Source organism: Lepidochelys olivacea, assembly GCF_965140295.1.
Source record: "Lepidochelys olivacea isolate rLepOli2 genome assembly, chromosome: 2".
In the NCBI taxonomy this organism is placed as follows: domain Eukaryota; kingdom Metazoa; phylum Chordata; order Testudines; family Cheloniidae; genus Lepidochelys; species Lepidochelys olivacea.
This window is the reverse complement of record NC_140412.1, coordinates 214,993,293-215,281,650: the sequence shown is the minus strand read 5'-3', so window position 1 is coordinate 215,281,650 and position 288,358 is coordinate 214,993,293. Positions and strand designations below refer to the sequence as shown.

Genomic DNA, 288,358 nt, shown 5'->3' with positions numbered 1-288,358 from the left:
TTTATAAAAATCTCTTTTCCTACCATCATGAAGGTGTGAGACATAAACCTTTTGGATTTTACTGAGCTGCTATTTATATTTTCAGTTCTGCTTCTCTCCATTGCATTTCTTCTTAAGCATATAAACTAAGAATTTGATTTTATTAATCTTCATCAGCATTCACTGGACATTAAGTCTATGAAGATCCCGGCAGGGTTTTAATTGTGACTGAATTGCCAACAATAATTGGGCCTCCTACTAGCCACTGAGACCAGCCCACCCTGACTGCTGGGCACAAATGCTAGTTTTAAAAAGCTAAACCCAGTCACGATAGCCCAGTTTGTCAGCTGCCTGGAGCGAAGTTGTCAAGTCTGGGATCCTGCTGCTTTATTCCTATAACTATGTTTTAGAAACACCTCACAAGTGGAATTGTGGTTGCCTCATCCAGAAAATGTGGAAAGGATTAATGTGGCATGTAAAACAAATCACTCCTGAGCTCAGCTGAGAAAGTGGGTATTAAAAGCACTCCAGTCAAAAGAGCTTTAGTGAAAGGGTCATGGTGATATACAGTCAGCACATGTTGTGCTGGTAAAGCTGCAGGGTGTTTGGAAATGGTAATGGTCCATGGGTGTAAATTCTTTCAAGACCTCTTAAAGGCACATGTGTTTCTTGAGCATGTTCTCCAAACAAGGACCTGTTATGGGTTAGATTCACTGGAGCTTTTAAACTTTATTGATTGGTTTGTGGTATTCCAAGTTCACTTACTTTTTTAAAAAAATGCTGTTGATAAACACAAGAAAAGATCCTGGTTGAATCTAACTCTTATACAAAATCGATAAAGTATGTGGAATGTAGCCTTATTGTAACATATTTTTTCCATTATGGCAGTATTCACTGGCTTCACTAGAGTTAAGAATTTATCAATATTTCATTTATGAACATAGGTTGAAACTTTTTTTGCTTTTGAGGTTAAAAAAAAGTCAGATCCTTAACTTTAACATCATTGTTGGGTGTTTATGTTGGTTTTAAACACACAACATTTTGTAGCATTGTTAAAAAGATGGTTTGAGGCAGCTTTTCTTATAAAGTTGAGATGACCTAAAGTGCTTAATTAAAAGCTTTATTTTACAAATTGCACTAATTTCTTGCAAAACTATACGGCACTCCATAGAATCATAGAATATCAGGGTTGGAAGGGACCTCAGGAGGTCATCTAGTCCAACCCCCTGCTCAAAGCAGGGCCAATCCCCAACTAAATCATCCCAGCCAGGGCTTTGTCAAGCCTGACCTTACAAACTTCTAAGGAAGGAGATTCCACCACCTCCCTAGGTAATGCATTCCAGTGTTTCACCACCCTCCTAGTGAAAAAGTTTTTCCTAATATCCAACCTAAACCTCCCCCACTGCAACTTGAGACCATTACTCCTCGTTCTGTCATCTGCTACCACTGAGAACAGTCTAGATCCATCCTCTTTGGAATCCCCTTTCAGGTAGTTGAAAGCAGCTATCAAATCCCCCCATATTCTTCTCTTCCGCAGACTAAACAATCCCAGTTCCCTCAGCCTCTCCTCATAAGTCATGTGTTCCAGTCCCCTAATCATTTTTGTTGCCGTCCGCTGGACGTTTTCCAATTTTTCCACATCCTTCTTGTAGTGTGGGGCCCAAAACTGGACACAGTACTCCAGAGGAGGCCTCACCAATGTCAAATAAAGGGGAATGATCATGTTCCCGTCCATCTACTTTCTTCAGTAGGAACTTCATTGTTATTTAGTATTATTAATAAAAATATAACTTTTGTATAGTTTATAGCTCCATTCTTCCCAAAGAAACCATTATCAAAGGTGTTCACGATTATCAAAGGTGCTGAGCAACTGCAGCTGTCATTGACTTCTATTGGAGTTGGGGGTACTCAATAATTTTGAAAACTAGACCCTGGATGTAGGGTGTGCTTTACCCAAAATTGAAATGCAGCCACTTCTGAGGAGAGCTGGTCATTTTTTTTGTTTTGTTTTGACCAAAACTCCCATTTCACCCTGTCAAATTAAGCGTTCTGCAGAAATGTTTTGCTTGCCACAAAAGTGGCATGGGGAAGTTCTCTCAGGTTCACAATAGAATTTCTGATTGAAACAAGAGTAAGGAGACCAGCTAATAGTTTGGTGGTTAGGGCATTTGCCAGGGAGGTAGAAATCCCTGCTCCAAATCTGGCACAGCAGAACTTCAACTTGGGTCTTCCATCTTCCAGGCAAGTGTCCGAACAATCCAAGGTATCTTCCTTCCCCCTCCCACTTGTGATAAATTTGAAAAGGTCTCATTTTTGTTCCACATTGGAATGTAAACACATTTCAAAACAGTGAAGTTGTTGTGAAACAGAACTGTTGTTTTCCAGCCACCCCTAATTCAGAAGCTGCACGTGCCAGGTGGTTAATGGCACACAGCAATAGTTTTGGCCTGTGGTTGAGAAGTGGAAGTGAAAAAAAGAACACCGTGTCCAGTTATTCATTCTGTAAGGGCAAAAACTGTGAGGTCACATTATGATTCCCCCCACAAACCAGTTATTTAGAGAGAAAAATGCATCCCCATTACAACTGGCCCAAATTCTGATCCCACTGAAGTCAATGAGAGGTCTGGCACTAACTTCAGTGGGATCAGGATTTGGCTCGGAGTGTGCAGCTCAGCTTAAGCACATTACAGACTGATTTGATTTTTCAGCCTTATTTATGAGCGTCTGCGGTACTGCATCTATACAATGCAGGTAAAAACCATTTACCTGGCCACTTAATTCATGCTCACATTAACATACATCTATCATAGAATCATAGAATATCAGGGTTGGAAGGGACCTCAGGAGGTCATCTAGTCCAACCCCCTGCTCAAAGCAGGACCGATCCCCAACTGAATCATCCCAGCCAGGGCTTTGTCAAGCCTGACCTTAAAAATATTTAAGGATATTTAAGGAAATCTATGTCAAGGACCTTGAGAAATTTGTACTAGGGAACGTGAAAGTATGAGCAAAGGCTGCAGTTAGATGAGGTATGCAGCAAATGTATTTGTATTTAAAATCACGGATGCATTGTTCCTATTTTTGTTTTCCTGTAGACCCTCAGGACTGTCAAGCATTCAAGCTGCAGTTAAATGGATTAAAAAAAACCACTACTCAGTCATGTTAAAAACAAAAACAAACAAAAATGTATGAACATGGAAAGGTTTGGGTTCTCTTTAGGTTCCAATTCAGTGCCTTGGAGTTTGGCTCCAACTACAACCATGACTACAAATATTTTTTCACCAGCTTCAGCAATGACACCATTTGTTACCTCTGCTTGACTACAGTGCTGGCAAAAGTTTAAATCAATCATCCTCCCGCAGCATTTCCACTATGCAGTGAAGTTACAGTCAGAAAGGGACGGGACACATGGTAGATACGATGTCACTGTCTGGCACCTATGTAAAATATCATAAAATATTGGAAATGCTACATTTCAATCCTGAGCTTCCTGTCCTCTTCCCTCCAGGAAGGTAGAACGCTGGTGTGTTTGTAATATTTTGTAACAGATGTCCTGTGGCTAGTTAGGTAAATGGCCAAGATACTTTTTAATGGACTGTGGAAAGATCTACACATGAAGTCTGAAAGGGACTCAAAAATGGGTGGAAGGCTAATAAGAGGTTTGTTGTTAGAATGTCATTGTTCCACTTTGCAAAAGTGTACAGGAAACTGGACAACATTGTAATCTGTAAACCAAATTACTGGTTTTCTGCCCAAACATTTTAAACCCAACTATCTGATAGAAGCAGCCAAATATGCTAAACAGAAGTTTAGTTCTCCCCTTTTACTTTTTTTATTATTATTATTATTAATGCTGAGACCTAAGAGATGATTGAGTCTAACATGAAGAAAAGATTTTGAAGAAGAATTTAAATTATTCCTATTAAGAACGTATAATTGCTCTTTTAATCCAAGCATAAAATGTTTTCTGACCTTGTTTCTACTTTGGTTTTCATTTTTTAACAGAGTTATAACCAACATTACTATTACATGGTCTTCTCAAATGGCCACTTGAAGCACCAAAGACAACTGGGTAAAAGTGGATTTAATTCAGGGCAGAATTTGCTCCCTTGTCATTTTAGTCAGAGAAAATTCTGGCCTGATGCAGGAAAGCAGGTCTAGAAAGTTTAGATTCAGATTCAAAAAGTCATGCCAGTAAAAATCTGCTATGCCACTCAAAGGCTGAAACTGGGCTAAGAAGTAAAGAATCCTAGCTTTCATTTTTTTTAAATGATGAAAGAACCTGCATTACACTAATTTAACACAGTAACTTGATGGAGGCCATATGTATCTTTCTCTTGTGAGAAAGATAACTCTGAATATGTACAACTATAAAGTGATGTATACAGGTCAGTAGAGTTTAACATTTGTTGATTTTTTTCCCCCTAGAAATCATCTCTCTCTTATCCCTGGAGAACATATTACATTTATAACATCAATCAAACAGCGTTCTTAACAGGGCAGGGCAGTCCGGATTAATCACTGTACACTACCTAAGAGTTCATTTGGAAAGTTCCTCATTCACAACTCTTCTGTGCACCAGACTAGACAGATGGCTGGGGAGCCCCGTGAATTCTGATGATTTTCTTTACAAGATTTTTTTCTGCACAGAAGAGGTCACTGCTAAACCTCAGTGGGCATGTAGAGCAAGGTATGGCAAGGGAGTTAGGAAAGCTAGAGCTTCCTAATTTATTTATATTGTGATATTGCTCAATAGACCCAATCAGGAATAGGGCCTCCCATTAGGCTAATCACCATACAAACTCATGATAAGAAGTGGTCCTTGCATGGAAGAGCTTACAGGTTTAACATCTAATAATAGCAGCTAATGAGCTGATTGACCCTTAACTGGAAACGGAACTCAAATGAGGAGATCACACAATGCCATGGGGTTTGTTAGTCTCTTAAGCAACTAGCAGACGGATTGCAGCACTGTAAATGTAGAATGGCCCTTCTACTGCCTTGTACAAGATGAGGATCAGCGTACCAAGAGCTTGAGCTCAGTTTCTGAAATATTCAGACAAGACCCCAGAACAAAGTTGAGTGGGTGGCTAGCCCAACAAGAGCTCTCAGAGCACAGAGGTGTATGGTATTCAGGGGGAGAAAGATATTGGCAAGGAGAAATGAGAGAAGAAAAGAGACAAAACTGTTAGGCTTCAGGCTGAGACTGTAATATGGGTGGGTGGGCAGGTAGAGAGAGAAGGAAAAGAGTAGTGTTGCTCATACGTTTTCTGACTGAACAGTTTAATTAAAAAAATGCTGATTTGCTGAAATCAATACATCTCAAAAGGAACATAGATTTAGTGAAAGTTTTCAACCAAAAATTATTGAAACCTTTCATCCTGATAAGATCAAAGTGCTTTGTTTCACTAAATTCACAGCATGTCAGTTTGACTTTATATTATAATATACATTCAAAACAAAATTTAAGATTGTTTTTATTTTCTCCCCACCCCAATTTTCCTTTTCCCTAAGCAAAAAGTAAAAAGGGAGAGGAAAAAGTGCAACACACACACCTCAAAACCTTAAATCTTCACAAAACTAAAACAAAATTAAAATGTTAACATTAAATAAAATTAAACAAATCTTTTCATTTATGTTGATTAAATTTGTGGACAAAAAATGAAGATACTGTTTTGTTTCTTTTAAAATCTTTCATGAAATATCCTTACCACTTTCTAGTTCTCTTATAGAGCTAAGCAATCCAGGACACAAGAACATCATTGCCCAGTCTTTCTTCAGAGACCCCACACTTTCTTTAACATCCCTTGTTAAAAGCTGCCACACGATAGGACTGCAGCGTCAGGGTACCTAATCGCAACAGTAGTAATCTACAAGGGCCACACAGAAAAATAATTGTAACTCCCCTTCTTTTATCTCCTCCACCACAAACCATCATATCTTGGGTTGACAGTGAATGGTTGAACCACTGTCAGATAAAATCAGTGGACCACTCATACTTAGGACTGGGCACTTAAGTACCTTGTTGAATCAGTGCCTCAGTCATGACACTGGATGTGACAAACATTTTACAGACCTTGTTTGCTTGCTTTTGGGGTGTTGGCTGGTAGTACTTTACTATTCTCACTAGTCCCAGAAAAGTTTGGGGGCGGGGGCGAGTCTTGGTTCTCCCATTCCAATCCAAAAAAACCCAAGCACCACAAATTCAAGTCCTTTTTATAAATATGATTTTCATGGTTTTGTCATGAGAGAAGCACCACCAACCTCTGCTGCAGGGCTAGTGCAGAAAGTGTAACATTTGGAATGCCCTCTAATGATAGCTCATTATAATTCTTCTTAGTACAAGAAATGTGTATTTGATTACATTATCCAGATTCCTTGAGAGGGAGTAGGCGGTATCCATGTTTGGACAGTGAACAATGGATTTTTAGCAACACCAAAAACTTACAGACTCTTTCCTTATTAAAAAAATAACCCACGTGTGAACAATATGCTACAGTGAGGACTGTGGGGTGGGTGGCACCAAAGATAAAAATCATACCAGACCCAAACATACTCAGCTGAGTTCAGAAATATTTCAGCTTCAATGGTAGGGCTGTCTAAATCTCTATGCAGTTTCATGAAGGATGTGGACACTCATACTGGGCCTGACCCAAAACCCAGTGAAACGAAAGGGAGTCCACCTGGTGACTTTCATGGGCTTCTGGTCAGGCACAAAAAGGGCAAGGCAGATCTTCATGTTCCTCTCCTCTCTGCCTTCTCTTTTGATGCTGCTGTCACAGGTCACTTTCTGAACATTTTCAGTGAGTGCTGCTCACCCAGGATCTCATGGAGAATATGAGTACATATCATTTAATAAAATAATCAGTCACAGATCTACTCTTTTGTCTGCCTACTTTTGCCATACTGCTAATCTTCCTCATTCTTCCCCCCAGCATCAGACTTCATGTTTACCTGACCAGTGCTCATATTTCTGAATATTCCCCTACTAACAAGACCTGAGAATTTGACTAATCACAATCCAAATATGTGAATGAAATTCTCAAAATGGTATTCCCTACATCGCATTAGCTATGGATTTTCTCATTGTAAGGGCTAAGAAGTCATCCAAAATTAAGATTAAAATATTACACAAAACAGAAGCATACTATACACAAAAATATTTTAAATTAGCACATTAATTGTAAAGTGCTCAGAATCACAATTTCTATTCCTCCATTCCTAGTTTTATATTTAAAATCCTCTTTTATTAGATGGCTGTTATCAAGTAACCTGAACATGATATTCATCTTTAAAGGGCAAATCAATAAACTGTACTAATCTCCCTACAGTTCTAAAGCTAGAGCATCGATTCACAGAAACCTGGTAGATGCGATGGAAAGAAAGTGCAATATATGCACACCTGTACAGCAGATGACTAAGTGATTAAGCAGAAACAAGCATTTATTCCTGCCTGTTTTAGTTTTGCGTCTTACTCCTTTATATGTCTGCTAGAAAAATCTTTTGGGCCAGAATCTCACTTATCCTACTGATTTGCAGCAGTATACCTACTTTAAAATTTAGCAGTGATAATTATTAACTTCGAACAACACCTTTAGACTCCAGACTATTCTTCTCATAAAACTTCCCCCCCAGTTTGTTCAAATGAGATCTAATATGAAAACACTGTGCTGGTGGATATTTAAACTACAGCCCAATGCAAATTGTGTTTGGGAGTGTAAATATTAGGATGAAATCTGTATTGTTAAATTGAGATGGAATCAGGTTTATAGCCTCGAGGCAAGTTGTGAATCCCATAAAGCATTGTTTAAGGGACCTGGTTAGTGTTCTGTACACCTGCTTTATGTTTTTTTCCCCTCCTTAGTCACAAAATGTCAAACTGCTCAGTAACGCATTGGGGTTTGAATGACAGCCATGCACTAGAGCAGCAGTTATGTTTTTTCACTACCAAATTGGACTATAAATGATGAAAAAGAGGTTAGAAAGGAAGTATGGAAGAATACAAATTTGAAAGGGGAAACTGCTAATAGCCATAAACCCTGTGCAATCAAAGGACTGGCAAGTCATTGTGAATTACCAGCTCCATGAATTATTGATCTAACTGCATTATGATATGGAATTTTCTAACTCCTTTCATCTGTGGTACCATGTTTTTTAACAACTCCCAGATCAAAAGCAAGGCTCTGCCAGCAAGATCGGGCGGGCCGGAGGGGAGAAATCCATTGAGTTACATTAAAATACCCTATTTGTTAAAAAATGTTATATGCAGGATTTGTTATTTATTGATTGGATGTAATGTAAATATGGTGCTTATCAAAGTTGAAGTAACAAAATAAAATGCGTTGCTTTTGCATACAAGTCAAAGAAGAAAGAATACTTACATGTACACAATGATGGCTTGAGAGATCTGCACGAGCAGTAAGATACAGAACAAATTCTGGAATTATATAAACAATTAAGTACTTTGGAAGTGGAAAATAGGTTATAAAGCATATACTGCTAGTGCTATTTATTCTATACGGACGATAGGACAGTGTGTACTTAACAACAGTGCAAGATTAAAGACTATTCATTTCTAGGAGTATCCAGTATGTACACCTGAGAACCGAATTTGGCCCATAGCTTCAATGTCACAACAAGTATTACTGTTAAACTGAACGCAGAAAATGTTGGCCAGAGCACCAAATATTAAAACAAATTCTCATCACCAACCAAACTCTTGAAAAATACGGTTTTGTGGCTTTGTGGTGAAAAAAATTGAAGCCTCAATACTTCTGCAAAAATTAAATGCAGTTTTTGCAGGCAGATCACCATTTTTCTTTAAAAAGCAAGTTGATTTCTATTTGGGACAGGTTTATGATTTTGCTCAGAGGTGGAATTGTGAGCTCATTTCGATACGGTGACAGAATGAACAGTGAACATCTCATCCATACCGGTCTTAGATAAATGTAGTTAGAAATAAACATTATGTCTGACAGTTTGTAAATGCTCTGTAGACAACTAACCCCAAAGCAAAGCTTATATGAAATTACCAGCCAGTGTATTGTTAACTTCACCTAAGCATCCCTCAGAGATGCAACAGAAGGACTTAAATTTAACCTTCCATCTGAAGGACAGTGAGCCAAGTTCTTCCCTGGCTTATTGTCTATACAACAAACATGGGCTTAGACTGGGATGTTTGGGACACTGAAAATATCTGGTTTCTCTTGAAAACGGCCTATGTTTCTGCCAAGTTGGAGGAACAGCTGCCATTTTAAAAATTTAGTATCTCATGAACCACCAGGGATAGAAGTGAATGCTAGGGACCATTGGAAAGTGAGGAATTCCAGTTTTGCTGGCTCTGGTGGTTCATGAGATAGCAGACCTTAAAAATCAGATCAGGCATCACCTTGCCTTGTTCATTCCCACTTCAAATCCAATCTAATTTTACCAGCCATTATCTGGGCAACTATTAAAGCTAGAAACAAAGGTGAACACTGTTTCAAAGTGTGTCCTTCCAGTTTTCAAACAGAATGAAGTATTAATCTTTGTCTTCAGAGGTTAAATATGGCAATTAGAACTGAAAGAGGGGAGGAAGATTTTAATCGGAATAGTAAATGTTTAAAAGTGGACATTATGAATTTGTCATGTTCATATTCAATAGTGTGCTAACATAATAAGAGGTTTCCATTTTCATTTTCCAGAGAAGCCGCAACTAACTGTACAATGAAGTGAGAAAACGTTTTTACCTAGAAGAAAAAGGAAGTGAAATCCTCTTAAGTTCATTGGGCCACTGCAGGTCCACCTCTGTGTGGAAGCAGTTTATGATGCACAAGCAGCACGGACATGGGACCAAAATGATCTCTAATACTTCCTGGGTGCAAGAGTCACCTATAGGACAAATGGTAAAGGGACAAAATCAACTTAAAATATCAATTCTCTGTCTGAATTTAAGCCATAGATTTTTGTTTTACTAATATGGTCTGATTAGAGAAACATCTTTTTCAGTCAGAGCAAACTAATTTTTCCATTTGTTTTCTTTATACATTTGACAGTACTTTGGTCCCTTCCATGGCTAGCCATTCCACATCTTTGTGTGTGGGTATCACTTAACAATGAAGAGAAAATGTGCATTAAAAAAGAAACTCATTGTAAAACCATAAAGTTTTAGAAAGGGTTCAGAAAAGTTACAGAATTATCTGAGTTTTGCAAGACATACCTTTCGTGAGAGACTTAAGAAGCTTGATCTAGTTAGTTTATCCAAGAGAAGGTTAAGAGGTGATCATCACTGTCTACAAGTACCCATCTGGGGAAGAGATTTATAGAAGATGGCTCTTTTATCTAGTAGAAAAAGACCTAACATGACCCAATAATTGGAAGCTGAAGCTTGACAAATTTAGACTTGAAATAAGACAAATATTTAACATTGAGGGTAATTATCCATTGGAACAACTTACCTAGGAATGTGGTGGATTCTCCATCATTTGAAATCTTCAGACTGGATTCCTTCCTATTACTCAGCCAGGAGCAGTGGACTTGGTGCAGAAGTTATTGGGGGAGGCTGTTGATAGCCTGTGTTGTACAGGAAGCAGGGCCAGATTACACCTTATATGCCCTTAGGTGCAGCATCTTCAGCACCCCCATCACATGCCTACAGGTGACCTTCATGTTGCAGACAGTTTTAGAGAGGTAAGGTGTCCCTAGAAGGCTGGCACCCCAGACACATGCCTAATCAGAAATCTGGCCCTGGCAGGAAGTCAGACTAGGTGGTCATAATGGTCCCTTCTAGCCTTAGAATCTATAAGTCTAATAACTGGCAGGAGACGTCTGGGGTGGGTGTAGTACTGGTGACTGCTTATAATTTAGTTTTCACACTGACTGGATTTCACAACTGATGGTGTCTAACTTTTCAATTTTATGAAACTATTGCGATTTTGTATAACAAACATTCAACAAGTATCTTGCTTCACAAGCACTTTCAGTTTCAGTGTGACTGTTCATGAAGTGGGATACTAGTTAACATGGGAAAGGGCAGCAGGATTGGGCCCTAGATTATTCCTTCGATATTGGTTTATATTGCATGTTAATTATGCAAAAGAAGGCTTTAATAGACGTTTTGAGGTCCAAATGTGCTTTCTGGCTCTGTAAACTTTTTACTAAGTACTGATTCCTAAATTCAGTGCTTATGGACCAGCAGTCCCACCCATCTGCAGCCACAGAGCAGCACTAGACCTATAAAGCACCCAGCAGCGACAGCCATTACCACACACCACTGCCAGCTGATGGGGTGGGTGATCTGTCTGAAGGAAGGAGGAGAATGTTTAACCAGTCACCAGAGCATGTTGCATGGCTCACTGGCCAGCTTGCAAGTGGCTGGCTGGAACAAGGGGGTGGAGGGAAGAAGGAAGAACAGAAAGGGGGATGAAAGAGAGACTCGTAAGAAAGAAAGTAAAGAGGGGAAAGAGGTAATGAAAAACACAGCGGGGAAAGGGATAGATAGCTGTAAGAGGAAATAGAAAACACCAGTGTAGAAAGAGCAGAAACAATATAGAGAACCGCAAAGCCCCCACAACACTGTATTATAGTAAAAAAGTTACAGAACCAAAGCAGACCATCCCCTCCATCATCACAGAATCTAGAGTTGGGCCTGAAATAAACCCCAAATTACCAGTGCCCAATGTTTGGGGGCAGTTGGATCTGAACTTTGCATCTGGCACTGGTGTCTCTGCTCAGGCACTTAGAGCAAATGTAAACACCCTCAGAACTACCTTTGACAGGAACACTGGGAGCCCGGCTCACCTCTTATTCACTGCCAGGTCTTCCAAGTACCTCTCAGCCTAAAACATTCTTATACAATATATCACATATATACACCATACATCCAACATACAATGTCAAACATTTTGTAGTGTGCATGTTTTCTGTAACAATTTGGCACCAAGAATTTCATAAAACAATTTTAAAAGATTAACTTGACCTCTCCTGGTTTTTTTGCTCTTTATCTTTTCTTGCTTTTTCTACTTCCTTTTTTGGCTACTGGTCTCTTTTCAGCCCCTCCCACCCCTTTTGTACAATCTGTTTTCCCTTTGATTAATGTTTCTTTTCCACTCTTCTCCCCTCTGTAAATCTCAGGAAAAATACTTTGGGCACTGACAAAATATTCTAGTTCAGATTTCATAATAACTCCTAGGTAGCCTCACCTTTTTACACACAGACACACACACACAAAATCCCACACTTTGGGGGGATTAAATGTTTTTAAAATAGTCTCAAAATTCAGGAAATGACACATACTATTTTAAAGTTTCCCCAAGGGAGACCCCACAACCTAGTTCTCATGAATGATAATGATACATGTATACATATGTGCCTCTCTATTTTGGCTTGGATATCTCTGTGCCTGAATCTAGTGTGTGAGAGACTGTTCTTGGAAAGCAATATAAATTCACACATGCAAATAATTGTGCTAGAAGTGCCTGCACAATCATTCAATCAGGAAACAGAAATAACTTCTTGTGAGATTTATCTGACCAATCACAACTAAGAACTCCCTCATTTCCTTTTTTTTTTTTTTTTAAATTTAGTCTCTGCCTATCTTTTTTCTTTTCCACCCTTGACAAGCTCTCTCTCCTGATTCAGTGTTGCTTAGTGAGGAGTCATAGGGTACATCTAGCTGGAAGTTTCATTTCTGGCTAAGGTAGATGTAGGTATGTTAAGTTAGATGGAACTAAAAATAGAGTACCCATGGTGGCACAGGCTAGCTGCCTGTCAGAGTGCACCTAGGGTTCCGGGTGGGCTCGTATTCATTCGCTAGCGTAGGCCACAACTACACTTCTATTTTTTAGCTAACTAGCCAGGGCCAGATTTACACCTTACACACCCCTAAGCACAGCATCTTCAGCACCCCCACCCTCTGCCTACAGCTGACCTTCATGTTGCACACAGTTTGAGAGAGATAAGGAACCCCTAGGCATGCGCCTACTGTGCCTAATTGGAAATCCGGCCCTGCAACTAGCTCGATCAAAGTTAGCGCACAAATACCTACCCAAGCTAGACTTTACACCTCCAGCTCAAGTGTAGACAAACTCTGCCTGTAAGGGGAAGGTCAGAAGGGACCACCCAGATCATGCAGTCTGATCCCCTGTATATCAGACCATTCAATACTATCGAGTTACCTCTGTATTGACCCCAAATAACCTGAATTAAACTAAAATATTACAGCCCTCAGGAGATGAACCAGCATGTACCACAGTTTAACAGTAATATTTATGTTTAACATTGAAGCTGTGGGCCAAATTCTGTTCAGGTGGATATACACATATCAATAGTCTTTAATCTTGCACCTATCGTTAAGTACACAGTGATTGTCTTTGTAACCTTACATAAATGAATAGCACTATCAGTATATATTTAATTGTTTATAATGTAAAGTATTTTGGGTGACTTGAGGTCAAGGTCATACTACACAGAGGCAGCCATTTTGTAAATCTGATGCGTTTGTGGAGCAGGTTGTATGGAGATGGCTGCATGAACACCAATTTTGGCCATTTGCACCATCCAGCTGTGCAAGCATCCCCCTGAAGGGCTTTGATGAAGAAGACCCTTATCTGCGGGCGGCAGCCTCATCAACAGAGCATCCTCTTTGCTCAAGCTGTTAGGAGCCTGTGATAGCCTTTTCGGAGATGGGAATCTGCACTGGCTTGTATGTCTCTTAAGGCAGGGCCCATAACTTCTTTTATGTCATCCTGAGTACGCTGTTGGTACTTAAAGATAAGAATCATTTTAAGTCACCGTCTCTGTGCTGCTCTAGTATGATCACACAGCCTTCCTAAGTCCTGGTCTCGTTTGATTAACAGTGAATTCTTCTGACTTGTTATAAGGGCACAAAGGACACATTTTTACACAGAGTATCTGCTTCAGCCTCCAGCAGTGAGTCTAATGATGCAGTTATGAGCAAAACACACACCAAGAAATGTGCTCACAAATATAAGGAGGCTTCTTTGCTTATGGCTTAACCAGTGTTTTGGTCAAGGGCGAAGAAAGCATCATTTTGGCCTATGTCACAAAGTTATCTAGCAAAAGCATGAAGCCTAGTAAACTTAAATGAGACTTGGAACCCCTTCACAAGGAATACACAGGAAAACCGGCACCAGCAAGAATAACTTTAGCATCAACAATTGCAATTCATGAGAGCCATGTCCATCTCTGACCAAGCTCAAAAAAGGCATCATTTAAGGTGAGTTGCCACATTACATAGGTCAAGAGACCTCATACAGTAGGACAGACTTTGATTTTGCCAGCTGCAATTGATATGGTGAATATAACTGTGAGGGAAACTGAGGCAAACAAGCTCAAACCCATACCACGCTCCAGCCACACAGTGAAGCGAAGGATTGAAATGATAGCAGCAGATCAGGAAAACACACTGGGGGAGCATCTGAAAAACATAGATGCTTTTGCTTTTCAAGTTGAGGTGAGCACTCAGGATCATGATGCACATTTCTTGCTTTGTGAAATACACGTGGGAGGATGCAATTCTTCCCAAACACGAGACAGCACAAGGAATGTTCTATGTGAATGCATGGTGGGCTTCTACACACATGGAGCTTCATCTACCGAAGGCCACAACACCGGTCTGCGTGCCTTGATATAGAAAGGTGCTTCGTCCCCTGTGTGCACCCACTGCCTGATTCACAGAGAACAACTGACATCTAAAGCCCAGAGCTCGATGAAGTTTTGCAGCAGGCCTCATCTATTCAAACTACATAGACACCCAGCCTCTTCACAGAGTCATGACATGTTGTTCCACACTGAAGCTCGAGGGGAAACATTCTGGGATGATCTTCTGAACTGAGAGACAATCTGCATGGCTATGCAGCAGACTGCAAAGAGAGTGACTTCACTGATTTTCTTTGTGGCCACAGGAAGATGTGCCTTCCTGCATAGGTGCCAACTCTGTGGGTGCTCTGGGGCTGGAGCACCCATGGGGAAAAAATTGTGGGTGCTCAGCACCCACCAGTCACAGCTGTTTGGTAGGGCCCCACCCAAACAGCTGATGGGTGGGGCTGCTGATCAGCCATTTGGCAGATGGGAGAAGGGCTTTCGGGAGGGTAGAGAGCAGCAAGTGGCAGGCAAGGACTTCGGGGAAGGGGTGGAGTGGGGGCATGGCCTTGGGGAGGGGTATGGAGTATCCCCAGTGAAAAGTACAACTCAACATTTACGCCTTCTTGCCTATGTCAGACATATCTGGGAAACTGAATACAAGCCTTCAAGGAAAGAACACCCACATCCTTCAGCAGAGTGATCAAATCACAGGCTTCATGAAGAAAATTGTTTTCTGGAAGAATAATCTATTGAAGACAAACTCTGAATCCTTCCCACAGCCTTGCAAATTCCTGGCTGACAAAGAAGTTATTCAGCCTCCCACACAGGTGATCTCAGCCAACTGGAGGAACAGTTTGTCATGTCCAATTTGGAGGGGAAAGGATGTAAAGTATGATTGGGTGCAAAATCCCTTTAAGTGTAAGACTGATGCCATGGTTTGGCCAGCAGCTGAAATTGAGCAATTCTTGCAAGAAACATCTGCCTAACTTTCTCTCCCAGAGTTCTGATTCACTAAAAAGAATGAATATCTTGCACTCTCAACACAAGCCTTGAAACTGATGGAGCCATTCATGAGTATGTACTTGTGTGAAGCTGGATTCAGCGCACTTTTGTCCATCAAGTCTTGGTATCGATGTACTGTTGACAGGGCTGGCCTTACCATGAGGCGAACTGAGGTGACCGCCTCAGGTGCCAGACGGTGGTGCCACTAGGACCCAGAGTGTAGAAAATTGTGTCTGCTGCATATGTATTCTCTCTGCTCTAGATGCACAGAGATGGCGGAGTGCCCTCCTTCCTCCAGCACAGCACAAGAGACATAACAGGCCAGCAGAAGAAAAGGTGAGAGGAAACAGAAAGCAGCAGGAGCTTCAGGGAGAGAGAGGAGGAGGAGCCTCTTATGTACCTCTCTAGCACCCCCAGGAGCCTGGACTGATTAACACCAGCTTCTCAGGGAGCTTCCTGTTTCCTGCTGCTTCCCTGAACCCACTTGAGGAGAACTGGCAGTCAACTGAAGTAGTAGGAGCCGGTTAGGCCCTTAAGACTCTGATGTCTTCCCTCACTCAGGCCCTGCTACCAGCTTGTTTGTTTGTCCCCTTCAACTGAGTGTTGAGAACCACTGAGCTGGCACAGAACAGCAGTCATGAGTGAAAGAAGAAAACGCCCCTCTGGGGCAGCATTCAGAAAAAGAAAGAAAGCAAAGGAAGCCTTTCTATCTAAGCAGGAAGGAGCTCTCCTGAGATACATAGACACAAATGTTCACGGTGAGCCTTCCGGCCCCAGTGAGGATGTGAGTGGTGAGGAGATGCCTGATCTTCCAGTTATTCAGAGTGCAGGTGACCTGGCAGCTACTGAAGCATCCATATCTCCATCTCAAATGGATGTAACCATGCACATTCCTGAAGAAAAAAGTGTAGATCAGAGAAGAAAGAGTGTGGTGGCGGTGCAAGAAACAGCTGCTGCTGAGTTTAGTTTCTTAAGTCTAGATGATTCAGGACTGTGGACCCACTTGTGCAGTAGCCTGAGGGACTTCATTGTACTGCATGGGCCACAGCAAGTGAAAACTTCATGTTCCCCAAAGACAATGAATATAGAATTTTCCATCCAACACATTACTGGCGTGAAATCCCCAATGGTGACAAAGTGGAGAGGCCATGGCTCAAAAACCCAGAATGCTGCATACTGTTTTTGTTGCATACTCTTCCAGTCTAATGTTCCAGCCAAATTGAGTTCTACAGAAACAGGGGACTGGAAAAAACTGGCTAGAAATCTGGCATGTCATGAGAAGGCAGCAAATCATGAGAGCATTCCATAGGTGAAAAGAGCTTGAGATGAGACTAAGGTTAAAGGCCACCATAGATGATTAGCATCAAGAGACGATTGCATCAGAGTCCCTTTACTGGCAAAAAGTTCTGAAAAGGCTTATTGCTGTTGGGAGAATGCTTGCTACCCAAAACGTAGCACTGCGTAGCACTTCAGATCAGCTGTGTGTGCCAAACAGTGGAAACTTCCTTAAAACTGTGGAGCTGACGGCTGAGTTTGATGCTGTACTCCAGGAGCATCTAGGAAGAGGCACCACCCAAGAAAGGTACACACACCACTACCTTGAAAGAACAATTCAAAATGAGATCATACAGTTATTGGCTACAAAATTCAAACAAAAGATTGTGGTAGATCTGAAGTCAGCAAGGTATTACTCTGTTATTCTGGACTGCACATCGGACATCAGCCATACAGAACAAATGACTTTAATAGTGTGTTTTGTAACCACAACAGAACCTAGTGAAAATGTCCCCGAATGGTGACTGTCAGAGAGCATTTTCTAGAATTTATTGACATTGATGATACTACAGGAGCTGGGATGACAAATGTGCTTCTTAAAAAGCTGGAAGATACGGGAATTGCGATAGTGGACATGAGAGGTCAGGGCTACGATAATGGTGCCAACATGAGAGGAAAGAACAGAGGAGTGCAGAAGCAGATCCAAGAGTTAAACCCTCAAGCTTTTTTTGTCCCATGCAGTTCTCATTCATTGAACTTAGTGGTCAGTGATGCAGCATCAACTTCTAGTGAGGCTGCTGAATTTTGTAATGTAATTCAAAGCATCTATGTATTTTTCGCTGCATCAACAATTGATGGCAAATTTTGAAGCAACATCTGGGAACATCCTCTCTGACACTGAAACCACAGAGTGCCACATGATGGGAAAGTCGAGTGGAGGCGATGAAGCCTATCAGACACCAAATTGGGAAGACAGATGATGCCATAGTTGCCATTATGAGGATAATGCTATGACAGGAACTGTTCATGGGAGAACAGTGGCAGAGGGAAATGGAATCACCAGAAACATACATAACTTCAAATTTCTGTGTGGCTTAGTGTTGTGGCATGACATACTGTTTGAAATAAATGTTGTAAGCAAGAGACTCCAAGGTGTTGACCTTGATATATCTGGAGCAATGGAACTGGACAAAGTAAAGTCATATCTACAGTCTTACCGGTCAGATGAGGGATTTCAAAACGTTCTCAAGCGTGCACAGAAGTTGGCAGAGGAATTTGACACTGAAGCTAGTTTCCCACCCATTCAAGAATACAAGAATCACCGAAGAAGACGACATTTTGATTACGAGGCATGGGATAATCCCATAAGAGACCCCAAACAACAATTCAAAGTTGAATTCTTTAGCCAGGTGCTAGATTGTGCAATACAGTCAGTTGAACGTTTCATGCAGTTTAAGAAACACAGCAGTATATTTGAGATGTTGTATGATATCCCCAAACTCCTCACCATACCTGAAGAAGACCTACACCAGCAATGCAGGGCATTACAGACAGTGTTGACACACGAGGACATGCGCGATATTGATGAGAGTGATTTAGGTGATGAACTGAAAGCCCTTTCAAGCAGGGCCGGCTCTACAGTTTTTGCTGCCCCAAGCAGTGAAAAAGACTGCCACCGTGGATGGCAAAAGGGAGGAGCTGCAGCTGATTTGCCACCGGGACCAGCGGAACGGAGAAGCTGCCACCGAATTGCTGCCGCGGCCGGCGGGACAATGGAGCCGCCACAAGAACACTGCCGCCCCTTTCTAAGTGCAGCCCCAAACATCTGCTTGGAATGCTGGTGCCTGGAGCCGGCCCTGCTTTCAAGATACATTTCAGCAGGATCAACTCCAAAGGCTGTTCTGGAATATATGTGGCAAATAAGATGACCGCCCTCTTTCCAAATGCTTTCGTTGCTCTGTGCATACTTCTAACGCAGCTTCTCCAAGCTGAAGTTAATAAAAATACATCTACGCTCCACAATGACAAGGAGGCTAGTCGGCCTTGCAACCATCTCAGAGCATGAGTTGGCCCAGACTGTAGAACTTCAGGAAGCAGTTCAAATCTTTGCAACCAAGAAGGCATGAAAAGGACCACTTTGATTATTCAAACAGATAACAATGCCAGTGTTTACTATGCAGACAAGAAAAGTTACATCTGTTGCTCAGGCATTTGAAAGTTAAGTGTTACTAACAATTTTTGAACAAGGCATTTTAAGTTGTTAGTTCTCCTTTATTGGGGTAGGTAGCAGAGCAGTACCATGAGAGGAGTAGAACAGGAAGAGGGCAGAATCAAGGCCTTTCAAAGTTTTGGCCCAAGAGAGGGGGTATGGGGGCGTCATTTGAGCTCCCTGCCTCGGGTGCCAAAGTGTTGTGGGCCGGCTCTGACTGTTGATATCACAGTGATTAGATGTGCACTGGACTTTTGAAAAGGCTGTGTTGCAACACACAAGCCCATGTGTCACATTAAAGGACATTAAATGTACTTAATGTGTAAATTCCTTGGTCACTATGTTGATTTGTTGCTACCTGGAGTCACAGGAACTAAGTCTCAGAATGGGGTCAAGCATGCAAACAGTTTGGGAACCCCTGAATTATACCCTGAGCATTTGACCAAGACCCACCAACCAAGCATCTGAGATTATGCATATGTTATTTCTCAATTGCCACACAAAGACTTGGGATTCTAAGATGTTAGAATGCTGTTTTGATACAAAAAAAGACCATGGAAATTGTTACATCTTATTATTAGCACTTTCCTTCTATACAAATTCTAAAGAAGATACAGAGAAGCTATCAAAAGGAAGATCTCTGAATAAAGGAACAATAGGAAAATATGGACACTCCTAGAATAAAAAAAAGTGAAACTGGCTAGACTCAAAAATAAGTCCACCTGTCAAAAGATGACTCCAACTAGAATTGCTCAGGGGAACTCAATTACCACCCATACTGCAGAAAGCTGAAGGATCCAACATGAACACATCAAAACAGACCTGACCATGACCTCCCAGTCCTAACACTCCCTTTGGCAGACTCCCTCTTCACCCTGCTCAACCACCATTTGCTATCTTACATGAATTCAGCTCCCCAAAAGGTCACATGACTATGGCCTCTTCAGTTTAATTCCACTTTTGCAAGCACAATTTAAAAAAATAAAATAAAATCAGGCCATTTTGATCAAGCAGAAGAGTTATTCATTTGCTGGATTGTTTAACATTTCTTTTGTTAAAGTCATAGATCTCATACAGTATATATGGACACTTAAGGCAACATTCTGATCTCTGTTATGCTGTGGTAAATCTGGAGTAACTCCATATTTACCTTTCCAAATGAGATCGGAATATGGTCCCTAGCATGAGGTGTACCAGACCCTTCCCAGCACATTCCAATTAAGAGAACCCTGAGCAGATAACAAAAGAAGTTTAGCATGGTCTTTTAATCACTGTCACCAGTAAATCCAAGTGTCTTCTCCATGTGCCTCTAGAAATTGGTGTGCATTTGCAAGTTCCATTTTAATGCGAGGTGCTGGACCAAATTGTATACAGCCCTGTCATCTGCAAACACACACACACACACACACACACGGGGAAAAATAAAAGTGAATATGTGAAGTGAATATGCCTTGCACTCAAAGTTACGAAGTGTTTTCATATTGCCTGTCACATATTTGATTTGTAGAAACAAATATATCATCCATGTTTTTCTAGCAAACACATTATTTTCCACATGAGACCAGACTTAAAAGTGCTTTTAAAAAGGAGATGCAATAATCAATCCTGAAACTTTCACTTGAAATTCAAAACAGAACCTGGAATAAGTCTTCTGGGATATTCCTATATGCTAAGGAATGTGCACCTGCTGTTACCTAAAGCAGACAATGAATGGCACCATTGCCTCACAGAAATGCAACAGAAGAGCCTTTATTTCTTCTTAGTTGTAGAAAAAGGTAAGGCCAAAAGTCTAACACTGCACTGGATCTGAAAACAAAAAAAGCAAAACACAAAAAGCCCCTGTGCTTCCATTTCTTTCTTGAATAGAGTCCATGGACAACAGTAATGACCACACCTCTCAGCCATCCCTCTTCCCTAGAGATGTCACTCATTTTAGTCTCAAAGTTCCACACAAAACTTGGTGTCCCTTTGTGCTTGTGGTTGAAGACTATTTACATCAGAAATACAGAATCATGAAACAGGGATTACAGAAAGCGTCTCTTAGACTCCTTCCTTTAGCGTAACAACAATTTCCTACACGATTAATTTTTTCCTCTCTCTCATTTTGGGCCTTTATCACACATTGCACTTCGTAGAATGAGAGGGACAGAGATGGCTAAGAAGTACTCATGTGGCCAATGAAGAAAGAAGAGTTACACAGCAGTACGGCAGGTTCTTCATTAGTTTTCCCATTGTATGTTGCCACTTGTGTTACCACCTCGTACCTCCCCATCTCTCACCTCCCTAACACTGGTGTCCTTCGGGAAACTTCTAGTAAGCCAGTCTCCATTGGGATCAAACAAGTACCTAGTCACAGCACTGGACCTTCAGAACATTCTACAAGATCCCAAGGTCCTAAAGAGAGTTGAACTCTGTCAAGGTTCCTCCCCCACTCTGAACTCTAGGGTACAGATGTGGGGACCTGCATGAAAAACCTCCTAAGCTTATCTTTACCAGCTTAGGTCAAAACTTCCCCAAGGTACAAAATATTACATCCGTTGTCCTTGGACTGGCCGCTACCACCAAACTAATACTGGTTACTGGGGAAGAGCTGTTTGGACGCATCCTTCCCCCCAAAAATACTTCCCAAAACCTTGCACCCCACTTCCTGGACAAGGTTTGGTAAAAAGCCTCACCAGTTTGCCTAGGTGACTACAGACCCAGACCCTTGGATCTTAAGAACAATGAACAATCCTCCCAACACTTGCACCCCCCCTTTCCTGGGACATGTTGGATAAAAAGCCTCACCAATTTGCATAGGTGACCACAGACCCAAACCCTTGGATCTGAGAACAATGAAAAAGCATTCAGTGTTTTACAAGAAGACTTTTAATAAAAAATAGAAGTAAATAGAAATAAAGAAATCCCTCCTGTAAAATCAGGATGGTAGATATCTTACAGGGTAATTAGATTCAAAAACATAGAGAACCCCTCTAGGCAAAACCTTAAGTTACAAAAAAGATACACAGACAGAAATAGTTATTCTATTCAGCACAATTCTTTTCTCAGCCATTTAAAAGAAATCATAATCTAACACATACCTAGCTAGATTACTTACTAAAAGTTCTAAGACTCCATTCCTGTTCTGTCCCTGGCAAAAGCAGCATACAGACAGACCCAGACCCTTTATTTCTCTCCCTCCTCCCAGCTTTTGAAAGTATCTTGTCTCCTCATTGGTCATTTTGGTCAGGTGCCAGCGAGGTTACCTTTAGCTTCTTAACCCTTTACAGGTGAGAGGAGCTTTCCCCTGGCCAGGAGGGATTTCAAAGGGGTTTACCCTTCCCTTTATATTTATGACAAACTCCAACCAAGAGAGTAGGGCAAACAGGTAGTGTGAAAATGCAGAGGCAAAACTCTCAAAGAAGCACAGATAGTAGTAACTTTTTGTTCTTCGACATGGCCTTTGTATATTCCCATTGTGGAAGTCTAGTTAGCAGTATAACACACAGGGAGGTAAGCTGAGGAGTTCTAATTAAGCCAGTCCTTGTATATAGGGGTCCCAGATTGAAAGGAGCTAGGTGAAATATTTACCTACTACACTACTTGGACTGAGACACATCATTAGTCACCACCCCAAGAGCACAAGACACCCACTTTGGTTCTTGATCTCATCAGATCGAGAACAAGGGGTAGGAAGAAGGAAGGGGAGGACATGCATCAAGGGCTCCTTTGCCATACCTTCCAACCAAGGAGTGACTGCTTGCAGAAGTTTGTCTCATATAAACCTTCCTTTGCAGCATCGAGATGTTAAAAGTCATTGGGGATTGTTTTAGCAATGTGTCACAGCAAGGGCTCCGATAACAACCTGAACCTGCATGTGCCCTCATATTCCAGTGACCTCAATGGGAGACAAAATTTGCTCAGCACTTTGGACAATCAGTCCCTAAGTGAGGCTGAATAGTTCCATCTGTATAAGTGTAGTCACCATTAAACAAGCAACATTCATTGTGCTAAGGTATTTGACTTCAGTGCAGTGTTTCCTATAGGAGTAGCAGAGCTGAGAATGTCTAGAGTGCTGTCAGTTCTCATTGTAGACTTTGATCCAGCAGAGCACGTAAGTACATACTTAACTTTAAGCATGGTTTTAGTCCCAGTGGGGTTAAGCATGTGCTTTAAAGTTTGTCTACACCTAGCGACAGGTGCAGTTAGAGTAGAGTTAGAATGGTAGAGTGATAAGAGAAATGCCTTGCTTAATTTTGATCTGCCATCTCTCCCCCAATTAATTAACTTGCAAAGGGAACAGTATTGCCCCAGACCCCCCTTAGCTCAAGCTGTATATAAAATAACCTCAACTTTTTGTTATGATTCATTTAGAGTGAAAATAAAATAATTAAGAGCTTAATGGGCCAGGTTCTGTCGTCATCTGAAGTGGTGCAAATCTAAATCCAAATTAACTCCCTTAGACTCACCAGATTGCACCAGCATGCATGAGATTAGAATTTAGTCCAAGATTTACCAATTCAATTTTCATATATCTGTTATGCTGTAGCTGAACCCAAATTATGATCATTAAAGTATCATTATTGCATTCAGATAACTAAAAAAATCTGGATAATCTGTTCCCTTTATTTATCTTGAGATTGTTTCTTTCAAAACCTTAATGAACTACTTTTGCAGTCACCTTCATAGATAATTTGAAGGTGTGAATCAAGTGACAGTGCAGATTAAAAAGTAAAGCAAATTCCCATTGTGTATATATGGGTGTGTCACAATCACCACCACAGTTGGTCATCTTTTTGGCAGTGTCAATGGAGGAATGTCATGGAAACAAACCTCTCAAGGCGGAGAGGTTCGGTTTAGAGAAGTACATTATATAACATAATATTGCCATAACATTCCACGTTTGATCTCTCCATTTAGATATAGATTATAGGTGAATCTGGTAATACTACTTATTAAGGTGGCCCAACCCTTTCCATTATCAAACCCTGTTTTTAGTTGCTTGTAATTCTGCCAACTGTTTGGGCTGAAAGTTTCAATCTTGGGTGTTTTCCTCAGGCTGAATGTTTTTGGAAAATTTCAGTCAAAACAGTGCAGCTGTTTCTGAGAACAAAGCTAGAAAGAGATACATTGTTCTGCCCATGTTAAAAAATTCTTGTGACCTTTCTTTGAAAAAGCTCTAGCACTGGTGTGCTTTGAAGCAGGGTCTTGACATGTTGCAAGGGGTTGGATTTGTGTCAGGGACCTGCCTATTCCTGCCCTCATGAAAATCTGCCCAAATGATAAGACGTTGTTGGGGGTGGGCAGGAAAATCATCTTGCACATGCTCAGTAGAGACTTGGATTAGAGTAGCTAAATTCATAGAATCATAGAATATCAGGGTTGGAAGGGACCCCAGAAGGTCATCTAGTCCAACCCCCTGCTCGAAGCAGGACCAATTCCCAGTTAAATCATCCCAGCCAGGGCTTTGTCAAGCCTGACCTTAAAAACCTCTAAGGAAGGAGATTCTACCACCTCCCTAGGTAACGCATTCCAGTGTTTCACCACCCTCTTAGTGAAAAAGTTTTTCCTAATATCCAATCTAAACCTCCCCCACTGCAACTTGACTGAATATTCCATTCCCACCAGGCCTGCTCCAGTCTGGGGTGAAGCAACTGACCTGGAAGCAAGGACACTATGTCCTGTGCTCCCAGTGACACACGTACACACTGGGCCCAGGCAGCACGGAGGACGAAACTACCCAATTCAACTGCACAAGGGACAAGAGCCAGAGGAAGTAGACTGGAACAAGGAGTCTGGAAGGGGCAAAGAATGAGAGTTGGAGGAGAGATTGGGACTGGCTGGTCAAGGAGACGGAGACTTGGGGGAAAATGAGGACTGACTGGGAAAGGAAGTTGGGGCTATCATTTGGTGGGGAAGGCTGCAACTGGATGAGCAAGGAGGAGGAGTTTAAGGCCAGAAGCGATCACTAGATTGTCTAGTCCTACCTCCTGTATATCACAGGCCACCAACACCACCCAGCACCTGCACATGAAACTCACCAACCAAAATAAGACTGGGACAAGGAAATTGCAATACAGCCACTGCAAGTAGTGCCATGAGTGGGGAAGAGATAGGAGTGGGACAAGGATAGGTTGGAGAGGATGAGGCAGAAGGGGCCACACTTGGAGGAATGGGCAGAATAGTCACTTGAGTACACTGCCCTCTACAGCCTGGAACAGTGGGCTGTTACTTCATATTCTTTATGGAAATATGCTTATACTATGGATATGACATAACTGAGATATACTTTATGCAAGATGGGTCTTGTAAGGTATCATTGGAAAGGTTATGATTTACTGAATGTGATTATCCAATTTGTATGCATGTGTCATTTCTGTATCTAAAGTTAGGAATATGGACTATGTAACAATTACAACTGGGTGTGTATTGGGAAGACACCCACCAGATGACAGGCCATCAGATTTGATGGGCCATCAGGAAGGAATAACAAGGCCATGAAGATACTAATCTCTCTCTCTCCTGGGAGGTGTCCAGGAATGTAGTTGTGACACTACTAGGTCAGGCGGTCTTGTCACCTGATAACAAACGTTATCTGGGACTTCTTGTAACTTTCCACTGGAAGGGAAGGAAGGGGGTCAAGTTTGGGAAACAAAGGATTTCTGCCTTATGTAAATATTACAGAGAGGAAGACAAATGGGACTCCTCTCCATGGCCTGTCTGCCCAAGAAGAAAGATTGCTAAAGACACCTGAAGGGAAGGCAGGTGGGGAGTCCAGATTGAGACAGGGGTCCAGTCTGAAAAGGAATACAACCGGAACTCTAAACCACAGAAACTTTGCAACCTGCCTAAAATAATATTTAGGGTAAGAAATTATATTTTGTAACCTGTTTCTTAAATATATACAGCTCAGCTTGCGTATTTTGTTTTTTTGCTCAGTAATCTGCTTTGTGCTGTCTGTTATTGCTAATATTCACCTTTTGTAGTTAATAAATTTATTTCTTGTTTATAACATAACCCCATGTGTACAATTCATAATTGTGGTGGGTTAAGAGGCTGTGCATACCCTCCTTCACATTGAGAGAGAAGGGAAGATAACATAATACACCTTTGGGTCTGCACTCCAAGGGAGGTGGACACCTGTGTGCTGGGGCAAGTCCCTTAAATTGAGCCTTCCCAGAACTGATCTCAGTTTCTGTTTTGTTTTGCAGTTGGGTGTGGCCCTGCCTGTGTGTGTGCTGGAGGCGGCTTAATAGTTTGCTCAGCAAGACAGGTAAAAAGGGTGTCCAGGATGGCATAACTGACAGGCTCAGTGGTATCTCAACACATCTGGTGACATCCTAAGGGGGGCAACCCATCACAAACGGAACCTAAGATTCCTGAGTCTCACCATTCCTCTGTTGTCAGCAAATATCTATGAAACCCACTGGCAAAAAAAGTGTTCCATCTCCTTCTTGTGCTGGTCCACACAGAGGATGACAACCTAGTATGGATGAAAGATCCTCTGTTAGTTCCAGTGGCAGAGGTCTGGGCTGTGAATGTAAAGATTCCAGTCCTGCTAATGACCCATGTGAGTCCCAGTGTGATGCCACATGATGAATTTCTGGGTGTTTTCAATTTGCTTTTTTAAAATATCTATGAAATTATGCACCAAAAGCCTATTAAAAATATTACTAAAGTTGCAAAGTCAAGTACTAAAAAAATTAGTGCCAGAACTAAAATTTCCTGCACTTCACTGTCCAGTGCACTCAGTTCTGTGCTTTTCATGAGCACTAAATTCACAAACAAAAAAATATTCAAGAGACTAGAAAAAGTCACTTCATAAATATGGATAATAATGTAAAAGATTCAAGGATGGTGAAATACTCATAGCAGAAAGATAACAGTAATGAAGGAGAAGAACAGTACTTCTCTTTTCTATTATCTGTACATCCCTTGAATGAAAATGGACACGTTTTGGGCCATTTTATGCATCTAATATTCCCATGAAGCAAAATAGGTCTCCTACCATTGGACATTTTACACTATGGAAGACAGGCATCCACTTTACTGCCCTGACCTCCACAAACCACCACATTTTGACTGTCTAGACCCTTGCAGCCCTTTCCCTAAGCCAGCAATTAAAGCCTAATTTGAAGCTGCACTTGTGAAGTTGGAACTTCCATTTTATCATTTTTGAAATCAGAGAGGTGTGGAATTGTAAAAATTCTATTTTTGAGGCCATATAAAGCACATAAAACAATAAAAAACAATGACCATCCCGAGATAGAAACACTGCCCCAAATTGAGATAAAACACAATCCACAAATATAAAGGAAGAAAGGAGAAGCAACAATAATTCACTCTTCTCTAGGAAGTTTGGCACTCCGGTTCTGAGCACAAGGAATGAGCTGCAGAGGAAAACAAAACTAGAGAATATGGAAAGCGGGCGATGAGATCATCCCTCGACAATGCTTCAAATTCATAGACACTTATGGATTCATGAGGTGAGAATGACCAGCACTGAGGACTGTAAAATTAATTTGTAGCTTTAGCATTTGTTAACATACATTCACAATATGTCTGTCTTATAGAAAGGAGACCATGAGCTTCACTGGTAAACAGGGACTGAGCAAAGTAACCTTTCCAAAAACACTTCTTCAAAAGAGTGACACAGTAGTTTGCATCCAGACATTCTCTTTCATAGCAATCTACACCAGGCTAGATAAAAGTTACCCCTATTTTTTAAACTTGCCACCAGTGTATTATGATTTTGTAAAGGCCAGATCCCGCAAATGGTTCCTCCCCGGTGTATCAATATTCACATGTGTAGCCCATTGAAGAGAATGGAAGTCAGTGCATGAGTAACTATTTGGAGGACTGAGCTCTTGAAAGCGTTTCTGCACATGAGCGGGAGTTCCACATTTGTGAATATATTTCACTTACATGTAGGCGGATCATTTTGTTCACTCAAACAAAATGGAGAAAGGCCTATGCCAAGGTATCTGTAGAGAACACCCTAAACTTTGACGATGCTTCAAAGTCAAACCCAGATCCAGATCCAAGATTTGCAAACACACTCTGTGTTTGTAAGAGGCTGGACTTAGATCCCACATCCAGAAATTGCCAGGTGTTTAAAATATGGAAGTAAGTTTTGCCATTTGAACCATCCCTAAATAAAAGCATTAGAAGAAATAGTTCATTACTATACAGTGCAGCATTCACCTCTACACATACCACACACACAAAAAGGTCTGTCCTTGTACAAACAAACACCAAGAATTTGAAGAGTGACAAATGATTTTGGATACTTCGGTTTTTGGAAGCCCAACTTGTAACACCTTAAATGGGCCTAATTTTTAGAGAACGAATGCTGTGTGTTTTCTAAAAATCAGGCACCTTTAAGATGTCTTGGGCATCATCCTGGTCCTCTCTCTTTTCCAACCACAAGCTACTGGGAGACCTTCTCCTGGTCAAACACCTCCTGATTTTTTTCACCCTGTTCTCCCCATCACCCTTACAAACTTGTGCAACTCTGTATTTACAATAGTATACACCCCTTAGCTCATCCCAAGGAAGGGGGGGAGGGAAGAGAGAGAGAGAGAGTGTGTGTGTAGGTATCTTCCCCCAGAGAGATCTCTCCTGGCTCTGACTCTCAAAAGCCAGCCGGTCTCTCTTCCCCCAGCACTTCCTTCCTGTGCCTTTTCTACTTTCTGGGCTAATGGGTTAGCCAGCCTTGTAACTTCCTCTAGCCTATCCCCAATCTATTAATTGGATACAGCTTTGTCTCTCAGGTTTACTCCAGGGCAATTTAATAGGGGACCCAATGATCAGAGTGCTGGTGCAGCAGCTGTTACCCAGCCATAACTACTTCGAGTGTGCCAGGTTGTGGCTCCTCCAGAACCTTCTCCTCAGGTTCTGGCTGCACTTTTCCATGCACTTCCTGATTTATGCACACCCTGTCCATGGCTCCACAAAGTCACGAAACCTTCTTGTCATCCTCCTCCTAGCCATCCACCATACCAGAAGGAGGATGTTGGATGGGGAGGTGCTCTGCGATTGTGGGGGCTATTTCAGCTCCTCCCTTTGATCATGTATCCAGGCAGAGTTCCTCTGGACCATGTCTGCTGGCTCCCTAGACACCTTCGAAGAGCAGAGGGTACTGTCTGGGGTTCTCTGCTTGGTGTCCTCCTGTGGCTCCCTGCTTATGATCCTCACTCCTGTCCCATCATTTGTTGCCCCCCAAACTTGCTTGAGGCCTGGGTTCAGAAGCTCCTCCCCTTAGGTTGGGGAGGGGCCTTCAGCTGAGGGCAGTCTTGTGCCTGCCTGCTCACCTCCCCCAGACATCAATAGGTGCTATTGCCCTGCACTCCGGCACACACCTCCCACCAAAGTTTTTTCTTATGCCATGCTTTCCATCCCTTACTGGAGGTGCTTCCATGTGGGGTTTTCCCTCTGTCTCCAAGGTAATCATCTTGGCCCTTCTTATATGGTCCACCCATTCTCCACAAATCATACTTTGTGGGCGGAGGTTGCCCCCACAATTCTGTTTTGGAATATAGGTTCTCACACTATGGTACCTGGGACTGGTGGTCTCTTCCCATGCTCCTGCTCACTTGGAGTTATTGATTCTCCTAACCATATGAACAGTGCCTGAGCTTTTTCCCCCTTGCTGCCAATGCGGGAGGGAGGAGATGCTTCTGAGGGCCACTCAACCCCCATTAACAAGTTCAGGTTATCCTTATTTTCCTTCCTTTCCCCACTCAGCCTCTCGGGGCTCTTCCCTTACATCTTGGCTTGGATTCTCCTGTCTAGTAGTATCCAAACCTTCTACCTCATTTTCCTTACTCTCCCAATCAATACCTTGGGGAATTCTCTTTTCTTACTTCTCATTTGGCTTGTGTCTTCTTGTCTAGAGGCATCTACCTCAGGTTTGTCCCTTCCTTTCCCTTTTTTCTTCACCTGAGGCCCCCAACACCAACTTGTTTTCCCAATGGGAGGAGCCTTTAGTTGGTGCCCAACACAAAGGAGTAGGGTAACCTATCCATTCCCTTTACCTGAGGGATTCCAAGTGAACCTCCCCTGGACGTCCAGGGGTACCTCTGCCATAGGGTGGTGCTTTTTGTCTCCATAGACCTATTCTAATTTCAAGATTGCTCCTGGAATCATCCAGTGGGGTTTTACCCACTCCCACTATACCAGAGAGCAAGCTACGGTCATGTCTACCAAGCTCTTTGACACTTCCTCCTGCCATCAGAGTTTCTTTCCGCAGCCCACAAGTCCTGACCCAACTGATGACTTCAGCAAAACTCTACTCCATATAAGGGCAGTCTCTCTTTATGCGTCCCTGTCACCCACACTGGTAGTCGGAAAGGGTAGAAGTCTCTGTTGGAGCTCCTTTTCCGTATGCCCTTCCATTGTCTAGATTCCACCAATCTGCTGTCCCGAATGGTCAGCCCTCTTTCCTGGGAAGGTCCACCTATGTGAATTCCTATCAGTTTAACTGGTACACCTAGTTACATGGCTGATACCACCAGACCCATATCCATACGTTCTTGAGGAGGCTCTGTAGGAACCACTCCAGAGTCAAAGTGTTATGAATCTTCCCCAGTTGGAGTGTCCAATCTCAGCCACTAGGTGGCCAAATCTATCAGGTTTGGGGCAAATGTCCAGGACTGCAAACTCCTACTTCATCTCATGGCTCAGAACTTCTGTCCACACTGTTCAGTGGGCAGAATCACCTGATCCAGGATGGCCATCTTAACTGCCTGCTCATCATTTAGAGCCATATAAGCCACTTGGGCTTCACCTGTCAAATAGGGGGCTAGCCACAGTGCCCAGGCTCCCACATCCCAACCTGCAGTCATAGCCACCCTCTTGAAGGTGCCCAGGAATGCATCAGGGTTATCTGTCGGGCCTATCTTACAGAGGCCCGGACCCTGGGCCCAATTACCCTTCCCCTCCACGAGACTCACCACCCTTTGTAGTAACTACTGCTGCATATTTGCTTGTGCTCAAAGTTCTGCAGACCCTTTTGCTGTGCCGCCTGCCAGGTATACAACAACTGCCAGTCCAGGTGGTGTGGCTGCTGGAAACTTTGCAGAGTTGTCGCTGTTTCACTGGTACGGCAGGATCTCCTCCATAGTCTAGCCCCCAAACTCTTGCACCAGCTGTGATCCCAGACAAGCTCCCCCATGCAGTTTGTTTACATTTGCTCTTCCCATCACCTTTCTGATCCATACACCATAATTATTTACAGTTTCAGTTTCTCCTCAGTCCTCTCAGGAAGGAAGAGAAGCGATCACTCTACCCAGACAGCTTTCCTGGTTCTGGCTCCACTAGCCTGCTTCTCTATCCCCTGCACTTCCTTCCTGCACCTTTTCTACTTTCTGGGCTAATGGATTAATTAGCCTTGTAACTTCCTCCAGCCCATCCCCAATCTATCAATTAGGCTTTGCCCCTCTGGTTTACTCTGGGCCAATTTAATTGGTGATCCAGTAATCCAGGTGCTGGTACAGCTGCTGCCCAGCTCTCTGTCACAGCATCCAAAAATTGAAGTATCCAAAATCACTAGTCACTTCTGAAAATCTTCGCCTAAAACAATATTTAAATAAAAACAAACCCAATAGTGCAGAAATCAGCTGTTCTTACACAAACAAAAAGGACAAAAAAGGAAAACAAAAAAGCCAAAAGAGGATCGTTTGGGGGAAAGAGGTGAATATGGTCAGACAAATTCACCAGAAATAGAATAATTGTGCCAGGCCTCGAAAACAACAAGTGGATTCTAGTGGGCACGGTAAGACAGTGAGGAAGTTCTTTATATAGAACTCATAAGTTAAAAAAAAAATTCTGCCTACGCTAGATAGAACAGCCTGATAATCAATCTAGTCTTCATTCATCTTGGAAAAACATAAAGGAAGGGATTTGTCCAAGTGATTTGAATATTTCTTTTATACATTTCTAGAAGATAAGTATGTAGTGGCTTAATCTTTCATTTTCTTCAAATGAAAAATTAATCAACATAAAAGATGAAAGTGCCATAGAGACAACACATACATAAAGTATTTACAGTTTTACTCCTGGCAATGGCCAAACCCAAGGCTTCCTGGTTCCTCCAGTCTGTCTGAACTGTGTTCAGTGCATGATTGTGGGCAGAAAAGGGGCTCTGTGTCTTCTCCATCCTGGGGCTAGCCACGGGGGATGATTTCAGCCCCTACTGTAGCCTCTGTCCAGCAGCTGAGGCTTATGGATATATAGAGGGGCCTATGCTGTGCCTCCTTTTCCTTGAACAAGGACCCTAAACATATTCCAGCTACCACTCAGGAATTTCCCTCTATATGGTACTTTAAGAATTCTCAGTGCACAGGTTAAGCCTCATTAACCCCCTGTACCATCAGAGTATCAGGGTCAAAAGTCTGGTCCACATTCCAATAGGTTTAGACTTGGTCATATGCAGCTGGTCAATTTTTTTGCACTCACATAGAATGACACTAAATTGGATATTGCATGTAAAGGGTGGAGACCCAAGGCCTTGATCCAAAGCCCACTGAAGTTTGATGAATAGGCTTTGGCTCAATAGCCCCAAGTGATATGTAGCCCTTCTCCTCTCCCTCGTCCTATTCTTCTTCCTCAGTCAGCAGCCCTTTCCCTTCCCTTTTTAAAAGTGGCTAATATTTCTCTCCCTTCCTTTTCTTTATATATAGGGCTAATTTTGGAGACAACGCTAATTTATACCAACTGAGGATTTGGGCCAATATTCCAAAAAGCATTTCAGGCTCTCCAGCAATAATATAATCCATAATCATTGTCTTTTCTTTCAACAAATAAATCGATTAAATACTGGGAAACAAAACTGCCTCAAGAAATACAGGTCTCTACGTAAAAGAATAAATGGACACAAATCAGACGTCAAATGATTTCAAGGTCTCTTTAGGTGACCCCTTTGTAACCTGTTGTCTCTGTGATACATCTTTGTAAGTTGGAGCATCAGGTTTTATCTTTGTCTGCAGGAGTCATGCTCTACAAAGGAAGACTATTTGTAGAACCTATTAATTCATTCTCATACTGACTGCAGAAGGCTGATGTCTCTACTGAGAAGGCGTGTACTGGTATGAGGGGTTAGTTTATTTTTAATTTGAAAGGGATCCCAAATAGACTTTTATAAAGCACAATTTGCTTTTACGTTTTGGCATGTTTATAAAATCATGTAAGGAAGTAATCTCTCTTAACCAATATGGTTCAGACATATTTGCAATGTTAATTACACTGTTGGTCTGACATTTCAATGACAGTCCTTCATTGTAATCAGCTGAGAGATGGTGCTTTAACTTACTCAGTGCAGGTATAAACTCCTCCAAAGTGCATGTAACAAGTCTGGAAATTATAAACATAGCAAGCAGTCATTTCCCCAGAGATCTTGAATTCTGACTTTCACAATGAGCTCTCGCTTATAGTAATAAAATGCTGGAATTCTACAGGGCAATTATCACTAAATTATAATTACAATAATGGATGTGCTAGTCACTCTAGCAAGACCAATATCCTGAAAACAATCACCTAAAAGGACACAAGGCAATTTTTGCTCTGACACACTGAAAATGTTCAAATATGCCTGTGATTTTTTTAAAAACAGTAATATGCATTTTTGGTATTTTCTAGAGAAGTGCTTGTTAACCCAATAATAACCAAATGCTTGTTATTCTATGAATATTTAGTATACTGCAGCATGGCCCTGTGCACTGGAATCTCATCTCTGAATCAGCTGACTGGTGAACAGTTGCATGAAGGCTTTTCAAAAATATATTTTTGGAAGTAAATTTCCCAACACGAAAAACAGCTGTCGTAAAATGTGTTGTGACAAAAATATCCCTATGTAATGTATTTTTAATAAATATTCCAGGCAGTGTGGGAAGTACTGGAGTGATCAGTTTTAGTCTAGCCCATGTCACATTGCAGTATATATCCTTTATGTTTAGGATGTCCATGTGTAATTCAATTTTTCCCCTTCCTGTTCATATTCTAGTTTTGTGCACATTTGAACACTAAGGGTTCAATTCAATACAAATAGTCTATTCCAGACTCCTTGGCTAGGCTATGGCAGATTCAATGGCAGATTTAACATTTAACCAAATCCCAGTTTGCCGGTGACCCCCTGCAGGCAGCATTGAACAGTGTGCCATGCTGTGTCCCATGCACCTTCCACTCTGAAACCAAAAAGGCTTCTCATCCAGCAGTTACTGAGGAATGAAACTGGAGAGTTACATCATATTCAGGGGCTGTCCTGAAATCCTTCCACCCTAGTGCAATCCACTCTTGACTTTTCAAAGGAGGCAGCGATGACAGTCAGCTGAGACAGTTTCAGAGAAAAAAAAAGATTTCAAAATATTTCAAAAATATTGAAATTAGAGCAGAGAACAACAGAGCTGTTCTCAAACCATTCCAGGCCTAAAGAGCCTTCTTCCAGATCTTCACATTTATCAATGTATTCTTCTCTAATTTAGACCAGTTTTAAGCAGGTGTAACTCATTTGAAGTCAAAGGAGTTACATCTGTTTTATACCAGTGTGAGTCTAAAAGAGTCAGAGAGTCTGAAAATTGTAACAAAAGGCAAACAACCCTGCAACAGAGAGGAAAATGACCTCCTTGTCAAGAAGCAATGTTTGTTACTAAAAAAAGATTTTGTATTTGGGCCACCAAACCTAGACCCTGTTCTGGTAGCTGCACAGAGGAATTGCCAGAGCTAAAATAAATTTGATGCACTGCTCTGGAACATCCATTAAACTGTCTGTTGATTCAGGTATAATGCTAAACAGGCTAAGGGGATCTTATCATTCAGATTAATGCAACCCAGGCTCACAACCCCGCAAAAGTTTATTTACAAGAAAGCAAAGATTTGAGAGCATTAGACGCACACAGAAGTCCATGGCTATTTCTACTGGATTGAGTCACCCTGTAAGCATGTAACAAAATGGATACCACCATTAAAAAGCAAGGAAAACTGCGTGAATTTGTACCACCAAGATAATATCTTAGCAACATGATAAAAAGCTATATACAGCTGACCACTTTCTGGTGACCATTTTTTAAAAATAGTTGTGGCTGTTGATGTAATCACCATCTGTTCTAATCAATGAGCATCTAAGCAACTAACTCTGTAACTGCCTGAAAAAAATCACCACAGCTGTTTGCTACCTCAATTAATTAGCATAGAGTCATCGTTTAAGGCCAGAAGTGACCAGCAGATCAACCAGTCTTCCCTCCTGTATATCACAAACCACCACCATCATTGGGCACCTGCACAGTAAACCCAACAAGTGAGGGTAGATCAAAGTATTACAGCCCTTGGGAAACTAGCCAACAACTTCACTAGTACTGGCATTCAATTAACAAATGTTTAGCAAACATAAAAGTATTTTTAAAAAGTTGGGGGTGAGTGTAGCTTTGCACAAAAAATAAAGGAAATCATCTCTTAGCTGAAGGATGTTGCAGATTTAGGGTATGCCTACACTGCACGCAGAGGTGTGACTGAGCCACATATAGGCATAGCTGAGCCACTTTTGCCCTAATTAGTTCAAATAACAATAGCAGTGAAGCCATGGCAGCATAGACAGAAACATGGGTTAGCTGCTCAAGTACATACCCAAGGCGTCTGGTCAGTTTGTACAGCCCAGACTGCATCTAGTGCTGCCGTGGATTCACGGCTATTGTTATTCGTGCTACATCAGAGCTAGCTACGATATGTGTACACATGCTGCATTCACATCTCTGATTGCAGTGTGGACATACCCTAATAGAGTTTAAGGCCAGAGGGGAAACTCTGGGACATCTAGCCTGATGGACATCATTGAGACAAAAAGAAGGGACCAAGACATTAACTAATGTACATGCCAAAATGATTCCTTCTCCGCCAAAGAAACCAAAAATCTTAAAACTGAAATAAAAAGCTTTTCAATTTTAAGTTTTGCCCCAGCCTTTACAGGCACCATGGTTGTGTAGTTAATAAAAACCTGAAGTGTCTGTCCGGATCACATTACAATGAACAGGGGTCTGTGTTACTCCATTACAAAGATCATTCAGGAAGGAAAAAGTCTGACAGTGCTATTGTTATTAATTTTAGTTTGTAAATTAACTAATTTCCTTGTAAATTCTCAGAAGATTCATTCTGTAATCCAAGAGTATGTGCTATCATTTTGGGGAGGATATACTGTATGCTTCATACTTAACCAAGGGTTGAATCACTGCTTTAAGTCCAAAACTCATCTCAAACTTAACTCTTCAACCACCATTGGTGTGGTCCTGATGCATCATTCCAGCTTTCTGTTAGACTTACTTGCTCAACCACTCCATGACATGTGGTGCATAAGCCTGTTAAGCTTAGCGAAATATGGGAACACATTTCACAGTGTTTGGCCCATCTCTATGTGACAGGCTATAGAACTAACATTTTCTTCAGGATTATTTTATGCTTGCTCTGAAGAATACAGTGGGATGTATTCTTACCCCTTTTCACTCAGTGTTAATTGCTTCTCTCACTTCCCAGTATTTTAGAAAGACATCCAGGCATGGGCATGTACTGTAGCTTATAGTAAGTGCAAATGTATGCCTTTGGAATCCATATACCGGTAGTTTCTGTGCTACTTTATATCTTACTGTCAAATTCATACCTTAGAAATTGGAAGTGTCATCCACAGATAATGCTGCAAGTGTTGAGACAGTGAGGAAAAAACTTACCTCTCTGCTTTGCTAAAGAAAAACAAAACAAAAACAAAGACAAAAAAATAACTTAAACCAAACATGGCCATAGGCAGCAACAACCCCCAGTGGGTATTCACCGCTAAGGACATCCATCAAACAAGCAGCAGTGAAGTACGTGAACAGATTGTTTTTATGACACGTCCTTTCCTGGCACCAAAAGTAAGAAGTCTTCATCAGATTGTGGAACTATTTGTTTTAAACTGCAGCTAAAATAGTTAAATGGAGTTTAAAGTGATAGGTCAAAAAAGAAAAAGAAAAAAAGGCCCCTGTGTGTGTGATTTGTAGGCTTAGCATAGTAAGGGGTAAACATAAAGGCCATTTGTCAACCAGCATGTGGAATCACTTACATGCGATCCAGTCATCTACTCTAAATGGGAAGCACTATCCTCACACTTTCTGAATTACACTCAAATTGCAAAAGCATGCACATGGAGGAAATAAATAGACAGCAGCAAAAACTAGACCTGTTCCTCTTTCATCAACTCCTGCATTTACACCCACAGCTCCAGCAGAACACAAGGCTTCCCCAGTTACACAGCCACACCAAAGAGTCAGGAGTCAGACTAAGAAACACCTATCTCTGTACTACAGTTGTTTCAGTGTCAGGGAACAGCAAGTTCCACTTTCCTAGTTGCCAGAAAACTGAGTGACCTCTCCTGATGGAAGTGATAGCCGGAAATTTACAAGCCATTTTCTTTTGGCTGACAATTTTGTTTCCAAACATCTTCTGCAGTGACTGACAATACTGTCTTACTGATTTGAACTAATTTCAGCCGCCGTAAGTTCCCAATCATGTAGGAGAGGTTAGAAAAATTAAATCCAGCTTTTACCAGTAGTTAAAAAGTGGTTTGTTGCTGACAACTAGAGAAACATTAATATAGATACTTCATAGCTGCCCTTAAATAGGATACTATCAGAAACAGATATTCAGGGTTCTCATGGAGGGGGAATAAGGGAGGATTCAGTTCCTGTCAGGAAAAGATTTGATACAATAAATTCTTTTAATATATCTAAGGAGAAGACAGAAAAGGTGAATTCTCTCTGTTAGTTGTTTATTATTTGAGCCTATCAGATGTGTTGGTTCTTTCATATTTGAACATAGGATTTTTGCTACATGCTTCTGAATGTATATAGTGGTGAATAAACAATTTTGCTTCTTAATAATGTTCTCTCTTAAAACTCTTCCACTTACAGACTTCAAGATTGTTGATCAACTATGCCCCATTATAATGACCTTTGCATATGTAACTCACTGGTCTCAGTGTGTATTATGTGTTCCCCTCTAATGGTTCAGCTAAATAATAAAGTAAGTACCTACTATTGCTACCAGTTAACAGAATTGTTCCTTGAGCTCAAATGGTTGAGGCCTTTCTTTTTAGTGCTGAAGGTCCAGGATTCAATCCACACTGATGATCCATGATAGGGACCATCTATTTACAGGTTTCAGAGTAACAGCCGTGCCACAAGTCCTCCTTTTCTTTTTGCATCTATTTACAGTGTGTACAGTTTATAAGCATAGTGTCATATAATGCATGTAACCAAACTGGATGCTCTCTGGGTGTCTTAAAAGTGTAATGTTTCACTAACAGTCACATTCTTGGAAATCACAACATATCATAGGTGCTAGAACTAGGGGTTCTGGGAGTATTGTCACATCCCCTGGCTTGAAGTGATTTCCATCATATATAGGGTTTACAGTCTGATTCAGTGGCTCTCAGCAACCTCACTATACCAACTGTTCCACCAGCCCTCCAACATATTGTCATATCCTGCAAGTACAGCAAGCGTCATTTGTCCACATTGTGTCTAGGGACTCAATCAAGTCAATCAGAAACAAAGAAGATGCAGACTTCCTACAAAGCCCCTGAAAGAGGATGTCATGTCCTAAGAATTAACACCATTAATTTAAAGCATGTGCTGTGACATATATGTACCGCCAAATAAGATTTATTAAATACTACACCACCTGTTTTGGCATGCCAATGATGCAATACAAGGAAAAGAAATCATATAGCTTGCTGTTCTTTGAGACTTTTAGATAAGGCAATGTTAACTTATACCAAGAGTCTGCAACTGTACCACAGTGGAATAATTCTAAAGCAGAATTATATGCCAAGAAATAGTGTCTATAAAATCCATGGTGTTTTTAGCAGAAATACACCTGTAGTTTGAATGTATTTCTCAAGCCCAAGTGCTATGTTACTGCCACACTGCTTGGCCATATTATTTACAATCTTTGCCTTAACTGATGGGTTTTTTAATCTGTCATATGAGGCCAGGAAATGATGAGCTAATAAATCAGGGAACTAAACAAAAGCAGCTAGAAGCATTTGACTTTTTGAGAGAGACACTGAAGCCAACTCATGTTTGCACCAGAACAACTCAATTAAAACCTATTTCAACCATTTTAAATAATTCAATATGCTACATGGTCAGTTTTCCTGAATGATCACATAGCTCCCCTCTTCTCGCACTCCCATTTCATTGCTTTTTTGGCGTTACCCCATCACTTTATCACATATGATATTAGATAGTGAGCAATTGGGGGAAGAGATTTTTGTTGTGATTTTAATGTGCTGAGAAGTGCCTGGCACAATTCTGGCTGCTGTAAAATTAAAAGCTAAGTACTTTTCTGTTATTCAACTCATTCATTGATGAATGGATGATTTTTTCTTTTTTGGTGAGGTTTTATTGTCCTTGCTCCCTCACTGCTCGGCATCTCTGCTTAGACTGCACATTAATGCTCACTCTGATGGTAAGTTTTGTGATGAGGAGTAGGACCTGGACAGATTCCACCACCTTACTGCAAGCAGGCCTCTGAACAGCAATCAAATAATAATGACTTCTGGCTGCTGTTCATCTGAACTGGTGATGTAGAGATGAAATGGCTCTTGAGTCATCAATCCCCTGTCACTAAAAGATTTTAATCTAATTTTCCAAAACAATGCGTGTCTTTCCAAACACAAATTCATATCTGCACAGAGTTACAGAACACTCTTCAACTACTAATAGCGTAAGGACAGGCGCCTGCACTCCCGCCGGCAATGCAGTAAACAAAGGGCCAGCCCCTTGTAGCATCCTCATTGAGTCCCGTTTGAATATTAATACCAAGTTCCTTTTTTGTTACCCATCCAAATGCCAGTAAAAAAGAAGGTACCAACAAAAATTCAAAACATAATAAGCAAGTTAAAAATACAATAAAACACTTGTTTGCATAAAAATAAAGTACTTGCTTTAATTTATCCAAATAATTGCAGTAAAATACTTAATTGCTGAATAGTTTTTAAACGCCGTCCATTAATATCCTTGATCCCACTTGTACACACTAATTCCTTTTTAATGCTACTCTGCTGATGTTGATGGAATTTCATCAGGGATATATTTGTCCCCTGCCGTTTTCCTTTGGAGCAGTTTTACAGCTGGACACGAGATCATAAAATTGTGTATGATTCTTAAGTTATCACTCACTATTAATAATACTTAGTGATATATCAGTGCACATCTTCAAAGCACTCTGCAAATGGTAATCCTCACAGCATCAGTATAAGGTGGGCATATATTACAGTATTAAGACCATGTTACAGCTGAGGCTGGGAGATTAAGTGAATTACTCAAAATCACAGAGGAAGTCAGTTCTGCTCTAGCTATGTGTATATATAGCTTATTGCCATAGGGTCTGACCCTATTGTAGCAGGGTATGTTCCTCTCCCACCTTTTAACATTACAGAAGGCAGCTCAGACTCTATTGGTTGGGTGAGCACACCATGCTGTTTATTTATGTTCCCTCCACCCACACCTTTACTATTACATACATCAATGCTATTTACAACATCCCTTGTATCCTCAGCCCTTCTGCCATGGCCAACAAGGAAAAGCTATCTCCCTTCCTGGAGATTGCTCTGTCTCTAAGCTCAACTAACCCTATTCCTCTACCTTGTGCTTCCTTTCTGTGCCTTTCTAATCAGTCCTCATCTGATGGGCTAATTAATCCTTTAGCTCACCCAGCCTGCTATCCTAATCAGCTGATTACATTTAATTTCCCAGTCAACCCTCTCTGGGGGAAGCTAAGTAGTCAGAGTGATCAGAATGAACACTCAACCTGTTAACTCACTGCACTGTAAAAAGAAAAGGAGTACTTGTGGCACCTTAGAGACTAACAAATGTATTTGAGCATAAGCTTTCGTGAGCTACAGCTCACTTCATCAGATGCATTCAGTGGAAAATACTGCACTGTGTCACAACCATACGTTAAAAATGGAGTTCTAATTCTCACATCACCTTAGTATAGCAGGGAAGTAGGATGGTCATTTTACAGATGGGAAACTGAGGCACCGGGTAAACTAAGTGATTTACCCAAGGTCATACAGAAAGTCTGACTGAGCTAGGTACTGAACCTAGGTCTCCTTTGGCCTACTTCAGTACTATTCTGTTGGCCCAGAGCAGAACTCAAAAGGCGCTGGCTGGGAGTCCCATGCTGGTTGCTTACACCTGGCCCTCACAAAACTAGCTGGTTGTCCCTGGAGAGTTGGATGGTCATATAGTGCTGATTCTGAGCCTTGCTTCCAGCTACTCAAAACACCTATAAATAAATCCTTTCTAAAATTATTTTTTCACAGAAGCAAGTGCTGTCGTTTCCAGAGGGCTGTTGTACAATTGCAAATGGGAGAAAAGGTAGTTTGTGTGGTTATGAATAGCAGGAGAAATAGTCCACAAGACAAGCTCTCTATTAAGTTGTACTCCAAACTATGATACAGTTTAAGAACCCATAGCTTTCTCACAGGATATTCCTAGTCATGGCTTTTGTTATATTAACGACATACAAACAGAGAAGTTAGATAGATCATAAAATACTTTTCCCAGAAGTATAGAGAGTAACACTGCTTTATTTCTTACACTCCAGAACCCTAACATACAAGAACTCCAAAGCAGAGAGGCTCAACTTACCCCACCTTGCTCTAAGCTGTCTCTTTTCAGAAAGGTTGCTGAAGAACCAGATTGCATCTATTTGCATGCTTCCCTACAGAGCCCTCTAGCCTGCAAGCAGGACCCAGAAACTCCTTACATTTAAAGTGATAGCTTGTAGTTTTAACACAGTTTTCAATACACCGCACCTTTCAGTGTTATTATTTTCCAAAAGCCTCTGTTAATCATTATAGGACCCATGCTATCATGCATTTGAGAAATATAACATTGTAGTACCACTATTTATGAATGCAGGTAGATCCCAACATGCAATTTCACCTGATCTGAATTTTACCAAGTTTGCCAGACAGCTGTAGCCTTATGGTTAGTCCTACAAACTGAGAGCTCTAAGGTACCTCTCAGTGCTACCCCTTTTGTGATTTGTTTGCAGAGTTACAACTGGTTGCTGATGTGGCTGTTCTTCAACCAATAGCACGTGTGGAATCAAGCAGTGGGTTCCTTTGTCAACTGGCTTTCATAATCAGTTTCTCCAGTTGTGTCTCCCTTTCTTGTGTCTCCATGCTTTATGCTCACTCTTGCAAAGTGCTGCATTCCAGCACCAGCCCTGCTCCACCAAAGCATTGCAGCATACAGGGAGAAAGGATGGTCTAAGGCACAAGATACTGCACTGCGCTTGGGAGACCTCTGTTCAAGTCCCCCCTCTGCCAAAAACTTCCTATATGATCTTGTGCACATCATTTACTCTCTCTCTCTCTCTGCCTCAGCTCCCCATCTGTAAATTGGGAGAATACTTCCTTACCTTAGACATGGTGGATGAAAATCCATTAATGATTAGGAGGATCACATATGAATAGACAGTTAGATTTGATGGGAGTACTCATGTGCCTAAATACTGTGCTAGATTGGAGCCAGAGTGCTTAGCATTGTACAAGATCAAGCCATTAGATTCCTTTCAAGGGGTTCTAAATTTCCTTAAAGGGAGGCAAAGAGTTCTTTAATCCTCTGTTTCTTTGGTTTTCATGTAACTGCATATCTATTACACACTATCTGCTTTTTGGGGGGAGCAGAACTCAAACTCCCCCTGCATTGCAAACACTACCCAGAGGAAGCTAGAAATAGAGAATAGGGCTCTCTAAACTCACACTGGAAGTGACTAACCCATGTTTCCTATCTCTGTTGGCTTTCTCTTACAGCCTGGCGGCATTTCTTCTTCATTTGTACCTCCCTAAAACATGTAATAGAGAGAACAAATATTCTAATCATCCAGGGAAGGAGATGTAATGAATTCCAAAGCTGTTCACTTTACAAGGAAAGTTCCCTGTAGTAAAAATGGTGTGCTTTTTAGATGTTATATCAAAATGCATTCAGATCTGCTTTTTGTCAAAATATAGGGCCAAATCATTTCTTCCACCTTTATGGGCAGAAACCACAAAAATTAAAGGCCTCTACAGATTTGGGGTCACCTTGTCAGAGGCTGACCTAGGAGCAGGAAGACCTAGGATTGATAAGTATTGACTTCTAACAAATCCTGCAAGAAACTTAAGTGACAGTCACTATTTTATTATGGGGGGAAGGTAAACATCCAATATTCAATTTTCTATTTGTAAGGCATATATAGAAATAGATATACATATATGTATTTCTATCCATAAGCCTCCTTTATTTGAAAGGTGAATTAGAAAAAAGCATTAATGCAGTTTACCTGCTGGAGGGAATACGTAGGGGTAGGAACGCATTTTCGTGCTTAGTGGGAATGTGATGTTGTCCAGTGCTTCTGGAATCATACTTTAAATGTGACAGAGCAGGTGATTGGAGTGTCCCTAGAGACAGATCAAAAGGGTCAGCTGATGGAACTGGACGGTGACCTGAAACAAGCTCCTTTAAGGAGAATATAAATGTGGTTGCTCAGAAGGCCCACTCAGCATGACACACCATTGCTATAGTCTAGATATTGGTATCGGGGGACAATCTGTGAATTAGACAATTTTATTACTGTAAATGATATTTCTTCAATGGATAATGTCAATCGCTACTTGAATGGGGTTTTGGTCACATCACATAGGAACAGGCTTGAGTAACCAAAGGAACAGCAGAATGTTTGAGCAGCAACACAAATTGCCTCAAGGCCCCTATTGGCTTCCCAAACATGAATCCCACAGCACTTATTATAAAGGGAAATATTTACAAGCTGGGAGGTGGGAGACACCTGGGTGGAATGAAATTTATAACAGGAATAAGAGCCTTAGCTTATAGTCAAGCTTAGTTACAGTGAAAAGCCTTTATCCAGAAAGTCCAAATGATAAGACATTAATAGAAACTGTGCTCAGGAGATTTCTCTCATAAGTATGACAGTATAGTAAGGAAATAGTATCATTAATGCCAACTGGCAATAAAACAGAAAGACAACGAATGGTAGAGTATTAGCAATTGATTTTGAAAAAATACCAATTACAAGTAAGAAATGTTAGGTGAGATTCTCACACCTGCTCCAGCCCCTTTATATGGGTATAAAGGCCAGAGAAGTTTAAAGGGGCTCTAAAAGCTCCAGATCTGACTAGGGAAGGATTCCCCTATGCAGGCACTGCAGAGACAGCCCAAGACTGTCCTTCCAAGAACCTCCTTAAAAGCCCAGATGTAAGGTATATACCAGAGGCAGGGCAGCAGCACATAGCATTGTGAAAATCTGGGCAGTGCTGTGGCCCATAGACCAGGCAACCATTAGACAGGGTTCCAGGACTGTGTAAATTAATCTGGATGCTGCTTCAATCCTTAGACTATCTCCAGACTGCGAGGGTAGAAAAGTGGATTAAAACGGCATTAAAAGTGGGCTGTCAGTTCGGTGCTGCAACTCTCAGAGATGCAGCTTAGGGCGTCTCACCCACTGTTTATTCTCTGCACAGGCAAGGTCAATCTCTGATTAAATGGGGTCTATACAGGGAGTCCTCAGACTTACGACCCCCAACGTACGTTGGACGCCACTTACGACGCTTTTCAATTGATTGCCCGTTTCGCCCTTACAACACTCGATTTGCATAAAGTTCGCTTGAAATCACTTCCTGGTTGCATTATACCGGTATGGAGCTGGAAGAGGTCACTTCTGATTGGCTTCGAGGCAGCAGGGTAGCTTGTTGCCCAGTAAGGTTGCCACTTGTTTTTGACTGGCTCCCGGCCCTGGGCTCAGCCAATCAGAAAGTTTGAACAGTGATTGGCTGAGGCTTAGCATGTGCGCCTTTCTCCCTGGCTGTCTGAGTAGCATATGTGAGTTGCTGGCATTCTGAGCAGCATATCTGAGTTTATCTGTTTATTTGAATGCTGTTTACCAAATACAGTGTACAGTACATACATTGATGTTGCAACATTAGTCATCTATAATTCATTTAGTACAAAAATCTGGGTTATTGTGCTGAAAATAGTGTATGAAGCCTTGGTTCAGGAACCAAGCCCCTCTTCATACCATTGATTCCTACGGGAAAGGCAGTTTCAATTTACAACGTTTCGACTTACAACGCAATTCTGAGGAACGAATAGTGTCATAAGGCCAAGGACTCCCTGTATAGCATTCCCTTTAAATTAAAGAGTGGGACTACTTCTTAAGAACAGACTAGAATAGTTGGGCCAGAAGCTACACATGCAAAGGAATGTGTGTCCGTATTCTAACAGCCTGTGGAAGTGTTCAGGTGTGAGCCATCTGCTTAGTAGGTGTGTGTGTGTAAGTCTAACTAGAACTCAAAAGAGTTGCTTGGCCAGAGAAATGATGTTAACCAACAATGTATGCTGACACCTTAGGGAACTGGTGATGTCTTCAGCAAAACCTTGCTGGAAAACTAAGTCCTTAGAGAAAATTTGGTAGAACAGTAGAAATTCTTCTAGACCACTCTTCAGTAGAAAAGGGATTTGGAAGAGCCTCAGGATTTTAAGAGTCTCCTGGAATGCAAACGGGGCCATTCTTTTAGTTCTAGAATATTTATGTGAAGCCATAACTCAGCAAACGTTCCCATGTGCTCTACCACCAGACAGACTTGCATCTGTTGTTATAACAGTCCAGTGACACAAAGCTCCCCTTTAAATGATTCATATCTTGAAGCCACTATGACAGAAAGCTTTACTTAGAGAAGGATACCTATCAGTTTGTCCAAGCTGGTTTGAGATACTACAGTGATGCCAAAAACAGAAAGAGAGGGAGATGGATTTGCTCTGGTTGACTCTCACTTGCAGAAAAAAGAGTTGTGAATCTGAAGCCAGAAGCAAGCCAAGGGGAGTACCTGGAAGCAGGATATAAGAAAACTAAGCAGCTATATTTCCTGTAGGTCCTGAACACGGGGGGATTTTCCCAAGGTGTATCTGCTGGAACAACGTAACACAATTATTTCATTGAGCGCTGTTCATCAAATCAAGACTTTTGCAAGATTACTCGGTGTGCTACTGTTAGCGAAGCCATAATTCTAATTAAAAATTGGAGAAAATCTTTGGCTATGTATTGTAGATATTTGGATAGATCGTCTAATAATATGAAGGGACTGTATGAGAAAGCTTGTAAGGAAGATAAAAATACTCAAAGGTCATTTTATAAGTGTTATAGACTATACCAGGTGAAAACAGAATTTGTAGAATATCACTTTAAAAGCTGTGCATACATTTTTTCCCAAGGCATGTGTTGTTGCCCTGTGTTGGAACAATTATTTTCCTGGAAAACTTAAGTTTAGCCGAATTCATCACAGGGGCAGCATCCCCCTCAGCTTTAGCTCCTTTGTAGAAAGAGAGGGCACTAGCTTGAGCTGCTCAGTCACATTTCACTATGTCACAGGTAGATCTCTGAGAGCCAAATGCCTAGCCTCTTGCGGGCAGTCTGTTCTATGTATTCAGGCTCATTTTGACCCATATTAGGAGCGGTAATTACAGATGAATGTGAGGTAACCAACAAGTCCAGGTTAGTGGTATATGGAAATCTCTCAGTGGGCTGATTAAAGAGTTGATTTAAAGCATGAAGAAGTCAGTAAGAGCTTTTCCACTGACGTCAGTGGGCTTTGGATCAGGACCTCAAATTGCAGTTTATGATATTTATGGAAACAATAGAAGAAAGAGGAATTATTTATTATTAATTAGCCCAGAAGCTGCAATTAGGATCAATATCCTGTTGTGCTAGCTGCTGTACAAATACATAAGAAGACATGCTCCATACACTGAAGAACTTACAATTTAAAAAAGAAAAGTAGGAACAACTTTAGCTTTGACTGGTGGTGACAGACTTTATCCTTTACTGTCATCTTCTTTTAATCAAATGCCTACTTAAACTGCCTCCCCCTTTCATCTAGATATGTTACACTTGGTGCTGGTATTACTTTTTCAGATAAGCCAGACAAGCCTGTACTACTGAAGACCAGAGGCAGGCATGCAACATGTGCTGACAGGTTACCCCAGTGATAATGATTATCACATCCACAATATTGATAAGCTAGTGAGGTTAAGCTGACATTATCAAGGATAGTTTGTGTAGTGTTAATATGACATATAATCCAAGAGAATCATACCATATTATATCATGATCAGTCATTAATCAATGTATCTAGTGAATCTAATAATTTACTATGATGCATGGAATATTTTATAGTTTCACATACATTAACTGATATTTGCAAAATTAATATCTTCCAATATTTTAGCATATCCCACTGTCCACTATTACACTACTCACACAGGATTGCCTCCACAAAGTCCTGCCACTTACTCCACTGATTCATTAAGATACTTAACATATATCTAACTTTAAGCATGTTAGTCCACTAGCTTATGTACTTTGTTGAATCAAGACCTAAACTCTAAATCAATGGGAATCTTTCCAATGGACTCTGGATCAGGCCCTTAATCTTCGAGTAGAGGACTGCTTTGCTTGAGTCATCTTCACCAAGGAAGTGGAAGAGGTCAATGTGTCACGCGAAAAGAGGAGAATAAGGGACAAAGATTACCGCAAAGATAGAGAAAGTAAGAGGAAGTGTAATTGCTAATTTTCTGACTTTTGTGAGTTTTCTGGGTTACTGGAATCTTAATTCAAAGTCAGGCTTGTAGCATTAATTTTAACAGGTTTAATGATACATTAATGCACAAAGGAAGAGAGCTACATTGGTAAAATACATGAACAGCTAAATTCTCTCTGGTATAATTCCATTGACTGTAATGGAATTGCACCATCAGAGAATATGGCTCATAATATACAAAATACATATTTCATAACGTACCATTAGGCATAGATAATGATTTTCTTTGCCACCTAAAACCCAGGAATCACATTTGTATTTGGCAGCTTGATAACAGTATAAATGGAACAGATCATAAGAACTGTCATTAGTACGCAGATCATAGTAAAAAGTTATAAAATATTATTATAAAACATTGTCATTAGGAGACTACACTGAAATGATTTACATGCAATCTCATAATCTGTGATAGATTTATAGACATTTCAACTGTAATTTTTCAGAAAAACCAAACAAGGTGACTTAGCTTCCTTTAACATACAGTACATTGGGGGGGGGTGGTGAGCTTCTATTTTGAAAAGCCCAGATTGTTACCTGATGATATGCTTGATAGATTATATCAAATAGGAAAGCCTGAGGCATTTCACTTGCTCTGTACCTGGAACGTTCTAGTGAACGGTCTAAGGAACCATCTGCAGAGGAAGCAACAACAGTAGAGACGAGAGCATGGATTGTTCCTGTAACTTTCCATTAATTAACTGTATTTCACTAACACCATCTTGATTGAACTGAAAAATTTGGAGCAGGAGATTCTAATGAAAGCTTAATTATTTCACCATTATCCCCTTTGATGTTTTCTTTCATTTGCCTCACCCTACACTCAGAGCTTACTGAAAGCACTCCAAACTCTAATCTCCAGGCTTCACTTCCTCTTCACACATCGACTTGTGGAGAGTTGCCTATCATCCAGGGATCTCCAAGGTTGGTGCCTGGGAGCATGAGATTTCTTCACTTGCCACTTGGCAGGAATTCTTTCAGTGCACTAATGTGTAAAGCCTGGTACCTCATGGTTGAAAAGAAGAATCTGTTACAAATCTTTTGCAAGAATAACAACCTGTGTTGTGGGGGCAAAAGACCTATCTGGATTTAAGATTAAACTCAATAAGTTTATGGAGGAGATGGTATGATGGGATAACATGATTTTGGCAATTAATTGATCTTTAACTATTCATGGTAAATAGGCCCAATGGCCTGTGATGGGATGTTAGATGGGGTGGGATCTGAGTTACTACGGAGAATTCTTTCCTGGGTATCTGGCTGGTGAATCTTGCCCATATGCTCAGGGTTTAGCTGATCGCCATATTTGGGGTTGGGAAGGAATTTTCCTCCAGGGCAGATTGGAAGAGGCCCTGGAGGTTTTTCGCCTTCCTCTGTAGCATGGGGCATGGGTCACTTGCTGGAGGATTCTCTGCTCCTTGAAGTCTTTAAACCACGATTTGAGGACTTCAGTAGCTCAGACATAGGTGAGAGGTTTATCGCAGGAGTGGGTGGGTGAGATTCTGCGGCCTGCATTGTGCAGGAGGTCAGACTAGATGATCATAATGGTCCCTTCTGACCTTAATATCTATGAATCTATGAAATATTATAAACTTTATATATGAAGCACTCGGAAAACCTCTTTGCAACCTTCTGATCCAAGTTTATTATTCATGTGGTGATCCTTTTCTCCAGAGTTATTTTATAGTATGAATATACTGTAGCAGCAGTAAGACTGATCTGGTATGATGTGTACTTGCATTTTATTGGTTTGAATTTTTTTCTATTCATTTTGTAGGACAGGCTTTTGTATGTATTTAACAATGACACCACGTTTTAGATTTCTGCAGTGGCTGAGATAGTGTCTCAGGCAAAGACCTATAGGATTAAAATAAAAATAGCAAAGAGTTCAAAATGACATCATGTTTTATGCACTCAAGACGTGACCACAAATAACCTACAATAACCTTTAAAATTAGTTTTTTCCTGACTTCATAAAACAATATTTTATTTGGCAGGCCCTTGCTGGCAAGCACTTTGAACAGTTCTATTTGTTTTCTGTAACCAGGAAGACACAACTAGTGTTTTCACATAGGCTTCCTTTAGAACTGTGGTTTTGCCATTTTCTGCCTCTTTATTACTGCCTGCTGCTGTTGAATGTTTTTCTTTGGGATGTTTATTAAGAACAAGACTCTGAATAAAAACATCCATCCATCCATATAACAATACTAGTGGGTTTCTCCCACTGTAATATTGCTGTACTGAAAACACAGAAATAGATACTATGATCTAATTGCTTTATTCTGAAGTTATGTAACAACATACAACTGGGTACATGTATATTATGAGAAACTGGTGGAAATAGGGACATATGTCCTTTGATGCATTAACCAAAACCAAGATTTAGAAATCCAGAATAACTTACAATACTGTATGAACTGGAGAAAAAGGTCATATCTAGTCACTGAACTGAAACACAAAATAAATAATAAGAGCTTGATTTAAAGAAAATTAGGACTGTCACACATAGCAAGAACCACACTTTGTTTCTAATGCAGTCCAATCTAGAATGTGTTAATATTTTGAATTGCCATCAGTGGTTGTCCTTATAATGAGAACCACAAATGGAAGGCTGTGTGTTTGATAGTGCCTCCTGTTAATAAACATGTTTGCATACCATGAATGAGGATGCTCTGAATTTCATTATTGAGGGCTCTGCTAGACTGAGGCTGAGGGGAATTTTACAGTTAGCTGAGGAGGTGTCTCACTTTCACAAGTGCTCTGGGTATTTTAATTTTTAAATTTCACACACTATTTGTATTCACTACATTCTGAGATATTAAATAATTAGCATTTCCCAGTTAAATACCATAATATAGCAAACATTTTCCCCAAATTATTATATTTATGAAAAGAAGGGATATATTTACTAAGGAATATCAAATCCATCCATTTACTAAGGATGAAAATTTCAGCTACTGTACACAGTTCTGACTTCCTAGTAATTTCTCTTTCTGATGTACAGTATGCAGCTTGAGCGAAAAAGGAAAGTTCCAATAATTAAACTTGCTCTATTGACCTAACCAAAATTAACTGGTTATGCAACAATGTAGCTGTCCATGTAAAAACAGGAAGTCAGATTTCCCCAAGTATTCACCATGAGAAAAACAGCTGGTGCTCTCCCTTTACATGCAAGTCTGTAGGGCATGGATAAAAGGATGTATATTTCTGATATCCTCTTTTTTAAATGGGTGTTTTTTTTCCAATGGAAGTTTTCCAGCACTCAGTTCCTGAGAGGTAGGGCCCAAGACAGTCCGGTCAAAATAGTTGGAATTATATCATTTTAAGGAGAAGGCTGTGAAAATGAACAAAGAAGCCACATCAGTGTAACGTGAATAACACTCCCCCACGTCCAAAAAGAAAAAATAATAAAGGAAGCATATGCTTTTTTCCCCCTAAGAAGGATTAATAAGAAAAATACTCCCTAAAAAGCAACAATACTCACCATTTCAGAATCAGAGCTTTTGTGTCACTGTTTCTCAGTAGTTATGCTACATTTCCCCTGGTCCACTGCTGGGATTTTTTATTTTTTATTTTGCTACGCATGCTCGCACATCTGCTCCACATGTGTGATCAGCGACTAGATTTTTTGAGCTGAATGTCTTGTTAAATGGACAGAGTGGGCAGATCAGTCCTTTGAGAGCAGAGAATCTGCCTCTGGTGGGTTGCCGCCAAATGCAATGGTGTAATAAAGAAAAGAAATCTGCTTATTCAAATTGCTCTGAAATGAACTGTGTCCTCTCCTAAAATACCATATGGTTATGATCCCTAGAGGCATAGTCCATAACACCTAGGTCTGGCAGACTATGTTTGATGGCTGTAAATGTCTCTGCAGTCAGACTGTGGGGAAGGCAAGATAATTAAAAAAAAGAAAAGGAGGACTTAATTAAAGAGAATGAGAGGTGAAACAATTGCACTCTCCTACTCTTTGACCAAGTGAAATCTCATTGTGATAGACGAGGAGACTGATCATTTTGTTGTAATTAACAAATACTCCTCTGCTATTATTTAAAAAGAACTGTCTCAGGCATGAACTACAAAATAATATCTTGGTGCCCGATCCTTGGTGGGTATAAATTGGCTGAGAGCCACTGAACTCAGTGGAGTTATGCTGAGTGCACCAGCTGAGGATCTGGCTCTTTGTGTTTTATTTTAAGAAGCAGGAAGAGATGCTTTGTAGTAAATTGTGTAAAGATGACGAAGGGTACTGTGCAGTACATATGCAAGGCAAAATACAGGTTCCTTAATCAAACCACACCAATGGCTGCTAACAGATGTATAAAGTCACAAGAGAAATTAACAGATGCGTCTCAGTTTTGGCCATTATCACCAATAAATATCATAATTTCATGCGGTCCATTGACCATGCTAAAGAGTCTGTGCAGAAGAATAAGGTTGTTTTATGGTGTTGCATTAAAAATATAAAATAATGTAATGGTTTTGTGAAGTGACGAGCTACTATCCTGTTTTAGGCATAGAAGGGCAGGGCCGGCTCCAGGCACCAGCGTTCCAAGCAGGTGCTTGGGCCAGCAGTTCCTCCGGCCGCCACGGCAATTTGGCGGCAGCTTCTCCCTTTTGCCGTCCGCAGCGGCAGTTTTTTTCACTGCTTGGGGCGGCAAAACCTGTAGAGCCGGCCCTGTAGAAGGGGAAAAGTGAATAGCTAGTTTTATAAGCAAAAAGCACAGCACTGATATCACCAGTTTAATTCAATTAATCTCTCTTATTGTTCATCATGACTGTAAAGCAGCAAACACCACTAGCCAGCTCTAGCTAAACACAGCACTTCATTTTAATTTTCTTTTTAAACTTTCAGAAGTATCTTTAACTGGGGACAGTTTGTTTGGACAGGTACAAATCCTACCACTTTCTGAGGCAGGGCTTTGTGGGGACCCTGCTTTTGGAAAATCTCTAACATTTTCGAGTGGTACTAAAATAATAGTCATAACTGGTGATGATGATGATTGATGATAAACATGAACTTCAGTCAGCTTGCATTCTAATTTAAATATGGCTTCACTGAGCTTTGAAATTGACCTTGAATTTTGCAAATTCAGAATTGCCATAAAAGATACACTGACTAAAGTAATAATAGAGTGATGTACGTCTGTACAAAGCATTTTGCAGAGATTACCTGATTGAGACTGATAACAGCTCTGTATGGTAGGTATTTAGGTAAGTAATAACTACAGCTGTCTAGAGGATGACAGTTACGTTTCATGGCAACTTTCAAGGTTTTGAAATTTGTTTTCATTCATTCAAAAACAAAATCTTTCAAATGTTTTCACAAAATGGTACTGTGTCAAAATGTCCATTTTCGGATCAAAAACCGAGGCTTTTTGACTCTCTCTCACTCACCCTAGACCAAAAAATCATTACTGATGAACTTGCCAAAAAGCCAAATTAGGAGTCAATATTAAACCTGGGATAAGAACTCGGGAACTTGCTGAACCTAGTTCTGTGCTTAGGCCATTTGATCCTGACTCTCTAAAACAATTCCCATTCCTCAGACCTTTTCATAAAGCTTTTAACAACTGGGTCTTTTTGATGTACTCTTATCATAATGAATTGATAAGGGCCTGGATCCAAAAACCAATGAAGTCAATGGGAGTTTTTCCACTATTTTCAGTGGGCTTTAGATCAGGCCCAAAATGAGACTGGATTGAACTGCAGATTCCCACTAGTGAAATAATGGTCTCCTGCATTGGTTGAGAATGATGGTATCTGCCTTGAGAGTCCATTCAGTAGGTAAATTGGGTGTAATAAATAGCTGACTAGTGCAAGGAACAGAGGCTCTCTGAGAAACTCTGGACAGAAAGTTTTCAGTCTTGGTCTGAATCAGTGTTTTGTTAATAATAATGTAACTGGGTAATAACCAGGGATGAGCAAAGCAGTTCAGATAAAGAACTGACTCAACTCACATCTTGAACTAAAACCACTTTAGTTGATGGTTTTCATTATTTTCCATGTCTCCGGCTTGCATTCCTGTCTATGCTCAGTCTTCTCACCTGGGTAGGGTTACCCACATTTCTACCACTGCAGGAACGTTTGTTCCCTTATTCCTGAGCTCCACTGTTAGTTGGTACACACTTGGTTCCTGCTGCTATGGAGACGCTGCAGTTCCACACACTCAGCAGCTACAACAGAGTCTGTTTGTAACATCCTCCTCCAAGTCCTGTCATAGCCTAAGCCAGAGGGTAAGGGAGGATTTTAAAAGGAAAAAGAGGGTGTTAGAACATGCTGTTAATTAAGATAGAAATGATCTTATTTGGATTCCCTGATTTAGCAAATCATAGTTGGGACTAGGCATGCTGATTATGTCAGTCCACAAGACCATGATATAACCCTACTTAATTCTATTTTTTTCAATGTTGAAAAAACTCAAAACAAATGAAAACCAAGTAATGCCTTCTACAGTGTGATTCGGGTCAGTTGCTTAATGCTAAATATTCTCACAGTTAAAAATCAGCTTCCATCTCTTCCATCCATGGACCTGGTGATTCAATGCCCATTGAAGTCAGTGGGAGTCTTTCCATTGGATTGAATGGAAACTTCAGCCTCATAAAGTTGCATGTAATTGAATTACTTGAATTTTCTTAGTTCTTTTAAAATATATTTAATAATAATAATTAAATACTTAGCCCTGGGACCTAAGTCATCTCTAATCTAACAGCACCTTAGCAAGCTGGTCAATAAAATGTTACCCTCATTTCACAAATGGGAAAAATGACATAGAGAGAGGTTAAGTGACCGAGCAAGGTAATGGCAGAGCCAGGAACAAAATCCATGTCTCTTGACTCTTAGTCTGTGCACTGCACAGTGATGTGCTGTTAGAGGCAGGCCCATGATAGAAAGAGCTTTAGAAAAGGAGGTGGGAGGGGGAAGGAGGAAAGCCTAAATTGGTTTCTTAACTGCTCAGCAAATTTAGGTAAAAGATAACAGCTGAACAGACCTGGGGAGTGAAGACTTCTGTAAATCTGCCCACAGAAAATATACAGCAAAGGTATAGAGCAAGCTTCTCCACATTGCTTGGGCAGTGTGACTCAGTCTTAACCTAGGGGACCTCTGCTTTAAGAAAGTTCAGTCTCCATGACCTTCCAGATCCTGGCCTCTGCACATTTGTTCTTATCTCTGTGAATCTATCCTTCCCCTCTACTTTGTGCTTCAACATCTGGGTTAATGATACTTAGGCTACTGTTATTGTTTTGAACAGGTCTGGGGAAGCAGCATCTTTTATAGCTCACCTGAAACCTGGTTTTAACTGTTAAGATTTTAAAGAATAAGTTAACGGATTTGTTTTTCAAACTATATATATATACAGAGAGAGAGAGAGAGAATAGAAACATATAAACACATATATGTATTTAAGAGAGATCAGGCTGCAGATTCCAATATTCCTTTGGTTTTACGTACCAGCTTTTACTAATTTATCATTACTGTAGGCTGAAGGGCAGAATGTTTCTCAGGAAATGCAGAAGGACTTTTTTGCTCTCTTGGCCCTGGTCTACACTACGAGTTTAGGTCGGATTTAGCAGCGTTAGATTGGCTTAGCCCTGCACCCGTGCACACCACAAAGCCATTTTTTCCGACTTTAAGGGCTCTTAAAACCAGTTTCTGTACTCCTCTCTGGACCTAGAAGGCGGAGAAGGGACCTTTGGTGAGTGTACCTTTGTAAATATAATACACGGTTTAAAAGCAAGCGTGTTTAATGATTAATTTGCCCTGAAGAATTGGGATGCATTCGTGGCCAGTACAGCTACTGGAAAAGTCTGTTAACATGTATGGGGATGGAGCGGAAATCCTTCAGGGACATCTCAGTGAAGCTCTCCTGGATGTACTCCCAAAGCCTTTGCAAAAGGTTTCTGGGGAGGGCAGCCTTATTCCATCCCCTATGGTGAAAGAAAAGGAGTACTTGTGGCACCTTAGAGACTAGCCAATTTATTTGAGCATAAGCTTTCGTGAGCTACAGCTCACTTCATTGGATGCTGTAGCTCACGAAAGCTTATGCTCAAATAAATTGGCTAGTCTCTAAGGTGCCACAAGTACTCCTTTTCTTTTTGCGAATACAGACTAACACGGCTGTTACTCTGAAACCTCCATGGTAGGACACTTTACCACAGCAGGCCAGCAGCACGTAATCTGGAATCATTGCATAACAAAGCATGGCAGCATATGGTCCCAGTGTTTGCTGGCATTCAAGTAACATCCGTTCTTCATCTCTCTGTGTTATCCTCAGGAGATAACACATTCATGGTCACCTGGTTGAAATAGGGGAATTTTATTAAGGAGACATTCAGAGGTGGCCGTTCCTGCTGGGCTGTTTGCCTGTGGCTGAACAGAAATCTTCCCTACTGTTAGCCACGCGGTAGCAGGAGAGATAAAGCGATCATCCCAGAGAATTGGGAGCGTGTGGGTGTGTGTGTGTGTGGGGGGGGGTTAGTTGGGTTTGTGCTGAACGTTAATCCGAAAACCGCAGCCCCTACTTTTAAATGGCCAACCCATTTTAAAGGGCCAATCCAACGGATGCTTGGTATGTGAAACGAGGGCTCTGCTATTTGAAACCATTCCCACATGTTAGGAAGGTTAAAGAAGCCAAAAGACTATGGCTGACCATGTCTGCCTGCAAGCCGAATTCTGTTGCCCACTGGCCCTGTGTGTGTGATCTCTCACACCATACTGGCAGGCCCTCGATATAAGAGGCAAAATGTGACCTTGTATAGAAATCACACATGCTATGTAATGTTAACAGCTTGGTTCACCGTGAAAGAGTCTACCCATTGTTCTCTAAAATGTCTCTTTTTAAAGACTAATCTCCCTTTTTTCCCTCCTGCAGCTGCAAATGTTTCATCGCTCCATGTATCGTCTCCGTTCCAGAGGTTACCAAAAATTAGAAGCCGAAAAAAACGCACTCGTGATGAAATGTTCTCTGAGCTCAGGCAGTCCTCCCACGCGGAAAGAGCCCAGCATAGTGCGTGGAGGGAGACAATGTCAGAGTCCAGGAAAGCACAAAATGAATGCGAGGAGAGGAGGGATGAGCGAGAGGAGAGGTGGGGTCAGCGTGATGAGAGGAGGCAGGATGCAATGCTGAGGCTACTGGAGGATCAAACTGATATGCTCCGGCATATGGTTGAGGTGCAGAAAAGGCAGCAGGAGCACAGACCACTGCTGCAGCCCCTGTGTAACCAACTGCCCTCCTCCCCAAGTTCCATAGCCTCCTCACCCAGACACCCAAGAACGCGGTGGAGGGACCTCCAGGCACCGAACCACTCCACCCCAGAGGACTGCCCAAGCAACAGAAAGCTGGCATTCAACGAGTTTTGAAGTGCAGTGTGGCCTTGTCCTTCCGTCCTCCCTTCCTCCACCACCCCACCTAATGCTTCCCTTCTCCCCTATCTACCTTGGCAGTTATCCCCGCATTTGTTTGATGAATTAATAAAGAATGCATAAATTTGAAACAACAATGACTTTATTGCCTCTGCAAGTGGTGATCAAAGAGGCGGGAGGGCGGCTGGCTTACAAGGAAGTAGAGTAAACCAAGGGGGCAGGTTTTCATCAAGGAGAAACAAACAGAACTTTCACACCGTAGCTTGGCCAGTCATGAAACTGGTTTTCAAAGCTTCTCTGATGCGCAGCGTGCCCTGCTGTGCTCTTCTAACTGCCCTGGTATCTGGCTGCGCGTAATCAGTGGCCAGGCAATTTGTCAAAACCTCCCACCCCACCACAAACATCTCTCACTTACTCTCACAGATATTGTGGAGCACACAGCATGCAGTAATAACGATGGGAATATTGGTTTCGCTGAGGTCTAACTGAGTCAGTAAACTGCGCCAGCAAGCTTTTAAACATCCAAATGCACATTCTACCACCATACTGCACTTGCTCAGCCTATAGTTGAACAGCTCCTTACTACTGAGCAGGGTGCCTCTGTATGGCTTCATGAGCCATTGCATTAAGGGGTAGGCTGGGTCCCCAAAGATAACTATAGGCATTTTCAATATCCCCAACGGTTATTTTCTGGTCTGGAAAGTATGTCCCTTGCTGCAGCCATTCCCACAGACCAGAGTTCCTGAAGATGCGAGTGTCATGTACCTTTCCCGGTCATCCCACATTGATGTTGGTGAAACATCCCTTGTGATCCACCAGTGCTTGCAGTACCATTGAAAAATACCCTCTCGGTTTATGTACTGGCTGCCTTGGTGGTCAGGTCCCAAGATAGGGATATGCATTCCGTCTGTAGCCCCACCACAGTTAGGGAATCCCACTGCAGCAAAGCCATCCACTATGACCTGCACATTTCCCAGAGTCACTACCCTTGATAGCAGCAGCTCAGTGATTGCATTGGCTACTTGGATCACAGCAGCCCCCCACAGTAGATTTGCCCACTCTAAATTGATTCCTGACTGACCGGTAGCTGTCTGGTGTTGCAAGCTTCCAGAGGGCTATCGCCACTCACTTGTGAACTGTGAGGGCTGCTCTCATCTTGGTATTCTTGTGCTTCAGGGCAGGGGAAAGCAAGTCACAAAGTTCCATGAAAGTGCCCTTACACATGTGAAAGTTTTGCAGCCATTGGGAAATGTCCCAGACCTGCAACACTATGCGGTCCCACCAGTCTGTGCTTGTTTCCCGGGCCCAAAATCAGCGTTCCATGGCATGAGCCTGCCCCATTGCCATCAGGATGTCCACATTGCTGCAGCCTGTACTTTGAGAGAAGTCTATGTCCATGTCCTCATCAGTCTCCACACCACGCTGCCATCGTCTACTCGCCTGCTTTTGCAGGTTCTGGTTCTGGTTCTGCATATACTGCTGGATAACGTGCATGGTGTTTAGAGCGGTCACAGCTGCCACGGTGATCTGAGTGGGCTCCATGCTTGCCATGGTATGGTGTGAGCAGGAGAGCAGAGTGGCAGCGGAAGCGGTGGGTGGATGATGATGCTGACAGCAATATGGCGCCCGCATGGAAAAAGGCGTGAAACGATTGTCGGCTGTTGCTTTCATGGAGGGAGGGAGGGATGGGGGGCCTGATAACATGTACCCAGAACCACCTGCGACAATGTTTTTTGCCCCATCAGGCATTGGGATCTCAACCCAGAATTCCAATGGGTGGTGGAGACTGTGGGATAGCTACCCACAGTGCAACACTCCGGAAGTTGAGCAGGAGAGTGAATTTGTGTGTGGGGGGGTGGAGGGTGAGAAAACCTGGATTTGTGCTGGAAATGGCCCAACTTGATGATCACTTTAGATAAGCTATTACCAGCAGGACAGTGGGGTGGGAGGAGGTATTGTTTCATATTCTCTGTGTGTATATAAAGTCTGCTGCAGTTTCCATGGTATGCATCCGATGAAGTGAGCTGTAGCTCAAGAAAGCTCATGCTCAAATAAATTGGTTAGTCTCTAAGGTGCCACAAGTACTCCTTTTCTTTTTGCGAATACAGACTAACACGGCTGTTACTCTGAAGCCTCAGTACTGTGGATGCACTCCGCTGACTTAATGGTCTTAAGTGGGGACACACACAATCGACTGTATAAAATCGCTTTCTAAAAAATCCACTTCTATAAATTCGACCTAATTTCGTAGTGTAGATATGCCCTTGGAATTTAGTAGAAAGATTCAGAGCTTTGGCAACAGTTTGCTCTTTCAATAACCAGTAAGTACAAAAAGGACATGAATGCTGTGCTCTTTTACACCAGCTAAATACGGAGAAATCACATAGTCTTCAACACAGTCAACTCTAATTATTCCCTGGAGCAGTTGGGATAAACCTGACCTTGGTTTTTTTAATGCTGCCCATTTATAGTTAGGAACCTAAGACAATGCAGTTATAACAGTTCAAAACCAAAATGAGATCTTTACACAGTACTCATGGAAGATAGATGCCAACCCATTAAAGAAGCTTCCTGGTGCTCCTTTACCAGGCCTCATTTAGCTGCAGATAAATGGATGTTCAAGAATGTTGGCTTTTTTTTTTTGTCTGTCTGAAAAATGGGGATAACTGTCCTAAGCAACTTCTCAGGGTTGTTGTCACCATTAATGAACTTTTGTAAAGTATCTTGGGATCATCAGATGAAAAATATCACTTAAGTGCAATTGATAATTAAATATTTTATTATGTGCTTCTTTGATCCAGTACTAACAGTTAACTGTGGAAAACTTCAATCTCTGTGTCTCAGAAAGGTCAGAATAACTGGAGAGCAGGGAACTATCTGGCTAAAATATGTGAAATCTGAGAAAATTGTCTGAACAGTGTTGGGTGTCTTGAGAAATGGATGGGGAACAGGAGCCTCTCTTTTCATCAACATTTAAATTTCTATTTATCTATAATCTGATAGAATAAGAGCATTTTCAGCATTACCCACCTAAATGTAGGTAACGTTTATAGACTTAGGCATCTAAATTGGGCACCAGGATCCTGCCTCACAGGTACATGTAGGTATCCAAATGAGGGATGTTGATATATAAGTAAGGAGATACTTATGAAAATTGGGTTCCCTCTGCATTTGAAGGAGGCACAATTTATTACTTACTACATTGTTTTTTATACTGCTAACAGTCCAGTTTAAGACAAAATACTATGAGTGTAATGAACAATAGAGGGCAAGAGCATGGCAGAATAAGGACAACAGTGATAATTTAATGGTTCAAAGACATTACTTATAAATTATATATATACACAGATGCGCGCGCACGCACACAAGTTGGTACGCTGATTGGAACAGCAGGGAGTGGAGGAACCTTCCAGGGCTCTGTTACAGTTCCATAAGTTTCTGGCTAGTCCTGGCAGTGTTTGGAAATTCGTAAGTTTCCAAAGAACCAGCTGCAATTATGGGGATGGGTGCAAGAGGCATACCCTGGCTCTACATTGCTCAGCACTCACCTGTGCCAGGTGAGTCCCCAGGGGGGAAGATGCTGCATGTTTCTGCTTCTTTTTTTGCAGCTTGAGTGGCAAAAAGGGAAAGGTGAGGACTAGAGAATAAGCCCCAGAAACTATTAAATAAATATATATCAACAATCCCTGCTGGTCCTCTATCTAGCAATTAACCTATGATTAAATGCCTTGTTTACACAGTATTACCATGAACTACATTTCAAAAAATCCATCTGATTAAAAATTGGCTGAACAGTGAATAGCCTTGTTCCTACAGACATTGAACTGCATAGAGCTACTGTATCAACCCTAGATTCCGTTCCCCACTAAATCCTTTAGTTAAGAATGCTGTTGTTATAGCAACGTGATAAATCCAATTTTTACCTACACTGGGGGCCCAGATCCTTCATTTGGATAGGCAATGGCCATGCCTTAATTCTCCTCTTCACACAGTCTTACTATACATAATTGTTTCTTGCTCTCCAGGCTCCATCTCATTAACTAACTTTTATCATATATATGGGACAATTTGATCATGTTGCTAAATGATTCAATAACATTAGAAAATGTATACTAGAGATATAAGTGGTGAATAAAAGGCATGTACTGGAGTGCAAGGCTTTTAGCTGACTAGATTCCTGTTTCCAAGCTCCAAGTGTCTGTTCAGCATGCATCATTTATAATGTTATACTCCCTCTGCTGGACAAATGGGAAACTGAAGCAGGCTTGGAAACTGAGAAACATATTTGTTTTAGAGATTCTTCATCTCTTCATCATTTAGCCTTTTATTTTCTTGTAAATGTTTAACCTGAGTGAGGCTGTGCACTAATATTTTTAAAAAAACAAGTATCCACTGGAATTATATATTTATCCTTCAGCAAAGAAAAAGACATTATAATCCCTCCCTCACTTTCTCTCGCTCACCTCTTCTTCACAGTCCCAAATATTCCCTCTTTCCTGGCAGTTTCCTGCTTCAGTGACTCCCTACCCACGGTTCCTAGAAGCAGAATCCTCCATGTTCTGGGTGCCTGTTTTCTGAGATCCCCTTCCCTCCAGCCACCTCATGATCAGCTGCAGAAACTCCTGACCTATTTCCTCCTCCCTCATTTCACTAAGAACTAAATTCACAAAGGGATTTAGGAGCCTAACTGCCATTTTAGGCACGTAAGTCCAACATTTAGGCAGTCCTGACATTCACAAAAGCCCCCCCTGAACTGCTGCCTAACCCTAAATGTAGGTGCCTAAATTTCCTAGGTACTACATTTCCACCACCAAAGTCCCCTAGGTCCCTACATTTCTGCCGATGGGCGTGCACAGTGCCACCCATATCCTGATACCCTGGAGCAGCTCAGTGCCTAGCTCATGTCTAAGCCCTGGCAGGATTCACAGACTAAGCATTTCTCAACCTATCTCACTGGCTGGGTCCAATCTGATAGGCCTGCTCTGAACATGCCTATCAGAAGACAACAGATGTGACAGTCCTGTGATAAGAGCACTCACCCAGCCTGTGGGAGACCTAGGTTCAAATCTCCCCTGTCCCAAGTTAGAGCAGGGATTTGAATCCTGGTCTCTTACCACCAGGCCATATAGTCACCGTCTGGTCTAACGATTATATAATTATTTATACACAGTGGAACTGTTCCAACAGGAGAGCTTGACACAGCCCCACCCCAGAATAACCCTATAGCTGACTGGTTAGGGCTCTCTGCTGGGAGAGGTCAAATCAGGCAAAGTGGGGATTTCAACTTGGGTCTTCTATATCCTAGGTGAGGGCTCTGATCACTGGGGTGTTATGAGTAAGGAAGAGGGGTTTCGTCTCTGGCTTTGTGAAATGCTGTCTGACCTGGCTTAGATGCCCACATTCCTTTGAGGGGCAGGATTTTGGACACACCACATCCTTTGCATTTCCTACCAGCTAGATAAGGAGTCTCCTCACTCAGCTTGCTGCCTTCTCTGAAGCCCTAGTTTAGGTACCCAACTTTCCCGATGCACTGCATGGGGAGCCTGGCTGCCTAACCTGGGGCTGTGGATTTCACGAAGTGGCAGGGTGCCTAAAAGTTGGATGCTGCCAGAAGCTGAAGAACCGGTTCCTTCAGTCGCTCCAGGTCTTCGGTGGCACTGAAGAACCTGCCGCCGAAGTGCGCCGAAGGCCTGGAGCGAGTGAAGGACACACCGCAGAAGTGACACCAAAGGCCCGGAGGGCCACTGGGTGAGTAAAAATTCTCAGGGGAGCTTCCCCAGCCGAGAGCTCAGGAGGGACGGAAAGGATGGTCCCACTGGCCGCATGTGGCGCGCGGGCCACAGTTTGCCCACCCCTTTAACAAATGGTTCTAAACCGGCTTCAAAATTTAACAACCGGGTCACGCGAACCGGTGCGAACCAGCCCCAGCTCACCACTGGATGATGCAACACCTAAATCCCCCTTGTGAATCTAGCCCTAACTTTCTACCTCATCCCCAGGGAAGCACAGAGAATTAGAGAGGGAGTCACAGCAAGCAAGCCATTCCACTCCCATGCTGTGGGAGAACAACAGGCAGGGGCTGGAGCAGTGCAAGTGTAATGTGATGCCCCTGAGCAGATCACTGACAGTGGGGATGGAAGCTGGCCTCTCTCATCCTAAAAGCCGGAGCATCTACTCCCTGAGTTAAAACACCTCAGCCTGGGCTCTAGCAGGCTCATCAACCTCAATCAGTAGCCCAGCTGGAGACAGAACACCACCCTGAGAGGGTGTGGGTTACAGTCCAGAACTGGGGAGATGGATGAGCAAAGGTAATGGGGTGGTGGTGTGTGCAGTGAATCAGCGTTTGCTGACTACCCATGCTAACTATTGGATAAATACTGAAACTTTATCCCTTAAATTATGGCATGTTTCTAATCCGTTGTGTTTTCTCAACTACTGGTTTCTTTTTGGCACATCTCAGAGTGGTAAACTTAACATTCATACAAATTGGTTTGAACAAAATGTTCAACGCTGTTTTACACACACAATGTACCAGCTCTTTGCCATTGTCTTCAAGGGCCTCCACAATTTAGCCCCTGCCTACTTTTCTGCTTTAACCTCTTATGCTTCCCCATATGCTCTGCCCAAGCCATCCAATTGTCAGAAATATTTGTACAGCACAAATCGGAAGTCTATTTTCCTTGAAGAATGTTTTCAAGAAAATATACTTGCCAACAGCAATGGAATTAGTATGAATGATTGTGGGCCTGTCCAAGAGCGTTATCCTTTCAGTTCAGTTCATGTTCTTAGTGCAGAACACAACTATGAACATACCTCCACTAACCTATTGCATTGCACAGTCATGTAAAAGACACCATTGGATAATTTTAATATGTTGACAAAAAAAAAAACAATTTACAAGCACTGCTAATAATCCAGATATATGAGTCATATCATCTACTTCTCTACAGTCACTGAAAAGCAAAATCAATACCAGAAAGGATTCAGCTAGGAATTCAAGGAGTTTCCAATATACTATTGAATTGTTTTCTGCACCGAGGTATGTTGTAAATAACACTAAAGGTATCTACTGAGCGTTGATATAGTCTCATTTGAAACAGTACTATGTTAACATGCCCAAGGAACCTTTTAGAGTGTGGCAGCAGGGTTTACACAAGGCAGTTCGAGCACTTTACAATTTACACCCCTCTGGTGCACATTGTGGCACAGTGTAGACAACCCTACCTTGCCAAAGAAACAACAGGGAGTCTGGTGGCACCTTACAGACTAATAGATTTATTAGGGCATAAGCTTTCATGGGTAAAACCCCACTTCTTCAGATGCATGGAGTGAAAATTACAGATGCAGGCATTATATAATGACACATGAAGGGAAGGGAGTGGAGAACAGTGGAGAACCAATGTTGACAGGGCCAATTTGATCAGGGTGGATGTAGTCCACTCCCAATAATAGATGAGGAGGTGTCAATTCCAAAGCTGCTTTTGTAATGAGCCAGCCACTCCCAGTACCTATTAAAGCCCAAATTGAAGCCCTACCTTACCAAGAGTCACAGAATTGATCTTTAGCAGAGCTGGGAGGAGAGCCCAGGACGCCTGGTTCACAGTCCTGTGCTTTAAATACCGGACCATGCTTCCTCACCTCATCACAGAGAAATTGCACCTTGTTGACTCCTGCAGACAAACCAAACCAATATTCATACAGAAGGAGACAGTGTAGGCTAGTAGCTGTGGTGCTAGACTTTGAGTGGGAGACCTAGGTTCTGGTCACAGTGCTGTCACTGACTTGCTGTGTAATTCTGGTCAAGTCATTGCCTTTCTCTATGGTTCTGTTTCCACCTCCCCCCTGTGCCTCTCATGTCTATTTAGATTGTAAGCTCTTTGGGGCAGAGACAATCTCTTACTCTGTGTTTGTACAGTGCCTGGCACAATGGAGCCCTGATTTGTTTGGGGCCTCTACTGCTACCACACTGCAAAACAATTAATAACTATTCATCAATTTTTATTTATCTTAAAATTATTTGTAATAATGTAGCACCTGGAGTCCCCAACAGAGTTTGTGCCCTCATTACAATAGGCCAGGGGTCGGCAACCTTTGGCATGCGGCCCATCAGGGTAATCTGCTAGTGGGCTGCAAGACATATAGTTTACATTGACCGTCCACAGGCACAGCCCCCCGCAGCTCCCAGTGGCTGCAGTTTGCCTTCCCCGGCCAGTAGGAGCTGCAAACCGCGGCCACTGGGAGCTGCGGTGGGCCGTGCCTGCAGACAGTCAATGTAAACAAAATGTCTCATGGCCCAACAGCGTATTACCCTTATGGACCACGTGCTGAAGGTTGTCGACCCCTGAAATAGGCACTGAACACACACAATAGTAAGAAACCATGCCTGCCCCAAAGAGCATGCCAGACAAAATTGGCAAGGGGCATGAGAAAGAAAGTTTTATTATTTCCATTGTACAGATGGGAAACTGAGGCAAAGACTAAGTATCCTGTGACAGTAACATGGGAAGTCTGTAACAGAGTCAAGATTTAAACCCCTGTCTCCTGAATCACAATCCAGTGCCTTACACTTGAGAGCCTCTCCTTCTACTATGTGGTCCATGCTTGGAACCCTCTCCCTGGCCTGACCTGCATGCTGCTACCATCTCTGGCACTGTACAAACATACTGAAAAATCTATTTCCAAGATTTTACAGTCTGTGGCCTAATCCAGCAAAGCAAACAAATAGTCAAGAGGGACTGCTCCCATGCTTTTATTGAGATATACGCTTAAATCTTTGCTGGATCAGGGCCTGAAATCATTTTCATATTCCCATTATTGTCATTTATTATTCTACTTCCAAGGGACCATTCTTATTTTTAATCTTTAGCCTTGCTTAGCTGCTAAAATTAATGATTAAAGAACTTCCTCTTAATTCATACACAAGCAATTTATAGTAATTTAGATTATTAATTTAATGATACTTTTATTTGCGTGAATGTGAGCAGCAATAATTGAATCTGGCACACATTTTTAAAACTGATAGTTAGTAAAATGAAATTTATAACAGCAGCTCTACCCATAGCCCTACTTATTTCAAAGCAGTTTCGACAGTCATCTATATTCAAGATCTGCAATTTTCATTTAGCTTTGAATACTGCAGGTGTATGTTAACCAGTGCACAGATAATTGCGTGTGCAGTGACATGCAAACTTGTGAAGTTAGTCATGCCATCAAACAGTACATGCAATAATGTGCTTGTATTTCAGTGCTCTGAACTACTTCTGTGAATTAGACTATGTACAGTACAACCTTATTCTACTCTGTAGCATTTGCTTGTCAGTGGCGGGTGTGAGTAACAGAAGCCACAACAGCATTACCCCCCTGCTGTACTGGTATTTACCTGAGGTAAATTGCATTAGCAGGAAAAACAACAGATCTTAATTTGACTGCGCATACACAAGAAATAGACTTAACTGCAGAGGGCATGAAAGAGCTGCTGAACAATTACGTGTCTTACTTATAAAACATTCTTTCAAGTGTAGCAGCTTCTACAATGAAGTTTAAATAAGATTGATTTCTTCTGTACTGTCTGCCTCACATTCTACATTAGTTACAAGTGATCCTCCAAGGAACAATATCCAATCTGGTTTCCTGTGTTTGCTTGAAAAAAACAAAACAAAACACACATGCTGATAAATGTGACTCCAAAGAACACAAAGCACCAAATTTACATGACATTCGTAATGGTTATTTCTTAATGAGAATCATGGTAGAAAATTCAAATTTATTTTGTTGCCCAGAGGCGAGTGTAATAAACATCTCACTTTGTGGAAAATCTGTCCTTGTGGAGATTTTTTTTTCTCACACTGACCAAAACTTTTTGCATCAATTAAGTACAATTGTGTTACTTTAATATCAACTGATATTAATCGATTTCTCATTTAATGTCAATTTGAAAATCACCAGGTGCTTGTATTAAACAGCCTGGAACACCGTCTGGCTGCCTGGAGTGCTGTGCGTTGCAAGCTGTGTTTCTAAAGGCTCTCTACTGTTCAGAAACAGTTTCAAGAAAGCCCAGGAAGATTTTTTCAAGAAACGACCCTTATTTAAGCTGTTGGCTGTAAACCATGCGGAACTCTATGGTTTCAACCCACATCCAGGCAAAACTTTGGCCAAGTTTGGGGGGTTTGTTCAAGCCTGAAATTAATGAAACTCGGGGTCTGTACTGACAGAAACTGACAAAAGTCTGAATGAAACCCTGGGAACTGCAGAGAAACTGCCTCCAAGACTATACATGTCCGCCAAGATAATCCATTGTATCCTAGCCAATAGATATTGCATTTACCTTGCCCACCCACATGGACTGTTTGATTAACTGTCTGGCAGCTTGTTGCTACCCAATGGGCTAATATTACTGAGCATATTTTCCAGCACTCTCTGTAAACTAGAGTTTACAGTAATGATTGCACTTTTCCTTTTTACATTTTAGTAACTGTGAATGATGCTGGATTGATAGCTCTGGAGCCAAATGCTTTCTGTATTTTTTCAGTCTTGCCACATTGTTCAAACAGGTACCCCATTTCTCATTAATTACCACAGGCACGGAGTTGTGTTGCTAGGAAAGAGATTGGGAATCAGTGATATTCGAGATCAAGGTGATGATTTAAAATCCTAGTGAGATTGTCCCAGTGAGCAATCACTGCACTGCCAAGCTATTCATCAGTAGTACAGGCCTTCTGATCAACTTTAGAAAGGCTTTTTTTGCTAGAAATTCATAAGGCACCACCACCAGGTGGTGCTTTGCTGCCACTATATTTTGTCTTCTTTGGTGCGGGAAGTAATCATACTCCAGTACTGTGAAGCTTTGAACAAACCCTGCACCTTCAGTTTCTGTGTGGCTGCCTACACAAAGATACACATTAAATACGTGGGATGAAACAAGGAAGGCTGATGTTTTTTAAACAATAAGAGACTGTCTTTTGTGATGTGCACTCAAGGCATTTGGAAGTTTTTGTTTAAATACACATCATAACAAAACTTCTTTGATCTGGTGTTAAACAACCACTCCCAAAATGGTTTACAGACATTTTCCTTCCCCCCACCCACCCCTGCCATGTTAGAACACAGTTCAGACTCTGAGCATTTTTAGAGATCATTTTCACAGAAGACTTGCATTTCAGTGTACACAGGGCATGGATAATTTCAGTGCCTATGTTTTAAATGTTGCACATGTAGCCAAGAGCCTTGAGTTCAATAAATGTACATGAATTTTTACTTACACACAGAAGCCATTCTGAAGGTCTGCATCAAAAATATATACATATATATTTATAAGCGTCCTTCTCAACAAATGATGAAGTACGTGGGTGCTGCATACACACACACCTCACAATGTAGCATAAGTGAAACAGCCTAAACTAAGCAGTGTGGTTACGTGTAATGTTAACAAAACATGGCAGGAGGGAGTAGATGCAATAATACTTGAGGACCCAGAAAGCAGTGATTTCAGTGGGTCTAGATGGAGTTTTGCTGTGAAAAAGGGACTAACACGGCACTGGTTTATTGTCTCACAGTGACTCCAAATCTGCTGTTTTTATACCTAAACATTTTTCCAGTCGCCAGAGCCCTGGAAGTGCTCCCTGAATTCTGAGAATCAAGCTGGGTTCTTTCTGACTCATGCAATCCGGCTGCTTATTTGTCTGACTTTATTCACCCAAATGTGCTTATTTTGGCCTATCTGACCTGGAAGGAGATCAGTTTCCATGTGACAGGGAGCTTGAGGCTTTACTCAGTTAACTGGTGGGGCTCAGTGTTGCTTTTAGCAGCTATCCATGCAGGAAGTCTGTCCTTTCAGGCAGCTATTGCTTGAATGTGCTCAGCTACCAATGGAGCACAATGGAAGGGGAGAAGGTCTTTGGATGCTAATTCATGTCAAGTTTTTACAGTAGCTTAATGTGCAAGTGATTACAGGTAGTTACCTGCATCTGGCTCAGTACAGCCACAGGTTGTAAGTATGGAAGAGACAGCTGCCCTCAGTCCCAGCTCTGAAGAGCACAGAGAAGCAGAAGAATGACTGCCTTAGTTCTTGATCCAGGCAGGCAAGGAAGGCATTCTTGTGCAAGCCCACAGCCTGGCTTTGGGGAGGAGGGAGCGGATTGTCTCCTTTGACCATGATTGTCCGGGAGGAAAAGAAGGATATTGACAAATAGGGAAAGACAGAAGAGAGACAGAGGGGAGGAGGAGAAGACAAAAGGAGGGGAGAAGGGGGAAATAAATGTAACCCACACACCTCCTGGGTGTGGCGTTCTGTCCCCTCTAGTGGCGTGAAGACCACTTAGAGATTAATGAGTCTGCTCTACAACCTTAGCTAAGGGCCCTATGCCTTTTAGCTCATGCCATAGAGGCTCCTGCATTTAGCTCTAGAGGTCCCAGGTTTGATCCCGCCTGCACCAACAGACCCTGCGAGGTGTGTGGAAAGATAAGATTCAAAATGAGACAGAGTTGAGATATGATGACATAAAATAGAAGGAAAGAGGAAGTGCCATGAAAGAGGAAGAGATGAAGTGATGCGAAGAAGGAACAAGTAATTAAGAGAGATAAAATTAATTACCAGGAAAGGGGAAACACAGCTGCAGCCTGTGGCTCTACTGAGCCAGATGCAGGTAACTATAATCCCTCGCATTTTAAGCTACTGTAAAAACTGTTTTATACTGTAAAAACTTGACATGAATTAGCATCCAAAGACCTTCTCCTCTGCAACTCCTGCCATCTGGAGGAGCTTTCCTATATCTCAGTCTCACTGCCTCTTGCTCATAGCCATTTGCTCCTATCTATGCCTCTTCATTTCTCTCTCCATCTGCTTTTATTTCTCTCTGTAACAGTGTTATTTAACTCTGTGAAGCATTCTGATACTGAGAGTATGTGACAGATGATGTAGAAAATAAAGTTGTGTTCTATGGTTTAATTCATGTGGGGGATAAATGCATCAAGGAATGCCACACCTCCTCAGGCTGGTATGTGTAATCGAACAGTCGACGCTGCCATAAACTTATTTGAGAAACAGGGACTCTGGAGTCAGCACTGGTACAGAAATTGCATTTTTCAGGCTCCAACTCAATTTACAAACATTAACATTATTAATTAGCATTAACATTCATATTGTAGGAGTGCCTAGAAGCCAACAAGGTTGAGGCCCAATTGTGCGAGGCATTGTACAAATCCAAAGTAAATCACAGTCCCAGCCCCAAAGAGCTAACACTCTAAGGGACAGAACAAGTGGGCTGAGGTGGGGGTTGAGGACATGGGGTAATAAAAAGAATAGTAAGTTACAAGCCTAAAGATGGAGTCACAGCTCCAATATTGTCCACATGGATATCCATGCGCAAGGACCGTACTGACCACCTAGAAATCAGGTAGTTACACATCTAACTGCACAGTTGCAAGAGCAAGTTAGTTTTTTTTAAATAATAGAGCTACAATATGTCATAATTTGAACTTACCACGAGGTGAAAAAAAACCTGAGTGATTAAATGAATGGGCCACTAGTCAAGTTTTGTTTTGGGGTATCTCATTCCTGACCTATCTAGTTACTGCACCAAGACTGGTATCTAAATAACAGCTTTATAGTGGAGTCTTTTGCATCACAGCAAATATCAACATCTGAGCATTTCATAACTAATTACCCTAAGGGGGGCACTTAAATATTCTTTCTCTTTACAAGTCTCAGCATCTCTCCAAGTTTAAGTGAACAGTCAAAGAGTTAATTGTGGCTTTTATAAGTGATTCTTGAGACAAACAAGAGGAAATGCCTTTGAATAGCATTCTTTCACTACCAAGTCATACACAAAATCTTCCATTTAGTGAACCTTGTATTTCAATTCCTTAGTTGGAAAGATCCCAATAACACATTATAAAAAAATAAGATGGGGATTAGGGGTAGTGATTTCCTTGTCAAAAGGAGCATAGAAAAATCAGGTACGTGACTTTAAAAGGACGAGCAAACAAAATCACTCTGAACTGCTACATGAATCTCTGCAACAAATTTTGTTTCACAACTGTTTGTCCCCTTCATTGGGCCAAATCCTGGCTCTACTGAATTTAGTGGAAGTTTTATCTATCAATGGAATTCATTTAAATTCACTCATTTAGATGTGTGTTCAATCCATCTAGATTCAGCGCCTTCCACTTCTAATTCAAAGTATCCTTAATCCCAGTGATTTATTCAAATCACGTCTTAAATAAATAATTTTCAGTAAGAGGTGACATACAATAGGAGAGCACTAACTAGCAATAGGGAACCTCAAATGGTTTTTGAAGCTTCTGTTTGGATAAGCACCAAAAACTCTATTTTCATGTGGATATAACGCTGAATGTGCCCAAAACTTAAAGGCTTTGGATACAGAGTTTTGTTGTTCAGTCCATTATACTGAGAGGGTCAGCTGCAACCTTCATGGGTGAAATCCTGGCCCCTGAGGGCAAAATGGGAGTTTTGCCATTGATTTCAATAGGGCTAGTATTCCATCCCCTATCTGGATGTTTCTTTATTATGTTGCCTTCTGTGCTTTTCATTCATGTAATTTTTTTCAGTGAAACAACCAAATGTAATTTTCAAGTCAGATGGCCTGGAAATATAATGAAGATCAGGGTAGAAATTTTTCTACCAAATGACCTAGCAGACCTCAAGTTTTTACTTTATTTTCAATTGTGACAAGCAGGTTTGTTTCACTGTATATATATATATATTACAATTATTCTGTCAACTTTGCAATCATTATAATAATTACTAGGGTCAGATTCTGAAACCCTTATTCACATTAAATAGCATTTTACTCAAGAAATATTATTGGTTATTACTTGAGGGGTAAGGTGAGTAGGAGCAGCTGAATCTGGTTAGAGTATTATCTCTGTCTAGATATTCAAAGCAATATGGCTTGTGACTGATTACTAGTTAAACTCAAACAGCATGTGTACATATGCCAATTTTTTCATTTCTATAACTATTTGTGAGCTGCTGTGTGTAGATAAAAAACAATCAACCAGTTTCTTAATTTCACCTTACCTATTTATTCATATTTTAGATATTAACATTAATGAAAAAGGCACCACTTAGATTTGGTTGGGACATTCAAATATCATTAATTCTATTTTGTTTCATTCATTCCTACAGAAGCGTACTATTTTACCGTGTCTCAATAGCTTTGCTTTTGTAATTTTTACTTTCTCCATGCGAGTTTACTGGTTGTTTATGGATTGTTTAAAGAGAAACAACAGCAATGATATTAATAGCACATCAAGGAAACCTGTTATTTTATCCTACATTTCAGTTTAAATAAACATTAAATCTATATTGAGAACCTGAAACTAATTTACATTGTTTATTTTCTTTTCAAGTGCTCCCAAATAGCCCATAGAAAATCATTTTTCATTATACAAGTTTATTGCATGAGAAATTTTCAGTTGTATCAAAACCTGTTCAAAATAAATAATTAGGTAAAAATTACAACTCAATATAAGTGAAATTGACATAATTGACAATTTTATGATAAGTCAGTTTCCTTACTACAGTGCTTGAATTTAAGCACAGTGGCTATAATTACTATAGATGTAAAACATAAAGGATATTTTATTTGCTTGCTTGTCAGTCCTGGAGAAACGCATCATATATTTTGTGTTAGAACCTTTCTACATGTTATAGTGAAGCAGCAGCAAAATAAGAAGTCACTAGTAATCTAGGTGTTTGAAAGCCAATTAATAACTTACATCACATCTTTTGCAAGCCTGAGAGATGAATTACTGCATCAAACTCAATCTATGAGTGTCAGATAAAAGTGAATTTGAAAAGCTTATTCATAAGTGAAAGCAAATAATGTAAACTCTCAAGTTTCTCATTTGTCTAACTAAACTGCATAGGTATTCTATAGCCATGTAAGGTGCTAACACAAATGTATTTGTTGTATAATGTCAAAGAAGGACAAATGGTTCATTTGTGATAATTATAGAGAGGGAAGAGGAGCAAAGGAGAAAACAGCTTATACTGACTGCATGAGAAGCTTATAGCTCTTTTATACAGGTTTCTAAATTGAATGAAAATGTCTGCTCTGGATGAAAAACAGGCAGCCATAACTATTTGTTGTACCTTGTAACGGAGGAAAATTTGGATCAACATCAGTTTCTTAGCAGGATTTTAAAGCAGAGACACGCATAGTTCATCCAGTGTCTAAGAGTACTCACTAGCAGAGCGAACCCACAGTAGATTCAGATTCTTATAGGACCTTATCTAATCATAGAATCATAGAATATCATATCATGAGATCTTCTGGAGCACCTAAGCCTCAGAATACTGTGGTTGGGACTTCACATTAGACCAATCTTCTCCTGCACCAGGTTTATTGCAAGGGCAAAATAACCCACCATCAACCCATGCTCCATGGCCAGGAGTGCACATCTAGCAGGTGAGCAGAAAGAAGTATGAAGATTTTACCTGCTGAGACACAAAGATTGTATTGAACATCCACCTTCCCCATGCAAGACTGCATCCTCTTCTCGACCAAACCTTCTCCCACTCACAGGGGGCCATGCAGGCAGTTGAATTTATTACAGCCTTAAGACTGCATTAGGCTCCTTACCTGGCACAGCTGGGAATCCGCAGGGAGAGAGGAGGAAGGGTAGCAGGCAGGGATTGTTTTATTTTTTGCAAACAACTGTGTTGGCTATCTTTCAATGGGCTGTTGTGCTGGGGAAGGGAGAGAGGAGGAAGGGTAGCAGGCAGGGATTGTTTTATTTTTTGCAAACAACTGTGTTGGCTATCTTTCAATGGGCTGTTGTGCTGGGGAAGGGAGACATCCAACAGTCAGTGATGGATGTTTGGGAGGGCTCTCTTTTTATCAAAATTGTGGGCCCTCTTCTTCACAGGAATTTTGTGATGTTTGCTTAATAGAGAAGGGGAGATCACTACTCTTCCCACCTGAATGCCATTGAGACAGGGAAATCTTTGACACAACGGGGTCTCCTGTCTCCTTTTTCTGGCTGAGACCCTTGAAAAAATTCCCCATACACCTGTAAGTCAGGGAACAATCTTCCCCCTTCTATGACCTCACAGTGCATGTAACTGTGCATTCTCCAGCATTATGCCAAGGCCCAATTTCCATCCTGACAGACTTCATCCCTGGGAAGATTGCAGTGACAGGTCAGCAGCAAAATGCATTACATGACTGGTTTCAAGGGGAAATTTCCCCTTGGAATAGGAGCCATCTCTAAACCTGGAGATGGTGGGAGGTTCCTGGGAGCACATGTGGGACAGCTACTTATGCACTGAATATTTCTCAAAGTTCTTGTTCCAATTACAGTGAAGTCAGCAAGAGTTCCTAAGAATGTAATCTAACTTATTCACAAATTGGGGAAACACAGTACCAAAAAAACATTAAGACTGCAGGGGGTTACGTGCTGCCAGAGGCAGTAGAGAACTGTACATTTTAAGCTAGTAGAACATGTGAAAATATTCAACACAGATAAGTGAAAACTTCTTATTCTACCCTCCTCCCTAAGCCATCTTCATTTAAATGTCAAAACACCCTCCATGCATTAGCAGTTACGATACTGTCTTCCAGATGATGGTCTAACAAACACATATATCAAACAGAAAATCAGAGTGACACAAAAACTGAAAGTGCAGCTCAATTACTGAAGAAGAGAGTCTTTCTTCTGTCTTATTTCTCCACTACCATCAGAACGGATAACCTTTCAAGCTTTAAAAAGAATTAGTTCCCACCACAATGAATTCCTAATTCTGCACTCCCAGGATAGGCTACTACATCTCATATGGTATGCACAAATGTATTTTTAAAATTTAATCTTCATTCTCTGGGGAATAAGGACCAGATCTTGAAAACAATTCTAGGATACTTTCATTAAAGTCCAAGGGACTATGTCTTGTATTAAAGAGCACCAGCTGTGCTTTAATATCATATATGTTATCTGGTTGAAAAGAAATTTGAGCTTAGATCAAGTGCTTTGGACATGAAAGGACTAAATAGCACCACTCAGTTGTAGTTTTTGAAATGATCAGTACCTCACATATAATGCTTCAATATAAACACTTTGAAGTATAATACCTGGTGCACCTCACAGCATCTTCTATTTCATTTACACTTGCATCTCAACACAAGGTCAGACTTACATTTTATGTTGATAAAATATCCTAATAACAAACTTTGTAAGCCCAGTGGTTTTGTCACAGAGTAAAATGTTTCAAGAACATTGCTAAACACATGATGAAAAAGAAATACTTCTGTTAGCTACAAATGATTTAGTTATTCATGCTACCAACAGCTGGCCAATCAGCTCCGGGTTTCTGTCCTTTATTAATGCAGAGATAATGGCAGCAGCAGAATTTATTGTCTCCTGAAGCTTCGGATCATCCTGAAAGAAAAAAGGAATAGGCTGTGAGCAATTATGAAAAAAGTTAATCGCACTTAACACCCTTTTAAAAATATGCACAATCCGTTTATGACTTCTGACACAAATTCAAAATGTGCTGCATTTACCAGTACAAAAACCTTCCAAAAATGTTGATTGTTTATAAAAGAAAATGTCATACTAATGTCAGTTCTCCAGTCTATACCATAAAAAAACATTTGTAGACAGAAGTAGAATGTAAACAAACGGTAATGGAATGTATTTTAATTGTTTCAGGTTAATGACATGAGATCGCCTCAATTAAGAGAAGATCCAAAATGAAACCTTTTTTCCAGACTCCCTCTCCCCAACTTGTGTTTGAAAGCGAATACAACTCCAAATTCCATAAGCAGCTTCCCAGACAGAAGCAAAACCCAGAATCCTAACACCCTCACATTTTAGGGTTTAGGAAATCTGGATCCAAATTTAGGTCCAAACTAAACAAAGCATTTAAGCACATACTTAACTTTAAGCATGTGCTTAAATTCAGTCCTATTCAGTAAAACACTGAAACATGTGACTTCAATGAGATTTAAACACTGGGACCTTAGTGATTTGAGCCTATCTGTGTTCAAACAATCAAAGAAGTTAGTCTGTTCTTGGTAGGCACGTAAAAGGCCAACAAGGGATGGTACAACATTACTGGCACCCTAGTACAATATGAAGCTCCTTAACAGGCAGTGGAGATGAGTTTTTCAAAGGGAATTCAATCTGGCTTCCAAATTTTCCTAATTATATGCAGATAAAAAGCCAAATCTGTATGGACAATTAGTATCTCCACCTGCACACTGATTAGATGTCAATAGATGTAGCTAGCAGTAGCTCACTGGTGGGAGTGATATGCGTGCAGCCAAGACTAGCCCTAGACCAAATGGCGCCCCAGGCGAGGAGCGTGTTCAGCACCACCCCGCCATTTATTAAAATTTTGAACACCTTATTTTTATTGCATTTGTAGGCCATTTCATGACTTTTATTTACGATTTGCATGCATGATTTATCCCGGTCATACAAGGCAATACATTTGCACGCTAGGATCTGTAAATCTGTATTTATTCATGCCATGATGATCAGGGAATAAAGCAGAGCTATTCTGTTGCACATTGGCTCATCCCAGGTAAGTCACATGAGCCTTTAGTCGTTAGTCTGGAAATATGAATGATTGGCTCAGACTAGAATTTTGCCCTAAAATTCCATTTTTGGAAACAGTTATCGTGTATACAGAGAAAACATAGTAATTCCTAGATATAGGAACCATTTCATGTATTTTTGATACCTAGGAGGATTAGTCAATGTTATTTACTAGTAGCCTGCAAAATTCTCTGAGTTAAAAATAACAATCACAGCCATTGAGAACGCAGGTGTTTATTGTTCACTTATGGTTAAATCCTGTATTTCTTATTCAGACAAAACTCCCAATTAGCGCAGGGGATAAACAAGGAGTGCAGAATTGGCCTCATGGGGCCCAATTCTGCATTGTCTTTCATCTTGTGTAGACATTTACATGCTTGTGCAAAGTGGCTGTCAGAAGATGCCATTCTGGTTTTTGCCCATGTTGCACAGGTGTAAATGATGGCACAAGGTGCAATGGATGGGGAATCAGGCCCATAGGGCAATAAAAACATTTTAATTGTTTTCAAGATTCAGTAACACACTTCTTGAAATTCAGCAGGAACAACCTCCAGTCTCCACTTTTGTTTAGTTTGCGGGTGCAGTGTGGAGAAGTGTTTCACAATTACAGACATTACGTTTTCTAAATAGTCTTCCAGCCATATCTGAAGTTGGCCAAAGTTGTACACTTTTTTTTTTTTTAAAGGAGAAAAAAAAATACACCTGGCCAGGAATGCTCTTAATGTTTCTCCTAATAAATCTTTCCACATCCTCTGTTGGTTACTGGATTCTATACACATTCCTTTGTTGCAATAAATTATTTCAGTTTTTGAACATGAAAGGAAGCAAGAGAGGAAAATTTAGCTTCCACTATTTTAAAGCAAGGGACTTAAAGTGTCATTGGGAGGTCCCATTTGACTGAAAAATTAGCTTTAATAAAAGTTTTTACCAAACATACAGCCACCTTAAAGATTTTTATGATTATTTTAAAATTCCAAGGGAAAGATTTGAAAAAGAAAATCCTCTGGGGTATTTGCAACCCGCACACTGCAGCAGTGTGCTGTGTAGAGGAAGCTGAAACAAGAACCTGATTAGAAATGGAGTAGTCTATTTTTCTTTGTGTAGGAGGAAAGAAATACAAAACATAAACAGCATAAATGATTAAAAGTAATATTGATTTTTAAAATTATTTCACTCTTAATAACCTAAGCTGTAACACAGTTAAGGAAATCTGTTGGTTCCTTTTTAATATGTTTAGCCTCACAATTTCCTTTTAAAATCAATCTTTGAGAACTACTGCAACATCTGAGCTGCCATTCCAGTTCAGACCATCATTCCATCTAGTCTGGTATCCTGTCTTTGACAGTGACCAGCAGCAGATGCATTACAAGAATATGTAATACTCACTGATAAGTCTGGGTATATTCTAATATAACTTGTTTTATTTACACACCTATACCAGTTCTGGAATGAGATGGTCAAACAGCATGCAGAACTATATCTTCTTCCCAGAATTTCAGACCAACACCAGTGCTTGGTTCCCAGGGACAAACTCTGCCTCAAGAATAGACTCTAATCAGAGCCCAAGGCAGAAAAACTTCTCCTGCTGTTTGCACAGCTCCCACTTTCCTAAAGCTGTCTCTGTACAGAAACTCAAATAGCTCAAAACTAACAACAACACAGTATGCTTTTCCAAAAGTCAAAACTAGCTTGCACACGAAGATACAGTACTGTGGTATCTGACTGTCATGGTATCTCCAGGAATATTCCTTTCTATTGCTCTTCCCTGGACCTTTTCTATTTCTGCTATATCTTTTTTATATTCACAGTGGTTAACTTTTTGGAAGCCAACCCTGAATATGGTATTCATAACATTGACTTGTGGAATCATAGGACTGGAAGGGACCTTGAGAGGTCATCTAGTCCAGTCCCCTGCACTTGTGGCAGGACTAAGTGTTATCTAGAGCAGGCTAGCCTGCTCTTGAAAATCTCCAATGATGGAGATTCCACAACCTCCCTAGGCAATTTATTGTAGTGTTTAACCACCCTGACAGTTAGGAAGATTTTCCTCATGTCCAACCTAAACCACCCTTGTTACAATTTAAGCCCATTGCTTCTTCTCCCATCAAAGGTTAATGAGAACATTTTTTTCTCCCGCCTCCTTGTATTTGTATTATGTAATTAAAAACTGTCACCATGTCCCCTCTCAGTCTTCTCTTCTCCAGACTAAACAAACACAATTTTTTAAATCTTCCCTCATAGATTGTGTTTTCTAGTCCTTTAATAATTTTTGTTGCTCTTCTCTGGACTTTCTCCAATTTGTCCATATTTTTCCTAAAATGTGGCGCCCAGTACTGAATACAATACTCCAGTTGAGGCCTAATCAGCATGGAGTAAAGCGGAAGAGTTACTTCTTGTATCTTGCTTACAACACTTGTGCTATTACATCCCAGAATGATGTTTTCTTTTTTTGCAAGAGTGTTACACGGTTGAATCATATTTAGCTTGTTATCCACTATGACCCACAGATCCCTTTCCGCAGTACTCCTTCCTAGGCCGTCATTTCCCATTTTGTATGTGTGCAACTGATTGTTCCTTCCTAAGTGAAGGAATGGTAATGTTATGGTATTAATGGTAATGTTATATTTTCAGTGTTCTGTTCTATCTTTTCCTCATTGTAGCCTGATGATTTTATTGCTTTTCAGACCATTGGGGTTTACTGAGTTGATATTTGCATTGAGCCTTAATGATACCTAACTTTTTTCCAAGTGGCCTCAGTTAATTTGGAATCCATCATTGTTTACACAGAACACAAACTAGAATTCAGACTACAAAAAATGAAAAGTTTAAGAGCCCTCCTAATTTAGGGGGGAGCTAGTAAGTGAATCATATGAAACCCCATAGGTATACCTTGAGAACTCCCAAGTTTTGGATACTTGCAGTGTCATTCTTGGAATTAGTGCTGTATAAAATGGGTAATGCATCCAGGGACACTTCAATCAGGATGCCAAGATCAACCTAATCTACCATCCTACACACAGGCCCCCCAGCATCCTTTGTATTCAGTGGTACAGTACTGAATCTTTCAAAAATCTCATTACTGGTTGCAGAAAGCCAAATAATCAAGTAGAGCGAGGGCTTCACAGGGCTAGTTGCTTGGGAAGTTTAGATGCAATGTAAACCATGGCACAGAATAGGATGTAAGAACAAAATGCTCAATAGAGATCTTGTATGCAGCCCTCAATAGTTATCTCATATTATTGCCCACCCACTGTTCAGTTCAGTACATTTAGAGGATAAAATGTACTGTAGTATCCTAGGTTTCAGAGTAACAGCCGTGTTAGTCTATATTCGCAAAAAGAAAAGGAGTACTTGTGGCACCTTAGAGACTAACCAATTTATTTGAGCATGAGCTTTCGTGAGCTACAGCTCACTTCATCGGATGCATCCGATGAAGTGAGCTGTAGCTCACGAAAGCTCATGCTCAAATAAATTGGTTAGTCTCTAAGGTGCCACAAGTACTCCTTTTCTTTTTGTAGTATCCTACTCACTCAATGCTTATAGATTAAACAAGACTAGTTCTTTTACTTAACAAAAGCCTTCAAAGTCTGATTCATATCAGAAATACCTTTATGAATTAATATGATTAAATTTCCCCAGGCTCAGCTGGCATGACCCAAAAACATCTGGTCTTATCCACTGTCTACTCACAGATTAGTCACTGGGACAACAGGGCCTGTGCCCAGGAGCCCCAGACAACAGGGGCGTCTCCTGGAAAAAATCTGCCACTGCTAGAAGGCTGGAGCCCTGGCCAGCGGGGCAAGGAAGCCCCCCATGCCCTGACCTTGCTCAGCGGCAGCAGCTGCCAGATGGGGGAAGCCCCTCAGAGTGGTCCGCCATCCCCAGCAGCCCCCCATCCTGTCAGCAGCCTCAGGATGGGGGAAGTCCCCTGCCCAGTAGCCCCCGAGCCTGTCCCCAGCAGAAGCTACAGGACAGGGACCCCACCCCTGGCAGAAGCTGCAGGGCGGCAGGGCCAGCCCCTCCCCTCAGCGACCCCTGACCCCATTCCCAGCAGAAGCCGGGGGGCGGCAGGGCAAGTCCCCATGCCGGACCCACCCTCTGGTAGAAGTGCCTGGTGGATGTGGAGGCAGAAGCCCCAGCACACCAACCGTGGTCCCCTGCAGAACTGCGGGAAGTGGCAGAGGAAACCCCAGCACCTGGACCCCTATTAGGCAGCACTGGAACTGGAGGAGCTTCTCACTCCCTGCTGCAGCCTCAGGGCTGTGGTGTGGGGAAAGAGCCTCTCTGGCCTTGGGGCCACAGTGGAGGGGTGGGGGCAGAAAGGAACAAAAGGGGTTGCGGCGCTGCAGTGAGAGAGAGACCCTGGGTGGAACAGGATCAGCGCTGGGGAAGGGGCAGAAAGGGGTGGGGCTTTGGGCAGGGCCACAGGCGGAAGGGGCAAAATGGGGGCAGGGCTGCAGGCGGAAGGGGTGGGGAGAGGTACCCACGTGCACCAGCCCAGGGCCCCAGGAAACCTTAATCTGCCTTTGTCCTACACATTTCATCCAGTTGATTTAAGTGAGTCTCTTGTAGAAACCCTTTTCTTGGCCGTTAAGAAAAGGATTTTTTTATTGTTGAAAGGATATACCAAGAACAAAACTTTTACCATTTTATTTTTTAGTACATTGAAAAGAAAGTACTTAAAACATTACTAACTTTATAAATAATAAATCCATACAACAAAATTTTGATTCCAAAATAAAATATCCACTTTCTGTCCATTATTAAATAGTAAAAAATTCCAAACACAGTAGTATCATATGATTGTCATTCACATTCATAATGTACATGAGGTAGAGCTGTTAGGTTTAAGAGGTTTTCTGGTCTACAGGATGAGGCTGGTAAGAGATACAGGAGCGGAGTTAAAAGCAGTGTTTGGAACGTGCAATGAGATATTTCACCTGTGTGTATTTATTTAAGAAACTGGGAGGATAGTATAAAATTTATTGACACTCTCCTAACTGTTTATTCCCATACTTTAACATGTTTAGGACTTTTTCTTTAACTGGAATACTGTTTGATATGCATATATGTCATCTAAATATTAACTAGCTTAATTTAAAGCATAGCTTGAGAAATGTAACTGACACCCATAAACCTGTTATCCCCGGTGAAAAATACCTGTGCAGGTTTCCTCCCTGTCTCTTAAAACCACAGACCTTTTAATACGACAGAAGTTCTCAGATTTCATTGCATTGCGACCCCCTTCTGATAACAAAGTTACTACATGATCCCAGGAGGGGAGGGGAGGGGGTTGCAGCCCAAGCCCTGCCGCCCTGAGTTGGGGGAGAGGGGGCCGCAGCCCGAGTCCCACTGCCCGAAGTGGCGGGAGAGGGGGCTGCAGCCTGAGCCCCACTGCCCCAAGTGGGGTTGTAGCTCGGGCTTCAGCTTCAGCCCTGGGTCCCAGTAAGTCTAATACTGGCCCTGGAGACCCCATTAAAATGGGATTGCAACTCACTTTGGAGTCCCAACCCACAGTTTGAGAACCGTTGATCTAATTTGATGGCCAACCTCTCCTTAAGATGCTTCCATGCTACATTTTTATTGAAGCCACTTGCCAAAGAACCTACTGAGAAATAACATTTCAGACATAATACCAATGCAATTGTTTACCTCAGTAAGAAGATATTTAAGCAGATAATTTAGAGAGAAAAGAAAATTTTCACTTAACATCTTTAGTTTTCCTTTCAAATAATAAACAAAAAATTAATGTAGCATTTGGGTTCAAATACAAAGTAAAATGTAGATGGATCACAGCACAAATAGCACACAGGAGACAGACTGCAGGCAATGAACTTTCAGTCCAATTGAGTACTTCTTCACTTCCAAACTAACATTAGATCGTTATTCACTATATCATAACTTGATACTTATTCTTACACTAACTACAGTGCATACAGGTATTGTCTGTCATGAGTAATGGGAAAGCCATCAACTTTTGAACTTAATGACTGTTTACAAAGTAGCAGAAAATAAAACTAAGCAGGACAATAATTCAATTTACTGATTCTTGGAAGCTTCTGGAGTTGATGGTAATACAAGAGAAAATATTGTGCAACCCCAAAGCTTCAATACTGCTTATCCTGGAAAAGTCTACATGACTTCCCTGCCCTCATTCTTTTCACGTCTCTCTAGTTTTTGTAAAAACGTTGTTATAATAATTACGTTAAAAAACAGTTCTATGGCAAACAAAACAAAACACACCTTCCACAACAACAATAAAGGAGTGTCTTGTAAAGCCCAGTCTCCTAAAGCCTGCTCTTTGTGGTTCAGACACAGGGAATGAGAGTCAGCAGAGTTTGAGGCTTTTGTTCCCCATTTACTATCCTCAGCTCTACGCACTTGGCTTCACCAACTGCGCTAGCAGTCATACCAGGAGCTACCGTCCATTCCCCTTCCTGTGTTCAATAAAGTGACCTTATGCTTGAACTGGCAGCCAATTCTCCTTCTTGTATGTCACTAGTACAAAAGTATTGGCAAAAATCAGTTGTTTACAGACGTGGTCATTTAATAAAAGTGGAAGAATATTGTCTACTGTACATTTGAGGAGTCTCTGGGTGGATTCTTAGTATCGGATATTACTTATTATTAAAAGTGTTATGGTCGTGTATACAGGCTGCACCCAAAATCAGGATCCCACTGTGCTAGGCACTGTGAAACCATGCTATGAGCTTTTTTGGAGCAAGGACCGTTTCTTATGGATCAAAATAGACAAGACGAGGGTTGAAAAAAAGGTATAAATCTGAGGCACCGCAGAGTCACTTTCTTCTCCCCCCATGAGGTATGAACGTTATCTCCACAGTGCTCCAAATCGTTAAAACCTGAGCCTGGGACAAAGCCTATGGAAACGAATGAGTCTGTCCACTGACTTCAGTGGGCATTGGGTCAGGCCATTAGGCAAGCCCAAATTCACATGGGATTTCAATACAGGTCTCCCGCAGAGTCGTGCATAGTAGGGTTTCCTTCTGCATGTTAGCCCTGGTCTACACTAGGACTTTAGGTCGAATTTAGCAGCATTAAATCGATGTAAACCTGCACCCGTCCACACGATGAAGCCCTTTATTTCGACTTAAAGGGCTCTTAAAATCGATTTCCTTACTCCACCCCTGACAAGTGGATTAGCGCTTAAATCGGCCTTACCGGGTCGAATTTGGGGTACTGTGGACACAATTCGATGGTATTGGCCTCCGGGAGCTATCCCAGAGTGCTCCATTGTGACCGCTCTGGACAGCACTCTCAACTCAGATGCACTGGCCAGGTAGACAGGAAAAGAACCGCGAACTTTTGAATCTCATTTCCTGTTTGGCCAGCATGGCAAGCTGCAGGTGACTATGCAGAGCTCATCAGCAGAGGTGACCATGATGGAGTCCCAGAATCGCAAAAGAGCTCCAGCATGGACCGAACGGGAGGTACGGGATCTGATCTGATTGGGGAGAGGAATCCGTGCTATCAGAACTCCGTTCCAGTTTTCGAAATGCCAAAACCTTTGTGAAAATCTCCCAGGGCATGAAGGACAGAGGCCATAACAGGGATCCAAAGCAGTGCCGCGTGAAACTGAAGGAGCTGAGGCAAGCCTACCAGAAAACCAGAGAGGCGAACGGCCACTCCGGGTCAGAGCCCCAAACATGCCGCTTCTATGATGAGCTGCATGCCATTTTAGGGGGTTCAGCCACCACTACCCCAGCCGTGTTGTTTGACTCCTTCAATGGAGATGGAGGCAATACGGAAGCAGGTTTTGGGGACGAAGAAGATGATGATGATGAGGTTGTAGATAGCTCACAGCAAGCAAGTGGAGAAACCGGTTTTCCCGACAGCCAGGAACTGTTTCTCACCCTGGACCTGGAGCCAGTACCCCCTGAACCCAACCCAAGGCTGCCTCCTGGACCCAGCAGGCGGAGAAGGGACCTCTGGTGAGTGTACCTTTTAAAATACTATACATGGTTTAAAAGCAAGCATGTGAAAGGATTACTTTGCCCGGCATTCGCGGTTCTCCTGGATGTACTCCCAAAGCCTTTGCAAAAGGTTTCTGGGGAGGGCAGTCTTATTGCGTCCTTCATGGTAGGACACTTTACCACTCCAGGCCAGTAACACGTACTCGGGAATCATTGTACAACAAAGCATTGCAGTGTATGTTTGCTGGCATTCAAACAACATCCGTTCTTTATCTCTCTGTGTTATCCTCAGGAGAGTGAGATATAATTCATGGTCACCTGGTTGAAATAGAGTGCTTTTCTTCAGGAGACACTCAAGAGGAGCCCATTCCTGCTGGGCTGTTTGCCTGTGGCTAAACAGAAATGTTCCCCGCTGTTAGCCACAGGGAGGGGGGTTCCGTCTATGGCCCCACCACAGTTAGGGAATCCCATTGCAGCAAAGCCATCCACTATGACCAGCACATTTCCCAGGGTCACTACCCTTGATATCAGCAGATCTTTGATTGCATGAGCTACTTGCATCACAGCAGCCCCAACAGTAGATTTGCCCACTCCAAATTGATTCCCAACTGACCGGTAACTGTCTGGCGTTGCAAGCTTCCACAGGGCTATCGCCACTCGCTTCTCAACTGTGAGGGCTGCTCTCATCTTGGTATTATTGCGCCTCAGGGCAGGGGAAAGCAAGTCACAAAGTTCCATGAAAGTGCCCTTACGCATGCGAAAGTTTCGCAGCCGCTGGGAATCGTCCCAGACCTGCAACGCTATGCGGTCCCACCAGTCTTTGCTTGTTTCCTGAGCCCAGAATCGGCGTTCCACAGCATGAACCTGCCCCATTAGCACCATGATGCATGCATTGGCAGGGCCCATGCTTTCAGAGAAATCTGTGTCCATGTCCTGATCACTCACGTGACCGCGCTGACGTCGCCTCCTCGCCCAGTATCGCTTTGCCAGGTTCTGGTGCTGCATATACTGCTGAATAATGCGTGTGGTGTTTAATGTGCTACTAATTGCGAAAGTGAGCTGAGCGGCCTCCATGCTTGCCTTGGTATGGCGTCCGCACAGAAAAAAGGCGCGGAACGATTGTCTGCCGTTGCTCTGACGGAGGGAGGGGCGACTGACGACACGGCTTACAGGGTTGGCTTCAGGGAGCTAAAATCAACAAAGGGGGTGGCTTTACATCAAGGAGTATTTCAGGCAGGACTTCACGGAGGGTTCCAATAAGAAATGGTGCATCTACGTTATTGTTCTTATTGGAACAAGGAGGTTAGCCTGGCCTCTGATTGATACATGGCTAGATTTACCTCGCTGCACCTTCTCTGTGAGTGACTGCAGTGTGACCTAGAGGAATGAGTCCCCTAGACAGGGGAGGAGGCAAATGAGTACAAAACAAATCTGGTCTATTTCTTGTTTTGATCGACTCCATCTATCTTTTACATCTTTGGCTGGCAGCAGACAGTGCAGAAGGACTGCATGCCATCCACATTTCATGGCTGCTCGGCAGAAGATGGTACAGTACGACTGCTAGCCATCCTCATCTCTTGCCTGCCTGGCAGAAGATGGTACAGTACGACTGCTAGCCATCCTCATCTCTTGCCTGCCTGGCAGAAGATGGTACAGTACGACTGCTAGCCATCCTCATCTCTTGCCTGCCTGGCAGAAGATGGTACAATATGACTGCTAGCAATCCTCATCTCTTGCCTGCCCGGCAGAAGATGGTACAGTACGACTGCTAGCAATCCGTACCGCCTGCCTGCTCACCGTAAGACAGTTCAATAGGACTGACTGCAGGACTAAAGAGAACGACCTGGTCAAGTCACTCCAAATTTAGTCCCTGCGCCCATGTCTGCCCAGGCGCTCCCAGCCGACGTGGCCAAGAGCACCTCGGACACGACGAGGACGGCTACCAGTCATACTGCACCATCTGCTGCCAGAAGGCAATGGGTTGCTGCTACTGTGTAGCAAAGCCGTACCGCGTCTGCCAGCACCCAGGAGACATAGGGTGACGGTTACCTGAGCGGGCTCCACGCTTGCCGTGGTATGGCGTCTGCACAGGTAACTCAGGAAAAAAGGCGCGAAACAATTGTCTGCCCTAGCTTTCACGGAGGGAGGGAGGGAACGGGGGCCTGACGATATGTACCCAGAACCACCCGCGACAATGTTTTAGCCCCATCAGGCATTGGGATCTCAACCCAGAATTCCAATGGGCAGCGGAGACTGCGGGAACTGTGGGATAGCTATCCACAGCGCAATGCTCCGGAAGTCGACTCTAGCCTCGGTACTGTGGAAGCACTCCACCGAGTTAATGCACTTAATGCACTTAGAGCATTTTCTGTGGGGACACACACACTCGAATATATAAAATCGATTTCTAAAAACCGACTTCTATAAATTCGACCTTATTCCGTAGTGTAGACATACCCTAAGTGTGGTAGACCTTCTGCTGACTGATGGACTGTGGTAGTCTGTAAATGATTTCAATGGCTTGGATGTTATGTTTTGTGGGAGGCCAAGAATGCCTCTCAGACCCACCACATACACGGATTCAGAGAAACCTGCTACTCATTCCTGGCCTCCCACTACACATAAACACCCCAGTCATCCAAATCATTTACAGACTACTACAGTACCACTGGCCCCATCAGAAGCCTGAGTTACTGTATGGCTCATGTAAGGAAGTTCCTGACACATGGAGCTAGCAGCGCAGTGAAATCTGCTTAACACAGTCCGACGCAGTTCCCCTTTATAGGTAAAACCATGTGTAAAGTACATCAGAGATCAGCATTACTTGATGACTGTAGCTCTCCCTACTAGACAGAAAGAGAGAGCCAGCGGAACAAAGGACGGAGAAAGTGGGAAGAAGTGGGGAAAGAGAGAGAGATTTCCAGAGAAAGAAGAAAATGTAGAGGCAACAGAAGTGTTCTAATATTGTTTTACTCAGACAGTATTTTGAAAAAAGGTGAACAAAACTTACATTTTGGTACCCAAGCAGACTGCCAAAAAATAAAACATTTCCCCCCATTCCTGCTAAGTAATCTAAGGAGATTTGGGAGATATCAAGGGGAGAGTTATTTTATTTTTAAAAATCCTGGGACTGAGAGAGAGAAATATTCCTACTTCCTACTTATTTTCTAGTGGCCAGGATGATATTGACTCCCACTCCCACATTATTTAAAATCAATTGGGGATCTTTTCTATGTAACCAAACTAGCCAGTCTGTTCTCGAATATATTATTTAATTTCATATTCACCATCTTTCAGCTTGTTCTAAACAATTATTTCTGTTACTGAGTGAAGTCACAAAGATGCTATTGTGATAGTCAAATACACTCTATAGTAACAACAGGCTAATATACAAGGAATGAACAGACATATATGAACTCACACTTCTTAAGCAGGTACTGTTCCTAGATTCTACAGGAGAAGGGACCATTGTGATCATCTAGTCTGACCTCTTGTACAACACAGGCCATAGAACATCCCCAAAAGAATTCCTGGAGCAGATCTTTTAGAAAAAAAAATCCAATCATAATTTAAAAATTGTCAGTAAGGGAGAATCCACCACTACCTTTGGTAAATTGTTCCAATAGTTAATTACTCTCACCATAAAAAATTTGAGACTTATTTCCAGTCTGAATTTGTCTACTTTCAACTTTCAGCCATCGGGTCATACTATACCTTTCTCAGCTAGACTGAAGAGCCCATTATTAAATATTTGTTCCCATGTAGGTAATATAGACTGAAATCAAGTCACCCCTTAACCTTCTCTTTGTTAAGCTAAACAGCTCCTTCAGTCTATCACTATAAGGCGTGTTTTCTAGTACTTTAATGATTCTCATGACTTTTCTCTGAACCCGCTCCAATTTATCAATACCCTTCTTGAATTGTGGGCACCAAAACTGAACACAGTATTCCAGCAGCGGTCACAACAGTGCCCAATACAGAAGTAAAACAATCTCTCTAGTCCTATTCAAGATTCCCATTTATGTATCCCAGAACCCATTAGCTCTTTTGGCCACAACTCACCCTAGGAGCTCATGTTTAGCTGATTATCCACCACAACCCCCAAATCTTTTTTTCATTTACATTTAGCCATATTTAAATACATATTGTTCATTTTTGCAAAGTATACCAAGCAATCCAGAGCGCCCTAAATCAGTGACCTGTCCTTTTCATTATTTACCACTCCCGCAATTTTTGTATCATCCACACATAAAAAATCAGTGATGGGTTTATATTTTCTTCCAGGTCATTGATAAAAATGTTAAATAGAGTAGGGCCAAGAACCAATCCTTGCAGGACCCCACTGAAAACAAATCTGCTAGATGATGATTCCCCATTTACAGTTACATATGAGACTATCAATTAAGCCAGTTTTTAATCCATGTTAACTTTATATCGGTCTAGATTTTTCATCAAAATGTTGTGTAATCAAGTCAAATGCATCATAGATGTCTAAGTATATTACATCAACACTATTACCTTGTAATAATAATCAATCTCTTGTTCTTATATCTACTGTAGAAGAATCCTTATAAAGATTTGTCATTAGGAAATGCTATACAAATAGGAAAATTAAATTTTTAGACCAATTTGTAAGAAAACCATAACTTGCGTAATGCGTGCAAAATGCCAAAATATGGAACAGTAGTCTTCTAATGTAAATGGAGTAGAATTGTACTTGGGAGTCAGGGTCCCAATGTAGGAGGGTACCTAAATAAAGGAGTTCAGACTAGATGATCACAATGGTCCCTTCTGGCCTTATAATCTATGAATGAAAAGGCATTTTCAGGTTATGGTGATTATAACAGAAACAAATTGTATCAATTGTAGCAATTTTGAATACATCAGTTTGATTTTTCATTTTCATTTTCATACAAACACTGAAAATGTAGGTTGTTCTGTCATAGAATCATAGAATCATAGAATATCAGGGTTGGAAGGGACCTCAGGAGATCATCTAGTCCAACCCCCTGCTCAAAGCAGGACCAATCCCCAATTTTTGCCCCAGATCCCTAAATGGCCCCCTCAAGGATTGAACTCACAACCCTGGGTTTAGCAGGCCAATGCTCAAACCACTGAGCTATCCCTCCCCCCATCATCAGTTTCAAGAAAATTTAACTACACTGGAGTGCAAAAAACTAGGATCAAGTTGCTAAAACAAAAAAGTACAGACCATGAAACGCTTCAGTTGTTGTGGATGACAGACTCTGGCATATGAAGGTATAAGCTCTGGTTTATACTGAAAAATGATGAACATTTGTTTTGTGATCTTCATATTATCAGCAATATGCAGGAAAGCTGAGCAACATTTAGTTGTTATTATTATTATTGTACCAAAATGGAAAGGTGTTTGTTGAGAGGGAGCCATGCACTAGAATCTCCTGTGGGGCACTGAAAAACAGTGCAGAGGAAATGTTAGCATTTTTTCCATTCCCTCAGCCTAATGCAAACTTCTTTGGTTTCCTGAATGTACTGATTTCATAAAGAATAATCTAAATGTTAAAACAGAACTCCTTCCCCTCCAAAAATAGAAAGGAAAAGAAGGCTACAAAACTTGTATACATTTTAATTTACTTATTTCTGATTAGTTGTTAAAATCTACATTAAATACAACTTCTATCGGCTGTAAGTAATTTGAAATACTAGCATAAGGTCGCAATAATTACTTAATTGATTAGAAACATTCCCCTTGATTGTAGGTAATTTGTTTAAGATGGTTCACAGGAAATGCTGTAACAAAACAAAATGAAAAAATCTCCTCCGGGGAGAATAATAAACTGAACACAAGAGACTCTGAGGGGCAAACCACACGTGAGTGCATTCTCTGGGCTATTGTTTACGTTGCCCTTTGCTGTTTTGCTCAATCGTTTTGGGCAACAATGCCAGTTTAGAGGCCAGATTCCAATCTCAGTTACACCAGAGTTGCCATCAACAGAGTTACTCTGGTATTACACTGAGAATGGGTCTGACCCCAAGTCCTCAATTACACGCACATGCTTGCTGCACACTACACTATGTGCTCTAATTTCCTGTGGTGTTGATTGCTCTCTCATGATGTCAAGATCAAGGTTTGGAGCAGCCCAAGGTTCACTGTGTGCTTGTGTGCAGAAAACAATGAGACGCGGGCAGTTACAGCACACAGTATATTCTACACTGCAGCTGGAAGCAAGCCTTCCAGCCCAGGGGGACAGACTTGTGCCAGTGGTGCTTGAGCTAGCGAGCTAAAAATAGAGGTAGATGTTGCTGCTCGGGCTATCAAGCCCACCTGACCTCTGAGCTCAGGTGGCTAGCCTGAATCTCTGCTGGAGACGCAATGTCCACATGATTCCTTTTATCCCGGCTGCAGTGCAGAGATACCATAGGGGCTCACTGTTAAGGGGTTGGTGCTGCAAGATGCCCTACACAGATAGCTTCAATGGGAGTTGACTTCCCTCAGCACAGTTCTCTGCACTTTGCAGCATCAGGCCCTAAAGTAAAAAGGGACAGCCCAGTGAACAAGTCATGAACCCTTCATACTTTAATTGCATTTTGAAGTCAATGGAGCTACTTTGACTTACACCAGCCGAATTGCAGCTTAATATTTAAAATTAAACATCTAGCCAAGTAACTTTCATCTTATCATTCACATCCCACTTTAATGATAATATAAAAGTATGAAGCACCATATATTTATTTTAAATTATGAAAAAGTATGAAAAAATAAGCTCCAGTTACCAGTATTTGCTATAAGATATAATATCTGATTATTGCCATGTTTGTAGTCTCTAATACCACCACGTTAGCTAGCAAACAAAGGAAGAGAGAGGAATTAAAAAGGCATATAGCATATTTGGTTTAGGTTAGTGTTTCTGTGGCACCTCACACTTTGTCGTACAGCCGTTCCCTCCCATCCTACCAACAGGAACAGTCAAGGACATACAGTATTATGGCTCCACCACTGGAAAGCAAGTAAGCAAAAGAATCAAGACAATAAAGGCAAAGTCAAGAGCTGTATGTAGGGCCTAAGGATGGCCAACTTTCCAACAGAATGAGAAAACTTCCAGAGTGATGAAGAAGTTAATGAGTTGAGAAATGGGATAAAGAGATGTAAAGATGTAAGGTGGTACCTCTTCAGAAGAGGAAAGGGGATGTTGAATGGAAGAAGGGAGAACTACAATGAAAGAAATTAACAGTAAGTAATCTTCCTGTCTGTAAAAAGAAAAGGAGTACTTGTGGCACCTTAGAGACTAACCAACTTATTTGAGCATGAGCTTTCGTGAGCTACAGCTCACTTCATCGGATGCATACCGTGGAAACTGCAGCAGATATTATATACACACAGAGATCATGAAACAATACCTCCTCCCACCCCACTGTCCTGCTGGTAATAGCTTATCTAAAGTGATCATCAAGTTGGGCCATTTCCAGCACAAATCCAGGTTCTCTCTCTCTTATACCAATAGGATGCTAATTTTAAAATTTATTAATATTATGGTAGTGCTGAGAGACTCTGATTGTACTTAGGGCCCCATTGTGGTAGACATTGTACAAACAGCGGTAGACACAATCCCTGCCCCAAAGAGCTTACATCCCAAGATGTGCATTGAATGTAGATAGCGAGAAGGGGCCTGCCTTTACTGTGAGAGCTGAATAACTCTGTGACCAGAGGTGGCATCCACCAATGTAGATAGATCCAAATGATAGAAACTGGGGGTGGGGAATGACTACACTGCAGCCTTACACACTTTGGAAGTCAAAGTCTCAGGTCACATGTGGCCCAGGGAGATACGACCTCTTTGGCAGAATGATATTTGACCATCCATGAATGCAGGCCCTTACTTCTCATAGGTAAGTAAGATGCAATCCTTTTCTCATCTGGTATTCCTCGAAACAGACTGACTGCATAATGTTTCTGAGCTCTTGTGAACAAGAAAGAACTTCAATACATGTTTAATCCTCTAGAAAGGGTATAGAGAATAACAGCTTTGTTGATGAATTCCATGTTCATCTTCCTGATGAATTCTGGCAGGAGAGGGAAGTCCACATTTTCAGGAAAGAACTGAAGATTCAGGCATGTGTATGTAACAAAGTTCATTTCTCTCACCCATCTAGTGATGTCACAGAAACTAAAAAAGGTCCACCTCTGAAGACAGTGGTTTGAGGGGACCTCTCCGAGGGATCTGAAGAGTAAACCTGTGAGCACTTGCAAAATGAGAAACAGGTCTCATTGAGGAATCACTGGATGATGTCAGACTCTCAAACAAAATAAACGAACGAGATCTCTGGGATACCAACATCACTGCTCCCAGTATGACTCCTTGTAAGTAATCTTATTGTGATTGTTACATAACACTCCTGGATCCCTTTTCTGTGTTCTAAGCTAAAGTATTTGAGGCTGGCAGAGTATGTTTCCATATGGTACCGTATCTCTGACTTGAACATCACATGGATGTTATGCAAACAAATATACGATAGCCACGGTATAATAGCTGCTTGCAAATTAAGTGATTAAAAATAGCATTTCCAACATCCTTAAATTTAAAAGGTCAAATATCCTTTTTTGAGAATAATAAATTTTATTATCCTTAAGGGGAAAAATATCCTTATTTTTACATTCAAGTTCTCTTCTAGACTGTGTTAGTTCAGTCAGATAAATATGGATGTCACTGATGTTCTCTTAAATAAAACCTATAGTTTGTCAAGATGGGTAGTTCACATCTTTCTGCCAGCTAATATCAATCATCAATCCAAACCCATTAACACAATAGTCTGTTCCTATACAAACACCCACACTCAAACTAAAATTAACTTCAAAAGATAAAACACTTGTAAAATAACCAGGACTTTTCTAAAAAGCTAAAGCTATTTGAAATGACAGATTAAAGAAAAAGGTAATGAAGAACCAATTATAAAAATTAAAGGAACAACAAACTAATTTTGCATTAACGGTTTAAGGATGAATTAACTGCACTCCATAATTACAGTATTTTAATAAAAATGAAAACAGATGAGTAGTTCATGACCTATGAAGGCATCCACAACTCTTTGTTAACATTATTACTCAATACTAACCTACACTTTCATCTATGTTATACGTTAATCTGGATAATAAAAGCAGCAAAAATGCCTACCCCTGGGAAGTTTCCATGCTGCACCGTCTTTAACTACTATTTAATTGTTACCACAGTCTCCTTTCAAAATATCTTCAAAACCCCAGTCACTTTCCTATGGATACTTGCAGTTTTATATGTCCCCAAAGACCAAAACTTTCCTGCAATAGGAATTCAAATAAGGAAATGATTCTTAGAAAAATCAAAACACATTTCCCATTATTATGATTAAAACAAGTTCTATTATAAGAGTGAAATTCACTCAAGCACTGAGTGCCTCACAGCATTTAGCATTTGGTTTGATCCAAAGTCATTTGAAATCAGTGGGAACCAAAGACTTCCACTGATTTGAATGAGTGTTGGCTCAGACCCTCTGTGAGCAGCTCTACCACCTACATGAATTGTGGAAGGTCACCCCACGCCAGCCTCAAAGCTACTGAAGCTATTCTTATACAGATCCAATGGCCCTAACTCCAGCCATAAAAGAGCAGTGGCCAATATTTTAACCCGGGGTGGGCAAACTTTTTGACCTGAGGGCCACATCTGGGTATGGAAATTGTATGGCGGGCCATGAATGTGCATGAAATTAGGGTTGGGGTGCGGGAGTGGATGAGGGCTCTGGCTGGGGGTGCGGGCTCTGGGGTGGAACCAGAAATGAGGAGTTCAGGGTGCAGGAGGGGGCTCCAGGCTGGGGCTGAGGGTTGGAGTGCAGAGGGTGGTGAGGGCTCTGCTGGAGGTGCAGATTCTGGGCTGAGTCTGGGGAGTTCAGGGTACAGGAGGGGGCTCTGGGCTGGGACCAAGGAGTTCAGAGTGTGGGAGGGGGCTCCGGGATGGGGCAGGGTATTGGGGCATGGGGGTGTGTGAGGGCTCTGGCTGGGGGTGTAGGCTCTGGGGTGGGGCTGGGGATGAGGGGTGCAGGAGGGTGCTCCGGGCTGTGATCAAAGGGCAGAGGGCAGGATGGGGATATGGGCTGGGGCAGGGGATTGGGGCGCAGAAGAGGTCAGGGGTGCAGGCTCCAGGCAGTGCTTACCTCAAGCAGTTCCCAGAAGCAGCACCATGTCCCCTCTCTGGCTCCTACGTGGAGGCGCGGCCAGGTGGCTCTGCGTGGCTGCCCCGTCTGCAGGCACCATCTTGCAGCTCCCATTGGCTGCAGTTCCCGGCCAATGGGAGCTGCGGAGGTGGCGCTTCAGGCAGGGGCAGCATGCGGAGCCCCCTGGCTGCCCCTCTGCTGGGCAAGCCCCAGACGCCGCTCCCCAGCGGGAGCTTGAGGGCTGGATTAAATCAGCTGGCAGGCCAGATGTGGTCCACGGGCTGTAGTGTGCTCACCCCTGTTCTAACCCATAAGCTGGAAGAATTGCCAGGAAGAGGTTGCATTTTTTGCCCTACAGCCTGACTGCAGGTTGGTGGGGGTGACTTCCCCCTCAGATTCCTCTCTCCTTCCACAGAGTTTCCCACACAATGTTCAGTTACTTGGGTGTGGTGCAAGGAGTGAGTTGGACTCTAAATAAACACTGTCTAACTCCCTTATGACATATTTTGGATGTTTCTTAAAAATAAAGATGAACTGAACATAAAATTGCAAATAGGCGCACAAATAATGTATAAGATTCAACCTATTTCTTGAGGTTATTTGCTGGCTATAACTGTCAAAAATGAAAGAGTAAGCAAAATCCTCTATTTTCCCCATTTCCTGGCAATTTTCTACATTACAGAAATGAGACACAATTTTTAGACCTGTGGAAAAAGTTTAAGTTGTACCCTTTAATACAAATTGTGTTACAATTACAGATGTGTGAATGACCTATTTTTCAGTTCAGTGGCAATTCTGAAAAATGAAAACAAAAATGGTCCGACCTGTATCAAAAAAGCTGAAAAATGTCAGCAAACCAAAAAAGTCAACAAATTTAGTTTCAAGTCAAATGGAATATTTCATTCAATCTACAATGAACTGCTTTGATTTGTTGCCACACACTCTTTAACATAAAAGCAAAGGAAATGATGAGCTAGACTCACACAAAGGAAGGAGGAGGAAGTAGTGGTGAATAATGAGCCAGAGAAAGCAAGTAAGAGTGACTCTATAGCCAGGTGATTAGGGCACTCCCTGGGAGGTGAGAAGATCCAAGTTCATGTCCCTGTTCCACAAACTATTTTTTATACCCAGTGGAACAGATTCAGCACGAGAGATTGAGAAAGATGCACAACACAATTTCCCGCAGCCTAGTGGCTAGGGTACTCTCCTGCACTTGGAGAGATCCCTGTTCAAATCCCTACTCCACACTAGGCAGAGCAGGGAATAAACTTGGGTCTCCCACATCACAGGTGAATGCCCTAACCACTGGATCAACAGTTGAAAGGCAAGCAATGGGACCACCTCTTTTTCCTCCTGCAGATATTCTAAATATTCCCTGCCTCCCCCTCAAAAAAACCCAAAAAAACAACAACAAAAAAACCCCCAAACAATTTGGCCAAATTAATGTCAAATTTGCAAATAGTTTCGAATTAACTGAAACTGCATTTTTCGGCAAATAAACTATTTGTCTGAGAAATTTCACACAGTTGTAGTTGGGCATTTCAGGGTGATAACATTGCTGGCTTTTGGGCTGATTTTCACAGCAACAGAAGTTGCCACTTATTTATTTAGGTGTCTAACTCTGGATTTAGGTGATAGTCAAGGATGAAGCGAGCAGATCAAGGGACGTGATCGTTCCCCTCTATTCGACATTGGTGAGGCCTCATCTGGAGTACTGTGTCCAGTTTTGGGCCCCACACTTCAAGAAGGATGTGGATAAATTGGAGAGAGTCCAGCGAAGGGCAACAAAAATGATTAGGGGACTGGAACACATGAGTTATGAGGAGAGGCTGAGGGAGCTGGGATTGTTTAGCCTGCAGAAGAGAAGAATGAGGGGGGATTTGATAGCTGCTTTCAACTACCTGAAAGGGGGTTCCAAAGAGGATGGCTCTAGACTGTTCTCAATGGTAGCAGATGACAGAATGAGGAGTAATGGTCTCAAGTTGCAGTGGGGGAGATTTAGATTGGATATTAGGAAAAACTTTTTCACTAAGAGGGTGGTGAAACACTGGAATGCGTTACCTAGGGAGGTGTGGTAGAATCTCCTTCCTTAGAGGTTTTTAAGGTCAGGCTTGACAAAGCCCTGGCTGGGATGATTTAACTGGGAATTGGTCCTGCTTTGAGCAAGGGGTTGGACTAGATGACCTTCTGGGGTCCCTTCCAACCCTGATATTCTATGATTCTATGAATATTCTTGTGCTAACGTTTAAAGGGCTGTTTTTACCTCTTCTTTGATATTTACTCTCACTCATCTTTTTTCAAGTTTAGCTTTAAGCTTCCACTTTAACAATTACTCTTAAATGCAATATTTTTGACAGTCTAATGACTCTACGTTATCCACCCTCTCAGCCTGTATTGATAATGAGAATTTACAGTTTGTCTATATGATTTTCAGCAGGCCCCAAAAACCAAAAAGCATTCTGTGGGCAAAAAGAGCAATCTGGAGTACAACTTCATTTCCACAAACTCCCTTCCTGACTCAAAACTCTCCTTCATCTGCAGTAAATTTCACTCCCCTATGTCCGCAATCTTGACCTCATTTTACACCCTCATCTCTCCTCCTAGTTCTGTAAATCTGCTGCCTATCTAATAATTATTACTATGTCTATAACATTGCTATGTACACATCATACCCATCATCAAACAATTCATTGTTGCATTTCTCCATTCCCTTCAAGATCCAATTCCAAAACACCCACCACCTTTTATTTTAAGCCCACAATGGACTAGTTCCTGCCTGCAGGTGGGCTTTGTAAACATATATATTTGCTCTCTCTGTTCCCCTCCCCGCCCATCTATCAATGGTTTCCATGTGGCTTTTTCTTCAACACAGCCTCGTTATTACTGATGCAAAACACTTTCTGTATACTTCTACCTTAACTCTCCATCTCAGTTCAAACCTCAGCTGAAAAAGTAGCTTTTCTTTCTTGCCTAAGCCTCACTTCTCTCTTATTGTGTTATTTATTACTGTAATTTCATTACTGAACTCTGCAAATCACTTCTTTCATACAAAGTATATGCATGACATTACACAAATTAAAATTCTACTGTAAAATCTTTGCTTTCTTCCACTCCCTGAAGGTTTTGGAGGTTTTCCGAGACTGAGTCCTCACCCTTTCCCAACCTCCTTAACAATCGACTAGCAATATTCTTCCCAGAGGACCACATCTGGTGTCTCCCTCAGAACTGGGGACTTTTAATTCTTGTTTTCCTTCAAAAAAGCGGAACCACAAATTTTCCAGATTCAGATTTCTTTTAAATAAGTAGAATCATGCCCTTTAAATAGCAAGTGAAGTAATTCTTACTGGCAGTACTGATCCAGTATATCACCAAGGATACTAGCTAATCGGACTGTGGCAGATTAAAGATCAAAGGTGGCAATCTTTTTAATTACTTATTTTCCCAAATAAATACAAAATCATAATATCTAGAAATTGTTCAAACAACTTTGGATTTCTATGCTGCTGAAACACACAAACCTACATTTTATTCTGGGGTCATTTTATGACCAGTCCCACAATTCTATAGAGGAAATTCAAGCATGAATCATTTTATTTAACCACAATTAAAAATAAAAAGTAGTTCCACCAGCTTTATAAAAGGGCTGTTTACATTCATGTATCATAAACTTCAATGAGGAACAATTTAAATAAAACTGTCATTGTCCTTAAAATAAAAACAAATTAAAAATGTTTTCAGACACCAAAACACAAACAAAAGAAAAAGAAAATGTCACTTTTTAATTGCACAGAGACATTTACCAAAGCAAATGTAGCTTCAGGGCAAATTCTTCTTTTCTTAAGTATTGTTAGTTTAATAAAATACATGCCATCTCATTGGAACTCTCTTTGGAAGCTCAGTATTTTAAACAGTTTTTATAAGAAGCTTTGTTTTTACAGCTATTATTATCATGGGGTAGGTGGAAGTGGAAGCCAACTATAGTCGTGTAACCCATATTCTGCAGTCTGCAAACACTCGACACTCCAGAACCAAGTCAATCAAAAGAAACAATCCCTTAATATGGATTTACTTGCTAATGGTTCTGAGGGAGCCATCACAGACAACTGCATCAACGATCTACAATTTTGAAGGACCTGGTATAGGCATGTAATACACAATATTGCTCACTGAGGCTATTAACATCTACTGTGTCAATAATATACATTTTAAGTGATTAAATTCATAGTTACACAATAGATAGTTTTTTAAGGCATAATAAGTCATGACAGGCAGTGTATTTCAAGGCACTTGTAACGTGCCTCAGGAAGCATTATAAGGCATGGGACTAATACCTAGTGAGTTTAACCACCCAAGAAGTGCTGTGAGTCTTGAACTGAAGTATCTGGATTGTATTACCATTATAAAATAAAAAACAAACATGAAAACAGGACCACATATTTAACAGGCATCATGTATTTGGGAATAACATAATTAATAGTCAGTCTCAGAGCACTCATTTTATACAGAGCTGTGAAACTATTTTATAATGACAATTGCAGTCTATCAGATCAGTTCCTGTTTCTTAACCTACTGGAGAAACAAAAACACAATTCAGACAGAAACAAATGTAAAAGATATTAAGGTTTCTTAACCAATATTATGAAGTACAGGTGTTGTGAGATTCCTCCAGTACATGATACATGCTGCAATACCTGGGCTTTCATTGGGCATTTAAAGGTGATATGTTAGCCTTCACTCTGAATTTTCTGGTATGTGTGTTAACTTTATGCTTGTGACGTTGTTTCCAATAGGCTTTTGTGTGTGTACATATGTGTTATGAGCAAATAAAAATTAAAAACTTGAAATCAGGATTGTAAACCAGTCAAATTAATACATTAAAATAGTGTTAATTCATGTCAAAAGGCTCACATATCATGTGAGTTCATATCAAAAGGGTCAAAATTCATGACCTCTATATGAACACACCCATAAGAATAATCCTAAAATTCCTTGCATTTAGGGGAGGTTTAAATATGCAAACTGTGTGCTGAACTTCATGCTTTATAGTTACAGTATATGAAACGTTATTTGTGAGACTAAGTCTATTCTGGATTTGGTTCCTCCTTTTACCCAAAAAGTAGATAATTATCACAGCCTGTTTTCTTCATCAGGTAAAATAAACTTAAATTAAAACAATGTCACTTATGTTTATATCCTGTCTGAGGTCACAGAAATGAAGTTTGTAATTTTGAACCCAGAGTATAAAAACTTACACAGATTGCAAAAGCCTTGCAACGCCCCAGTCAACCATGTTGTGACAAATCAGTTTCCACATGAAAAGCCACAAACATTTCTTACTTCAGTGCTAACCTATCATGAAAAAATATCTCCATGCTTTTTAAAACCTTGGCTATGAAAATAACGATCAGTTTATCTCTAAGGCATGAGAGTGTCATTTGTCAAATGTATGCACTTATCATTTTATTGTGACCTTTAAAACACTCTTTACAATGTTTAGAACTCATATCTTCAGTTGCCCGGTAAAACAATCTATATTCCAGCTCCAAACATGGGTTATCAAAGGGAGGCATACGTAAGCATGTGCCTGTCCAAAATGTGATTTGTTCACCATTTTTGTAAATTCTCTACTCTGCTCACTCGCTGCTTCTCCAAAATGAGGGTATTCTCTTTTGCTTGTCTTAACTCCTATGCCATTCTGGGTTGTGAGATCAGATGTAAAGTAGAGAGGCCAGAACAACAGAAGTTGTACAGTTTGCACCAGTGAATTGTAGAAACCAGTTTATGGAGCTAAATTATCCATAGGTTCTGTGTGGAACATTCAAATGTGAAAAATTTGGCGGGCTTGCAATTAAACATATGTTATCTATCCTGACAGGAGTTGAAAGTTATAGTGGAAAATTATTGCCTCACAGGATATATATCACTATTATCTGACAGTAAAAGACAACTACTGACTGCGAGGGATATGTGTGCATATGCGTGCAACTACTTTATAATTTGTATATAGGGTACTTTTCAGTACTAAGAAAAGGAGTACTTGTGGCACCTTAGAGACTAACCAATTTATTAGAGCATAAGCTTTCGTGAGCTACAGCTCACTTCCTCAGATGCATATCGTGGAAACTGCAGCAGGCTTTATGTATACACAGAGAATATGAAACAATACCTATTCCCACCCCACTGTCCTGCTGGTAATAGCTATTAATAGCTGGTAAGAGTCTCTAGCTCTAGTTAAGTGGCACTTTAAACTTGAGCTAGCTAGCCCATCGGGGATGAAGCCAGTTAGGGCAGTGAGGAATCAGTTATTCTGCACTACTACTACAAAAACTCTGTCTTGCTACTACAAACACTATGTGCTGTTCAGTGTTTTGTAGTGTGACTTGTCTTATATGAACCATTTTGAGAAGAGTTAACTCAAGTGTAGATTGATCAAACAACATTCCAGTGAAGACAAGCCCTAAGGCTAATTCCTGAGCAGGAGGGAGGCAGCTGGGATTTGGCAATGGCAGTCTGCTTTTGTGAAGTGGTGAATTCCACTAACTAGAAGGAAAATTCCATGCAGCAGCTTCCTCAATTTCCTGTAATATCAAGCAGTTCCTATAAACAAAGAGGCTACCTCTCTGTTGATCAGTATAATGTTCAGTGCTAAATTGGTGAAGAGGCACGAGTTCCAGGATATAATTTAAAAAATTAATTTCAGTGTCTGAAATCCATGCAAAGTAAAATGGTTGACAAAAATCTTACCCTAATTACCATTATATGGTCACACATTATGCTCTTTTTGCTTGAAACAAATTGGCTAGTGCATCCATCCGCTACTAAAGATGTAAAATTCAGAAAAGTCCCTATTAATTCACTGCTGGCTGAAATATACTTCTGTGGAGTACAAAATTAGAATGTTTCAGAAATATCAAAGCTGCCTTCATACAAAATTATATAGATTAACACCCATGAAAGCCAGAAGACATAAATTCTTAATAGCTTTTGAGACTATGAAATGTGTATCACCACAAAACCAAAATGTTTCGGAAGCTGACACTGAATGAAGAGCTGTATTAAAAAACACAGCAGAAAAAAGTAGTCATATATATGAAGCACAACTATGAAAATGTTGAAGATTAACACTTTAAATGAAGGTTTCTCACCAAGGTCAATTTTACCATAAAACTGCCAAGAAATCTGGTAAAGAATAAAAACACTGTACAAGCTTCATTACTTTACATATTATTTTTAAAAAGTTGGATATTTGAAATGCGGGTGTTTTTTCTGATTATGTAAATTGCACATTTCAGCATGAAATTTAATTAAATTTAAAAAAAACATATTGATAAAGAATGATTCAGGAAAACAATATAATTTATTTCTTTTAAAATAACCATCACCTCATATTTCCTGGTAAACAAGGAACTACTGGTCATAGTTCATTAGTAGTTTTTAACATATTCAAAGCTTTCTGGTATATATTCACACATTTTTTCCTAATGAGATAACTCGCGTTGTACTAAATAAGATTTCTATTAACTTTCATAATATCAGGTATGTATTACTCCAGGTAGATTAAGCTTATATCTCCTATCTTACCCTAAACATAACTTTCTATGTGGTCTGTTATAAATTCCTTCATTCAGGGAGTCCAGGCACATTAGGGAATAATGATGCTAAGGACTGAACAGATATGGTAATTACTATGCCAGCAATGTTACTTATAGTACTATAACTAAAATACGGCAATACCAATAGTAAGGGTGAAAATCTTTTATAATTGAAATCCAGAGGATATTTTCCCATTATATACACGATTACTTGACAGCAAAATTACACGATCAAGCATTGTGACTGCAGACATCTATACTTATGTTGAAATCCTGGTCCCATTGAAAGGGGCCAGGATTCCATCCCTAAATTCTGACACACTTTATCATGTAGGACAGTGCATTACTTACATTTTTAACTATGGCTTGGTGCTGAAAGTCACTTAGTTATATTTACTCAAAACAACACTAAACTACATTAACGTCTTTGATGATAAGAATGAAATGTCTTGGCAATACATTCCAATTGTAGCAGTGGAATACACTGTGATCACTTATTCTAATAAGATTAAATACACACACAAGCAACTTACTACAATAACGTTAGGGCTCTAATATCATCTCATGAAAGCAAGAAAATTCTGAGTTGAGGCTGCTAAAGCACTATTGACTATATGTTAACTATACCTAACAAAGTCTCTAAGGTGCCACAAGTCCTCCTTTTCTTTTTGCGAATACAGACTAACACGGCTGCTACTCTGAAACAGTACTAATGGTGGCTGATGATTTGGAGGAGATGGATTCTTTGCAGCAATCCAGCCCCTTTGAACGGCAAATGATCTGGAAGCAGACAGGTTCAGCTAGGATCAGCTGGCCACAGCTGAAAACATGGCCCAAGATCTCTATCAAATGCTCTCAGAACAAGATACTACATTTTGCTGTAAATATATAAAACAGGGGTAAATTAGGAGAGGTGCTGTAGCCTTAATTGGGGATATTTTTACTCTATGTATTTATAGTAGAATCCTAGAGTTATTTTAACTGGGTTTAGGATTTGAGGGTTTTTGAGGGTTTAAGAGCATAAATTGTACTGATATTATGATGCTGAAAGAAAACAATCATAATGCTGTCATTTATAATAATGAGTTGTCTATGCTCTTGCATTTTAACAATTTTGCTGTCATCTCAGTCTAGAAGCACAGCAAATTTTTGCTCTTCACACCAGACATAACTGCATTGTCATGGGTTCCTGGCTAACTGACAGAGATTATTTTGCCATCATCATCTCACATTGTAACTGGGTCTCCATAGAGAGGCTCCATCAGCCATAGGAGAACAGCATATTGCCATGTATGCACTGTGCAAAATAACTGCTCTGGCTCAGTTGTTATTTTTCAGATTTAAATATCTGTCATTTGAGAATTCTTATTTTCTTAAATAAGAACATAAGAATGGAGATAGAGGGAGCAGGAACAAACCATCTCAATGTGCAGAAAGAATAGCAAATATGGCAGGCGACCAGCTTGGCTTAACAGTGAAATCTTCGGTGAGCTTAAACACAAAAGGGAAGCTTACAAGAAGTGGAAATTTGGACAGATGACTAGGAAGGAGTATAAAGATATTGCTCGAGCATGCAGGGGTTTAATCAGGAAGGCCAAAACACAGCTGGAATTGCAGCTAGCAAGGGATGTGAAGAAGGGTTTCTATAGTTATGCTAGCAACAAGAAAAAATCAGGGAAAGTGTGGGACCCTTAATGAATGGGGGAGGCAACCTAGTGGCAGATGATGTAGAAAAAGCTGAAGTACTCAATGCTTTTTTTGCCTCGGTCTTCACAGACAAGGTCAGCTCCCACACTGCTGTCCTAGGCAACACAGTATGGGGAGGAGGTAAGCAGCCCTCAGTGGTTAAAGAACCGATTAAGGACTATTTACAAAAGCTGGACATGCACAAGTCCATGGGTCCAGATCTAATGCATCTGAGGGTGCTGAGGGAATTGGCTGATATGATTGCAGAGCCATTGGCCATTATCTTTGAAAACTCGTGGTGACCGGGGGAGGTTCCGGAAGATTGGAAAAAGGCAAACATAGTGCCCATCTTTAAAAAAGGAAAGAAGGAGAACCTGAGGAACTAGAAACTGGCTAGCCTCACCTCAGTCCCTGGAAAAAATCATGAAGCAGGTCCTCAAGCCCATTTTGAAGCCCTTGGAGGAGAGGAAGCTGATCAGGAACAGTCAACATAGATTCACCAAGGACAAGTCATGCCTGACCAACCTGATTGCCTTCTATGATGAGATAACTGGCTCTGTGGATATGGGGAAAGCAGTGGACGTGATATATCTGAACTTTAGCAAAGTTTTTGATACGGTCTCCCATAGTATTCTTGCCAGCAAGTTAAAAAAAGTATGGATTGGATGAATGGACTATAAGGTGGATAGAAAGCTGGCTAGATTGTCGGGCTCAATGGGTAGTGATCAATGGCTCGATGTCTAGTTGGCAGCCAGTATCAAGCGGAGCATCCCAGGGGTCGGTCCTGGGGCCGGTTTTGTTCAACATCTTTATTAATGATCTAGATGATGGATGGATTGCACACTCAGCAAGTTCTCAGAGGACCTTCTAAGCTGGGGGGAGAGGTAGATATGCTGGAGGGTAGGGCTAGGGTCCAGAGTGACCGAGACAAATTGAAGGATTGAGCCAAAAAGAAATCTGATGAGGTTCAACAAGGACAAGAGCAGAGTCATGCACTTAGGACGAAAGAATCCCATGTACCGTTACAGGTTAGGGGACCGACTGGCTAAGCAGCAGTTCTGCAGAAAAGAACCTGGATGAGAAGCTGGATATGAGTCAGCAGTGTGCCCTTGTTGCCAAGAAGGTCAACGGCATATTGAGCTGCATTAGTAGGAGCATTGCCAGCAGATCGAGGGAAGTAATTATTCCCCTCTATTCTGCACTGGGGAGGCCACATCTGGAGTATTGCATCCTCCCCACCCCCCAAGTACAGAAAGGATGTGGACAAACTGTAGAGAGTCCGGTGGAGGGCAACAAAAATGATCAGGGGGCTGGGGCACATGACTCACGAGGAGAGGCTGAGGGAACGGGGCTTGTTTTGTCTGCAGAAGAGAAGAGTAAGGGGGGATTTGACAGCAGCCTTCAACTACCCAAATGGGGGTTCCAAAGAGGATGGAGCTCGGCTGTTCTCTGTGGTGACAGATGACAAAACAAGGAGCAATGGTCTCAAGTTCCAGTGGGAGAGGTTTAGGTTGGATATAAGGAAACAGGATTTCACTAGGAGGGTGGTGAAGCACTGGATTGGGTTACCTAGGGAGGTGATGGAATCTCCATCCTTAGAGGTTTTTAAGATCTGGCTTGACCAAGTCCTGGCTGGGCTGATTTAGTTCGTATTGGTCCTGCTTTGAGCCAGAGATCTAAGGTCTGGTCCAAGGCCCACAGAGGTACTGGGAGGCAGAGGAAGGCAACAGGTCCAAACTCCATTGCCTATGATGAGTGGCCTTTACACTGCAGTCTGCCACAGGGAGTGGGGGCTTGGTGATGACTGGCAGTAGCCCAGACTGAGGTAAGGTGGGGATAGGAGGTTGGGGGTTCCCCAGGAAGGGGAGACCCAGAGGCAGAGTGTGTGGGTACTGCCAGGGGGCAGAACCCTAGAGAAAGGGGCACCGAGGTCTGAGGGAGATGGGGGGCCGGAGTTGTGTGGATCACTGGCCTGCAGAGGGGCTCTGCACTGGAAAAAGATATTTTCCCCAATGACCAGCAGAAGGTGCTGCAGGGGTGATTCTGCTCCTTTACACATAGACACATGAGATGTACCTAAGAGGTATAAAATATCGGTGCAGCAGAGATGCCAATTCAGATATATTTTTGGGAGGGTTACAAATTAAGTGGGTCACCTTTAACTGATATGGTTAATTTCTTAATAGCTAAACACTAACTGTACAGAATAATAGCTGAAAAGTGAGAGGGGGTTCATTTGTATCATATTTCTTCTGTGGACATTCCAAGTCCACAATAACCCTCTATATGTATGTGCATTCACAAGCATGCATGGGAATGTCTTGTGTCGATATAAAAATTAGAAACTTGGGCAATACATTTATAATCACCAAGATAAAACCAGGCTCTGTTGCTTGCTACTGTAATTACATTAATAAAAGCACTGCTGAATGATGAAGAAATATGATATTTATGCTTGAGGGATTAAAAATCACCATTCATTTACAGCCCAGCAGTTGATAAATCCAGTCTTTCACCACAGATAATAGTTATTAAAATATATTTTAAACATAGGTAAAACAATGCTTCAGTATGTTAGATTGATTATATTCAAACATGCCTACAAGGCTCAATCCTCAAACTTCAAATCTCATTTTAAAATCATGTCTTTAATCTTACTTTGCTCAGTATATCCTCAGAGTGCATATTAAAAAGGAGGCCAATTTTACTACAGCCAAATGGGAATTCATCAAATTTTAATTCAGATACTTTAAATGTTCTAGAAAGATAGGTAAAAATGTGACTGGTGTTTTAATCTATATTTATGAACTGATATCGTGTTTCCAAATTCTGCCAAGGAGGTTGGACCTACATAGGTTGGGCAGAATTTGATTTTATATATATATATATACATTTCAAAGGATAATAGCAATGCTTTTTAAACTTTTATTTTTATTTATTAATATTTTCACAGTTGAGGGAAATTATGTGGGGAGGGTCAGACAATGAATGGATGGGCTCAGGCAGTTATTTAATGGCAGTAGACATTGAGATTCAAAAAGTTAAAGCTTTATAAACGTTAAAACAAACTGCGAACATCAGATAACAAAATATAGGAAATAAATATCAGTAAATCAAACTCTCATAAGTTCTTAAGCAGCATTTTTTCTTACTTTTGCTGTCTGCAAATTTTGATTATTATCAATGTAAATATTTTTCCATCAGTTTGTGTGCGTGTGGTGAAATCAACATTTACCCATAAAAACCTAATCCTTCCAAACATCCTTTTGGATAGGAGAGCCAAAATGGACACAGAAACCCAGTGTGGATATAGAGAGACATGACCATCTTTCCCACACTTAGTGGTAAAGTTATGGGGAATGGTCAGCCGTTAATTGAGCAACTTCCTCTAGAATTATGATAATTTAATTTCAATTTAGATTTACTTTTAAACCTTAAAAACAAGCATGGAGAAGTACTGTTTATTCAGCTTACACATACAAAAAACAGCCGTGTTAGTCTGTATTCGCAAAAAGAAAAGGAGTACTTGTGGCACCTTAGAGACTAACCAATTTATTTGAGCATGAGCTTTCGTGAGCTACAGCTCCGATGAAGTGAGCTGTAGCTCACGAAAGCTCATGCTCAAATAAATTGGTTAGTCTCTAAGGTGCCACAAGTACTCCTTTTCTTTCTACATACAAAAAACTACGTTAAAGAATGATAGATTGGCAAAGCCTAATATCAAAAGTTAGGTAAAGTCAGAAATAAGACTGCCCATAAAACCTTAATTCGGCCCCCTTGTGCACTTACATTATGATAGTCTCCAAATATAAGTTCACCTACTTTTTTCCCCCCCTCACTAGATCCTAGCTTCATTCAGTGAATGGGTAGCTTATCCACTTTCTTTTTAGTCACATTCAATGTATGGCACAGATCTTTATCCAAACCTTGCACTGAATACAGAATTACTCATTTCCCTGTAGGTGTTTCTATGTTGCTCTCACCATAGTTTCTGAGCACTTCACAAACATTAATGAATGTATCCTCAAAACAATCTAGTGACATTAAGTTTTACATTTTTCAGCTGGGGAACTGAGAAACACGGAGATTTAGGCCAAAATAGTCAAAAGTGTCCACTAATTTTGGACACCAACTGGAAACACCTAGAATCTGATTTTTTCAAAGTACTTAGCATTTTTATCAAACTTTTATCTGTTCTAAACACAACTCTAACTGACTTCATTTGCAGTTAGAGATAAGGTGGGTGAGGTAATATCTTTTATTGGACCAATTTTTGTTGGTGAGAGACTAGCTTTCAAGCATATACAAAGCTCTTCTTCAGGTCAGTTACAGTTGTGAGTGCTCAATACTCCTGCAAAAAAGACCCCAGGTGTCTCACATGGGGCGCCCAGAAAATAAGGAATGCACAATTACTGGCAAAGGTGAACATTTTGGGTTAAGTGACTTGCCCAGCATCACATAGAAACTGTGGCAGAGGAAGGAAAAAATCCAGTTCTCCAGGGCAACATTCAAGTCTCTTAACCATGTGACAATTCTCCCTCTTCCTGCAATCTCCTGCCTTATTCTCTACATACCTTCCAACTTCGACCACAAATAAAGCTGGGATCCTATAGACAATAGCCTCCTTTACTACACAGCCTTGATTAATCCCCAGAGCACTGCCCATCAGGTGCACTCAATGAAGCAGATGCCCTGTGCACTTATGCAATCCCCTCCTGTCATAAATATAAAGGGAAGGGTAAACCCCTTTGAAATCCCTCCTGGCCAGGGGAAAGCTCCTCTCACCTGTAAAGGGTTAAGAAGCTAAAGGTAACCTCGCTGGCACCTGACCAAAATGACCAATGAGGAGACAAGATACTTTCAAAAGCTGGGAGGAGGGAGAGAAACAAAGGGTCTGTGTCTGTCTGTAGTCGTCTTGGCCGGGGACAGAACAGGAATGGAGTCTTAGAACTTTTAGTAAGTAATCTAGCTAGGTATGTGTTAGATTATGATTTCTTTAAATGGCTGAGAAAAGAATTGTGCTGAATAGAATAACTATTTCTGTCTGTGTATCTTTTTTGTAACTTAAGGTTCTGCCTAGAGGGGTTCTCTATGTTTTTGAATCTAATTACCCTGTAAGATATCTACCATCCTGATTTTACAGGGGGGATTCCTTTATTTCTATTTACTTCTATTTTTTATTAAAAGTCTTCTTGTAAAACACTGAATGCTTTTTCATTGTTCTCAGATCCAAGGGTTTGGGTCTGTGGTCACCTATGCAAATTGGTGAGGCTTTTTATCCAACATTTCCCAGGAAAGGGGGGGTGCAAGTGTTGGGAGGATTGTTCATTGTTCTTAAGATCCAAGGGTCTGGATCTGTAGTCACCTAAGCAAATTGGTGAGGCTTTTTACCAAACCTTGTCCAGGAAGTGGGGTGCAAGGTTTTGGGAAGTATTTTGGGGGGAAGGACGCGTCCAAACAGCTCTTCCCCAGTAACCAGTATTAGTTTAGTGGTGGTAGCGGCCAGCCCAAGGTGTAATATTTTGTACCTTGGGGAAGTTTTGACCTAAGCTGGTAAAGATAAGCTTAGGAGGTTTTTCATGCAGGTCCCCACATCTGTACCCTAGAGTTCAGAGTGGGGGAGGAACCGTGACACCTCCAAAGCTGGCTCTTGCCCCCACCCCCATCTCCTGAAACACCAATCCAGCACCCTCTATTCCTTACCCCTCTGCATTCAAATCAGGTTGCTACCTCCTCCTTTGCTTCCTTTCTGGGCACCAGCAGGGGGAACACCAAGTATACAGAAGAGCCAGACTCCCTGTATTCAGTTCCTGTGCCTGGTGTCACAATGGCCCCCCATCAGCTGGGAGGAGTAATTGCAGGGGAAGGCCTGCTAAATCCCTCACAATTTGTGCTGGAACTTGCTGGCTCCCTTTGCAGGGATGACACACACAATCTGGTCACACGTAGGAGCCGAGAGAGGGCGAAGCATGCTTAGTGCAGACAGAATCTTTGAATTATAACTGCAGTGCCAAACTCTACCAAGTTTCTACTGAGCACGTATGAATTGTGATTTTTAAGAGACTCATAATTTGACCAAATTTGGGTGAATATTCACAGGGATGAGGAAAGACTTAACTTGTAATGCATTTATTTTCACATGGGCAAAACCAATGTGTTTTCCCCAAATCTTGTTCTTGGAAATGGATGATTTTATTTTTTCTCAGAAAGAAAAGGAGTACTTGTGGCACCTTAGACTAACAAATTTAGAAAGCTTATGCTCAAATAAATTTGTTAGTCTCTAAGGTGCCACAAGTCCTCCTTTGTCTTTCTGTGAATACAGCCTAACACGGCTGCTACTCTGAAACCTTATTTTTTCTGAAACTTTCCAAAAAAATTCAGCCTGAGGCAGGCAACTTGCATCATCACAAATTCCAGTCTAGAAAGTTAGTCTGGCAAAGTTATAAGCCACTGACAACAGGAAAGTGTCAAGCAGCCTTAATTTTAGGTGATGCTAACAGCTCCACCTATAAGCTAGGTTTGGACTTTGGCCAAATTGAAGTCAATGGCAAAACTCCCATTGACTGCAAAGGGGCTGGGTTTCATCCTTTGCCTCGTCCTGTCTAAGGAGTGGTAGCTTCACTGCCACAGGAGGAGCCCAGGGAAAAATCTGTGACTCAGTAAGGTATGGCTGGTTTTTTCAGGATGCAGTTTACTTCCTGCCTTGTGTCAGTTCAGCTGGCCATGCATTTGTGGAAAAGGGAGCCACAAGGGTGCAAACAAAGCTCCATTCACTCACTGCCCCTCTCCAACCCCTTCCTGTCCTCCTGCTCATGTAGGGCAGTAGTGGTACCATGGACCCTATTCTCCCTCTACACCTAGACTCTATTAAGATACCCAGTTGCAGGGGACTGAGTCCCCTTCTTCCATGTGGGCTGCAGAGGCCTAGGTTATAATCTTGCCTTTAAAGAGTATTAAATAATATAAGAATTGGATTATGTTTAGCTCTCATGAAGAAAAAAAAAAACAGGGCAAAACAAAAATATCTGCCAAGTCAATATAAAAAGCCACCCAAGTAGCCACTGAATAGAAGCACATTGTGTACTACAGGAAATTCTACTGTCATCTGCCTGAAGCTATACAGATGAGAACATTCTTTTCTTATGTGTAGTACCACTTTAATATCTCTCTGTAATATTCCTATTCTGTCTTCATAAATGATGTGTTGTGGTCAATTACTGCTTCACAAGTATCTATGAAGGTCTTCTGGGGCTTTTTTGCAGTAGAGCCTAATTATTTAGTAGACAAAAATATCTTCACAACCAGCGAAGGAACATAATATTACATACATGCAAAGAAGTAATTCTTCCACTGTACTCTGCGCTGATTAGCTCTCAACTAGAGTACTGTGTCCAGTTTTGGGCACCATATTTCAGGAAAGATGTGGACAAACTGGAGGAGGTCCAGAGAAGAGCAACAAAAATGATTAAAGGTCTAGTACACATGACCAATGAGGGAAAATTGAAAAAACTGGGTTTAGTCTAGAAAAGAGAAGATGGGGGGGGGGTCTAGTCCCCTCCACTCAAGGCAGGACTAAGTAAGTGACCTCTCAAGGTTCCTTCCAGTCCTATGATTCAATCAAGTCTTTCCAGCTATGCCCTTTTTATCTTGCAAATTCCGAGTCACCTCCATCATTGTTGGCATATTTTATCATTGTTTAATAAAAAATCATAATCATGATGGTAATCCATTGTGGCATATGGTTTCCAATGTGGGCAGAAGAACGTAGAACATTCTTTATCACAGGTACTCTGGAATTAATGTCCTACAGAAATACACTTAAGCACACATCTAACCACTTTTAGAAAGTTGCAAAGATGCATTTTTTTTCTCAGATCATCTCAAATTATTAGACTCCAAGTTGGCCTAGCTGAAAGTTGTTCACAGCACAGTGTTTACTCTGTTATCAAAATTGCTAGTATCTCCATGTAACCTGCATAAGAGGTATCCAGATACTATAGTTATGAGAACCTATAATGGGTTCACAGCGTTCTTCTATTTACACACCTCATTGGCAGGTGCTGGAACCACTGGCGGATTCCTGCTGTCTCACTGTGACAGGTGGGATTTAAGTCCACCCCTCTAAGAGAAATAGTTGCTCTTTGACCTAAGAAAGAATGGTCTTTTCAGGAAACTACTAGGAAAAGCTAAAGTTTAAAGGGAAAAATTAAGGTGTACACATTTATCCTTCTCATTATTTGAGATACTAGTAAAGCCAAATCCCAGGAAGGGCATAAGTCTGGACTAAATACATGTACAGTTTCAGTTCGGTGCAGGGTTAGACCTCCACCTGTACTATAAATACCTGTAGTAGTGATGATGATGATGATGATTGGAGAGTCATAGATTTGTACTATCCTAGGCTGATTAACACCAGTCTAAGTACTGGATGGTAAGTATATACTATGTTAAATCCCCAGTATATAAATACTTTTGCTAACTTCCTCAAGTGCATTTTCTCCTCCTATCTTTGAGTACCTAGGTCAAGTTTTGAACACTGGTATAACTTTGAAAAGAATGATTATGGGGTTGGAGCAATTTATAGCCTTTATCCAAAACTCATCATACAGAGAGGTATGCACATCGGCCTTCCTGAGGTACTGAGTCTCTCCCTTGTTCATCTTTCGTCCACAATCATGCCAAGAGACATCCTAATGATATGGCTCTCCCTCAACTTTCCCTCAGGTACAATGCTGTTCTGAATCCACAGCTGACCCTATCTCTGCCTCTGATGTGGGAGAGTTATTCAAGTTACTCCTATACTTCCAAGTCTGCTCCAGCAGAACTCCCTCTAGTTTGTTTTTTATTTCCCACTATACCTGCAGAATGCACTGATCACAGAATGGTGCACAGATCCAATGAATATCTGGAGGAATGAATTAGTATTCTGGGAACAGCATGAAGAACATTCCTAACAATATGAACTAGTATCCTGTGTATGGCTGGGGCAGAGGACTGTACAGCAAATGGGAGACTCACTAGCAGGCATCATAAATATTTTTGCAAGTTTGTGTGTCTGAACTGAGGAGTGTCTTCTCATGTCACACTTAAAAGGGAACAAGTGGCCAATTAAATTACACACCTTATTAGGCACCATTCCAGGTGCTGGTGAGCCTCTTATTGTGCTTTAATATTTATAAAGACAAAAATGTATTTGCTGGATAGCAGGTGAAAGAGACCTAATTAGGAATAAAAACTGTTAAAGGAAGAAAAATATCCATTCAAAGTTAATTGAATAAACGTCTACCAAAAAATAAAACTGAAATTCAGAGAAATAAGTGCCTTTCAGGAGTAGTATAGCATCAAAAATATCATTTACGCAAGATGTATTAGAACACTATAACCACCACTGAAGTAATACAAACATAACAACCTGTACTGTGAGGAACAATCCTTTGTTGGGAAGGAGATGGAATGGATGACCTATTAAGGTTTTTCCATCTCTGACTTCTGTGATTCAGTATACAAGAAAGGAGGTGTGTCCATCACAGAAATATCAAAATCTGACTAGTCTACAAATAGACAAGGTCAGGCTCTAACAAGACAGAATCTATTTAATATTCTCACAATAATAATAAGGTGGTGTCCGTGGTGGGATTATTTCTTAAGAACAGATGCTTCTGATCCTCCAGAATGCCTCACCCCTCCCCACTCACCCACATTGCTGAGGAAGAAATGCACCAAGGTCATCAGGTCTCTTTTTTTTAAAGATATCTAAAAACTAATTAATGGTGGCTGAATAATTTCTAGTTATTGGAATGGACTCATTTCCATCACTGGGTTAAACAAATATAAGCTTTACATCTAAAAGTTCACTAGAGATACATGCAAGTTAAGATGTAACATCTGCACATAAAATATTGTTTTCTAGCTACTGCAGAAGGTATCATCAATGAAACTATCATTTGTCTCCTTTCCCAGGATATAACAATATCAGTGACCCTTGATTCAAGCATCAAATTCTGATGTCAAGAAATGTTTAAGTACAGCATTTACACAAAGATTTGATATTTGATCACAAAGTAACAATGTGATTTAAATTAGTTTTGTCATGAGTTTCAATAAGTAAGGCTCTGACATAGCAAACATGTTTACTAAGCTCTAGAAACTCCAACAATACAAAAGCACAATCAATACAGTTTGGAACCTTCTGCACCGATCGGAAATCATATTCTCCTTGCAGAATCAGGAAACAAGGAGATTCAGAACAAGAGTTTCACATTAACTCCATGTAACATATTTAATTTAAATGTTATTCCAGCAAAACTTACACTTGAATATTATTTCATTGGGATAGGCATGAGGGGAGCAGAAGTAGTTAAAATAGCAACAAATCTTTAATTGATTATAAAATTCATATTAAGTCTCCCAATGGAGAAATGAGAATTTTATTTTTAAATCACCATTTGGAGTGCCCTTATGAAGGACTGTAACATTCCTCTTGAAATGGACTGTATTTCAAGGCATGTCAGGGCAAACAGCAAAAATGTTTTTGCGAGGCCCAGGCTTGGCACAGAAGGCATTGAAGTAGTTAACTTTTTAGGAGATATTTTAGAGTCCTTCCTCCACTGGATGTTTGATGTTTAGAGGCTCTTAAATTGGTTCAGTCTTTCAAACAATATCACTTAAACCACTTAAGTCCCTAAAATATTTCAAATGTAAAGCAACTGAGCATTTATATTTATTCAATAGTAGACAAACACCTTCATATCATTTGTACTGGTTGTAATTACTTAAATGTGTTCATCAGAGTTACAATTATCTTTATTAAAATTGAAGTTATTTTCTGTTAAAGTAAAAGGTTTATTTATTTCTAACTTGCACATGATCGTAATTAATCTATCAGAGCAATTAAATTACAAACCTCTGCACTGCTTTAGTATGTGCAAGGTATTATACAAGTAGAATGATCTGTGCTGCAACAGAATCTTATTTATCTTCTTATTTGCCACTTCCCTATTCAGGATGGCCAATATTTATAGCCTTTATCCAAAACTCATCATACAGAGAGGTATGCACATCGGCCTTCCTGAGGTACTGAGTCTCTCCCTTGTTCATCTTTCGTCCACAATCATTCCAAGAGACATCCTAATGATATGGCTCTCCCTCAACTTGTCTTTAGTTGGAGCACTACATTACATTACATCCTATACAGCCTCTTTTTGTTTCCTATCAGTGTTCAACCATTTGACCATCTCAACATCTTCATTTCTGTGGTGGAGAGCATGTTTATTTCCCTTCCTGGCCAAGTCTCTGCTCTGTATATTAAGATGTGTCAAATTACAATTTTATGTACTGAACCAGAATCTGAACAACTTTATTTCTCTTGAAGCATATTAACTCTGAAAAATGAGCATTCTGAGAGCCAGAAACAACTCTGATAGAGGAATATATCCAAGGCTTGCAGGAAGGTTACTGGCAGTCAGGAGATGGGTCAGGCACAAGTTCTCAATCTGGAGGTTGCAACCAACCTGCTTCCCCCATATTGCTAAAGGGGAAGGAGGTCTCAGCTAGATGAGAAGGGGGTTCTGGTCTGAATAAAGGGCTTTCGATATGAAAAAATTGAGGACCACCACACCTAAGGCAAGCTAGCTGCTGGAAATCTTCCCTACTCCCTAAGCCAGGGTTCTTTTTTCATAACCAAACCCCTTTATTCAGATCAGAACCCTCCTTCCCATCTAGCTGGGACCTCCTTCCCCTATAGCAATATGGGGAAAACAGGTTGGTTGCAACCTCCAGGTTGCAAACCTATGCATTAGATCATGAAACCAGAACCTCTCACCCTCTTCCCTAAACAGGTACCAAAAGGGAAGGGGGTGAATTTTGGCAACTGAAAGACCAGTTTAAGTGGGAGGATAATCAGGTCACAGACTATTTTTGGAAGAAAGCAGTGGAGAATACTGACAAATAGCAACATCCAAAAGCTCAAGGTTCAAACTCATGAATGTAAGTCTTCTTAAAACCAAAACCTTCATTTCTCTTGATCCAAATGAGGATGAAGCTTCCTCTTTGAGTACTATGCCCTCTCCTCTCGTCTCTCATGCAAATCAATACATGTACCAACAGCTGTGGGGAAGATGGGGGTGCTTAATGTGAAAGGTCAGTTGTTTCCTCCTCACTATACAGAAACTGGGTAATGAAAGGTTTTGGACAAATGGGATCCAGTTTGCAGACTCTTCTGTTCCCCTCTAAAGTACTGTCACCGAGGGCTTGTCTATACTTATAGTGCCACTGTGGTGCTTAGTGAAGACGCTACCTCCACCAACAGGAGAGCATCTCCCACTGATGTAAGGCAATACACACTACACTCTGTATTAGGTCAGATTTTCCACATCCCTAAGTGATGCAGTTATACTGACCAAAGTCTGTAGTGTAGACCAAGGATCAGTGAAATAGGAGCCATTGATTTCCCTTGCAGGACAAGAAGAGGAACTACTGCTACCTCCATCACTCTCTTCTGCTCCAAGAGGTGCCACTGCATTGGATGAGAAGGTATTACACATCAAATAATACTAGTCCTCAAAACTTCTTCATTGATAGTAAATATGTGGAAGCTAATATAACTTTACAATACACAGTTTAACACAATGAGTAAAATTTTCAAAGGAGTCTCTGTCCCATTTTCAAATGTGACAGGCCCTTAGGAGCTTAAGTCCCATTGACCAGCAACAAGACTTAGGTATGTCTTCACTACAAGTGCTACAGACACTTGCTACTGCAACAGAAAGGGTTTTTTCCACCACTGTAGTAAATCTATCCCCTTGAGAGGTGGGAGCTAGGTTGATGGAAGAATTCTTCCATCAATCTACCATTGTCTACACTGGGGCTTAGGTCAGCCTAACCATCTCTCTCAGGGGTGTGATCTTTCCACATCCATGAGCAACATAGTTAGGTTGACCTAAATTTTACATGTAAAGCAGGCCTTAGGCTCCTAAGTTGCTTCTGAATATGGGACTTAGGTGGTGCTTTTCAAAAATATAACCTGAATCACTAATATGTCTCCTGCATTTTATGTTTGTTTCATGATTTTTGGTACTTCATTATAAATCTATTATTATCCATAAGTTTCATACAGTATTTATTACTATAAATTCAAGTTTCAAGAAGTCAAGGCATATTTGGCAGCACACAATGTGTGCATAGACTTTACTTATATCCTTTGTCAGTAGATAGTAAAAAACAATTTAAAATATTGAAGGTATTCTTACACTTCACCATGTCAATTACTACAATAAATCCTTTTATATGAAAATATGGTTCAGAAACACTTTTAGCTTTTGTTTTAGGGAACATTCATTTATTCTCCAGAAAAGATTGTATAACAATTTGTATAAAAGAAAACAAAGGGAAAAATCACTCCTTTTTAAATTTCACAAAAGGTAATGTTATAAGAACATAAAGAATGGCCATACTGGGTTTGACCAACAGTCCATCTAGCACAGTATCCTGTCTTCCGACAGTGGCCAGCATCACATGCTTTAGAGGGTGTGACGTTGCACTCCATATTAGTTTATGAAAATATGCTAATGAGTGTGAATAAGCTTCATGCAAAAGGTCTCTTCTAACGTATCATTACAAAGTTTATAATCTACTGAGTGTGTTCATCCTATTCGTATGAATGTATCATTCTTGTATCTGACACTAGAAATATGAAATATAACTCTGAGGTCCTACTGTAATTATGCAACGTGTGGGTCATTAATGGTGGTTGGGAATCTTGATGGTTCCCATTAACCAGGACAATTGCTGTAGATGGCTCTGTTTACTTGCAAGCCTTTCTGTGAGTCAGGCTGGGAAGAATGAAGGCTTGGGGTCTCACAGGACATGTGACCATGTCACCTGGTACTGGAATCTATCTTAAACCTGGTGCTTTTCCATTAGAAGGATGGGTGGGGACCCAGAGAGACAAAAGATTCCCGCCTTGTGCCAAAACTATATAAGGGGGTGGAACAGAACAAAGGGGCTGCAGTGATATGAAATCCCCTAGCTACCACCTGAGGTGGAACAAGGACTGTACCAAGGGAAAGGATTGGGCCCAGACTAGAAAGGAATCTAGTCTGTGAAAGAAGCTTATTGGAACATCTCTGAGGGTGAGATATTATCTGTATTCAGTTTCCTACTGTATTAGGCTTAGACTTGCATGTTTTTGTTTTGTTTTGCTTGGTAACTTACTTTGTTCTGTCTGTTATTACTTGGAACCACTTAAATCCTACTTTTTATACTTTAATAAAATAACTTTTTGCTTACTACTGAACCCAGAGATAATGACTAATACCTGGGGGCGCAAACGGCTGTGCATATCTCTCTATCAGTGTTATAGAGGATGGACAATTTATGAGTTTACCCTGTATAAGCTTTATACAGAGTAAAACTGATTTATTGGGGTTTGGATCCCATTGGGAACTGGATATCTGGGTGCTAGAGACAGGAGCACTTCTTAAGCTGTTTTCAGTTAAGTCTGCAGCTTTTGGGGGACATGTGTCAGACCTGCGTCTGTGTTTGCAACAGGCTAGCATGTCTGGCTCAAGAAGGCAGGCTTCTGATATCCCAAGCTGCCATGGAAAATGGGCTCAGAGGTAGTCTCAGCACATCAGGTGGCAGTCCTAAGGGTGTTTCTGTGACCCAACCAGTCACAAAGGGAATAACAGAACAGGACAATTTATTGAGTGATCCATCCTCTGCCATCCAGTCCCAGCTTCTGGCTCTCAGAGGTTTAAGGACACCCGGAGCATGGGGTTGTGTCCCTGATCATCTTGGCTAATAGACACTTATGGACCTCTCCTCTAGGAACTTGTCTAATTAGTTTTTTAACCCATTTGTACTTTTGGCCTACACAACATACCCTGGAAACAAGTTCCACAGGTTGATGGTGTACGTGTGAAGAAATAATTCCTTCTGTTTGTTTTAAACGTGCTGCCTATTAAATTAATTGGGTGACCCTGGTTCTTGTGTTATGTGAAGGGGTAAATAACACTTCTTCTCAAACCATTCATGATTATATAGACCTCTATCATACCCCTTATTAGTTGTGTCTTTTCTAAACTGAGCAATCCCAGTCTTTTTAATCTCTCCTCATATGGAAGCGGCTATTCCATAACCCAAATCATGTTTGTTGCCCTTCTCATATGTTTTCCAATTCTAATCTTTTTTGAGATGGGGCAACCAGAACTGCATGGCAATGTTCAAGGTGTGGGCATACCATGGCTATATAGAGTTGTATTATGATTTCTGTCTTATTATCTATCTCTTTCCTAATAGTTCCTAACATTGTTAGATTTTTTGACTGCTGCTTCACACAGAGCAGATATTTTCAGAGAACTATCCACAAAGACTCCAAGATCTGTCTTGAGTGGTAACAGTTCATTTAGACCCTATCATTTGGTATATACAGTTGGGATTATGTTTTCCAATGTACATTATTTTGCATTTATCAACATTTTAATTTCATCCGCCATTTTGTTCCCCTCTCACCCAGTTTTGTGAGATCTCTTTGCAACTCTTCAGTCAGCTTTGGACTTGACTATCTTGAGTAATTTAGTATTGTCTCCACACTTTTTCACCTCACAGTTTACCCCCTTTTCTAGATCATTTATGAATGTGTTGAACAGCAAAGATTCCAGTACAAATCCTTGGGGGACCTCACACTTCATCTCTCTTCATTGTGAATTTATTTCTACTCTTTACAGTTTTTTTTTCTTTTTGGCATAAAGGATCTTTTATTAGCATTTCACATTAGGAAACTAATCCAGACCAGTGTAGGTATTGTAGCAATGCAAACATAGGAAATGAGGAATTTCCGTCTGTCCTTTTCAAGCATCATTCTTTGTTTATGTAAGACATACTAAAATCTCATTACTTATTATGTTTGTACTGTGACCCATGTATTCATATTGCTGTCTCTCCTTGAGATTATGCAGCACAATAGCTCTACAAACAGGAAGACTTGCATATTTACTCTTTTCATTAAAAAGAACAAATATTAGTTGTCATCAGTATCTTGTCAACAATTTAAAAAGGGCCATCAACTTGTACAAATTAATATTTAATTTATAGATATTTAATAATGTTTAAAATGCATACTGAAAGCATTTGTTCTACATAGCTGTAAGGAACAGTCTTAGGTTACGTTCTTTGCTAATTCAGTTTGGAAAATAGTACTATAATGTTGGCAAGCTCTGGAACACTTTCTATTTTGATTTGACACAAGAATGCAGTACCATACCTCAACATCTTCCACAAAAGAGAAACAAATACTTTGCCCTTAACTATTACTCTGTCCATGAGCCAGCACTACTGACCTTGGCTCAGGTGCCTTTAATAAATATAAACAAGCCAAACCCCCTTTCCCTCCCCCAAACTATGGGATCCCTGGAGTAACCCAGGGCCTGATTCTACAAACCTTCACTCCTGTGCGTCATCTTATTTACTTCACTGACTCCACCGGGACCACTTATGAGAATATGGGCTTACCAGACTGGGCCCCAAACATTGTCATCCTCTAATCTCTTCCTTCGGTCTCCTGAAAATGTACATGTGAAACTAATTCTTGAGATATTAATCTCTTTCTTATACCATATTTGCAAGCCTATATAACAATAAATAAAAGTTTGGGGGAAGATGCATTTTCCTGAACTATTTTTGTTCCTGATTTCTAATAGGGCCCTCTTAACGTTCATAGTATGACACATTTACCTACCACAGAGATGTGTTAAATAAGTTCACCAGAAAGTAGATGGAGTATAATTTGCACCACTTTAGTCATTCTGAGCTTATTTACACTAAGCTTTCCATTAGGAACTACTATTAATATTTTCAGGTCAATAGAATCGTCACTTTGACTATTGGTAAATTCAGGTTGCTGAACTTTGAGCACCACAACACACATTCATAATTTCCAATATTTATTTGAAGATTGTATATATTGAACTTTGTATTTTAATCTCACTGAGGAAATACTACAGGTCAAAAACATTTTCAGTGTCCCATCTATCCCTGATAAAACAATAATTGTCCCATCCATCATGCCAAGATCTTATTATGGTTGGTTCTAAAAATCTTAAAAAAAAAAAAAAAAGCAGTGCTGACTCTCTCTATTTAAAAATAGATGCAGTGGTGCAGTCTCAGTAATGACCATTCAGCCAACTGAGGAGTGATAGTGACAAACTCCAAAAAGAATCCTGCTATGATGGACTGGGAAGTAGGCAGTCTGGCCTAGTAGTCAGAGCAGGAGTCCGCTCTAATTGGCAGAGCATGCAGCCAGGTTGGGGAACAAAGCCAGGGGTTAGCACCAGAATCAACTACCAATTACCAGAGCCAGGGATTAAGCCAGAGTCAGGGTCAGAAGTCAGAGCCAGGACTGGTAAATGATGATTGGAGATGAGGTGTAAGTAGGGTGACCAGATAGCAAGTGTGAAAAATAGGGATGGGGTGGAGGGTAATAAGAGCCTATATAAGAAAAACCCCCAAATATCAGGACTGTCCCTATAAAATTGGGACATCTGATCATCCTAGGTGTAAGGGTAGGAAGCAGAGGAGAGGCAAGGATCAGGCACAGAGCAGGAGTAGGGTGCGGACAGGAGTGAGGCAGGAGCCAAGAGTGGAGCAGAAAAGAAGAATATGGTTGGGTGTACGAAGTGGGCACAAGCAGGGACCAATGCAGCCACAACCGAAAAGCACCTTGTTGCTTGACAACTTCCTGTACCTCCTTCTGGCTTAAATAGTATGGTTGGACCAATCAATGGAGCCGGGCAATCCTCCAATCAGGGCTCCTGTGGGTGGTGCCTTGGCTGAGGCTATAATCCTACTAGCTTCTTTGCCCACTAGGTTTCAGCAGACCCTGGGTGGAGGCCAGCAGCTGTCAGTGGAAGTCTAGATCAAGACAACTCTACGGCCACTTCCACTAGAAGAATAGTGGCTGTGGCCAGATTGAGTAGTACCTCACAGTAGTTCAACTGATTTCAATTATACTATTTTTGCAAGGTCAGGGTAGAAGAATCTGGCCCTAGATAGAGACCCTTGACAATGGAAGATTGGGGTTAGGAGGGTTAAACTGAGCATGAACATGATTGAGTGTGTGTCATGGGGGGAGGTGGAGGGTAAGATAGTGTAGATAATCTTCATGTCTTCTGAAGAGATGCAGAGTAGACCCTATTCATTCAGTAATTCATTGAAACTACAATACAGAAACATATCTCCTGCATCCCTCAGAAGCAGTGCAAAGGCTTGGGGAAGTCAAGGATAACAGAGCAGCTTAGGGAGAGGGACGGAGCCTGGGAGTGAACCTGGAGGGTTGTTGGGTATGGGTAGGAGAAGTATGGAACAGGTTTGGTTGTTTTTTTTTGGGAGGGGGGGTGTTTGAGTAAGAGATACTGTGCAGGCACATGCATATGCATGGAAACATTGAATAAGTAACAAAGTCAAAGGCAAAAGCTCTGCCAAAAAATGAATATGCATGCTGTTGCCAGTACCACACAGGTTGAATCAAATTCCAATGTAAACAATTTACTTTTATTCTTCTACAAAAAAAAAAAAAGATTCTGCTTGGTGGAAATTCAAGGATCAAAACACAGTTACAGTTATAAATCAAGTATATTTACTTAGCACATTGCAAAGTAATGAGTCTGTGCCTCTTAATTCTAAAAAGAATGACTTTTCTGAACTGGTGGGAAATTACATTGCACGGAATAATATAGAGTAAACATTATTTAAAAGTACGGATAAAAGTGGCCAAAACAAATATCAGTTCATACGAATGTTTTAAAATCAATATAATTAGTTCAGACTGTGAATGTTGGAAATTCTATGAATGATAATGAAGTATTTCCATTTTTTTTTTTAATCCAAGCATCTGATAGGAAATACCTTAAAGAAATTTGTTCATATTGAAATGTAACTGAAAATGTCCTAACCAATATCCTTTTCTTCTATAAAAACTATACAGAAGTTTCTGAACATGGAAGTAATTTTAAATTAAATCGTTTTTGTTACAAATGTAACTATACATATTTTATACCCAATAGTATAGCAAGGCTGTCTAAATTACAGCAGCGCATCCCTCCCTGCTTATGGACAGCAGCACTGCTCAGAATCTCCAAAGTGCTACAAGCTGCAGCCTAGCTCCCGCCATACCCTTCCCGCCCCCCAAGGAGTGCCCTCTAGGTCAGAGCTTGTAAGGGAGTCTCCTGAGGACAACCTGATGCTCTCCCTCAGTTTCCAGAGGGAAGAGTTGACAAAAGCCAGGTGGAACTGCTACAGTGTAAATCTGATGGCTCCATCCTCTATGCAGGAATTTCAAGAACTACCATAGACTTATGGCTGCAGTAACAGCCACACTGCCACTACATAGTTTAGTGGGGGATTTGTCCCTGTACATTTAAATGGTTGAAGCATTTCATAAGCCCTGCAGTTAAACACAGGAAATATGACAACAAAAACCCCATGATAAAAACTCAGAAATATAAATCAGAAAAAGAGGTTAAATGGTACAACCTCTTGTTGTTTAGGTTTTAAAAGTTTATACTATTTTATTTAATACATTTAGTGTTTGGTACAATGAAATTAATGGAAATTATTACTAATACTGCCTGAAACAAATCAAGATTGCATAGGCATGCTACAGTAAAGTCAGTGCAGAAATTCAACTGAATCCAGAAGGAAACAGAAAAATGTCTTAATGTGAATTTTTAGGGACATGAAAACTCAATTTTAAAATGACTAGAGTGGTGAAAATTTACCAGTTACGGATTAAACAGAGTATCATCTATAATATTCTCTCCCTAGCTATGCCCAGATTTTAGAGATTGATGGGTTTATTAGCAAAAGGATGTTTAGATGAGATGTCACGTACATTGAGCCTGACTATCTCAACATAACTAACCATTGCTTTTCACCATGGAGCTGATCATGAACTCCCCCTGCAACTGAGAAAAATTGTCATTGTTAGGAATAGTATTTTCATCTGTAACCAGTTGGTGAGGCGATAAAGTTACTAAAATACTCTAAACTGTATTGAAATTGAAATTTATATTCACAGTTCAATGGGCAATCTATAGGGTTGAGAATACAAGTACTGGAAACCAAATAAAGGTTTATAATTTGATCAAAATGTTAACTGCTCTATGGAAGCAGAGAAAAAGTGTGATTCATCTCAAGTTAGTGAGGAAAAAGTGTTACAACCAGCTCTTTTTCATTTATGTGGATATAAAAAAAGACACTCAGTACAAGACAGATTTCAGTAATAGTCTACAAAGAAAAAATACAGACAGTAAAGATAAAAATACCATATCCAAAAATGAGGATTCTTCCCACTTACTGTACATATTTACATAAAAATATAAATAACAAATCTGTACATTGTATTAGTTTAAGCACTTGGTTCAGTGTATACAGCTATTTATTGGTTTAAAAAAAGTCTGCCACAACCAAATAGTTCACCTGCAAATTCAGTTTGGGTTCAATGAACTGATTTGTTTTTAATCTTCCTGGTCTGGTCCCCGTGTACCTCCAGTACTGAAGGAGCACAAATGAAGGTTTAAACCAAACACTACAGCACCAACAATCTGAAGTGAAAGTGCCCATGAACAAGTGAGACTGACATCACTGGATTCCATTGTTCATGCTGAGTAAAATGCAAAAAAACAACATAGCTAAAAATAATTTGTTGGCAACTGCTGATTTTTTTCCTATAAGTCTGTTATTTTAAATATCTATGTATTTCTCCTATTAAGAGGTAACAATCCAATACTAAAACCTTTCAGTGTATTGAAAATATTTCAGAGTAACTACTTACAGATTTGAAGATGAAACAGCTCAAATTTGATACTCTCCTTATTTATTTTCACAAACTGTTCCAATTCAGTGTTTATTTCCTATCTCATTAAACTATCAAACATAATTACAACAGACACATTTTTGCAGCTTGCCATCTTTATGTGCTGTATATTTTCCTTTCTTCTATTTATCCTGGAATTACAGCTCTCAAAAGCATTTTTTTCCACATTTCCTTCTCTAAAAATCTCAAGATTCAGAACAATACACACTATAAAAAAAAATCTAGGTAGCATAACCTTGTTTAAACTTCATGAGTAAGAAAGCAAGTTTATAAACTGGGTAGTCACAACATTATTTTTATGACAAGTCTATATGCCTTGATCATTTTGGCTGACAAGGTGGTGGGAGAATTCTCAATTGGCAATTAAAAGTTTGATAGTTGAAACAAGTCTAAAAAGGTCATGTGTAGAGACAAAAAATAGTAATCTCATCATTTTCTGTAGAGCTTGTTAAACTCCTAGAAACACTAATAGTGGAAACAAATTGAGCAACTCTCTGACCTTTCCAAGACAAAAAAAATTGGATAATTATTTAGTGAAAACCTAAAAGATTACCAATTATTTCTCTCAGCAGCTCATCTCTTACTCACATTGGCAATTCATAATCACAGTGGAAAGTTTGTTTGTGGGATGCTTCATCTGAGCACTTGCATTCCTTTATTAAGATTCCACAGTTGTAATGCACCAGGTAATTTATTGTCTGCTGTGTAACGTTTACAGATGTAGAGTTCTCGATAGACGCACTAATTAATACCCATAAGGGAAAGGAAACAATGCTTAACTAACAGGGTGATGGGGAAGCTGATCTAAAGCCAGTCCTTATAATTTCTATTATTCTGCAGGACTACAGACATTTAGCTGTACATCCTCTTGTGCCACCCAGCCAAACTCATTAGTGGAACACTCAGTTCCAGAATTGCCAAAAAAAATCCTGAGTCAGACCCAGAGCATGAGAGGTGGCCCAAAAATCATGAGGTTTATTTTTAAAAAGAACATTGTGTAGTTTGGTGTGTCTTAATTTTTGACCTCATCACCCTCATCCCTCCGAGTGTGTGTATGTGACAATTAGTGTCACTAACTCACCCAAATGCATATAAAGTGATTATGGTCCCTGCTGCACGAGGTCTCACCCCCACATCTGCCTGCCAAATCAGTCCTGTCCCCATAGCTCCCACATCAGTTCTGCTCTACTCGCACCTGCCCCCACATCAGTTCTGTCCTCCCTGCCTCACCTCTGCTCCAGGGGCAGGACCAGATCTAGGCACCCGCAAAGCAAGCACGTGCTTGGGGCAGCCCATTTCCAGGGGCGGCATTCCGGCCATCCTTTTTTTTCAGGGCAGTTGCGCTCCCGGAGCTGCGCCACTTAGACGGGGCGAGGGCACCACACCCCCGGCTGCAGCGGGAAGGGGAAGCCCCAGCCCCGGGACGTTGAGCTGCCAGGGCCCAGCCGCTACATGGGGAGGAGAGGGCAAGTCCTGCCAGGGAGCCGGGCCTGCGCCATTTCATCTGCGCCTTGTGCCACCCCTTATAGCGGGGTTTCTCTGCACAGCTGGGCGGGGAAAGTCCCTGCAGGCGCTGGGAGAAGGTGACATCACTCTTCCAGCACCACCTGCGAGCCTCAACCCCACCTGAGCTTGGGGCGGCAAATTTTTTGCTTGGGGCAGCAAAAAAACTAAAGCCGGCCCTGCCCACCGGTGTTGCAAGGAGGGAAAAGGAAGGTGGGAGAAGCTGTCTTGTCATTCACAGGAGAAGAAAGGAGCAGTGCCATCCTAACCTAATTCTTTAGCTTACCCCTCCTTCTCAGAGAATGGTGTTGGCTACTGAGGGGAGGGAACAGACACTCTACCTGCTTCCTGCAGCAGCTCTGATTGGCTGCTCTTCATTTGCTCAGGTCTAGAACCCAAGCTGCAGTCACCAGGGAGCTGGCATCTCCATGCTGAAACCCCATGGTAGCTGTAATCAGCTTCCATTCCACTGCCCATGACCCACAGTGGACACAGACCCTGGGTAGCGTCACCTCAGGAGGTCTGATAGCCAGCAGCCTCATGGCTTCTGATAGGTTTATATAGGGCAGTGAGCCAAAGGGGCATTCCGAGAAGTTTCCAAGCAACCATGTGGATCTCCTATAGCTGCCACGACCACTCCTGCTCCTCGTACTGACCTCAGCTTGATTTGGATTTCGTCTCCTGACTTGGACCCTGAAACCTTCAGAGGAGTCCAAGAGAGTTAAGTGCCTTTGACCGCTGGTATCATTCCTGGCCTGGAACCAGACCATGCGCTCCTCCGCTACTCCCCGCCGCAGGTTTGCCCCTGCTCTGACCCTTGGTCCCGACTGCTCTTGTTAGGGTCCTGACATCCCCAGGAGTGAAGGAAAGCACCCAATCAGAGGTAGTTTTCCCCAAGGCAGGCCTGAAATTCGTGAGAGGGCTAGAACTCACATCATTGCAAAACTGGCTCCAGCCCTGGCTAAAATCTTGTCATTTGTGGGAGGAAAAAATTGTGAGAGCTAGCAACGAACTCTCCAATGCTTCCTTTAAGCAACATTAAAAGCAAAGGGACTTAAGCCCATACCTATGTGCCTTGATCAGTCATTTCAAGCATAGTAACAATTACAGATAAATTCATAATTTAGGTCCTAACCATTCCTTTTTTTTAATCTCCCCGCAACAACTACACATTCTTAAATATACTTAGTGCTCTGAGTATTTGCAAATAACAACATGCTTTGTTCAGAAAGCGTACTATCACAAAAATGAAGTCGTGTGGAAGACACCTCCTTTGCCTTGCTGGGCTCAGTGTTTCCCTCTCTGGTAGTGAGGAGGGAGGGGGGGCGGGGATGCCTGGAGTAAATCAGTCCAACTCCGGAGAGTTTCAGAAGGATGTGCTGGCTGCTGCTTTCCGCAGCTCCCATTGGCCGGGAATGGCGAACCAGCCCCAGTCAGCTTACTAAGGTGTCACTAAGGGCAAAGTCTGCCTTAATGTCTACATACAAAACAGTTCTTAGGGATTTTTTGCTGAAAAAAGATGCTATTGTACCTTTGCTGCTTTTCTAAATAAGAAACTATTTTTCCCTATTAGTACAGGATATTTCTCCAGCAGGGAAGGTCAGTTTTGATTGAACTCTCTCTTCTTCAAAAAGCACAGAAGACCAACTGCAGAATTCTGATAAGCTTAAGCCTCCTTTTAGCACCCCAAGTTAGATGCCACAGCACTACAGTTTTGGACACGTGGTTGATGCAAACCATTCTAGAGGGAAATAGGAAATTCTGCTCCCTAGTTTCAGCTCTGAGCAGAGGTCTATGCGATCTTTGTCATAAAGTGACTTTTATGGGTGGGAGCAGAGCTCCCTCTGGGCTCTCTCCCCAAACCTCACATCCGTGACTTTCTTTTGGATAATCTATTGTCCCTTCACTGGTACTTCTGTGAGGTTGAGGCCCGAAAGGAGCTGTACTCTCTCCTGAGGGCACTTCATGACAATGGGAGGGACTGCTCAGATTTTGCAGCATTATCAGCCACTACCTTGTCTAGCTTTTCTCTGAAAAGGAGGGAACCTGTAAACTTGACAAAGAATAGGACCTGCTTAGAATGAGTATCCAACTTCCAGGGTCGGAACCATAGATGACACCTGGTTTCTGAGCTGGAAGCCAGGGCCCTGGCTGAGAACTTCATTGCATTCATTGAGGCATCAGCAGTGAATGCTGTTGCTAGGGAGATTTTCTTTAAAATGGAGTCAAAAGTCAGGATGATCTCTGTCCTTTAGGGCTTTGAGATCTGCCAGCCAGGAAAGAGATGCCCTTGCAAAGAAGGTAGGTGCTACAGACACTCAGAGAGACCAAGGAGGACTCAGAGTCCTTCTTGAGAGTGGTCTCTACTTCTCTGTCTATTGGGTCCTTAGGAAAGCATTCCTCTTCTGAGAGAATGACTGTATCCCTTGCCAGAAACACTACAGTGGCACCTACCTGAGGTACCTCAGAAATAGAGGCCTTTGGTTCCTTTATAGAACCTGAGGTCATTTTTATTAATGTGCTTGCCCTAATCAGGCTTGTTCCATTCATCCCTGACCATGTCCTCAAAGGCAGACTGCAGGGGAATTGTAGTCTCAGGGAAGGATTTTGAGGGGCAAAATTTACCCTGAGGCTTGCTCTCAAGAACCTGTTCAGGTTGGATCTGAATCGTGGAGACAGCCCTTCTGAACATGGCCTCAAATTTCTCACAGGGGGAAAAAGCTCGTGTTCCCTCCCGCAGTCCTGTTTGGATTCAGAGTCCCATAGTTCGCCTTCCTCAATGGAGAAGAAGAAAGAGGAGCCAGAGGGCTCATACCAAGATTTTTTGCAATTTTTCTTCCCCTTTTTTGATTTCTTTGCTCTTTGCATGCTTTGCAGGTGTAGGAGCTCTGTTGTGGCTTTGAGGCCTTTTGCGGCTTGCCTTCTATAGAGCCTGAAGCCCTCAGGAAAGTCCTCTCTCTGATTCCTCCCCCTTCTTGGTCCCATTCTCATGCGGGTGGGACTCATTACCAGAGCCCTTCTGTTCAAATTGGGAAGGATGAGGGCTGTTTAAGAGCCCTGCAACTTTTCCCAGAGCACTCAGGACCCATTCTAAGACTTGGATGGGGAGGGATCTGTGGTCCCACAAGCCCTTCTCTTTGTTCCCTGGGGACTTACCCCCTGAGTTGGGTGGCTAGTGTCCTTCTCTTTATAGCCTTTCACTGATCTATTCTTCCTGGTCCATTTTTTCCATGCTGGAGCCGTGGCTGCTTTGGTGAGTATGCGATCCCACCTACCTGTCCCTCTCATAGCCCTGAGACCTAAAGCAGTTAGGGTCAGCTGGCTGGGTACAACTCACCATCTGCTGAGCTTGGGAAGGCTGCCTGACAAATGGAGCACTTCTTGAATCTGACCCGGGTGCCTTCTTGGTTGCTCTGCCATGCCTGTACAGGGGCAGAGGAGCCGACAGAAGATGCTGCAGTGGAGGCTGAGAGAATTGAACCATCAGGCTGCTTAAGACCGACCCAGGGAAGAAGAAGAAAGAAGCCTGAAATAGAGAAACTGATCACCACTTCCCCCCAGAAAGGGAGAAAAATAAGGATAGAAATAAAAAAAAGTAGGAACAGTGTAACCGCCAACTGACCACTGCCGCAGAGAGTGGGGGAAGTGGAAGCAAAGGGAGTGTGGCCAGGCTGTGAAATACCAAATCTCTGATCGCCTCTGTGAGCTGCAGAGTAGAGGGGAGGAAACCAGACATGCAGAATTGTGGGAGACGCTGGGGTGCAGAAAAGAGATACTCAGGGAGCCATGTTCCTCTGTGAGGAAATGTGAAGAATTGTCTCTCCATACATCTCTCCAAATTCTGCTGAGTTCCAATTCCTTGGGCTCTGAGGATTGCTGGCCATGTCCCTGTCCTACACCATGACCCTGCAGACAACCCTAAATATTTGACCCTAAGTATAAAATGAACAAATTTACTAATTAAGAATGACTTTCTTTTTAACTCCTTTCCGGGGGGGCGAGAGGGGGTTGAATTCAACAATATATTGTGGATTTCAGTAAACAAGATTTAATTTGTGTTTGCCCATGTTCCACAAGACCGTGTCTTGGAAAATATGTGTTTGGTAAGTAGTGAAGGAATAAATTCCATGTAATCACTCAGAACACAAACAAGAGTTGTTGCTAAATGAATCCAACCTTTGTATCAATATTATTATTTTAGAATGTCATGCATAGTTACATTGATAGGTCACCCTTTGTTTACAAGCACATGCTCTTTTTGAATGACTGACACAGTATTTACAGGATACAGTACAGATCATTTGTACCAGTTATAGAGGCCTTTAGTTTTGTTTCACTGTTTCTGAGTAACTCCCTAGAAACCTTTGGTCCATAAAAAATATAACTCTTTAGTAAATCAAAAAAATTCTCAGCATCACTTTATAATTAGCAAACAAAAACTATACTTAAAAGCTGCAGGATACAGTCCATCCATCCAAAACACTGGTTCAGCAGCTGTTCAACTCTCTGGGATTAAAATCAATTCAAATATTCTGTGGTTATGATCTGTGCCTTTAGCAGACATAATACAACTATTCTTAACTTTAAAAGGATATACTTGGTATGCTCATGTCCCATATTTGATCCATCTATATATAAGAAAGGGCACTCTGATATATCCTCTAACAGGAAACTATAACCTGCACTTGAAGGATGATGGCCTAATAGGTCCATATTAGACTTAATAATTTTTTTAGTGCTTACTGCCTGCTTGAACTCCTCCAAATGACATTTCAGCAGTTATATCAGTGTTTCCTGACCCAAGGCTGCCGAAGTCTACTCTGAAAGAAGCACTGCCTAGGTAAGAACAGGAGGAATTTACAAAGCTTTATGACACCTGATCTCCCCCACCCCATTAAAAGTGTGCCCCCACAACAAAGCAGAATGTGGTTATCTGCAAGCCACCCATATTCTGTCCCCACAACCACATTCTCCTTAATCCAGACGGCCACAGGGCTAGAAGTAAAACTAAATTTCTTGCCCCTTAATATTTATTTAAAAATCATTCAGAAAGTGTTTAGGAGTTGCCACAACCAACTAACTATATGACTGTAAAAGCTGCTACATTACACTGTAATTTATAAACTTCTTAAAATGAAGATCTGCTGCACGGTTTTGGCTCTATAGGACCTATTATGATCATTCATGTAAATGTAAGTTAAATTATTTTAAAGTTCCCTTATGTTATAAGTAGTAATAGATTAACAGAGATATTACGTTTTATTATTTAATACAGATTTAGGGATTTCTTAATATGAAGATTAGTGATTTGAGACCTTTCTGGAGACCTCAAGGTCCTCAAGGAAACCATTTTGAAGCACTTGGAGGAGAGGAAAGTGATCAGGAACAGTCAACATGGATTCACCAAGGGAAAGTAATGCCTGACCAACCTGATTGCTTCCTATGATGAGATAAGTGGCTCTGTGGATATAGGGAAAGCAGTGGACGTGATATATCTTGACTTTAGCAAAGCTTTTGGTACAGTTTCCCACAGTATTCTTGCCAGCAAGTTAAAAAAGTATGCATTGGACTATAAGGTGGATAGAAAGCTGGCTAGATGGTCGGGCTCAATGGGTAGTGATCAATGGCTCAATGTTTAGTTGGCAGCCGGTATCAAGCGGAGTACCCAGGGGTCGGTCCTGGGGCCAGTTTTGTTCAACATCTTTATTAATGATCTGGATGATGGGATGGATTGCACCCTCATCAAGTTCACAGATGACACTAAGCTGGGGAGAGAGGTAGATATGCTGGAGGGTAGGGCTAGGGGCCAGGGTGACCTAGACAAATGGGAGGATTGGGCTAAAAGAAATCTGATGAGGTTCCACAAGGACAAGTGCAGAGTCCTGCACTCAAGACAGAAGAATCCCATGCACCGCTACAGGCTCGGGACTGACTGGCTAAGCAGCAGTTTTGCAAAAAAAGGACCTGGGGATTACAGTGGATGAGAAGCTGGATATGAGTCAGCAGTGTGCCCTTGTTGCCAAGAAGGCTAACGGCATATTGGACTGCATTAGTAGGAGCACTACTGCAGATTGAGGGAAGTGATTATTCCCCTCTATTCTGCACTGGTGAGGCCACATCTGGAGTATTGCATGCAGTTTTGGGCCCTCACTACAGAAAAGATGTGGACAAATTGTAGAGAGTCCAATGGAGGGCAACAAAAATGATCAGGGGGTTGGGGCACATGACTCATGATGAGAGGCTGAGGGAACGGGGCTTGTTTTGTCTGCAGAAGAGAAAAGTGAAGGGGGATTTGATAGCAGCCTTCAACTACCTGAATGGGGTGTCCAAAGAGGATGGAACTAGGCTGTTCTCAATGGTGGCAGATGACAGAACAAGAAGCAATGGTCTCAAGTTGCAGGTCTAGGTTGGATATTAGGAAACACTATTTCACTAGGAGGGTGGTGAAGTACTGGAATGGGTTACCTAGGGAGGTGGTGGAATCTCCTTCCTTAGAGGTTTTTAAGGCCCAGCTTGATAATGCCCTGGCTGGGATGATTTAGTTGGCGTTGGTCCTGCTTTGAGCAGGGGGCTGGACTAGATGACCTCCTGAGGTCTCTTCCCACCCTAATCTTGTAAGATTCTAGGGCCTGTTTCAGTAAGTTTATGTAAATCCTTTCATCTTGTGAATTACAGAACCAGTAGACAGAAAAGATCTTACAGACCTATCTTGCCTATATAGCTTCGATGTACAGAATGAATGATAAGGAAGTTTATAATTTCTGGGGGGGAAAAAAATCACTCAAAGCTTAAACCTAGCATTTAAGTTATGCAAGTAATATAGCTGGTTTACAATAGATGAGTCAGTGCACACATGCATCAAAACAAGATTTAATCTTTGAGAGTCTGCTAAATATTTTTAACTTTTCAGTTAAAGTAATGCACAGTAGTTACTTTCTAAGCAAAATAGTTTGTGATTAAATTTTTATTTGCCACCATATTTAAAGATACCCTGTCATATTACATTTTGAAATGACAGAAAGTCATTCTGAAGCCCTACGTGCAAAAGGTGTTTGAAACCACTAAATTATTTTATTTGTGGTTGTATAATTTAATAAGGGTCATCTTGATTTTTTTCGCCCCAAATTTTATTTCAAAATAACTTTTGACCTTCATCTGAGACTTTGAATTTTAAATTTCATCTTAGAAAGATTATATAATCTGAAAATATACATCTGAATAAAATACATCCTTCTACAGAGGGGTTGATGTTGAAGGAGAATTACAGTTATTTATAACAGTATTCCTATAATAACATTAATAAGTCTTTAAATATAAGTGACCTGATTTTCAAAGATATTAAGTATCCACAACTCTCATTAAAATCAATGGGATTTTTGAGGCCTCAGCACTTTTGGAAAAAAAGGCTAAAATGTTATGAACTATAGTTGTGATTAGTCAGCCACATCTAACTCTAAACTACCATATTCCAAACATTCAGTAAAAAATACATTTATTCCACTTATTTAAACATCAGTTGAATATTGAATATTTGCATCTCTTAACTGGTGGCTCTATGAAGCTATAAAGCTGCCAGCACAATGAAAACTATATATGCACTAGTGGCAAAGTAGCCTACTGTGTTTTGTAAGCAGAACATATCCCCAAACAAAAAGGTTAATTTTAAATAGCTTTTCTAAGTACAAAGATGCAGTAGATTGCCTTGGCAATCTACTGCTACTGGAGATATGGATACTGTTTGTTTCACCAGTTATATGCCATGTCCTTTTTGTTACCTAAATACCAAACATTGTTCTGATGCAGGAATGGAACACACTTGAAAAATCAATTTTGATTACAAATACTTCTAATATTTTCCATTTTAAAAAGCTGCAAATGCCAAGTTTTAAAAGTTAACAGGAAAAGAAAGGCTCAAGCATGGTCACGTTTTTTTTTTTTTTTTTTTTTTTACTATTTACCATTTTTTCTCTCTAATCAAATCACTTACATTTTTGCCTGTAACCAGAGGCTCTACTGAATATTGAACATGAACAGGCAAGGATCTTTTCAACAAAACTTTACCTTGTCATATTTATTTCCCTTTGATTTTTTTAAATGAAGAAGATTCTTATAATTAATCATATAGTTTACAAAAGTAGATAATTTGCAGGTATAAAGAGAATTGCATACCTTATTGTAATGGATGAGAAGACCATAAACCAAAATATTTTTCTTTTTCACTTCCCTTGCAAATTCCTTTATCCAAGCCAGTTCTTCCATTCCATTGCTGAAAGACATATTTTCTGAAACATTCAAGTGGACCTGCAAAGGGGTGCAAAAAGCAAACCATTACTACATTATATTACAAAATATATTCTGTTAGATCTCCAGATTTTTTTAAAAAATTGTTAAATAAACACACAAATAATATAAGCTGGCAAGGGATTTATTTATAAATTTGTATTAATGTGATGCTCCATGACTCAATTATTTAATAAGAGGAAAACTTTTTCAAAATCTAGATAAATCAACATGCCAGAAGTGATGGAATCTTTAAAAATTTATTAATTAAAAAATAATCTCTAATCTCTGATCCATCTTTCATGCAATTGTTTAGTATCAATGGATTCACAAATCGAATTTTCACCTGAAGAAATCAGAGAAGAGTACAGATGTTTTCCTTTAACATCTTTTAGTTTTTCAATGTGGAATCACATTCTCAAGAATATTTGCTGTGTCTGTTCTCTTTGTCTGGGACATTGCATTTGTAAGGGCTTGTATACATTACTCGCTGGATCGATGGGCAGCGACTGATCCAGCGGGAGTCCATTTATCGCGTCTAGTCTAGATGTGATAAATCGACTACCAAGCGCTCTCCTGTCTCCTCCGGTAGTCCATCAGGACAAGAGGCGCAGGTGGAGTTGACAGGAGAGAGTGTCAGGCATTGACTTACCACAGTGAAGACACCGCTGTAGATCTAAGTACGTCGATTTCATGAAAAATGTAGCTGAAGTTGTGTAACTTAGATCGATCCCCCTGCAGTGTAGATCCCTAAGTTGCATTCTATACAATACTGCACTTCAGCATTGTAAAGAAAAGTAACTAGTTCTCAAACTTTGACTCAGGCTTGACAACAATCCAACTATTTTGATCTTTACCTCTTCACAAAGTTTCTATTAAGCCCAGAAAACCAAGATTGAAGAAGGACATTTCTTCATATAATGTTTTTCATATGATGTCATGGTTATGCTACTGGATAGTTAAAATGAGTGTCATAAAACACAAAAATAAAAAGCTATTTTGCAGAAAATTCAAGTCCCTAAAATCTTAATGAGACTTTGTGTTGTTGAAATACTTTTATTTGAGATTGAGTTTTGTAATTACCAGTCCTGCCTACCTTTCCTGATGGAGGCAAGAGCTAGTGAGTCATGCCTTGACAACACTTGTGCCTTTCTTCTGCTCTACTTCAAGCCTTACAGAACCCTCATTACTGCTTCAAAAATATAGTGTGTGTCTATATCAATGTCCATCAACATGACATGTTTAAGAAAAGCTAAAGTAATATTTTTAATAAGCAGAAACTCACAACTACAAGGCACCTTACACTAAAGGGAAAAAGCATTATGAATATTATTTTGAAATAGGATGCAAAATCCTCTACCTGCCATCAGGGAAAGGACCTGATTGTTGAAGATTATGACAATGTATATTACATGAAAAAAATGTGCTTGTGTGGCACTGAGTCTACACATTCACAGTACATTATCAAATCATGAAATTCAAGAGTTAATATTGGTGATGGAATCTTATCTTCATGACATTGCACATTCTACATATTTTATTATTTGCATTTTACAACATAAACAGGATTATATTCTACTATATATTTAACCAGAACATTAAGAATAGAAAATACCACTACTGATTATTATAGCACCCAGCTCTTATATAGCATTTTTCAGCAGTAGATCTCAAAGCGCTCTACAAAGGAAGTCAGTATCATAATCCCCATTTTACAGATGGGGAAACTGAAGTACAGGGAGGTGAAGCAACTCGCCCAAGGTTACCCAAGTGGCAATGGCAGAGCCAAGAATAGAACTCAGGTCTCCATCGCAGCCTAGTGCTCTATCCACCACTTCAAACAAATATCGTGGGGGTCACTAATGGGCATTGGCTGGGTACATGATGAACATGGGTTAAAGCCTGGGGAAGTTCTGCAGCGAAGTCCCAGTCAGGACTCTAACTACTAAAATGATTATCTAACACTTAACTTAATGGTCCATACCTAACAACTAACTACAAGGGAGACAGAACAATGGGGTCTGAAAGAACTGCTCACGCTTTTGCGATGCAAGACAAGGCACTCCGACCAACCGCCATGGGTGGTAAGAAGGAACTGAGAGGGCGTAGGGTTGGTGGCACTCAAGGATGCACCACAGCCAACCTTACGAATATGACTAACACAGAAGTCTCCGACTGTGCACGTGGGCGCACACACACCTAGAATGGAATCAATATGAGCAAGCATTCGAAGAAGAATCTGTGGCATTGTAAACTATTGCAGCTTCCCATGTACCTGCCTGCACCTCTCAACTTACTGTTCCAACTGGAACAATCAAGCCAACAGTCTGTGGTGAGTAACTACCTCTTAACATGTCTTTAAAAATTAAGACTTTCCAAACTGTGCATGCGTGTCCAGCACAGATATGTGGAAATGTGCACTAGAACACAATGTTTTGTTGTGCATGCTAAGAATGCAATTTTCAAACCACTCATAACTTTGTTAAATATAAATCAATTCTTTTAAAAATTTAGCTGAGGCACTACTCCTCAATGACAATTTACAAGCAAATTTTAAAACTTCTGCTTTTTTGAGAGACTCAAGTCAAGATAACGTGTAGTCAAAAGCTATATATTTTAGTCACATTCACAAAATTCGTAAGAAGAGATTTTGCTGAAGAGGTTTTCCTCAAACTTACCTTTGAACTAAGAGCAAATATTGGACATTCGGCCCCAAAGTCCTCCACTCTCCTTCCTCCGTGCCCCCTCCCCGCAAAAAGTTGTGAGAATGAAAATTGAGTTAAAATAGCAATCTTAACCACGCTTTTGATAGTGGCAAAGGCTATAATGCATTAATAGTGAAAATGCAGGAAATGTATTATAACAGGTTTACGCACAATACATTTGTCCAGTGAAACATATACCTACAAGTTTATACAGAGTTTAGAGCAGCTGTGTTAGTGTGGGAATAGAGATATTGGGTCCAAAGCTGGAGTTTAGCTGTTCAGCAGAGAGCTCATGTTTGTTGTAGGAGAGGTGGAAAAACTGTGTAAAGTTTACCTTTGTGCTCCCCTGTTCCTAGTCTAACCCCACCCTTCCCTTCCCTGTTGTACTGGGTTATAGCAGGCCAATCAGTGTTCACTTATGCTGGTTACAAAAGGGTCCAATGGGCCAAAAATGTACTCAGGTATCAGTATGATATAGTGACATCCTGGCCACACCCTGCTACTGTATCAGTAAGGAGGGCAAGTGATGTAGGAGCCCCTATGCTGCCTGTACGCCACTAAAGGGTGACCCTTATACTGCGAAAAGAAAAGGAGTACTTGTGGCACCTTAAAAACTAACAAATGTATTTGAGCATAAGCTTTCACGAGCTACAGCTCACTTCATCAGATGTATGCAGTGGAAAATACAGTGGGGAGATTTATATACACAGAGAACATGAAACAATGGGTGTTACCATACAGACTGCAACAAGAGTGATCAGGTAAGGTGAGCTATTACTAGCAGGAGAGCCGGGGGCGGGGGGAGGGGGGAACCTTTTTATAGTGATAATCAAAGTGGGCCATTTCCAGCAGTTGACAAGAACGTGTGAGGAATAGTGGGGGGCGGAGGGAATAAACATGGGGAAATAGTTTTACTTTGTGTAATGACACATCCACTCCCAGTCTTTATTCAAGCCTAAGTTAATTGTATCCAGTTTGCAAATTAATTCCAATTCAGCAGTCTTTCGTTGGACTGCCAACTCTATGATACAACCGCGTTTGCTCAAACACCTACAAGATCTCTATCAAGCGTTCTTACAACTACAATACCCACCTGCTGAAGTGAAGAAACAGATTGACAGAGCCAGAAGAGTACCCAGAAGTTACCTGCTACAGGACAGGCCCAACAAAGAAAATAACAGAATGCCACTAGCTGTCACCTTCAGCCCCCCAATTAAAACCTCTTCAACGCATCATCAAGGATCTACAACCTATCCTGAAGGACGACCCATCACTCTCACTGATCTTGGGAGACAGGCCAGTCCTTGCTTACAGACAGCCTCCCAACCTGAAGCAAATACTCACTAGCAACCACACAACAAAAACACTAACCCAGGAACCTATCCTTGCAACAAAGCCCATTGCCAACCGTGTCCACGTATCTATTCAGGGGACACCATCACAGGGCCTAATCACATCAGCCACACTATCAGAGGCTCGTTCACCTGTGCATCTACCAATGTGATACATGCCATCATGTGCCAGCAATTCCCCTCTGCCATGTACATTGGCCAAACTGGACAGTCTCTATGTAAAAGAATAAATGGACACAAATCGGACGTCAAGAATTATAACATTCAAAAACCAGTCGGAGAACACTTCAATCTCTTTGGTCACTTGACTGCAGACCTAAAAGTGGCAATTCTTCAACAAAAAAGCTCCAAAAACAGACTCCAACGAGAGACTGCTGAATTGGAATTTGCAAACTGGATACAATTAACTTAGGCTTGAATAAAGACTGGGAGTGGATGTGTCATTACACAAAGTAAAACTATTTCCCCATGTTTATTCCCCCTCCCCAAACTGTTCCTCACATGTTCTTGTCAACTGCTGGAAATGGCCCACCTTGATTATCACTACAAAAGGCTCCTCCCCAGCTCTCCTACTGGTAATAGCTCACCTTAAGTGATCACTCTTGTTACAGTCTGTATGGTAACACCATTGTTTCATGTTCTCTGTGTATATAAATCTCCCCACTGTATTTTCCACTGCATGCATCTGATGAAGTGAGTTGTAGCTCACAAAAGCTTATGCTCAAATAAATTTGTTAGTCTCTAAGGTGCCACAAGTCCTCCTTTTCTTTTTGCGGATACAGACTAACACGGCTTCTACTCTAAAACCTTATACTGCAGCAATCCTCCCCTCGCTAGCTAAATTGGTGGTTTGGTGCTAAGCAGTGCAATGCACCAGAGAATCAAAAAAGTTAAACATTAAAAAAAAAGCAAAGTAATACAAAACCAATTCTGCCAGTGATCGGATTCATTTTTTTATCAGAGAAGGTGTTCTGAAATAAGTGCAGAGTGTGTGAGAACTTTCTATTTATACAAAAAAGGAAATAAAAAGCTTGTCAGGGCGGAAGGAAAAACCCTTAATACAGGTTTTTCTATGTTAGATTAGAGGAAGTCTGCTGCTTCTTTTCACCTATCCCTTCCTGGCTCCATAGCAAGGGATACGTTTACTTCTGGACTCAAAAAGGGAAATGTTAATCAGTCAACCAGTATCTAAAAAAACATAATGACCAATTGTGCCAACAGCCTCATAAAACTGTAAGTTTTGACATTTATTTGTCTGAGAAATCTACGTATCCACTTTTACATCAAAAGAGCAATGCTATACAGAATAGTTTTCTAACACTTCATTCAGGTTCTGTAAGTTAAATTTATTTATTTTAAAAAAAAATATATCAAACTGAGAAGAATTTCACTATAGTTGCCATTACTTAGGAGTACACCCAACACTGAATAATTAAAGACTGATGAAAGAAATTTCTATCCCTCAGCTATACCATCTGTAGTGAATTTTAGGGATCAAAAGTTTAAAGGATTTAAATAGTTCCCAGTGATTAATATGAAACAATGATTTGTTTAACTCTTTATTAATTAAAAACATATTTTTCAGACCTCTTTCCATTTTCTATTTCTGAAAATAATGTGGAAGCTCCATAAACCGAGAATATGAATAGGTAGCAATAAGAATTCTGGACAAAGAATTCTATACAAAGCTTTTTTTTAAGCACCAGGTCTATTTATTTTTAGGACATTGCTCTATTTTGAAGAGAGACTTCGTGTGCATCAAAACTATGTTTCATAAACAGGCAATTTTGTGTATCTGTTATTAAGGCTATTCCCAGGCTATCTAGGCCAGGGATATTTAGAATGTACTGTGAGAATAACTTAACAGATGAATCAGATCCCGTAGTTTAAAATGTATCTTATTCTTCTTAGAAGGTATTAACAGTTTAACAATTTGGGATTGGGAGGCAGGGCAGAGAATCAGAGCTTCTGCAAAGATGGTGCCGCACCGCAGGCAGATGTCAGGATCTGTGTAGTTTGAGGGCAGAACCCTGACAGAAGTTTCCTTAGTGAGTTCTTGTAAGGAATTTATGTTCTCATATATTTTTCTTCAAACATTGACATGAGTCTGGTATGTTTTATTATTGCTACTATCAATCCTTAGCCCTTTCATTTTACACCCCAGACAAGAAAGAATTTAATACCCATCTGATAACAGACAAGGACATCTACTGCAAAAGATTTTAAAGTTATCGTGTTATCTGCCTGATTGATAATTCTATAAAGATTCACTCATCATGCTCCTCCTTGGGCTTTATATGTACAAAAAGTGATTAAAGCAGTTATTCAAGGGATAATGCAAACAATATTCTGCCCCAGAGGGAAAGTATTTTGTGTTACCACACAGCTGAATAGTTGGTAAGAAAGAAGAGTCTTTTATGGAGGCCCCTAAATACTGGGTGCAGGAGTGAGAGATCTGGATTTTCTCTATTTCTCATAGGTAAACACAGGAAGCCCCACCTAAAACTTAAGAGGTTGATATGCATGGAGGTCCCTACTGAATTTCCTCATAAACGTCCATAAGCAAGTAAACACTAAATTCTCAGATGCCAAGGATCAGCATTCACACTAGCCCACTGTGTGCAGCGAACACTTGGGTCAGATAAGGATGTAGTACTTGTGATGTTCTATTCACTTGTAAAGTGTTTTATAAACATTAACTAATGAATCTTCACAACATCTCTGTTAGTTGGTAAAGGATAAGTGATTTGTTCTGGATACAGAGAAAGTGACTGTCAGGGCTGAGACTAGAACTCAGGAGTTCTTGACTCCTAGCCTTACCCTTAGACAATGCAATCCTCTCCGACTAGCTGAGATTCTACTGCCAGTGGCTTCATGTATAACATCAACCTATATGTTTACAAGTACCTTACTCAAAGAATGATATTTAAAGTAACAGTCAGTTGTGATGCACTATTTCTACCAAAACCTTTAAGTACAATACAGCAGCATAATCCTTAGTACTAGGTAGAACTGGTAACTCCCCTGTCTCCATTCTTTCAGCAAGGCAGAACACTAGTAGAGAGAACTATGCACAGCTGTTCAGTAGAAGCAGAGGCTTGCAGAGCTGCTCAGTTGCATGGAAAATGCTTGTCTCACATTTTGTGTGGATATGAATCCCTCTGCCCCTCTAGGTGTAGAAACAGCATTCAGCCCAAACTCTGAAGATATCCTCAGCAGCAGTAGCAAATGACCCATGTAACCAGAATGTAAGCCACATACAGATAGATAATATATACACTTAGAAAGACTGATACTTAATGAAAGTTTACGCATAGCTGAATCTATTAGGTCTTAAGAGATGCAGGTAGGTAAATGACATTTTTAAATTATATTGTACACAGTTTTTCAAATTTCCCTGTAATACATGTGGCAGAAAATTATCATAATTTAAAAACTGATAAATCCACACAACATAACTAAAAATGCCATTTATCTGACACCTGATTCGCTGGTTCCACACTCTTACAGAGCTCTATGCAGTCTGCAGCATCGCCAGAATGAATGGGGCATAATAAAGCAGTGGGATCCACTAGGACTAGACACCATGAAACCTTCAAGAAAATAAAGTAAATTTTCAACTAATGCTGTACCTTTTATCTGCCTCAGCTTGGCTCCTGGCAGCATTAAGTACATATTGATGAAGTGCAATGACTTTTTATAATCTCATTTACAGTTCACCATTTAAAAACACTTAAAATCCCAGAGTGCATCACACAAAATATTTTATAAACTATACAGATTCTAGGAAAACCATTTTATATTTGTTTAGAGGTTTATTATATTAAACTTATATAAGTTAACCTACCGAAATGAGAACAACTGGATGTAAAACAGAAATTCTTGCTTTTTCAAGTTTATCCACTAGTTGCTGGGCTTCCTTAATGTCTGATTTTTTAGCCTAAATAAAAGCAAATTTTAAAGTTACCAAAAGAAAATAAAGCAAAGCCTAATTCACAAAGTGCAGCAAAACTTTCTTTTATCCACTGGAAAGGGAAATACACACTTAATATACCTCTTATATTTGTAATGCTTTGGATTGGTGAAATTATAGCCATGTCAAGGTTCCTCCCCCACTCTGAACTCTAGGGTACAGATGTGGGGACCTGCATGAAAAACCTCCTAAGCTTATCTTTACCAGCTTAGGTCAAAACTTCCCCAAGGTACAAAATATTACCCCTTGGACAGGCCGCTACCACCACCAAACTAATACTGGTTACTGGGGAAGAGCTGTTTGGACGCGTCCTTCCCCCCAAAATACTTCCCAAAACCTTGCACCCCACTTCCTGGACAAGGTTTGGTAAAAAGCCTCACCAATTTGTCTAGGTGACTACAGACCCAGACCCTTGGATCTTAAGAACAATGAACAATCCTCCCAACACTTGCACCCCCCCTTTCCTGGGAAATGTTGGATAAAAAGCCTCACCAATTTGCATAGGTGACCACAAACCCAAACCCTTGGATCTGAGAACAATGAAAAAGCATTCAGTGTTTTACAAGAAGACTTTTAATAAAAAATAGAAGTAAATAGAAATAAAGAAATCCCCCCTGTAAAATCAGGATGGTATATATCTTACAGGGTAATTAGATTCAAAAACATAGAGAACCCCTCTAGGCAAAACCTTAAGTTACAAAAAAGATACACAGACAGAAATAGTTATTCTATTCAGCACAATTCTTTTCTCAGCCATTTAAAGAAATCATAATCTAACACATACCTAGCTAGATTACTTACTAACAGTTCTAAGACTCCATTCCTGTTCTGTCCCCGGCCAAGACGACTACAGACAGACACAGACCCTTTGTTTCTCTCCCTCCTCCCAGCTTTTGAAAGTATCTTGTCTCCTCATTGGTCATTTTGGTCAGGTGCCAGCGAGGTTACCTTTAGCTTCTTAACCCTTTACAGGTGAGAGGAGCTTTCCCCTGGCCAGGAGGGATTTCAAAGGGGTTTACCCTTCCCTTTATTTTTATGACAAGCCATATATAAGAAAAGGAGTACCTGTGGCACCTTAGAGACTAACCAATTTATTTGAGCATAAGCTTTCGTGAGCTACAGCTCACTTCATCGGATGCATACCGTGGAAAGTGTAGAAGATCTTATTATGTACACACAAAAAGCATGAAAAAATACCTCCTCCCACCCCACTCTCCTGCTGGTAATAGCTTATCTAAAGCGATCACTCTCCTTACAATGTGTATGATAATCAAGGTGGGCCATTTCCAGCACAAATCCAGGGTTTAACAAGAACGTCGGGGGGGGGGGGGGGGGAGGAGGAAAAAACAAGGGGAAATAGGCTACCTTGCATAATGACTAAGCCACTCCCAGTCTCTATTCAAGCCTAAGTTAATTGTATCCAATTTGTAAATGAATTCCAATTCAGCAGTTTCTCGCTGGAGTCTGGATTTGAAGTTTTTTTGTTGTAAAATAGCGACCTTCATGTCTGTAATCGTGTGACCAGAGAGATTGAAGTGTTCTCCAACTGGTTTATGAATGTTATAATTCTTGACATCTGATTTGTGTCCATTTATTCTTTTACGTAGAGACTGTCCAGTTTGACCAATGTACATGGCAGAGGGGCATTGCTGGCTCATGATGGCATATATCACATTGGTGGACGTGCAGGTGAACGAGCCTCTGATAGTGTGGCTGATGTTATTAGGCCCTGTGATGGTGTCCCCTGAATAGATATGTAGGCACAGTTGGCAACGGGCTTTGTTTCAAGGATAGGTTCCTGGGTTAGTGGTTCTGTTGTGTGGTATGCAGTTGCTGGTGAGTATTTGCTTCAGGTTGGGGGGCTGTCTGTAGGCAAGGACTGGCCTGTCTCCCAGGATTTGTGAGAGTGTTGGGTCATCCTTCAGGATAGGTTGTAGATCGTTAATAATGCGTTGGAGGGGTTTTAGCCGTCACCTTCAGCCCCCAACTAAAACCCCTCCAACGCATTATTAAGAATCTACAACCTATCCTGAAGGATAACCCAACACTCTCACAAATCTTGGGAGACAGGCCAGTCCTTGCCCGTTGCCAACTGTGCCCACATATCTATTCAGGGGACACCATCACAGGGCCTAATAACATCAGCCACACTATCAGAGGCTCGTTCACACGATTACAGACATGAAAATCGCTATTTTACAACAGAAAAACTTCAAATCCAGACTCCAGGGAGAAACTGCTGAATTGGAATTCATTTGCAAATTGGATACAATTAACTTAGGCTTGAACAGAGACTGGGAGTGGCTTAGTCATTATGCAAGTTAGCCTATTTCCCCTTGTTTTTTCCTACCCCCCCCCCCCGACGTTCTTGTTAAACCCTGGATTTGTGCTGGAAATGGCCCACCTTGATTATCATACACAATATAAGGAGAGTGGTCACTTTGGATAAGCTATTACCAGCAGGAAAGTGAGTTTGGGGGGGGGGGGGGGGCCTGGATTTGTGCTGGAAATGGCCCACCTTGATTATCCTACACATTGTAAGGAGAGTGGTCACTTTAGATAAGCTATTACCAGGAGGAAAGTGAGTTTGTGTGTGGGGGGGAAGAAAATCTGGATTTGTGCTGGAAATGGCCCAACTAGATTATCATACACACTGTAAGAAGAGTGATCACTTTAGATAAGCTATTACCAGCAGGAGAGTGGGGTGGGAGGAGGTATTTTTTCATGCTTTTTGTGTGTATATAATAAGATCTTCTACACTTTCCACAGTATACATCCGATGAAGTGAGCTGTAGCTCACGAAAGCTTATGCTCAAATAAATTGGTTAGTCTCTAAGATGCCACAAGTACTCCTTTTCTTTTTGCGAATACAGACTAACACGGCTGTTACTCTGAAACTAGCCATATATAGTGCACTGTCACAAATTCTGCTACATTCTAAGGCATATAAGTGACAAAACTGGAATCTAGACGTGGTTCAAATTAAATCCTTCCTGCTCTAGTACAGGATCCTAGCCAGATGTTTAGCAGAATGGATTTGTCAGAGCCAGTAGGTACCAGCACAGACCGTGTGATGGATCCTTAGTTTGATGGCCACAACAACATTCTGAACCAGTCACATAGCCACATGAGGCAATCTCAGTGGACTACAATCTCTGTGGAAGCATCCATTACAGCCGTGGTTCCCAAACTTTAACAGCCTGCGAACCCCTTTCACTAAATTGTGAAATCTCGTGAACTCCCTCCTAAAAATGAGTATTTCCAGGGATTTAAGTTTAAATTTCCTCTGCACTCCACGGGGCTCCTGCTGCTGGACCCCATTGACCGCCCTGGTCAACTGAGCTCGGGCTGCAGGTCCCGCTGCCAGCCCCAACTGCCCAGCCGCGCTCTCCCTGGGGCTCAGGCTGTCAGCCCCACACAGAGCGCTGGGGTTTGGGCGGCCAGCTCCCCTGCTGATGGGGGCAGGGCTCGGGCTGCCAGCCCCAACCGCCCGGCCCAGCTCTCCCTGGGGCTTGGGCTCCCAGCCCTGCATGGAGCGCCGGGATTCGGGCTGCCGGCTCCCGCACTCATAGGGGGAGGGTTCGGGCTGCCAGCCCCAACTGCCCTGCTCCGCTCTCCCTGCGGCTTGGGGCTGTCTGCCCTGCAACTGGGGCCCACCCGCTGCCTCCAATGCCCGGGGTCCTCTGGCCGCCATTAGTGAAATTTTTCTGGTGAACCCCAGTTTGGGAACCACTGCATTACAGGGAGTCTCAAATTTACTCCTGATGTAATTCTGTGCTCTGGTGACCAGATGTCCCGATTTTATAGGGACAGTCCCGATTTTTGGGTCCTTTTCTTATATAGGCTCTTATTACCCCTCACCCCCGTCCTGATTTTTCACACTTGCTGTCTGCGCCCCTGTAGCAGCCTGCCTACACAGTAACATTGTTAATGTTCCTATTGTTAGTTAACTGTTCCCATTCTCAGTCAATTACCCCAGGAGCATAAAACCTGGACAAATCCATTATGCACTTCACCTAACGTCTGTGCTGGTACCTACTGGCTCTGACAAATCCAGTCTGAGTACTCTATTGTTGAGATAGCACAACAAGAATCAAATAAGTACACTATCAACCCTATGATCCTTTACTGTTTATTTTTTCAACTGGTGATTTATAAGAACTCTTTATCCCTCCTATGCAATAACTCACTGGCTGGTTTTACAAGGTGCTTGTGATTGGAATGAGTGCAAGAATGCAGGGTAGGCCAGGTGCATAGTCCATAGTGTCTCAATGGTCTATGACTTGAAATATAAGGGAATTTCTGGGCCTATCATACACTAGAAATACAAACCTCAGGAGTGAGATTCCTATGTGGCAATATTGATTTTACTATTGTTCAAAACACATTACCCACAAAAACTTATTGTGAGTTATTGATTTATTTAAAAAAATCAAAAAATATTTTAAATGTGAAGTGCATAATTAGCATATTTGTCCATAATACTCACATTTATGCAAATAAAATTGTAGCATTGTCCTAAAAAGATGTTCTGTAGACGACTATCATTTTTACATAGAAACACTGATATACCTTTAACCTGCTGAAAAAGCAAACATATATTGTGTCACTATACAAACTCAGAATAGTATTACTACTCTCTCTTTTAAAGCCACCACCACTCAATGTCTGTGAGCATTTTACATGGCTTAAAATTCACAATTAACATTCTAAATATGGAACTCAAAAACTCCCTGCTACTTAAAAGAGAGGGCAGAGCCAGATCGGCTGAGACAACTAAAAGCCAGGACACCGTATCAGTTGAAAAAACCTGGACAAATAGGTGTATCCTTCAAATCTTTATCACCCTGGCCAGATTCACATTTAAGTGCTATTGCTGGAAAGAGCAAGTCTAGAGATATAGGCCTGCTACTGAGAATACCCTGCCTCCAGCCCCTGTAAGCTTCAACCCTGGAATGGCAAGTTCCATGGTCTCCAATAGACAGATGGAGCATTGGAGATGGAGAGGCTGTTTTTAGGGTCAAGAACTTTTAAGTTTCTATATACAGTGATTAACACTTTGAATTTCTCCTGAGGACCATTTTTTCAATAAATACTTTAAAAGAGTCTCTAATTGTATTACGGCTAATAAATAATGATTTTTGCATAGTATCAGTTAAGAAGTGTTCTTATCCTAACAAAAATGACTCCAATACAATATCAACTTCAGGCTTGCTTTATGTTAAGATAAAGCTTCTAATTACAGATCAGAGGGGGAAATGTTTGCTAACATAAGACATTAATTTGGAATAAATAAAAGGCCAGCCAGAAATAGCTTCATGCTGCCTTTTGTTTTGCCTGGAAACTTACTCACAAACTTCAATGTCAGAAGAGACCGTCATCATCTAGTCTGACCTCCAGCACATTGCAGGCCACAAAACCTCACCCACCCACTCCTGTAATAGGCCCCTAACCTCTGGCTGAGTTGCTCAAGTCCTCAAATCATGGTTAAAAGACTTCAAGTTACAGAGACTCCACCATTTACACTAGTTTAAACCTGCAAGTGACCCATGTCCCATGCTGGGAAGGAATTTCCCCAGAGGTCAGACCGGCAGAGACCCTGGGGATTTTTCACCTTCCTGTTTGGAAAATATGTTATAAAGTAGATCATTTTAAACAAGTTATACAGTTATCTTCCAATATTTTCCTTACATTTAAAGAAAGAGTAATTTGCCATTACAATAAACTCAAAAGAAGTTTTTTTTTTTTAATATTGCATCACATCCCAATAGGATTTCTTCGTGGTATTCATTGTCAATTTGTTTGGTACACCGTATACTCTGGAGTGCTGATCAGCTGAATTCTCCATATATTTGCTGGGGAAGACAACACCTGATTCCAAAATGCTGTGCCCCAAGGAATGATAACATTTGAGTTGGTGTTTCGGTTTCTCATGCAATCCACCAATGCAGATCTGTCTCTCTATCTTTTCCTTACAATTTGCAGTATCTAGTATGTTTAGTGTAAAATTCTGAAAGCTGTAAGTCAAACTATTATCATTCTTTGTTTCCATTCTATGGCATTCCAGGCTTCTTGCCCAATCATCTACATACTCTTGGAGAAATACTGGGCATTCGCACTATATGAGACACAATGTCAGAAATGATAAGCAAGTATCACTTGTTAAACCAGAACTAAAGTGGGATTGAAAGAGGATACTTTTAAACAATGACTTGACAATTATTAGAGTGGGTCATAAAGGTCTCCAGAGTTTTAGCAATCTGAACTTTCAGCCTTCTCGTCATTTTTTTACATCTGCATTCTACAATTCTTTTTGCCTTCCCCTCGCCCCGAACCCGTAATTCATGACCAAGACAGCACTCACTCTTTGGGGCAGGCAGGAAAGATGAGACAAACTGAGCATCGAACCTTGGAGACTGAGAACATTACACTAGGAATCCCATAGGGTTCAGTTCTTGTGCAACTTTATTTAACATTTTTATTGATGATCTGGAAGAAATCATTACTGATAAAGTTTTCTATGACCCAAAGATTGGTTAGGTGATAGATAAGAACAGGTCAGTTACAGACAATCTGAATACTGGTAAGCTGGGCGTGATCAAACAACACGTAGTTCAACATGGACAAATATAGGATCGTACATCTATGAACAAATAATGCCGGACAACCACATGTGGTAGGGAACTGTATCCTGGAAAGCAGTTATTCTGAAAAGGATTTAGGGGTTAAAGTGGCTAAACTAGACAATATGAGCTCCCAGTGAGATACTTTTGCCAAAAGAGCTGTTGTGATACTTGAATGTATGAACGTGAACATCAAATAGCAGTAGGCAGGTTACATTACTGCTGTATATGTGGAAGAGAATGGGGCCCGTCCTATAAAGTCCTCTTCCTGCTGGACCCTGGGTTGCTCATGCTGAACCAGTGCCCTCCCGGGGGAATTCTGCCTGGAACCTTCTCACCAAGCCCAGACAACGTAGTTTCCAGTCTTCTCAATGAGATCAAAACTTCCCTAAGTCTGTCCCTCACTCCCCATAAGTTCCTCAACCCAAAGTTCCTGGCTCTTACCTCAGAGCCTTTTTGATAACAGGATTTCCCACAGTCTCCCTTCTGTCCATTTTTTTATTTCTGGGAGCAGTTCCTCATACCAGTAGCTCCAGCCTATGGCAGTTCCCCCTCTCCTTTCCTGTTCCTCCTTTTATGAGGATCAGCCAGTTAAGCTGCAGGTCTTTTCCCAGGTGCAGCAGCCAGCTGCTGGCCTTTCACCTCAGTCGAAAGGTATCCCTTATACCTTCACAATATGACACTGATGAAACTACTATTGAAATATCATGTCCAGTTTTGATGTCCATGCTTCAAAAAAAGGAATCTGAAAAATTGAGAGGGCTCAGAGAAGAGCCACAAGAATGATTTATAAACTTGAAAACATTCCTGAAAATGAGACTTAGGAGATCAATCTATTTAGCTTATCAAAAAGAAGGTTAAGAGATTACTTGATTACAACCTAAACACTTACATAAAGAGAAATTATGTTATAGAAAAACATGTGTCAGCCTAGCAGACAAGAGCATAACAAGATCCAGTGGCTGGAAATTGAGGTTAGACTTTCAAAATAGAAAATCATGTTTTAACAATAGATAATTAACCATCAGAACAAACTACCACAAGATGTGGTGGATTCTCCATCTTTGAAATCTTTATATCAAGACAGGATGCCTTTCTAAAAGATATGCTGCAGTTCACCCACAAGTTACTGAACTATTCACAAAAGCAGGAATCTAAGTGTCATTGACCCTTAGGTTTCTAGTTCAGCAGCAAATAAGAAATGCAGCAGCCAAATGGAGCTGATTTTCAGTCTGTGTGCCAGTATTTTGAATAAAAATGTTTTTAAAAATTCTGAGGGATACGAGCTGGTGTTTTCAGTTAAGCTTTGATAACACTTGGTGAGTAAACAACATGCAGAAATAACACCTGATGAGTAGAGTATGCTTATGTAACTAAATGGATGGAGATAAGAGGTCTTGCCAAATCATTACTGGATTTAGGAGCAATTAGCTTTCAGTTATAGAAAATGGTCACAAACATGCCATTTTGATTCATAAGATGGAAATTTTAAACAACCTTGACATTTTGTAATATAAAATGAATTGTATAGAAAACACTATTTTTAGAGAAAACACATTTTTCCTACTTACCTTGCCACCTATGTTACGGTTTCAACTTTCTTTTATTTCCGTATTTATAAAAACAAGATTAATACCCATGCAGCAGGCATCCATAGAAAATGTTAAAATATTACAGTTGAACTTTATTAAATATACACATAATTAATACCATTCCAGAGGACTGTGATTAATGCACTGAAAGGCATTAGTGAACCTGGCCTACATCCCAAGTGAAATGAATGAAATAGTTTCAATCTAGTCCCTTGTGGATATTTATTTAATCACAAAACTAGTACACAACTTAGCCATATTCATCACAATTGGCAATCTTTGGATAGGAGAGACCCGGGACTGAGGAACCAGCGGTGCATAATTTTCGAGCACAAAGAAGGAAACATCTTTAGTCTCCTTATAAATTTACTTGTTTTAACAAGGCAATGAATAAATTAACAATTGCAATGAATAGGAAAGGTTGTTGACCTAGTTCTTTTACAATAATAGATATGTGAGTTGTGAAAAGTATCTTTCAGTAACAACATTAATTTATTAGTCACGTATTTTATTATAAAATTCTGGTTAAAAATCATTGTGAGAGGTGCTACTTTGCATGAGACAAGGTAAGTGTTGCAATTCTCTCAGAAAAGTTGTTGTTTGCATTTCCTTCAGTTCACTGATACAATTTTTGAGGTGTTTTTTTCTGTTGGTATTGGCTTTTGGAATCTCTCATCACAGTCTGTCCTCTGGAGAGGTGAATTAATTGAATAATCAGAGAAATCTATCTCACAATAGTGTAGCCAATGATTCTTTAGACTTTGCATGAAGAAGTAAGCACAAATACTTAGTGAATCCTAATATATTTGGTCTTATGGACTAGAGTGGCAAAGCTGTCTCAAACAAATTGAGGATATATTTCTCAAGTGCTGAGAGCCAGTAACGTACTTTTCAAAGTTTTGGCAAGACACATGTATGAAACTGGACGCAGAATAGCTGATTAGTTTCCTTTTCCCATTTAAATTATTCTAGTGGCACAGAGGGCCTTGGATACTGTCTTTAACACAATGGTGAAATTTGGTCCATTTCCTTAAGAGTTGATGGCAACCAGAAACAGACTATTAGTAATATTACTAACACATATGCTATGTATTAGTACTTACTTTTACTTCGTTTTTCAGAGTTTCTTGAAGGAGAAAACCTAACTGCACAGCATCTTCTTTCATATCAGTGGTAACACAAACTTGTTGTGATAGAGTGTCTATGATCAAGAGAAAACAAGAACTGAATGTTTCATATAAAGAATATATCAAACAAAATTATTCATCTGCTGAACTCTACTTTCAACTTCTTCAGCTGTTGTTTTCCGATATAGCCTTTTCAACAGCTGAAAATCTCATTTTAAGAGGCCCTACTCCAAGGCAAGTCAGCACACTTAACATAAATCAGAAAAGCAAATTAGCAGTTTATTTCCTATTTCTGCAGAATTTTGTAAAAATCTCACACACAGGGCCTGATCTAAAGCTCACTGAAATCAATGGAAAGATTCCTAATTGACTTCAATGAGTTTTGGATGAACCCCACATACTTACATTTAATGACTATCAAGAGAGTATAATAATTTCCTGGTATACTGATTTCATAGAAGCTTAATTCTTCCCCACCCCAACTTCCAACTGGACACTGAATACATTATTAGCAATGCTGCAAAAGGTATATTATCAAATGGGCAAGAAGCATATGGGACAAAGATGCAGCCAGATAAACTAAGTCCTGAACCAAACAACCAGCTCCAGGTGAGTGTTTGCTCACATAGAGCTCTATTGAAATCAATGAGGTTTTGGGCACAGGGAGCTACCCACACAGAGCAAGTTGTAGAATCAGGTCAAAGGTTGCAATCCATCTGATTATCAGACAACAGCCTCACAACTGGGAACTCATTACTACCACATTGGTCTAGATGAGAATAACAAATTTACTATTACTAATAAAAATAATGCAGTTAATGCCCAGTCCGTTCCATAATACTGTTGGATCATATTAAAGAAGTTCTGAATTAAAATCACAAATGAGTTTGATTCCCCATAGTTCAAATTCCAGGGTATTACTAATTAAGAGGTCTCTTGGTTTTTGGTACTCTTTCTCTCCCTCTATGTGTGAAACTTGCAAGCTGCTAACTGTGTTAGTACATTCTAAGACAGAGTCTGTTCTCAAAGCAGTTCACAGAGAGAGAGAGACTCAAAACAATACTCTAACAACAGAAACAACACCCAGAGACTCCCCGCCCTTTTGTTGTATTAACAATTGTGATTAAAATAGAGATAGAGGATGTATGTGGATGGATGCTTGGTGTGGATAATAACTGAATGATCAGGGAGGTGCCAGCCTAAGAATCCAGTGTCCATCGGCTGAAGAAGGCGTCAAGTGGAAATAACCAGAGGACCCCCCACCCGGGAGGGCAGACTGGAATCCACCCAACAGCCTCAAGGATGGGAGAACCAAAGAACAAGATAACATCTTGGAGCCGTCAGGAATGTGCTATCTGCTGATTGATTCAGCAACAGCATGATGAAGCAATTCCCATAGACTGGCATAGGAAGAAATTCCTATAAAAATAGACTCTAAAAAGTGAGAACTTTGGGGTCTGATTCTGCAAACCAACTTCCAGGAGCATCAGATGAGCATCTGACAAGGCCCTGCTCCCTCCTCATGTCCAGGCCACCTGGCCAGTGGCTTGACATGAGCAACTCTAAGGCTGGTAACTATGATAACAACCTTGCAGAACCTGTGTGTGTGGGTGTGTATGTGTGTGTGTATGTGTTTGTATGAATGAATGTGTGAATAAATATGAGATTGAATGGAATGTTATAGCTATAACTAACTGCTTACTATGATTCTTTCTGTATTCACAATAAATGTGGTATTTTGCCTTTTTCCCTTTAATAAGATCCGGCTGGTTTTTATTTTATTGGTACAACAATACCAACATTTCAAAGCAGGAACTCTGTCTCTAATTTTAAGATTCAACAAGATTTTTCCTGATGGGTTGTTTCTGTTGTTGTTATTTTTTAACAACATTTTTTAATCCAACTCTTATTTAATGCAGTTTTTATCCTTTTGATGCCCAATTAACATGCATACTGACATGTAACGGTTTGTATTGTCTTCTGGGTGCCCATTCTACAAGCATCTAAAAAATAATAAATGTGCAGTATAATTATGCTGAAAACAGATCTGTACCACACTTCAAGGACAAAAATAAACAAACCTAAAAAATTAAATTAGCATTGAGGGATTTAAAAGAAATTATACAAATATGACCTGAATGCTCATCAAAACAACATTGGATTCAGAAATATATACTAGCCTCATGTGGAAAGGTTTTAAATATTTAAACACCAAATGATATATGTATTCAGATGTCTTTAACATTGTCTAAGAAAACCTTCCCTCCTTCTCTATGGCATATGATCAAGCACCTCCATATAAAGGGTAACAAATACAGAACAAAAAAAAATTTAAAAACTGGAGTTAGTGTTCTTGGAAAATGAATGAGATTTGTGATCATTTTCAAGCAATTTTTTTATTAACATTAAAACTGAATTAATCGCCTATAAGCTCTAAAGAAGAGGTGGAAGGATGCTGCTATACATTGCATTATTTACAATGCCACCAAAGCACAATTTGACAGTGAAGAGAATGGTGGTGAAGTTTTTTGGATTAGGCTACAAAGAAAGAAAAATAAATGAGAAACAAGAAGCATCTTCTTACAGACTACAAACACCAGATGAAAGCGAGAATGAAAAATGTATGGCCCAATTCTCAGGCAATTGGAAACCATGGGATACCATCCTTACGGGAGAATTTATATTCCTATAGATTTGTTGGGCAGAAAGTGAAGCCAAACATGCATCAAAGCTGTCTTCTACATAAAAAGGAAGAATGTTATGATGTAAAAAGTGGGACCTGCATGTACAGGAGAAGCATCCTGAATTTACTTCTTACCAGCAGAGAGGAACTGGTTGAGAATAGTAGAGAAGCTTGAAACCAGAAACCACAAATCACATCAATTTAGCATAGCACAAAAAATGAAGCAGTACAAGATATGTGTACATAATGGAGCAATTCAAGGGTAGAAGATTTCAAAAAATGAAGTGTTGAGGAACTAAGTATTTTAGTAAAGTCAGATTAGAGCAATTATGAAAATCAGCATGTGGAATATGACTGTGGAATCCTAAAAGGCAGCAGAACAAGACACAACACACAATTTCTCTGAAAGAGGAGTCTGCAAACAAGTAGCGTCCAATGTAACTTCACAAGGGGCTGCTCAAAGATCTCAGTTTAAAAAGTCAACTCCCCACCCCTCAAAAATCTCCTATCCCCTGGACTTTAAGGGGTAAAGGGAGAAGAATACAAAATGGCAATTAAGATTTCTAGGTTAACCTTAATAGAGAGGAGCAAAACATCTTAATACTATCAAAAACAGTTAGAAGGAATAACAAGTCATTTTATTAAAAATAGCAGGTGAGGGAGTAATATTACAGAGAAAGTCCATAAGTGAGGAGAGTAATAAAATTAATGATAATTCAAACACCAATGGGATATTGAAATCATTTTTAAAAGATGGCTTCAAGAAGAAAAATAAAGAAAAGAAGTTTGGACAATTAGAATTTATAGAAACAGCTAAAAAAGAGGTACTGGATGGTTGGAAAACTTGATGATACACAAAGTCAATTGGTTTGATGATATGCATCTCTTCACATTAAGAAAATCTGCATATAAACTTATTGTACCACTAACGATGCCTCCTGACTGCCTCTCCTCTCCCCTCTCACCATGCCCTATCTTACCCTTCAACTGCCAGTTAGGCTGCTTTTCTTCCCTTTTCCTGATCACTGTTATATTGCCTCCCTCCACCTTTCTACTGCTTTGGCCTCCCCTTCCCTGTGCTCAGATGACACTCTTCCTTATCTCTCTGGAACACAACCCAGCCTCTCTCCCTTAACTTCCTCCGCTTTGTCCCTGAACATGGAGCAAAATGTAGCTGTGGTGGGATTAAACCTCCAAGTGCTGCTTCCTTTTTAACCTGTACTCCTATCAGAAAGTCTCTGTCCATTCCATAACCACAGCTAAAGCTCTCCATGCTGTCAGAATATAATGGGCCAAATCCTAAGGTCCTTAAATCAGTAAAGTCAGGGAGTTTGTTAGACTAAAATTTAAAAAAAACAAACACTTTACTGGGGACTTGCTCTGGTATGTTTAACCCTTCTTTCCAACATAGTAAGACTCCTTTGTTTGAATCCTAAGGCAGCCCAGAGGTCACCGCAACCCATTTTCTGAATCTTGCCATGTCCCAGTTATATCATTGCCTAGTCTTGCCACATCCCAATTTTGTCAAGCTTCATACAAGCAACTGCCCTGACAGTTTCGGACACAGGGTGTTTTCGTAGGCACTTGCCAATTAATCCAACTTGTTACCTGCATTGGACTGTCTTCTGCACCAGACTTAACACTTCGCTGGGACATTCTTTTCTTTTCCACTCACAGTAAAATGTACTAAAGTTAAGCGTCATGTCTTCCTCAATTTTGCCTTAGTATCATTTCTGTTTAGTAAGGCTTTCTCACTTCAAATTAAAGATTTCTTATCACTGCTATTGAGAAAGATACAGCAATTTCCTGCAATATCCTTGGGAGACCTAATTGAATTAAATTTTTAAGTATCTTTGGGGTCCACTGTATTAAATGAATGGTCTATTATTGTCTGGATATAACAAAAGAAGGACAGCAGACACATGATATAGAATTTAATCAGGCCACAACTTTATTATATAGATGTACAGGACAACCCAGCAGATAAAGTGTACAGTGCAGGCAAATCCACATTTATTCAAATCATTATCTGGGGCTTCCACCAGCCCCGCTTCATCTTCCATCCCGGTCCCCCCAGCCAACCTACGGCTTGGAACTTACCATCCACCCCCCTCATAGGAGGGTTAAGGTGACTATGAGAATGGGGGGAGGGGTCGGCTCCCTGCTGTACCAATCATAGGAGTCCCCAACTTCCCTCCCCCATTCTGTTCCTTTATCTAGCACCTCCTTTTAAGTCCTTTACCAGGCCATTTATCTGGTCACTGGATGCCTTCCCTATGGAGAACCTGCACTGGACATCTGCCAGAAGGAGGTGCCAGCAATTTGCTTGGCAGCCTCCCCCCCACCCAGTCAGGTTCCCCGACATCTCCCAATGGCCTCTTGTATAGCAACCCCAATAGGTGAATCCCCATTCTCCCGCAAGAACCCATTGTCCCTTGCACCATGCCAGCATCGTCAAGGGGCACCAGCCGCTGAGTTGTCCTCAACCAGGTACCACAACAACTGCCTTCTGCGGTGGGAAGTATAGGTGACCAGCACTCTGGATCCTTAAATTGAAAGAACTCATTAAAAAACAATGTCTTGCACAGCTCAGCTGTGTGCCCGGAGCCAAGAATCTCCATGCCACCGACTACATCATATGCCAAGGTTCGATAGAGCTCAGATTCGTTGCTAGCTCCTGGTGCAAGCTCACAAAATCTGTCAAACTGGAAACAAGACAAGGCGTCTGCTATGCCATTATCCATGCCTGGCACATGCTTGGGAGAAAAACAGATGCTGAGGTGTAAACATTGTAGAACAAATGCCCTCACCGACTTCATAACCCTGTGCGATATGGAAATTTGCGATTGATAACCTGTACCACTGCCATGTTGTCACACCAGAAGCACACCCTTCTTAGCCAGCTCCGGTCCCCAAATAAGCACTGCAATTAAAATGGGAAAAAATTCCAAGGAAGTCATATCATGCACCACTCCGTTTTGTGTACAAATGGCAGGCTGTTTCTGGGCACACCACCTGCCTTGATAAGACACCCCAAAACCTGTACCCCCTGCAGCATCCGAATGGATTTTTAAAACCCCTTGTAATAGCCATTCCTCCCTCCACAATGATACTCCATTGAAGTGACTTAAAAAAAACTGTTCCCACACCTTCAAATCCTCCTTCATCTCTCTAGTGACTCGTATGTAATGGTGTGGCCTGGCTACACCCACTCTTGCCACTGCCATCCAGGCACAAAATGCACTCCCCGGGGCAACAACCCTGCAGGCAAAGTTCAGGTTCCCCAGAACAGATTGCAGGTCTCACAGTGTGAGATTTTTGGCTCCTACTGCTCTCCTGAGCAATCCCAATAGCTCCTGAAGCTTATCCTGAGGGAGCCACAATATGCCCTCCCTGGTGTCCAGCTTGATCCCCACGTAGGTCAATGTAGTCTGTTTTTTCTTCCACTAGGGGTACCCCCCAACTGTTTAGCCAGGACCTGAAATGTGTCCAATAGGTGAACACAGTCATTTGACCCAGTTCGTCCTGCAAACAAAAAATCATCCAAATAATGCACTGCTTGGCATGGTCCCACTGCCCGCACCACTGTCCAGTGCAACATTGTACTACATTTTTCAAATGCTGAACAGGATACCGCACAGCCCATGGGCATAGCCTTGTCACAATAAAATTGTCCCTCAAAAAAGACCAAACTCAGGGGGGAAATCCTCAAGTTTTCTATAGGTAATTGGTCAAATGGCCCAGCCACCCTGCCCTCCTTTAATTCCTGTGTAATCTTCTGTTCAACAATATGTTCCATCCCAGTTACTGACTTTAATTTTTTTGACATCACATGAGTCCTTCTCCTCACAAAGGGGATCCGAAATCCCACAGTACCCCTCCCACAAATATGCCTCATCTGCCTTGTTAGGGTAATCCCATAGGAGAACCCTTAATACCTCCAGCCTAACTAGCGTCGGTGCCAGTGTGCATTGCACTGCCCCCAGTTTGTCCCCCTCCCCAGCTTGCGTTCTGTGTCCCAGACCCTGCTCCAACCAAGCCAGACCTGCAGTTGGCCCTTGAGCCACTCCCAGTCCTGTTTCCTCCTTGTGATCATCCCTTACCGCTCTGGCAAGAACAGGCTGAATGGGTCCCAAAACATGCCTTACAAACGTGCCTGAATTTACAGGTGCTGCCAAAACAACCACCATCATTAAATCCCCAGCAAATATTATTATGTGACTCAGGCCCCTCCCGAGCTTGCTGTGGTATGAACAAGCCACTGTCTGTGTGAACTCCTTGGCGTCATCCACTCCAACCACAGTGTGTGATGAGGTATGTCCCACTGGATCCAGTTGGTGTTGCTGTCCTTAATCGAAACTGCTCATCCCTCCTTAAATGCAGTGCAGTCATTAATGTGGGCCTGGACTGTATGTAATCTCTTGATGGGGAATATATGACATATGTGACACCTGGCGTTTCAAAGGACTATATTGAACAATGTGCCAGGCAACAATGGACTTTTGAAACAAAAACTACTGGGTTTTCCTGAGCAATATTTAGGGAGAGGTGAATGCAAATTCCTCACCTCTGGTTATGCAAAAACTCAGTCTTTTGAAGCTACATCCTGAGGAGTGGGGCTGTGTCTGCTGATCGCTTATTACAAGAGGCCCAGCTCAAAGGCCCAAGCTGTATAAAGGAAAGACTGAACTATTCCTGGTTGTTCTGATTCTGAGACAGTTATGAACTTGTAACCACAGGAAAAAATGACTTATGCATTTTGAAAGACTGACACCTATTGTTTTTCATATGTTTTCTCTATAATATTTTCACCTTAAGAATAAATGTGCTTGCTTATAAGTAGCTGTGTGGTAACTTATAACTGCAGGCAATATACTGGACATAGCCTCTGGAGAGAAAGCTAAATGCAGATGATGGCCTTTTAGGCAGTCTGGCTTGCTGGGGATATCACAATGTGGGTAGGAAAAACCCCAGTCAGGAGGGAGAGAGACACGGGTCTCCGCCCAAGAGACGTAATGTCTGGGAGACAAAAGCCTAAAAGTGCATGCCCTTGGTGGACCATAGGGAAACAATACAGGTGCAGTTTCCCTAAACTGTGAAAGCTACAAAGTACAGTACAAAGGTATCATTATAAATGCAAAGAAAACAAATTTGCAGCACTATGATTCACCTGTCTACAATGTATTAGGGATGGAACTGAATAAAATAGTAAAAAAATTGTATACAAATGTATGATTCACTCAAAATAAAGGGTAGTTCCACTCTCACATTCTTCTAACAGTAACTGTAAGTAAAATAAGAATTCACATTAATACACCTGTATTTATACAGGAGTGTTTATACATATCAAGAATGAGAATTTCCCCTTCCCTGCAAAGAGGAATTAACAGCGACTTTTGTTTGTATTACCCAAATACTGAGAAATCTGAGCTGCAAACTTCCTAGTTTCACTGCCATAGACATATCAACATTACGAGAATTCATAGTTCATGCTGGAACAGTATGTAATGCAGCATATTAGGCATTTAAGATCATTCAGTGTTCAATTAACTTCAGGGCAAATAGAATTGATACAGATTTATTTTTAAAACTTGCTGTGAAAGTATATGAAATCTGTTTTCACTAAAAAATGATGCTTTCAGAAACTTGAAAGAACATCTTGTGAAGTGTTTAGGAAAGTGTGAAAAAATTATGGAAATTATAGCCTGCAGACTGAGGTATCTGAAGTCTGAAAAATTAAAAAGGAGGGAAAAATTAAATAATCTACAAAGTCAAGAAATCTACAAAAGCAAAAAAAATCTAGGTTAAAACTGAGACTTCGTTCTTAACCGGACCGTTTTGTGCTGAGGTACTGTAATCCATAGAATGCTTCAGATCAGATTATTCAGTGACATCTCTCATCGCCTCCTCTCTAGAATTATACCCAATCTTTTAAATTAAATGTGTGCGTGTATATATATATTATTATATATACACACACAACCCACGGCATGCTATCATTTGAGCAATGCCTAAGTCAAGCATAAAGGTAAAGTTGGTAAAAAAACTAGTCAGATTCTTGCAAATCTACAAACAAACAAAAAAATCTATAAGGTTGTTTTTTTTTGGCTTCATTACCTGAACGGAGATTAATACCTTATCAAGGTCCTAGAAAATTAATTGCAAACAGCAGTCGTCAGCTTTTAAGCATAACATTTTTTTAATTACACACACACACACACACACACACTTCCTTTTGTAAAATATTTGCATGACATGGCCCCCTCAAGCCATCACTGAAATGCTTGTCCTTTATAAGCACCTGTTTAGTTTAGTTGACCTGTGTTCTACCTCAATTCTTCAGTGAATTCAACAGAATGTCCATGCTGTGGCTGCAACATGTCAAGCTAATTTCTTATGGTTCTACTGTCCCTTACCACAGAAAAGCATACAAGAGTCGATAAACTACTCTGGAAACTTGATATGGTTTATCCTGCAGAACTTCCAAGCTATCACTTTCTCATGGAAGAAGGATTTCTATCTGTGCAGACATGGGAGGTGAGGGGGTGGGGATTGACCGCCATTAGGTGTCCAGTCTGTGGGTATAAACTTTCTTCAAAGCTCCATAGTTCTTCATAGAACACAACAAACCTAACCAAACCTATGATTGCCCACTGAACAAACACAAACACAAAAACAACTATCAAACTCAACACTGTGCATACTATCATTAGCATATAAAGAAGGGAGGGAGCAATATTTGTGGTGGCAGAGAAGGAAGAGTTTACTTCCATTCAGCACTGATTATTATGGGCACCCATTGCCACATAGTGGAAACATGCCATTGGTTAGGGTCTGGACTGCCTTCCTAGCCCTGACTGAAAATCCTGCATCATCTACATATGCCCTTTGATAAACATGGAACTCACAGAAGTGTTTTTCAGAACCTTTCACATGTGCTCTCCATATAATATGGAATTCCTGATTTCCATAAACTGAGGCTGAAAGTCTGTCACTACATTTGTACTTGCCTCCAAAATTGGGATTTGTCCCCACACATGGATAAGCAGGTGTCTATCCAGCCAACTATGCATGCAGAATGCCCAGTCTGCATGTGCACATTGATAAGCACGCATGTTAAAGTAGTTACAGAAGCAGGGCTCTGCTCATTAAAAAAGTTCAGGCTCTAAATTACAAAATTCTTGTTGATAAGCTACTTAAAGTTTACATGTTTGAACTCGAGTTCAAAGATACTTACCCTAGGGGCAGTAATCCTAATAGAGATTTTTTAGGATATTTTGTATTATCCAGATCTCATTTCCAAATGAGTCAGCCTGACTACAAGACGAGGTTTCCTTACTGATAGGCTATTAAAAAATAGACATGTGCCACCTTGTCTGCATACTCTGCAAGTTCATACCTGCTGAACTAAAGAAAAGCATTGTTACTGTTTATAAAATGAATGGTGCTGGGGTTTTGTGACTTAAGGAAGTGAGAAAATAAATAAGTATGTTTTAAGAAAACAGTTTCAGAAGATAGTGACTCATGAAGCTGTTTATATATTGCACTGCACTGAAAATGAAAGTTATATTTGTGTTGTCCTTACCTACATCAGAGTTCAGTTTAGTGGGCTTGAATTTGTCTTTCATCAGGTCTCATTTAGCCAGCAGCTGAAAACCTAGTTCTGCTCTTCTGAAGCATTTGGGACTTGTGAGCTTTTCTTGCATAGGTAGAATTACATTTGTAATGTGGATGACTAAGGAATAAGTCAACTAATTACTGTCAGATGATGAATTGTGACTTCTTTCACACACTATTCTACAGCCAAGTACTTATCTTTACAACAATTTTTCTTTTATTTAATTATATTAAATTACAATTAGGCAATTAATCAAAGAAAAATGATAGAAATGCAAGAGTATCCTGTAATAAATAAAATAGCAAAATAAGTCATTGTTCAGAAAGTCCATGAGATCATCACTGGAAAAAGGTAGTAAAAAGAAAACTATTCCTTAGCCAAGCTGTGCATAGCCATAACTATAAATTTGACATTTTGGCTCATAAAGAATAAACTCTTTAAAGATTTGTTTATCCAAGATTATAACTCAAAGCAAAAAGATACCATCTGTAGTCAGAAAGTGAAGACTTCTCCAAATTATTCTCATCAGAACGCACATAATTTAACTTAAATGGATTAAATGCTGTAACTTAAATGGATTTCCTTACTGCCTGTGTTAAAAGAAAAGCATTAGTATTGCTTAAAGGTCAAGGATGTCATCTGTGACAGACAACGTGCACTACAGAACTTTTAGTGTGTACGTAAATGTTGGCCTGTTTTGAACAGGGGCCTAAAGGACTAAGGAGGCACCAACTACCTGTAGCTTGAGTAGCAGCAGGAAAGGGGAAACAGGCTCTGAAGAGCCACTACACCATAAGAGGCTCCCGTCCCTGATGTGCATGACAGCAAAGCTGCACCAGTGTGTCAGGTGGTGTGCGTTGCACTGGATCTGGATCAGGTGCAGTTTGCTCCCTCCCAGAAGAGCCACAGAAAATGAAGAAACCACAGAAAATCATAGTCTCCTTCCGGGTTGCTCAACAGTGTGCTGCCTCTTACTCTGGGCTTATGGTAAAGCCATGATTTAGCACAAAATTATTAAATATTCTTTACCCATAAATCACAAAACATCACAAAAGTCGCTGAAAGAAAATTAATGCTATCTTTTATAATTCAATAGGGTTATACTTTTAACTGTATTAAAAAAACTTTGAAACATACAAAACGTTGGTAGATCTTGAAAACCCTCACTCAAACTAGTAGCTCTTAGTCACAAAAGTAACCCCATTGATGCAGTACAACATGAGAGCCCTACATGTGCAATGCAAAAAATAAAGCATAGGTCACTTTAAAATTATGTTAAAGGCAGTAAAAATGAAGAAATAATTTAAGGTAATAGTTACTAGATAAATTGCCATTTACGTTTGTGATAGATGGGATAGTTAAGGGTGAAATGGTGCAGGAGGAGTGGAAAATGAGAAAAACATATATAGAGACTTGGGTATGGGTGGGTTTTTAAAACTAAATATTGATCCTTTAGCCAAGATATGGTCAGCCTATTAAATTAAGTACGGTTTTGGACTGATTGTATTGTTTATGTAAATCTAGTTCAGCTAAGTTACTCTTGGCATGCCTAAGCACTTAAATTATTTATGTCAGTTTGAGCACGCAGATCAGCCTTGGATGGGCTCAACAAGTTTGAGTGACAAAATAAAATGGTGCTTTGTTAAGTGGACATTTATAAATTCAGTATCAAAACAAAACATGTTAAGGTAAAAATCATGAGCCCCGTACTATACACACTCTATTGATTTTAATGTGAATTCCTCTCATGGAGGGCTTGGACCTGTCTGTGGCTAGCTTCTCAGCTGGCATAAATTGGCATAGCTCCATTCACATCAATGAAACTCTGCCACCTTATGCCAGCTGAAGATGTGATCACTGAGTATATAATCCTTAACTACTGTTCTGTTACCAGTTTATTGCACCAGTTTAACTTTGATCCCCCAAACACATATGTTCTTAACTGCAAGCATATGAGAACTCCTGCTAAAGTCTGTGAGCATACTCATGTACTTAAAGTTAAGCACATGCACAAGGGCTTGTGGGATTTGGACCTATATTATTCAAACTGAAAAAAAAAAATCTAATTACTTTTCAGTATTATATCATCTGGTTAATTTTTGCATTTTTATTAGCATAGAAACCTCATTTTTATTACTTTCTATCTCTGAATTTATGGTATAAGCATAAACATAATACCTAGCCAAATTCAGGAATTAAAAGGAGTATTGTTATCAAGTTATATTATCTGATCTTCTTCCTGATTTTACCAGGTCACAAATTCCAGTTAATTTCACGTTAGAGTTCTCATGCACTAATACAGTGCAGCAGTATTTTACCCATAAACCAAACATTGTTATTTGTTTTTCAAAAACACACTTTTAAACAAAATTTGTGGAACCATTCCTAATGGACTTAGATTTTTCAAATTCTTGTTTTTACAAAATCTGAGTTTCACTAAATGTTACCTGTCAGTTTCTCTTTAAATATTAGTGGCAAGAAAGAGGGGGGAAAATACAGTAATCGTAGAAGAGTCAACCAGGGCAATTTGTACTACGAATAATGTTTTGGAATAAGTCTGCACAGTATAAAGCACTAAATATACAAAAATATGTGCCAAAATTGCATAAATTTTAAACTGACCTTTGTGTGTACTCAATAGAGAACGGTTATAAATTAACTGTCTTGTTAGTATAATAAATAGCCATATCTTTTTACAACATTTTCACCTCTAAATCACAAATATTCCACATTTTCTTTATAGTCTAAATATTCTTTAATCTTTACACATATGAGTAAAATATATACAAACATTACAATTATATAAATAATAAATAACAAAGTTGGTATTTTTAAAAGAACTAACCAAAGCAGTTGTATGGTTATTGTTTCTTCTGGTGATAAATTTAAAACAGTGTCAGACTAAATTCTGGGTTTGATTTGAGAATTATACAACTGATGGTCACAAAGACAAACACATACCCTTAATAACTGATTCAGCAGCATACAGATCCCACTTGTAGGTCACCTAAAGGACAGATAAACCTCATTAGATTTAACAGAGCAGGAAGGAATGTAAAACCAATAAAATAGTGCCCTGGAGGCAATTCTTTACATTTGAAAATACCACAAACAAATGATATAGTCAATTTCTTAATTATAGTAAATACTACTGGCAAATGTGAGAACATAAGTTACAAAAATCACAAGACATGTTATAGAATCACACTTTTTCGTTAAATATTTAGATCTGTTTCAAGATAATTTAAAACTATCACGTTTTGTAACTCTTTAGGGAGCCTTAACAAGCTTGTTATCCTCTAGATCAGGGGTCAGTAACCTTTCAGAAGTGATGTGCCAAGTCTTCATTTATTCACTCTAATTTAAGGTTTCGCGTACCAGTAATACATTTTAACATTTTTAAAAGGTCTCTTTCTATAAGTCTATAATATATAACTAAACTATTGTTGTATGTAAAGTAAATAAGGTTTTAAAAATGTTAAGAAGATTCATTTAAAATTAAATTAAAGTGCAGAGCCCCCCTGGACCAGTGGCCACGAGCCGGGCAGTATGAGTGCCACTGAAAATCAGGTTTCAGAGTAACAGCCGTGTTAGTCTGTATTCGCAAAAAGAAAAGGAGTACTTGTGGCACCTTAGAGACTAACCAATTTATTAGAGCATAAGCTTTCGTGAGCTACAGCTCACTTCATCAGATGCATATCGTGGAAACTGCAGCAGACTTTATATATACACAGAGAATATGAACCAATACCTCCTCCCACCCCACTGTCCTACTGGTAATAGCTTATCTAAAGTGATCATCAGGTGGGCCATTTCCAGCACAAATCCAGGTTTTCTCACCCTCCACCCCCCCACACAAATTCACTCTCCTGCTGGTGATAGCCCATCCAAAGTGACAACTCTTTACACAATGTGCATGACAATCAAGTTGGGCTATTTCCTGCACAAATCCTGGTTTTCTCACATCCCCCCCACCCCCATACACACACAAACTCACTCTCCTGCTGGTAATAGCTCATCCAAACTGACCACTCTTCAAGTTTAAATCCAAGTTAAACCAGAACATCTGGGGGGGGGGTAGGAAAAAACAAGAGGAAACAGGCTACCTTGCATAATGACTTAGCCACTCCAAGTCTCTATTTAAGCCTAAATTAATAGTATCCAATTTGCAAATGAATTCCAATTCAGCAGTTTCTCGCTGGAGTCTGGATTTGAAGTTTTTTTGTTTTAAGATAGCGACCTTCATGTCTGTGATTGCGTGACCAGAGAGATTGAAGTGTTCTCCGACTGGTTTATGAATGTTATAATTCTTGACATCTGATTTGTGTCCATTTATTCTTTTACGTAGAGACTGTCCAGTTTGACCAATGTACATGGCAGAGGGGCATTGCTGGCACATGATGGCATATATCACATTGGTGGATGTGCAGGTGAATGAGCCTCTGATAGTGTGGCTGATGTTATTAGGCCCTGTGATGGTGTCCCCTGAATAGATATGTGGGCACAATTGGCAACGGACTTTGTTGCAAGGATAAGTTCCTGGGTTAGTGGTTCTGTTATGTGGTATGTGGTTGTTGGTGAGTATTTGCTTCAGGTTGCGGGGCTGTCTGTAGGCAAGGACTGGCCTGTCTCCCAAGATTTGTGAGAGTGTTGGGTCATCCTTTAGGATAGGTTGTAGATCCTTAATAATGCGTTGGAGGGGTTTTAGTTGGGGGCTGAAGGTGACGGCTAGTGGCGTTCTGTTATTTTCTTTGTTAGGCCTGTCCTGTAGTAGGTAACTTCTGGGAACTCTTCTGGCTCTATCAATCTGTTTCTTTACTTCTGCAGGTGGGTACTGTAGTTGTAAGAAAGCTTGACAGAGATCTTGTAGGTGTTTGTCTCTGTCTGAGGGGTTGGAGCAAATGCGGTTGTATCGCAGAGCTTGGCTGTAGACGATGGATCGTGTGGTGTGGTCAGGGTGAAAGCTGGAGGCATGCAGGTAGGAATAGCGGTCAGTAGGTTTCCGGTATAGGGTGGTGTTTATGTGACCATTGTTTATTAGCACTGTAGTGTCCAGGAAGTGGATCTCTTGTGTGGACTGGACCAGGCTGAGGTTGATGGTGGGATGGAAATTGTTGAAATCATGGTGGAATTCCTCAAGGGCTTCTTTTCCATGGGTCCAGATGATGAAGATGTCATCAATATAGCGCAATTAGAGTAGGGGCTTTAGGGGACGAGAGCTGAGGAAGCGTTGTTCTAAATCAGCCATAAAAATGTTGGCATACTGTGGGGCCATGCGGGTACCCATAGCAGTGCCGCTGATCTGAAGGTATACATTGTCCCCAAATGTGAAGTAGTTATGGGTAAGGACAAAGTCACAAAGTTCAGCCACCAGGTTAGCCGTGACATTATCGGGGATAGTGTTCTTGACGGCTTGTAGTCCATCTTTATGTGGAATGCTGGTGTAGAGGGCTTCTACATCCATAGTGGCCAGGATGGTGTTATCAGGAAGATCACCGATGGATTGAAGTTTCCTCAGGAAGTCAGTGGTGTCTCGAAGGTAGCTGGGAGTGCTGGTAGCGTAGGGCGGTTGCCTACCCCTGCTCCAGATATTTCACTGTGATTTCATACTGGGATTTTCATAATCTAGACTAGGTGGTAGTACTGCTGAAAAGGACCAGGGAGTTATAGTGGATCACAAGCTGAATATGAGACAACAATATGATGCAGCTGTGGAAAAAAAATATAATTCTGGGGTATATATTAACAAGTAGTGTCGTATGTAAGTTATGGGAGGTTATTGTCCTGCTCTACTAGGCACTGGTGAGACCTCAGCTGCAGTACTGTGTCCAATTATGGGCCCCACACTTTAGGAAAGATGTAGACAAATTGGAGAGAGTCCAGAGGACAGAAACAAAGATGATAAAAGGTTTAGAAAACCTGACCTGGAATGACTGGAAGATAGCTAATGTAACGCCAATATTTAAAAAGGGCTTGTAGCAGGGTGCTGGTGCAAAAGCACCTAATAAGCCTCTGTCCAGTCAGCTCCAATCAGGGGAAACAGATTGGGGCTGATGGAAAAGGCCTGATGCTGGCCTGAGGATTGGCAACACCTGCTGGCCTGACAAGCCAAGGGCTATAAAGGCTGGGAGGGAGCCAGATGCCCCGGGGGAAAGCCAGAGAGAAGTCAGTCAGTCAGTCAGGGAGGGAGGGAACTGGAGGCCTCCTAGCTGAAGGCTGACTCTGCCTGTAAAGGATGTGACTAATCCTGCAGGGCTTGTATACAGATAGACGCTGGTGGTGGGAGAACCTTATGTAAATAAAGACACAGGTGCTGCACAACCCTGAAGCCTATCTGAGCCTTATTGGGGCAGCAAGCGGGTCCCAGGAAGAGGGGTGGGTCATGGATCCTGTTACAGGGCTCTCGAGGTGATCCTGGCAATTACAGACGAGTAAGTCTAATGTCCGTGCCAGGCAAATTAGTTGAAACCATAGTAAAGAATAAAATTGTCAGACACATAGAAGAACATAAATTGTTGGGCAAAAGTCAATATGGTTTCTGTAAAGGGAAATCATGTCTTACTAATCATAGGAAGTTTTTGGAAAGCGTAGGGGACAATTTCCTGGCGCAAGTGCTAGAGGAGCCAACTGGGGGGGGGCGCTTTTCTTGACCTGCTGCTCACAAACCGGGTAGAATTGGTGGGGGAAGCAAAAGTGGATGGGAATCTGGGAGGCAGTGACCATGAGTTGGTTGAGTTCAGGATCCTGACACAGGGAAGAAAGGTAAGCAGCAGGACACGGACCCTGGACTTCAGGAAAGCAGACTTCGACTCCCTCAGGGAATGGATGGCCAGGATCCCCTGTGGGACTAACTTGAAGGGGAAAGGAGTCCAGGAGATCTGGCTGTATTTCAAGGAATCCCTGTTGAGGTTACAGGGACAAACCATCCCGATGAGTCGAAAGAATAGTAAATATGGCAGGCGACCAGCTTGGCTTAATGGTGAAATCCTAGCGGATCTTAAACATAAAAAAGAAGCTTACAAGAAGTGGAAGGTTGGACTTATGACCAGGGAAGAGCATAAAAATATTGCTCGGGCATGTAGGAATGTTATCAGGAGGGCCAAATCGCACCTGGAGCTGCAGCTAGCCAGAGATGTCAAGAGTAACAAGAAGGGTTTCTTCAGGTATGTTGGCAACAAGAAGAAAGCCAAGGAATGTGTGGGCCCCTTACTGAATGAGGGAGGCAACCTAGTGACAGAGGATGTGGAAAAAGCTAATGTACTCAATGCTTTTTTTGCCTCTGTTTTCACTAACAAGGTCAGCTCCCAGACTGCTGCGCTGGGCATCACAAAATGGGGAAGAGATGGCCAGCCCTCTGTGGAGATAGAGGTGGTTAGGGACTATTTAGAAAAGCTGGACGTGCACAAGTCCATGGGGCCGGACGAGTTGCATCCGAGAGTGCTGAAGGAATTTGCGGCTGTGATTGCAGAGCCATTGCCAATTATCTTTGAAAACTCGTGGCGAACCGGGGAAGTCCCGGATGACTGGAAAAAGGCTAATGTAGTGCCAATCTTTAAAAAAGGGAAGAAGGAGGATCCTGGGAACTACAGGCCAGTCAGCCTCACCTCAGTCCCTGGAAAAATCATGGAGCAGGTCCTCAAAGAATCAATCCTGAAGCACTTGCATGAGAGGAAAGTGATCAGGAACAGCCAGCATGCATTCACCAAGGGAAGGTCATGCCTGACTAATCTAATCGCCTTTTATGGTGAGATTACTGGTTCTGTGGATGAAGGGAAAGCAGTGGATGTATTGTTTCTTGACTTTAGCAAAGCTTTTGACACGGTCTCCCACAGTATTCTTGTCAGCAAGTTAAGGAAGTATGGGCTGGATGAATGCACTATAAGGTGGGTAGAAAGCTGGCTAGATTGTCGGGCTCAACGGGTAGTGATCAATGGCTCCATGTCTAGTTGGCAGCCGGTATCAAGTGGAGTGCCCCAAGGGTCGGTCCTGGGGCCGGTTTTGTTCAATATCTTCATAAATGATCTGGAGGATGGTGTGGATTGCACTCTCAGCAAATTTGCGGATGATACTAAACTGGGAGGAGTGGTAGATACGCTGGAGGGGAGGGATAGGATACAGAAGGACCTAGACAAATTGGAGGATTGGGCCAAAAGAAATCTGATGAGGTTCAATAAGGATAAGTGCAGGGTCCTGCACTTAGGACGGAAGAACCCAATGCACAGCTACAGACTAGGGACCGAATGGCTAGGCAGCAGTTCTGCGGAAAAGGACCTAGGGGTGACAGTGGACGAGAAGCTGGATATGAGTCAGCAGTGTGCCCTTGTTGCCAAGAAGGCCAATGGCATTTTGGGATGTATAAGTAGGGGCATAGCGAGCAGATCGAGGGACGTGATCGTTCCCCTCTATTCGACATTGGTGAGGCCTCATCTGGAGTACTGTGTCCAGTTTTGGGCCCCACACTTCAAGAAGGATGTGGATAAATTGGAGAGAGTCCAGCGAAGGGCAACAAAAATGATTAGGGGACTGGAACACATGAGTTATGAGGAGAGGCTGAGGGAGCTGGGATTGTTTAGCCTGCAGAAGAGAAGAATGAGGGGGGATTTGATAGCTGCTTTCAACTACCTGAAAGGGGGTTCCAAAGAGGATGGCTCTAGACTGTTCTCAATGGTAGCAGATGAGAGAACGAGGAGTAATGGTCTCAAGTTGCAGTGGGGGAGGTTTAGATTGGATATTAGGAAAAAGTTTTTCACTAAGAGGGTGGTGAAACACTGGAATGCGTTACCTAGGGAGGTGGTAGAATCTCCTTCCTTAGAGGTTTTTAAGGTCAGGCTTGACAAAGCCCTGGCTGGGATGATTTAACTGGGAATTGGTCCTGCTTCGAGCAGGGGGTTGGACTAGATGACCTTCTGGGGTCCCTTCCAACCCTGATATTCTATGATTCTATGATTCTAATCTATTAGAGTTCGTTGAAGGGGTCAACAAACATGTGGACAAGGGGGATCCAGTGGACATAGTGTAGGATTTCCAGAAAGCCTTTGACAAGGTCCCTTACCAAAGGCTCTAATGTAAATTAAGTTGTCATGGGACAAGAGGGAAGATACTTTCATGGATTGAGAACTGGTTAAAAGACAGGGAACAGAGGTTAGGCATAAATGGTAAATTTTCAGAATGGAGAGGGGTAACTAGTGGTGTTCCCCAAGGGTCAGTCCTAGGACCAATCTTATTCATAAATGATCTGGAGAAAGGGGTAAACAGCGAGGTGGCAAAGTTTGCAGATGATACTAAATTGCTCAAGATAGTTAAGACCAAAGCTTTATGAATGATTCTCACTCCAAAAATGAGTATGTTACAAACTTGAAAATAAAATTAATACATAACGCATTCATAGAACAAAGATAGCAAAAAGGCAGTGCTCACACTTAAAAGCGCTGCCAAGAGTAGTTATTAAACATAAGCAATCATGATATAGAGAACAGTTAGGTGAAACGACCTGAAGTAATTAAAAGGAACAGTAATATGCATATAAAAATCACCTTTTCTGTGATTGCATCAGATTAAGCCATACTTAATAGGCTGCAGATAGTATTCCAAATAATTAAAGGGTGGTGGCAAGATGGCAGAACTGCTTTGAGGCAACATCAGATAAGGAATCTTCCTAAGACAGGGCTTTTAGATTCAGTCACCCTGATCTCAAGAGGTGGGATGGAAGAGATGGCTTACTAATGGACCTCTCTGTGTTAGTAGCATCTGTTTAGTGTAGCAGCCTTTGGGTGAGTACCTTGAGATTGGCCCACACTACTACAAATACCTTGGAAAGAATTCAGTGAATGGAAAAAGGACAATTTCTGTCAGACAGAATCCAAAGGTAGATACTGAAGATTATGGGCAAAAGAAAGGTGTTCTGAAGGACTATCAGTTGATGGATTGTGGCTTACTAAGGACGTAGAAACCTCCACAAAAAATATATGCAGTTGAGAGAGAGAGAGAGAGAGAGACAGAGAGAGAGAGACTGCCTCAGCATTTTTAATGACTTTAAAAACTGTTTACCATCAAATAAGAGACAATAGGCTGAAGATATTCTATTCCAGATTCTCTGAAATTTCAAGCAACTTTTGAAGCATCATTACTGTGTCAGTTCTTCTTCATTAGAGTGGAGTTCTTTTCCTCTGTTGGAAATAAGAAGACTGATGTTGATCTCTCTGGAGACATATCAGTTCTTGGCACGTGTAGCATAACTCATCAAAGCACCAAAAAGCTTCACAGAAAAGCCAGTAACCATAATACTTTATACATTCACTGTGTGTAACAAGCTAATGTAGAGCTTAATATATAGCTGAGGACAATTATGCAAGATGATGAGCACAATGCAGATTTGAGCCTGAAGACTTCAACTCCCCTGCTAGAGGCATTAGTGATATCTGGAAATGTTATAAAAAGGATTGAATGAACATTCAGGGCCATATTCTGTCACTCTTACAGTGAGTAGTAGTACCTTACTTTACAAGTAATCCCACTGAAAACAGGGGTGTTGACTCAAGGAATAAGGTACTTTTCAATATGAAGAAGCATGGCAGAATCTGTTCTTTAGGGAGGATGAATAAGAAAATAGACGGTAGAGATTTTGTGCTTCTGAAAAAATATTCTCCCAAAAAATTATTTTAAAATTTTTTGTTTTATGCAGTCAATGCATAAGGAATGTCTTAAATTCTGCTCTAAAAATGATAGCGTTGTACAAGTAGTGCTGAAGGTTCAATACATCACCTCTTCATCTAAGACTTACTACTGTCTTATTAGAAATAACGTTGAGTGGAAATTTACTGTGCAAGATGGATGATGTGTTTTGAACTGGCTCCAGACCTAGCAATGTACTTATGAATCCTAAAATAATAGACTGTTGAAAAATTTCATGCTACAAAAATACAATAGCTACTCTGAGAGAAGAAAAGTCTTGAGGAATAATGCTTCACAAACCGCAAACCAACAATAATATCTTTAAGCTGGAGGGGCACAGTCTTGGGCATCTGAATCCACACCAACCTTGACAATAGCGAAGGATCTACAGTCATCATCAGACATGGTAAACAGTCTGAAGAGACCTCAATCAAGAAGTTTCAGATCTTACTGAATGCAGTGCAAGGCATGCTTGATACACCCTCCACTAAAACCCACATATCAGAGCAGGAGAACAATAACTGAGGTGCTAAAAGAAAATGGGGGAACTTAAACAAAAGGATACAGAATGATCAAAAAACACCAAAGTAATAATTATGTTTACTATGAAGATGGTTTCGGTGGAAATCATAAGATGACAACATAAGACTCATTGGAGTATCAACAGACAACAAAGTATCACTATTAAGTTTGTAGAGTGGTTTCTAACAAGTCAATCAACTTGGATGTTAAAAGGTCCCTGTAAAGTACTCAGGACGCAAGTTGGTGCCTCAGAAGAACAAGTACACCATGCCATCACCTCTTTTAAGACGTCATCTTGTTCTTCAGATTCTCAGATTTCATTTTAAAAAAACCTAAATCTTTAATCTTTATGGTTGCAAGGAAACCTCCAAAAAGCAACCCATGTGCAGGATGGATAAAAATCAATTACTTAAAAAAAAAATTAAAAATATTTTTTTTTTATTTAAAATCGGATTTTTTTGATAAAAAGCTTTTTGAGGAGAAAACTTATCTACAAATAGTTTTAATTAAGATACATTATAGCTCAGATATCGCATCATGGAACAGGGATTATAAATTCTAATTCTATCATATAAGACAATATACTAATTTAATGTTTAAGAAAAGTTTGTAAATGAGTTCCAATAGTTCATGGATTAGGGACCCAATCTTATGGGTTTCAGGGGCTTCTGTATAGATTATTTAGGTTAATCATTCTATCTACCCAATGGGACTCTGTGCTCAGTCTAGAAGATACCATCAGAGACGCTTAGTTTTGCAGTTCTCAAACTGTGGATTTGTGTCTCCAGAGAATCATAGAATATCAGGGTTGGAAGGGACCTCAGGAGCTCATCTAGTCCAACCCCCTACTCAAAGCAGGACCAATCCCCAACTAAATCATCCCAGCCAACGCTTTGTCAAGCCTGACCTTAAAAACTTCAAAGGAGATTCCACAACCTCCCTAAGTAATGCAAAGAGGTATCACCTCCCAGAGATAACCATCCATGTGCTGCACTTGGAGCATTGCCAGAGGTGGAGAGGCAAAAGTAGCTTCACACCACCTTTGTGGTTCCATTATCCTAAGACCAATGAGGGAGAGAAAGCAGGGTTCTGTTGTTAGGAAGCAAGCCTAGTACTTTGGAAATCTGTGTTCAAGAGTGCAAAAAAAACGCACCAAACAAACCCCTAACCAGAGAGCAGAGTGATATGCAGGAGCAATGAAGGGGAGGAAAAGAGCTTTAGTTTGCTACAAAGGAATACTACTGAAAAGACCGGAAGAGCAGCATCTGGACATGACTGGACTGGTGAGTGAGAGATACTCTTTACAACTGCATTTTTGATAGACTGAAGAGGGAGTGAAGCAAGAGTTAGGAGATCACAGAGAGATTGCTGTAGATGATCAGGGCACAGGGGAGGGTTTTGGTGGTGGAAACAAAAAAGAACAGATGCATTTGAGGGCACTTCAGAAAAAAATATCAGCACATTTTCAGGTACAGAACTGATGTAGGGAAAGAAGGGAAGAGTAAAGTAAAAAGAAAAAATTTGGCCAACAAGCCTTAGGGTCGGAGGGGATGGCAAGTTGCCGATTTTATTAAAGAGAAGAGGAAAGATCAGGACTTTGAGTTTTAGTAATTTTGAGTTTGGGTTGGCAGCTGACTTCCAGGAACAGATGTTGAACAGACAGTCAGAGACACTCTGAAAGGGTAAAGGTCAGGCTGGAAAGGTAGATATGGAAGTCTCAACATAAAGACAGCAAAGAAAGTTGATGCACCTACTGAAGTCAACCAGGAATAAAATCTAGAGGAAGAAGACACAGCACTAAGGGACTCCTACAGAAAGAGGGAGAAGACAAGATACATTCAAAGAGAAAAGAACCAAGTGAGCACAGTCTCTGAATCCAGTAGCAGAGGAAATTTCTGAAAAGAGGAAGTAATTGACAGTGCTGAAGACAGTGCACAGATTGAGAAGTATGAGAATACCAAAGAGATCTCAAGACTTACCTAGAAAGAGGGCATTTCTATTTCTAGCAAGAAAATCTATTTTCAGAGCTCTTTGGTGTCAAGATATGACCATCAATTCCACAGACTCTGTAGCAATGTGTTCCTCATACTCTCATTCCTAACATGCTTACACTCTTCTTCCTCAATGCAGGTTAGTCTGTTTTTCTGTTGTAACAACCCCAACAGCCCTCTTTGTCTCCTGGAATTGCTTCTGTCAATTCATTCTTCCCATAAGACTCTTCCCCAAGCAAAGACCATACTCTGTCTTTTCTCCTTTACAGTCTCTTCCTTTGTTTCCCAACAGTCCTGATGTGGTTTCTGTTCATTAGCTGTGGGGGCTCTCTGCCTTTGAATGTCCTCCATCCTCATTATGGCTAATGGTTCATTGTGGTTTTGCATCTATGGCTTTCTAGGACCTTCCTGGCTCCATTGTTACCAAGACTCTTTCCTGTTTGTTAGTACTGTTCTCATTTTTATCTTATTGTATATCAGTGCCATATACATTTTCTGCCTGCCACCTTACCCCATCTCTGTACTCCTTTAGGTGCATTCTACTCCTTTCAGAGGTGGAGAAAATTTAGTTGAATATCACTAATGAACATCTCTATTTTTTATGAGTCAGTAGAGCAACCTCACTTCAACACAACACCTCTGTTGAGTTTCCCTTCACTTGAGGCAAAAGCCTCCAACAAAGCCAGAAATTTGTCAGGGGTTCTCAATACATTAATTAATTCATTAATTCATTAATTACAAAATCAGGAGACTTTTGGGCTTCAAAGTTTCTGGGCCCTGGTCTACACTAGGACTTTAGGTCGAATTTAGCAGCGTTAAATCGATGTAAACCTGCACCCGTCCACACGATGAAGCCCTTTATTTCGACTTAAAGGGCTCTTAAAATCAATTTCCTTACTCCACCCCTGACAAGTGGGTTAGCGCTTAAATCGGCCTTACCGGGTCGAATTTGGGGTACTGTGGACACAATTCGACGGTATTGGCCTCCGGGAGCTATCCCAGAGTGCTCCATTGTGACCGCTCTGGACACCACTCTCAACTCAGATGCACTGGCCAGGTAGACAGGAAAAGAACCGCAAACTTTTGAATCTCATTTCCTGTTTGGCCAGCGTGGCAAGCTGCAGGTGACCATGCAGAGCTCATCAGCAGAGGGGACCATGATGGAGTCCCAGAATCGCAAAAGAGCTCCAGCATGGACTGAACGGCAGGTATGGGATCTGATCGCTGTATGGGGAGAGGAATCCGTGCTATCAGAACTCCGTTCCAGTTTTCGAAATGCCAAAACCTTTGTCAAAATCTCCCAGGGCATGAAGGACAGAGGCCATAACAAGGACCCGAAGAAGTGCCACGTGAAACTTCAGGAGCTGAGGCAAGCCTACCAGAAAACCAGAGAGGCGAGCGGCTGCTCCAGGTACAGCCCCAAACATGCTGCTTCTATGATAAGCTGCATGCCATTTTAGGGGGTTCAGCCACCACTACCCCAGCCATGTTGTTTGACTCCTTCAATGGAGATGGAGGCAACACGGAAGCAGATTTTGGGGACGAAGAAGATGATGATGATGAGGTTGTAGATAGTTCACAGCAAGCAAGCGGAGAAACCGGTTTTCCCGACAGCTAGGAACTGCTTCTCACCCTGGACCTGGAGTCAGTACCCCCTGAACCCACCCAAGGCTGCTTCCTGGACCCGGCAGGCAGAGAAGGGACCTCTGGTGAGTGTACCTTTTAAAATACTATACATGGTGTCACGGTTCCTCCCCCACTCTGAACTCTAGGGTACAGATGTGGGGACCTGCATGAAAAACCTCCTAAGCTTATCTTTACCAGCTTAGGTCAAAACTTCCCCAAGGTACAAAATATTACCCCCGTTATCCTTGGACTGGCCGCTACCACCACCAAACTAATACTGGTTACTGGGGAAGAGCTGTTTGGACGCGTCCTTCCCCCCAAAATACTTCCCAAAACCTTGCACCCCACTTCCTGGACAAGGTTTGGTAAAAAGCCTCACCAATTTGCCTACGTGACTACAGACCCAGACCCTTGGATCTTAAGAACAATGAACAATCCTCCCAACACTTGCACTCCCCCTTTCCTGGGAAATATTGGATAAAAAGCCTCACCAATTTGCATAGGTGACCACAGACCCAAACCCTTGGATCTGAAAACAATGAAAAAGCATTCAGTGTTTTACAAGAAGACTTTTAATAAAAAATAGAAGTAAATAGAAATAAAGAAATCCCCCCTGTAAAATCAGGATGGTAGATATCTTACAGGGTAATTAGATTAAAAAACATAGAGAACCCCTCTAGGCAAAACCTTAAGTTACAAAAAAGATACACAGACAGAAATAGTTATTCTATTCAGCACAATTCTTTTCTCAGCCATTTAAAGAAATCATAATCTAACACATACCTAGCTAGATTACTTACTAAAAGTTCTAAGACTCCATTCCTGTTCTGTCCCCGGCCAAGACGACTACAGACAGACACAGACCCTTTGTTTCTCTCCCTCCTCCCAGCTTTTGAAAGTATCTTGTCTCCTCATTGGTCATTTTGGTCAGGTGCCAGCGAGGTTACCTTTAGCTTCTTAACCCTTTACAGGTGAGAGGAGCTTTCCCCTGGCCAGGAGGGATTTCAAAGGGGTTTACCCTTCCCTTTATATTTATGACACATGGTTTAAAAGCAAGCATGTGAAAGGATTACTTTGCCCTGGCATTCGCGGCTCTTCTGGATGTACTCCCAAAGCCTTTGCAAAAGGTTTCTGGAGAGGGCAGCCTTATTGGGTCCTCCATGGTAGGACACTTTACCACTCCAGGCCAGTAACACGTACTCAGGAATCATTGTACAAAGCATTGCAGTGTATGTTTGCTGGCGTTCAAACAACATCCGTTCTTTATCTCTCTGTGTTATCCTCCGGAGAGTGAGATATCATTCATGGTCACCTGGTTGAAATAGGGTGCTTTTCTTCAGGGGACACTCAGAGGAGCCCGTTCCTGCTGGGCTGCTTACCTGTGGCTGACCAGAAATGTTCCCCGCTGTTAGCCACGGGGAGGGGGGAGGGTTGAGGGGGTAGCCATGCGGTAGGGGGAGGCAAAATGCGACCTTGTAACGAAAGCACATGTGCTATGTATGTAATGTTAACAGCAAGGTTTACCCTGAAAGAGTGTAGCCACTGTTTTATAAAATGTGTCTTTTTAAATACCGCTGTCCCTTTTTTTTTTCTCCACCAGCTGCATGTGTTTCAATGATCACAGGATCTTCTCCTTCCCAGAGGCTAGTGAAGCTTAGAAAGAAAAAAAAAACGCACTCGTGATGAAATGTTCTCTGAGCTCATGCTGTCCTCCCACACTGACAGAGCACAGACGAATGCGTGGAGGCAAATAATGTCAGAGTGCAGGAAAATGACCGGGAGGAGAGGTGGCGGGCTGAAGAGAGTAAGTGGCAGGCTGAAGACAGGGCTGAAGCTCAAATGTGGCGGGTTGGCTTCAGGGAGCTAAAATCAACAAAGGGGGTGGCTTTACATCAAGGAGTATTTCAGGCAGGACTTCACAGAGGGTTCCAATAAGAAATGGTGCACCTAAGTTATTGTTCTTATTGGAACAATGAGGTTAGTCTGGCCTCTGATTGATACATGGCTAGATTTACCTTGCTGCACCTTCTCTGTGAGTGACTGCAGTGTGACCTAGAGGAATGAGTCCCCTAGACAGGGGAGGGGGGGAAGCAAATGAGTACAAAACAAATCTGGTCTATTTTTTGTTTTGATCCACTCCATCTATCTTTTACATCTTTGGCTGGCAGCAGACGGTGCAGAAGGACTGCATGCCATCCACATCTCATGGCTGCTCGGCAGAAGATGGTACAGTACGACTGCTAGCCATCCTCATCTCTTGCCTGCCTGGCAGAAGATGGTACAGTACGACTGCTAGCAATCCGTATTGCCTGCCTGCTCACCATAAGATGGTTCAATGTGACTGACTGCAGGACTAAAGAGAATGACCTAGTCAAGTCACTCCAAACTTAGTCCCTGCGCCCATATCTGTCCAGGCGCTCCCGGCCGACGTGGCCAGGAGCACCTCGGACATGACGATGACGGCTACCAGTCATATTGTACCGTCTGCTGCCAGAAGGCAATGGGTTGCTGCTACAGTGTAGCAATGCAGTACCGTGTCTGCCAGCACCCAGAAGACATACTGTGACTGCTACCTGAGCGGGCTCCACGCTTGCCGTGGTATGGCGTCTGCACAGGTAACTCAGGAAAAAAGGCGTGAAACGATTGTCTGCCCTTGCTTTCACGGAGGGAGGGAGGGAGGGAGGGAACGGGGGCCTGACGATATGTACCCAGAACCACCGGCGACAATGTTTTAGCCCCATCAGGCATTGGGATCTCAACCCAGAATTCCAATGGGCAGCGGAGACTGCAGGAACTGTGGGATAGCCACCCACAGTGCAACGCTCCGGAAGTCGACGCTAGCCTCGATACTGTGGAAGCACTCCACCGAGTTACTGCACTTAATGCATTTAGAGCATTTTCTGTGGGGACACACACACTCGAATATATAAAATTGATTTCTAAAAAACCGACTTCTATAAATTCGACCTGATTTCATAGTGTAGACATACCCTGGGTCATTGTAGGGTGGACCATAATAAGAATTGTTTTGGAAAAAATCACCATAAAAAGCTTACAATCAGAGCTTGTCTTTACAGTGAAATGTACTAGAAATTGTAAAATGAAGCCAGATATTAGCACTGACATTTAAAGCAGGGTGGGTAAAAATCAAGGATTTAAATAAATAAATAAATAAATGGATTTTTTTTTTTTTTTTTTTTTTTTTTTTATAAAATGAGTTTTGAGGAAAAAACCTATCTAAAGATAGATACATTATAGCTCAAAGATATCTCATAATGGAATAGGGATTATAAATTCTAATTCTATAGTATGAGACAATATATTCATGTAACGTTTTTAAGAAAAGTTTTGTAAATGAGTTCATGGATTAGGGACCCAATCTTATGGGATTCCAGGGGCTTCTGTATAGATTATTTAGGTTAATCTTTCTATCTACCCAATGGGACTCAGTGCTCAGTCTAGAAGATACCATCAGAGATGCTTAGTTTTGCAGTTCTCAAACTGTGGATTTGTGTCTCCAGAGATAACATGCTTGTTAACAGCAAAAATGTGTTTAAATAAATAATTAAATAAATAACAGACCTCAACCCTATTGTCCCTCTGCAAATTTGTGTACACAAAGTCAATCCCTTACCTCTCTCTAAAAGTGCAAAGCTTCAAAAAAGTTCAATGAATAGAAGATTGTTGGGGGCAGAATAGATCTGGACAAGGAGAAGCAGCCTGGAGATAAATGTGAGAAGGGAGGGACAGGCAAAAGAAACAAAAGTGAAACACTTTGAGCAGCATATTCCAGGAGTCTTGAGGCCTTTCTGAGTGTAGCCTTCATTGATTTGAGATCTACCATTCCATTCTCTCACTAGAAGAGAAAAGCTATAATGGCAGCAGGCCGTAAGAGAGACCCAGTTTGGGATTATTTGAATGAAGTTTCTCTACCTGTGGGTAAGACAGGCATGCATGCAAAATGCAAACAGTGCAAGAAAAAAATGCAAGGCCTGGTTGCCCGAATGAAACAACATCATGAGAAGTGTTCCTTCTCAGGAGGAAGCTGCGTTGAAGATGATCAAAGGAACATGTCTGAACATGCAGGATCTTCAGGTGGGTAAACTTTTTTATTTCAGACTTCTTTCTTAAGGACTGCCTGTCTTCCTTCTGGACTATTCTTGAATTCTCATGTTTGAGCAAAAAATATAGTTGTTACTCTATGATACTATGATTTTAGATGCAGTTGTGATAAAAAATAAATAGATGAAATACGCAGATCTTCCTTTTACAATTTCACCTTTAAAGTAGTACTGAGTGTCAGTGAATGCAATGAGTAATACTAAATAAGCAGTATGGTAATAATAATTAAATAACTGCATTGACTTATTTTGTTTAGGAGAATCCATCCTCAACATACAGGATTCTGAAGACTATCCACCTTCAAGATCACCACCATCTCTTATAGTTTCAGAGTTATCTGCCAATGATAGTGTTTCAGTCACATCATGTATGTCACATAGCCACAGTTTATCACCTGCAGCAAAAAGAAAAAAAAAAAGCCTCCATCATCCAGAAACAGCCATAGATAAGTTTGTAATAAACCCCAGCAAATTACAAAAAGAGGTCATTGTTGAAAAAATTGCCCTGTTTCTTTATACAACAAACTCTCCCTTCCGTATGACTGAGAACCCACACTTCATTAACTTGGTTCAGTCACTAAGACCAGGATACAGTCCACCCAACAGAGCAGATGTCGCAGGCAAATTGCTGGATAAAGTGTATGAAAGAGAAATTGAGCAGTATGCAAAAGCTGTAGAGCATTAAATTGTTAACCTGAGTCTTGATGGGTGGAGTAATGTCCACAATGAGCCTGTTGTATGTGCTTGTGTGACAACAGAAGAAGGGAATGGCTTCCTTACAGAAACAACTGATACATCAGGAAATGCACACACAGCAGAATACTTACAAGAAGTAGCACTAAAAGCTAGTACAAACTGTGAAAAAAATGCAAATATCTAGTATGCAGCTTGGTCACAGACTATGCTGCAAATGTATCCAAGATGAGAAGAAATTATTTAGAAGAGAGTCCCACACTAATGACTATACAGTTGCAATGCTCATTTGATGCACCTCCTAGCCAAAGACTTCAGTGTTCCAGAAATAAAGGCTAATGTTGTTGAAATTGCAAAATACTTCCGTAACAACCACTTTTCAGCAGCTCTCTGAACAAAGTGGGAGGAACCAAGCTAACTCTCCCCCAAGACGTGTGATGGAACTCAGTAGTGGACTGGTTTGAGCACTATATCAAGAACTGGCCTAATCTGATGACAGTTTGTGAACAAAATTGTGGAAAAAATAGATGGCGCTGTCACAGCCAAAGTTCTCAACATTGGGCTTAAGAGAAACATTGAACACATGCTGAGTACCCTGAAGCCTATTTCTGTCGCCTTGAACAAAATGCAGGGAAATAGCGGTTTTATTGCTGACGCTGTTGAATTTTGCAAGGAACCGAGTGAGATCTTAAAAAGAGAAATACGCAATGACAGAGTTAAATTACAAGCATTAAAAAAACGAATGGGACAAGCACTATCTCCAGCTCATATTCTTGCAAATATTCTCAATACTTGTTACCAGGGTCAAACTTTAACTGCTGAAGAAGAGGAGTTGGCTATGACATGGACAATCATCCCTCCATAATGCCAACTATAAAACTTCAGAGCTAAGGGTGAACCAGTCAAGAAATATACGTTTGCTGCTGATGTTTTAAAGAAAGTCACCCCAGTGAACTGGTGGAAGTCACTTAAGCATTTGGATTCAGAGACCGTTAAAGTGATAATCTCACTTTTAACAGCAGTAGATGTTCTTCTGCCGATGTAGAAAGAATATTTTCTTCCTTTGGACTAAATCATTCCAAATTGAGAAATCGTTTGGGGCCTGAAAAAGCAGGAAAGCTTGTTTTTTCATTCCAGATTACGAACAAACAGGAAAATGAAGGTGAAGACGACTGAGTTAGCTACAGAAGCCAATATTTTAAGTTCCTCATGTTGACCTGGCTGACATAGTAGATTTAATTTTTCTGGGGTTTTTTTAAATGTCATTTAAGTATTTTAGTTAAAAACAATTTTAACAAAAGCAAACCTGATTTTATAAAACTTAAATGTTTAACTAAGTTCAAAAATTCATATGCTTGTTTTGTTAAAATATGTTTGCTGTTAAAGAAAAAAAATCCGGAATACATAACGTTGTTTTAGTTAAATAAAACAATTTAAATGTCTGTCTGGTGATGTTCTCCTTCTAATACAGCTTGGCAAGAAAATCTTCCAAATATTAATGATTAACCTGTTGAACTGGAGATAGTTCACCTCCCAATGACTTCATAAATATCTGCTTCAATTACCTTTTGTAAATGAAATAACCAAACAATCATTCATTTTGTGATATAGCTGTTAAACTAATCTGAAAAGTTTTCAAAATAAATCACTTTAAAAAAGTATAGTGTGTACCTTCTAAAAATGAAACCTACATCTATCTCTGAATTGTGAAGAATATGTACTAAGGTGATAACAACCAACAAGAATGCACTTTTATGTAGAAATCCATGATTAAATCGAGGCTTCCTGATTAATGATTTAAATCATGATTTGAATCAATTTGATTTAAATCAAATCTCCCTGCCCATGTGTCACCAAAGCAGTGACATCTGCCAGAGATTGTGGGGAGACTAAAATAATAGTGCCAAACGGCATGATTTGCTCCTCTTCAACTCAAGGAGATACTAACTCAATAGATGCCAAATAATAATAATTTGAAGGTCAGAATTATTTACCCTGTCACTGCTGGTTAAAATATGTATAAAAGGGGAGGGACGACCATATTATGAATATGTACTATGAGTGACCTCTCTTTTTGGCACCATAAATGGATGGTGTGTTTGGGCAAGTTCCCCTAGCCAAAATGAAGTCAAGACCAAGGAGCCTAGAAGGGCATCTGAGCTCCTTCAATGTGGAACCAAGCCCAGTGAGCTCATATTATCTATGAATACTAACTGCACCTGTTCAAAATTTTAAAAAACAACAAAAATCTGAGGCCTCCTAAATTTTCATAAATCTATTGCTTTTTTGGTACTTTGTGGCAGCAAAGGCTTCTCTTTCCCATGTGTACCTTGCTTGTGTCAATTATTTCTTGGTGACTTTAAGACTAGATTACAATGGTATACTTGGGACTGCATCTTAACTCTATTCAGAAAGTGACAGAATGCACGTTTAAGCAGGGAACCTTGATGTTAACATATTGTATTGGTGCTCTGTGGTCTGCATTGGTTGCCTGTTGGTTTCTGATTGAGTTTAAGCAGTTTGCATTTACCTATAAGCCTTAAGTGGCCTGATATTTGTCTAAGAGACAACCTCTCTCCCCTTGCTATACTGCCAAGGTTGTGATCGACTGAGACAGTCAAAACTGAGTCCCTTTGATTGAAAGAAAGGAAGTTGCTGTCAAAGAGTCATCCAAAAGACCCTATAGCGTTGGAACTTGTTTCTCACTTATGTGAAATAGCTCAAAAGTGTTGACCTTCAGTGTCTTTTTATTGGGGTTTTTGTGGATGAAGACCTTTTTGGGGGGACAGTATTTAAGGAGGCTGAGATACTTTTTCCTCATCTTGCTGTACTGTTTAATTAGTTACTACTATATATTATAGGGCTGCTACATTTTAAATAGCTCTTCAGGACACCTAGAGTTTGGGATAGCTACCGTTTTATTCCACCTATATACCCAAATAAACATAGAGAGCCGCGACCTGGAGCTCAATCCACATCATTATGCAGCTTTGCTCTCGTAATATGGTTTCCAAATCTGATGCTTGCTTCAGGAGAGCAGTCCCAGTAACTGTTCAATACCCACTGAAGTCAACTGAACTCTCTCCACTGAGTTTAATGGGCAGTAGATCAGGCCCCAAGTTTCCTCCTCAAAACCAGCTTCTTAGAAAGTTGTTTCTTTTATCCATTTCCAAAGGATAGGAATCTGTACTGGCAATATTGTAAGCAGGAAGAAGCAACCCATCTTAAATGGAACTCTTCAAAGTTCCTTGTTGGCACAAATGCACACTCACCAGCTTCCATCTCCACTCTTGTGGAGTCTACTCAAGATTCCAAGAAATTAAAAAGACCCAAGGCTGCATGTGGGGGTCACACCTCTTGATATGACCACTCATGGAATGTTGCAAAGCTTAAGGTGAACTCCACGAAGCCTCATAATATTCAGAACTTTCCAAAGGGTTCCAAGCCAGCAGACCTCAAGAGTGTGAATCTGTACTGACAATCTACATGAAGAACTGCAAATACAGGAATAATTTCTTTCTTCAACCCTTAATTGGGTAAGAATTATTTCTTTAAATACCTCCAATCTTTATTATACATTACCCCTCAACTGTTATAAACCATTCCCAAGTTTTTAGAATTTTTAAACTTGTAAAACAAAGGCATAATTACTGTAAATCTTAAGGAGTTTTAATATTTTGTAATTATCTGATATTTTAGCTGGTGTGGTGTTTTTACTAAACAAATAAATAAAAGAAAATCAATATTGCTCTTACCTTCCAGAGATCAGGCGATCCTTCAATAAGTTTGGCATTTGTTTTACAGTATTTTAGAGCCAAGTGCAAACATTCTGTCCCATAATCCAGGTCATAATCAGTACACTGTAGCAATTAAAACAAGAACAAATTTGTTATTATATTTAAGAGTGTAATTACCATATTAATGGTCTAAATGACAAAATATTTTGTCTCGTTTAACCACATTTTGTGTCCTTAGAGTTCTATCCACAGCACTGGCGCCTTAACAGTTGTGTAAGTTAGGACTGAGGCGCTTTGGCGCAGTTATGCCAGGAAGCCGACCCTGTTCACACGATGCCAGACTCTAGTAATTTATGGACTTTCATGAGTCTAGATAGACTTGCCACACCATTAGGTACTGAACTTTGATGATCAGAAGTTACAGTTATGAAAGGCTGCTGATGAGGCCTTAATTTCTAACGGGTATCATGGAAATAGTTTAACAGTGAACTTCATAAGGATGTGGAGCTGGGTAGCTAGCCATGGAAGAATGGGCTTTTTCATTTAAATACATTGTTCATTTTGTCTTTTGAAGTGTGGGAGATGGAGGCCAAGGGAGTTAAATGAGATTTCCCACATCCCTTACAGATCTGTGCATCTGCCATTTATTTGTTCCCATTTTTACACACATACAGAACCCTAGAGTAACAAGTCTCCATGTTATAGCCACAAGTTTTCAGATGAAGACAAGTGGCTGGAATTCCATTTGCTTTCCTATCAGCATGAAAGGGCACTCTCCCAAAACACACTCCTTCTTCACCCCTCACACCTTTCAAGCAGCTGAGCACATCTAATTATCGAGGACTTGAAAGGCAAAAATATTCAGACAGGACAGCAAAATTAGGGGACAGATTTTCCAGAGCCAAGCTACACTCATCACAAAGCATAGACTGCGGTACATGACTCCCTGAATCTCAAGCTGTAATGGCCCTGATGCAAGTGAAACAGCCCTTAGGCTACATTACACCCTCTAAAGGACCACAAACCAGCTCAGAATTGTGTTAGAACTCTGCACCCTTCATCTCCCAGCACAGGGATGTAAGGGGTGAGGATGGCATAGGCGACAGCACTGCAGGGGAAATTCCCTAGATTATGTTCTGTTTGTACTGCTCAGGCAGTGCAAAGTGTCCAAACCTCTAGAATCTAGCAGGTCTCCTATACACAAATTTCACTATTAAATTCTTCTTCCTTGGATTTGGTGGGCACTGCAAAAGTGCCAGGCTCAGTGCAGAGAAGTTGTTTATCATGTTCAGTTTTGGAACACATAGTTAACATAAATAGTTCTAAATTCTGACTTAGGGTACCACTCAGATATAGCTGCAAATCCTCCGGAATAACTGCAGTTATTATTTAAAAATAAGAGTTCACATCAGAGCCCAGGGAAAAATACATAGGAAAAAGTTTTCGTCCTCCAAGCTCTGAGTAATTAAAATATAGCATGACTACACAATTAAATGTAGCAGACAGCAATTTAGAAGAGGAAAACCAAACCAGAACACTTTAACACAGCAGTGGGCAGGGAGTGGGGGTGAACCCAAACTATTTATACTCATATACTTCAGTCCTGACATATAAGCAGGGAGTATGAAATTGAGAAATTTTACGGAGCAACAGAGAAAGTAACCCAATACAGTTATTTTAGATTCCTGCCCTGCCTTCCTTTTCTCTCTTGTTCCATTTAGGAAACAGAAAACAACAACAAACCCTAACATGTCAGCTGTGAGTTTCTTTAAAGTCTATTAGGCTGACTACAGAAGGTAGGAGCAACAATACTATAATGTGACTCACAATAGTCTTGTATTTCCTCAGTAAGTTTAAGTGTAAGGGTATGTCTATATTTAAAATGCTACAGTGGTACAGTTGCAGCAGCTTCATTGTAGACATTCACTACAGCAACAGGAGCGTTCTCCCATTGCTGTAGTTAACCCACTTCCCTGAGAGGCAATAGCTAGGTTTATGAAAGAACTCTTCCACAGGCCTAGCACTGTCTACACTGCGGGTTAAGTCAGCATAGCTATGTCTCTGCAGCTGTAGATTTTTCACACCCCTCGGAGACATAACTAGGCCAATGTAAGTTCCCAGTGTAGAACAAATGACAAATAACAATGTTGATGTAAGATTCCCTTTGTTCCTGTTTATCTCTTGCAAGGTATCTGTGAAATGCCTAAAGGAATATATCAGATAAAGAAAATAGAACTGTATGAAATTCTAATGGCCTCTTAGTGTAATACTTAAATGAATAAGAATAATTGGTTTTCCAGTCAGTCATCTTGCAACCAGCAAGAAAAGCTTTTTATCCCTCCAATTTTTTTTTAAAAAGCTGAATTTTAGCAGTATATTTCCATAGCCATTTTTAATAGCTTTAGGTAAGAAAATAAAACAGGAGCATGAATTAAGGTGTAACACACCTAAAAAGAAAGGGAACTTGTTTCAGGAAACTATTCATACCATCATAACAAGAGCAATGAAAAAAGTTCCACAGTTTTATTTACATTACACAAAGCTGTTATATGCCATACACTAAAGAACTAAATCACATCCACAACAAATATACTGCAGCATGGAATCAGGCTTTCTGATATATATAATATGGGACTGTAAGTTACGCACACATTTGGATTTAGGGACAAAATATTCAAAAAAACCAGTAATATTGGTGGTATTTCAAGTGAGTCTCAATGCCAATCAATCATTTATTATTAAAAATTTTCCCTCCTTAAGAGGTATGTATACACAAATTATTTTCTAGTAACACAGACTCACAGACTTTAAGGACAGAAGGGACCATCATGATCATCCAGTCTGATTTCCTGCACATTGCAGATCACAGAACCCCATCCACCCACTCCTGTAGAAGTGGGTCCATAAATTCTGGCTGAGTTACTGATGTCCTCAAATCTTGATTTAAAGACTTCACGTTACAGAGAATCCACCATCTACTCTAATCCAAACCAGCAAGTGACTTGTGCCCCATGTTACAAAGGCAGGTGAAAAACCCCCAGGATCTCTGCCAATCTGACATGAAGGAAAATTTCTTTCCAACCCCATATATGGCAATCAGTTAGATCCTGAGCATGTGGGCAAGACCCACCAGTCAGACGCTTAGGAAAGAATTCTCTGTAGTAACTCAGAGCCCACCCTGTCCTATAATCCTGTCCTATCTATGGTCACTGGAGATATTTGCTATAACAGTCACAGATGGGCCACATGCCATTGTATGAAACCTCATCATACCATCCCCTCCACAAACTTATCAAACTCAATCTTGAAACAAGTTAGGATTTTGTCCCACTACTCCCTTGGGAAGGCTGTTCCAAAACTTCACGCCTCTGATGGTTAGAAACCTTCTTCTAATTTCAAGCCTAAACATACTGATGGCTAGTTTATATCTACTTGTTCTTGTGCCAACATTGATCCGTAACTTAAATAACTCTTCTCCCTCCCTGGTGTTTATCCTTCTGTTGTATTTATAGAAAGCAATCATATCTCCTGTCAACTTTCATTTTGTTAGGCTAAACAAGCCAAGCTCCTTAAGTCTCCTCTTGTATGGTAAGTTCCCCATTCTTCTGATCATTCTAGTAGCCCTTCTCTGCACCAGTTCCATTTTGAGTTCATCTTTCGTAAACATGGAAGACCAGAATTGCACACAGTATTCCATATTAGGTCTCACCAGTTCCTTGGAAAGTGGTAATAACACTTCTCCATCTCTTCCAGAAATACATCACCGGATACATCCTAGGACTCATTCGCCGTTTTCTTGTTGCTAGTCCCTAAGTGCATGAGCTTTCACTTTGCACTAATAAATTTCATCCCATTTCTATTAGTCCAGTTTTCAATGTCATCCAAATCTTCTTGTATGATATCCCAGTCCTGCTTTGTTATTAGCAATACCTCCCAATTTTGTGTCATCCACAAATTTTATTTGCACACTCCCACTTTTTGTGCCAAGGTCATTAATGAAAATATTCAATAAGATTGGTCCCAAGACTGATCCTTGAGGAACTCTATTGGTAACCTTCCTCTAGTCTGACAGTTCACCTTTTAGTATAACCCAGCACAGTCTCCCCTTTAACCAGTTCCTTACTTACTTTTCACTTCTTGTATTAAATCCCCATCTTCTCCAATTTAACTAATAATTTCCCATGTGGAACTGTATCAAATGCTTTACTGAAATCCAGGTAGATTAGATCTACTAAGGGCTTGGCTACACTTGCGAGTTAGAGCACATTAAAGCAGCCCCGGGCGCCCTACTCGTCCACACTGGCAAGGCACGTAGAGCGCTCTGACTCCGCAGCTACAGCGCTCCTGGTACTCCACCTCAGCGAGTGGAATAACGTTTGCTGTGCCTTGGCTACAATGCCCGGGCATCAGTGTGAACAAGGTGTTGCATTACTACGCTCTGATCGGCCTCCGGAAATGTCCCATAATCCCCTTAAGTCAAGCGGCCACTCTTGTCATTGTTTTTGAATCACTGTAGGAATGCCCTTTGAAAGCTCCATTTCTGACAGCCAGCTGCTTATCTGCTCCGAGACAAAGCAACCATTAGTGTGGAATGCTGTGTGAGAGAGAAAGAGGCGGGGGAGGAAAGGGGGTCTGCTGCTGTCTGAACTTACAAGAGAGCATGGTGACATGCTCTCAGCCCCCCAAAAACCCACTCTCTCTCCCCCCACATACACACAACACACTCCCTGTCACAGTACACCCCACCCCATCCCCTTTTGAAAAGCACATTGCAGTCACTTGCATGCTGGGATAGCTGCCCATAATGCACCGCGCCCAATGCCACTGCAAGTGCCGCAAATGTGCCCACGTCAGTGCACTTGAAGTTGTCAGTGTGGACAGATTTCAGCGCTTTCCCTACTGTGCTCTCCAAAGGCTGGTTTAACTCAAAGCACTCTACATCTGCAAGTGTAGCCATACCCTAAATTTCCATTAACTGAGTTTCTAATCTGGACACTCTTCTCAAAGAAAGAGATCAGGTTGGTCTGATGTGTTCTTTCATAGAGTCATGCTGCATTTTATCCCAATTACTGTTCACCTCTATGTCTTTAATTACTCTCTCTTCCATGATTTGTTCTAAGACTTTGCATACAATCGAGGTCAAGCTAACAGGCCTGTAGTTTCCCAGATCACTTTTTTTTCCCTTTCTTAAATATAGGTACTATATATTTGCAGTTCTCCAGTCATAGGATACAACCTCTGACTTTAAAGATTCATTAAAAAAACCTCATTATTGGCCATATCCTTGTTCCCATTAGCCATACCAAGCTTATATTTTATCTCTACCTCATCTTCAATCCTTAGTGGTCCCACTTTTCTTTCCCTGTTTTCTTTTTATTTATCTGGTTAAATAACCTTTTACTATTGGTTTTAATTTCCTTTGTAAATGCCAACTCTGCTTGGCTTTTGGCAGTTCTCACTTTATCCCTACATATTCTGCCCTCCAAGAGATAGCTTTCCTTGCTGATTCATCCCTTGTAGGCTTCTTGCTTTCTCTTAATAACCTGTTTGAGTTGCTTGTTTATCCAATTTTTTTCTGTAATCTTTCCCTACAAATTGTTTCCCCTTCCTTGGGATAGAGGCTTCAGATAGTTTCTGCAAGTTTGACAAAGTAATTCCAAGTCTCCTCCATATTCAGATCCTGGATTTCTTCAGTCCATTTCCATTAGGGATTTCTTCCCTAATTCCCTTAATTTTTTTTAAGTTTGCCCTTTAGAAATCAAGGGCCCTGTTTGCAGACCTACTTTTGTTTATTCTTCCATTTAATTTAAACTGAATTAACTCATGATCATTCTATCCAGGGTTGCCCTCTATAACCAGTTCTACGAGCTCCTTGCTACTTACCAACACTAAATCACTTTGTTAGTCCAGTGACTATTTGGTGAAGAAATCCATCATACCCAGGAATATCTGGGCCCTATCATTATTAGTAGCACTTGCCCTCCAATTTATATCTGGGAAATTAAGGTCTCCCATAATCACACAATTCCCAGTAGTCTTTATTTCATTACAAATATGAAAAAGTTCTCTCTATATATCCAAATAGGATCCTGGAGCTCTGTAGCAGATCCCAAGCACTGTCCCAGTGGAGCCTCTGTAACCATTCTTCCCCATAGTGATTTGACCCAAATAAATTCCATTTTATCCATTCCATCACTTCTCATTTCCTTACAGTCTACTTTGTCATTAATATACAATGCTACTCCACCATCTACACCTGTATTTCTGTCTTTCCTGAACAGCACATATCCATCAAAACCCGTACTCCAGTCACAACTACTATTCCACCATGTTTCCCTTATCCCTATCATATCTGGTTTCACTTCCTGCACCAGTTGCTCTAGTTCTTCTGTTTTGTTACCCAGGCTCCTTGCATTGGTGTACAGACATCTCAGTTGTTTCTTCTTGGCTTCAACCACATTCCTTGCCCAATTAGGTACAATCATTTCACTGCCAGTATCACCTACCTGTTACTGCCAGTGGTATTGGCACAATCATTCCTCTTGTTGTCCATTCTCCTACACTCTTTTGTTCCTTTCTCCATTGCTATATCCTCTTTACTTGATTTTCCTCCTGTTCAATATTTGAATCAGGCATGGAGATTGCATGAGCATCTCCCAACTGTCTCCCCCAAATTCCTAGTTTAAGGCTCTTTTAATCAGTTGTACCAACCTCTATCCCAGACGTGTATTACCCTCCTTATTCAAGTGCAGTCTACGCGACGAGAACAGTCCTCTATCCATGAATGCCTCCCAGTGGTCAAACATACCAAAGCCCTCCTTATAAACACCACTGCCTGCGCCATCTGTTGATCGTCATAATCTTGTCTTACCTTCACTCTCCTCTATACAATCACAGACCAGAAAGATGTAAACCTTACTATTATCTTACAATAGAAGAAGGAGTTTGCAGAAGGAAGATCTTTGAAATCACTAGCTTACAAATAAAATTAAAATTTTATTTTTATTTTAGTAGTGTATTAATTATACATCATTATGGGGGGAATTTAATCTATGGGATAAACCATCTTTAGGGTATGGCTGAATTCAAGAAATTAAATATGACACAAGTATAGTAATAATTAAAAACATATTTCACTAACACTTGTACTCCGTGATATTTACCACTCTGTTCACTACCTGTAACTGTTTAAACATAAAAACAGGGTGGGTTTTTTGTTTTTTTTATAATAGACTCCTTTGCAAGTCTATGGAGATGAATCACTGATGCCAAGTGAGAAATAGTGAAATGAAAGGAACATAGTTCAAGGACAGCTCAGATTAATTTTGCATACAAGTGAATTTTTAAGTCTGTTTTTAATGTGCTGCTTTTGGAAGCTTTGCTACTTCTTTGAGAAATTCAGATAATGAGATTCAGCCCTAACCATGAAATGTCTATGATTCAGAAAAGCAGGACATTTATAAACAAAATTTTCAGTGACCCATGCATCCCAAATACCATTATTCTAATTTCTACATGTTTCTTGCCCTGAATAGCCAGAGCCTCAAAAAGACAGGCTATCCAGATAGATAATAATATAAGTTCAGTTTGATCAAAACTTTTCACATAATGCCTGACATAGTACAGTTGGCCATAACAGTTATGGATGCCAAGCTCGATGAAATTATTGGCAGAGTTTAAATTTTGGAGCAGAGATTTGAGTTGGTGGAAACACAGCTGTGAACTCTGGCGTCAAACACATCCACAACAGAAAGAAACCAGATGGGTTTGACATCATGAATAACAAAGAAGAAAAAACAGTTATTTAAAGATGCTTTTGAGCTCTTGGATAATCAAGAAAGTAAAATGTGTATATTTGGGGTTTTCAGAATTGTTTGAAGATGATCACACCCTATATTTGTATTTTATTGCATTCTATGTCAAGATACATACACAGCTCAGCAACAGTGTACAGACTAAAGTTTACTAAATTTTGTATGTTCTTTATTGTATTTTGACACAGATCCACAGTTTTGTAGTGATTCATTCCCAGATGGTTTGCAATAGATTTCAGTGTGGAACCTTAAAGTCTGGTCCCCCTGCTAGCACAAAGTTAAGCAATTTTCAAATCCTGTTTAATCCATATACCCAAGTTAAATGAAATCATGTTTGCAACAATTATATGGCATCCACCCTATTACTTTAGAAGCCTAGTGAGATGTGCTTCGCAAGATGAGACAAGGAATGGTAGTATCACAGGGTTGCTGACTATTTACACCAACATACAACATGTCCAAATAAGATGTAATCAGCTGAGTAGTATCCAGACCTTACCATTTTCATTTGTAAATTACATATACCAACTCTGAAGTTTTTTATGCACATTTTTTTCCTTTGGATTTTTCTGAAAACAGAGCACAAATGAGTGTTGTATCCTAAAAAATTAACTCTACTGAGATTCCCTAACATAAAAACTAGGAAACTGAGTTTCCCTGCAACAGCAACTGCAGGTTACACCTTACCATCTTCCTCCTCTGCGTATTGTTATTTGCTGAAAACCATAAAGTTGTTTCTGATGTATCTCTTCTAACAATTCAAGAGAGAAAAGCTTTGAGTTTATTCTTATTTTTATGTTAATAGCCATTAACCCTTTTGGTCCCTATCACTGATTTTGAATGCAGCTGTGAGATGACATTTCATGGGTAATTAGAACAGTAAGTCTATTACATTTATAGTATCAGAAATTCTCAGCAGTTTATTGTTTCATTGTCCTTGAAATAGGATATTTATTGTTTTTCACATATAAGTTAATATTTAAAAGTATTATTGCTTCAGAGCTGCTTCTTTATGTGTCTGTCTATCCTGTCTAGTTCTGTGGTACATTTTTACTCTAATTTTTGACTACAGAATTACCAAACATATCATACAGAATCATTCCCCCGGGGCCCTTCTGAACTGACACAAATAAATCTTGCAGTTTAACTACAAAACCAATTAGCTACAGGCAAAGCTTTAGGTTATGTTTTTTGTTCTTGTCCCTTGCAAACTGAGCAAGTTTCCATTGTTGATGTGCCAGAGACAGTAATTACCAAAGACAGTTATTCAGTGTCAAAAACAGATTAATAATTTCAAAAAAATCAGTGCATCCACCCAGGTTCGTGCCATGTGGCTTATACTTCCTTTGTCCCAAACGCAAACCTACAGTATGTGGGCATGGTAAAGCATTTGCAGTCCCCTGTCCACAGACATGTCCTTACATCTCCTGCTGATTTATAGATGTAACCCCTGGCTTCTCTCAGTGGGTTCATTGCTAGTTGATTGTCTTTGATAGGCCATCAAGCAGGCTGGATAGTGCTGATACTAATCTGTCTGAGGGTGTCACCGAGATACACAACACAAGTTTGAAATACAAATATACCACACACATTTATAACTCACAATACAAAGATTATACATACATATAACCATGTTAATCATATTTAGCCACTGATACCTTACATGGCATATCTTGTAAGATTCTTTGCAATTTCTACAATATTGGTATCAATATTATAATAAATGGTCATCCATATTCCATACAGCGTCACAACCTGTTCTTCACACAGGCTGCACAAAAGAGAACATCTTACAGAATAATTATTTTCTGTGGTTCCATTCCATCAGAGCAGAATGAGGGATAACTCCTCAGCCAATAGGAAACAATTAAACGGCTCTGCTCCCTTGCCCGTGCAGTTTCATTCACTTCCTGGGCCAGCCAGTTTTAGTACTTCCCAAACGCATACCATCATAACAGAGTTAAACTTCTCAAACTGAAGGAAACAGTGTTGCTGAGTCTTGTAATATTTGGTGTTACACTTACTCATTCTTGGGACATACATGGCTAAATAAAATAAACAGAAACCATAACTTACAAAAAGGTAAGGTTCCAGTTAAATGAATCTTTAAGACCTTTATACCGTTATCCATCTTTGATTGGAATGGGTACCCAATTTTCAGAATCTAATGGGTTGTTTCCATTTGAAGGAAAGACTGGTGATGGAGTCAAGTATTTCTTTTGTACAGTCCTGTTTATTTACAAAGACTGTTCAAAGTCTTGTTTCCCTCAACACAATAAAACTCAAACAACAGGAAACAGTTTCTTTGCTCACAGTTTAAAGCCTCTTTCTCTTTACCCAACAGCTCTCTCTCTCTCTCTCAGCTTCTTTTTCCTCAAGGTCAGGCTACTCAGGCTTCTCTGGCTGTATCTGGAACCTTCTTTGTTCTTTCTCTGTGTCCTGTGTGTTTCTGCTGCTTCTCTTACACTGAGGTTACAGCTATACTAACAACTATACATGTGTCCATGCATGCGGTTGTGCCATAACCCCCGTTGTCTACATCTAAACTCCAGAAGCACGTCTGAAAGCAACAGAGAACAAGTAAATTAGCACATCTGAGGGATGTAGGTAAGTACACACCATTTAGTGAGGGCAGGGGTAAGGGATGTGCGTCAGGTCTCAAGTTTCAGTAGTCCTTCCCCCATTCTCACAATGCCTTGAATGCTTTTCTTCCTGACCCTTACCCAATACATAAAGATCCCTGTCCTCATTTTCACCGGCAGTAATGAGCTGTATTACTTCTTTCATATGGCTTGGGTAGGTAGCAATGATTACAAATTTATATCTAGATTTGATAGCTAGCATGTTCCTGCAGCAGTGAACTGGTGAATGTCCTTCAAGCTTCCGGCGAAAGAATGAAGGGGATACTCAGATATGATGTACTCGATCATTTATGCCATAGAACGTACCAAGACTATTGTTGCGGTTTGTAGGATCCATGGTCTGGAGCCCCATGATGTTTCATTATAAGTGACACGAGACCTAACCTTATCGTGCGTGATGTTTACGAGGTATTGTTGAAAGGTCAAGTGTAATGCCGAGATACTTTGGGTTAGCCTCATGGTTGACATTCTCACCACAGAATTGCACATTAAGTTTGGTATTAGCCATTTTATTGTTCAGACGGAAAGCGGTCACCATGAATTTTTTTCAGGTTAGCCCTAAGTTTCAGCATTGGAAATAATCAGCCATTTTGCTAAGATCTTGGGTTAGAGTGCAGCTGATTATATGGAAACTTGTGTGCGGAGTAGCTAGGGCAATGTCATCAGCATACACAAAATTTCTTCAACTCTGTCTCTGGTATATACGTGGTGTATAGAATAAAAAGTATTGGGGCCAGGACAGTGCCCTAAGAGGTGCCTGAGTTAAGAGTTCTTGGTCTACTGATCTGGCCATTAAGGTGTACCTTAAAGTGGCGGTCCCTGGTCATCACCACCAAGAGACAGATCGTTCGCCAGTAGTGAATGACGTGGGAGATCTTGAGGACGAGGCCGTCTCTCCAGACAGCATCACATGCCGAGGACAAATCAACAAAGGCAATCCCTGTCTTCAATTTATGTTGGAATCCTGCCTCAATGTGGTCGGTGAGTGAAACTATTTGGTCACAGCAGTTTCTCATCAGGCAAAATCCTTCCTGCTCCACTGGGAGGATATCTTTGATAATGTCAGACAGAGGGCGGAGCAGTGCCCCTTCCATAAGCTTGCTGGTGGTTGAGAGGAGAGAGATGAGACAGTAGCTGGCTGCATCCTCTGGGAGTTTCCTAGACATCAGCAGGGCAACTGTTGCCTGTCGCCAGCTTGTCGGCACTTGTTGGTAAGCTGCACTGACTACATCAGAACAGCTTTCAGCTGCATGAATCCTGCTCAGAGCAGCTGCTTGGCTTGCTGACCCAGGTACTAATCAATGTGTGGTTGGAGTACATCACTCTCCATGACTTCACACGCAGCAGCAGAAAAACAGCTCTAACGGGAAATTTCACAAAGACTAAAGCAGTCATTCAGCACACTCCAGCCCAATGCCAAGAACACATCAAACACTTGAGGCTCTTATATAGGAGGACAAAAGACTCAGTCCGGAGAGCTTGTTGTACATGCCCCTTCTACAAGATGGACAAGGTGCAGTCAAGGGGGACCCAGTAGAGAGCCTGAAGTGGCTCACAACCCCCTCCTCACGCCTACCAGCCTTCAGGATGCTGATAAGGGTCAAGACAAGGAGGTAGGCACTATGGAGGATGTTCTGGAAGACTTGGTGGATGAAGAGCATGCGACTCTGCACTGCTACTCGGAAGATCCAGTTGAGAAAGCCCCCTCAATGAACCCAAGGATGAACACTGGAAAAAGACCGGCATAGAACATGATTTTATCGAATCTGAGATCTGGCAAACTCGTACCAGCATAGGGCTGCTTTTAGCTGCCTCTTTCTGGTCTAGGGTTGCCAGCCCTCCAAGGTTGTCCTGGAATCTCCAGGAATTAAAGATTTATCTTTTATTAAAATTTGTCATGTGATGAAACCTCCAGGAATACATCCAACCAAAACTGGGGACCCTATTCTGGTTACAGACTTACAGCAGTGTTGTAAAATATACAGTCTTGGATGACTAAGTCAGACTCTTATTCGAGAGAACGAAAAAGGAGAAGACATAAGGTGGGTCAGGAAAAGAACACACAAAAGCATTTGTGACATTCTTACATCCCAAGTGGTGTTTGGGATTCTGCTGGAGCTGGTAGAGATTGCAGTGTCATCTTGGTCCCTTTGTGTGGCCCACTCTGGTACAGCCATCTGTCAAGGATAACAAATGACTGGTGTCCCAAGAGACAGTGTGGGTGGCAGCCATAATGGTAAAGCTCACGCCAGCAGTCAGCTTTAGTTCCCAAAACCTTCTTAAGGACCCACAAAGGGAATGGTGGATGGAATAGTCCATCCCCTCATTATTTTGTCTATCAATTAGGCCTAGTTTCTGACACACTGATTTTGGTTCATTGATTTCTGGTTCCACACTTCTCTTGTTTACCAAGCATGATTTTAACACAATCCTTGAGTTATATTAGTAGGCATTTTTGTGTGGACTAATTCAGTCTGTCTCCCTTTTATACTTTTTGCCATTAACATTTTGTATTAGAATCATAGAATATCAGGGTTGGAAGGGACCTCAGGAGGTCATCTAGTCCAACCCCCCTGCTCAAAGCAGGACCAATCCCCAATTTTTGCCCCAGATCCCTAAATGGCCCCCTCAAGGATTGAACTCACAACCCTGGGTTTAGCAGGCCAATGCTCAAACCACTGAGCAATCCCTCCTCCTAATTATTATACATTATTGTGCCATCTCATAAACTTTCATGTACTTTATACAGTTGAGCTCACAATTAGAATAAATTTGTAGGCCCAGTTATCACAACAGCACCAGGACTATATATTTTTCCTGTGACACTCCACACTTGGAAAGATTGGCATCTAGCGTGATACAGATACTGTATGGATCCCAAATGGGAAATTCCCTGAAAGTTTCCTCCGATCCAGCCACCAGATAAGAGATTCCCTGACTAGCTAAGGAGTGAGAGAAGATATGGAGTTTACAGATTGTCATCATCTACCCCTGACCTAAGGAAAAATTGCTGAAAGTGTTTAAGGTTGAAGTAGGATCAGGAGACAAGATCCTAATATAACACTGTGATAGACCAAGGACACTTGGAGAGCACTCTAAGAACTGAGAGAGACTCTGGATAACAGAAATACAGATCTCATTTTAGGATTCTTTTCAGAGAGTGGAATACAATCCTTTGCTGTGCCTCAGAGTATCCTAGGGGAGTGAATACATTCTTGTCCTTTTTTGTCCAAAAAAGCCAATCTGAAATCTTAGCCTTAACCTGGCTGCTTCTTGTTCTGTCTCTGCAAAGGAAGTGGTCCAGACAAACCAGTCATCAAGATAAAGAAAAACACCACATCCCCATCTTGCTTAAAGACGCCACATCCACCAATATTATCTCTGTGGAAGTCCAGAGGGCTACTGGAAAGCTAAAGAGAGACCTCTGACTCCTGCATACCCAGAGTATCCACAAATAAACACCTCCACAATGAAATACCAATTCTGTGTCTTTCCAGTCCAAATCATTGCTGTACTGTGGAAAGGAAAAAAAATGGGTATGACTTCGCTGCTAAAGAGCTGCCACATGATGCTGGGTGACCGGGGCAGTCTAACATAGCAAAGGGTGGTAGTGGGCACCATAAAAGCCAGGGAGCTCAGTGTGGCTGCAGATAGGGCTGAGAGGAGGCTGGCAGACTGACTGACATAATGAAAGTCAGGATGTAAACTGGTTGGCATAAGATGTGAATTTGGGTATAATTAGTAGATGGTCTTCTACCTTACATAGGAGGAGGAGTAGTTACCCATCAGTTGTCCCTGGTAAAAATGGAATTCAAAACAATCTACTACTGATCTCTGAAGGACTTAAGAGGCATGTTGTCTTTAAAATGGCTGTTGACAAATTGGAAAAGGTTCAGAATAGAGGTACAAGAATGATTCAAGATCTGAAAGCCTGCCTTCCAGTGAGAGGCTAAAGAAGCTCAATCGGTTTAGGTTTATCTAAGACAAGGTTAAGAGGTGAATTGATTACAGTCTACAAGTGCCAAAATGGGGAATCGATTTCTGAAAATAGAGGGCTCATTAATTTAGCAATCAAAAGCATAACAAGCATAACCGTAACATAATGATTGGAAGCTGAAGCCAGACAAATTCAAATCAGAACAAAGGTGCACCTTTTTAACAGTTAAGATAATTCACCATTGGAACAATTTACCTAGGAAAGCATTTGGTGAAATTCTATGGCCTGTGATATGCAGGAGAACAGATTAGAATAGATGATCATAATAGTCCCTTCTGTCCTTAAAATCTATTAATCTATTAATTGATGGATTTGAACTACTGACCAAAAAGTGAAAAGCTCATTGTTCTGGGAGCATCTCAGATCTCAGAAGCTAAGCAGTATAACCAGAACAGAATTTGTATGAGGGGAGGATTCCTGCATGAATTGGTGTGGATTCAGTGGCTAGCATTCTTCCCTCTGAATTAGTACAAAAAAAACAATGGTTATGAGAGGCACTATGCTGTTGCAGGTACAGTCTACTTGTGACTTCTCAGGACAGATCCCTCCGTACTTGTGAAAAGTGTGCCAGTTTCCAAGTGCATAATTATAATATGTCTTCCTAAACTTGAATACAGTACTCCTCTTCAAATCCTGCCCTAAATGAAGTGTGCTATTAAGCAGCTGCCAAGTTTCATAAAAGATGTGGCATCTTTTCAGTGGGGAGCAATATTGGCACAATATAAAGAGTTAGTACAGTGTTTTGGGATCCTACAAGATGAGGAGTACCATCAAATGTGAGTAATTATTTCATTAGCAAAATGATTTTTTTTTTTTTTTTGGTAAATGGTTCATACAACTTCTCTGAAAAATTCCCCAACTTATCCTAATTAATTTTCATCACAGGATTCACACAATATCCTGAGTCTACTACTGTGCCAAACAACTAACTAAGTACAGAACTTTCTAAAATAATCAAGTCTACTCAATAGACCACCAATCTTGCTTCAGATTTTGAATAAATTAAAAAATTATTGAACTAACGTCAGATTAAAATATAGTTCTTCTGAAAACAGATTAGCAAGCTCAACTGGTTTCCGGACGGGAAAAATCCTATTACTCAATAGCCCAGGACGATTGAAAAGCTGTGTGGGCAAAACATGTCAGGGGAGGCAACGGTAAAATCTCTTAGGAAAGTGTCAACAATGCATACTAAAAGTTAGATTTATTATCAAGCCCGCCGATAGGCTATATTTGAGCAGGAGTCAGTGTGTATCAGACAAGAACTGGATGGAAAAAAGCCTGTTTTGTGAAGGATTCTGGTTGTTCAAAATCTGGTTTTATTCTGATTTGGAATGAAAAACAAAAATTTCAAAATTCTCCATGAAAAAGAACGGAACATGGGGCAGTCCAAACAGAGACGTCTGTGTGAGTAGCATTAAACACACACAAAAACAAGAAAACCCCAAACACAAACAGAACAAGCAGAATACAGAAAATGCTTTAAGATAAATCAGCAACCCTATTTCATATGAGAGAATGAGCCTTACAGCCCTGAAACAGAAAAACTATGTTTTCTTGTCAAACAATCATATCTGAAGTCCTAGCGGCCCATGGACGTATGATCACAGAACTAAAAATTAACTGTAGCTTAGGTATAAGTGATCATTCTTGATCACATTTATGAAGTGCAAGTAGAATAAAGCCCAAACCAATAATATACATCCAAGGCCAATTTCACAAAGCTGAAAACAATTATGAGCAAATTAGCTGGGAGGAAGTATTTAATCAGAAAAATGCATATGATAATTGGGAATCATTTAAGAACACCTTACTAGATGCTCAAAAAGTGGAAGAAAGCTATGCTGGTTAAAACATGACCTGGGCTTCAAGGGTAGTGATGGCAGCTGTAAAATAAAATAAAATAAAATAAAATAAAATAAAATAAAATACAACAAATGGAAGAATGGGGAAGTTGTGAGTAATTAATATAAATCAGAAATTAGAAATTGTAGAAAATTGATTAGGGAAGCCAAGGGACACAGGGAGAAATTTATGGCCAGTAGAGTTAAAAACAATAAAAAGGAGTTTTTTAAAAATATATTAGGAAAAAAAGGAATCTTGACAATAGTACTGGTCTATTACTATATGGAAATGGTATAATTATCAATAATAATCCAGAAAAGGCAGAAGTATTCAATAAATATTTCTGTTCTGTATTGGGGGGAAAAAACAGATGCTATAGTTTCATCTATAGTGATGATAACATTCTTTCCATCCCAATAGTATCCCTGGAGGATGTTAAACAGAAGCTACTAAAGACAGACAATTTAAAATCAGATAATTCGCATTCAAGAGTTTTATAAGAGCTGGTTGAGGAGCTCACGGGACCATTAATGTTGATTTTCAATAAGTTTTGGAGCATTGGGAAAGTTCCAGAAGACTGGAAGAAAGCTAATAATGTGACAGTTTTTAAAAGGGTAAACAGGATGACCCATATGGGACCCAGGTAATTACAGACCTGGCAGTCTGACATCAATCCCAGGCAAGACAATGGAGCAGCTGATCTGATATTTCAATAATAAATAAGTAAATAAGGGTCATGTAATTAATGCAAATCAATATGGGTTTATGGAAAACAGATCCTTGAAACTAACTTGATATCTATTTTTGATGAGATTACAAATTTGATTGATTAAAGGTAGTCCTGTTTACATCACATACTTAGACATCTGTAGGCAGACAACTTAGTACCACATGACATTTTTATTAAAATACTGAAACGATATAAAATTAACATAGCACACATTAAATCGATTAAAAACTTTCTAACTGATAGGTCTCAAAATGCAACTATAAACAGGGAATCATACAGGAGCAGGTCTGTTTCTAGTGATGTCTTGCAGGGACTGATTCTTGGCCCTATGTTATTTAACTGTTTTATAAATGACCTGGAAGAAAACACAAAATCATCACTGATAAAGTTTGCAGATGACACAAAAATTGGCGGAGTAGTACATAATGATTCAGAGTGATCTGAATTGCTTGGTAAACTGGGCACAAGCAAACAATGTGTGTTTTAATATGGCTAAATGTAAATGTATATATCTAGGAACAAATAATGTATACCATTCTTACAGCATAGATGTTCACTGCTGGAATACTGTGTCCGGTTCTAGTGTCCACAAATCAAGAAGGATGTTAATAAATGGAAAAGAGAAGAGCCACAAGAATGATTAAAGGATTAGAAAACATGCCTTTTAGTGACAGACTCAAGGAGCTCAATCTATTTAGTAACACAGACAGTAAAATGCAACAATTTCAGTCTATAAGTACCTCACAGGGAAGAAGTATTTAGTAGTGAGCTCTTCCAAATAATACAGAAAGGTACAACAAGATCCCGTGGCTGGAAGTTGAAGCTAGACAAATTCAGACTGGAAATAAGGCATACAATTTTAATGGTAAGAGTAATTAACCACTGGAACAGTTTACCAGGCATCATGGTGGATTGTCTATCACTGACAATTTTAAAATCAAGATTGAATGTTTTTCTAAAAGATAAGAGCGTAGAATCTATGAACTGATCAGAATTTTCTTCCCCTCTCAAGTTGGTTTTATGTTTAGATTACACAAAGAAAAATTTAAAATTGTTCAAGTATACATATTCCCTAACTTTACATTATCATGCCACTAAATATTATAATCTATACAGATTCTCATGTTTGTAGAAGATCTAGTGATGTGGGATTTTGCAAACTCAAATGAACCCATGCTACTTTACTATACCACTAAATATCAATGCTTCTGTTTTAGAAAGAGAATGAGTACTTTCATATTCTAAAAACACTTTTGAGAGAGCAAGGATTAAAATCCAGCTCTTTATTAACCTAAGAGGCAAAAAGTGTTACACAAATAAATAACCCTCTGGGATGCTTCAGAAAACTTGAAAAGCAGCCAGAAACTTAACACATAAATATAAGTACAGCAATAAAAATAAAGTTAAGTTTTTCAAACATAACAGTATAATTACTGATTATATTTTGTAGGCAGGTGGAAGTAGTCTACATCGCGGACTCCATGTTAGAAAGAATCCAGCATTGCTCTGTTTGTTATTTAGTTGGCCTGTACAACTCTATTGAGTATATTTCTAAAAATATTAGGTGATTTTACCCAGTTCCTGGCCAATTCATTATTAATTTTTTGATGCACTATCATTGTGTTCCATAATAGAGTTGACAAGAGGCAGGACAGCCCACACACACATATTAGTGTAGTAAAAGAAAAGTGCAATTATCATCTAAATTTTGAGCTACAGGTGTAAATTCCAGCTCAAGGAGACATACCCACACTAGCTCTCACTAAGACAGCACACTAAAAGTAGTGTCAGGTTTCAGAGTAACAGCCGTGTTAGTCTGTATTCGCAAAAAGAAAAGGAGTACTTGTGGCACCTTAGAGACTAACCAATTTATTAGAGCATAAGCTTTCGTGAGCTACAGCTCACTTCCTCAGATGCATATCATGGAAACTGCAGCAGGCTTTATATATACACAGAGAATATGAAACAATACGTACTCCCACCCCACTGTCCTGCTGGTAATAGCTTATCTAAAGTGATCATCAGGTGGGCCATTTCCAGCACAAATCCAGGTTTTCTGGATCGGTGATCTTCCTGATAACACCATCCTGGCCACTATGGATGTAGAAGCCCTCTACACCAACATTCCACACAAAGATGGACTACAAGCCGTCAAGAACACTATCCCCGATAATGTCACGGCTAACCTGGTAGCTGAACTTTGTGACTTTGTCCTTACCCATAACTACTTCACATTTGGGGACAATGTATACCTTCAGATCAGCGGCACTGCTATGGGTACCCGCATGGCCCCACAATATGCCAACATTTTTATGGCTGATTTAGAACAACGCTTCCTCAGCTCTCGTCCCCTAAAGCCCCTACTCCACTTGCACTATATTGATGACATCTTCATCATCTGGACCCATGGAAAAGAAGCCCTTGAGGAATTCCACCATGATTTCAACAATTTCCATCCCACCACCAACCTCAGCCTGGTCCACTCCACACAAGAGATCCACTTCCTGGACACTACAGTGCTAATAAACAATGGTCACATAAACACCACCCTATACCGGAAACCTACTGACCGCTATTCCTACCTGCATGCCTCCAGCTTTCACCCTGACCACACCACACAATCCATCGTCTACAGCCAAGCTCTGCGATACAACCGCATTTGCTCCAACCCCTCAGACAGAGACAAACACCTACAAGATCTCTGTCAAGCTTTCTTACAACTACAATACCCACCTGCAGAAGTAAAGAAACAGATTGATAGAACCAGAAGAGTTCCCAGAAGTTACCTACTACAGGACAGGCCTAACAAAGAAAATAACAGAACGCCACTAGCCGTCACCTTCAGCCCCCAACTAAAACCCCTCCAACGCATTATTAAGGATCTACAACCTATCCTAAAGGATGACCCAACACTCTCACAAATCTTGGGAGACAGGCCAGTCCTTGCCTACAGACAGCCCCGCAACCTGAAGCAAATACTCACCAACAACCACATACCACACAACAGAACCACTAACCCAGGAACTTATCCTTGCAACAAAGCCTGTTGCCAATTGTGCCCACATATCTATTCAGGGGACACCATCACAGGGCCTAATAACATCAGCCACACTATCAGAGGCTCGTTCACCTGCACATCCACCAATGTGATATATGCCATCATGTGCCAGCAATGCCCCTCTGCCATATACATTGGTCAAACTGGACAGTCTCTACGTAAAAGAATAAATGGACACAAATCAGATGTCAAGAATTATAACATTCATAAACCAGTCGGAGAACACTTCAATCTCTCTGGTCACGCAATCACAGACATGAAGGTCGCTATCTTAAAACAAAAAAACTTCAAATCCAGACTCCAGCGAGAAACTGCTGAATTGGAATTCATTTGCAAATTGGATACTATTAATTTAGGCTTAAATAGAGACTGGGAGTGGCTAAGTCATTATGCAAGGTAGCCTGTTTCCTCTTGTTTTTTCCTACCCCCCCCCCCCCAGATGTTCTGGTTTAACTTGGATTTAAACTTGAAGAGTGGTCAGTTTGGATGAGCTATTACCAGCAGGAGAGTGAGTTTGTGTGTGTATGGGGGTGGGGGGGATGTGAGAAAACCTGGATTTGTGCAGGAAATAGCCCAACTTGATTGTCATGCACATTGTGTAAAGAGTTGTCACTTTGGATGGGCTATCACCAGCAGGAGAGTGAATTTGTGTGGGGGGGTGGAGGGTGAGAAAACCTGGATTTGTGCTGGAAATGGCCCACCTGATGATCACTTTAGATAAGCTATTACCAGCAGGACAGTGGGGTGGGAGTACGTATTGTTTCATATTCTCTGTGTATATATAAAGCCTGCTGCAGTTTCCATGATATGCATCTGAGGAAGTGAGCTGTAGCTCACGAAAGCTTATGCTCTAATAAATTGGTTAGTCTCTAAGGTGCCACAAGTACTCCTTTTCTTTTTTTAAAAGTAGTGTGTGGCTACGGGAGCATGAGCGGCCGTAGGGCCTAGCTATCACAGTATGTACCCATCCAAGATGCTAGGTATGTACCCAAGGCAGCCACTGCTCATGCCATGATGGCTATACTCTACTTTTAATGCACCAGCTCAATCAGCGCTATCGCAGATATGTCTACTTGAGCTGGACTTTACACCTCCAGCTCAAAATGCACATGTACCCTAAGCTGTAACACAACATATAGTGATTCTCAAATACATATGGGATGGATTCATAGAGGTTGACTGACATCACTACTGTAGCAGATCATCCCTATGGAGGAAATATGTTTGCTATAAATATCTCTCCAAGTCCTCCTTGAAAAATATCAAAGGGTTTGCATCATGACTCATTATGGACTATGGTTAGATCTGTCCATCTACCTCACCTTAATGTACAACACAATGTGATTCAACACTACTTTCAGTGCTTTTACAAACATCTATACTCCACACAATCAATTCATAACCAAAGGATTTCAAGCAAAGATTTAAGTATCTTTTTTGTCTGAATGGATGTCAACCTCCAGCCCAATGGATCACATTTGAACAGGCATGAGTGACCAATGGAGCTACAGAATGTTTGAAATGTGAATCTGAGACACCATTTAGCACCACAGTCTCACAAAACGTGTGCGCAGCCCTGACTTCTAAGCTCCCTTTCCAGAATTTTTCTTAGCTTGCTTTTCCCAGTTTAGTTACACCATTCCTATTTCTTTTAAAAAAAGGAACAACAAAAACAAATAGAAAAAGACTAAGAAGAAAATCAATAACTGCTTCCCATGATGCTGCAGTGTAACCTGGCCTTGTTAGTCTGTCATTTATGCCAAGCCTCTGAACCATTATCTGCAACAGTTTGACATGTTACAATCCTTAGCTACTCCACAGCCACAACTTCAGGTGACAAGGAGAATGTCAGCAGTACAAGATTCTTCAGAAAGGCCACAATGAATTACAAAATGTCTATATACAGGGAAGTGGGTTTCCCCATTATCCACAACCTCAGTTCTGTCACACTGCACCTCCTTACTGACCACAACTGGATGCTACTACCTCCCTTCCAGACAGCTACATTAAAAACAACAAAAAGAGCTTATTATGTCTGCCATCAATGCTTCCCTCCAGTCATGATTAAATATATTTCCACTTACTTCAGCTCCTACTGATAGTATTACCCTAAATGTTATGGGCCTTTGGAGTACCTAAGTACCAATGGTCTTAGTTAACAATTAGTTTACTAATTTCACTTAATCTCAATTGTTCCAGGGAATGTTAATTTAACAGACATTCATTTCTTCAGCAAAGATGGCACCCACATAAAGTCCCAGAATCAATTTAGATATTTTGCCTGAAAGAAAAACCCTAATGATGCTATTCCCCTTCAAGATGTACTTCAGAAGTTTACAAATCACACATACATAGCTCCCTATACTCATGTACGTGCTGAAAAGGCAAATCTATGAGTAACTACTACTACAGTGGACCTAGCAATAGCGAACTTCCTTTCATATTTCCAGCCAACTCTTCCCTGCATAATCCCGATATCTGCTATATAAGAAAATTGTTAGTCTTTGAAAAGAATTTTTGAGCTAGAGCCCTGATTGAACAATTTGCAGAATTTCTTTTCTCTCCATCCCATCCCCAAATTCTGTGGATATCCTGTAATGGTTCCAGAAGAACATCTGCTTCTCAGGATATGGCATTTAAGTATTTGCATGATTCTTCCTGACATTATATTATTTTGTCTGCTTATAATCAGAGGTACTCATCTATGCAGGCAGGTTTTGCAAACTCCCCTCACCAAGTGTGTTTGCCACCACTGCCCGAAAAGTGGGTTGTGCTGGCTGGAGGAGGGGCATGAACAGGAGATGTATTAATTTAGTACATCCCTGAAGAAGCCTCCAAACAAGAGACAGCACACAATCTGACCTCTTTAGGGCTGAATCCTGGAACTGATTTTGCTCCCCACTGCTATTTACAAGGGTCTTGGGGGCAGGCTTGAGAGCAACACTCCTAAACAGGCTCAGGGCTAATCCCTTCTCAGTGCACACGCCTACCTCTTGGTTGGTCTATTTCAACTTCACTTTCAGCTTTGCTGTTGTGACCACTGTTAAAAACCCTCTTGCAGTGCCAGGGAAAGGTCCACCATAAACAAAACTGTCAAATTGACTATACATGAAGTAAAGTCAAATGAAATAAGTATAAACACCAAAAAATAGAGAAGCTGTTTTTACTTTAAGCTCTTTTGGGTATAGTAAATAATAGAGGTTACTTATAAAATAGATACAACCTTTTCAGATGGAAGTGTAATTTTCAAATAGAAACTGCCCCCTTAAAAAAAGGAACATGTTATTTAACCTCCACTATTCCCCTTTAATGGAGAGCAGAGGCTTCTCTGTACAAAAAACATTGCAGTGTTCTTACACTACAACCCTTTGAAATTTGCTGCTCCCCATCATCTGCACGTACTTGCTGCCTTCTAGAAGGCACTCAGCTTGTCAATGCTAGTCCACTAGCAGTTAGCTGTGTTTTCTCCTGATTTCTTATTGCGGACACCTCTCTAGACTCTGTTCAGGCTCTCCTGCTATTCCACTTCTGTTCATAGCTGTCCACTTGCCAGGAAAGCAAGACTCTGTAACTGTTTACAACTATCCCACCTTGATAAATATACCTAGATAATGAACACCTAACCTTGACACAGCATATAGTATGAAATGTGTATTTCAGCCTTTTCTACATAATGTTCTGCTACTTTGTTACAATAATGTGACATGACATAACATGATGTTTTGTATTACTACTCAATACAAAGGGCTTCTATGCATTGCACAATCTGTCAGGATCAGGTCTGTATAGAAATCAGCCCGAGCATAATATGATGGAAGGAAACAGATAGTCAACTTGACTTCCTGATACTCTAATTCTTCTTAAGATATTGCTCTGGGGAATGCCTAACTTCCACGAAATGATGTACCCTGTCTTTCTTTTCAGACTTCAGGAGGATTCTTGGGATATAGGCTCCTAGTTTAATTTAAAAATCTGAACGGAAAACTGAAACTTCCTTAGGCAAAAAAGAACAAGTCTGGTCTAAGAAATAAGACTTGTTTAGCTATTCTTGGAAAGGGTGGATTTATAATTAACACTTCTAGTTTTCTGATTTCCCTGGGGGCTGATATGGATAGAATAAACGTCTGTTCCTAAAAACAGGAATTCCATTTATATGAACCTAATAAATTAGAAAATGCCAGCGTTAAGGTTGCCTATGCAACAATAATTCAGTCCCCTTGCATGCATGCATTGCAGTACAGTGTCTTACCCAACATCACAGAGGATGTCTAAGGCAGAGCAAAGAATTTAACCTAGTTGTTCCTGAGTCCCTGTCCAGTGCTGCAAACACAAAAGGAAGTTCTTTCTCTTTTTCTAATTCTCTGCCTCAGGTCACTGACCTCCAAGGGCACTGAATGAAAAAAACGTATATGATACTGTAGCTAACAACTGTATGTAGTAATATTGAAAGGGCATGAGAACCTATGATCTAGTCCATGGGAATAATGCACTTGGAGGGGAGGAAGTCATTGTGTTTCTGCCCCATCTAGCACTCTAACTCTGCACCATGCAGAAAGCTGAGTGAGGCCTGGGAGCATACCCAGTGCAGTGGGCATACTAGGGCTGGACCAAAAAGCTCCACTGACTACATGCACATGGTTATATGAAGAGGCTTTTAATTTAGCACAATCTCAATGGATTTTCATTAGGGCAGCAAAAGGTACCTCCCTGACAAATTTCAAGTTCCAGCTATAGGAGATGGCGATATTAGAACACTTCAATAAAGCAGATGAAATTTTTTAAACAAATAAAACATACACATTTTCCCCTAACCTTGTTTTCAGAAATGGCTAAGCTATTTTTGCTGAAACTTTGCAAAATAAATTCATTCTGAGACAGACAGCTAACATGTAAAATTTCAAACCAAATGGCTAGCACTTGGCAAAGCTATAAACAACTGAAAATAGAGGCTTATACTGGAAAATGTTAGGCAATCTTAATTGTAGCTGTTGCTGCTCTTTCACCTATAATATATGAATAAGTATAATGGGATTATGACAAAATATTGTATATAACTCAGTTATGTCAAATCTGTGGCCTTTGAGGGCAACTGTGTTAAAAAGAAATATATAATTATAATTTGAAAATTTGTCCTCTCTGATTTTTAAATTGAAGGGTCTGAATCAGCCCCATCATTGTGGGAAGAGGTGTAGTCATTCTCTGATCAACTGACTCCAACTGCTTCCCGTGAAGCCCTAGGTGCTGCTCGCATGTGAGCTGAGAGTGCTCTTAACAGTTGTCACTTCCTTGCTGCATGTCCGTTGGCTCCTTGCTGTATCACAGGAAAGGGATAAGAAAGAGTACTTCTGGTGCCAGTTTTCTTGTTAGACAGTAGGAACCTCAGGGAAAACAGGATAGGAGCTAACTGGCTCTGCCTAAGCCTGAGAAGTATCTATCCAAGGATGACTCTCCTCCCCAGAACAAGGCAGTAAAGGAGAAAGGGTGCAAAGGGAGAAGAATAGGACAGAAAATATGGCCCAAAGCATTGATTGTAACCTTTTGACCTTTCAGAAATATGTTTTGCCCAGAGGCTCAAAAATTTGGACACTGCTGATATAGCTGTTTGTATTGTCATAATTTTTAAAAGAAATGTTTACATTATTTTCCCAGGAGACTAAGCAGTTCTTTTTCAATCATTTGCATTCCTCTAGTAAAAATGTGAAATACTCAAATGTCTTCTCTCTTTGAGATGGGGGTGCAGACGTATATTCCACGACCCACCCTCCACCTGTCTGTATCGTAGTCTCTACTCTTGACATTCAGTGCAAAGGACCTGAAGGTGTGGGGTGGTGGGTGGGATGTCGCTGCAGCCACTTTAAAAAGCCACAGGAGGAGTTAAGGGCTATAGGGCATGAACAGCATCCCTATAGATACTGCTAAGCAAAAGTTTTCCAGTTTCAGTGAGCACTGGGCATGCACACATCTGAGTGGAATGCAGGTCTGCAGCCACGTGAAGAAGTATGGCTCTTTTTTCAAAACACAAATTAAATATCTGAAACCGTAGCCATCACACCTATAAATGTTCAATAGCCAGTCAAATTACTGTTTGTTGGCATTTCTAGTTATTTCTAGTTTATTTTGTTTCAAATATATTTATTCTTTTAGGGATTAGTGGGTTAGATCCAATCTCATTTAATATCCTCATTAATGATCTAGAAGGGCAAGTAAAACAGCCTACTAATGAGATTCACATGTTCCAAGTTAAGAGAAGTTACAAATACCTCTGTGGACAGAACGGTAATAGAAAACAGACATAGAGAAATGAGAGACATGAGCAAACACTAAAATGAGATCCTACTTGCAAAAATGCGATGTACAGTATCAGACAAAAAAATAAAACAGCACACATATATTCAACTGGAAAACCTGGGGAACCAGTAAAGGTGAAAGTGGCCTTCAACTCGTCTCCAGAGTTATGTCATAAAGGTCACTATTGTGTTTTCTACACAGAGTAAGAACATAATCTAGTATGCAGATCACAGAAGAGCTGGACTCCATTCCCAGCTTTGCCATCTGACCTGCTGTGTGATCTTGGACAAGACATTTAACTTCTCTTTCTGTATCTGTAAAATGGTGAAATGATACCTACGTTTTTCATGAGATTTTTGTGAAGATTAGTTAAGGCTTGCAAAGCACTTTTAGCTATCTTCTTTCCATCTCCACCTCCAGTCATAGAATCAGGCCCCAGTATCATAGAATATCAGAGTTGGAAGGAAACACAGAAGGTCATCTAGTCCAACCCCCTGCTCAAAGCAGGACCCAATTTTTGCCCCAGATCCCTAAATGGCCCCCTCAAGGATTGAACTCACAACCCTAGGTTTAGCAGGGCAATGTTCAAACCACTGAGCTAAACAAAGCTCTTCTACAGTTAGATTTTAAGGTCTTCAGGGCAGCAGCTACCTTTTTGTTATCTGTTTGTATAGTTCCTTGCACAAACAGGGCCCTGATCCTTGATTGGAGCCCTTAAATGCTATTGCAGTACAAATAAATAACAACAACCACTACCACCTGCGACCAGAAATATTTAAGAAGTTTTAGTGAAGTATATTCTTTTCCAGAGCTCCAAAGCATAGAGCACTCGTGCGTGTTGCACCATCCCTTTAGATGAACAGCATGTAGTCAATGCAATGGGTGTGGGGAAGGGATCATAGCCCTGGTTCCTCAATGCCCCCTTTTGGAGTTTTGCTCCTGCAAGGGGAGAGAAGTACACACTCTAGGTGGGAGCATTCCCCGTACTCAGAGAAACACAGAAATTGCAAATATGGCTGGCCATTGAACAATGCAGTGGAGGGACAGCAACACTCCTTTACGCCCTTCCCAGCTTTCTAGTGTACCTGCACATGGGGTATCCACAACCTAACCCTAGAAAAACAGAGTACAGTATTATACAGTATGTTTTGAGAAATAGTATATGACCATGTAATTAAAACCAGTCACAACAGATACTCATGGGGGGAGAGGGACATCTCCTGAATTTTGAGAGTTTACCAATGCAATGGTAACATCCTTTTCATGCAGATTTCATGTGGAATAAATACTTTATTTCAGTGATTCCCAAACTTTTGTACTGGTGACCCCTTTCAAATAGAAAGCCTCTGCGTCTGACCCCCTTTATAAATTAAAAACACTTAGGTTAACCATTATAGTTAACACCATTATAAATGCTGGATGCAAAGCAGGGTTTGGGGTGGAGGCTGAGAGCTCGCGACCCCCCCATGTAATAACCTCATGACCGCCAGAGGGGTCCTGACCCCCAGTTTGAGAACCCCTGCTTTATTTCATTCATAGTAGATAAACAGGAGTGATGATATGGGGATAAGCTTCAGCTAAGACTCAAAATATTTCATAGATGCATAGATATTAAGGTCAGAAGGGACCATTATGATCATCTAGTCTGACCTCCTGCACAATGCAGGCCGCAGAATCTCACCCACCCACTCCTGCGATAAACCTCTCACCTATGTCTGAGCTACTGAAGTCCTCAAATCGTGGTTTAAAGACTTCAAGGAGCAGAGAATCCTCCAGCAAGTGACCCGTGCCCCATGCTACAGAGGAAGGTGAAAAACCTCCAGGGCCTCTTCCAATCTGCCCAGGAGGAAAATTCCTTCCCGACCCCAAATATGGTGATCAGCTAAACCCTGAGCATATGGGCAAGATTCACCAGCCAGAAAAGAAAGATTCACATACCCAGGAAAGAATTCTCCGTAGTAACTCAGATCCCACCCCATCTAACATCCCATCACAAGCCATTGGGCCTATTTACCATGAATAGTTAAAGATCAATTAATTGCCAAAATCATGTTATCCCATCATACCATCTCCTCCATAAACTTACTGAGTTTAATCTTAAAGCCAGATAGGTCTTTTGCCTCCACAGTATAACACAGGTTGTTATTCTTGCAAAAGATTTGTAACAGATTCTTCTTTTCAACCATGAGGTACCAGGCTTTACACATTAGTGCACTGAAAGAATTCCTACCAAGTGGCAAGTGAAGAAATCTCATGCTCCCAGGCACCAACCTTGGAGATCCCTGGATGATAGACAACTCTCCACAAGTGGATGTGTGAAGAGGAAGTGAAGCCTGGAGATTAGAGTTTGGAGTGCTTCCAGTAAGCTCTGAGTGTAGGGTGAGACAAATGAAAGAAAACATCACAGGGGATAATGGTGAAATAATTAAGGTTTCATTAGAATCTCCCGCTCCAAATTTTTCAGTTCAATCAAGATGGTGTTAGTGAAATACAGTTAATTAATGGAAAGTTAAAACAGAGATAGTATTCACAGATATATCATGATCAGTCATTAATCAATGTATCTAGTGAATCTAATAATTTACTATGATGCATGGAATATTTTATAGTTTCACATACATTAACTGATATTTGCAAAATTAATATCTTCCAATATTTTAGCATATCCCACTGTCCACTATTACACTACTCACACAGGATTGCCTCCACAAAGTCCTGCCACTTACTCCACTGACTCATTAAGATACTTAACATATATCTAACTTTAAGCATGTTAGTCCACTAGCTTATGTACTTTGTTGAATCAAGACCTAAACTCTAAATCAATGGGAATCTTTCCAATGGACTCTGGATCAGGCCCTTAATCCTCGAGTAGAGGACTGCTTTGCTTGAGTCATCTTCACCCAGGAAGTGGAAGAGGTCAATGTGTCATGGGAAAAGAGGAGAATAAGGGACAAAGATTACCGCAAAGATAGAGAGAAAGTAAGAGGAAGTGTAATTGCTAATTTTCTGACTTTTTGTGAGTTTTCTGGGTTACTGGAATCTTAATTCAAAGTCAGGCTTGTAGCATTAATTTTAACAGGTTTAATGATACATTAATGCACAAAGGAAGAGAGCTACATTGGTAAAATATATGAACAGCTAAATTCTCTCTGGTATAATTCCATTGACTGTAATGGAATTGCACCATCAGAGAATATGGCTCATAATATACAAAATACATATTTCATCACGTACAATTAGGCATAGATAATGATTTTCTTTGCCACCTAAAACCCGGGAATCACATTTGTATTTGGCAGTTTGATAACAGTATAAATGGAACAGATCATAAGAACTGCCATAGTACGCAAATCATAGTAAAAAGTTATAAAATATTATTATAAAACATTGTCATTAGGAGACTACACTGAAATGATTTACATGCAATCTCATATAATCTGTGATAGATTTATAGACATTTCAACTATAATTTTCAGAAAAACCAAACAAGGTGACTTAGTTTCCTTTAACATACAATACATTGAGGGGGAGAAGTGAGCTTCTATTTTGAAAAGCCCAGATTCTTACCTGATGATATGCTTGATAGATTATATCAAACAGGAAAGCCTGAGGCATTTCACTTGCTCTGTACCTGGAACGTTCTAGTGAATGGTCTAAGGAACCATCTGCAGAGGAAGCAACAACAGTAGAGACGAGAGGACGGATTGCTCCTGCTGCCTAGGGAACAAAAAAAAATCTTAAATATATACTTGGATGTTTATCTTAGCTAATTATTCACAGAGAACAAGCCAAAACAAATTTAATATATTAACCTCTATACACTATAGGGCCCAGTGCAGCCAGGTGTTAAGCTCTTCTTGAGACATACTGAGCATCCCCCATTCCCAGTGACTTCAGAGCAGAGCTGGTGCAGTTTTGCTCTGCAGAAGTGGAATAACCTATTATTGAAACAATAGTGATATTTGCATTCATCTCCTTGAGCTTCCATTACCAAAATCTGCTCTTGGTTATGCAAGTCTCTCTTTGACTTCAGCTGGAACCTCACCTGGCCATCTAATAGGAAAGTACAACACAAAGCAGGTTTTGAAAGATTTTTGCTTATTTTAGAAGAAATCAATTAATATTGCTGCTTTACTCTTCCTCCTCTAAACCACCTAATAATGAAGCAGGGAGGAGACAGCAAGTACTATAAGTATATATTTAGATAAAATTCAATAAGTTGAGCCTTTTATAAGTTATTATTAAGAAATTTACCTAGTACACAATTTTATGTGCACGGAGGGAAGACACATAATTGAGGTGAACCCCCGGTGCTTGAAGCCTGGTCCCTGTGCATAAGATTACAAGGCGCAGCTCAAGGGGAGGGGACCGGACGATCCAAATGACCGAAAAAGGATCTGAACAATTTTCTTGTGTGAAGAGCTTCTCTTCTTCATGTTTCAGAGTAACAGCCGTGTTAGTCTGTATTCGCAAAAAGAAAAGGAGTACTTGTGGCACCTTAGAGACTAACCAATTTATCTGAGCATAAGCTTTCGTGAGCTACAGCTCACTTCATCAGATGCATACTGTGGAAACTGCAGAAGACATTATATACACAGAGACCATGAAACAATACCTCCTCCCACCCCACTCTCCTGCTGGTAATAGCTTATCTAAAGTGATCGCTCTCCTTACAATGTGTATGATAATCAAGTTGGGCCATTTCCAGCACAAATCCAGGTTTTTTCACCCTCCCCCCTTTTTCCAAAAACCACACACACAAACTCACTCTCCTGCTGGTAATAGCTTATCCAAAGTGACCACTCTCCTTACAATGTGTATGAAAATCAAGGTGGGCAGTTGCTCGCTGGAGTCTGGATTTGAAGTTTTTTTGTTTTAAGATAGCGACCTTCATGTCTGTAATTGTGTGACCAGAGAGATTGAAGTGTTCTCTGACTGGTTTATGAATGTTATAATTCTTGACATCTGATTTGTGTCCATTTATTCTTTTACGTAGAGACTGTCCAGTTTGACCAATGTACATGGCAGAGGGGCATTGCTGGCACATGATGGCATATATCACATTGGTGGACGTGCAGGTGAACGAGCCTCTGATAGTGTGGCTGACATATACATTGTAAAGAGAGTGGTCACTTTGGATGGGCTATTACCAGCAGGAGAGTGAGTTGGGGGGTGGGTGCGGAGGGTGAGAAAACCTGGATTTGTGCTGGAAATGGCCCCACTTGATTATCATACACATTGTAAGGAGAGTGATCACTTTAGATAAGCTATTACCAGCAGGAGAGTGGGGTGGGAGGAGGTATTGTTTCATGGTCTCTGTGTATATAATGTCTTCTGCAGTTTCCACAGTATGCATCCGATGAAGTGAGCTGTAGCTCACGAAAGCTTATGCTCAAATAAATTAGTTAGTCTCTGAGGTGCCACAAGTACTCCTTTTCTCTTCTTCATGAGAACGGGGAAGACAGGGCCCACAAAATTCTGCCTGGAGTAAAAGAAAGCCTTTTTCTCATATCCCAGGGCAGAATATCATCGAATATCAGGGTTGGAAGGGACCTCAGGAGGTCATCTAGTCCAACCCCCTGCTCAAAGCAGGACTGATCCCCAATTAAATCATCCCAGCCAGGGCTTTGTCAAGCTTGACCTTAAAAACTTCTAAGGAAGGAGATTCCACCACCTCCCTAAGTAACGCATTCCAGTGTTTCACCACCCTCCTAGTGAAAAAGCTTTTCCTAATATCCAACCTAAACCTCCCGCACTGCAACTTAAGACCATTAATCCTTGTTCTGTCATCTGCTACCACTGAGAACTGTCTAGATCCATCCTCTTTGGAACCCCCTTTCAGGTAGTTGAAAGCTGCTATCAAATCCCCCCTCATTCTTCTCTTCCGTCAGTTTAAACAATCCCAGTTCCCTCAGCCTCTCCTCATAAGTCATGTGTTCCAGTCTCCTAATCATTTTTGTTGCCCTTCGCTGGACTCTTTCCAATTTTTCCACATCCTTCTTGTAGTGTGGGGCCCAAAACTGGACATAGTACTCCAGATGAGGCCTCACCACTGTTGAATAGATTGGAACGCTCACATCCCTCGATCTGCTGGCAATGCCCCTACTTATACAGCCCAAAATGCCATTGGTCTTCTTGCCAACAAGGGCACACTGTTGACTCATATCCAGCTTCTCGTCCACTGTAACCTCTAGGTCCTTTTCTGCAGAACTGCTGCCGAGCCATTCAGTCCCTAGTCTGTAGCGGTGCATTGGATTCTTCCATCCCAAGTGCAGGACTCTGTGTTTGTCCTTGTTGAACCTCATCAGATTTCTTTTGGCCCAATCCTCCAATTTGTCTAGGTCCCTCTGTATCCTATCCCTACCCTCCAGCGTATCTACCTCTCCTCCCAGTTTAGTGTCATCTGCAAACTTGCTGAGGGTGCAATCCACACCATCCTCCAGATCATTTATGAAGATATTGAACAAAACCGGCCCCAGGACCGACCCTTAGGGCACTCCACTTGATACCGGCTGCCAACTCGGCATGGAGCCGTTGATCACTACTTTTTGAGCCCAACAGAACTAGCCAGCTTTCTATCCACCTTATAGTCCATTCATCCAGCCCATACTTCTTTAACTTGCTGGCAAGAATACTGTGGGAAACGGTGTCAAAAGCTTTGCTAAAGTCAAGGAACAACACGTCCACTGCTTTCCCCTCATCCACAGAGCCAGTTATCTCGTCATAGAAGGCAATTAGATTAGTCAGGCATGACTTGCCCTTGGTGAATCCATGCTGACTGTTCCTGATCACTTTCCTCTCCTCTAAGTCCTTCAGAATTATTCCTTGAGGACATGCTCCATGATTTTTCCAGGGACTGAGGTGAGGCTGACTGGCCTGTAGTTCCCAGGATCCTCCTTCTTCCCTTTTTTAAAGATGGGCACTACATTAGCCTTTTTCCAGCCGTCCGGGACTTCCCCCAATCACCATGAGTTTTCAAAGATAATGGCTAATGGCTCTGCAATCACATCCGCCAACTCCTTTAGCACTCTCGGATGCAACACATCCGGCCCCATGGACTTGTGCATGTCCAGCTTTTCTTAATAGTCCCGAACCACTTCTTTGTCCACAGAGGGCTGGTCACCTCCTCCCCATGCTGTGTTGCCTGGTGCAGTAGTCTGGGAGCTGACCTTGTTTGTGAAGACAGAGGCAAAAAAGCATTGAGTACATTAGCTTTTTCCACATCCTCTGTCACTAGGTTGCCTCCCTCATTCAGTAAGGGGCCCACACTTTCCTTGACTTTCTTCTTGTTGCTAACATACCTGAAGAAACCCTTCTTGTTACTCTTAACATCTCTTGCTCGCTGCAACTTCAGGTGTGATTTGGCCTTCCTGATTTCACTCCTGCATGCCTGAGCAATATTTTTATACTCATCCCTGGTCATTTGTCCAATCTTCCACTTCTTGTAAGCTTCTTTTTTGTATTTAAGATCAGCAAGGATTTCACTGTTAAGGCAAGCTGGTCGCCTGCCATAGTTACTATTCTTTCTACACATCGGGATGGTTTGTCCCTGTAACCTCAATAAGGATTCTTTAAAATACAGCCAGCTCTCCTGGACTCCTTTCCCCCTCATGTTATTCTCCCCGGGGATCTTGCCCATCAGTTCCGTGAGGGAGTCAAAGTCTGCTTTTCTGAAGTCCAGGGTCCATATTCTGCTGCTTTCCTTTCTTCCTTGTGTCAGGATCCTGAACTCGACCATCTCATGGTCACTGCCTCCCAGGTTCCCATCCACTTTTGCTTCCCCTACTAATTCTTCCCGGTTTGTGAGCAGCAGGTCAAGAAGAGCTCTGCCCCTAGTTGGTTCCTCCAGCACTTGCACTGGGAAATTGTCCCCTACATTTTCCAAAAACTTCCTGGATTGTCTGTGCACCACTGTATTGCTCTCCCAGCAGATATCAGGGTGACTGAAGTCTCCCATGAGAACCAGGGCGTGCGATCTAGTAACTTCTGCGACTTGCCAGAAGAAAGCCTCTTTCACCTCATCCCCCTGGTCCGATGGCCTATAGTAGACTCCCACCACGACATCATCCTTGTTGCTCACACTTCTAAACTTAATCCAGAGACTCTCAGGTTTTTCTGCAGTTTCACACTTGAGCTCTGAGCAGTCATACTGCTCTCTTACATACAGTGCAACTCCTCCACCTTTCCTGCCCTGCCTGTCCTTCCTGAACAGCTTAAATCCATCCATGACAGTACTCCAGTCATGTGAGTTATCCCACCAAGTCTCTGTTATTCTAAATCACATCATAATTCCTTGACTTTGCCAGGACTTCCAGTTCTCCCTGCTTGTTTCCCAGGCTTCGTGCATTTGTGTATAGGCACTTGAGATAACCCGCTGATCGCCCCTCTTTCTCAGTATGAGGCAGGAACCCTCCCCTCTCACATGCTCCTGCTCGTGCTTCCTCCTGGTATCCCACTTCCCCACTTACCTCAGGGCTTTGGTCTCCTTCCTTCGGTGAACCTAGTTTAAAGCCCTCCTCACTAGATTAGCCAGCCTGCTTGCGAAGATGCTCTTCCCTCTCTTCGTTAGGTGGAGCCCGTCTCTGCCTAGCACTCCTCCTTGTTGGAACACCCATCCCATGGTCAAAGAATCCAAAGCCTTCTCTCCGACACCACCTGCGTAGCCATTCATTGACTTCCACGATTCGACGATCTCTACCCAGGCCTTTTCCTTCCACGGGGAGGATGGATGAGAACATCACTTGCGCCTCAGACTCCTTTATCCTTCTTCCCAGAGCCACGTAGACTGCAGTGATCCGCTCAAGGTCATTCTTGGCAGTATCATTGGTGCCCACGTAGAGAAGCAGGAAGGGGTAGCGATCTAAGGGCTTGATGAATCTCGGCAATCTCTCCGTCACATTGTGAATCTTAGCTCCTGGCAAGCAGCAGACTTCTCGGTTTTCCCAGTCGGGGCGACAGATAGATGACTCAGTCCCCAACCACCACCACCTGCCTCCTTCTCTTGGGATCAGTGGTCGTGGAACCCTCAACCCTAGGACAGTGCATCTCATGCCTTCCAATCGGCGGAGTCTCCTTCTGCTCTCTTCCCTCAGACGTATCATCTGGTCCACTCTCCGCATTAGTACCTGTGGAGAGAACATGAAAACGGTTACTTACCTGTATCTGCATTGCTGGTACATGGACATTCCCCTTTTCTCTTCTGGAGGTCACATGATGCCAAATTTCTTCACCGTCCTCCTGTCCCCGATGTGCAGCCTGCTCTGAATCTTCAGAACCTTGTGCCCGTAGAAGCATATCCTGACAACTGTCCAGGAAATCTTCAGTTTCTCTTATGCAACGCAGGGTCGATACCTGTTGCTCCAGACCTTGAACCTTCTCTTCCAATATGGAGACCAGCTTGCACTTTGTACAGACAAAGTCGCTTCTGTCCTGTCACCAATGGGGGCTGTGGGAAGGGCGGCCAGCATGTCCCTTGGCCCGCGCCACTTCCTGCAGCCCCCATTGGCCTGGAGCAGTGAACTGCGGCCAGTGGGAGCCGCAATCGGCTGAACCTGCGGACGCGACATGTAGACAAACTGGTCCGATCCTCCGGGGGGCTTTCCCTGAACAAGCAGCAGATCAGCTTTGAGAACCACTGGACTAGATGATCTATGGCACTGGGTCTTTTTCATCTCTAATTTCTGATTCTGGGGGGCTGGATCATTATTCCTGTATCCCAGCTTCTGGACTTTTGGCTAATGTTATATGTTTTGTCATGTTTTAATTGGCCACATACAAAAAAAAAATTATAAAATTCAAATCCACCACTTTTCCGTAATTAGTTACGTCTATTTAAATGTCTAATACAAGTTTTTCTGAATCAGTAATACCAGAAAAAAACATTTTGTCAAATAAGTTTTCCCAGGCTTATGCAATATTATGTTATAATCTCTTTGTCAATCATGCAAGATTACATTCTAACCATAGGAACACAGGACTGGAAGGGACCTCATGGGTCACTGAATCCAGTCTCCTGCTAGTGCAGGCAACCCCATCATACAGTGCTGTTCATAAACATATCAAGCTCTATCTTGACCAGTTAGGCAGATGCCTCCACTACTCCTATTGGAAGGCCATTCCAGAACCTTACTCCTCTGAGGCTAGAAACTTTGTTCTAACTTCCAGTCTATATTTGTTCGTGGCCAGTTTATGCCAACAGTGTCCATTACCTTAAATAGCTCTTCTTCTCTTCCTCCTTATCCTCCCAAAGTATTTATAGAGAGCAATCACATCCACTCTCAGCTTTCATTTTGCTAGGCTAAACAAGCCAAGCTTTTTTAGTTTCCTCTCATAAAATAGGCTCTCCATTTCCCTGATCATCCAAGCAGCTCTTCTATATACCTGCTCCATTTGAATTAATTTTTCTTGAACATGGGTGACCAGGATTCTACACAGTATTCCAGACCAGGTCTTACCAGTGCTTTGGACAATGGGATTAATTCTTCCCTATCTCAACTGGAAATACCTTGACTAACACATCCTGGGATTGCATTTGCTTTCAGCGTCATTACAAAACCAGACCAATGTAATGCAATGTGGTTTATATAATCAGATCTCATAAATCAGACACATATTGAAAAAAAGACAATTGCTTAAGAAATTAAAACTGTATTCTTAAAAGCCCTTTGAAACACTATTTTAACAACTGTTTTGTACACAGTATAAATTCATATTTAGTGTCTGTATCTGACAGTCTTATTTGTTGATTCTAAAACCAAAAAATACCAATATGATCATGTAGTCTGATCTCCTGAATAGCAGAAGCCAAAAAACTTCTCCAAAATAATTCAACAGTGAACCACATCTACCATGGTATTTGCTAAGTACCTAATTGGAACTGCTGTAGGTGGACAGGTTAATGGATTCAAATTATTTTCACTCAGCTACAGAGCCAAATATTATTCCCCACAAGGAATTTTCAAGTTATTGTGTGTATACAAATTGCTCAGATCTAGATTGCCTCCATATCAGCAAGGAAAAAAACATGAATTTCAGCTGGCATTGCTCACTACAGTTCTAGAAGCTCTCAAGTAATGTGAACTGGACTCATGTTCTTCCTGACTGAAGATCAGTTAAGAAGCACTGGTCTGCACTTTGTGGAAACCATCAACATTTACCTTCAGAAGGACAGGCTGCCTACTACCCTTAAGAAATCCATTATAAAGTTTCTGCTCAGGATGACTGTCTCGAGGCTGACAGCCTTGCTAATTATAAATATGTCTATCCCCTCTTTTTGGGGAAAGTTGGTGAAGAAGGTTGCAGTGGGGCAATTGAACAAGTGTCTTGACCCCAGCCCATTGGATTTCAGATCTGAGTACATTCCAGTATATCAGCTGCAATGGTAGTGTTGGTTTGGAGATGGAAGATGATAATGGAATCTTATATGTCTGTCAATTGCTTACAATATTATTAATCAAAATGTATTGTGGGCATATTTTTGATCCCTAAAAGGGTTTGGTGGAGTCACTCAAAGCTCTTTTCTTTTTCTTTGCCAGAGATCTTAGAGGTAGTTTGGGCAATTGCTTATCTGCTTCAAGAATTCTTTCATGTGCTTCATCCTGCTTCACACAGACAAGAAACTAATAGGAGGGGCTGTAAAAGATATACTGAGGACACCCAGCTCACATCTTTATCTTGTCTCTGATCCAGATGGTGCAGTCGAGCAATTCATCCCAACAGTTGACTCAAACTGGGGCATGTTTAAGTCTTAGTCTATACAAAATTGATGTAGTGTTAGTAGACAGAACAAAAGCAACTAGAAGTGCTGACGGAAACCATATCAGCATCTCTGATTTGCTACTTCGGTTACCAATTTGTGGGTATTTGGCCTGGCTGCTTAGGTAGTAGGTTTGGCCAAGAGCACTTTAAATAAACGAGAAGCTGGATATGACTCAGCAGCGTGCCCTTGTTGCCAAGAAGGCCAATGGCATTTTGGGATGTATAAGTAGGGGCATAGCGAGCAGATCGAGGGACGTGATCGTTCCCCTCTATTCGACATTGGTGAGGCCTCATCTGGAGTATTGTGTCCAGTTTTGGGCCCCACACTACAAGAAGGATGTGGATAAATTGGAGAGAGTCCAGCGAAGGGCAACAAAAAAGATTAGGTTCTGGAACACATGACTTATGAGGAGAGGCTGAGGGAACTGGGATTGTTTAGTCTGAGGAAAAGAAGAATATGGGGGGATTTGATAGCTGCTTTCAACTACCTGAGAGGTGGTTCCAGAGAGGATGGTTCTAGACTATTCTCAGTGGTAGAAGAGGACAGGACAAGGAGTAATGGTCTCAAGTTGCAATGGAGGAGGTTTAGGTTGGATATTAGGAAAAACTTTTTCACTAGGAGGGTGGTGAAACACTGGAATGCGTTACCTGGGGAGGTGGTAGAATCTCCTTCCTTAGAAGTTTTTAAGGTCAAGCTTGACAAAGCCCTGGCTGGGATGATTTAATTGGGGATTGGTCCTGCTTTGAGCAGGGGGTTGGACTAGATGACCTCCTGAGGTCCCTTCCAACCCTGATATTCTATGATTCTATGAAATAAGTAAATAAATAATGGTCTTGGTGAAAACAGTGTGACCTTTACTTTCAGGGGGGAACCTGGATACAGTTTCCCAAGTCTTTTTAGTAGTCTAAAGTTGTAGCCATAAATAGGCAGCCACTAGGTTTAAAATGGAGAGGGATCTTGTGCCAGCATGTTTTCTGTGCAGGGTCATTAACTCAAACTCATAATCACCTTGGATCCAACAGAGCCTGAATTTGTTAACCTTTAGAACACTATGCAACCCTGATCTACATTCTTGGGCTTTTAATGAAGGCAGGGTTTGAGTTTTGAGGTGGTTAGTTATACACATTATTATTAGTCAAGTACTATTTCTAGTGGAGTTGACTTGTATGGGAAGTTTGCTTGATTTTCTTTAGCTTTTATTCTTTGTTTTTTATGTATTTAAAATATTTGTTAAAGCACTTAGAGTTACCAGGGGCAGGCACTTGAAAATAATCTAAATAAACAGATGTCCTGGTTTCACACACGTATTATTGTTCCTTTACATTAATTAGGTACCACTAAGAAGTTTTTCTTGGGTCAAAATCATTAGTAAAAAAAAAAAAAATGAAGCCTGTCCCTTTAATTTCTCTTAGATCCAACAATTCACTTGGAATAGTTCTAAATGTGCAGAGCACCTGCAATTTTCACTGACTTCAGAGGGAGCGAGTACTCAGTCTCCCTCAGCATCAAGCTCTATTTGTCTTCATAACAGTGCATCTGCTGACTAAACAAAAGATCAATCTGTCTTTGGGTACTTCTATCATTAATAGGCTCATACCCATAACTCATTTAAAATTTGCACTAATCCAAAACATTTATGGTCAAACCTTAAGGTCCATATTCATTATTTACTTGGGAGTTTGAGTGAAAACAGAAGACATTAGCACATCTACAATATTCAAAGATACAATGATAATTTAAGGGAGGGTAGGGAAGGATATGTACACCACATAGTCCAATGTAAACAAGGTACTACTGTAAGTATTTTCACTGATTCACACTACCTCCTTCCATGAAACTACCACACAGTATCTGTCTCATTTTAATGTTGTTATACTGCAAGCTGGAGCAGCTGATCATTTAGATATGCATATTCAACAAATAAATAATTACATGCATGGATTTCATATTATCTTGAAATGTTATTCAATTCATGCACCAAATTAACATAGGGTTCAGGTGAGTGTACCATAAAGTCTTCCATCTTCCTACCATAAATTTCAAACTATGGGCCTCAATCTTTGGCCAACCCGAGGCTTACGTAGTTCTGCAGTGGTATCAACGTTCAGTACAGGCAATATTTTGGATACATTTGTTTTTCTGGGATCTCATCTCCCAGCAAATACATAGTTCTGCCAAGCTATCCTTCTCCAGATTTCCCCCAGTATTTGCACAATGTTTCTAAGCTTCCTTTCTTATTTCAAGCAGCATGAGTCAAATACTGATCATATTCCACAAGAGCTACATGCTAGAGCCTGAAAGAACATAACATTAGCACAATCAGTTTAAAACATCAAAACTTGAAGCAAATACAAGGCTTTTGCTCTCCTGAGCAATAATGATAACACCATATACTAAGAAAGTGAAACAAAATGAAGGAAAGGAATTTGTGACACAATACAAAATAACTTATATTTTTATAAAATATACATATTGAAAAGCCATATATTATTTTTTAAAAGAATTAATCTACACCTAATAGCCTGGTCTGCTTACCTGTATGAGTAACTACTTTAAGTAAGGTTTCAGAGTAGCAGCCGTGTTAGTCTGTATTCGCAAAAAGAAAAGGAGTACTTGTGGCACCTTAGAGACTAACAAATTTAAAAAATTTGTTAAAAAAAAATTTAAAAAAGAGAGAGAGAGAGAGAGAGAGAGAGAGCAAGAGATCAGCCATCCATCCCAGCCTGCGGGTGCCCTCAGCACTCTGTACACATTAAACACAGATTCCCAGACATAGTTGGTCTCAGAAAAATATACCCTAGTCACAGCAAGTTATCCAAAAAAAAAAAAAAATCCTCCCCCCCCAAAAAACAAAAAAAACCTCACAACATCCAAACTGCCAGAGTCCCCTCTACTACCGTGCCTCACAAATCTGTCTCTTCCTCATAGCCAGAGTAAAAATGGAACCTTTCAGCACATCCTGAAGCTTAACTACTTTGAGTGATATGAACCAAGGAAGGAGTGAATTCCAAAGGCACAAAAGCCCAAACAGAAGACACCAACTGCCAGGCCCAGAATAAAGAATTTTGGGGGCACGGTGCACAATGCTTTAAAGAGGGTGCCCCCCACACCATCTTTAAAGCATCTCAGAGCCATATATATCCTACCCCACACAGACCTCCGTATGCCCGTCTACCCGAAATATACCTCAAAAACTCTCCACCACCCCCAATTATCCTGACAGCCCACACACACAATCCAGCACCCGGACGTACACCCTGCTCACCGCAGCCCGCAACACCTCAACCCCACTGGCCACAGCCCTGCAAATCCCCCACTCAACCAGAACATCCTGGTCCCCAACCCCACCACCTCCTATGCCCCCACAGCTCTCACAAATCACCCTGCAACCCCCAACACCACATTCTCCCCCAGCCCCTCAACTCCCTCCCCCATACTCCCCACTCACCTCATAGCCCAACAACAACTTTCCCCAGCCCCCCTCCCCGCCACGAGGACCTTCCTAGCCACTCACTGGCAACCTGCCCTCCCCACTTACCCCAGCTCAGCTCAGTTCTTCACTCCCATTCTGGGCTAGGGTGGCTCCTTCTAATCCTGGCTGCCCACCTCCACTTTATCCTATCGCCCGCCCTGCACTCACATGGCTCTACGTCGCTCAGGTTTGGCTCATCTGCCCCTCCATCATGATAGAGGGGCTGCTGGGCCAAATCTGAGTGAATGGTATTACAACCTGGTGCTAGGGGTTGCAGCACAACTCAGGTTTTATTTTGTTTTTTTGCCAGTGGTCAGAGGTCCTCCTGAGATGGGGGCCCTGTGCAAGTGCATTGAGTGCACAGAGTTTAATCCAAGCCTGACAGCTGCAGCAGCTTGGCCTCAGAAGAGAGGCAGTATGTTAGGCAAGCGGACCATAGATGCCCATGCAGAGTCCCACTGAAGTCCACCTGTACAAATCAGATTGTTGTATTGGGGCCTTAGATAGGTGGCTCACGGGCCATTTAGGCCCATTACTTTGCAGCATCAGACCCTAAAGTGAGGACTCTTCTGATTCTCTATTCTGACACCTCTTCTCTCCCTTTTTCCTGCTAGCAATTGTTTTCACTCTACTACCTAGCTTCATATATCCTAGCACTCATTCTCCTTCCACCTTGAATCTCCCTCAGCTAGATCTACCAACCCAATGCATATCTTATATATATTTTAATCATGTTTTAATATTTAATAATAGGCTCTTCAACCTACCAGAGAAAGTATAAATGATTCAATGGCCAGAAGTTGAAGCTTGACAAATTCAGACTAGAAATAAAGTGCACATTTTTAACAGTGAAAGTAGTTAACCTTTGGAACAAATTTACCAAGGGCTGCGGTAGATTCTTCATCACTCATAATTTTAAAATCCAGATTGGATGTTTTGCCAAAAGATCTGCTCTAGGAATTATTTTGGAGAAGTTCTATGGCCTGTGTTATACGGAAGATCAAACTAGGTGCCTTCTGGCCTTGGAATCCATAAATCTATGTTAATAGATGAGTTTCAGATTTTTAATACACAGAGCAGGTCTGATGTCAGATTCATGTATATCATGGTTATGAATGACAATTTAACAGTAGGAAAACTTTAACCATCTCTACATTTCTTAGTGTTAACATATCTTAATATTAAGATTTTTATCAGAACATGCTGATTTCTTTAATCAGAGAGTTATTCTCTGCTCTGACAAGTGCTGCAGCATGGAAATGGAGTTCTGAAAATTTTGCATTACATTGCCTTAAAAAGAAATAAAATTTCTGTCTTCATACATACAGACCCAGAATTTAGAAGTATATTTAAATCACTTAAAATGAGATTAATCTCTTTGAAGCTTTATACTGAAATCAGTTGGGACAGTCAGACACCATAAGACAAATAAATTCATGGTGCAATGTCATTGAAGTCAATGGAATTGTGTTGAGGGTGAATTTGGCCCAGTATGTCCACTAAGCTTAAAAAAGCTTAATTTAATAGAAATGCAAGTGACTTTATTTTCGTCTTCAATGAATATAAGAGTCACATAAAAGTGTTGTTCATACAAACAGCTCAAACTAATAACATACATGAATGTAGACAGGCTAGATATATATCCAACAATTTACAAAGCTGTGGTGGAATTTTTGATTAGGTGGAAGATTATTTGCAAATTATCAAATAATTCTGTCTCTTTGGGAGTTAGCCTAAAATTAGCTCTGGATATGAGCCAGACGAAACTGCTCAAAATCACTGTGATTAATTTCTTCTCAACCTAATCTATCAAACTGTTTCCACATGTTAATACATGGAAAATATTCTTTTACACAAATCAAATGACTTGCAATGGTGGGCATTCACAGCTACATACACTTTCAAAAACGGAAATGAAAGCAATACCTGTGGATCTATGCATGACACAGGTAAAAACATGCACGTCTATTCAGACATCTGCACTCAAGCTAATTATATCTGTAGTAATCAACATGCTTCAGCCACATACAGTAATTACTATTCCAGTTAGAAGGGCTGTCTTCAGTGAATGACTGCTTACTCCAAACTTATAGAATAGCACCTTCAAAGCTAAACCAACCACTGGTAATTATGAGATTAAAATATTTCACATATTTAATGGAATATTCCTTTTAAACCTTCTGCGTTTGTGAACCTGAAATGGAGAATGTATTAATGAAACAGAGTCCTATAACTAGCTTTGGAAGAACTCCTCTAATCACTTTATTACATACAGCTGGTTTACAGTAATTTAAGATATCGGGTCTCACTGTATCATTTTTTATGCTTCTTTCTTATTTAGCCCTTTTTCTTAAAAGCACTTTCCCCAAATTCTATCCAGTTGTTATTAAGGGTAACATCCTACTTCATCTGTAGACTCAAGACCATGAGCTAGCAGAAATGGCACGGTTCCACAGCAGAAAAGTAGCGAGAGCATGATTTCGGGAACCCTACTAAAAAGATCCTTGCTCTTGTGCCATTGCAGCGCCAGGTACCCCAGTGTACAGGTGAGGTTAGGGAATATGGTTCGGGTAGAAGATATGACTGCACAAACTCTCCCAGCCATTGTCCTCTTTGAAGTGCACCAGCTCCTGGGGCTGCAGAAGCTGGTATGGAACAGATGATTAGAGCTGTGCAAATAACTGACTTTTTGGTTTGTTGGGAGTTCCACATTTTTTTAATTGTTTCAGGTCAAACTAAACATTTCATTCAATCCAAAATTAAATGTTTCACTTCAGTTTCAAGCATTTAACTTTTTCAGTTTTTTAAATAAAACTGAAGACATTTTTTGAAATAGTCATTTTGAATTAAAAAATTCTAAACATTTTGTTTCAAAAACATCAAAATGAAACATTCTGACTTTTTCCTGGAAATTATTTTTGCTCCCTCCCTTTTCCCTCAGACATGAACAATTCAATGAAACCAGCACAAATTAGCAACACACTTCAGTTTTGCTGAATCTGCATTTTTAGTCAAAAAGCGTTGGCTGAAAAGTTTTGCCCTGCTCTAAATATTCTTTTCCTTGCAGAGAAGTCTAATGCCATGCCCGGTTAAGGATTTGACCAAGAGGAGCCACAAGCTTCATTTTTATTTTAAAAACAGAAGAAAAATATCTTAATTACCTTCTGTTAAATCTGCAAGTTTCTAACTGAAACTTATTTTGAGAATGTAGAGCAGAATATCAATTATTCACATTAACGACTGGAAGACCCACTGTTAATTTCAGAATTTGATGAAACAGTGTGGCATGTCCAATTCTAATTGTACTTGATGTATGTGTATTGACCGCTTTTATCTATTAATCTGGAACCCAGGGACCAGACTGTTAGAAAAACTGGCATGAAACTGGGTTTGAAACATTGAGTGTGCTCCGAGACAGACACTAAATATACTCTTTAGTCAGACAAAGAGAGGGTCCATTAGAATATGTGCAAGGAATTCTGAACGATAGGGAACGATTTGTATGTTAAAATTTACTTAATTTCCTTAAGGTCTGTTTACCCAGCTGGGTAAGGACAATGGTGGAACTCACTGAAACTGGACATATGTGAATCTTAAACCAATATCAGGAAGGAAGTTATAATTGTGTTTATTCCTAACTGCAGAAGAGGGCTGTTTAATCAGAAACTTAATATACACTCTGATCCAATACTAACCAGCTGACACCAGGTTGTATATTGAATGGACTTTAAAAAGACAGGATGGCTTAAAGAAATGTAATATAAATGTATGACACCATAACTCTTCTAATGAGGTAACCTTTATCACTGCATTATATTGAATTGAGTAATTGAGGAAAGGACACAGAGCAAGAGATGTCAGAACCCACATTAGTTCTGAAAAGCTGGGAATAGAGAAGACTCTAGCAGAAACTGTTGATCCTTAATTGAGGTCATCTGGGTTTCCTTAGCTTTCTTCTTGTACATAGTTATATATTAAAGTCACAAGAATAAAAACTAACATTTCTTTTTATCTCTCTCTGTAAAATGCCAGTAAATACCACTATGATTTATTCTAAAATACACTGGATTCTGAATGTTTAATCGGAGAAAAGTACTAATAAGGGTGTGAAAATGGGGGTGCAGGAGAACTGTCTGTACAACTTATAAATTCTGCTTGATATTATGAAATTGTTACTATGAAAATTGCTATAACTTAATAACCTATGTAAATGTGGAATCCACCATTGCTGGCAGGACCGCAACAGGTACACATCAGGCTGAGGACAATGGGGAGTAGTTAACTTTAACAATTGTGCTTTGACCTGACAATAGCTATGCTAAGGGAGTTGAGCACTTTAGGGTGTCTCTCTGAGAGTCCATTTATAACCTTTGGCTTTGGTCATCTGACTCTTTGTTAATGCTATCCATTCCTCCTCCTGACTTAAGGGTGAGCTGGGGAGGAATCAGAAGGCTAACGCTTTTGGGCATAGTTCTAGGAAATGGTGTGTTTAAGCTACCGGGGGAGCAGGAGGGGCAGAGGTAGTGTTGACAACCCTCCGGGACTGGCCTGGAGTCTCCCGGAATCATCACTGATCTCCCGGTGACTGTTGAAAGCAATCCAGGAGATTTTAATAGGATATTTAAAGAAAATGACATTACATCAAGTTGGGGGGGAAAATCTCCTGGAATAGCTTCAGTCACAGCTGGCAACCCTAGGCAGAGGGGGAAGTGTCAGCATTTTCCAAGGGCTGGGCAGGAGACTGCATGGCTGCAGCTGTCAGTACAAGATGCTGCATGGGGGATCTGCACCCAGAGAGTGTACCTAGGGACCCTAAAACAGGGACAGTAAGTAGGCTCTGTTCAGATGCCAGAGGCTTAAAACCCAGGGATTCAATGACTGGATCACGTCACTGCAGTCTGGTGAGCTGCATCTGTGACAAAGGGTTTTCACAGAAAATGGAAATCTGCGTTCAAAAAAGGCAGTGAAAGGAGAGAGTGAGTGCAAGCGAGTGAGTGCACATGTGTGTCAAAACCATGGAAAGGCTGCAATTTTTCAAATGAGCAGCATCCAAAGAGGGGCTGAGGATACCAGTGCAGACAAAGGAGGATCAAACAACCAAAGGGAATGATATGGCTGGAATGCTAAATATCACCTAGTAATTTGGGCATTTTCTATCTTTCATGTTATTCTTCCAAGTGAGTTGATGGTGCTTGGCAATTAGCACAAAATCTCATTTTAGAAGACATCAGAAAACCCTCTCAAAAAGCCATTTCATAAATAGGGATCCCTGCCCTACCGTGGAGTGTTCTCTTTTCTCTTGGGAACAGCTTTCTAGTCTTATTGTTTCACATCTTCAGATCTGTTCTTGACCCAGTCTTGCACCTGTTTGCAGTTTAGAAAAGAAGCACCTGTTTGAAAATAAATAGTTTCCAAAAGCCCAGATTCTATACAATAGGGGAAGAACAGAAGCACTTCTTCATTTCCATAAAATTCTGAGTTTCCTACCTTATCACGTTTCAGAGTAGCAGCTGTGTTAGTCTGTATTCGCAAAAAGAAAAGGAGTACTGATGGCACCTTAGAGACTAACCAATTTATTTGAGCATAAGCTTTCATGAGCTACAGCTCAATTCATCGGATGCATTCAGTGGAAAATACAGTGAGGAGACTTATATACACACAGAACATGAAAAAATGGGTGCTATCATACACACTGTAAGGAGATGTCTGTCTCTCCAGTTTGACTCCCATCCTAAACACGGGCTTGAAACAGAAGGGGGTCTAATGCTTTTAAGCAGCTCTATGAATCAGCTGTGTCTTTGCCTTCTGAAGTCTCACAGCCTCTTCTCATACCCTTTGGTCTTCTTGTCTCTGCTCTTTGTAGATTCTCACTGCCTTTCTCCTCTCTGGCTTCTTTCCCCTAAAATGCTGCATCAACACACACTGTGTGAGTTCAGTGCGCACACTCTATGCACATGGAATTGGAGAGACCTCCTTCATCAGGCCTACACTAATTCCTACTCACATCTCCCCTACATAGACTACCTTATTTATGGGAGACCCAAGTATAAAAAACAAAGAAAGACTTGATTCTACATGCTAATACTGTACATGAAATCTATTGGCTTGACTTTCAGGAAATGACCTACTCCTCATTGTTGTACAAACACAGCAACTCATTTTTATGAGACAGAATGAGATGCAATGCAGATCAGAAGGCAAGTTCACGCCCTAAAGCTGATAAACTCTTGAACAATGGAGTTGCACCTGTTGATAAAATGACAAACTTCAAAGAAACTTTCAGCTGGTCCCTGGAGCCTCCTTTAATGGTTCCAGAAGGAGCCATAAACCTGCCATTCCACAAGACAGAATACAGCAGAAGAATTTACAAATCATTTTATTATCCTTGTTCCACTCACTAAACACACACTGTATCCAGAAGTATAGTCAAGCTATCATGAGCTACTATTTAAAGTGGTCAACATCACAAACTAAATAACTGACAGCAATTATTACACATTGGTATGACCGATGCTGCCACACAGGGGTATAAGACCCCACTATGTCCCTGTATGGCCTCCCCACTGGGGAGAAGAGTAAGGAGAGGCTGTGCAGCACAGTATTTCCCCAGCCACACAAACAGGCAGTGGAAGAGAAAGGGCATAGCCTTGACTCCATCCCTCAAATGCTCTGGCAAGCCCAAATGAGCCAACTCTGTGAAATAGTAATCTCCTACTGATATGGGCAGCTTATTACCTTCAGGAGCAAAGGGGCAGCAAGAAAGGAACCAAGCCATATGCATAGAACAAATGCCTAAGTGCAGGGATTGGACAATTTACCTGACACCACTATTCCAAAGGCTAAGCCTACTAGTCGGGAGTGAAAACTCTCTCTGAGGCCACTCCACTTTTTGCTAAAGGCCACATTCCCTTCAATTTAAAAGAATAAAACTGTTTTGTGTTTTTATTTTGGGGTGGGGCGCAGGACAATAGGGGATTGGATTGTAACATACTGTTCATCTACTTTCTATTTAATAAATGTTAAAAGGATGTAACTTCCTTCTAAGGCTGACTGAATAGCAGGAAAAAAAGTCAAAAACATTGGTCAACAATTTTTCCACTGACCGTCTGAGAAGTTATTTGCTGAGTAGTATTTTACCAGCTATGTCAATAAAAAAAAATTGATTCATGAGGCACATAAATTGTCATATGGCATCAGGCTCCAAGGATTTATTGGAGAGAAGCTATGGCGCTGTGTATTTCCCCAGTACAGAGCAGTGGAGCTCCTCTCCTATGCACATGTGAAGTTCCACAAGGGGAGAAAAGGAGGAGGTGGCTTCACACCAATTTAGGAGGTGCTCAGAAGCATTGCTCCTCTCCTGCAGGACATCAAGAGCTGCAAGGAAGAATCTCTTTGCACCTTGGGCCTGAGAGAAAACCAACTAAGGTTAATTAAAAAGAACAGGAGTACTTGTGGCACCTTAGAGACTAACAAATTTATTAGAGCATAAGCTTTCATGGGCTGCAGCCCACTTGATCGGATGAACAGAATGGAATATAGTAAGAAGATAAATATATATACATACAGAGAAGGTGGAAGTTGCCATACAAACTGTAAGCGGCTAATTAATTAAGATGAGCTATTATCAGCAGGAGAAAAAAAATTTTGTAGTGATAATCAAGATGGCCCATTTAGACAGTTGATACGAAGGTGTGAGGATACTTAACATAGGGAAATATAATCGAGATGTGTAATGACCCAGCCACTCCCAGTCTCTATTCAAACCCAAGTTAATGGTATCTAGTTTGCAAATTAATTCAAGCTCAGCAGTTTCTCGTTGGAGTCTGTTTTTGAAGCTTTTCTGTTGCAAAATTGCCACCCTTAAATCTTTTACTGAGTGGCCAGAGAGGTTGAAGAATACGCAAAAGAATAAATGGACACAAATCTGACATCAGTAATCGTAACATTCAAAAACCGGTAGGAGAACACTTCAACCTGGTAGTGGCTGGGTCATTACACATACCGAATCTATTTCCCTATGTTAAGTATCCTCACACCTTCGTGTCAACTGTCTAAGTGGACCATCTTGATTATCATTACAAAAGTTTTTTCTCCTGCTGATAATAGCTCATTTTAATTAATTAGCTTTTTACAGTCTGTATGGCAACTTCCACCGTCTCTGTACGTATATCTCTTCTTACTATATGTTCCATTCTATGCATCTGATCAAGTGGGCTGTAGCCCACGAAAGGTTATGCTCTAATAAATTTGTTAGTCTCTACAATGCCACAAGTACTCCTCTTCTTTTTGCGGATATAGACTGAGCCCTGGTCTACACTAGGAGTCGGTCGAATTTAGCAGCATTAAATCGATTTAACCGTGCACCCGTCCACACGACAAAGCCCTTTTTCTCGACTTAAAGGGCTCTTAAAATCAATTTCCTTACTCCACCCCCGACAAGGGGATTAGCACTGAAATCGGCCTTGCTGTGTCAAATTTGGGGTACTGTGGACGCAATTAGACGGTATTGGTCTCTGGAAGCTATCCCAGAGTGCTCCATTGTGACCGCTCTGGACTGCACTCTCAACTTAGATGCACTGGCCAGGCAGACAGGAAAAGGCCTGCAAGCTTTTGAATTTCAATTTCCTGTTTGGGCAGCATGGCAAGCTGCAGGTGACCATGCAGAGCTCATCAGCAGAGGTGACCATGATGGAGTCCCAGAATCGCAAAAGAGCTCCAGCATGTACTGAATGGGAGGTACGGGATCTGATCGCTGTATGGGGAGAGGAATCCGTGCTATCAGAATTCTGTTCCAGTTTTCGAAATGCCAAAACCTTTGTCAAAATCTCCCAGGGCATAAAGGACAGAGGCCATAACAGGGACCCGAAGCAGTGCCGCGTGAAACTTAAGGAGCTGAGGCAAGCCTACCAGAAAACCAGAGAGGCAAATGACTGCTCCGGGTCAGAGCCCCAAACATGCCGCTTCTATGATGAGCTGCATGCCATTTTAGGGGGTTCAGCCACCACTACCCCAGCCGTGTTGTTTGACTCCTTCAATGGAGATGGAGGCAACATGGAAGCAGGTTTTGGGGACAAGGAAGATGATGATGATGAAGTTGTAGATAGCTCACAGCAAGCAAGCGGAGAAACCGGTTTTCCTGACAGCCAGGAACTGTTTCTCACCCTTGACCTGGAGCCAGTACCCCCCCAAACCCACCCAAGGCTGCCTCCCAGACCCGCCAGGCGGAGTAGGGACCTCTGGTGAGTGTATCTTTTAAAATACTATACATGGTTTAAAAGCAAGCATATTCAATGATTAATTTGCCCTAACATTTGCAGCTCTCCTGGATCTACTCCCAAAGCCTTTGCAAAAGGTTTCTGGGGAGGGCAGCCTTATTCCATCCACCATGGTAGGACACTTTACCACACCAGGCCAGTAGCATGTACTCGGGAATCATTGTAGAACAAAGCATTGCAGTGTATGTTTGCTGGTATTCAAACAACATCCGTTCTTTATCTCTCTGTGTTATCCTCAGGAGAGTGAGTTTCATGGTCACCTGGTTGAAATAGGGTGCTTTTCTTAAGGGGACATTCAGAGGTGCCCGTTCCTGCTGGACTTTTTGCCTGTGGCTGAACAGAAGTGTTCCCCGCTGTTAGCCACGGGGAAGGGGGAGGGGCTAGTCACGTGGTGGGGGGAGGCAAAATGTGACCTTGGAACGAAAGCACATGTGCTATGTATGTAATGTTAACAGCAAGGTTTACCCTGAAAGAGTGTACCCATTGTTCTATAAAATATGTCTTTTTCAGTACTACTGTCCCTTTTTTTTTTCCTCCACCACCTACATGTGTTTCAAGGATCACAGGATCTTCTCCTTCCCAGAGGCTAGTGAAGATTAGAAGGCGAAAAAAACGCACTCGTGATGAAATGTTCTCTGAGCTCATGCTGTCCTCCCACACTGACAGAGCACAGACGAATGTGTGGAGGCAGACAATGTCAGAGTGCAGGAAAGCACAAAATGACCGGGAGTAGAGGTGGCAGGCTGAAGAGAGTAAGTGGCAGGCTGAATAGAGGGCTGAAGCTGAAAGGTGGCAGCAGCATGATGAGAGGAGGCAGGATTCAATGCCGAGGCTGCTAGAGGATCAAACTAATACGCTCCAGCGTATGGTTGAGCTGCAGGAAAGGCAGCTGGAGCACAGACCGCCGCTACAGCCCTTGTGTAGCCAACCACACGCCTCCCCAAGTTCCATAGCCTCCTCACCCAGACGCCCAAGAACGTGGTGGGGGGCCCTCCGGCCACACAGCCACTCCACCCCAGAGAATTGCCCAAGCAACGGAAGGCTGACATTCAATAAGTGTTAAAGTTTTAACCTTTTAAAGTGCTGTGTGGCCTTCTCCTTCTCTCCTCCACCACCCCTCCTGGGCTACCTTGGCAGTTATCCCCCTATTTGTGTGATGAATGAATAAAGAATGCATGAATGTGAAGCAACAATGACTTTATTGCCTCTGCAAGAGGTGATCAAAGGGAGGAGGGGAGGGTGGTTAGCTTACAGGGAAGTAGAGTGAACCAAGGGGCGGGGGGTTTCATCAAGAAGAAACAAACAGAACTTTCACACCGTAGCCTGGCCAGTCATAAAACTGGTTTTCAAAGCTTCTCTGATGCGCACCGCGCCCTCCTGTGCTCTTCTAACCTCCCTGGTGTCTGGCTGTGACTAACCAGCAGCCAGGCGATTTGCCTCAACCTCCCACCCCGCCATAAATGTCTCCCCCTTACTCTCACAGATATTGTGGAGCACACAGCAAGCAGTAATAGCAGTGGGAATATTGGTTTCGCTGAGGTCTGAGTCAGTAAACTGCGCCAGCGTGCTTTTAAACGTCCAAATGCACATTCTACCACCATTCTGCACTTGCTCAGCCTGTAGTTGAACAGCTCCTGACTATTGTCCAGACTGCCTGTGTACGGCTTCATGAGCCATGGCATTAAGGGGTAGGCTGGGTCCCCAAGGATAACTATAGGCCTTTCAACATCTCCAACGGTTATTTTCTGGTCTGGGAATAAAGTCCCTTCCTGCAGCTTTTGAAACAGACCAGAGTTCCTGAAGACGCGAGCGTCATGTACCTTTCCCGGCCATCCCACGTTGATGTTGGTGAAACGTCCCTTGTGATCCACCAGTGTTTGCAGCACTATTGAAAAGTACTATTTATGCACTCGCCGGCTTGGTGCTCCGGTGCCAAGATAGGGATATGGGTTCTATCTATGGCCCCACCACAGTTAGGGAATCCCGTTGCAGCAAAGCCATTCACTATGACCTGCACATTTCCCAGGGTCACTATCCTTGATATCAGCAGATCTTTGATTGCGTTGGCTACTTGCATCACAGCAGCCCCCACAGTAGATTTGCCCACTCCAAATTGATTCCCGACTGACCAGGAGCTGTCTGGCATTGCAAGCTTTCACAAGGCTATTGCCACTCGCTTCTCAACTGTGAGGGCTGCTCTCATCTTGGTATTCTTGCGCCGCAGGGCAGGGGAAAGCAAATCACAAAGCTCCATGAAAGTGCCCTTACGCATGCGAAAGTTTCGCAGCCACTGGGAATCGTCCCAGACCTGCAACACTATGCGGTCCCACCAGTCTGTGCTTGTTTCCTGGGCCCAGAATTGGCGTTCCATGGTATGAACCTGCCCCTTTAGCACCATGATGCCTGCATTGCCAGGGCCCATGCTTTGAGAGAAGTCTGTGTCCATGTCCTCATCACTCGCATCACCGCACTGACGTCGCCTACTCGTCCGGTATCACTTTGCCAGGTTCTGGTGCTGCATGTACTGCTGGATAATGCGCATGGTGTTTAATGTGCTCCTAATTGCCAAAGTGATCTGAGCGGGCTCCATGCTTGCCGTGGTATGGCGTCTGCTCAGAAAAAAGGCGCGGAACGACTGTCTGCCATTACTCTGACGGAGGGAGGGGCGACTGACGACATGGCTTATAGGGTTGGCTTACAGGGAATTAAAATCAACAAAGGGGGTGGCTTTACATCAAGGAACAACTTGATCAAAAACATCAAAAACAACTGTCACACAGAATGGCCCCCTCAAGGATTGAACTCAAAACCCTGGGTTTAGCAGGCCAATGCTCAACCCACTAAAGCTATCCCTCCCTCTGTTATTTCAGGCAGAACTTCACGGAGGGAGGGAGAAAGGGGAGAGCAAATGAATACAAAACAAATCTGGTCTATTTCTTGTTTTGATCCACTCCACCTATCTTTTACATCTTTGGCTGGCAGCAGACGGTGCAGAAGGACTGCAAGCCATCCACATCTCCTGGCTGCTCGGAGGAAGACGGTGCAATAGGACTGCTAGCCATCCACATCTCCTGCCTGCTCACCATAAGATGGTAAAATAGGACTGCCTGCAGGACTAAAGAGAATGACCTGGTCGAGTCACTCCTAATTTAGTCCCTGCACCCATATCTGCCCAGGTGCTCCTGACCGACCTTACTGAGGCGGCCAGGAGCACCTCGGACATGATGAGGATGGTTTTCAGGCCTATTGTACCGTCTGCTGCCAAAAGGCAATGGGTTGCTGCTGCTGTGTAGCAATGCAGTACCGTGTCTGCCAGCACCCAGGAGACATACAGTGACAGTGAGCTGAGCGGGCTCCATGCTTGCCGTGGTATGGCGTCTGCACAGGTAACTCAGGAAAAAAGGCACGAAACGATTGTCTGCCGTTGCTTTCACAGAGGGAGGTAGGGCCTGATGACATGTACCCAGAACCACCCATGACAATGTTTTTTGCCCCATCAGGCATTGGGATCTCAACCCAGAATTCCAATGGGCAGCGGAGACTGCAGGAACTGTGGGATAGCTACCCACAGTGCAACACTCCGGAAGTCGACGCTAGCCTGGTACTGTGGAAGCACTCCGCTGAGTTAATGCACTTAGAGCATTTTGTGTGGGGACACACAAAATCGACTATATAAAAACTATTTCTAAAAAACCGACTTCTATAAATTCTACCTAATTTCATAGTGTAGACATATCCTAACACAGCTGCTACACTGAAACCTGAGGTTAATTAAGAGTCTTTACAGTGATTTCAGCAAGCTTTGGAAGCCCTTACAATGTATGCAGTAGAAGTTCCCACAGACCTGGGCTCCTTGAGTGATGTGTGAGTAGGCGCCCTACATGAATACTATCTAATAAGGTACTGGGACCCAACTTTCTCCGCTGCCTATGTATAAAGCAACAATTGTCAGCAAGCATTTTATTAAGCATATAATTTTTCTCCAAATCCTAGTTTCTTCAGTGCATCACAGTGGCCACTGCTGAAAATTCATCCCTCAGCATACATTTTTCCTTCAGTTGATTCAATTTGTTCTCTGACAAATTCATCTTATATTCAGACTCTTGCTAATTACGAACATAAGGATTTTTCTTTGAAGCCTATTGAAAACTACAGTTATTCATTAAATTAATTAGAGTCCACCTTCCAATTCTGAGAATGAAGCTTCTACTTTGACAGGTTTCAGAGTAGCAGCCGTGCTAGTCTGTATTTGCAAAAAGAACAAAAGAGTACTTGTGGCACCTTAGAGACATCGGATGCATCCGATGAAGTGAGCTGTAGCTCACGAAAGCTTATGCTCAAATAAATTGGTTAGTCTCTAAGGTGCCACAAGTACTCTTTTGCTTCTACTTTGAGTTAGGGAAGGGATAAAAATCAGGTTTATAATCAAATCTAGTTGCAAATTTAACTACAGACAGAGGGACAAAGAGAGACTCTTTCTCGCTGTAATATAATTTTTCCAATAAATAGAAATGACAGGTTTTTCCTTTTATTTTAATTGTAAACATTTTTTGGTGATACTGTTTAAAACGTTGGCAATGAGATATTGCTATGGGCTTTGGATTGCTGCCTTCTTCAGCTTCTACCATCCCCAGCTTTTACTGGCAATGAAGAATTTGTTTCTAGGAACATATAATTTTACTTATAAATTTCCCCCAAAAAACATAAATGGATTTAATTGGTTACAAAGCTACATAATAAGGGGATTGTTTCAGAGAATTAATTTATTAAGCCATAATTTATTATTTTTGGATAAGCTGAACATTTTGAATCCTACAGGCAAATAACAAACTGATTAGTAAATGTAATAAAGTAATTTATTTGTCTGACAAGTAGAATTAAGGAGTGCAATCCCCTATTTGATCGATTGCCATTTTAAGAACATTAAAACTTCATACAATTACACTATCTATATGGTATGCAGATGAACAACAGTGTAGTATTATCCTTATTGCATTAGTGATTTAATGTTTCTGCCAGATTTTATATCAGTAAAGCTTTGACACATAATGTAAGAGGAAATAATTACATTCTGTTATGAAATACTGACGAGTTGACTCCTGTAGATATGGTAAGAACATGATTACAAGAGAGAATAGGAGAGGGTAACTTCTCTCTGATATTCTGAAACTGCAAGTGTCAATTTTGAGATGGAGAGTCTACGGCTGTCCAGTGATTTCCTCAAAATGAAGTAAAAAGAAAAGGAGTACTTGTAGCTCACAAAAGCTTATGCTCAAATAAATTGGTTAGTCTCTAAGGTCCCACAAGTACTCCTTTTCTTTTTGCAAATATAGACTAAAACGGCTGCTACTCTGAAACCTGTCAAAATGAAGTGTAGCTGTTAGATAAAGGTAACTTCTCCCCTCCCCACGCCGCAACTAGGGGAGTTTGCCAACTTCTATTCCAAAGGCTTCTGTTACACAATCTGAAGGTCCTTTCAGGTCCTCAGATGCTCCTATGCTGACAGGTCGCAAGGGAAGCCAAGAGCTTCTTGGGTCAAATTCTCTGCTGGCATAACTCAACTGAGTTAAGTGAAGCTATGCCAGTTGAGAAAGTAGCTGTTCTATTATTTGTTCCTGGTCAGGAGGCATATTTTTAGAAACATACAGAAGTTAAATACATGAAAGTGGGACAAAACAGCTCCTCTTCCTTGCTGCTCCAAAACAAAGAACATAAGAACGGCTATACTGGGTCAGACCAAAGGTCCATCTAGCTCAGTATCCTGTCTTCCGACAGTGACCAATGCCAGATGCCACAGAGGGAATGAACAGAACATCAAGTGATCTATACCCTGTTACTCATTCCCAGTTTCTGGCAAACATCCCTGCCCATCCTGGCTAATAGCCATTGATGGACCTAACTGCCATGAACGTATCTAGTTCTTTTTTGAACCCTGTTATAGTCTTGGCCTTCACAACATCCTCTGGCAAGGAGTTCCATAGGTTGACTGTGTGTTGTGTGAAAAAATCCTTCCTTTTGTTTCTTTTAAACCTGCTGCCTATTGAAAGACACTAGACAGCCACGGAGCAACTTATAAATATCTAAAATAGACTGGATATACATTAGAAAAGGAAGACTATGTCAGACACGAGAAACAGATGATTACGTGGGCAAGCCCAGAGCAGCAGCAAATTGGGGATTGGTTATCTACTGTCAGGGGATGATCAGACAAACCAGGGCACATTGACTGGTGAAGAAAATGTTTATAAAGGTTGCCTTTGTCCTGTATCCAATTTATTTGGAAAGATTATGCAGCTAGATACTATAATCACCCTAGAAGAAAATTAGTGAGAAAAAAAAATCATCCACTGTATCACAAACATAATATTACTCAGTTGTAAATGAAGTGTCTGAGTTTATTTCCTTTAGCATTAAGTGGGAATTTAAACATTCAAAACAGTAAGAGTCTGATGACAGGACAGAATAGATCCAAAAATATCCTTCACATAAACAAACACAAACACATTTAGAAAACAAAAATGCTAGTCTCATTGCAACATCAATCTTATCTGAAAGTTCACATCACCATAAATAATCCCATGCTTCTATCACTATTAGAAATAACCTTAAGTTAAAATAGCAGATTTACAAAAACACTGTGTTAATTATGTGATCAGGATCTGAATAATCATTGATGATCATTTTAAAAGACATTTGAATTTATAATGGGAAAGGATTTTTCAAGAAGAAAAGGAGAAAGGACCCCTGTGATGAATCACTGTTATCACTTCATTTGGTGGTTAAACTCATTGAAAGATAGCAGACTCTCCAGAACAAAGACTTAGACATGTTTTCCACTATACTGTAACCCACATTTGCCTCCTTCCCCCTAAAACTGTCACAGAAGACTACTTTTCCACTTAAATTTTGACACGTGTGGAATGTGGCCAGCAAGCAATATTTTCCCAAGTTTAAGATGATTAGGAAAATTATGTTGAGATATGGGACTCAAGAACAAAATGACAATCATATTTGGAAAGTTCTAGTGCTTTTTGTCATCACCTATCTCAAAAATGGCTTGTGTTAGAAATTTCAAATTGGGTACATTGGCAACCTCTAATGGACAGGAACAATTCTGGAAATATATTTACTGGCAAATCAGGCAAGCCAACTAGAATGTAAGGCTCCAGCAGACTTTAAAAGTCTCCAAATGACTGGTGCAGATCCTAAACGACGAGATAACTGGCTCTGTGGATGAGGGGAAAGCAGTGGACATGTTGTTCCTTGACTTTAGCAAAGCTTTTTACATGGTCTCCCACAGTATTCTTGCCAGGAAGTTAAAGAAGTATGGGCAGGATGAATGGACTATAAGGTGGATAGAAAGTTGGCTAGATTGTCAGGCTCAACGGGTAGTGATCAACGGCTCCATGCCTAGTTGGCAGCCGGTATCAAGTGGAGTGCCCCAAGGGTCGGTCCTGGGGCCAGTTTTGTTCAATATCTTCATTAATGATCTGGAGGACTATGTGTGGACTGCACCCTCAGCAAGTTTGCAAATGACACTAAACTAGGAGGAGAGGTAGATACGCTGGAGGGCAGGGATAGGATACAGAGGGACCTAGACAAATTAGAGGACTGGGCCAAAAGAAATCTGATGAGGTTCAACAAGGACACGTGCAGAGTCCTGCACTTAGGACGGAAGAATCCCAGGCATCACTACAGACTAGGGACCAAATGGCTAGGCAGCTGTTCTGGAGAAAAGGACCTAGGGATTACAGTGGACGAGAAGCTGGATATGAGTCAACAGTGTGCCCTTGTTGGCAAGAAGACCAATGGCATTTTGGGCTGTATAAGTAGGGGCATTGCCAGCAGACCGAGGGACGTGATCGTTCCCCTCTATTCGACATTGGTGAGGCCTCATCTGGAGTACTGTGCCCAGTTTTGGGCCCCACACTACAAGAAGGATGTGGAAAAATTGGAGCGAGTCCAGCAGAGGGCAACAAAAATGATTAGGAGACTGGAACACATGACTTATGAGGAGAGGCTGAGGGAACTGGGATTGTTTAGTCTGCGGAAGAGAAGAATGAGGGGGGATTTGGTAGCTGTTTTCAACTACCTGAAAGGGGGTTCCAAAGAGGATGGATCTAGACTGTTCTCAGTGGTAGCAGATGACAGAACAAGGATTAATGGTCTTAAGTTGCAGTGCGGGAGGTTTAGGTTGGATATTAGGAAAAGCTTTTTCACTAGGAGGGTGGTGAAACACTGGAATGCGTTACTTAGGGAGGTGGTGGAATCTCCTTCCTTAGAAGTTTTTAAGGTCAGGCGTGACAAAGCCCTGGCTGGGATGATTTAGTTGGGGATTGGTCCTGCTTTGAGCAGGGGGTTGAACTAGATGACCTCCTGAGGTCCCTTCTAACCCTGATATTCTATGATTCTAAACTGTCACTAAAGCAAAAGTAGTCGAGTCTATTTCATCTCTTACTAATGAAGACAACCTACCAAAATATAAGCCGATTGCCATGGAGCTTTATGTATTTGGATTTATAATCATAAATATACTCTGGGAGCTCTTACATAATGTAATGTTCATAAAACATATTTTAACAAATGGCTCGTCCCACTCCTACAAGTTAAGAAATGCCACAACTCACTTCTAAGACTGATACACCACTGCCACAGCTTCAAATACAGCTACTACTTCATGACTTCTTTTCCTTTACCCCACTCCCCAAAATGGACAGGCACCAGGGGAATTTTATTCCCAATATACTCCTGCCACTCTAGTATCCCAGTGCCTCATAGTCATAAACAGATTTTATCCTCACAACAGCCTTTTGAGATAGGGAAGTTATCATTTCTGTTGTACTCATGAGGAACTGAAACATACGGTTGATTTGCCCAAGGAAGTCTGTGGTAAATCAGGAACTCAACCCAGATCTCCTGAGTCCCAGTTCAATGCCCTACCTACTACACCAACCTTCCCACCTGCATCAGTGCTGTCAATGCCCTTGCCCTGCTACCTGAGTCAACACAATTTTCATCAACTACTCCCTGAGGAAATGAAGTCCAGTAAAGGGAAGTCTCTGTGAGATCTTTGTGGAAACTCCAAAAAATGTGAGGAATCTGAGGCACTGCCATTGTGAGGATCTTAGGCATCGCCATTTCCATGTCACTGAGTCTGAAGCATTAGGCCTCATCCTCTTTTCAGCAGTAGCCTTGTCTCAGTGGAAAAGACAGAAACGTACTGATGCTGCTGACCTTCTACTGTAATGTTCACTGCAGGGAACAGGTTGAACATGAGACAGTTTTGTCTTCAGACATCAGAATGGGGAAGGCTGGTAGTAATAAAACTTTACAACTTCCCAAGCTGAGTGTAAGTATCCAAATATCAATATGCACCCAACTCATGAAGTAGATGCCTTCTGGTGTTGATGGTACTTGATCCCAGCAGTGGAGAAAGAAAAGGAAAGGAATCAGGCTCAAGAAAATGATGAAGAATTATAGAATATATGATTTTCATAAGCACCATTACAAAATTTCTATTCTGTCTCATGCACAATTTGGATACTGTAGAATTTAAACATTTGGGTTTCTGTTTTGCTTAACCTGAACTCTGAATTTCTTAGGTGAGTGATTTTTAAAAATTATTATGTTCTTGTAACAACTGTATTATTATTAATTATTATTTAAAACCATTACGTTACTGATATTTATTCTCCTCAACTCTAGTTCAAGACTTTTTTTGCCTATACAATATACAAATATTTAGAATTTTACACCATGATCCTGCAATCTGTTATGCACTTGAGGTCAGTGAGGCTCCACCTGAATACACCGGTCTACCCATGTACAATGAGTTGCAGGTCTAGGACTTTAATCTGGTAAAGAAAAAGGCCTGATCCTGCTAAGTGCTGAAATAAATGGCAGTTGAGATCACTGAGCACCTCTCAGAATCAGTGATCAAAAGAATAAAGCGATGACCCAACATGGTTAAATATAGAGGTATGTAAAAATGCATTTTAATTTTCCCCAAGTGTGACACTTAAACCACGGACCATGTAAAAATCAGTTAATACAGAAGGTTACACTATGCTAATAATCCCATATTAAAGTATATGATACGTAAGTGAAACAAATCATAGCAACGTATGACAGGGCACTCACCCTCACACTGACAGAGAGGAGATTAACAAGCTCCCCTGGGCCTGTTCAATTCCAATGTGGGGCACCTGCAAGGCTGGTGAGGATGGGAGGGGCTTAAAGGGAAAAGCTGCCACAGGAAGGGGTGGTGAACAGGAAGAGGCTAGCCTACCTTAGACAGGTTTGCTGAAAGTGAGATAACAATCCTCTCTGCTCCTGAAGCGGCAAGAACCAGCCACAGAGCAGTACACCCCATAAGGAGAGGCTAGACCCCATTTAGACTAAGACCAAAGAGTAGACCCAAGAAGACTGCATGAGTTCCAAGCCACCCTTACCTCTCTTTATTTTCCCATTAACTCTCCTCTTCTCTCCCATACGGGAGGAGAGGGGAGAGGATTCTTCTTTTGTTTGTTTGCTCCAAGAACCCGCTTGGGGGAAGGACAAAAAGACAGCATAAAGACCTGAAATGGAGCCTGGAGGGGACTTGAGGGGACCCTTGCCCCCCTAAACAAGTGGTAATATAATGTGTTCACATGTAGAACTTTATGTAGCAATGCAGAAAATACAGTACTTTAATACTTTTCAGATGCATAACTGAACATAGTTTTACTATATGACTGTTGAATAATAATGTTAGGAGTTCCGTTAAAAATACAGGGCCGAGTCCTGCTCACCTTACTCACAGTCATAGTCCCCAATAATTTCATTGAGATTACTTAGAAAATTACAGATCATGTCCTCCATGCTTTGTCTATGCATCAGATTAAAATCTGTCATATTTTAATTCCATTTAACGAATATTTATAAGATGTCTCTTATAAATCCTAACAGCATTCAGAAATATCCTGTTTTTAATGTACTAATGATTACTGACTAGGAAAACACAGGTACTGCAAACAAAAACTGTATTAACAGCATCAGACAAAGCTCAAGACAACAAACACAAAAACTATTTTATAAAGGAAAACAATAGAAATAATGATCTCCAAAACAGGCATTTCCTGGCAGTTAATGACCAGGTGTGTTTAGGGCTTGCGGCTGATCATTAACTAACTGTTAGCTAACCTCCCTGCCATTTACTGCTTAAAGAAAAGGAGTATTTGTGGCACCTTAGAGACTAACAAATTTATTTGAGCATAAGCTTTCGTGAGCTACAGCTCACTTACTCCATCAGATGCTTAATTATTCCCATCAGCATAAGATCTCAATTTCATTGTATCCAAAGAAAAAAGCAAACACTGATCTACAAGACTTGTATGTAATTCTACACAATATGTCAGTGTTTAAGGGTTTTAAGGAAATCAGGTAATGTAATAAGAACAGTACTTTTGCCAGTTACTTTGTGAAGGAATTCGTGATAAAGGGTGAGATGGAAAAGTATAATAGGGAAAGCGCTTTGTTATGCCACAAAAATATTACTCTCTCTTCTAGATAACTATAAACTATGCATCACTGGAGCATTTAGGTATCGGTCAACAAAATTTTGCATACTAAAGGCCAGCAGGATCAAGCATACACAGTAAATTCTCATCAGGCTGGTAACTTCCTACCTTACAAGTTGCAAATTAATTCCATATCCTAGTTATATATTATTCTGTATGGCAAATAAGGCCCTTATCCTGTAAGCACGTCCACCCAAGCTGACCTGCTTACATGACTGGGTCCTATATTTTGTTCCATTTAAAATGTATGGTACTATGTTGAGGTATTAATACAGTTCCTACTTTACTTTGTACCATGTAAGAGTTTACAGAGTTCAGGTGTTGTGCTGTACATACCCCATGTTCTTTAGCAGCCAAAACCACTTTAAGAAGAGTATCTTCCTCGACAAATGGCCTCACAGCATCATGGATAATCACTACTTCTGGTTTCTGGAGTGGACAGCTGGAAAGCTTGCTCTCTGGAAAGATTTTCAGTCCATTGAAAATTGACCGGTGGCGAGTCATTCCACCTTCTACAACCGTAATTCTTTTGTGGCCATATTTTTCAATGATAGACTTCATTGTTTCAATGTTCTCTAGAGACACCGCCACAACAATATCCGATATCCAGTTTATTCTGTAAGAAATTGTAGAGAAGCATAAATATTGTTTGCATGCATTCTTAAATAAAACTTTGAGCACCTGGATTAGGATTAAAAATAAATACATTCTTGTTGCAAGAAACTTTATTATCAGTAAAAATATTAACATAATGAAGCACTTCCCAACATTTTAAAGTTGCTATATCAGTTTGCTACTCTAAGGTTCTGATCCTGAAAAAAGAGCCATGTGGGTGGACCCTTCCATCCAGATGGAGCCCCAATGAAGTCAATGGGATTCTGTGCAGGAGTCTGCCCACACATAAACTGAAGGACTAGGGAGTAAGACTTCAGATATACCAGACAGAAATCTCCTCGTCAACCAACCTTATCAACTAATTGAGTCCAATCCCATTCTGGGTCCCAATGACCTGTCACTTCCTTTTCAAATGTGTGTGCACTCTAACCAACAGTTATAGTCTTGCTGCTCTTAACCTCAATCTCATATCATTTGGTACACAGAATTTTGGACTATTCCAAGTTCTACTGTGTATCAGAACACATACAACTGAATGAGAGTCAGACAGCAAAGAGACTCTGGACAGATGCTAGAAAGTGAATCACTGTCAAGGTAGAGATGGACAGTAATATGGAAGATGCTATGTGAGTCAAACAACAGTGGTAGAAGCTAGATGTTAAAATATGGTTATAATGTAGTATTGTAACAGTGGTCTGGAAATAGTGGTATTCTGCATATATATTTACCTTTTTATAAAGCTAGTTTCACAAAATGTACAAATATTTAAGTCCCACAACATTGTTTCGACGATGAAGACAATAATCTGATGGTTCTTAACATTATTTAGATAAACTTTTGGGGGGGGGTGGTAGTGGCGGGGCAGGGGGGGAGTTTGCTAAATGTGCTGACCCCAAAAATAGCATTGTGATGGACACAGAGAAGAACCTACCTAGATTAGATTTTAAAAATACACTAATCTGAACTGGTTGAAGTGCTGACTGAAGTAACATTATTTATACCTTGGTTGTTCTATATATGCATCAGAAAATAAAGATCGTGTTCATGTACTGCATTTCAAAATATTTAACAGCATAGTCCAAGTTCATTCATTTCCATGTTTGTTTCCTAAAACTCTACGCAGACAGTATCTAAAAAACCCAACCAAATAAAATCAGTATATCATTTCCATGTGTACAACAATTATTTTTAAAAATGGAAACAATACATGAATCTAGCGAACTGTGGAATGAGAAGGAATTTCCTCCAGCACCCTCCTTACACAAAAATAGGCAAACCCAAAAAATAACCCACTGAAACGATACAATAACTGGGTGGTTCCAGGGGGAATTTGAGGCAGCAAGGAGCACAGTGGCCAAAGCAACTGCCCAGGCTCTGATCTACTGCTCCCTCCTGCTGACTTTGAGCATTCTCAACACAAATAACAAGTTAACGATACTTTTGGTTGGGACCATATATTTTGTCATATCTAATTCTTTGGATTGTTAAGAACAGCCATACTGGGTCAGACCAAAGGTGCAGCTAGGCCAGTGTCCTGTCTTCCGACAGTGGTCAATGCCAGGTGCTTCAGAAGGAATGAACAGAATAGGTAGTCATCAAGTGATCCAACCCCTGTCGCCCATTCCCAGCTTCTGGCAAACAGAGGCTAGGGACACGATCCCTTCCCATCCTGGCTAATAGCCATTGATGGACTTATCCTCCATAAATTCATCTAGTTCTTTTTTGAACCCTTTTATAGTCTTGGCCTTCACAACATCCTCTGGCAAAGTGTTCCACAGGCTGACCGAGTACTGTGTGAAGAAATACTTCCTTTTGTTTGTTTTAAACTTGCTGCCTATTAATTTCATTTTGTGGCCCCAGTTCTTGTGTTATGAGAAGGAGTAAATAACACTTCCTTATTTACTTTCTCCACACCAGTCATGATTTTTTGACCTCTATCATATCTCCCCTTAGTCGTCTTTATTTCCAAGCTGAAAAGTCCCAGTCTTATTAATCTCTCCTCGTTTGGCAGCCATTCCATACCCCTAATAATTTTTGTTGCCATTTTCTGAACCTTTTCCAATTCCAATATATCTTTTTTGAGACGGGATGACCACATCTGCAAGCAGTATTTAAGATGTGGGCATACCACGGATTTATATAGAGACAATATATTTTCTGTCTTATTATCTATCCCTTTCTTAATGATTTTCAACATTCTGTTAGCTTTTTTGACTGCTGCTGCACACTGAGTGGATGTTTTCAGAGAACTATCCACACAGACTCCAAGATCTCTTTCCGGAGTGTTCACAACTAATTTAGACTCCATCATTTTATACGTATAGTTAGAATATGTTTTCCCATGTGCACTCCTTTGCATTTATCAACACTGAATTTCATCTGCCATTTTGTTGCCCAGTCACCCAGTTTTGAGAGATCTTTTTGTTGCTCCTCACAGTCTGCCTGCAACTTAACTATCTTGAGTAGTTTTGTATCATCTGCAAATTTTGCCACCTCACTATTTATTTACCCCCTTTTCCAGATCATGTATTAATATGTTGAATAGGACTGGGCTCAATACAGACCCCTGGGGACACCACTATTTACCTCTCTCCATTCTGAAAACTGACCATTTATTCCTACCCTTTGTTTCCTATCTTTCAACCAGTTACCAATTCATGAAAGGATCTTCCCTCTTATCCCATGACCGCTTACTTTGCTCAATAGCCTTTGGTGAGGGACCTTGTCAAAGGGTTTCTAAAAATCTAAATACACTTTATCCACTGGATCCCCCTTGTCCACATGCTTGTTGACAACCCTCAAAGAATTCTAGTAGATTGGTGAGGCATGATTTCCCTTTACAGAAACCACGTTGACTCTTCCCCAACAAATTATGTTCATCTATGTGTCTGATAATTTTGTTCTTGATTATAGTTTCAACCAGTTTGCCCGGCACTGAAGTCAGGCTTACCGGCCTGTAATTGCCGGGGTCACCTCTGGAGCCCTTTTTAAAAATTGGCGTCACATTAGCTATCCTCCAGTCATTTGGTACAGAAGCTGATTTAAATGATAGGTTACAGACTACAATTAGTAGTCCTGCAATTTCACATTTGAGTTCCTTCAGAACTCTTGGGTGAATATCATCTGGTCCTGGTGACTTATTACTGTTTAGTTTATCTAGTTTATCAATTTGTTCCAAAAACTCCTCTAATAACACTTCAATCTGGGACAGTTCCTCAGATTTATTACCTAAAACAAATGGCTCAGGGTTGGGAATCTCCCTCACATCCTCAACCATGAAGACTGATGCAAAGAATTCATTTGGTTTCTCCGCAATGGCTTTATTGTCCTTGAGTGCTCCTTTAGCAGCTCAATCGTCCAGTGGCCCCACTGGTTGTTTAGAAGGCTTCGGGCTTCTGACGTACTTAAAAAAAAAAACTGCTATTACTTGTTGAGTCTTTGGCTAGCTGTACTTCAAATTCTTTTTTGGCCTTCCTAATTATATTTTTACACTTCATTTGCCAGAGTTTATGCTCCTTTCTATTTTCCTCAATATGATTTAACTTCCACTTTTTAAAAGATTCCTTTTTGCCTCTCACTGCTTCTTTTACTTTGTTGTTTAGCAATGGTGGCTTTGTTTTGATTCCTTTGCTATGTTTTTTAATTTGGGATATACATTTAAGTTGAGCCACTATTATGGTCTTTAAAAAGTTTCCATTCAGCTTGCAAGGATTTTACTTTTGGTGCTGTACCATTTAATTTCTGTTTAGCTAACCTCCCCTTTTTGTGTAGTTCCCCTTTCTGAAATTAAATGCTACAGTGTTGGGCCGCTTGGTGTTTTCCCCAACACAGGAATGTTAAATTTAATTATATTGTGGTCACTATTACCAAGCGGTCCAGCTATATTCACCTCTTGAACCTGATCCTGCGCTCCACTTAGGACTAAATCAAGAATTGCCTGTCCTCTTGTGGGTTCCAGGACTAGCTGTTTCAAGAAGCAGTCATTTAAGGTGTCAAGAAACTTTATCCCTGCTTTCCATCCTGAGGTGACATATACCCAGTCAATATGGAGATAGTTGAAATCCTCCATTATTATTGAGTTTTTTATTTTAACAGCTTCTCTAATTTCCCTGAGCATTTCACAGTCACTATCACCACCCTGGTCAGGGGGTCGGTAATATATCTCTAGTGCTATATTCTTATTATTAGAGCATGGAATTACCGTACATAGAGATTCTATGGTACAGTTTGGTTCATTTAAGATTTTTACTTCATGTGATTCTATGCTTTCTTTCATATATAGTGCCACTCCCCCACCAGCACGACCTGTTCTGTTCTTCCGATAGATTTTGTAACATGGTATTACTGCGTCCCATTGATTATCCTCATTTCACCAAGTTTCTATGATGCCTATTATATCAATATCCTCATTTAATATGAGGCACTCTAGTTCACTCATCTTATTATTTAGATTTCTAGCATTGGTATATAAACGTTTTTAAAACTTGTCACTTTTTAGCTGTTTCCCATTACATGATGTAATTGAATGAGACTTTTTTTCATTTGACTGTTTCTCATCAGATCCTACCTGTATTTTATAATCTTCTCCTTACTAGGACATAGACAATCTCTATTAGAAGATCCTCCCCTAAGGGATGTCTCTGTCCAAACCATGTGCTCCTCCGCAGCTGTCGGCTGTCCCCCAGCCCTTAGTTTAAAAACTGTTCTACGACCTTTTTAATTTTAAGTGCCAGCAATCTGGTTCCATTTTGGTTTAGGTGGAGCCCATCCTTCCTGTATAGGCTCCCCCTTTCCCAAAAGTTTCCCCAGTTCCTAATAAATCTAAATCCCCCCCTCCCTACACCATCATCTCATCCACGCATTGAGACCCTGCAGTTCTGCCTGTCTAACTGGCCCTGCGTGTGGAACCTGGAAGCATTTCGGAGAATGGTACCATGGAGGTCCTGGACTTCAATCTATTACCTAAAAAGAAAAGGAGTACTTGTGGCACCTTAGAGACTAACAAGCACTCCTTTTCTTTTTACGGATACAGACTAACACGGCTGCTACTCTGAAATCTCTTACCTAGCAGCCTAAATTTGGCTCTCTCCTATCCTTCCCTATGTCATTGGTACTTACATATACCAAGACCACCAGCTCCTCCCCAGCACTACACATAAGTCTATCTACATGTCTCGAGAGATCTGCAACCTTTGTTAAATGTGTAATCTTAACATTGCAATAACATAATGGTTTTGTACTAAAAAATCAGACATGATCCTCAGCACCAAGCCCCCTTTGCTCAGACTGACAGTTGAGGATTCTCTTATTATAATACCACCCACCCCACCATTTGGGCATAAGGGGTTCATTGGAGGCAGGGGCAAAGCACAAGTACTCTGGTTAATCCTCAGTAGGCTAGTGTCGTATAGAGCAATCCCGAGACTCAGTGCTTAAAGTGGTCTGAAAAAAAGTGGGGAGGCCTATCATAACACCCACTGAAAATTTTCATGCACTTAATACAGACAATTCACAATTTCTTTTATATAAATATTACATAATTACATGCAACTTAGCTCATTACACTATTTATACTTATTTATTGTTATTGTCTTTAAATGAGTCAACAGGCCTCATACAAATTCTTAAAACAAAATATATCCTGGGGGGTTGGGGCATGGGGGGTGCAGTGAGATTCAGTGGGGTTGAAGTCTCCTTCTTGGGCTGGGGGCTACACTAACATTGTGTGAGGTCTGGAGTCTCTCTGGGAATAGGGCGTTGAGGGGTGCAGTGAGATTCAGTGGAGTCCATAGAGAGACCCTCAACAAGGGGTGAAGTGACAGTTGAGGTTGCAGGTCTCACTGGGGGTGAAATGACAGTAGGGTTGAGGGGATCTCTGGGGCTGGGAAGATTGAGTACAGTGACAGTGGGATTGGAGGTCTCTCTCAGGGGTCAAGGTGCAGAGACAATCAGTGGAGTTGGGGTCTCTCTAAGGCTGGAGGGGTGCAGTAACATTCAGTGAGTGAGGTTGGGGGTAAAGTGAGAGCAGGACTGGGGTGAACTGACAGAGAGTTGGGGGACCCTCTGGGGCCAGGCAGGGGTATAATGACAGTCAGTAGAGTTGGGTGTGTCTTGTTGAGGTACAGCGACTGTGGGGTTGGGGATCTCTCTCAGTGCTGGGGTGCAGTGACAGTCAATAGGGTTGGGGGGTTCTCTCTGAGGGTGCAGTGAGTCCCTAGGATCTGTTCCAGAGGTGCTGCCTCTGCCCTCTTTTCCCATCCCTACTGTTTTGCTGCTCCTCATCCCATCCCTCCCTGCTTGCCCAGCTCTAATCCTGTCCTACAAGGTGCTAAGGATGACCCATGAGAGAATGACCCATGCCCCCTGTTGCTCTCCCCAACTTCTAGGCTGTGCTGAGGTTGAAGCCCTCCAGAGCTACTACATATGCTGTTTCCCAGGCTCCTTCAGCTCCCATCCCCAGGCTGTTCTGCTCATCCAGGTACACAGCCCTTGGTGTGTGACCAAAGGGCTGACAGGACAATGAGTGGGCAGTGCCTGCACATGGGGAGTACAGCAGCATCCTGGTAGCTGTATGGGGCAGCAGCAGGCACCTGGGTGCTGTATGAGGTAGCGGCTCTGCGCCCCTCAGCAACTCCCCCATTCACCCCACCTTTAAAAAAGTTTTCCTGGGATCTGTGAACTTTTCCCATGCTCCCCCAGGGGTCGGTCCTGGGGCCGGTTTTATTCAATATCTTCATAAATGATCTGGAGGATGGTGTGGATTGCACTCTCAGCAAATTTGCGGATGATACTAAACTAGGAGGAGTGGTAGATACGCTGGAGGGCAGGGATAGGATACAGAGGGACCTAGACAAATTAGAGGATTGGGCCAAAAGAAATCTGATAAGGTTCAATAAGGATAAGTGCAGGGTTCTGCACTTAGGACGGAAGAACCCAATGCACCGCTACAGACTAGGGACCGAATGGCTAGGCAGCAGTTCTGCAGAAAAGGACCTAGGGGTGACAGTGGACGAGAAGCTGGATATGAGTCAGCAGTGTGCCCTTGTTGGCAAGAAGGCCAATGGCATTTTGGGATGTATAATTAGGGGCATAGCGAGCAGATCGAGGGACGTGATCGTCCCCCTCTATTCGACATTGGTGAGGCCTCATCTGGAGTATTGTGTCCAGTTTTGGGCCCCACACTACAAGAAGGATGTGGAAAAATTGGAGCGAGTCCAGCGAAGGGCAACAAAAGGATTAGGGGTCTGGAACACATGACTTATGAGGAGAGGCTGCAGAAGAGAAGAATGAGGGGGGATTTGATAGCTGCTTTCAACTACCTGAGAGGTGGCTCCAGAGAGGATGGTTCTAGACTATTCTCAGTGGTAGAAGAGGACAGGACAAGGAGTAATGGTCTCAAGTTGCAGTGGGGGAGGTTTAGGTTGGATATTAGGAAAAACTTTTTCACTAGGAGGGTGGTGAAACACTGGAATGCGTTACCTAGGGAGGTGGTAGAATCTCCTTCCTTAGAAGTTTTTAAGGTCAGGCTTGACAAAGCCCTGGCTGGGATGATTTAGTTGGGGATTGGTCCTGCTTTGAGCAGGGGGTTGGACTAGATGACCTCCTGAGGTCCCTTCCAACCCTGATATTCTATGATTCTCTCCTCCACCCCGACCCTTCCAACACACACACACACTTTAAGCATTGCTTAGTCTGTGTTAACATATCCTGTAAAGAACAGGATAGGGGGAACAGAAACGTGGCCCCACTAGGCCAAGTGTAAGTATCTACTTCTAAATTAGAAGATTATCTACAATGATTTGAGTATTTTTTATAACTACGGAAACAGCATTAATGGTTTTAGAGATAATTTTTAAAAATTAGTTTCTGCTTAAAACAAAGAAATAAATGGGAACACAATTATTAAAATTCTGCAACATAAAAAATATTTTCTACTTATATGTGATCAATCTGCTTTACTGTCGGGAAAAAAAGGCCTCCACAACTCCCTAGTATTAAATCTGTGCAAAAATTGTTACAAAGCCTGAAATCATCTGACACCTTGGTTTCCCGTTTCACTCCATGTGAATCCTTCAAGTGTACTTCAGTACAGTCATACATCTAGCCATAAAAATCTTCCACTTTTGCATGATTTTGACACAAACCTAGGGCAAACTAATTGAACTCAACTCAACTATTCTTTGCATGTTTTGAGTTAAAATTAAAGCAAAACTCAGGGAGAAAGGCATACTCACATTAATAGAAACTAAAGAAGAGATTTGTGCTATCCCTTGCTAAACTGCAGAACTCCACACAGTTGTGAGATGGTGCGAAAGCAAAATCTGGTCTGCATTTTCACTAGTGACAGACTGATACACGAACAGCATTCAAATTCCTTGTTCTGAAGCCAAATGACACTGACCACACTGCAGCTATCATATGCACAGTGTCTCGTGGAGAGGTAGGGAAACTGGTATCTTAATTATCTTTTGCACCATCTAACAATAAAATTTCAAACTCAATAAAGGCAAGTGAAAGGTACTTCACGTAGGAAGGAAAAATCAAATCACACCTACAAAATAGGAAATAATTCTCGTGGTGGTAGTACTACTGAAAAGGATCTGGGGGCTCTAGTGGATCACAAATTGATTATGAGTCAACAATGTGATGCAGCTCCAAAAAACAAAACAAAAAACCTAATAATATTCTGGAGTGTATTAACAGGAATGCTGTATGTAAAACATGGGGATTATTGTCCCACTCTACACAGCACAGGTGAGGCCTCATCAGGAGTACTGTGTCCTATTCCGGATGCTACACTTTAGGAAAGATGTGGACAAGTTGGAGAGAGTCCAGAAGAGAGCAACAAAAATGAGAAAAGGTTTAGAAAACCTGACATATAAAGAAAGGTTAAAAAATTGGGTATGTTTAGTCTGAGGGGGGATCTGATAACAGTCTTCAAAATATGTTAAGGGCTGCTATAAAGAGAACATTCTCCATGTCCACTGAAGTAATGGACTTCATCTGCAGCCAGGGAGATTTAGGTTAGATATAAGGAAAATCTTTCTAACTATAAGAGTAGTTAAGCTCTGGAACAGGCTTCTAAGGTTGGGAAATCCCCATTACTGGGGGTTTTAAATATATGTTGGACAAACATGTCAGGCATGGTTTAGCTTTACCTGGTCCTGCCACAGCGCAGGGGGCTGAACTAGATGACCTCTCGAGGTCCTTTCCAGCCCTATATTTCTATGATTCTTTGATAATGGTAGAGAAGAGGGACATTATCAGGGCAGACTATGATCAGCCATTGCCTGTACGGTATAGGAAGGCTCAATGCCTCCACTGGTGCAATCCACAACAAAGTGGCAGGGAGGAGTCACAGCTGCACCCTACCTCTGCACAAACCCTGTAGAAGGCTGAGTGCACCCCTCTCCACTGAGATCAGGGACAATCCCTTCTTGAGCTTACTCTGGGATGGTGTGGCTCTACTTAGGGTACGGTAGCCAATTTTGGTTGGACATATTCCTGGAGGCTTCATCACATAACATAATCTTTAATTAAAGATTACTCTTTAATTCCTGGAGACTCCAGGACAATCCTGGAGGGTTGGCAATCCTAATTTAGGGCTGTGCCTTAAGGACACAATCTAGTCGTATAAAAGCATAGGTGGCCCAGAATGATTAAAAAGGAAAGAGTCCATGCTTTGATCCATACAATGGCACTACATCCAAGTGATTATAAGAATGATGAAAAATATTAATATAGTATTGTTTTAGTACACTGCAGATTTCTCATTAACAGGAATTCCATGTCACACAGCTGCATTGACTGTTGAGGATCTGATTATAGACACATTTCAAAATTATTTAGTGACTCTATGTGGAATGTCAACAGACAGTCAATATAGCAGCAGAGTGCTTAATTCTTTCCTGAAACTGTTCAACTTCTATCTTTTGATGGTAAACTTCACCAATTTAAAAAAAAATTCAAAATCAGCTTGAAAATTTTGTTTTAAAATGTCAAATATCATTCTTTCCTTTTTTTCAACTATAAAAAAACTTTTAAGCGGAAGCTTTCAGTCTGGTCTGATCACATATAATATGAAAAAGAATCTGTACAATGCAGTAACTGAGAAAGAGATCTATTCTGAGCTCCCAAAATGCTTTATAGTCTGCCATATATATACATACACACGAATCAAAAATGTTATAGAACGGGATAATCCCCAAACAGTATAGACATGAATCCTAGTTTGGAAAACAACTTCCAAATGAGTAAACAAGAGATCAAAATAATGGGCCCCCAACTCTGATCATTGAAAAAATCTGGAGTAACTTCTTTGAAGCCATTTCAAAACTGAGATCACTGAAGTGCAGAGGATTCCCCCGGCCCCCACATCCCCTCCAGATTTCTAATGGTCACCTCTTAATGCAGTTCAATAATTCCTATAGTTACAGCAAGCCAGATCCTCAGCTGGTAGAAATCAGCAAAGTTCTCAGTGGAACTACTCCCATTTATATCTGTTGATGATTTGGCCCAACATATTTGACCAGCAATTTTGCAGGTCTTTATTTGGCTCTATGAAAAATATTTATTCTTCAATAAGTTTAACACCACTGAAAAATGTTTTTCTGCTAAATGTACAAGAAAACAAAACTGCTGCATTAGTGTTATTAACAACACTCCAAACCCACTGTTTAGATTTTTCTCTCCATATTGCTACTTGCAGAGTGAATGTGTTCCTGCTTAAATGAAGAATTTATCTCAGGTTTCCCTTTTCTTAAGAAATAAAGGAAGAGAAGCATTGGTGTTTAAATCAATCAAGTCTTCAAGCAATGGTAAATTATAGAATCTGACACTAGCTTGAACTCCACAAAAAAAATCTCTGCTAGAAAGAGTAATTCCAGAGGAAACAGAAAAGGAGTACTTGTGGCACCTTAGAAACTAACCAAAGTGAGCTGCAGGTCACGAAAGCTTATGCTCAAATAAATTGGTTAGGTGCCACAAGTACTCCTTTTCTTTTTGCGAATACAGACTAACACGGCTGTTACTCTGAATCCAGAGGAAACCTCTCTCTGTTAAAGTTGTTTGGACATCATGAGGACTTACCATAAGAAACCTGGACAAAAACTGGATGAACTGACATATCCTAATAAAGATGGCCAGCATTGTGACAAATATGGCAATATCCTGCAATATCTTTGGGAGATCTTACCATATTAAGTTTGTGTATCACTGTGGGATGGGGACTGTTTGTAATTTCATTGGAGAAGGTATCAGGGGAAGAGCTGGCTCTCAGCCTGGTCACAAGGCAACCCAGCAAGCTCAACTGGGCCCTGTGAGCCCCTACCCCTACACTTCCTGATTGGGCAGGGGGAGCCAGCAGGCTGCTATCTGAGCCTTGCAGCAACACTACTCCAGTGGTTGCTCAATATGTACCATGCCTGCAGCTGTGTTTATCCCGCTCTCACTACTGCTCCAAGCCCTGCTCTAGCTCAATTCTAGTTTCTGACTCCTGACTCAGACTCTTGGCTGACTTTGACTCCGTCTTACCCTTTAGCTTAAATGTGATTGCTGACTCCTGGCTCTGACCAGATGTCGGTTTACCCTTTGGCTTCAAACTCCAGTTCTGATTTTTGGCTTGGCCCCTCAACCGCAACTCCAGTGTCACCTTTGGACTGGAGTCTGAACCCTGGATCTTTGCCTGCCATTACTCAAACTACCACCATAACCACCAGGGTAGGTTTGGCTCCACCTGCAAGGTAGGCTGCCTATACCCTGGCAGATTACAGTAGGTGACCACAGCCCTCTAGGAACAAACAACAGTTGGGGCTGATTAGGGAAATCCAGTCAATTTGTAACACTTCTACAGAGGTACCACCATTGAGAGAGACTCACACAGAGTGGTTCAAACTGGATTCTCCAGAGACCAACAAAGAAAGGATTTTAGGGTAAATAACTTGAATTGAAACTGACATAGACCCTTCTTTCTGATCCAAACACACAGGACACACTGTCCAAAGAGGTGCCCCACTCCTTAAGGACAGGTTTGAAGGACTGGCCACCTCCCAGACCCCTTGTTGGAGCTGGGGCAGTCTTCAGTAAGCTTATTAGCATGCATGAAGGATCTATCACTGTTCGTAAGGTTTTCTCTGCAAATGTTTTATTTTAAGAATAAACTCGCTTGCTTAGAAAGAGCTGGGTAGTACCTTTATAACAGTAGGCAATTACACTGGTTATCGCCTTGGAGAAGAAAAGCAAAGCAGGCCTGCTTAGGCAGTCTGACTTGCTGGGACACTAATAGTAAAGCAGGGAATTGTGCAGCCTTGAAAAACCCCAGTCAGGAAAGAAAGAGATGCGGGTATCTGCCGAAAAAAGGTGATGGCAGGGAGAATGAAACCTAAAAGTGTTGCCTTGCTCAACCAGGGAGGGAGAATACAGGTGCAGTAGTTCTGAATGGTGGCAAGTGTCCTTAGGAAACTATCCTAGTGCAGAAAAGCAGCGAGGTCTATTATCAGAGCATATATGAAGCGAGGAGTTAGGGCTTCTGGGCTTTATTCCTCAGCTCTTCTCATTGGCTTGCTCTGAGACCTATGGCAAGTCACTTAATTGCATTGTATCTCCATTTATTCATCTAGAAAAGGGGAACAGTAGCAGCATTTAACCTTAAGCCTGTCATGAGGCTTAATAACTCAGAGTTAGTCAGTTGTCCATATTCGCACTGAACAGTGACAACACCTGACTCCACCCACAACTGCAGTGAAATCAATGGGGCTATACTGGCAAAGTAAGGTATAGTTAACATCAGGATAACAACTTGGCCCCTAATGCTGTTTAAAAAACACAGATATTCAGTTAATATATACCACTTCTGAAATAGTCTTATGTGATACCTACACACAAGTCTGCCAATGGAATTTGGCATGTGAGATTTCAAGTCAAGTAAGAATACGTTATGGGAAGCCAGAATACAATATGTGAAGGACATAACCGACAAGCCTCAAAGGAATTTATTGTAGCAGATTCTTGGCAGCATGAAATCCTTTGACATACCTGTTCATGTTTAAACCGAGTAACTAGCTGGAGTTCAGCTTCCTAATCTTTGACAACACAGGTTTTTCTGCAAGATTGAAAATGTATGGAAAGGTATATTCCCACCTTTCTTTAGAATTGGAAAGTCTGCCTCCTGCCACTAGGCATATGTGAACAGACAAGACACTCTGGCGGCATTGGAACCAGAAGGTCTTGGGTCATTGCAAAGTCCCTTCAAGGAAAGTATTTTTTTCTGTATATTTTGAATACTGAATTCATAAATCAAATGGGTGATCAAAATCAAATGAGAAAAAAAGTGTGCAATTTTACTTTTGGATATTCATAGCAGATATTGGTCCACTAACTATATTCTGTTACATTTGCACTGAACAGAATGATGGCCAATGAGTTTGTTAGCCCAGGACAGGGGTAGGCAAACTTTTTGGCCCGAGGGCCACATCTGGGAATAGAAATTGTATGGCAGGCCATGAATGCTCACAAAATTGGGGTTGGGGTGCAGGAGTGGGTGAGGGCTCTGGTTGGGGCTCCGGGGTGGGGCCAAAAAAGAGGAGTTCAGGATGTAGGAGGGGCTCCGGGCTGGGGCGAGGGCTCGGGCTCCAGCTGGGGGTGCAGGCTCTGGGGTGGGGCTGGGAATGAGGAGTTTGGGGTGTAGGATGGTGCTTCAGGCTGGGATCGAGAGGTTCGGAGGGCGGGAGGGGGATCAGGCCTAGGGCACGGGTGCGGTAAGGAGTGCAGGCTCTGGCTGAGAGTGCAGGCTCTCAAGTGTGGTGCAGGAGGGTGCTCTGGGCTGGGATCGAGGGGTGCAGGAGGGGGATCAGGCCTGGGGCAGGAAGTTGTGGTGTGGGGGGGGGGGGAGAGGCTCAGGGGTGCAGGAAGCCCTTAGCTCAGGCAGCTCCCGGAAGCAGCAGCATGTCCTATCTCTGGTTCCTACGAGAGGCGTGGCTTGGTGGCTCTGCACACTGCCCTGTCTGCAGGCACTGCCCCCATTGGCTGTGGTTCCCAGCCAATGGGAGCAGCACTTGGGGCAGGGGCAGCATGCAGAGCGGAGGCCCCTGGCTGCCTCTACTTCTGGGAGCTGCATGGAGCGGCCCCAGACCCTGCTTCCCCCTTGGAGCTCGAGGGCTGGATTAAAACAGCTGGCAGGCCAAAGTTTGCTCACCCCTGGTCTATAGTATGTGTCTCTCACATTTTAAATTATGCAAGGTCCAGTCCTGTGTAGTATGTTAACATTTGAGACTACAAATTAAAGATTTATTACACATCCACAGACAGTCACATGTCTAAAATCCAGCAACCTTGTAAAATGGAAAAAATATTAACTGCCGAAGTGTCCTGATACATGAATTCTTTGCTTCAGCAGAAACAAAGAAGAGCCACAGATGCAGCCTTACATTTTGTTAGTTATCAATTTACAATTCAACTGAACTTTAATTAATTCCACAAGATACTTCATGTTTTCTATTAAGGTAGGGTATTAATGCATATGTGATGCCAGGGGCAGGAATAAAGGAGGCCTGTAGTGATTTCTGATAGAGAGCACTGCATTTCACACACACACCCAAAACTGGAGGATGTGAATTCTCCCTCTCTCTCAGGAATGTCAATCAGCACTAACCCCACTTTCATTGCCAAAAGCTTTGGCTATGGGCAGAAAAGTAAACTCAGGAGAATCATATTAGGAACAGTCAGAAGTGACTTGTTTAATTTAACTGGATTTGATTAATATATAAACATTTTGATGATATCAGAGAGAAATACTTGCTTGTCCCAAATATGTAATTCTAACAATAGCTATATTGTTGTAGAAACAGAGCCAAATTCACCATCATACAAGTGGATGCAGCTCAGGCTCACCACATCAGGAGCTGCACTTGTTTACTCCAGCCCTCAGTAAAACCCATGAATTTTTTTCAGGAGTAGAAATAGAATTGGTTATGATTCTGAGTACAGGTGGGGTGGGGGGTTCCCAACTTTGCCAAGTGTATTTGGGAGCGGGCATGCAACAAGAGACAGCAGCTCCAGGGATACGACGCAGAGGACAGACAAGCCCAGGGGAGAAGAGATACATAAAGGGGCAGCAAACGAGCTGAGTATGCAGGAGCTGGGGGAGCGGGAACTCAGCAGGTGACGAGTCCTGGAGCGTGAAGCCGGTGGCAAAGCGCCTCCCAACGGGGGGCGGCAGGAGGAGACTAGCTGGTGCCAGAACCCCAGGGCGCGATCTGGGGCTCAGAGGGTGGCCGCTGGACTGGGGGAGGGGGTGACAGGGGCAGAGCCCCCCCCCCCCAGGCTGCGGCAGGCAGGTGGCTCGAGGTGAAGGCAGAAGGGAGCAAGAGGGAGTTTAATCCCAGAGGGTGGGGTGCCCAGTCTGGGGGCAGGGAGGGAGGGAGGAAGGGGGGCCGTGTCCCGAGGTGTAGGAGGGGCTGGACTGTGGGGCGGAAGGGAGGCGGCAGACAGAACTGGGGGGGGGGTGCGGTGGGGGGTTAGGGGAGCCATGTCCCGGGGGTGGGTGCTGGAGGGGGTGGGGCGGCTCTTTACCTCTCCAGCGCCCGCACCGTGTAGCTGATGAGCGGCCTGCCCAGCAGGGCACAAAACTGCTTCGGGGTGGCGCCCCCAAGGCGCTCCCCGCTCCCGCCCGCTGGCAGCACCGCGGCCACCGAGGCTCCGCCGCTCAAGACATTCCCTGGCTCCATCACGGGCCTAGGCCTCGAGCGTCCGCTCCCGAGCTCCAGCGGGAGTCCCCCAGACCCGGGGCCCGGCGGGGGCGCAGAGAGCGGGAGCAGGGCAAGCGGCCGATTCCCTCGCCCACCCGCGTCGCTTATCTCCCCTGCAACGTCCGCGATCCCGAGAATCCAGCCTCCCCCCCGGGACTGGCCCGACTCGCCCAGGCTGAGTGGGCGGCCGCTCCCCGCATGGGCCTAGCGCGTCACTCCCGCCTGCCCTGGGGTGGCCGGCTCCTTGCCCTGCAAGCGGATGAGACCCTGGGGGCAGCCCGGCAGCTGCCCTTTAGGTCGCCGAAGGCGCGGGGGGGCGCAGAGAAGGCTTCCGCAATGCGCTTGCGCAGTCCGGCTGCACGCGGGCGGGCGGTCTCGCTCTTTGCCGCTGGTCTCCACATGGGGAGCCGGGCTATGCCCCAGCTCCCCGACTCCCGCATCCGCCCCCTGCCAAGCCGCGGAGCCGCTGTTTGCAGCTCCCCATCCCCTGAGGTCCACGCTGGCCTGTCCTTGCGTGTAATTTAGTGCAGGCCCAGGGCTAGTGTAACCCTTGGCGCCCGACTGGGGCCTGAAGAGGCCAGCGTGCAGCAGTGCCCGGCCCCCGGCCCCCGCGGGCTACTAGTCCTGTGCCAGGTGGTGCGTTGCTGGCCTGGTTTTGCAGTGACGAAGCGGGGCGGGTCCGATCTGAGCCACAAGTACAAGGTAGTGGAGAATTCGCCCCAGCCAACTGGTTCTAGCCCACTGTGGTGATAGATGCCCGAGAAAAGCATGTCCCAGTGCTTAGCTCATTTTTTCATCTTCAGATAGGGTTGCCAGGTGTCCAGTTTTTGACTGAAACGCACGGTCGAAAAGGGTCCGTGGCGGCTCCAGTCAGCACTGCTGACTGGGCCACTAAAAGTCCGATGGGCAGCGCAGTGGGGCTAACGCAGGCTCCCTGGCTCTGCACGGCTCCCGGAAGCAACTGGCATATCTGGCTCCTTGTCACAGGAGTGGCCATGGATGCTCCACTCGCTGCTTCCACCCCCAAGCAGCAGCTCCGCAGCTCCCATTGGCCAGGAACCGCAACCAATGGGAACTGTGCAGGCAGTGCCTGCCTGCAAGGGGTGGTGTCTGCTGGCGTGGGCATTGCACAGAGCCCCTTGGCCACTCCACCTAGGAGCCAGACATGCTGGCCGCTTCCGGGAGCCACTTGAGGTAAGCACTGCCCAGCTAGTGCCACACCCTGAACCCCCTCCCATACCCAACCCTCTGCCCGAGGTCAGAACTCTCTCTCACACCCTAACTTCCTCCCAGAGCTGGCATCCCACCCCCCAAGCCTTGAGCCCCTTCCTGCACCCCAAACCCTTCATCCCTGTCCCCACCCCAGACCCACACCCCCAGCCGGGAGCCTGCACCTCCTCCCACACCCTGAACCTCTTGGCCCCAGCCCAGAGCCCCCTCCTGCACCCTGAACCCCTCATCCCGGAGCCCGCACCCCCAGCTGGAGCCCACACCCCCTCCCAACCTCTGGCCCCAGCCTGGTGAAACTGAGTGAGGGTGGGGGACAGCGAGCAACGGGGGGGGGGGATGGAGTGAGCCAGGGGATGGGCCTCTGAGCGGGGGTGTTCAGTTTTGTGCGATTAGAAAGTTGGCAACCCTATCTTCAAAGCACTTTTTAACTATAGTCTTCACAGCATTCAGCATGGTAAGATGTGGCATTTCTTTATCTAACACACTTGTCTCAGTTACGTGATTCAGCATTTATGAAACAAATAATTTACTGTTTGTAAAAGGATGAAACCTGGTTCTTTGAGACCTGTCATTTAGATCCAAATTTCCCAGCATAAATGGAGCAGAAGGAAGGACTTAAAATTGCCCTGCTAACTGGAAAGTCAGCCATTGATACCCTCTATGGCAGGGTGGGAAAACTTACTGACCTTCTCAGCCGCATATAACAGTTTTCAGAAGTTCAAGAGCAAGGGCATGCCTGCTAGAGCTTGGGGCTTCAGCCCCCAAGGGGCACCTGCCAGGGCTCAAGACTTCTGTCCTGCTATTGCTGAAGCCCCAAGCCCGAACAGGAGTGCCCTACAGGGATGAAGCCCTGAGATCCTCCTTGCCACTGGGCAGAAACCCCTACCCCACCACCCTACTGCAAGGCAGAGGTCCCAACCTCACCCCCGCGCCACCCCAGTCTGATAGGTGTGGGGGGCCTCCGTGAGCCACACTTTAACTAAAAGAGCTGCATGCGACTCATGAGCCACAATTTGGCTGCCCCTGCTCTATGGTTTGGAGAACAGACTGAATTTGGCAGCACTGCATCCTAATGTGAACAGAGGCTTACTACAGTGGGAGAAAGAATATCACTTTTAGCACCCCGTTTTAGTCCACAAAAGTATTGGTTCATTCCCACTGACCCCAGGAGAGAGATGCTCGAAGAGCAGCCATTGCATGAAGATACAATAGTAGCTGATACAGTTTATCCTTATGAATTTATAGGACCATGTTCTGGCTTCCATGAGGTTACATGGGGAAAAGTGAATGAAGTAAAGGAGAGCTGGTCCATATGTAAATGTTGCATCTGGGTAATAGACAAAATGCAGCATAAATTGATGTGCATAATTTCTTTACTCAAACTCCCTGCCGTGCAGTCTAAGTGGCTTTAAATCCGTGTGGATTCGAGTTAAATCATGATTTAAATCACTAGTTAGGAAGACTCGATTTAATCATGGATTTCTACATAAAAGTGCATTCTTGTTGGTTGTTATGACCTTAATACATATTCTTCACAATTCAGAGATAGATATAGGTTTCATTTTTAGAACATACACACTATACATTTTTAAAGTGATTTATTTTGAAAACTTCTCAGATTAGTTTTACAGCTATATCAGAAAATGAATGATTGTTTATTTCATTTACCAAAGGTAATTGAAGCAGATATTTATGAAGTCATTGAGAGGTGAACTATCTCCAGTTCAACAGGTTAATCATTAATATTTGGAAGATTTTCTTGCCATGCTGTATTAGAAGGAGAACATCACCAGGCAGACATTTAAATTGTTTTATTTAACTAAATCAACGTTATGTATTCTGGATTTTTTTCTTTAACAGCAAACATATAATAATTAAACAAAACAAGCATATGAATTTTTGAATTTAAACATTTAAGTTTTATAAAATCAGGTTTGCTTTTGTTAAAATTGTTTTTAACTAAAATAGTTAAATGACAAAAAAAAACCAGAAAAATTAAATCGACTATGTCAGCCAGGTCAACATGAGGAACTTGAAATATTGACTTCTGTAGCTAACTCAGTCATCTTCACCTTCATTTTCCTGTTTGTTCGTAATCTGGAAAAGAAAAAAACAAGCTTTCCTGCTTTTTCAGGCCTCAAACGATTTCTCAGTTTGGAATGATTTAGTCCAAAGGAAGAAAATATTCTTTCTACATCGGCAGAAGAAGCTACTACTGTTAAAAGTGAGATTATCACTTCAACGGTCTCTGAATCCAAATGCTTAAGTGACTTCCACCAGTTCACTGGGGTAACTTTCTTTAAAACATCAGCAGCAAACGTATATTTCTTGACTGGTTCACCCTTAGCTCTGAAGTTTATTGTAGTTGGCATTATGGAGGGATGATTGTCCATGTCATAGCCAACTCCTCTTCTTCAGCAGTTAAAGTTTGACCCTGGTAACAAGTATTGAGAATATTTGCAAGAAAATGAGCTGGAGATAGTGCTTGTCCCATTTGTTTTTTTAATGCTTTAATTTAATGCTGTCATTGCATATTTCTCTTTTTAAAATCTCACTCGGTTCCTTGCAAAATTCAACAGCATCAGCAGTAAAACCGCTATTTCCCTGCATTTTGTTCAAGGCGACAGAAATAGGCTTCAGGGTACTCAGCATGTGTTCAACGTTTCTCTTAAGCCCAATATTGAGAACTTTGACTGTGACAGCGCCATCTATTTTTTCCACGATTATGTTCACAAACTGTCATCAGATTAGGCCAGTTCTTGATGTAGTGCTCAAACCAGTCCACTACTGAGCTCCATCACACGTCTTGGGGGAGAGTTAGCTTGGTTCCTCCCACTTTGTTCAGAGAGCTGCTGAAAAGTGGTTGTTACGGAAGTATTTTGCAATTTCAACAACATTAGCCTTTATTTCTGGAACACTGAAGTCTTTGGCTAGGAGGTGCATCAAATGAGCATTGCAACTGTATGTCATTAGTGTGGGACTCTCTTCTAAATAATTTCTTCTCATCTTGGATACATTTGCAGCATAGTCTGTGACCAAGCTGCATACTAGACATTTGCATTTTTTTCACAGTTTGTACTAGCTTTTAGTGCTACTTCTTGTAAGTATTCTGCTGTGTGTGCATTTCCTGATGTATCAGTTGTTTCTGTAAGGAAGCCATTCCCTTCTTCTGTTGTCACACAAGCACATACAACAGGCTCATTGTGGACATTACTCCACCCATCAAGACTCAGGTTAACAATTTAATGCTCTACAACTTTTGCATACTGCTCAATTTCTCTTTCATACACTTTATCCAGCAATTTGCCTGCGACATCTGCTCTGTTGGGTGGACTGTATCCTGGTCTTAATGACTGAACCAAGTTAATGAAGTGTGGGTTCTCAGTCATACGGAAGGGAGAGTTTGTTGTATAAAGAAACAGGGCAATTTTTTCGACAATGACCTCTTTTTGTAATTTGCTGGGGTTTATTACAAACTTATCTATGGCTGTTTCTGGATGATGGAGGCTTTTTTTTTTTCTTTTTGCTGCAGGTGATAAACTGTGGCTATGTGACATACATGATGTGACTGAAACACTATCATTGGCAGATAACTCTGAAACTATAAGAGATGGTGGTGATCTTGAAGGTGGATAGTCTTCAGAATCCTGTATGTTGAGGATGGATTCTCCTAAACAAAATAAGTCAATGCAGTTATTTAATTATTATTACCATACTGCTTATTTAGTATTACTCATTGCATTCACTGACACTCAGTACTACTTTAAAGGTGAAATTGTAAAAGGAAGATCTGCGTATTTCATCTATTTATTTTTTATCACAACTGCATCTAAAATCATAGTATCATAGAGTAACAACTATATTTTTTGCTCAAACATGAGAATTCAAAAATAGTCCAGAAAGAAGACAGGCAGTCCTTAAGAAAGAAGTCTGAAATAAAAATGTTTACCAACCTGAAGATCCTGCATGTTCAGACATGTTCCTTTGATCATCTTCAACGCAGCTTCCTCCTGAGAAGGAACACTTCTCATGATGTTGTTTCATTCGGGCAACCAGGCCTTGCATTTTTTTCTTGCACTCTTTGCATTTTGCACGCATGCCTGTCTTACCCACAGGTATAGAAACTTCATTCAAATCGTCCCAAACTGGGTCTCTCTTACGGCCTGCTGCCATTATAGATTTTCCCTTCTAGTGAGAGAATGGTATGGTGGATCTCAAATCAATGAAGGCTACACTCAGAAAGGCCTCAAGACTTCTGGAATATGCTGCTCAAAGATTTTCCACTTTTGTTTCTTTTGCCTGTCCCTCCCTTCTCACATTCATCTCCAGACTTCTTCTCCTTGTCCAGATCTATTCCGCCCCCAACAATCTTCTATTCATTGAACTTTTTTGAAGCTTTGCACTTTTAGAGAGAGGTAAGGGATTGACTTTGTGTACACAAATTTGCAGAGGAACAAGAGGGTTGAGGTCTGTTATTTCTCACCTCTATTTATTTATTTATTTATTTATTTAAAAACACTTTTGCTGTTAACAAGCATGTTATCTCTGGAGACACAAATCCACAGTTTGAGAACTGCAAAACTAAGCATCTCTGATGGTATCTTCTAGACTGAGCACTGAGTCCCATTGGGTAGATAGAAAGATTAACCTAAATAATCTATACAGAAGCCCCTGGAATCCCATAAGTTTGGGTCCCTAATCCATGAACTCATTTACAAAACTTTTCTTAAACATTACATGAATATATTGTCTCATACTATAGAATTAGAATTTATAATCTCTATTCCATTATGAGATATCTTTGAGCTATAATGTATCTTAATTAAAACTATCTTTAGATAGGTTTTTTTCCTCAAAAATCATTTTATCAAAAAAATCGAATTTAAAAAAAAATCCTTTTTTTAAATGTATTTATTTATTTATTTATTAAATCATTGATTTTTACCTACCCTGCTTTAAATGTCAGTGCTAATATCTGGCTTCATTTTAAAATTTCTAGTACATTTCACTGTAAAGACAGGCTCTGATTGTAAGCTTTTTATGGTGATTTTTTCCAAAACAATTCTTATTTATGGTCCACCCTACAATGACCCAGAAACTTTGAAGCCCAAAGGTCTCCTGATTTTTTATTTATTTATTTTGAGAACCCCTGACCAATTTCTGGCTTTGTAGAATTTCCTAGGCTTCTGCTGATGGCACTAGATATGCTGCAAACTGAGCCAGCTCCTCTTCTGAGAAACCAGTGTGGCCTCAAGTGAAGGGAAACTCAACAGAGGTGCTGTGTTGAAATGAGGTTGCTCTACTGACTCATAAAAAATAGAGATGTTCATTAGTGATATTCAACTAAATTTTCTCCGCCCCTGAAAGAAGAAGAATGGACCTAAAGGAGTACAGAGATGGGGTAAGGTGGCAGGCAGAAAATGTGTATGGCACTGATGTACAATAAGATAAAAATGAGAACATTTTGGCTTGTTGGCCAAATTTTTTCTTTTTACTTTACTCTTGCCTTCTTTCCCTACATCAGTTCTGTACCTGAAAATGTGCTGATATTTTTTTCTGAAGTGCCCTCAAATGCATCTGTTCTTTTTTGTTTCCACCACCAAAACCCTCCTCTGTGCCCTGATCATCTACAGCAATCTCTCTGTGACCTCCTGACTCTTGCTTCACTCCCTCTTCAGTCTATCAAAAATGCAGTTGTAAAGAGTATCTCTCACTCACCAGTCCAGTCATGTCCAGATGCTGCTCTTCAGGTCTTTTCAGTAGTATTCCTTTGTAGCAAACTAAAGCTCTTTTCCTCCCCTTCATTGCTCCTGCATATCACTCTGCTCTCTGATTAGGGGTTTGTCTGGTGGTTTTTTTTGCACTCCTGAACACAAATTTCCGAAGTACTAGGCTTGCCTCCTAACAACAGGACCCTGCTTTCTCTCCCTCACTGGTCTTAGGATAATGGAACCACAAAGGTGGTGTGAAGCTACTTTTGCCTCTCCACCTCTGGCAATGCTCCAAGTGCAGCACATGGATGGTTATGGATAGGACTGTGTTCTGTACGCAGGGCCGGCTCGAACTTTTTTGCCGCCCCAAGGAAAAAAAACCACCACCCGGACTGCTGAAGCCAAAAAAAAAAAAAAATGGCGGCCAGAGAGCCACAAAAGCACCCACCCCAATATTGGCCCCCCCCAGGCATGTGCTTCCTTATCTGGTGCCTGGAGCTGGCACTGTCTGTAGGGTTAGTCTCCAGGCCACCTGAAAGCTGAAGAAAGCCGTTCTGAACACTGCAGCTATTTGGATTTCCATATGTAGTGATGGTTTGAAAAGGACCTCAAGGTTATGCAGTCACAGCACTTGTCAGTTCCTCAATGATTTTCTTTGCCTGTTAGTATCACCTTGATCTTGACTGGATTGAGCTTGATGCAGCTGGTTTTCATCTTAGTTCCTATTTCTTACGGACCTGAATCCACAAAGGAATCTAGGCACCTAAACTGCAAATTTATGCATGTATGTACCATTTTTAGGCGTCACTTAGATCCACAAAACCCCTGATTGGCTCCAGCCTAACCCTGTAGGTGCCTAAACTCACGTGGTGCCTAAGTTTATGCACTAAAAGTTGCCTGATGGCCTAAGTTTCTGCCCCTGGGCATGTGCACTGCTGCGTTACTCTAGGCATCAGGCCATGTATCTCCCACTTGAGCCCCAGCACAATCCACGAATGGTTCCTTCTGGCCTTGGAATCGATGAATCTGAGTAGTTCTCCTGATGTCTCTTGCTTAAAGTTTAGTACATGCATGAATATTTGTAGGATTAGGTCATTAAAGGGAATTTTAGTTACACAAGTCATGCAGTATTTGGCCCTTTGTGTATCGCACACTACCTCACCTTCGTTTTACTTTACATGTTATATTTTTGCATGCGCAACAGATCTTACATATTTTAGTATGTGTATACGATTTTTGTCCACCAAACTAAATGGTAGTGTGGGTACTGAATTTTGGTTAATTGGTAAAGACATTTCATGTGTTTTTTAAAAAAAGAATTCACCAACTAGAGAGTAAATAGAGAACATAAAGTATTCTGACACAAATAGGAAAGTGTGAAATGTGGCATCTGTGCATAATGGAATGTTTTCATAACTACTTGCACTTCACTGTGGATAAGTGTTGAATGACATATGGCAAGTTTCACCCATTGTGTTACATTTATTTTATGTCTCACCATTAACATTAGTTTAATTAGTTCTGATAATTTAAATTTGGTCTGGAGACAAACAAGGCTTACTGATATTTTATGCAAGTATTAGAAAAATTAAGCAACCTGTTCATTTGATGTTTGACCTAAAATTACAAACATTTAAAAATCTGAACCTAAAGTGGTGCACTATGATTTGAATACCTTTTCAACTCCAACAGAAATTTTACACATTTACATCAAAATAATGTATTTTAAATGTTAAGGTATAGATTTAGATCATAAGCTTTTCAAGGATGGGACTATTTCTTACTATGTGTTTGTAAAGCACCTAAAACAGTGGGGCCTCTAGACACTGCCATAATGTAGGTAATTATAATGAAATAACCCCACCTGTAATATTTGGGTTTTTTTGGGTGTGGAGTGAAATTCGCCCACTGTGCTTCAGTGCTTCAGCACAGTGGGGACATTTGGAATAAGTCTGAGAGTTCTCTATGCCACCTACCTAATCCTGGTGGTTGTTGATTGTCTTTCTATGTATCTGCACGAAAAATCAGAGTGCCTACAGTAAAGAGCAGTGTAGTTATAAAATATACTTGGGCTGGAATACTATCAAAAGTCAGTTAATCAAAGAGGCAAAGGATAATATCTTTCACAGCCTCTGCACCTAGCCCCAGTAGGAGTTTTCAGTTATGGAGATTGTTTTTCAAATTTTAGTTAAGCCTGTGAGTCTTTGGCACAATTCCCTCTTCAGCACCTTGTTTTCAAATAATCTCAAAGTTTTGTATATATCCAAACAGTTTCTCCTCTTTGTTTTTATATCCTCCCAGTTCAGATAGCCTTGTAAAAATGTTACAAGTTGCTTGTGTCATGTGTTTTTTGTGTATTGATGACTTGCTTAAGAATCCTTTGCTCACATTGCAATTTTACTGAATTTATTAAAATGTCACATTCTTTTCTGTAACTTCTTACTTTGAACCCTTTAAACAATGCTTATAAAGTGTAAAAAAATCATGTAAACTATTAGCTACCCATGCAAGTCTCTGGGCTCAATCCTTGTATGTTTCAGAGCTATGCTCAGCACAGAAACTGAGGGGGCCAAGGGCAAAAATGTCTTTATACTATCTTTATATCCTTCCACAATCCTGGGGCTGTCAGGGACAAGTCTGACCCCAGTATAATCTAGAGAAGCCTCAGTAGTGCACCAGGTTATGTCTTGTTTCAGTGACCCCCCAATGGGTAGTTCCAGCAGCCAGGAATCGCTAGGGCATCATTTGCTCCAGTTGTGACCCTTTCCTTCAACACAGCCTCTACCAACTACATTGACTCTACACAACTGGAGGATTCTCCTACCCGATGGGGTAGGTGGAGCTCACCTCTGCAAATTCTTGGTTGATCTCTAGTCCCTTAGAGATGATAGCCAGCTGTCATAAGTGCAAGCAGCATTTAGGCTATCCATCTGGGCTGGAACTATGGTGGCTTGAAAAGCAGGAAACCAGTTATGGTGTCCTGATGACCCTTCTCTCCTGTGCAGAGCAGATCTCACAGAAATCTTGAATAATCCTGTCTTTCTTTTCCTCAGTTTTGTAGTCATATGGGGATTGATTTGTCCTTTTAGATAATATTTCCTTCCCTGTTTTTGGTAACATCAGGTTTGGCAAGGAAGAGCTCTTAGGAAACCTTCATGGCAAAATAAAAGGTCTCTCGCTTTCACTTTGTTTTTATTGTTTTGTGAAGCCTGTAGAGCAGCCCTCCATTCTTTCCCTCCTTCAAGGCACTGAGGATGTTCTCCTTCAGCTTCTAGTCCCTTTTCTTTGTACTAAGACTCCTTTCTTTTGTTTATGCACGCATATACATGAATGTTATTTTTAGGAACTACCTGTCTTTCCTTTAAATCATTGCAGCATTCTGTCTTTCCATGCCTTTCTCAGAACATCAGGGAAACAGTTTTTGTGTTTGTCCCTCATTACGGGGTTAAACTGATGACTGCATGCTGTAGTGTGGTCACAGCTCACTTAAAGATGGGAGAAGAGTCAAACTGGCCAGATCCTTTGTCCCAGCACATCTACTCCAACTGCACAAAACAGGCTTAAAACCTGTTGAAATGGCCAGTTAAGGATTCCATCTGTATAGGGGAATCTTCCACTGGTGTAGAGCTGGCATACCTGGCTACACCTAAGGAGAAAGCCCATGTTAAATTTAATCTCCTCCCACTCACCTTTCAGCTCACGAACAATCACCTCTGATTATAATAGGGATTTATTATCATAGGGATTATTAATAGGGATTTGTAATAGGGATAAATCGATCCAGAGAGAGAATGGGTTCGTTAAGAGCAATCAAGCAAGACTCCTGAAAAAGACTGGCAGGACGTGGAAGGCATCAGCCAGCCCAGTGAAGATTCATTTAAAGAGTCACAGGTGCAACAATAACACTTTTTTAAAAAATAAACTGTGCTACATAAATAATTTATAGCACTGTCCTGGCAAGTGTCACTTGAGCCATGAGCTGCACTGACATAGGTCAATGCAGAGACAAGATTCCAGTTAAATTTCAGGAACTGAAGTCAGAGATTTGGGATGTGTGCAGCATTTTGAAAGTTCTAATTCTTGTATGCTTTCTTTTTCTGTATTTAATAAAAGTTTGGTTTTATGAATGGCACCGTAACGTACTCTGAGTCATTTCTTCACAGAAGTACCAAGGTGCTTAGGATAGGTAAGTAGCACTATCCCCAATCATATCAGGGAATTGTAAAACTCAACCAATGTGAAAAACTTTTGTAGATTCTTGGATGAAAAACCCCCTAGAAGTGGGAAGTATTATTTGTATTTATTATTACACTGACAATATTGCTTCTGTGACTCTTGTTATATTCATAGTGTTCCTTACTCATCCTTAGTGTGCCAGAAATATTCATCTGAGCTTCATGGGGAATGCAAGAGGGTCCATACTTGATTGGCCAAGAGGCACAAAAGAGATAACATTGACGTATAAAGTTACAACCCAGCAAACATGCTGGTCGCAGCTAAATTGTCAGGGATCTAAAATGCCATCAGGTGAGGTGAGATTACGGCCAGAAGCAAATTGAGGCTTTATTCACCAGTCCTAGATCTGTTTGGTATGCTTTAAACAAAAGGGGGTATGTGGGTTTCTTTTTTTCTTTTACACTGTAACCCTTTTAACAGGTGCCTTGGGCAAAGTGAATTGACTTAATGCCTGCCTTGTACATCACTGATTTGTGAACTTTTTAATCTCTTTAAAAAATGTTATTTTAGAGCTAACAAAGTGCTGGAATGACAGTCCTAAAGACTTGTAGACACAGCATAGACAGCAGCTGTGCTCTGCCCTGCACCTCAGCCCTTTCTGGATGGTCCACTTCTAGTGGTGAAAGGGGGAGTTCAGTCTTTCAATTCTTTTTGGTCCTAGGCGTGTCTGCCAAGAGTTTCAACAAGTTACCAATTTTTCCCAATTTCAGTGGTGTGATGTGGCTCCCTGTCACTAGCAGTTGTACAGAGATTGTGGCCCATATCCTGGAAGGTATTTTTGGACTCCTAACATCCATTGAAATCTGTGGAAATTAGCCTAAATACATTTCAGGATCTGGGCCTATGAATTTATTTAACACAGACTCCACTGAACAACCATCAGATAATTACTTTTATTCACTACTGATCTGCTAGAAACAAACCAATGACTTAGTGAGAAATACTCTGTATCCTATTACCAGTTCTCTGAGATATCCAGTCCCCTGTTCTTCCATTTTAGGCATTTTAGAAGTATTTTTTCCTGACATTCATCTCTGTCTGTATCTCCTGCTTCCATTTAATTTCTGGCTTTTGCAACATTATACATTTTGAGAATACAGGATCCAGTTTTTCTTCAATACAATTTAGAAACTTTTTCATCTGTTTAGACAGAGTGGAGGAATGTGTAAATTTTCCACTGCAGTGAACAAGAATCCAAATGGCAAGCCAATGAGGGGGGCATCTGTCAAGAAAGAAGGGGGAAATTTTGTCATCAGCAGATACTTGTAAAAATATGGAGGTAGTCAGATTTGTAGCATGTCTCCAGTATTTGAATAGATTAAAAATCCCAACAAATGTTAATTTTTAAGGGAAGTTCATCGGCTATGTAGCTGGATTATATAATTAAGGCTTTTTGTGTTAAAAAATGCAGATAATTAAGCAAATAAAAACTGGAATGTTATAATTAACACTTGCCCTAATCTTGGCAGAGGATCTGTTTTGTTTTTTTGGGAAGGGGTGTCAAGATATATGAGTACAGATATGAAACGTGAAAGAAAGAGAGAGCTTAGTAGTTGTATAGAACTTGAAGGTTTTCTGTGGATGATTTCCTAATCACCATTCCTAATAAATCTTGGTCAAAAAATTTGATTATGAATTAAAAATGTTGTAAGGATAGCACTGATCTTTTTGATAAGCATCACTACATTCGTGGTGGATGAGTATGGGCTAAATTCTCCCATGGGAAAAACCTGATTATGTGGTGGAGTGACAGGGTTCTGAGAACTCTGTAAGTATGAACTTGCAGAGTTTCTGCTATGTTCTCCCCTTGTTGGGGAGGTGCATGGCCACATGGAGGAGGCAAGGGATGTGTCTTTGCAACAGGATGGTACATGAGGATCTGTGGAGATATCAGATCCCAGTGTCTCCTTGGCTTTCTCCATAGCATTGTAACATGGCTGAATTGGAATCCAGGCTTGGCATACATGCTGTGGCTGTGCACTGCCCTCCACGTGGGTAGAAGTTGTAGAGATGCAGCTAGGAGCAGGATTAATTCCTGTGTGGGTATTTCCACTTGAAAATCCCCAGGGTCCTGAGGAAAGCATACCATGTACCATTGGCTGCACTCTGGTTCTGCCGCCTGCTGGTCAGCACCACTCAAAATCCAGTGGAACTTCAGTTTCTCAGTGTTCAAGTGAAGAAGTTCTGATAGTCTTGGAAAAGGGAAGGAACATACAATATAGCTCCTCCATGTATTGTTCTTGGGCCCTTCCTGACACAATTTCCACTCCTTTCCTCTGCTTATGACATGCCGGTAGAGAAACATCTCACCAAGCCAAGTTTTTAAACTTACAACACTGTGGTGTTAAAGGAAATGGCCTTGTTAAAGTTTCTCCAACAGTGTAGTATCTGTTGGCCAAACAGGAGGTCTGTATATAAGAAAATCATAATGGGTCATCAGAAAGTGCAGTGGGAGCACAAAATTGGATTGAAAATCCAACTTTAAAACAGGGTGTTTTTATGCAAGAATGTTCAAAAGATCACTGCAGGCCTGTTCAAAATTCTGTAGAGTGAACACTTGGTGGTTCCAAATACTGTGATGACATCCTCACATTAGCATTGGAAATGCAAGAAGTCCTTTGGTGCATGATTGGAAGTGCCCAATGGTATGTACGCTTTGGAATGAGGGAGTATTATGGTCACTTTCGGCTTATATTATGGTGGTAGATTGATGCAGTGGGTAAGGTAACTTGTTCTCACAAGATACTGGTTCTTTAGGATTTATGACTGCAGCTGAGAAATTTTGCTCAGTGGAAACAGCAACAGCACCAAATGTGAGTACTCTGCTGCAGTAGTCTTTTGGGAATCACAACATTTGAGAATGTAGCATTTTCAAGATATTTTAAACATTTATTATTTACAAAACAAAAAGAACAACACATTACTGATAAGAGTTAATATTGAAACTGTGTTGCAATAGAATCCAGATAACACTCCAAAGCAATATTAGTTTCCTTACAAAAATTCGACTTCTCTTAACAAAATCAAACATGACAATATCTGGAAACAAACAGTGAAAAGATTCAATCTGTTCCCTGCTGTTATATAATCCTTCATCACTTCCTATGACTCCACCCAAATTGCCCTCTAAAATTTGAAAAATGTATGTGCAAGGGTCAAAAACACAAATGCATGCCTGAGATCAATTTATATTTATAAATATTTAAAACAAAACCAAGCATGTTACACATGTGAAAACTACTATGTATAAATGTGGGCAGTTTTCGAGAACAGATAAGTGCTGGGGGAGAGAGAGGAAGAAAGGGAAAAGTAATCCCTCCCTGTGCCAAAACATAAAACATTGCATCTTGCCATTTCAGAATCAGTTGCCATGGTTCAGAGCATTTCTCCATCCCAGCTTAATGCCCAAGGAGTCTGAACAGGAGCTTTCCTCAACTTGTCAAAAAAAAAAAAAGAAAAAAAAAATCCATCAGGCAACAAATAGCTTAATCTTGCTTCAGACAGGGTTAAAAACAAACAGTCCTCATTTTACAAAATCTCTCAATATATAATCTTTCAGTTTCCTAGTTTCAGTTTCCTTGCTTCCTGTTCCTGTGGTCGAACTGGACAAGCACTTCTTGTTCTTCCTAAGCCTCTTCCTTCAAGTTTCCACAGTTTCCTATGTATAAAACTGCTTCTGTGAACCCATCTTTTGCCTACTTTAGCATGGGATAGCACAAACTGGTTTATGTTTTTATTAGGTATCTTTGTAATTTCCCCACTAACTGCCCCCTGATCACTCCTCACAAACATAAATCAGATGTGGAACTTCTAGGCCAAACTAGATAATGAGTTCTCATCTCAATTACCATAATTTAAAAATAATAATGTATTCACTGTACAGAAAAGGAGACTAAACATATCTCCAAGCAGAAAAATATGAACGAGGGTGCTTTAGTGAATATGGCTCAAAAGAGCTAAGTGCTTTAGCCATGGGAGAAACAAGTGTGTTTATTTGAAAGGCAATAATACAGTTACTGTAGGATTACTGAAACATAGCAATAGAATTCAAAATGGAACAAGAAAAAATATATAGATGAGGTAATCAATAACATAAAATTAACATTTTATTTTATGTAATATTATTCCTTATTAGCTGATATTGTTGGTGTGACAGCAAGTGGCTTCCTCAATGCCTAGTAAGCACAGCAACTTTATAGAATATTCTGGTATAAGTTTCTCTTACAGTGAAGCAGATTTTGATACCTATATGTATATTGTATAGTACTTTATTCCACAAACAGCTCCATTGAAATCAATAGAACTGATTATCATTTACACTAACACATCTTTACACCACTCTGGCAGTTTAAAGAAGCCTTAAAGGGGGTATAAATTACATGTACCCATTCTTACATTTATGCAGTGTTACATTACCTGTTAAAGTTTTATATGTGTGTCAACTATGCGTTTTTAAAAACTAATGATATATTTACATGTTTATGGAGATTTTTCAGAAATTTGGTAAGAATAAATTTAGAAATATTTCAAGTAATTGTTTGTGCTGTATTGCATGACCAGCATTAATTAAGAAGGGAAAGTAGAATAATTACTTGTAACTGGAAGTCTTGAAGAAGATTTTCCAGGTGGTTGGCAATATAACTTACAAAAATTGTAAGAGTGGGGAGGAACTAATGCGTCAAGACAGCTCAGATGTGAAAGGTTGGATGTCTTTCAGAAAGATGCTCAGGCAGGTTTCTTGTTGTTGGGATGATGTGCAAGTAAAATGAACAAATCTAGTGACAGAATGTCTGCTTGACTCATAAATCTGTAGACAAATTCCAATTTTAACCTGGAGCTATATTTACATGTATGTCAATGAAATTAAAATCAAAGCCCCCTGCTTGGCCTACGGGAAAGGAAGTGCATCATGAGAAGAGAATGCTTTCCAGCACTGAAGGCTCCTTATAATTTTCCACTAAACACCTCCAGGTTAATACTGTAGCAACAAGAATCCCACATTGGAATGTGTTGAACAGTCCCTTTGTGATTAATGCTGTACCTCCTCAGGAAGGATGTAAAGGTCAAGTTTAGGAGGACTACAGAGATTTACTAACAGAAATCTGGTAGCTATTTCCAAGGGTATTATTCAAAAGTCTGCTTTATTTCCAAATAAATGACTGAACTTGTATTTGGCACTTCTGATTTCAAGGCTGCTGGTGAGGAAGAAACAAGGGGTATGTGACTATTACTAAAAAGTGAATAAATAAGCCTCTTAAAGGCCTTTCTAATCTTTGTCCTACAAGAGTCATACACTTTTGACCTCCAAAATGGAGAATGCTCTAATGACATCCCCACGCCACCCCTGCAACTCCACAGCATTCCCTTTCCTCTGAGTAGTTACAGTGCTATCAAAACAATCAACATCTGGTTTCTAATGTCTGTGGAAAATTGATTTTCATTCATTATAAATCAATTTGCCCCTTTGCTGTGGGCTACTGTCATCAACAGAAAAGTAATGAAATAATGATATATCTTACCCAATTGTACTGAATGTGTTCAGCTTTAATTTTCAAAAGATGAAAATAGCAGGCTTTTTAAAAAAAATTAAAAAAAAATACTAGATTTTAAATGTAAAACTAACTTGCTTTTTCTAGAGATTGGATTGCAGAGGACCCACATTTCATCAGAGTGGAGATATCTTCCTTTGTCTTGTGACTGGTTGTCCATCAATCAGGAGGGCAGACAAAAGTATTTATTTACCCACTGAATAGAAAGCACTGAGATGAAAGATATCACTTTACATTATAGGCTGATGTTACAATAGCTACAGAGAAACACTATTTTCAGAAGCCCCGGGCCTCCTCACCCCACCCATTGAGGAGCATATTACATAGACAGGTTCTATACGTTCTGTAGAAGAAAATCCACTATCTATTCATGTAACAATGACCTAATCTGCCTCTACATTGTATTTATTCAATACATTTACAAGCTTCTTTTGTCTGTTTACATTTCCTAGTTTTCAATGAAAACATTCAAGGTCTGGCCTAAAGCTCTGTCCTTTTCAACAGAGGCTGAATGAATCTGACTAAATATAATATTATTGATCATATATTAAATGATTTCAATTCCATTTTTGAAGGTTAGTATTTGTTTCATTTAACTATAACAGCATGGCTCCAAGAGCTAATTATCAACACGGGCCCAGATCATACCACTGCATCCTCACAGGGAGGGGAATCTCCATATTTGGAAGAGGGAAGTCAACTGACTCTACATCATTGTTTCCCTCTCATCTGAAACCTATGGATGGGGCTCTGTGCATTCAAGTTCAGCATGAGAAGAAAGGACTGAGACTATACAGGCCAGAGGGAGATGCAGGCAGGCTGGAGCCCAGAGGTGGGTGGGAATGGTACACATTGCCCTGTATAGCCCCGTGAATGGTACAGCTCAGGTCTCTTTCCTCAGAACTCCCATGGCTAAGGGAGATGCAATGCCAGAGAGCAAAGGAAGGCCTGCAATGCCAGAGCCACTGCAGATACACAGGGACTCCACTAGGATGGCATTGGCCTCCCTCAAGTCCCTGGAGATCTACCCAATTTGAGGGTGGACCCCGTTGGCTTTTCTGGGTGGAGGGGGGGGCAAACCACATTTCCTCCAGCAAGACACTGTGAAGAGGTCCTCATAGAAATTTCTCCTTTCAGACTTGTCCATCCCTCTAAGACCCCTATACGTGTTACTGCAAGAACCGATGATCTGGTGTAAAGTTACGAATAGTATTCTGAAGAGTAGAATCATTATTAAAGTTATTATTTTTACAACTAAAACTCACTGTGCATAGAGGGAAGCTAAGACTGGGACATGATAGTCATCCCCTTTTTTATTATTATTATTATGAGCATTGTACTCCAATCACGTTAGAGTCAAATTCACTGCATGCGTAAGCAGACACACTTCTATTGGCTTGACTAACTCCGGACTTCGAAGTTAGTTAATTATCCTAATCCTCGGTGCTTTTTCATCTTGAGCGATGGCTTGTCTACATCATGTGGCAATGCACACTAGAGGAGTGTGAATTCTAAATCACATCAACATGTTACACACTAACTGGCTTATGTAGACCTTGCTGGTGTGCACTAAAAGTTCAGGGTCTACACAGGGCAGTTAGTGTACAATACATCGGTGTGCTTTAGAATTCATGCTCTTCTAGTGTGCATTGCTGTGCCATGTAGAAAAGCCCTAAATGTCTAAAGATTAGTGTGAAAAATGGATACATTTGTTGGCATTTGGAATAGCCTTACTCATAAAAATAAAAGACTTGGATTTGCTCTATCTGTGGGGTTGTAATCTATGAGAGCCCTTTCTGCGTATTTATGGATTTGTCATACAACATTCCTGTGAGATAGGAAAGGAATATAATTCCCATTTTACAGAAGGTGAGAGATCAAGGTCCAGATTTTCCCATCCTCATTCATGTTAAGTAGCATTTTATTCCTTGAGTAGCCCATTGACTTAATTGATGAGTAAAGTACTATTCAACCTGAATGAACGGGACAGAATTGCCCAGCTCACATTAGATTCTGTGATTCTAAAACCTGGAATTGACCCTTGATTGCTAGAATCCCAGCCCAGTTTCAACCACAAGACCATCCTTCTTCCGTTTAATGGATTAGTAACTCAGTTGATCAGGGAATAGGTAATAGAACACACACAACCTCTTTGTGTTGGCTGCATGTAGTGATTGACGGCTATTTTGTGTCCCCTGTGAAATGTGTTGATAGTTTTAATTTAGTTCCTAGTCTCCACATGACCAAAAACTGTCCAATAACAAAAAACATTATTAACTTTTTGGTTCTGTCTACACAAGACCTCCTTGTCCCCCCTAACCTGGTCCTGAAAATAGTTTAGCTGCTAGTGTAGAGAGAATAAAATCATTTTCAACATCATTATAAAAAGGGTATTAGAAACTTGCTAGACCATAATGCCAGACCTTTTCTGTAACAATGCTGGGTATGGTTTTTTCTGTCGACACATTTTAAACATCAATTGGGTAAGAACCAAGGGAGATCAGTTGCTGACACCACTGTCAGAAAAGGGCCACTATCCTTGTGTAGACATAGTGAAGAAGACAAAGACTGAATTGTAATGGAGACTAAACTACCCTCTCAGTGCTAGAGGTGGTTCTTCCTAATAAGGTTGAGACTCCTTAGTAGGAAGGCATAGTGAAGCCAGATATACTGCTGCCCAGGCTATATGTGTTTTGTGGAAAAACATTTTCTCATTTACACTAAAACCCCTTTACACCCCTCTTGTAGTGTGTAAGGGCCTTAAACCGGATGTAAATGAAGGATTATTTAAGCTGCCAGAGTGGTGTGCAGAGGTTTTGGTATAACTGAGATTCCGGCCCTCCATTTCCAGGCTGATTAGTCTGGCATTTCCACGATCTCCCAAAGTTAATTTAAAGAAAACAATCTGGTTATTAACTTATTTATTTTTTCCTTAAATATATGACGCTATGTGTTCTATAGGATGATAGATTTCATCTTTTTCTCTTTCCATTTCCAAAGTTAAGGTGATAACCCCATAGGCAGAAAAGCACAACTACAAGAACGTTTTCTCTTTTTTTCTCATACATAATGTTACTTTCATATGTGTTCTTAAAAAAATTGGGTAAAGGGAAGCAAATGTAATTAGAAAGACTTTTGCAAAGTCATTAAAATTTGGGATCCTAGGAGCCAAATTGTGGCATGCATTTTTAAACAGAGGTCTTCATTAATAACCATGAGGAGTTCCACTTTAAAAATGATGGCACAATACAGTTCTTGAGCCTTATTTATTTAAAATGTAAGGTGGACTGATCGAAATATTCTGTCAAAGAGGAGTTTTGTACAGCATTCTTTATTAGGGCCAGATTCTCCATTGCCCTGTTCCCTGGGTAGCCATTTACATCTGTGCTAAAAGGGTGTAAAATGCTACCAGTTGAGAATGATGCAGCAGGTTGGGGAATCTAGCCCTTACTGTTTACCCCAATATAGAGTAATCATTGAGTACAAGTATTGATGAAAATCATCTCAGTCTTAATATAGTCTGAATGGTAACCAACATGATTCACAGTCTATGTTGAAAAATTTGACAGCTTACTACATATTTCACAACATTTGGTGAAGAATGTGCAAGACTAAATTGTGTTTAGAAGAAAGATTATATTGATTACTATTTTAACCATAAGTTTGTAATTTATAATCATAAATGGAGAAATATAAATAAATTGGGGTGGTTTTATTAGCTTGTAAAACCTTCCATATATATTTATTTTCTACAATGTACACATTGAGAATTGTTAAATATGAGCCTGGTTTGGACCACTAATAAGCACCAGCTGTTAGAAGGTCACATAAGACTTCTACAAGCGGAAGGAATCCATTGAAAGGTTATTTTTATGCTAAATATTGCTGCAAGACTTTTTATGGCACTTGCCTTCAATCAAGTAGGTAAAACATCCCACTTTATTAGATTGCATGCCATGATTGGTCAAAAATGTGTGCATTTTCATACATGTTAGAGTCCCAAAGACGATACATCTTTATAGCTGTTTATTTTGTTAAAAAAAAAAGAGAGAGAGAAATGGATGAATTTGAAAGGAAGTCATTTCTATCTTTTGATTGCACACTTTAAACAAAAATAATACAGAGCTTATGATGCACAAAACAGTTTTCAAAATGCTACTTGTAAAATAAAACCCAAAACTATTAATGTTCAAAATGAAATATATATATATATATATATACGTACCAAGAATGCCAAAACATCTATTTTACATTATCTACAAAATGTATATTCTAATCCAGTCACAAATCATAAGAAAATACTTTGATACATGGAAAAAGCTATAAAACATAAGATGAACATTTTGAAAAAAAAATTACATGTAAAAAGCTCATTAAATAATTACAGTGACAAATAAATAGTTTATTCAGCTTTACTTTTCAATTGCTGCCATGCATATTTTAGTTTTTGGTAGACAGAAGAAAAAGATCAGCATGCAAGGCATTGTTTTGTTAGAATGAAACTGACAACAGTTACTCATTGCTGCTTTTAAGCAAATGTGTCAAAAGTTCATAAAATATTATTTGGAAGGCAAGAGACATTTGCTAATCAACTGTTCCCATGAAAACTTACAACAAAGCACCTTTCTAAAAAATATAATTTCAGTGAATGTTCATGGGAACAATTCTTTGCCTCCACACCTCAAAAAAACATAAGACTTCATTGTGTGGGGTTGGAAGGCTTGTGGTACTGCCCATCTGGAGCATTTGGAAAATCACCAAAAAGGTCCATATGCACAGAATGCCATTTTGAGTTTGGTCAAAGCAATGCACCGTCAAGTGAGAACACAGCAATGGCAGACTTGTCTTTTAAGCAGTCAGATCTGTAAAGAAGATGGTTACAGATGAGTTAAGTTTTGGGGGAAGGGTTGCCTGACTTCTAACTTGAGCTGTGCTTGCTGGATTTACTGGCTCTTTTTCTCTCTTTGTGGTGCTGGGTGGGCTTTGCCTGAGAGGTTCCCTCAAAATTGTGGCTGGACTCATTGTGCTGCCTGGTGTACCTCTTGCATTTGCAGGCCGTGACCACGGTTATTTTGTAGGTTCTTGTACTTCCATCTTGACACTGGAGCTGGATCCTCTGTGTGCGAGTTTTGTCATTGACACATCTCCACTCTTGGGAGCTCCTTCTGCTCCAGTACTTGGTTCCATAACCTCCTCCAATCCAGTTGGGGAGCACTGGCAAAGGGAGGCACTCACCAGCACACACAAGCTCTTTCAAAGGATTTATGCTGGTACACTGGCCATCTGAAATGTACTTGGTGGATCTCAGTTCCCGGCAGCCAACTTGAACGCGATCTGCAAAACGCACAGAACAATGAACATTGAGATTCATAAAGAAAACATTTCCTAAGCCATTCTTCAGACTCCAGCTCATTTTCAAATGATCACAGCATGCATAGCAATTGATGACACAGGCTTAGACTATAAGCTTTTGGGGATGATCTTTTAATTATATATGTATAAAGTGCCTAACACAATAGGGCCTTGATTCATGATGGGGGCCTCTAGGTGCTATCATGATACAAATAATGATATATATGTCATAGCACTGCAGGAGCAATATAGTCACAGTAGAGGAGGCAATTTCATTCTAAGCCCCCTATGGTCAGGTGCATGGAGGGAAAAAATGCCCTGGGGTTGAAGTGTCTTTTGCTTGTTCTTTTAGAAGGAATTTGCTCTGGGATGTTTGGTAAAACTCTGTTGGACCGTTAGTGTGAAAAATAGTGTTTTTCAGGATTTTAGAAATTATTCTAATGCATTTGAATAAAGAATTGTTCTATTTTAAAATGTCATACTTGCTATGGATTTCGTCTCCAGTGAAGGCTAGTGTTCTGAAGAAAAACTGTTTTATAAATAATAAAAGTTGTGTTTGAAAATTATGTTTTGCACATGATTTTCAAATTTTTAACCCTGTACACTGGTCATTTTGCCTTAAGGATAACACATTAGTATGTACAGTATTCCTTATACTTCTTATACCTAATAGAGGGAATACTGCAAATCCTGAGGCAACTTTTGAGTTCTCTAGGTGAGTTGACATGGTATAAAGGTGCAAAGCTGCAAATATAGGCATGTTTATACCTGCTATTATGTGCAGCTCTGCTCACTGCAATAAACACAACTGTTTAGTTCAGTAATTACACTTAGACATGAAGGTAATATAATATGCAATCCTTCACTGGCTGTTCTCTTCCTCTTTCTCGAGGAAATGTACACTGGAGATTTTACACATATTATACAAGAGGGCTCACCATTGATGCTTTTAAAAATAGAAGTAATAATCCCTAGAATGATACCTTAGAGTACAGATACAAGGGTTTGAAGGTACCTCACCCCATCAGTTACAAGATGCTTCTGTTTTGGTTTGGTTTTTTAATCAAACTCTAATCAGAGACATGGAGTTAAGCCAACCATTTCTCCTTGTCCCACTGCTTGCAAGTTGCACAGTCCAGGGGGGATTAGGAATTTGAAGACTATTCTGGATAGATGATTTACAAAAGGACTGGTTTCTGGACTGCTTGACTGGCTTGAATGATTCACGCTCTCCTTCTTCCCTGCAGCTGCGCTCAGGAATGTACCTGGAAGCAGCTGATCACAGCTTTGATTTGTCTTGCCTTCTGTTTTTATGTATGTACAGGTTCAGCTTTCCCGTAGTGACAGGTCATTGACAATGAATACCTACTGGGCTGCTCCAGTAATCTCATAATGACGAGACATTTCCTGTGCAGTTAAACCACCCGTATTCATAAAAGCTGACACGTCTTGGCTTTGCTGAAGGATATTGCCATCAGTTTTTGCCTTTGCTTTCCAGCGATGCCGCTGTTCTTACTGAATGAATGTGGGTCGATTTTTCATTTCAGCTTAATGAAGTGGCGATGGGAGGGAACGGATCAAGCCAGAAAAAGGTTTCCACGTCCGCAGAGAATCGGGAGGAGAAAATCCCATAACATTAATATATATATATAATTTAAAAAGTAATTTGGAGCAGAAATCACAGGTAGGTTGTGAGCCTGTTTGTTTACTTTTGCTAGCGGCGTTAAGCAGGTAAGTGCTAAACCAGGAAGTGAAAAACAAAAAGCTGGAACAAAATCAAAAGCTTTTTGCCTGGAAG

General features: G+C 41.1%; 2 protein-coding genes across 3 annotated transcripts in view; both read right to left on the bottom strand.

Annotated features, from left to right (window-relative positions):
* Positions 1-72,109: 72,109 nt before the first annotated feature.
* Positions 72,110-265,426, bottom strand: CRPPA (CDP-L-ribitol pyrophosphorylase A). Of its 2 annotated transcripts, XM_084621301.1 has the most exons (11): positions 264,307-265,426; positions 248,461-248,740; positions 215,629-215,778; positions 185,703-185,807; positions 165,285-165,330; positions 151,999-152,096; positions 147,170-147,262; positions 142,555-142,647; positions 134,540-134,671; positions 116,397-116,512; positions 72,110-75,467 (listed from the first exon to the last, which is right to left on the bottom strand). In XM_084621301.1, the coding sequence occupies exons 1-11, from the start codon at positions 264,459-264,461 to the stop codon at positions 75,440-75,442; spliced, it is 1,296 nt and encodes a 431-aa protein (XP_084477427.1). In that variant the 5' UTR covers positions 264,462-265,426; the 3' UTR covers positions 72,110-75,439. The 2 variants fall into 2 exon arrangements, with proteins under 2 accessions (XP_084477427.1, XP_084477428.1); XM_084621302.1 differs by lacking the exon at positions 116,397-116,512 and having other exon boundaries at positions 264,307-265,420.
* Positions 265,427-285,621: 20,195 nt separating this feature from the next.
* SOSTDC1 (sclerostin domain containing 1) overlaps positions 285,622-288,358 on the bottom strand; it is a 3,847-nt gene continuing 1,110 nt past the window's right edge. The window contains exon 2 of the mRNA XM_084621673.1: positions 285,622-286,542. Coding sequence (XP_084477799.1) covers positions 286,127-286,542 — 416 coding nt within the window. The 3' untranslated portion in view covers positions 285,622-286,126. The remainder of the gene's footprint in view (positions 286,543-288,358) is intronic.

Coding starts and splice junctions, on each gene's coding strand:
- CRPPA (XM_084621301.1), bottom strand. CDS start 264,461: ATGGAGCCAGGGAATGTCTTGAGCGGCGGAGCCTCGGTGGCCGCGGTG. Junction 142,648..147,169: donor ACAATTTTATTTGCATAAAT/GTGAGTATTATG, acceptor GCTTTTATTTAG/GCTAAAAAATCAGACATTAA. Junction 116,513..134,539: donor TTCTCATCCATTACAATAAG/GTATGCAATTCT, acceptor CATCCAATGCAG/TGGCACCTCTTGGAGCAGAA.